Genomic DNA, 243,793 nt, shown 5'->3' on the forward strand with positions numbered 1-243,793 from the left:
TCCCTAGGTGCCGGCTGAGCTAGCGGGCAAAATCTACAGGTAGGCACTTGGCAAAAAACAGCTCTGTTTTCTGTGAAAAAATGGGATGTGTCCACGTTGTGTTTTGGGACATTTCCTGTCGCGGGCGCTAGGCCTACCCACACAAGTGAGGTATCATTTTTATCGGCAGACTTGGGGGAACGCTGTGTGGAAGGAAATTTGTGGCTCCTCTCAGATTCTAGAACTTTCTGTCACCATAATGTGAGGAAAATGTGTATTTTTAGCCACATTTTGAGGTTTGCTAAGGATTCTGGGAAACAGAACCTGGTCAGAGCCCCACAAGTCACCCCATCTTGGATTCCCCTAGGTCTCTAGTTTTCAAAAATGCACAGGTTTGGTAGGTTTCCCTAGGTGCCGGCTGAGCTAGCGGCCAAAATCTACAGGTAGGCACTTGGCAAAAAACAGCTCTGTTTTCTGTGAAAAAATGGGATGTGTCCACGTTGTGTTTTGGGACATTTCCTGTCGCGGGCGCTAGGCCTACCCACACAAGTGAGGTATTATTTTTATCGGCGGACTTGGGGGAACGCTGGGTGGAAGGAAATTTGTGGTTCCTCTCCGATTCCAGAACTTTCTGTCACCACAATGTGAGGAAAATGTGTTTGTTTAGCCAAATTTTGAGGTTTGCAAAGGATTCTGGGTAACAGAACCTGGTCAGAGCCCCACAAGTCACCCCATCTTGGATTCCCCTAGGTCTCTAGTTTTCAAAAATGCACAGGTTTGGTAGGTTTCCCTAGGTGCCGGCTGAACTAGATGCCAAAATCTACAGGTAGGCACTTTGCAAAAAACAGCTCTGTTTTCTGTAAAAAATTGGGATGTGTCAACGTTGTGTTTTGGGACATTTCCTGTCGCGGGCGCTAGGCCTACCCACACAAGTGAGGTATCATTTTTATCGGCAGACTTGGGGGAACGCTGGGTGGAAGGAAATTTGTGGCTCCTCTCAGATTCCAGAACTTTCTGTCACCATAATGTGAGGAAAATGTGTTTTTTTTAGCCAAATTTGAGGTTTGCAGAGGATTCTGGGTAACAGAACCTGGTCAGAGCCCCACAAGTCACCCCATCTTGGATTCCCCTAGGTCTCTAGTTTTCAAAAATACACAGGTCTGGTAGGTTTCCCTAGGTGCCGGCTGAGCTAGAGGACAAAATCTACAGGTAGGCACTTTGCAAAAAACAGCTCTGTTTTCTGTCAAAAAATGGGATGTGTACACGTTGTGTTTTGGGACATTTCTTGTCACGGGCGCTAGGCCTACCAACACAAGTGAGGTATCATTGTTATCGGCAGGCTTGGGGGACCGCTGGGTAGAAGGAAATTTGTGGCTCCTCTCAGATTCCAGAACTTTCTGTCACCATAATGTGAGGAAAATGTGTTTTTTTTAGCCAAATTTGAGGTTTGCAAAAGATTCTGGGTAACAGAACCTGGTCAGAGCCCCACAAGTCACCCCATCTTCGATTCCCCTAGGTCTCTAGTTTTCAAAAATGCATAGGTTTGGTAGGTTTCCCTAGGTGCCGGCTGAGCTAGAGGCCAAAATCTACAGGTAGGCACATTGCAAAAAACAGCTCTGTTTTCTGTCAAAAAATGGGATGTGTCCACGTTGTGTTTTGGGACATTTCCTGTCGCCGGCGCTAGGCCTACCCACACAAGTGAGGTAGCATTTTTATCGGCAGACTTGGGGGACCGCTGTGTGGAAGGAAATTTGTGGCTCCTCTCAGATTCCAGAACTTTCTGTCACCGACATGTGAGGAAAATGTATTTTTTTAGCCAAATTTTGAGGTTTGCAAAGGATTTTGGGTAACAGAACCTGGTCAGAGCCCCACAAGTCACCCCATCTTGGATTCCCCTAGGTCTCTAGTTTTAAGAAATGCACAGGTTTGGTAGGTTTCCCTAGGTGCCGGCTGAGCTAGAGGCCAAAATCTACAGGTATTCACTTTGAAAAAAAAACCTCTGTTTTCTTTCAAAAAATGTGATGTGTCCACGTTGTGTTTTGGGGCGTTTCCTGCCACGGGCGCTAGGCCTACCCACACAAGTGAGGTATCATTTTTATCGGGAGACTTTGGGGAACGCTGGGTGGAAGGAAATTTGTGGCTCCTCTCAGATTCCAGAACTTTCTGTCACCGACATGTGAGGAAAACGTGTTTTTTTAGCCAAATTTTGAGGTTTGCAAAGGATTCTGGGTAACAGAACCTGGTCAGAGCCCCACAAGTCACCCCATCTTGGATTCCCCTAGGTCTCTAGTTTTCAGAAATGCACAGGTTTGGTAGGTTTCCCTAGGTGCCGGCTGAGCTAGAGGCCAAAATCTACAGGTAGGCACTTTGCAAAAAACACCTCTGTTTTCTTTCAAAAAATGTTATGTGTCCACGTTGTGTTTTGTGGCGTTTCCTGTCACGGGCGCTAGGCCTACCCACACAAGTGAGGTATCATTTTTATAGGGAGACTTGGGGTAACGCTGGGTGGAAGGAAATTTGTGGCTCCTCTCAGATTCCAGAAGTTTCTATCACCGAAATGTGAGGAAATCGTGTTTTTTTTAGCCAAATTTTGAGGTTTGCAAAGGATTCTGGGTAACAGAACCTGATCAGAGCCCTACAAGTCACCCCATATTGGATTCCCCTATGTCTCTAGTTTTAAAAAATGCACAGGTTTGGTAAGTTTCTCTAGGTGCGGGCTGAGCTAGAGGCCAAAATCTACAGGTAGGCACTTTGCAAAAAACAGCTCTGTTTTCTGTCAAAAAAATGGGATGTGTCCACCTGGTGTTTTGGGACATTTCCTGTTGCGGGCGCTAGGCCTACCCACACAAGTGAGGTATCATTTTTATCGGCAGACTTGGGGGAACGCTGGGTGGAAGGAAATTTGTGGCTCCTCTCAGATTCCAGAACTTTCTGTCACCATAATGTGAGGAAAATGTGTGTTTTTAGCCACATTTTGAGGTTTGCAAAGGATTCTGGGAAACAGAACCTGGTAAGAGCCCCACAAGTCACCCCATCTTGGATTCCCCTAGGTCTCTAGTTTTCAAAAATGCACAGGTTTGGTAGGTTTCCCTAGGTGCCGGCTGAGCTAGCGGCCAAAATCTACAGGTAGGCACTTGGCAAAAAACAGCTCTGTTTTCTGTGAAAAAATGGGATGTGTCCACGTTGTGTTTTGGGACATTTCCTGTCGCGGGCGCTAGGCCTACCCACACAAGTGAGGTATTATTTTTATCGGCGGACTTGGGGGAACGCTGGGTGGAAGGAAATTTGTGGCTCCTCTCCGATTCCAGAACTTTCTGTCACCATAATGTGAGGAAAATGTGTATTTTTAGCCACATTTTGAGGTTTGCAAAGGATTCTGGGAAACAGAACCTGGTCAGAGCCCCACAAGTCACCCCATCTTGGATTCCCCTAGGTCTCTAGTTTTCAAAAATGCACAGGTTTGGAAGGTTTCCCTAGGTGCCGGCTGAGCTAGCGGGCAAAATCTACAGGTAGGCACTTGGCAAAAAACAGCTCTGTTTTCTGTCAAAAAATGGGATGTGTACACGTTGTGTTTTGGGACATTTCCTGTCGCGGGCGCTAGGCCTACCCACACAAGTGAGGTATAATTTTTATCAGCAGACTTGGGGGAACGCTGGGTGGAAGGAAATTTGTGGCTCCTCTCAGATTCCAGAACATTCTGTCACCATAATGTGAGGAAAATGTGTTTTCTAGCCAAATTTTGAGGTTTGCAAAGGATTCTGGGTATCAGAACCTGGTCAGAGCCTCACAAGTCACCCCATCTTGGATTCCCCTATGTCTCTAGTTTTAAAAAATGCACAGGTTTGGTAAGTTTCTCTAGGTGCGGGCTGAGCTAGAGGCCAAAATCTACAGGTAGGCACTTTGCAAAAAACAGCTCTGTTTTCTGTCAAAAAAATGGGATGTGTCCACCTTGTGTTTTGGGACATTTCCTGTTGCGGGCGCTAGGCCTACCCACACAAGTGAGGTATCATTTTTATCGGCAGACTTGGGGGAACGCTGGGTGAAAGGAAATTTGTGGCTCCTCTCAGATTCCAGAACTTTCTGTCACCATAATGTGAGGAAAATGTGTATTTTTAGCCACATTTTGAGGTTTGCAAAGGATTCTAGGAAACAGAACCTGGTCAGAGCCCCACAAGTCACCCCATCTTGGATTCCCCTAGGTCTCTAGTTTTCAAAAATGCACAGGTTTGGTAGGTTTCCCTAGGTGCCGGCTGAGCTAGCGGCCAAAATCTACAGGTAGGCACTTGGCAAAAAACAGCTCTGTTTTCTGTGAAAAAATGGGATGTGTCCACGTTGTGTTTTGGGACATTTCCTGTCGCGGGCGCTAGGCCTACCCACACAAGTGAGGTATTATTTTTATCGGCGGACTTGGGGGAACGCTGGGTGGAAGGAAATTTGTGGCTCCTCTCCGATTCCAGAACTTTCTGTCACCATAATGTGAGGAAAATGTGTATTTTTAGCCACATTTTGAGGTTTGCAAAGGATTCTGGGAAACAGAACCTGGTCAGAGCCCCACAAGTCACCCCATCTTGGATTCCCCTAGGTCTCTAGTTTTCAAAAATGCACAGGTTTGGAAGGTTTCCCTAGGTGCCGGCTGAGCTAGCGGGCAAAATCTACAGGTACGCACTTGGCAAAAAACAGCTCTGTTTTCTGTGAAAAAATGGGATGTGTCCACGTTGTGTTTTGGGACATTTCCTGTCGCGGGCGCTAGGCCTACCCACACAAGTGAGGTATCATTTTTATCGGCAGACTTGGGGGAACGCTGTGTGGAAGGAAATTTGTGGCTCCTCTCAGATTCTAGAACTTTCTGTCACCATAATGTGAGGAAAATGTGTATTTTTAGCCACATTTTGAGGTTTGCTAAGGATTCTGGGAAACAGAACCTGGTCAGAGCCCCACAAGTCACCCCATCTTGGATTCCCCTAGGTCTCTAGTTTTCAAAAATGCACAGGTTTGGTAGGTTTCCCTAGGTGCCGGCTGAGCTAGCGGCCAAAATCTACAGGTAGGCACTTGGCAAAAAACAGCTCTGTTTTCTGTGAAAAAATGGGATGTGTCCACGTTGTGTTTTGGGACATTTCCTGTCGCGGGCGCTAGGCCTACCCACACAAGTGAGGTATTATTTTTATCGGCAGACTTGGGGGAACGCTGGGTGGAAGGAAATTTGTGGTTCCTCTCCGATTCCAGAACTTTCTGTCACCACAATGTGAGGAAAATGTGTTTGTTTAGCCAAATTTTGAGGTTTGCAAAGGATTCTGGGTAACAGAACCTGGTCAGAGCCCCACAAGTCACCCCATCTTGGATTCCCCTAGGTCTCTAGTTTTCAAAAATGCACAGGTTTGGTAGGTTTCCCTAGGTGCCGGCTGAACTAGATGCCAAAATCTACAGGTAGGCACTTTGCAAAAAACAGCTCTGTTTTCTGTAAAAAATTGGGATGTGTCAACGTTGTGTTTTGGGACATTTCCTGTCGCGGGCGCTAGGCCTACCCACACAAGTGAGGTATCATTTTTATCGGCAGACTTGGGGGAACGCTGGGTGGAAGGAAATTTGTGGCTCCTCTCAGATTCCAGAACTTTCTGTCACCATAATGTGAGGAAAATGTGTTTTTTTTAGCCAAATTTGAGGTTTGCAAAGGATTCTGGGTAACAGAACCTGGTCAGAGCCCCACAAGTCACCCCATCTTGGATTCCCCTAGGTCTCTAGTTTTCAAAAATGCACAGGTCTGGTAGGTTTCCCTAGGTGCTGGCTGAGCTAGAGGACAAAATCTACAGGTAGGCACTTTGCAAAAAACAGCTCTGTTTTCTGTCAAAAAATGGGATGTGTACACGTTGTGTTTTGGGACATTTCCTGTCACGGGCGCTAGGCCTACCAACACAAGTGAGGTATCATTGTTATCGGCAGGCTTGGGGGAACGCTGGGTGGAAGGAAATTTGTGGCTCCTCTCAGATTCCAGAACTTTCTGTCACCATAATGTGAGGAAAATGTGTTTTTTTTAGCCAAATTTGAGGTTTGCAAAAGATTCTGGGTAACAGAACCTGGTCAGAGCCCCACAAGTCACCCCATCTTCGATTCCCCTAGGTCTCTAGTTTTCAAAAATGCATAGGTTTGGTAGGTTTCCCTAGGTGCCGGCTGAGCTAGAGGCCAAAATCTACAGGTAGGCACATTGCAAAAAACAGCTCTGTTTTCTGTCAAAAAATGGGATGTGTCCACGTTGTGTTTTGGGACATTTCCTGTCGCCGGCGCTAGGCCTACCCACACAAGTGAGTTAGCATTTTTATCGGCAGACTTGGGGGACCGCTGTGTGGAAGGAAATTTGTGGCTCCTCTCAGATTCCAGAACTTTCTGTCACCGACATGTGAGGAAAATGTATTTTTTTAGCCAAATTTTGAGGTTTGCAAAGGATTTTGGGTAACAGAACCTGGTCAGAGCCCCACAAGTCACCCCATCTTGGATTCCCCTAGGTCTCTAGTTTTAAGAAATGCACAGGTTTGGTAGGTTTCCCTAGGTGCCGGCTGAGCTAGAGGCCAAAATCTACAGGTATTCACTTTGAAAAAAAAACCTCTGTTTTCTTTCAAAAAATGTGATGTGTCCACGTTGTGTTTTGGGGCGTTTCCTGCCACGGGCGCTAGGCCTACCCACACAAGTGAGGTATCATTTTTATCGGGAGACTTTGGGGAACGCTGGGTGGAAGGAAATTTGTGGCTCCTCTCAGATTCCAGAACTTTCTGTCACCGACATGTGAGGAAAACATGTTTTTTTAGCCAAATTTTGAGGTTTACAAAGGATTCTGGGTAACAGAACCTGGTCAGAGCCCCACAAGTCACCCCATCTTGGATTCCCCTAGGTCTCTAGTTTTCAAAAATGCACAGGTTTGGTAGGTTTCCCTAGGTGCCGGCTGAGCTAGAGGCCAAAATCTACAGGTAGGCACTTTGCAAAAAACACCTCTGTTTTCTTTCAAAAAATGTTATGTGTCCACGTTGTGTTTTGTGGCGTTTCCTGTCACGGGCGCTAGGCCTACCCACACAAGTGAGGTATCATTTTTATAGGGAGACTTGGGGTAACGCTGGGTGGAAGGAAATTTGTGGCTCCTCTCAGATTCCAGAAGTTTCTATCACCGAAATGTGAGGAAATCGTGTTTTTTTTAGCCAAATTTTGAGGTTTGCAAAGGATTCTGGGTAACAGAACCTGATCAGAGCCCTACAAGTCACCCCATATTGGATTCCCCTAGGTCTCTAGTTTTCAAAAATGCACAGGTTTGGTAGGTTTCCCTAGGTGCCGGCTGAGCTAGAGGCCAAAATCTACAGGTAGGCACTTTGCAAAAAACACCTCTGTTTTCTTTTAAAAAATGTGATGTGTCCACGTTGCGTTTTGGGGCATTTCCTGTTGCAGGCGCTAGGCCTACCCACACAAGTGAGGTATAATTTTTATCGGGAGACTTGGGGGAACGCTGGGTGGAAAGAAATTGGTGGCTCCTCTCAGATTCCTGAACTTTCTGTCACCAAAATGTGAGGAAAATGTGTTTTTTTTAGCCAAATTTTGAGGTTTGCAAAGGATTATGGGTAACAGAACCTGGTCAGAACCCCACAAGTCACCCCATCTTGGATTCCCCTAGGCCTCTAGTTTTTCAAAAATGCACAGGTTTGGTAGGTTTCCCTAGGTGCCGGCTGAGCTAGAGGCCAAAATCTACAGGAAGGCACTTTGCAAAAAACACCTCTGTTTTCTTTAAAAAAATGTGATGTGTCCATGTTGTGTTTTGGGACATTTCCTGTTGCGGGCGCTAGGCCTACCCACACAAGTGAGGTATCATTTTTATCGGGAGACTTGGGGGAACGCTGGGTGGAAGGGAATTTGTGGCTCCTCTCTGATTCCAGGACTTTCTGTCACCAAAATGTGAGGAAAACTTGTTTTTTTAGCCAAATTTTGAGGTTTGCAAAGGATTCTGGGGAACAGAACCTGGTCAGAGCCCCATAAGTCACCCCATCTTGGATTCCCATAGGTCTCTAGTTTTCAAAAATGCACAGGTTTGGTAGGTTTCCCTAGGTGCCGGCTGAGCTAGAGGCCAAAATCTACAGGTAGGCACTTTGCAAAAAACACCTGTTTTCTTTCAAAGAATTTAATGTGTCCACGTTGCGTTTTGGGGCATTTCCTGTCGCGGGCGCTAGGCCTACCCACACAAGTGAGGTATCATTTTTATCTGGAGACTTGGGGGCACACTGGGTGGAAGGAAATTTGTGGCTCCTCTCAGATTCCAGAACTTTCTATCACCGAAATGTGAGGAAAACGTGTTTTTTTAGCCACATTTTGAGGTTTGCAAAGGATTCTGGGTAACAGAACCTAGTCAGAGCCCCACAAGTCACCCCATCTTGGATTCCCCTAGGTCTCTAGTTTTCAAAAATGCACAGGTTTGGTAGGTTACCCTAGGTGCCGGCTGAGCTACAGACCAAAACCTACAGGTAGGCACTTTGCAAAAACACCTCTGTTTTCTTTAAAAAAATGTGATGTGTCCACATTGCGTTTTGGGGTGTTTCCTGTTGCGGGCGCTAGGCCTACCCACACAAGTGAGGTATCATTTTTATCGGGAGACTTGGGGGAATACAGATTAGCAAAACAAGTGTTATTGCCCCTTGTCTTTCTCTACATTTTTTCCTTCCAAATATAAGAGAGTGTGTAAAAAAGACATCTATTTGAGAAATGCCCTGTAATTCACATGCTAGTATGGTCACCCCGGAATTCAGAGATGTGCAAATAACCACTGCTCCTCAACACCTTATCTTGTGCCCTTTTTGGAAATACAAAGGTTTTCTTGATAGCTATTTTTCACTCTTTATATTACAGCAAATAAATTGCTGTATACCCAGTATAGAATGAAAACGCACTGCAGGGTGCAGCTCATTTATTGGCTCTGGCTACCTAGGGTTCTTGATGAACCTACAAGCCCTATATATCCCCGCAACCACAGGAGTCCAGCAGACGTAACGGTATATTGCTTTCGAAAATCTGACATTGCAGGGAAAGGTTACAGAGTAAAACGTAGAGAAAAAATTATGTTTTTTTCACCTCAATTTCCGCATTTTTCTTTTTCATTTGTTATTTTCTGTAGGAAACCCTTGTAGGATCTACACAAATTACCCCTTGCTGAATTCAGAATTTTTTCTACTTTTCAGAAATGTTGCGGTTCCAGCGTTGGTTTCATGCCCATTTCTGTCACTGACTGGAAGGAGGCTGAAAGCACAAAAAATCGTAAAAATGGGGTATGTCCCAGTAAAATGCCAAAATTGTGTTGAAAAATTGGGTTTTCTGATTCACGTCTGCCTGTTCCTGAAAGCTGGAAAGCTGGTGATTTTAGCAAACCCTTTGTTAATGCCCCTTTCAGGGAAAAAACCACAAGCCTTCTTCTGCAGCCCCTTTTCCCCATTTTTTTGAAAAAAACGAAATTTTCACTCTATTTTGGCTAATTTCTTGGCCTCCTTCTGGGGAACCCACAAAGTCTGGGTACCTCTAGAATCACTAGGATGTTTGAAAAAAAGGACGCAAATTTGGCGTGGGTAGCTTATGTGAACAAAAAGTTATGAGGGCCTAAGCGCGAACTGCTCCAAATAGCCAAAAAAAGGCTCGGGACAGGAGGGGGAAAAGGCCTGGCAGCGAAGGGGTTAAGGAGTGTACATTGGGCAACAAGGGAGCCTTTGAGAGATCCGGCAACAGGTGTGCTGTCCCCTGAAGTAATTAAATATTACTATGTTGTGACTGAATTTTTGAAAACCAGAATTTCACCCAAGAACATTGATTGGCAGCGCATAGACAGGACAGCTTGGGAAGCGAAAGAGTCAATTCATGCATGCTATGAGAGATTGTTGCAGGCGTTTAAACATTACAGTGGTACAAAAACAATTGAGCCGAAAGACATGATTAATTTTGTGTTCAGATTTGTTGAAGGATTGAAACCAGAAATTAGTCAGATGATTAAGAGCCATTTGATTTGCTGGCAAGCAAAGCGGATTGATGAAGTTTTGCAGTACGCAAAATACTGTAGTGATGAAATTGAATTGAAACAGAAAAAGTTGAAAGAGATGGTGATGGTGATGCAGATTAAAGCGGCACAGGCAGGAATTCAAGGAGGTTTTCTGTTTCAGCAGCAGCAGGGAAACATGCAGTTTCAAAGTCAAGGCAGCGGTAGAGATCTTGGAGGATGGGAAGTGTAAATTGGGGTCCTGATTTGAATACAGAGGTGGTACAAGGTGAGGCATAAGGGATGAAAAGGATGTTGCCATGTCACGCTTGCGGAGGCCTCGGGTACTGGAAATGGGAGTGCCCAATGGTAATTCAGGGAGGTGTTGTTCAGCAAGTGAATGATGTCAATTCCTTCCAGAATGTGAGAGGGCCAAGAATGAGTGGTCCAAATCCAACTTTTTAGAATAATGTGAATCTGATGCAAGGATTCCAGCCCATGCAACCTGTACAGCCATTGCAGGTACAAGTGCCCCAGATACAGCAGATGCAAATCCAGGTGCAAATGGTGCCTAGACAACAAATTCAAATACCTCAAGCCCTTATGGACCAGCAGCAGGTGATGCTTTCTCAGATGGTCACAGGTCAAAGATTGAACCAAAGTAATAATACTGTACACCAATTCCCCTTACACAGTGAGAACAGAATAAACGATGATTGTGTGAATGAGAGTTTGGATGGAGAAACATGTGTGTTAGCTGCTTCATTAGAAGTACATCAGAGAGGTCCCACCTTTAAAGGAAAGGTGAATGCTCACAAAGTCTAATTTTTAGTCGACACTGGAGCCACATGCTCTACAGTGAGAACTGCAGAAGTTCCAGACCTGCCCTATCAAAGAAGACAGTCCAGATTGTAGGAGTTTCAAACCAATATTTGACAAACCCAATTACAGAAGCAGTCCTGGTTAAAAATGTCAATTTTAAAGGTTTGCACAAATTTGTAGTCTGTGATTCAAGTCCTGTGTCCTTATTAGGAAGGGGCTTATTGTGCAAAACAAAATGCTTGATTACTTTTTCAAATGATGGTATTGAGATTCAGAAAAACAGTGATGATGAAGATGGCCAGATACTCAATGTTATCAATGACACAGTGAATGAAGAATTTCCCCTGATCAGTTTCTTTCTTGATTTTGCCTACTGCAGTATTTCCTCAAACTCCACAATACCCCATGACAAAGGAAGCAATCGAAAGTGTGATACCGATAATAGCAGAATTTGTGGACAAAGGAATTTTCAAAGAAGTGTTGAGCAGCCTGTGTAATTCACCAATAATGGGGCTACGCAAACCCTGTGGGAAAATTTGAATTGTTCAGGATTTGAGAAAGATAAATGACATTGTGGTTAAATGTTGCCAAGTAGTGCCAAATCCAGCTGTGATTATGTTTCAAATCGCATGCAATGCTGAATGGTTCACTGTCGTAGACCTGTGTCAATCGTTCTTTTCCGTGTCTCTTCGTGAGGACAGCAGATATCTCTTCAGTTTCAAATTCTTAAATAGAGTCTACTATTGGTGTAGGCTTCCACAAGGGTTTTCAGAGTCACCATCCATTTTCAACCAGATATTGAAAAATAATTTAGAATCATTAGTAATGCCTTACCAGTCGACATTGGTGCAGTATATTGATGACTTATTGATTGTGTCCAAAACAAGAGAAGGGTGCAAATACGATACAATTGCATTGCTGAACTACTTGGGAGACAATGGTCATAAAGTGTCCCCGGCTAAATTGCAGTACTGTCAGAAAGAAGTAAAATATTTGGGTCATTTGATTGAGAAAGGAATCAGGAAAATCTCCAGAAAGAGGGTTGCAACCATATTGCAGATATCAGCCCCAAATACCCAGAAGGATATGAGGATATTTTTAGGAATGGTGAGCTGCTGTGGCCAATGGATCCCAAATGTTTCAGTCATTTCAAAACCCTTGCAGAAACTGACTCACAATTATGTTTGCGATCCTTTAGTGCTAGATCAAGCCTGTATGAAAGCTTTTACCGATTTGAAAGAGAGTTTGTGACAAGCTCCAGCTTTGGGTATGCCTGATTACAGAAAACCCTATCTGTTGTTTTGTCATGAACATGATGCATGTTCTTTGTCTGTTTTTACTCAAACTCATGGCGATGTGAATCGCCCAGTGGCATATTTTTCAGCCACTTTGGATCCGGTTGCAGCACCTTTGCCAGGTTGTTTGTAGTGTGTTGCAGCAGTTGAGCAGAGCCTCACCAGAGTGAGAGCATTGTTATGGGATATCCCCTTACTATAATGGTTCCCCATTCTATTGAGGTCTTGCTCACAAAATCTAAAACCCAATATTTGGCCAGTGATACGTTGACGAGGTATGCGACTGCCATCCTAGGCTCTCCTAATGTGACAATTAAGAGATGTACAGTGCTTAACCCAGCAACTTTGCTTCCAAATGAGAATATTAACATTGATAAAATGAATGACATTGAGCATGACTGTCTAGAAATAACCAAATTGTGCACAAAACCAAGAGCCGATAATAGATATACTTGTTTGGAAGAAAATTACCAAATTATTTTTGCTGCTGGTTCCTGCTGAGAGATAATATGGGCACATTGAGAGGAGGATACGGAGTGTATACTATTTCTGCCATTTTGGAAGCTTCATGGCTACAAGGGGTGTTTTCTGAACGAGTAGCAGAGTTGGTGGCTTTACTAGAGCATGCCATATTTCAACCCAACTGAGAGTTACAATTTACACAGACAGTAAATAGGGATTCAGAATAGCGCATGATTTTAGCCAATTGTGGGCACAGAGAGGGTTCCTGACCTCATATGGCTCACCCGTAAGAAACGGTGAAAGAATACATGAATTGTTACAAGCGAATCAGTTGCACAAAAAGGTTGCTGTGGTGAAATACAGTTCACATCAGAGATCACAGAAATACGTGTCTACTGGAAATGAATGTGCGGATCAAGTCGCAACAGTGTGCACCTATATCATTCAAGGATAAGTGGGAATTGTTACCTGAAAATTATGAGATCTATACAAATTATGCAATGCAACTTATAGACATGTTGTAAGAATTAAAACCCTTACAGGATAATGTCCCGAAGGAAGAGTGTAGGGACTGGCAAAAATTGAAATGCATGCAAAGAGATGACGATGTTTGGGTCTCAGGTGAAGGCAAAGTGGTCCTGCCTTCACCTGAGCCTGTTGACTTACATGGCTAGATACTATCATGGTCAGGCTTATGGGGGAAGGGATGCGATGGTAAGAACTTTTAAGCAGTTCTGGTTTAATCCAAAATTTAGACAGGTTGCTGAAGCAATTTGCCACAGATGTGTCATCTGCCAGCAGATGAACGTGGGGAGAGGAACAGTGGTTAATATGAATCATATTGGCATGGCTGGAGGACCATTCAGCAGAACGCAAATGGATTTAATTGAGATTCTTGTGTGTGGAGGTTTGAAATACGTGTTGGTGATTGTGTGCATCTTTAGTCACTGGATTGAGGCTTATCCCACATGAAGAAATGACAGTCTCACAGCAGCAAAGTTACTGCTTAGGGAAATAATTCCACGTTTCGGTTTCCCGGTCTCTTTAGAATCAGATGGGGAAGCCACTTTAACAATGAAGTAATCAAATTGCTATGTTCAGCTTTAAACATTGAGCAAAAACTACACTGTAGTTACTGCCCCAAAGCCTCAGGACTTGTAGTACAGATGAATGGTACCTTGAAATCGAGAATGGCAAAAATGTGTGCGTCCACAAATCTGAAATGGCCTGATGCATTACAGCTAATTCTGATGTCAATGAGAAGTACGCCTGACAAGAAAACAGGATTTTCGCCTCACGAGATCCTCGTGGGAAGAGACATGAGATTGCTAGCTGTCCCTGCAAATGCTCTTGTGAACATTACAGATGATATGGTATTGGACTACTGAAAAGGCCTGGCTGGTGTGATTCGCTCTTTCTCTCATCAGGTGGAGGCTACCACATTGCAACCGTCTCAAGACCAAGGAAACAAACTGAGAGCAGCTGACTGGGTTGTGATCCGAAAGCACATGAGAAAATCATGTTTGGAGCCTCAGTGGAAAGGTCCTTACCAGGTGGTAATAATCACTATCACGGCTGTGAAGTGTTCTGGACTTCCGAACTGGATACACGCCCGCAACATTTGGAAAGTATCCAATCCTACAGGGGCAAGAGATGAGTTGTTGAGAGTACAAACAACGTCCAGACAAACTCCAGGCTTGGAGAGAAGAGGAACCGAACTGGAAACAGTGCCAGAGTCCCCCTCAACTGACTTGCCCACTCCTGTGAGAGACGAAGTGGAAGAGATACAGGAAAATGAAAATGAATCAACTGGAACAATAGGAGAACCTAACCAGAGGAGAGTTTTCCCAGAAGCAGACGGTCTTGAAAAACAGACTGAACAAATTATTGAAAGGAGTTGAGGCAGATCAAAGCCAAAGAGATTTGACTCCTCCTGAACCAGTTGCGGGAATGTCAAAAGAAGGTAACTCGTGTCCAATACTGAAAAGAGCACTGACAGGAAAACCGTTGAAAGGTGACAAATGGCCAGAAACAAGGTAAAAGACAAAGAAAATAATCTCTGTACCACCAATTCAGGAAGAGGTTGACACCACCAGAAAAGAAGATCTGAGTAATGGTCAATTAAGTGAAGAACAGAAGTTTAAAATAAAAAGAATGGTAAATCGAAGATACTCAGGTCCTGATTGGGCATATGTAACTACCAACGAATGGCATGAAGAATTTTTGAATTTTTGTTTTGATCAAGACATTCAAGTCAATATTTTGGCATGTGAAGAGAACTGATGACCTGAACTGTTAAAAAACTGCAAATTAAGAAAGTGCAAAGAAAGAGACTGTTGAAAATTTTACCGGAAAAGACTTTTGATCACCTGATTTTTGACAAGCTGCTAAACTGATTTTGACAACTTTACAGATTTTTGCTGAAACGATCCTGAAAGTAAGACTGAGAGCTGTAAATAATTGCTGAAGAAGATTGTTTTTGATTTTTGCTGCATAGCTATAAATTTTAGTGCTTTTACTTTCTGATTCTACACAGATTATGAGCAACCTTAACCAGCAGGGCAGAAAGAATAGGTGCTGTAAAACCATGGGTATTGGTCTGGCGATTGTTTGTGTGATAATATGCCTGATATTGATTGTATGTGTATCTGTTCTTGGCAAGAATGAGGCTAACCATACCACAGTTATAGAAACAAATACTATGCTTTCAAAACTAGATAAGTTTAGGTTAGGCGAGAAATATCTGCATGTAGACGACACACAGGGAGAACTTTCTTCTAATGTTTTCTATCACTTATTGTGTGAGTATGTTGACACAATGGATGCAAGAGAGTGTTATGTTTGTACACACATTCTAGTCTCTGTCTAGGAGGGAGTAACCTATCATAGTCTGCCTTTAACCTATGGCCTAAGTTGTAGTCTTTTACTAATAAGATTTTATGACCAGCAGTAGATCCAATATTTCTATTCTAACTATGACATAGGCCCTCATTTCATCATTGGCTATTGGACCGACAGTCAGCCGCCTATACAGCCAGGAAGCTGCTGGGAGCATTTGGACATCCCGCTGGGCCATAACATTGCAGCCGGCTCACAATGGAGCCGACGGCAATGTGGCGATGCGACATGTGCAACAGCACCTGTCGCGCTTTCCACTGTCTGCCAAGCAGACAGTGGAAATTGCGATGGGGCTGTGCCTGGGAGCCCCTGCACTGCCAGGGGCCCCAAGGGCCCCCCAAGTCCCCTTACCGCCAGCCCTTCCATGGCAGTGTTTACCGCCACGGACAAGCTGGCGGTATGGGGAGTCGAAATCCCCAGGCGGATTGCGACTGCCGGGACCACCATGGCGGTATACCGCTGGTCCCAGCAGTATGACCGTGGCGCTTCCGCCACAGCAATGATATGGCTGGAAGTACCGCCAGCCTGTTGGCGGTACTTCCACCACTTTAACCGTGGCAGTCACCGACCGCCAGGGTTAAAATGAGGGCCATAGTGTTTTCTTTTGTTCCTGTAATTAAGTACTTGAGTAGGGTAGCTAAGGAAAATAACATAGAAATAGTGAGAGGATTCTTTGAGCCTACATTAACATTCGGGATTGCATACGTGCACAGTAATAATCTAACATGCTTATTTAAACAAGTAGAAAATAGTTTTTTAGATCACACAGAAGATAGGAGAAGAGCATTAAAGGCAAAAATGGATAAGGGAAAAGTTCTGCGAAAACCTGGGAATGACTATGCATTTACTGACCTCACTAAGAAAGGGAAATTAGCTTTATATGCACTACATGTAGGTAAGCTGTGTATCTATAGGCCACCATCATCTTTGGATAGAATATTTGTGGGAACAAGTGAATACAGACGTGTGTTTTTGTTTCAGAATAAATGGGCGTTTATGTTGAATGGTCAGGATCCAGCAGTACCTGGAATGTATTACATCTGTTGGACAAATGCATATTACCATCTTCCAGGAGGATGGTAAGGCACATGTTATTTGGGGATAGTCTTCCCGAAAATGTACCAACTTGGGTCTTGAGTAAATTTCCTAAAATGACTGAGATTACAAAACAAGAAACAAAATCAAGAATCAGTTTCTGACATTGTTAGAGACATATTTGGAGCAATAATTCCTTCAGTGGGAGTTGACTGAATTCTATTAAAATTCAACAGTTGTCTACTGTTGTGGATAACATGCTGACAGATTTTTCAGGAGCCATTATCGTAATGGATACAGAGATGGCTGCGGTAAGAGCTATGACTCTTCAGAACCACATTGCGTTAGACATCCTTTTAGCAAAGGAGGGCGAAGTTTGTAATTTGCTTAGTCCGCAATATTGTTGTTCATATATACCAGGCAACAGCAAAGCAATTAGAGGCTTTATTAACACTCTAATCAAAGATAAAACGTATTTGAAAGAACTAACAGAATCTACTTTATGGGAAAAAGCTGACAAAGGATTTGCTTCTGTGGGGCATTGACTTGGCAACCTGGGAAAAGGAATCTTAATAAATATAATATAAGGGATTTTGTTTATTGTGATTTGTCTTATTGGAATATGAGGAATACATAAATTGTATTATGTGATTAAAATAAAAAGATTGAAAAAGATTCAGAGGAGGGTGGAAATTAGAATGGAAAGATTATTTAGGGAAAATTCAAAGGGAAAAGAATAAACAAAAATGTGCGAGAGACAAAATTTTAGAAAATTGTGCAACACAATTAATACATTTGTTTGAAAAATAGGTGTGATGACATATATAGTCATCAGAGAAGGGATTGTGAGCGCTGAAATTAACATTCATAATTATTATATGTATTCCTGTATTTGTTTTAACATATAAAATGTATTAGCATAGAAAAATAACATGTGACTCATAATGTGCCTACTTGATTGGCCAACATCTTAGACGGAGTTATTCACTAATAATGTATTAATATGTATGAAGAGTTTATATATGTTTGAAAATGCATTACTCTGTCATACTTACAGATAAATATTATGAACTTTACATGTGCTAACTAAAAGGCCTCAAGCTAGCAACACCACAACTAAAACTGAACGTCTGCCAAATACTGAAAGTTGCAACATCAGTAGAACGATCTCATGTCCGCTGTATAGCAAATCCTTTGTTTGAATTTTAAACTTGTCCAGAACATGTATAAATGAAATGTATTTCTTTCTAAGAAATGTGAGTAACCTAAAATTGCTTCTACATCACTGTAACTGTTGACTCAAAGCGTATTGGAAATTCAATGAACAATGGACCCACTGATAATGGATGGAAGGTTCCTCAACTTGATTCTTATTGTATCGACTGGATATACGTAAATGGAGAAGAACCAATCATTAACGTGCGGATGTCTGTCTAGTATATCTTTCTGATATGTACTAAAATTATAATTGGACAATTATCATCGTCAGATGCTTCTGACCAATGGAAAACGTGGGACAACTTTAACTTAACCGCACTGTTCTTGGAGCTTGGGGGAGCAGTCTTTAATTCGCAGCCATTATTCCCATGTCACTTTTTGACACTCTGTCACTTTAACACTTTCCACCCTGTCTACTAAGTTTCTGGTACTTTGTTAATTTTGAGTTATTTCTCATGCTCCATGCAATGATGCAGGTGTTTACTTTAGTGCTTAATGCTTAAAACTTGTAGCGTATTCCTGATTTTGCCATAAACATTAACTTGATGGTTCAGAGAACGTAGTGCCCCGATTCTGAACTATTCCCCTCCTTATCCCTCTCCTGTCCTGATGCTGATCTCCACCCGATGATGACAACACCGCTTGCTGATCCTTAAGGACAGGTATAACACTGCAATGTTTATTGTTGATTTGTCTTTGTTTTCTAGGTACCAAGTGCTGTTTTTGATAGAGCTATAGCTAGATGTTTTCTAAATTTGGATTACTAAACCTTTTGCATGAAGCCCAACATGCTAATGCTAATCTGGAGATAGTGAGGTGGTTCCTCTACTCATTTGTTTTTGACAACGAACTGACTACATTCAATTGCTGATCAAATGTACATTATTACTCTTGCTCACTTGCTATTACTATTGAATTGTACTGTCGCTATTGAAGGCCTAGTTATTGTGGCTTTGATAAAATTAAGGGCCATATTTATACTTTTTGGCGCAAAACTGCGCTAACGCAGTTTTGCGTCAAAAAAATTAGCGCCGGCTAACGCCATTCTGAAGCGCCATGCGGGCGCCGTATTTATTCAATGACGTTAGCCGGCGGAGCTGCCTGGTGTGCGTGAAAAAAAATGACGTACACCAGGCAGCGCCGGCAAATTTTTCGCCTCAACACGATTTGCGCCATTTTTTTCGACTCCCAACCCCCATTGAAATGACTCCTGTCTTAGCAAAGACAGGAGTCATGCCCCCTTGCCCAATGGCCATGCCCAGGGGACTTCTGTCCCCTGGGCATGGTCATTGGGCATAGTGGCATGTAGGGGGGCACAAATCAGGCCCCCCTATGCCACAATTAAAATAAAAAAAAATACTTACCTGAACTTACCTTAATGTCCCTGGGATGGGTCCCTCCATCCTTAGGCGTCCTCCTGGGGTGGGCAAGGGTGACAGGGGGGGTCCCTGGGGGCATGGGAGGGCACCTCTGGGCTCCTTCCGAGCCCACAGGTCCCCTAACGCCTGCCTTGTCCAGGCGCTAAAAAACAGCGCAAAAGCGGCTGGACGTCATTTTTTTTGACCCGCCCACTCCCGGGCGTGAATTTTGCCTGGGAGTGTAAATACGGCGCACATGCCTCGGAGTCAATTTTTTAGACGGGAACGCCTACCTTGCATATCATTAACGCAAAGTAGGTGTCCACGCAAAAAAATGACGCAAACTCCATGGACTTTGGCGCTAGACGCGTCTAACGCCAAAGTATAAATATGGAGTTAGTTTTGCGTCGGAATTGCGTAAAAAAAAAACTACGCAATTCCGGCGCAAACAGAGTATAAATATGCCCCTAAGATTCTTTTGGCATTTCGGTCAACCTGTGTTATTTCTGTATTTTTATCATATGGTTTTGAGGCTAATTTACGTGATCTTAGCATTGTTAATATAGAGAAACAAACATTTTAAGTGATACTAAAAGGTGTGGTTATTCATGGCCGAATGGGTCATGGTGCGTACAATTACTGACTCTAATGAATTGAATTGTTTACTTACGGTGATATTTATGTGATATGATGGTGTGATCATCTTAAATGAGTCAAAAGGTTCATCAGCCTAAGAACTCGTCTTCTTACTAGTTATCATAACTAAATAGATAAGGCTTGACGCGCTCACATAGGTCAGCTCAAAATTGGCAAATGAATAAACACAGAAATGCCCAGGATCACAGGTTGAGTATGTGGTACCTTAACACTAGACTTTAAGCTTTTGGTTTCCAAAGTCGCAATTTAGGCATGAGAATACATCTTCTCTCCTCCCAGTGTTCCCCCTACTCCATTGGAAATGTTGATATATTGCAATAAATACAGTAAAACTTTAGCTTAGTGTCTGACAAGGGTCACTACGAAAGCTGTTTTATAATTTAACCCCCAGGTTTATTCACAGCTGGTGGAAAAAGAGAATGTTGCACTCGTCAATGTGCATGGTTATATCTTGTGACAAAAAATCATGCTAGGAATCAAACCCTAAAATTTTTGAGCAGATTTATAACAAGCACTTTTGAAGCATGCAACCTGAGCTTGAAAGTAACCTTGAATGGTATCATGTTTCCAGAAATGATTGCACTACTATTCTCATGGGTTCTACTGTTTACTCTCACAGCTGGTGAGCAAATAAATTACAGGGCGTTTTAGTGTGACATCTTTCTGGGAAAAGGGAACCAGCTGTTTGAACTGGCATGTAGGGCCTGCACTTCACAGTGCAATTGCCACCCATCATATTACGTATTCAATATTTATGAAAAGTGGAGGACCTTACTGTGCACTTGACAGGGCCGGACTGGGGAACCAAACGCAGGCCTGGCAAAAATGCTCAAATCAGTCCCAATCACTTTGAGGGTCATTCTGACCCTGGCGGCCGGTGGCCGCCAGGGCCACCGACCACGGGAGCACCGCCAACAGGCTGGCGGTGCTCCAATGAGCATTCTGACCGCGGCGGTTCAGCCGCGGTCAGAAGCGGAAAGTCAGCGGTCTCCCGCTGACTTTCCGCTGCTCTTTGGAATCCTCCATGGCTGCGGAGCGCGCTCCGCAGCCATGGGGATTCTGACCCCCCCTACCGCCATCCAGTTCATGGCGGGAAAGCCGCCATGAACAGGATGGCGGTAGGGGGGGTCGCGGGGCCCCTGGGGGCCCCTGCCGTGCCCATGCCAATGGCATGGGCACGGCAGGGGCCCCCGTAAGAGGGCCCCGAAAAGTATTTCAGTGTCTGCCTTGCAGACACTGAAATACGCGACGGGTGCCACTGCACCCGTCGCACCTTCCCACTCCGCCGGCTCGATTACGAGCCAGCATCCTCGTGGGAAGGTCGTTTTCCCCTGGGCTGGCGGGCGGTTTTACTGGAACCGCCCGCCAGCCCAGGGGAAAACTCGTAATACCCGCCGCGGTCTTTTGACCGCGGCGCAGTAATTTGGAGGGCGGGATCCTGGCGGGCGGCCTCCGCCGCCCGCCAGGGTCATAATGAGGCCCTTTGTCTCCTTGCACACACACACTCTCTCTCTCTCTCTCTCTCTCTCTCTCTCTCTCTCTCTCTCTCTCATCGCTTTCTCTATACCCTCCCTCTCCCTTTGATGGTGCTTTTTCTAATATTTTATTTATTATTTCAAGAGTGTTTTAATGGGATTTTATACAAAAGAATAATTAAATAACATAGTTGAAAAGAAACAATACATTGTATGGTACAATCAAATTATGTGGGAACAATAGTTTAGTATATGGCATGAGGAGTCGGTCCACATTTATAAAAGTCGAGGGCAGAGATAAGCGTATTTGTTTGCAATGGTGAGGTGAAGTTAATCAGTGTATGTATTGTGACGGAGTGGTTTTTTTATGTCGTGGTGAATGATTAAGGTACCTCAGTTATAGATGAATGAGACTGAGTAAAAAGAAAGAGACGAGAAAAAAGGTGATGGGGTGAAAAGTAGGGAGTTAATAGCGATGGGGGGAGTAAGAGGAGGGAGTGGAAGAGTAGGGAAGGATGCAGAGGTGGGCAGAATCAAAGAGTGAATGCATGAATGATCAAGTGATCAAATGATCGTGGTTACATAGACAAGTGAGACATAAAGGCCCTGATTTATACTTTTTGACGCAAAAATGCGTTAGTGCAGTTTTGCGTCAAAAAGCTTAGCGTAGTCTAGCACCATTATTTAATAGCACTCAGGCGTCATATTTATACTAACATGCTGGGTGGCGCTAAAAATAGTTTAGTGTCATTTTTCTCGATGTTAACCATTGCGCCTTGTCGTAAGGAAAAATTAAGTTAACGCCGGCAAAATGACTCTGTTCCGTTTTACGACATGTAAACATGTCACAAAATGGAAATGCACCATTTGTGCCCGTAATATCATCAAATACAGATGCTAACAGAGAAAACATTGCAAAGGAGAGGCAAAATGGACCCAGGAAGCCAGGGGAGACCCCAGTGGGACAGCAATCAACCAGGAACCAGCCCGAAGGACACAGCATGACCCAGGGGAGGGAGTGTTGTTTCAGTATGGAGGAGCATGAAATACTGGTGAGAGAGGTGATGGAGCATCAAAATTAACTCTTTATCACCTCAAAATTGCCAATTGGAAGGAGAGAGGCAATTTGGCAGAAGATGATAGACAAGATTAACAGTGTGGCAGAGGTCAGGAGAACCGTAACAGAGTGCAAGAAATGCTGGCATGACTGCAAGCGAAGGACAAAAGAAAAAATGGCAAGGAACAGGAAGGCAGCACTGCAAACTGGAGGTGGGCGTCCAGTACCACAAGAGCACTTGGACGAGATGGAGGAGATGGTTGCAGCAGTCATCTCGGAGAAAATTGTCACAGGAATCACAGGACAGCGCAGACTACCAGGAAACACCACAAATGCAGGATAAGTTGCAATGGGCAAATTTATGCTAGAATGCCAAGTGCAAGAAGGGGGGAGGCACAGAGGGCTCACACAATGCATGTCAAAGGAGCTCAGAAGTACACATTGCACATGAAGCAAGTTGGACCATGCTGCCGTAAGCTACACATGTATCTACGCTGCATTAGTGCCATGCACCATAACACCTGGACATATGTTGGTCACCAAGCCTAAGCACCTACATGTACATATGCACCACATGGGATGGATGGCATGTATAATCACTGTGCCTCTGATTGTGTCATCACATTATCCCTTGCATATAGTTATTCAGAGACTAAGTAGTCAGTCAATACCATTCCTGGGGTAATGCCATGGTGGTGGCCCTTGCACTAACACCTTTCAGATCCTTGCCTCATTGACCAAGCACATGTGCTGCATCTCACAGCACACAAGTCATTGCAAGTGTCCCAACATTACCCATAAATGTGTCGGTAGCACCACCACCCGCACATTGACAAAACATCCACATAAGGCAGCCACCACTCCATCATGCAGTCTGGATGCCCCCTGGGTGCAGGGAACAATGAACTGAACATGCACTGGGTGAATAGCAGGCTGGTCCTGTATCATTGATAACATGCCACTACCCAGACCAACTAAACTGCTGTAGTGTTGAACCACACATCTTGATGCTTGTAGGAAGTTGGCTCTGTATGTACTATTTCAAAGTAAGAAATAGCATGCACAGAGTCCAAGGGTTCCCCTTAGAGGTAAGGTAGTGGCAAAAAGAGATAATTCTAATGCTCTATTTTGTGGTAGTGTGGTGGAGCAGTAGGCTTATCAGAGGGTAGTGTTAAGCATTTGTTGTACACACACAAGCAATAAATGAGGAACACACACTCAAAGACAATTCCAGGCCAATAGGTTTTTATATAGAAAAATATATTTTCTTAGTTTATTTTAAGAACCACAGGTTCAAGATTTACAAACAATACTTTAAATGAAAGGTATTTCACGCAGGTATCTTAAGAACTTTGAATTATCACAATAGCATGTACAGTTTTGGCAAAAATGACAATAAGCTATTTTAAAAATGGACACTGCACAAATCAATAGTTCCTGGGGGAGGTAAGTATTTGTTAGGTTCACAGGTAAGTAAAACACTTACAGGGTTCAAAGTTGGGTCCAAGGTAGCCCACCATTGGGGGTTCAAGGCAACCCCAAAGTTACCACACCAGCAGTTCAGGGCTGGTCAGGTGCAGAGGTCAAAGTGGTGCCCAAAACACATAGGCTTTAATGGAAATAGGGGTGCCCCGGTTCCAGTCTGCCAGCAATTAAGTATCCACGACTTCGGAGGGCAGACCAGGAGGGGTTTGTAGGGCACTGGGGGGGACACAAGCAGGCACAGAAAGTACACCCTCAGCGGCACAGGGGCGGCCAGGTGCAGCGTGCCAACAGGCGTCGGGTTCGCAATAGAGATCAATGGGGAGACCAGGGGGTCTCTTCAGCGATGCAGGCAGGCTAGGGGAGTCTCCTCTGGGTAGCCACCACCGGGGCTAGGAAGAGGGCCACCTGGGGGTTGCTCCTGCACTGGAGTTCGGATCCTTCAGGTCCTGGGGGCTGCGGGTGCAGTGTGTTTCCCAGGCATCGGGTTCTTTGAAACAGGCAGTCACGGTCAGGGGGAGCCTCGGGATTCCCTCTGCAGGAGTCGCTATTGGGGCTCAGGGGGGGTCAACTTTGGCTACTCACGGGCTCGCAGTCGCCAGGGAGTCCTCCCTGTAGTGTTGGTTTTCCACAGGTCGAGCCGGGGGCGTCGGGTGCAGAGTGGAAAGTCTCACGCTTCCGGCGGGAAACGCGTGGTCTTTAAAAGTTGCTTCTTTGTTGCAAAGTTACAGTCTTTGCGGAACAGGGGCACTGTCCTCTGGAGTTTCTTTGTCCTTTTAGATGCAGAGTAGTCCTCTGAGGCTTCAGAGGTCGCTGGACCCTGGGGGATGCGTCGCTGTTGCAGTTTTTCTTGAAGTGGGCGAGACAGGCCGGTAGGGCTGGGGCCAAAGCAGTTGGTGTCTCCATACTCTCTGCAGGGCTTCAGGTCAGCAGTCCTTCTTCATCTTCAGGTTGCAGGAATCTATCTTCCTCGGTTCTGGGGGCCCCTAAATACTTAATTTAGGGGTGTGTTTAGGTCTGGGAGGATAGTAGCCAATGGCTACTAGCCCTGAGGGTGGCTACACCCTCTTTATGCCTCCTCCCTGTGGGGAGGGGGACACATCCCTAATCCTATTGGGGGAATCCTCCATCTGCAAGATGGAGGATTTCTAAAAGTCAGAGTCACCTCAGCTCAGGACACCTTAGGGGCTGTCCTGACTGGTGAGTGACTCCTCCTTGTTTTTCTCATTATCTCCTCCAGCCTTGTCACCAAAAGTGGGGGCAGTGGCCGGAGGGGCGGGCATCTCCACTAGCTCGGATGCCCTGTGGCACTGTAACAAAGGGGGGGAACGTTTGAGGCTCCCTGCCAGGTGTTACAGTTCCTGCAGGGGGGGTGTGAAGCACCTCCACCCAGTACAGGATTTGTTCCTGGCCACAGAGTGACAAAGGCACTCTCCCCATGTGGCCAGCAACATGTCTGGTGTGTGGCAGGCTGGCAACACTAGTCAGCCCACACTGGAAGTCGGGTAGGTTTTCAGGGGGCATCTCTAAGATGCCCTCTGGGTGTATTTTTACAATAAAGTGCACACTGACATCAGTGTGCATTTATTGTGCTGAGAAGTTTGATACCAAACTTCCCAGTTTTCAGTGTAGCCATTATGGTGCTGTGGAGTTTGTGTATGACAGACTCCCATACCATATACTCTTATGGCTACCCTGCACTTACAATGTCTAAGGTTTTGCTTAGACACTGTAGGGGCATAGTGCTCATGCACCTATGCCCTTACCTGTGGTATAGTGCACCCTGCCTTAGGGGTGACATATCTATGCCATAGGCAGTGTTAGGCAGTGTGAGGTTGGCATGGCACCCTGAGGGGAGTGCCATTTCGACTTAGTCATTTTCTCCCCACCAACACACACAAGCTGGCAAGCAGTGTGCATGTGCTGAATGAGGGGTCCCCAGGGTGGCATAAGACATGCTGCAGCCCTTAGAGACCTTCCCTGTCATCAGGGCCCTTGGTAACAGGGGTAGCAGTCACAAGGGACTTATCTGGGTGCCAGGGTTGTGCCAATTGTGGAGACAAAGGTACAGTTTAGGGAAAGAACACTGGTGCTGGGGCCTGGTTGGCAGGCCTCAGCACACTTTCATATCATAACTTGGCATCAGCAAAGGCAAAAAGTCAGGGGGTAACCATGCCAAGATGGCATTTCCTTACAATGCTGAACTGAAATGTGCCACTACAGAAAATATGTACCACAGATGGAAAACAGTAGGTCACAACAGTCACAGGCTGAGCCGACAATTACTCTGACACAACCATGTGGGACACATATGAATGGGGAAATAAACACACACATACAACACATGAGGTATGACTGTGAACATAATGGCGTATAATTCCACATCGACGGGTGGGGGATGGCGCATGGGCAAGTCCAGTGTTGGTAAGACTGCCAGTGCAGTGTACCATTTGCGGTTGGCAGTATGAGTCTCACGTTGGGATGGCAGGTAGAAATCTGTCTGCTCATGGTAGCTCTGTGAGGCACTTAGTACAACATTGTTGATGGATCAAATAGAGTCAGTGCCAGTTTTGGGGTACGCTGGGTGTGACAGGACACGCTGCACTCAGCCCTACAAATCAGGCAGTGGAAAGGGCAAAGGGCCAGTGCATGGGACCCCCTACAGTGCACATGGCAGGTGCATGGGCTGTGCAGGGGCACCCAGGGGCACACCACACCACATCACTAACAACCTTTGCATGGGGGTTTTACCGCCGTGCAAAGGCTGGTGGAAATGCGGAAACAGACTTGGAGGGTAGAGTTGAACGTAATACTGGTCTGGTGTCACAGGACTGCTGGCATAGCCAGTCTGTAAGCTGCTGGAAACCTGCCAGGCCATTGGCCCATGGGGCATTCCACATTGACAATAGTTGCCAGTACCACCTGTGCTTTTGGGGGTGGTCCAATAGACAATGGCAGTCACGTGCCCATCGGACCAACGCACTTGAAATGAGGGACCAGTATGACTACCTACAGAATCACCATCAAAATAGCTTCAGGCCCTGACCTAAGCACAACTCCTGTTAACTGGCTATGTCCATAGACTCATTTACCATCAGGCACTGTCACATACATAATGATGTACACAGCAGAAATGTCATGCCCTTGCTGTCCATCCCTGGGTCTAACCCTGTGCCTGTGTCAAATTAGCTGCACTGCAACCATGCTGCACTCATGTATCATAGTGCAAGGAGGGCTGCAATGAGGGGGAGGACATAGGTGTGTAGGAAGGCAAACCCACCTGCACAGACAGAAGATTAAATTGAACTCTGCTAAGTCCATGAGTGCCATGCAATGTAGCACACATACACAACATCAACATGAGGAGCCATTAATGGAAGTAAGATCATAGTGTCTTGGCAATGCCAACCCTGGGGTGGTGCAAGGTCTCAGCACCACAGGGGTGTATGTGAAACATGTAAGACTGGGACAGGAGAAAGTTGCCATGTGTGGTGCTGTGGCATGAGCACAGCAACACCCATTGCAAGGCCTCACCATGCAAATGGATGCATAGGGAGGGTTAACAAAGACAAGATGGCGTCAAGCCACAAAAAGGATAAACATCACACCTAGAGGATATGACGCAGCCAATTGTGCCAACTGGGCTTCCCTTCATGTGACACGCAGGTGGGGCATAGGGTTGATAGACTGCAACCATGATGTTCAGGAACAATGTTTGGGAACTAGGATGACAATGAGCCTAAAATAGCAAGTCAGTGACGTGACACATCAACTGCCACAGCACAGATAGACTGATTTTACACCATCTCATTGCAGAGGATGATGGCTCTCCTGCGGATCTGCCTGTCCTGGAGTACCCCGATTACCTGGATGACCAGCTGACAACCATCAGCCAAGATACCCTCCAAGAAGACCTTGTAACCCTCCAGACACCACCTCCAGTCACAAGGAGGAGTATTTATGTAGCAGCCATCCCACAGGCCCCACCTAACACCCCAATAGTACGACCTGCCAGCACCAACACAGCTGAGGACTCCAAGGACCCAGGGACCAGCTTTGAGAGGACAGTGGAGGTGTCCAGCAGGAGCTGGCCAAGGAGGTGTGGGTGGGGATGCAAAGTATGGCAGCCAGCCTAGATGGTATGCGCACGTGAATCGTTACGGCCACTGAACAGACTGCAGCCAACTGAGGCACACACTCCCCAGTGCATGGAGTGCAGCAGTGTCTGAGGGACATAGCTGCTGCCATGAAGGAGAGGCCACAACAACTGCCATCCCAAACTGGCATCAGCGTGCTTGCGAACAAGATGGACTCCATGCACCAGGAAATGGCCTCCCCCAGGGCAGACATGGCTGCCTACCACAGGGATGTTGCTGCTATTCTAAAAAATCAGCAGTTCCTCCTTGCTGCAGTGATGCCATATGTTGGCAGCTGCCGGGAAATGGGAGTCCACATCTACAACCACTGAAGAGTGTGTGGCCCCCCTCTACCTCCCCACTACCACCATCAAGGGCACAGGAGACACCACACACATCGGAGGATGAAGTTGTGGAACAGATCATCTTCATCCGTAGGAGTACCCGGTAGCAGCAGCTCATGCCACATAGGCAGTATTTTCCTTTGCCCTGTGCTGGACATCATGCCAGTGTTAGCATAGTTGGAGAAATGCACTCTTCACCGACACACTGTTGACCTTTCTGCTATGGACTGCAATTGTCTCTCACTTTTCAATTGCCAATTCAAGTTCCCCTGCACTGAATGACACTTTACCCAAGCATGTCCCATGACATGTCCTTCAACCCTGGACTTGTGTTGTCTCACAATTGTATGGATTTCACTAATGGGGTTGCAGACCTGGACATTGTAAATATTGCACTACGACACTTGTCTTTGTGTATTGTGACACATCTACTACGCTTAGGACTGTGATGTGTGTAACATGTCTTTAGTCACAGAGTATCAGTACAAGAGTGCAGGAATATGGGGGCACATATCTATGCACAAGGTACCCACATGAGGAATGTTGATGCAGGACTCGTCCCCTACAAGCAATTCACTGAGTCAAAAATGATGAACACATGCATGCTTCAACCACTGCATACGGCAGGAATAGATGTGAAAGAGTTCTTGGGCAATATCGTCATCTGGGAGTACCAGTAGAACACATTGGTGTGAAACAGAGGTACTTAACTTCCTCATCTGTAATTGACACTGGTCAGTTTAGCATGATAGATATAAAATGTAGGCTGTTTTCAGATGTCCCACAGTGCCCAACATTCCTACACAGGACCCAAACAATGAGAGCTGAATTACCACAACTAGCTGTCCAATACAGAGTTAATATAGTACCCTTGAGTGGTGGGTATACTGGATGGCAGATGCATAGACAAGTAGATGTGTTGTAGCAGCCAATGTGACAGCTCAGTTGTAAGCAGGTGATGACCATGTCAAGAGAGGGATCTGGAGGCAGAACCGAATCCCTAGGCCAACACACAATTATCACTTCACACTCATGGGAAGACCCTGAGACCCAAGCATATGACACATGAAGTAAGGGAGTGTGGTCTTTGGTTGGCAGTCAGGTTACCCCCTGTCCAGTCAAGGACCCTCACTCTAGTCAGGGTAAAGGAGAATCACTCTTGGTTAATCCCAGCTCACCTCCCTGGTAGCTTGGCATGAGCAGGCAGGCTTAACTTAAGAAGCAATGTGTAAAGTATTTGTACCAACACACGCAGTAACTCAGTGAAAACACTACAAATGACACAACACGGATTTAGAAAAATAGGTAATATTTATCTAAACAAAACAAGACCAAAATGACAAAAATCCAACATACACCAGTCAAGTTATGAATTAAAAAGCAAAAAGAGTCTTAAATCATTTAGAAAACAGTGCTAACACTGTTAGCGTGCAAAAGTACCTGGGTAGCATCAAAATAACACCGCACGGGCGCGTGTGCATTGGTAAAGGCCAGCGATGCGTTGATTTCTCATTCGCAAGCGAGACCATATGTTCTTCCTGCTCCGGTCAGGTTGGCGTGCATCATTTTTTCCTCTCCGCAAAAGAGTGGTACGTTGATCCTGACAGGCACCTCTGGTCCGGGCAGGCTTTACATTGGTTTTCCCCGACCAGCGAGGTTTGCATCAAGAATCCGGTCGCACAGTATCGTAAAACCGCGCTATGTGGGATTGCGACATTAACAGTCTCCGTCAGTGGGTGTTGCGCTTTGTTTCTCTAGCCGGGTTGCGTAGATCTTCCAGCCGCGATGCAGGTGGAGCGTAGATTTCAGCCGCAAAGCCGGTGGTGCATTGTTTCTTAGCCGCATCTCGGAAGGTGCTTTGAAAATTTACCCGCACAGCAGTCTGTGCGTGGATTTTCAGTCTTGATCTGCCAGCTTCACCTTTCAAGGGCTCAGGAACTGGATAGGGCACCACTTGGCTGGGCAGGAGTCTCAGCAGAGAGTCCAGGTACTGGCAGGGGAAGTCTTTGATGGACCTGAGACGTCAACAACAGGAGGTAAGCTCAGGTCAAGCCCTGGGATATTTCTTCACAAACAGGAATGCACAACAAAGTCCACTCTTTGTCCCCTTTTACAGGCAGAAGCAACAACTTCAGGATAGCTCCACAAAGCAAAGTCACAGGCAGGGCAGCACTTCTCCTCAGCTCTTCAGCTCTTCTCCTTGGCAGAGGTTCCTCTTGATTTCCAGAAGTGATCTAATTTTCAGGGGTTTGGGTGCTCTTCCTATACCCATTTCTGCCTTTGAAGTAGGCCTATTTTAAAGGAAAGTCTTTCTTGTTTGTGAGATCCTGCCTTGCCCAGGCCAGGCCCCAGACACACACCAGGGGGTTAGAGACTGCATTGTGTGAGGACAGGCACAGCCCTTTCAGGTGTATGTGACCACTCCTCCCCTCCCTCCTAGTACAGATGGCTCATCAGGGTATGCAGGCTACACCCCAGCTCCCTTTGTGTCACTGTCTAGAGAGAAGTGAAAACAGCCCAACTGTCAAACTGACCCAGACAGGGAATCCACAAACAGGCAGAGTCACAGAATGGTTTAAGCAAGAAAATGCCCACTTTCTCAAAGTGGCATTTTCAAACACACAATCTCAAAACCAACTTTACTAAAAGATGTATTTTTTAATTGTGAGTTCAGAGACCCCAAACTCCAAATGTCCATCTGCTCCCAAAGAGAATCTACACTTTAATCATATTTAAAGGCAGCCCCCATGTTAACCTAGGAGAGAGATAGGCCTTGCAACACTGAAAACCAAATTTGTCAGTATTTCACTGTCAGGGCATATAAAACACATTAGTATATGTCCTACCTTAAACCTACACTGCACGCTGCCCATGGGGCAACCTAGGGCCTACCTTGGGGGTGTCGTACATGTAAGAAAAGGTAAAGTTTAGGCCTGGCAAGTGGGTACAAGTCGACTTGGCAGTTTAATACTGCACACACAGACACTGCAGTGGCAGGTCTGAGCCATGTCTACCGGGCTATCTATGTGGGTGGCACAACCAGTGCTGCAGGACCACTAGTAGCTTTTGATTTACAGGCCCTGGGCACCTCTAGTGCACTGTACTAGGGACTTACCAGTAAATCAAATATGCCAATCATGGAAAGCCAATTACATACGTATTTTATATAGGAGCACTTGCACTTTAGCACTAGATAGCAGTGGTAAAGTGCCCAGACTAACAAAACAGCAAAAACAGAGTCCAGCACACATCAACAACCAGGGAAACAGAGGCAAAACGTTAGGGGACACCACGCCAAGGATGCCAAGTCCAACAGGGACTACCCAAATATTTTTAATAAGAATGAAACTAAACTAATAGGAATGAAGAACACCTATCCTACCTAAACTATCTTAACTATACTTAACCAACAACTGTCCCTGCATACCCTATGCTAAACTTACCTAACACATTTAATAACACACTCTAAACATTGGCCCCCCCAGCCCTCTTATATTATGAGAAACATGCAGGACAACATATGCTAAACTACACATATACTACCTAAATCTAAAAACGTTTTGGTATTTCTTTTTAAAATTTTATATTCTTTGTTTTCTACAACACATAAATGCCCCAACATTACCCAACAAAGTAAAATGTAAAAAGTAGAAAACCCAACCCCCAAACCCACTTATCCTAACTAAACTACTAACCTAATCTAACCTGACACTAACCCCATAAAATCCACTATAAAACATTAAAACTAATGAGGAGGGAGGCGACAGAACTGGGGACGACAGTCTCAAAGCCAATTACAGCTTTGCCCTCTTGAGTTTTTTTTGGATAAACTTAAGTCTCTTCGTGTTTTTTTCTACCTCCTTCTCCAGATTGTCCACCTTTTTCAGAACCAGTGTAACATCCCTCTGTAAATCTTTGATCATATTCATGACCATGGCAGCAGTTGGTGTGGGCTGTGGTACAGAAGTGGACGGTGTAGTAGCTGGGGCTGTAGTGGTGGTGGCAGCTGTGCCCCCTGCACAGCTGTGGAGCTTGGTCTTCTCTGTGTGGCCACTGCCAGTGTGGGTCCCCCTTGGGTGAATGTCCACCATTCCCCGGTGGATCTCTCTCTGTGATAGCGGTGTGCCATCCTCCAGAACCCAGATTCCATTGCCAGGATGTGCCTATAGCAGACTGCACTCTTCTGAAATGCCCGCAGTTCCTCATTGTTCATGTTGGCAGCTGTTAAATTGAGACAGGCAACCATCCATGACTGCATTGTGTGGAGATTGTACAGATTATTAACTTACACTCTACATCTAATTGCACATGCACTCCAACTCACATTCCGGAAAAGACAATGGCCCTGATAAATACAATGACAACGCTGCCTTAGCATCATTTCATTGACACCAAAGTTACGCACAAGATTAGGAATCAAACAAAATTAGGTGTGCATTGATTTTGTGCTATGTGTAACAATGCAGAGGCCATGTCAACTTCACATAGATCAGGGCCAAAATTCCTCATCATCTGTGTCAATTTTCAATCATACATCACCAGTAAATTGAATATGTTGTTGGGAGTATGCGATGCAGTTGGTAACCATAAGGGGCCAGTGTTGATAGGTACACAAGCAAGCCTGATCAATATGACTGTCTCCTACACTGTGAGCATGACATCTACCTACAACTTTGTTGTTCCTCTCCCCCTGTGTCTCAGGGGGATGGCCATGCAATCCATCATCTCAACTGTCCTGGTCATCCACCAAGGCATGCCCACGCATACATGGAGTCAGGGAGTGGACCATATGTTAGGAGGGCTGCCAACTAGGAAGCTGGTAGCCATAGGTCTATCACATCTACATACATGTGTCCAGGTGTAGACACCCATCAATACCTGATCTGCCAATACTATTCCTTATACACCCATATCCATGCCAGCACACGTCTGGCCTTGACCTGCATGCACGCCTATTACATTCTACATAAGTGTTACGCAAATGGAGTACAAAATATAGAGCACTATGCTGGGGGACAATTGCCCACCGAGTCCTACATATACATTACAATACAGGGATGCACCAAATTGTGTTCAAAATGGTGCATCACTGTGCTGTGAGAATGATGGTGTGTCCCAGTGTCAATATTCTCACAGCAGTGCACTTCTTAGTCACACATGGGCCTACATGTGGCTTGTCATCACCTTGTTTAGACAAAGCTGCACATTGAGCACTGCAAGCCTCTCAAGATATGACTCTCTGTTCGTGCATGGGGAACCTTTAAATGGGACACAATGTCACCATCCAGCCTACTTTGATATCTGATCATTTGACAGCTTATTACATCTAGAATTGTGTGCAACACACATGACTCACTCACACCAAACCCTTAATAACTACACAGGGCAGACACTATCACACTTACTGGATACATCTGGGTACTCAAATCTTGCCACTTCGCCAATGGTGTAGGGGGCAGGTCCACCTGTAAGATATGGATGGAAAACCATGCTTAGTGTCAAATCACTGTCACTACTAGTGGACAACATCTTACAGTGTGTACTACTTTAGAGGAGTGAGCAAGTTATCCTAGTGTAAAACAGTGCAACAGACACACTACTGCAAACTCACAATGACACTGACACTCAGGTGAGTGAGAGCCACACATCTGCACACTTACACTGGGCCTGAGACTCATGTAGTGCTACACCCTGCAACAACCATATGTGGCCAATCTATAGAAGATGGAACTCCATGGTATGAGGGGGAGTTGGGTGACAAATACATGACACTACCCTGTTGCTTTGCAAGACAATTGACGCAGGTATTCAGGCTTGTCCTGCAAGGCACCCAGACGCACTGTGTGATGGACATGGGGCTCAATTATTAGTCTGTAATGATCATGCATTGAGTAATCCATGACTGATGTGGAAAAGTTGAATGATGGTATGAAATGCCCCATTTACAGTGCCCCCTGAGACGGGTGTGCCCCCTAACACGGGTAAGCCCCCTTTGCTAAGATTATGACAGGAATCATGTGTGTGAAATGATGACAATGTAGCGCTATAAATGCATTGCCCTACTTTGTTGATACAATCCAGTTAAATATGGTAGGCTGGCAGTGTCTTGGCGTATCATACATTATACTATGCCGGGGCACAGGTGTCGCCATTGCCCCTGAAATGTGTGACTTAGTGATGGTTGTGCATGACTCACCAGACATCTGACCTGCATTGGTAAAATGGTAGGACATGTGAACTCCATGTCTAGACTGGTGCAGTTACACTACATTCTGGTTGCATGCAACCTGTCCACATGCATTGCACCAGCACTCCAACACATCTGCTACTGTCATTCAAGAGTGGTGAACAGTAAATAGTATGCCAATGGGAGACTCACCAACAGGGCCACCGATCACCACACCAAGATGGTCAAGCAAACCCTGCTCCCTGGCCACCAAGTCTGCCCAGCGGTGCTTCAGCTGGGGCTCATTCCTGGTGCTGCGAAATGCACTCTTCAGGTGGTGGAGCACCTTGCCCCACCGCAGCCGCCTCGCCTCAGTCCGGTAACCTTGATTTACACGCCCCCCCATCTCCAACATCAATGGCAGGTAGTGTGCTATCAGCCACACAAAGCCACACTACTCCTCTTCTCCCATCCTTGTCAACCTACCAGACATATTTTCCAGGTACACGTTGACAACAACAAAAAATAAAATGAACATAAAGGAAACTTAAGGCCCAAAAATTAATCTCAACTAACCCAACTTATCAACTATCCCGGACAGACATCCCACAGTACAAGTACAATTATAGACAAAAAAAAACACACAAATTTACTAACACTGGGACAAAGTACTGTCAAAAATACAAAAAACACAACAGGAGGGACACCACAAGATACAAAACACGGGAAAATCACACCACCAACTCCACGACACAACCACACAGTAAAAAGAGGCACAGACTGTAAAGAGAAAGTGAAAGTACACCCACTGTACCATGCCTGTAAACAGGATTTCTATTACATCACTTCCTGTTCCCGTGCGTCACGTTTTCTGTTATGTGTGTATTTATTTGACGCATGTGATATTTGCATGAGTATTTTGGCCGCATGACCTACATGCGTCGTTTTTTTTACACATTATCTTTATGTGATTAACAGAAAATCAGCATTGAGAAGAAGAGTGCAAAGGTGGAATTCACGCTAAGGGCCCATGGGTCATATCGTTTGCGTTTGCGGATGTTTTCATTTTGTTTGACTCTATTCCTGATTGTGTGATTTTGTTCCATTGTCTATGGATGCACCTCGTATCAACATACAAATGAAATGGGCTGTGCTGCAGTGTGGCATATTGTGTATTGCCACATATGGTGGTCCATGCAATAATGTGATGTGGGTGTGATTGGTCTGTTAAACTGATGTGTGTGTTACAGAGTCAAAAGAATGCAAATATTTGCATTTCATGCATATGTATGCACGTGTGACAACAGTGTATCCACATATGTATTGCAGTCAGTACTATGCAACAGTTCTGGTTTGTGATTGTGAATTGTGTTTACTTATGTGATGTGTGTAGTTGTCTTACAGAGCATAACATTTAAGACGACATACACAGCTCAGGCATTGTTGATGATGGCTGATAAATGCTACCTAGGAAATGTTACCCGACAACTGTCTTCATATGTAGATTTTGAGTTTATGGTGACTTGTGTGTGGACTACACATATGTCTGACATGTGTACATATTTGGTGCATACAGTGAGTGACACACTCTGCCTACATTCCACCCATATTATGTTTTGTCCACAAATGTTTGATTAAACTCATTACATTTAGCAATGGTTGTTGTTTTTTTGTGGGGGACCTGCAGCCCTAGCTGCATATGTTCTCATCCATTCTGATGTGCATTCCACAGATATGTCCGTGCAAAGTGTGAGGTCATGTGTACCCTGTGTCTGGATCAGGCCCTATGGCAGTGGCAGGACTGATTACCATGGATGTACTGTGCAGGCCCAAATTATTCCATTGCTTGTCATACCTGGGCTAATCATGAAGACCATTGTTACCAATGATGTCTACCCCTTGTCACACATGCTCGATGTAGCCACTGCAACTCTCACACTGAGTCTGTACAGTGGTGTGTTCAAATATTACTGTCTTTCTAAATTTTGACATCCACTGCCTCATGTGTGGGGCACTTGTTTACTTTATATTTGGACATGTTGTAGTTGTGTGTGATGAGCTATTGTTGTACAAGTGTCAAAGCCCAGCTCACCTGAGTTCTTGTTCAGTTCTGATGGAGGTTGAAGACAATCCGACCCCACCCTGAAACTGCTTGTTCCAGCACACTAGTTTTTAACACAGTGCACTAAGAACAGAAGCTCAAGGGTAGGGGGGAAGTGGATAAAATAAAAAAGAGAGACAACACCGTTCTTGCGTTTCCACTGTTGAAGTGCTGCACAAATCTGCGTCCCTTTCTGACTTCTGTAGAAACTGGTGCCTAATGAAACATAAACAAAGAACAGATAAGTGCAACCTATTCCTAAATGGGTTCCTGACTATCCCTTTATTTATTAGAAATTCTCTTCTAAAAGTACCTCTTGGATCCTGGTCTCTAGTTTCCAGGTTTGGAATGTGTTACTGCTCTGGGATGTGCTTTCTATTACTGTAAAGCTTCTAAAACATTAAACAAATACCGTTATCAGAATTACCAATATCAAACATTCATCTTAATATAACTAAAGCCTAAATTCCCAATAGCAGACTCACTTTTCCCATATCTCCAGAATCTTTTAGAAAACAAATACTGTACTTTTACATCAAAATACAGCATGTAATTTGTGCAAGTCCTTGATTTACTGTTTGCCTTGCTGTTAATGGTTTCCACTGTTCGATTCTTAAAAGTTCCATAAAAAAAAAACAATGTTTGTTTCACAAAGCTCCGCAAGGTATTCTTGCAACAAAGAGCCTGAATCACAATGTTCGTGGAAGGTATCTTGCTTCAAACCGTCCACACACAAATCCAGAAATTGTTGTCAAAGTTCCTTCAGGTAATAAAAAGTTTTGCACTTACTTGTTGCTGGCAAGAGATACTGATCAGTCTAACCTTGTCTTCTTTCTCTTTTGCAGGTTGTTTGTAGGAGAGAGGCTGAGGCAAGGAGGAACCGGAAACCAGAAGAAGGAAGAGCCAGCAGCTGCGCCCATTGAAGCCAATGAAAGTCTGTAGAGAGCAGGAGTGCCAGCGCCGAGGGATCTGTTCTCAGGTAAGCGGGAGGTAGACGAGCACAAGCACTGGGTGAGGCTCGGGGGCTGCCTTTTATAGACAGGGCTGGGTGTGGTTCGAAGAGCTGGGTGTGGTTTGAAGGGCTGGGTGTGGTCCTCACATGCTGCACATGTTCTTGAAAGGTGAGCAGAGCTGGGTGTGGTTTGAAGGGCTGGGTGTGGTCCTCACATGCTGCACATGTTCTTGAAAGGTGTGCAGAGTTTCAGTTATTATGCAAATGAGTTGAATTAACACATGGCCTAGGGAGGAGTGTTTTAAAGAAGCCTTGGTAAAATCAAGGCCCAATGTGTAAACAAAACAGCACATTAAACAACATACACAGAAGCCTAAGGGGGGGGGGGGAAGGTGAGATAACAAGAAAGGGTTTGAATAGTAAGTTTAAAAGGGAGCTATTACAGAACCCACTAGTGCAGTGAGAGGGGACATGCTCTTTGTTGTGCACAAACCCTAACAGTTGCCCCCTCAAAGGCCCTCCTACAGGACGGGGTTTTCCTGGGTTTTTTAAATAAAACCGTCTAATCAGCTGTGGGGCATGTACATATGATGCTGGTTCCCATGAATTCTCAGATTCATCATATCCTTTCCATTCTACTAAATAAAACAGACGTCCACTAATTCTTTTTGAGTCTTTTATGCTTTTCACTTCATATTCTAGATTTCCCTTAATTGGTATGGGTGGAGGTGGTGGTTCAGGTCGGGTTTTTGGGTTGTACGGCTTAAGTAAGGACACATGGAATGTAGTATGTACTGGATATTCTTTTGGTAAATCTAATTTTACTGTTACCGGGTTTACTATGGCAGTTATACTAAAGGGTCCAATGAAACGTGGTTGCAGCTTTCGGGATCCCTCTATGTTTAGGTTCTTTGTGGAGAGCCATACCTTGTCACCAATTTTATGCATTGGGGCCTCAGATCTGTGTTTGTCTGCTTGTCTTTTCATGCTTTCCTTGTACTTTAATAAATGTTTCCTGGCTTTGTCTTGTATGTCACCTAACCTCGTTAGTCTATCCGTTACTGTAGGCAACAGGGACTCTTCTAACAAAATGGGTATAGCTCTTGGATGATACCCCTGCAAGAAATAGAATGGTGAGCAAAGTAGAGCTGAATGCTCAGTATTATTATAAACAAACTCCGCTACAGGGAGAGCTTCCACCCATTCACTAGAATAATCAGCCAATAAACAACGTAGCGTTTGAAGTAAGGTTTGGTTCAGTCGTTCAGTCTGTCCATCTGTCTCTGGGTGGAAAGCAGTGGATAATGCCACATCTATTTTCAGTTTTTCACATCATTTTTTCCAAAATCTAGAGTTGAACTGGCTCCCTCGGTCTGACACCACTTTGCTTGGCAAACCATGTAAACGCACAATTTCCCTTATAAAAATGTCGGCAAATTCTGCTGCCGTGGGTAATTTCCGTAATGGTACAAAATGTGCCATTTTAGATAAAAAATCCACTATAACCAACACTGTTGTGAATGATTTTACAGGTGGTAAGCCTACAATAAAGTCTACGCTCACAGTGTGCCAAGGTTGCTTGGGTGTTGGCATTGGTATTAACAAGCCGTCAGGGGCCTTATGAGAAGATTTATGTCTTGCACAAATTGGACAGGTAGTGACAAATTGCTTAATGTCCTTTCTTATAGTGTCCCACCAAAAGTGTTTTTGCACATTTTCCAGGGTTTTTACCCAACCAGGATGACCTGCCAACGGTGAGGCGTGATGCCAAATTATCACCTGTGTTTGTAATTCAGAGGTGGGCACTAACAGCATGTTGTCGTGATACAATAAACCTCGTTGTATTGTGTTATGGGAATCCTTTAACCAATCCTGAGGTGCTATTTGCATGTGTGCATTATATAGATCTGTGATGAAATCCTTCTGTTGTACTGGTGCCAAAAACTTTTGGGGAGGAATAATGGGTTCTCCTATTTTATCTTGTTTCATGTCTGAGGTATGTCCGTATCTAGATAACACATCAGATTGAATTTGTTGTGCACCTGGTCTATAGGTTATAACAAAGTCAAATGTGCTAAAAAAAATTAACCAGCGCATCTGACGTGGTGTTAGTGCTTTAAGTGATCCAAAAAACTGTAGGTTCTTATGGTCAGAAAAGATTGTAACTGGGTACTTGGCTCCCATTAAATGATGCCTCCATTCTGAAAAGGCTACTTTGATAGCTAGTAGTTCCCTTTCAGCCACAGTGTAATTTTGTTCAGCTGGTAATAACTTTTTGGAATAGAAGGCTATAGGATGTAACTGGCCATCTACTGTATCTCGTTGAGAGAGAACTCCTCCTAAAGCTACTTGTGAAGCATCCGCTTCAACAAAAAAGGGCAAGTCAGGATCAGGATGTTTCAGAATTGGGGCTGAAGTGAACTTTTGTTTTAGGAGTTGAAAGGCGTGTGCCGCCTCATCAGTCCAAAGAAATCGTTGTCCTTTCCGCAACAAGGTAGTTATTGGGGCCGCAATGTCTGAAAAATATGCAATAAACCTCCTATAAAAATTGGCGAAACCCAGAAATTTCTGAATATCTTTTACAGAGGATGGTTCTGGCCAATCAGCAATAGCACTGATTTTCTTTACATTCATAGTTATTCCTTGAGGTGACAGGCAGTATGATAAAAAGTCCACCTTGCTGACATTAAAAGTACACTTTTCTAACTTAGCAAAAAGATGATTTTCTTTTAACTTTGATAATACTGCACGAACATGTTGGGTATGTTCTTCTGAGTTCTTAGAGTAAATGAGGATGTCGTCTATGTATACTATGACACAAACATCCAGGAATTCGTGTAGGACCTCATTTATAAAGAACTGAAAGGCCGCAGGGGCATTACATAACCCAAAGGGCATTACTGTGTACTCAAATAAACCAAACTTTGTCTTGAAAGCTGTCTTCCACTCATCCCCCTCTTTTACTCGGACCAGGTGGTAAGCTCCCCGCAGATCTAGTTTAGTGTATACAGTAGAATGTCTTAATTGATCCAACAACACAGGTATTAGAGGAAGAGGATATTTATTCTTTATTGTAGCCTTATTTAGTCCTCTATAATCGATACACGCGCGCAGGGATTTATCCGGCTTCGGGATAAAAAAGAGTGGAGATGATACTGGAGATGTGGAATGACGGATGAACCCAGACTGTAGTAGGTCATCTAGGTAGGTTCTTAAGTATTTGGTTTCTTCGTCAGTCAAAGCATATACTCTGTTATTAGGTAAAGGGGCCCCTGGGATAAGATCTATACGGCAGTCATAAGACCGATGTGGGGGCAGCACACTAGCCTTTACTGGATCAAAGACGTCTTTAAAGTCAGAATATTCAGGAGGGAGACTTGGTTCATCTTGTGTAACACTAGCACAGTGTAATACTGTGCTCTGTTCTGTACCTGCTTCTTGATAGCAATTGGTTCTACAGAAAGAGGAATCCAAAGTAACAGTTCTATTCACCCAGTCAATTTTTGGGTTATGAGTTGTTAACCAGGGTACCCCGAGAATCAAACCAAAATTAGGAGTATCTATCAGATCAAAGCTAATCACCTCTGTGTGCCCGTTCTGACAGACCATAACAAGTGGACTTGTTTGTTTTGTGATTACTCCAGAGGTCAATTCTGACCCATCCACTGCACATACTGCTTCTGGACAAGGCTTTAGGCACATAGGAAGTCCTAAGTTTTCAGCTAACTTATTATCCACAAAATTTCCTGTCGCGCCTGAGTCCAGTAGGACAGGGAGAGAATGCCTCACTTGGGTAGTAACAATTAAAACTACCTGAATTATGAAATGTCTAGGTATGTGCGGTACCATGAAGGCTGCAGCATTAGAGGTTTGATTAAGATGTTTTCTCGAACAAGTAACCTCTCCCCTTGTCGAGCTTAATCGTTTCCCGATTCAGTTGAGGAGGTGGAGGAAACAGCACCCTTTCGTGGAGTTTTAAGCTTTACTGGACATTCTCTGGCAAAGTGACCTGCCCTGCCACAATATAAACATAATTGAAGTTTTCTCCTTCTTTCTTTTTCCTCTGATGTGAGTGGACCTCTGAGTGTCCCTATTTGCATAGGCTCAGGTTCAGGGAGTTTATTATCTGTGTCTTTCTTCTCATGTTTAATAAAAGTTAACCGTGATTCCAGTTTGTATTTATCTCCCTTTCTTTCTCCTAGTCTATGTTCTAATTTCACAACTAAATCTACAAAGTCCGAATAGTCTTCTGGCAAATCAACGATATGAGCCAGCGCGTCTTTTAACTCGTCTCTCAAACCTTTATAAAAAAGGGAGACACGCTTTCCTTCTGGCCACTGTGTCTCGGTGAGTAAACGATTAAAACTAGTGAGATAGGTCAATAAATCCTTGTTACCTTGTTTAAGATTTAAAAGCTCATTATCACTTGCCTGCATGAAAGTGTGTTTTGCAAAAAGGCTGGTCATGGTACGTTTAAATTGATTCCAATTATGGAGGATTGGATCATCTCTATCCACGAAAGGAATTGACCAATTGGCTGCTGTGCCACCCAAATAAGACAAGACGAATGCCACTTTCGTAGCATCAGTAGGGAACTGTTGTGGCTTACAAACGAAGTGTAATTGACATTGATGGATAAAAACATGGAATTTGTTACTATCTCCATGAAAACGTTCAGGTGCTGCTAAGGGCACAGCATTAGGAACATTAACAGTAACCTCAACTGGGGGAGGCAAAGTTGTATGTTTAGATGGCGCCCCTGTCTCTGAGGAGGTTTTAAACAAAGGCGTAAAAGCTGTGTTCCACTGAGATCCCCTAAATTTATACCTGCTTAAATCCTGTTTTAAAGAGGTATTCTCCATCTTTAATCTCTCTATTTCCTCTTGCATTTGTTCCAAGATGCCAGACACTGATTCATTATGAGCCGAGTCCTTATTTAGGGCCTGCGCCATATCCGTGACGTCAATGCCCTCTATTTCTTCCCCGGTATTCATCGTCCACCAGAACTGAAATTGTTTAAGGCTTGTGCTTCTGTCAAAGCCCAGCTCACCTGAGTTCTTGTTCAGTTCTGATGGAGGTTGAAGACAATCCGACCCCACCCTGAAACTGCTTGTTCCAGCACACTAGTTTTTCACACAGTGCACTAAGAACAGAAGCTCAAGGGTAGGGGGGAAGTGGATAAAATAAAAAAGAGAGACAACACCGTTCTTGCGTTTCCACTGTTGAAGTGCTGCACAAATCTGCGTCCCTTTCTGACTTCTGTAGAAACTGGTGCCTAATGAAACATAAACAAAGAACAGATAAGTGCAACCTATTCCTAAATGGGTTCCTGACTATCCCTTTATTTATTAGAAATTCTCTTCTAAAAGTACCTCTTGGATCCTGGTCTCTAGTTTCCAGGTTTGGAATGTGTTACTGCTCTGGGATGTGCTTTCTTTTACTGTAAAGCTTCTAAAACATTAAACAAATACCGTTATCAGAATTACCAATATCAAACATTCATCTTAATATAACTAAAGCCTAAATTCCCAATAGCAGACTCACTTTTCCCATATCTCCAGAATCTTTTAGAAAACAAATACTGTACTTTTACATCAAAATACAGCATGTAATTTGTGCAAGTCCTTGATTTACTGTTTGCCTTGCTGTTAATGGTTTCCACTGTTCGATTCTTAAAAGTTCCATAAAAAAAAAAACAATGTTTGTTTCACAAAGCTCCGCAAGGTATTCTTGCAACAAAGAGCCTGAATCACAATGTTCGTGGAAGGTATCTTGCTTCAAACCGTCCACACACAAATCCAGAAATTGTTGTCAAAGTTCCTTCAGGTAATAAAAAGTTTTGCACTTACTTGTTGCTGGCAAGAGATACTGATCAGTCTAACCTTGTCTTCTTTCTCTTTTGCAGGTTGTTTGTAGGAGAGAGGCTGAGGCAAGGAGGAACCGGAAACCAGAAGAAGGAAGAGCCAGCAGCTGCGCCCATTGAAGCCAATGAAAGTCTGTAGAGAGCAGGAGTGCCAGCGCCGAGGGATCTGTTCTCAGGTAAGCGGGAGGTAGACGAGCACAAGCACTGGGTGAGGCTCGGGGGCTGCCTTTTATAGACAGGGCTGGGTGTGGTTCGAAGAGCTGGGTGTGGTTTGAAGGGCTGGGTGTGGTCCTCACATGCTGCACATGTTCTTGAAAGGTGAGCAGAGCTGGGTGTTGTTTGAAGGGCTGGGTGTGGTCCTCACATGCTGCACATGTTCTTGAAAGGTGTGCAGAGTTTCAGTTATTATGCAAATGAGTTGAATTAACACATGGCCTAGGGAGGAGTGTTTTAAAGAAGCCTTGGTAAAAGCAAGGCCCAATGTGTAAACAAAACAGCACATTAAACAACATACACAGAAGCCTAAGGGGGGGGGAAGGTGAGATAACAAGAAAGGGTTTGAATAGTAAGTTTAAAAGGGAGCTATTACAGAACCCACTAGTGCAGTGAGAGGGGACATGCTCTTTGTTGTGCACAAACCCTAACAACAAGTTGGCAACATGGATGTAATTCATATATTGTGGTCCACAGATTGTGTTCTACAGTTGCCACATTCAAGTGATGAGGCTATTTGTGATGTGTGATGGTAGCAGTACAATCTTACGCATCACATGTGATGTAGCAACAGTACTTTTCAGATTAGTGCTTGTAACATGCTCCCTGGGGTTAAACTCAAAATCCTGAGGTATATGTTGTGGAGACTGAAGAGGCCAAAGCTGTATTGGGTGAATAAGTGAGGCATTTATTGACAAAATGTACAAGGTGAATTAAGTGATTTTTAAGTGAAGAAGTTATCAACTATGTGCAGTCTTTCGCTGTGTTGTGCTGTTGCCCCTCTTTTTATTCACCACCATCCTCCTCCTCAGGCAGGTCATCAACCTGCTCATAAGAGGGGACATTTATCCGCACACATATGTTGTGCAGGATAGCACGTCATTATGATCTTGCAGACGATGTGTAAGGCATGTAGGAGGCTGCCTCCTGTGATGTCCAGGCACCTGAATCTTGACTTCAGGATGCCAAATGTCCTCTCCATAATAGTCCGTGTCCTCTGATGTCCCTCATGATATGCATGCTCTGCTGCTGTGCTTGGGTTAGGAAATGGGGTCATTATCCATGGCTGTATGCCATTACCCTGATCCGCTGCAAAAGATTAAAGGAGTAAGTTGCATGACAGTTGATATTTTGAGTTGGTTGTGACTCATATGTGTTTGTGGTATGGTGTGAGTTCCTGGCCTTGTGTAAGGTCTTCTCAGCACTGGGTTGCTGGACATGACAATCTTGTGTTTGGCTCAAGGACCTGGGACATATGATTTGGATTCCTAACTGAGGGTCAGTATGTCTGTGTCATGCGCTGTGTAGTGCTCCTTTGTGTCAGTGTGCTATCACTAGAGGGGACATGACACATTATCACAACACAATGGGGTCAGATGTGGTGGCAACATGGTAGCACTACAGAGCCTGGACACCCCATCCATATTGACGTGTCATTGAGAGTGATGTGCGACACTTATGCCCATTGAAATGGGTAAGTGACAATGCACAACACGTCGCCAAAATTGGCAGCACTGTCCTGCAACATTTTGACTATGCAAGAATGCCCCATGTGTGACATGTTACTAGGCAACCCTTTGTTGTCTCCTGCACCAGTTGTTCATATGCAGCCATGCACCTACACTACCAACCTTGCACCAGGGTACTTGGCTAGCTGCCCTGTGGAGGTGGATGTATCGGTGCAGGAAGGGACACCGCCCTATATATATGCTGTTTTGATGGACAATTGCCTCTTTCTGTGTGTGCAGCAGTATGCAGCATGCATTGGTGGCACAATCATGAGTTCAAAGCACAGTCTACTTCCTTATTGCAACCTGCAAACGACACCCCTGGGGTGATGTTTGATGTTGGAACTGCCTCAGGTTTTAGGTGACACCTACCTCTGATTCAGCATCATCATGCTATTTATCTTGTGGTGACAGACCTACAACAACACACATTACACGCCCCTTGCACGCTACATACTGAATGGAAATGTTGCTGATTTACAATGTGGCTTCAAGTCATTAAAAAATGGTCATCTGCCAAGTTGTACATACAGTGCAGGCCATGACAATGTCACTGTGGGCTATTACATAGGTCCCTTGGTGATCCTGAGTGGCAGCTAATGTTTGTGGCAACCATCGGGTGTCCAAGGGTGTGTATCCCATTGTTTCAGGATGATCAACATAACTACCAGTATCTCTCCTATCTTCCAACACATGAGTCAGCATTTATACTGTCAACAAATGCTCAGTGCAGGCTATGGGATGGAGCTCAGCTACTTAGCAAATGTGTCCCTTGGCACAGTACATGTGAGGTCAGTGATATCCTGTTTTCTCCTGCAGGGTCCCACTATGGCATCCATGATCTGCACTGTCGGTGACTCTGCCCCATGGTGGTCCATTCATTGGATCTGGAATAGGCATTATGGAGTTGTGGGTCAGTAAGTGGTGCATGTGAGGTGGCACAACAGTAGGTGTGGTGCAACTTATCACACATCTGGCACATGGTTTGTGATGGGCATTGATCTTGTATTCCTATGTGTGTGAGCCAATGCGTCAGGCAGATGTCTATGCACACTACAGGTAAGCCAGGTATGTGTTGATGAGATGTTGTCACGGTTTCAGGTGGGTCTGATCAGGACTCTGGTTGGGACACCCCTTGAGGTCACCGAATATCTTAAAGAGGTAGTACACTGGGGCAGAGGAGCAGCTAAAGGCATACACGGAAAGGACAGCTATGGATAGGCACAGGAAACAGGAAAGTAAAAGCAGAGCAACCCTTGTGTGAACAAACAGGAAACGGATTACCAGTGGACAAACACGCTGGGGTTGTACACAGAGTAAGGCGCAGAACCTCCCACAGTGACAGGGAATCTCAATGCTTCTGTGCAGTTTGCTCTTACAGATAGTCACCCTGCCAGCCCCATAGAAAGGAGGCAGCAGAAGTGATTCTGTCTCTGGACCCTAGAGCACAAACAAGGATAGTACTTACATACACAGGACACGCTCTTGTGGGTCCAGCTGGAAACACAGTGGCGATTCCTGAGAAAACAGCAATAGCACACTGTCACTGTTAGACACGAAATACAACGTATAACACTGGACAAGGATGGGGGCTGGAATTGCCTCCTGGAAACCAGGAGCCAACCCCAGTACACAAGAGGACACATATACACTGGTGAAGACTGATAGAACACTTACCAGACACAAAGAACCAAGAAGAAACAGAAACAGAAGAGAACAAACAAAGAGGCAGAGGCAAGAACTAGGAACAGGCTCAGACTGAAGCAAAGGCGGGACTAGGACTTGAAAACAGGGCGCAAACTTCTGGCTAGGACAGACAGAGACAGGACTGGGAAACTGAGAACAGGCTCTGGTTGGAACAGGCAAGGACAGGACTGGAATACAGGGAGTAGGAAATGAGCAGTAAACAGGACTGGGAAACAGAGAGAAGGTTCAGGCTGGAACAAGGCAGGAGCAGGGCAGAGAAACAGGGAGCAGGCTTTGGAAGAAACAAACAGGTACAAGGCTAAGAAGTAGGGAGCAGACTCTGGCTGGAACAATCAGGAGCAGGGCAGAGAAACATGAAACAGGATCAGGCTGGAACAGAACAAGAACAAGAACAAAACTGGAACACGATCCGACAAGGGGTCTCTAACACAAAGGAATTGAAGTCCGATGCACGACAGGGAGCTTGAGGAAATGGCTGCTTATAAGCAGTTCCAAGCTGGGCTGCACAGGAGAGGTTTCAGGTGTGTGTGGTTTCGGACACTTGCAAGTCCTGGAGGAGAGGATCCAGTGAAAAGGAGCAACTGGACTTCTCCCATTGAAAACAATGGGAAACAGAATCTGGGTTTTCCTGACTACCAAGCTGTGCATTATGGGATTTGCAGTCCCAAGAAGCAAATGTAGTCCTACACAAGTGTACCATGGAGAAAAGAGAAACAAACAGGAGTCAGCAAGGGACTCTAGATAGGTGTTCAAGGTGATTCCCAGGCTTCTGACAGTCCCCTTACAGCGCCCCCTGGAAATGGGACGACCGAGTCGTAACAGTATACCCCCTCCCACCAGTCTGCTCAAGAAGAGAAGGCGATCTATTGGCTGAAAAAAGTTGAAGAGGAAAAGCCACAGCAAGAAAATCCAACACCAACCTTGGTTGATAAGTTTACAGTCCTGCCATAGGTGAAACTTCCAATGAGCAAAGCATGTATTAATACCCATATGGGCTCCGATGTCTTTCCTCTCTATTGTTCGATTGATATGGGAGGAGTGCATGTAGTTGGTTTCTGGTGAAGTAGATTCAGGAGCAAGGAGATCTGGAATGGCATTACGGGCGGTATTCTTTATGACATTAGTTTCCTGTTCAATACTTTCCTCTTTGGAGAAGCTGATTGGTGTATTAGTAACTGTAAGGTCTGTAACACCTTCTGACAAGCAGGATTTGTCTGTTTCTGCAGCAGTATTTACATTGATTGTGGTCTGAGGCTTGCAAAGCATAGAGACTTGGGAAACATGGGTAACTGGTGTTCTCAAAGTAAACATGAAAAAGTCAGAATTTTCTTTCGTCTTGGATGACTTCGGAGTATCAAATTCAGGAGCAACAAGAGTTTTCAAGTCTTTAGAAACTGGATTAACATCTGAAAATGTAGAAGTTCCACAAGCTAATTCTTTAGGGTGATCTTCAGACAAGACTGAGATTTCTTCATTGCAAGTGCTCTGTGGTGTATTCGTGGTATCAGAAATGGTTTCTTTGCAAGGCGTTTCTACTACAGGTAGTTGATCTTCAGCTCTGTTAACACTGAAAGGTTGTTCTTTGAATTGAAATAGAACTGGAATCTCTTCAGAAATCGCCTCTACATTGTTATCTAAATCTTCAGCTTTAGCCTTTGAATTGATGATGGTTTCTTGCAATAAAACACTAAGAACAGTACTTATCATCAGATCTTCAAATACAAGATTCAAATTCAAGTCTTTAGTTTTAGTGGGAAGTATTACATCTTTCAGCACTTGAGCTTCGGTTTCAGATTGCTGGTTTTCAGGAGTCTTTAGTTTCAGGGACACAGCAGGTGACATTGGTGTGCCTGATTTTTCCATCAAGATCAGATACCGGTAGCTCAGAGATCTGTTCTTCACTAATTGTGGAGCTGGAAACAGGATACACATTGGCAGGGATCAGCAGGTCAGGATCAGTGGTTGAGGCTGCAACTGTGTCCAGTTCTAGGAGAAGGCTCTCATTTCTTATGACAGGCTATTTAGTTTCAGATTGCTGGCTTTCTTCCTTGTCTGAAATATCCACGGTTTGCTTTGACACAGAAGAGATTTTTAAACTTTCTGAGAAGTCCATTATATTCTTAGTAACTGCGGGCATTTCTTCACTGTCAGAAAAATCCATTAATTCACTTGAAACAGGAACTGTCTCTTCATTATCTGAAAATTCCATGATATTGTTTGAAAGGGCAGGAGTATTCCCACAATCTGAAAATTGTGGTATGTGCGCCATTTGAACAGAACTATCTGCAGGTTTGTTCACGGCAAGGCAGGAACCACTGTCATCACTAGATTCAGATTCTTCAACACTGTTGCACAACTTGCCATTAATCTCCAGTAAAGTTATATCTTGGTTTCTTAAGGTGCAGCTATTGGAGTCTGCATCAGAACTCTCTTCTTCCTTTGGCTTTATTTGTTCTGATAGAGGGGCTGAGACACTTCCTTCTGAAGACTCTGATCCATCCTTTGAATCAAGAGGGGTCAAATCTCTCAGAGATGTCAGAGATTCATTCAACTGTACAGGAATTTTCACTGGAGAACTACAGGCTGAGAGAGAGTCTGAGGAAGAGGCTGATATATTTATAACTGCAGCTGTCTTTTGACTGTCATAAATAGAAGGGACAATCTGCTCAATAGAAGTCTTTGGAGAGGCACACAAAGTAGCATACTGTTCTTTAAGCCAAAGCTGGTGATCATTTTCTTTTTTCAGGTTTTCAAATTGCCTTGCAGTAGTTTCCATCAGCTGCTCTGTTACTTCTTCTACCTTACAGATAAACAGAATGTCTGGTTCTGGCAACAGTGAAATATGCATTGATGAAAAGAGCCCACATGCACGATTTCTTGTGTATGTTACAACATATTCATCATAGAAGTCCAATATCTGCCTTTTAATCTGCCAAAACTGCTCTTTTAGTGTGTGTATGTCCATATTGTTATCAAACCCACTCAGAATAGAAAAGGGTTTAGCAGAACTTTTAGGGATTGAGACTGGTGTATTATTATCCAGTTTGGGAAGAGCACAAGCCTTTTGAGTGGAACTAAGGAATCCCACAGTCTTTACTGATCCATTTGATACAGGTTCTATCCTGCTCACTTGAAAGCACTGAGGGACTGGTAGATCTTTACATGAATCAGCACAACACTTAGGAATTGAGACTGATGGACTGTCATCCAATTTGGGAGGAGCACAAGCCATTTGAGTTGAACTAAGGAATCCCACAGTCTTTACGGATCCCTTAGATACAGGGTCTAGCCTGCTGACTTGAAAACTCTGAGGGACTGATAGGTCTTTATAAGAGTCAGCACTGCACTTTGAATTCTCAGAAACTGGCCTAGATGGGCTAAAGCACTCAACAGAAAACAAGGGAATCCCTAGTGTGGCTTCTTGAACAGTGTCAGGGTTCTTTATTTTGACAGAGTCCTGGAAGTGAATTTGGGATGCACTAGCATGAGGCAAGGAATTAACCAGTTTTTCTTCAGAGAAAATGTCTTGTGCAGAAGTAGCAAAAGCACTTTCACTGTTAGGAACATTCTCCTCTTTTTGAGGTAATAGAACCTCCAAAAACTCATTAATACTTTGTAATTCTTCTACAGACAGGTTTTGGGGGTCATAATCACAGATATTATAATAGTTGAACATTGATGGGTCAGCAAGCCACGCAATGTAGTACTGCATTTGCAATCTTTGATTTTCTTTAACAAGTCTATCCTTTAAACTAAGGCCTTTTTTAGAGGTCTTCAGAAAATGTCTAGGTTTAGAAAGGGGTGTCTTAACCTGACAGGAAAACATTTTAGGTCTGTGTGTGCCTTTGCTGCCTGGGGAGCTTGAAATGTTTGGGTCGTGCATTCTGTCACGGTTTCGGGCGGGTCTGATCAGGACTCTGGTTGGGACACCCCTTGAGGTCACCGAATATCTTAAAGAGGTAGTACACTGGGGCAGAGGAGCAGCTAAAGGCATACACGGAAAGGACAGCTATGGATAGGCACAGGAAACAGGAAAGTAAAAGCAGAGCAACCCTTGTGTGAACAAACAGGAAACGGATTACCAGTGGACAAACACGCTGGGGTTGTACACAGAGTAAGGCGCAGAACCTCCCACAGTGACAGGGAATCTCAATGCCTATGTGCAGTTTGCTCTTACAGATAGTCACCCTGCCAGCCCCATAGAAAGGAGGCAGCAGAAGTGATTCTGTCTCTGGACCCTAGAGCACAAACAAGGATAGTACTTACATACACAGGACACGCTCTTGTGGGTCCAGCTGGAAACACAGTGGCGATTCCTGAGAAAACAGCAATAGCACACTGTCACTGTTAGGCACGAAATACAACGTATAACACTGGACAAGGATGGGGGCTGGAATTGCCTCCTGGAAACCAGGAGCCAACCCCAGTACACAGGAGGACACGTATACACTGGTGAAGACTGATAGAACACTTACCAGACACAAAGAACCAAGAAGAAACAAAAACAGAAGGGAACAAACAAAGAGGCAGAGGCAAGAACTAGGAACAGGCTCAGACTGAAGCAAAGGCGGGACTAGGACTTGAAAACAGGGCGCAAACTTCTGGCTGGGACAGACAGAGACAGGACTGGGAAACTGAGAACAGGCTCTGGTTGGAACAGGCAAGGACAGGACTGGAATACAGGGAGTAGGAAATGAGCAGTAAACAGGACTTGGAAATAGAGAGAAGGTTCAGGCTAAAACAAGGCAGGAGCAGGGCAGAGAAACAGGGAGCAGGCTTTGGAAGAAACAAACAGGTACAAGGCTAAGAAGTAGGGAGCAGACTCTGGCTGGAACAATCAGGAGCAGGGCAGAGAAACAGGAAACAGGATCAGGCTGGAACAGAACAAGAACAAGAACAAGAACAAGAACAAAACTGGAACACCATCCGACAAGGGATCTCTAACACAAAGGAATTGAAGTCCGATGCACGACGGGGAGCTTGAGGAAATGGCTGCTTATAAGCAGTTCCAAGCTGGGCTGCACAGGAGAGGTTTCAGGTGTGTGTGGTTTCGGACACTTGCAAGTCCTGGAGGAGAGGATCCAGTGAAAAGGAGCAACTGGACTTCTCCCATTGAAAACAATGGGAAACAGAATCCGGGTTTTCCTGACTACCAAGCTGTGCATTATGGGATTTGCAGTCCCAAGAAGCAAATGTAGTCCTACACAAGTGTACCATGGAGAAAAGAGAAACAAACAGGAGTCAGCAAAGGACTCTAGATAGGTGTTCAAGGTGATTCCCAGGCTTCTGACAGTCCCCTTACAGCACCCCCTGGAAATGGGACGACCGAGTCGTAACAGATGTAGTTGGTACAGGCAGCAGTTGTCTGGCATTTGATCTTTGTTCTGGCAGTGACTTGCACAGCATGATTTGAGGGATCTGTGCCTACATGGAACTTACATAACATGGGCATGGTGTATACCATTGACAGGGCTGTGCTATTCTTTGTTTGGTGTACTGTGTGTGAAGTGTACATAGTAGGCAACCTGTGGGTACTTGTAGTGGTCTTTGTAGTTCTTCTTTTAGCAAAGGGTCTGCACCTGTCCTTCCCTTGATGCCTGTCAAGTAGTGGGTGTGTTACATACATGTGGGTGTAAGTGTTTGTGGTGTGCACTGAATTTGCTATACTACAGCATGATGCATATGTGTTGTTACATGCACATCTGTGTTACCCTGGCCACGTGTTAATGTAGTGGTGTATGTCTTGTGTGTCCTACAGGGTTGGTGTGTTGGGTGTCTATTGCTAGGTTTGTTGACTTACCCACAAGTAGGCCATTTCCATATTGTCCATCCTGAAATTGTTCATTGATCCAGCTGTGCCAGAATATGAAGGTGTCATGGACACTCCCAGGATACTTGGCCAAAATGTTTATGAATAGTCCCCGGTGGTCCACTATGCCATGCACATTAATGGAATGTGTGTGCTTGCGATTCCAGTAGAAGTGATTGGTTGCTGCAGGTGGACATGGGTGCAGTCAATTGCACCGAGCACATGCGGGAAGCCATGGATTTGGTAGAACCCCTATTTTGTCTCATGCTACTTTTGCAGGGTGTTGGGGAAGCTAATGTGGTGGGGTGTCAGGGAGATTATAGTGTCTAACACCTTTGGCAAGAATACAGAGAATGACGGCTGTGAGACACCAGCAACCAGAGCACTCGTTGTTTGGAATGAGGCACTTGCCAGCATTTGCAGGACAGCTAGCAGCTTTGTCACAGGTGGTATGTTGTGTGGGTTCTGCAGGCTAGCTGTGATTTGTGGCTCAATGTGGTGCAGCAGGTGTAGTATGGCTTGCCTGTTCAGTCTATAGGTCCTCATGATGTCCTAACCCCTGAGGCCAAGGAGGGTTGTCCTGGTTCTGAAGACCCTCTCCTGCCTTCTGCGTTGCCTTTGTGGGCCGCGTTGTGGTGGTGGTGATTGCTATAGTTGTTGCTGTCCTCTGCATCATCTTGCAAGCTGGATCAGTATCACCTCCATCTAGTCCTGTGGGTTGGTAATGTTGCTTCTGTGTGTTTTCCTTAATGATGAGCTTGCCTCATTTTAACGCCTGCCCTGACCCAGGTGTTAAATTTTGACGCAAATCAGAGTTGTCATTTTTTGGGTCCGCCTCCCACCTGTGCGTCTTTTTTGCCCAGGTGGATAAATAGGGGTTAGAGTCATTTTTGGATGGGACTCCTACCTTGCATCTCATTGATGCTAAGAGGTTTCACGCATCTGAAAAATGACGTTAACACCAATATTTTCACGCTAGACAGGTCTAGCGTCAAAATATAAATAAATATGGCGTTGAGTTTGCGCTGAATTAGCATTAAAAAATTACGCTAATTCCTCACAACCAGGGTGTAAATATGCCCCTAAACTGTCTAGTTTGTCCCAGAGTTTACCATTATTCATTGGTGTTGTCTTCAAGTATGTTTAGTGAGTTACAGGCAGTTCTGGTGAATTTGATCCATTCCCACCATGTGCAGGGGGATAGTTTGGATGAGTCTTTCCATTCATTGAGGGTAACTTTAAGGCCAGTTGTGACTAGAATGTCCCATAGCATACTGTCCTCTTTGTTGAATGCCTGTTTAATGTCAGTAGGAGGATGCCCAGTGGAACAGCGGCTAAAGTAGGAGTCCATTTTGTATGATGTATTTAAGATATTGTATTACTGATGTCCTGCCAGAACTTTTTGGTGGAGGTACAGTCCATTAGCATGTGTTTTAAGTCTCCTGTTTCCTTCTCACACCTCCAGCATGTGGATTGGAGGCCTAGTTCCGAAAGTTTGGCCAGAGTCCAGTTGGCCATATTGACAATCCAGTGTCTGCTTTGTGGTAGTGATGGAATTATTATGTTGGAAGGCAGGTGACTCTAGGTAGATGGCCAGTACTAGACTAGGGGAGACCGTTGGAATGCTGTTGGAGTCTGCTAGCAGAGTTTCCCACCTGTCTTGTGTTGGTTTATTTAGTGAGATTTTTGTGGGGTATAGAAGGGAGTACAATTTGGAAGCTAGGTGACCACCTTCTGTAATATTTTCTAATGTGATGGGTAAGTAGGGAGAGTTTGGAGGTTTATGTTTGGTTGTAACTGATTTTATTTTAAGGAAATGGTAAAAGTCTCGGTCGTTTAGGTCAAATTTGTCTTTCATTTGAGAGAACTGTATGGATTCTGAGGGGGTGCCAATATCTCTCACCAGAAGAATATCTTATTCTGCCCATTTACCTGTATACATTGTTCTCCCTTCTAGTTTTAAGTTTTCATTGTGCCATTTTGATGGGTAGTTTGTGCCTGTGCTGTGCTGGATAGAATGTTTATAGAATGGTGTGTTTTAATTTTCTTTGACAGTTATAAATGAAGTGAGGGATAAAGGTTTAGCGAGGGAGATTTTAATAGCAAGCCATGATGGCAAGGGGTTAGTGGTGGTTAGGAGTCAGTGGCTCCCCTGTTTTGCTAGGAAGGCATATTAGTATCTCCGGTAGTCGGGTAAGTTTAGGCCGCCAGATTTTTTAGGTAGTCTCAGTTTCTTTAGAGCAATTCTGGGCTTTTTAGACTTCCAGAGGAATTTGGTGTCTATTTTAGTAAAAAAGGTGTCTGAAAGGTATATTTGGGACATGATGATTTAAAAAGTTAATGGGGGGGTAATCATCATTTTGATAAATTCTATTCTACCCCACCAAGCAATGAACCTGGTTGACCATTTGTCTCAGCTATCTTTGATGTTATCTAGTGTCTTTTTCTCGTTGAGATCGATGGAGTCTTTAAAGTTATGGGTGAACCATATCCCCAGGTATTTTATCTTATCTGGAGCCTATTTGAGTCCCAAGGGGCTGATGTGTGAGCTGTTGCAGTACACATTGAGAGGAAGAACCTCTGTCTTTTCCTTGTTGAGGCAGTAGCCTGACATTTTAGAGTGGTCCTATATGGTGGATATGATGTGCGGTAAGGCTGAGTGCCTGGGTGGTAAAAAGGAGAATGTCATCCACATAGGCGGCTAATTTTTTGTGGGTCTGATGAGAAAGGGATACCGGTGATGAATGGATTTTCTCTGATCAATGTGAGTAGAGGTTTTAGCGTTAGTAGAAATAGTAGTGGGGGAAGAGGACATCCTTGTCTCGTTCCCTGTTGGAAGTAAAAGGGATTACACAACTTTCCATTGATGGTTATTCTAGCTTTCAGTTCTTTGTATACAGCAAGGATCATTTTTGAGAGAGCAAGGCCAAAGTTGAAGGAGGTGAGTGAGGCTTGGAGGAAGGTATACGATAACCTATCAAAGGCCTTCTCTGCATCTAATTCTATTGTGCAGGTTGGTTGGTGCAGGAGTTTGCCTATTTCAATCGCATGGCTAAAAAGTTTGCTATTATCTGCGCTGAATCTCCCTTTGATAAATCCTGATTGATAGGGATGTATTTTGTTTTTGAGACAGTGCTCTATTCTGAGGGCTATGATCTTCGCGTATATTTTGCAATCTGTGTTTATGAGGGATATGGGTCTGTAGTTCTTGGGATTGGATGGGTCTTTTCTTTCTTTGGGTATTACAATTATGGGTGCCTCCGTGGCAGAGCCCACAAAGGAGCCAGTGGAGGAGAAGTGGGTGAATAAGTTTTCAGAGGGAGTGATTAGGGAGGTACCCCAAATTTGATAGAGTGACACTGGGAAGCCTTCTGGGCCAAGAGCATTTCTGTCTTTCATTGTGATTGTGTTTGTGATTTCTTTGTTAGAAATTGGTTGTTCTAGTGATTCTTTTGATTATTCCTGTATCTTAGTTATATTAATTTTGTTGAGGTAGTTTAAGCGTATGTCAAAAGATGTAGTACTTTTGGAGTGGATGGTATGGTAATATTTTTCAAAGGTATTTAGGATGTCCTTCTCGTTTGTCAATGTGACACCATCTTTGTTGGTTATTGCGGTTATTCTTGTCTTCTGACAGGTCTGTTTCAAATAAGAAGCAGGTATTTTGCCAGCTTTATTAGGTCCACAGAAATTGGTGTCTTTGTAATTTTGGACTATTAGGTGGGCTTTGTTACTCAGAATCTTGTTGTATTCATACTTGAGTTTAATCAGAGTGTTTAGTTGAGTTTTGTCTTTGGTGCATTTAAGAACTTTCTCTAATGCTTTTACTTTTAGTTCTAGTTGGTCTAAGGTTTTGATGTCTAGTTTGTTTTTCTTTGACATAAGTTTAATTACGTGCCCGCAGACAGTGTATTTCAGTGCATTCCAGATGATTTGTGTATTTGGACCAGAAGAGGTATTGAGTTCTATGTATTAATCGATCTCTATTTTGATTATTTCCTTGAAGGAGGGTTCCTCCAAGAGGAGGTTGTTCATTCTCCATGTTTTTGTTCCTGATGTATTGCACGCGATATCGTAGAGTAATGAAATGCAGGCATGGTCTGAGACTAGGATAGATTCAATGGTTGGGGAAGAGGTGGCTGGGACATGAGTTTTGTCAATTAAGATATAATCGAAGTGAGAGAATGTATTGTGTGGATGGGAGAAAAACTAGCAATATTTCCCTGTGGGATTAAATAGTCTCCATTTGTCCTTAAATTTAAGAGAATTGCACATGTTTAGCATTTGTTTACGGGATTGTTGAGTTTAAATTTACATGCAGAATTCCTACCAAGGCTGGTGTCCCAGGTTAAATTGAAATCTCCCCCTAGAATCATTCTGCAGTTCAGAGGTAAAACTGACAGTTTTTAATAGAGATTAATCCAAAATGTAGGGTTGTCGTTATTGGGGGCATAGATGTTCATGACTATAATTTCAGGGTTGTCCCTCTGTAATTTAGTAAGAAGCCATCTGCATTTGGTGTCTACTTCTGAGGAAAGGATAGTGAGGCCAAAGTCTTTCTAGATAAGGGTGATTAGCCCATTTTTTTGTTCGCATGATAGTCACTAACCCATGCTTTTTTAGGAGAATTGCCACTTTCATGGCCACCTTGATTCCTTGAAGGAGAATGGGCTCTCCCTTAAGTTTGTGTGTATAGTCTAGGTTTTTCTGTTGTTTGGTTGGGTGATTTAAACCCTTGACATTATGGTGGAGTATTTTATGTTCTGCATTTTTGGGGGAGGTGAGTCTTCTTGTCAATGTAACCAGCTAAATGACAGTTATTGTTCGCCAGTGAGGTGGGATAAAAGGGGGGAGAGAGAGTGGGTTTGAAGGGATGGCATGGGTGAGGGGAAATGGAATGGGTGAGAGGAGAAGAGGAAGGCTAGGGAGAAGGGAAAAGAGATAGTAGAGTAACACGAGACAGGAGGAAAGATATGAAAGGTAAAAAGAAATTGGAGATGAAAATGATAGTTTAGAGATTGATTAAATATTCGTGATGAGAATCTAGATACCATGGAGAGGTATCCGACAAAATCTAACTGAGAAGAGGCGATGGAGGCCACGAGTGGTCAAGCCTAGGTCTGAGTGCAGTCTTGCCCCGTCCCGGAATAAAATGGGGTGTGTATTAAGAGTCACAGCAGTGTCCAAGTATGGAATGTTTACCTATATTGAATGTTGGATGGAGTGCCTGGTGTTCTTTCCATAGTGGTGCATAGTGAGTTAGTTGCCATTCAGTGGGAGTGGATAATAATGTGTATTCTGATGTTTATATTAATGTATTTGCAGGTATAGTTGTAGTATATAAAGTGTAATATTTGTAGTGAGTGAGGTGGCTATTTGTGGGATGGGTGTTAGGTGGTGTTATATGTGTCATTATTTCTGCTGAGTTAAGTTTTTATGTCAACAGTTAGGGTTTTAAAAAATGGTACCTGATGTATTTCATAATTAAGGAGCACAATTTACAGTTTGCAGTAAATTCTTTGACTGTCAATATAGTGCTAACATATTATCAGCATAGTGGTCAACGTAGAGCCATCAGAGTTTCAACAAGTAATCAGTAAGGAGTCTACCCAGAACCAACATATTATTAGCCAAGTACTAGCATAATGTTCAAAAAGTGCCAGTATATTCTCAACATAGATTCAACACATATTGAAGTGAGTCGGTCAAGTGACCCTAGGTTACTGTATTGCAGGTATTGTGGGCAAACGTTACTGATTTTTGATTGTCCAAACTGTGGGTCGAAACGCACTTTCCATAACAATTGGACACATTTTGGATGCCACTAAATTTGTATGATATTATCAATGTGAGGCTGGTGTCAATACTGATGGTCAATATGAGATTTGATAAATCTAAATTATGTTGAAAGTGAGAAGATAAAACATTGCAATAAGTCTGTAATTGGGTTGAAGGTAATTATAAAACATCCGATTTAACCATAGCAGGTTCAAGGTCATTATAGAGATACAGTACCAGTCATTGAAGAAGAGAACAGAAATCTTACCACTGGTTAGGGTTAACAGTAGGTTGTTAGGTTTATTGTTAGGTTATTAGTAGGTTAGTAGGTGCAGTTAGTTGTTTTTTTTTTTTTTAATATTTTTATTACATTTTTGCTTTAATTCTGTTTCCAGCATTTAGCAGTCACATTGTACAGGTATATTAAATCAATTACGTTGCTAATACACGGTTTAACACTTTAACTTCAACAACTTAACTGAGGTCATTATCGCTCATTCAATAAGGAGTACAGAAATGGTTCCTGAACAGTCGCTCGCCAAGATGTGAATATGGACACTTTATCACTACATCAGGTATATACTCTTATGGGACTAGTGCTTATGCGCTGCATGGGGGAAGATCCAGAGCGGAGAGGGTGTGCGTGTTGGGTTTGGGTATATGACTTGCGTTTCGATGTGGAAACACAGCTCCTCTGTGGGGAATCGTTGTGGAGCACCCTTGGCGGACATTCAGGCACAGGGGGGTACCAATCAGCCCAATGTTTCACATTTAAAGAGTCCCATGTTGGGCAGGGTAGCAGGCCGTCAGGCTGACTACTGCTTGCAGTTGTTCGTGTGCATTAGTTCAAGGTGGTTTCTCATCGCTTTTGGCGTCTAGTCTATCTATCAGGATCTCCCACACTTCACTGCCCGTCTGCCGGGGCCCCATTTTTGTGTTCCTCATCACCATCAGTTCTGCGCTGGCCCATCTCAGTGTCGTGTTGTGCCAGGACGTCAGGTCCGGGGCGGTGACCAACTTCCAGTTAATTGCTATCAATCTTTTGTACATTACGAAAGCTAGGTCAAAAAACTTATGTAGGTGTTTGTGTTTTTTATCTCTATTTCTCAGGCCTAGCAAACAGGATTTAGGTTCTACTGTAAGTGCCAGGCCCGTCAATTCAGATACCTTCTCCACTATTGCGCTCCACTTTACACGCACTCGGGGGCAATCCCATACCATGTGGTAGAAATGTGCCAGCGGGGCTCGGCACCTTGGGCAGGCTGGGTCCGAGATGGGAAACCTACGTTTAATCCTGGCTGGTGAGAGGTACGTTTGGTGTAGATAATTAAGTTGCGTATATCTGAACCTAGGGTTTCTCGAGACTCCCTTGGTGTGTAGTAGGACGCGAGGCCATTCCTCCTGTGTGATCGGGAGTGGGAGCACCTCGTTCCACTTAGTTAGTGCCTTTCCCAAGACGGGTACCGATTCTTTATTCAATGCTTTGTACAGATTCGACACTATTTGCAGTTGGCCATCGTATTGCAACATGTGGTGTACTGCTGAGGAGGTCGTGGGTTCCTGGTCTCCCGACCCCCACATCTTCTTTATAGTGTGGCATAAGGCATGACATGTCATAAATTGCCCTGGGTTTACTGCTGTGAGGTCACATATTTCTTCGAAGGTCATTAATTTCCCTTCTTCGAAGCAATCGCCAACCTTCTTGATGCCTGCCTCTGCCCACACCACCAAGGACCTTCTTCTGCCTCCCCCAGCACAGCCCAGGAGGGCCCCTAGCTGCACTAGGGGGGAGTAGGGAAGCGCGCGGCGGTCACCCTGAATATACCTCTTCCAGCATGCATGTGCCACCTGCAATTGTGGTTTGCCGGCAATTCCCTTCGGGGCTCCGGCTGCCATCCATGCGACCAATGGTGTGCCACTCAGGTTGGCCAGTGCCCCTACCGACTCCGCTAGTGTGGGTCCATGTATCCAGTCTAGTACCCACTGGAGCTCGGCAGCCGCATAATAGCGCTCAAAGTTTGGGTCTCCCATGCCGCCCTCGGACACTGGGCGCTATAGTGTGGTGAGGGCGACGCGTGTTCTGCCTCCTGACCAAATGAGTTGCAGCACTGCACCGTTCAGGTCACGGAAGAAGCTCTTGGGGACTAGGAGTGGCAACGCAGAGAAGTAATACAGGAGCCGGGGGAGTATCAGCATATTTGCTATTGCGACTCTGCCCATTGGTGACAATGGTAGCTTGCCCCAGAAGCTAAGTGATCCCTTGATGGAGGCAAGTGCTCTCCCCAAGTTTCCGTCTCTGAGGTCCTCCAGTTTATGGTATATTTGGACCCCCAAGTATTTAAATGAATCGAAGCACCATCTCAAGCGCCTGGTCAAGGTTGTTGCCCGGTTGGACAGTGTCCGTGCGGCAAGGGGAAATACGCACGATTTTTCCCAGTTTACTACCAGCCCGGACATTGTGCCGAACTCGGCCAGGAGTGATATTACTGATGGTATTGTCTCACTACCACTACGGAGATATATTAAGGCGTCATCTGCATACAGAGATATTATGTGCTTCGTCCCGTTCCTTAGTATGCCCCATTCCTCCTCCATCGATCTCAGGCGGGTGGCCAGAGGTTCCATGGTGATAGCAAATAGCAGGGGGGATAGGGGGCATCCCTGCCTGGTGCCTCTTGCAATCGGGAAGCTTTCGGATACCGTTCCGCCTGTTCTAACCCGTGCTTGTGGCCCGGAGTACAATGTCTGCACCCATTGTATAAATTTTGGGCCGATTCCCATTTCCCGCATAGTATCGAATAGGAAATCCCATACCAACGTATCGAAAGACTTTTCTATGTCCAATGATAGTACCATTTCGTCATATGCCCCCGGGGGGGTGCTTCCCATCACTCCCAATAGTCTGCGAATGTTTAGGAATGTATTGCGTTTAGGAATGAAGCCGTTTTGATCTTCGTGTATCAGTGAGTGAATGACAGGGGCCCGCCTGTTGGCCAATATTTTGCCCAGAATTTTACAGTCAGTGTTTAAGAGTGATAGTGGTCTGTATGATTTGACATCTGTGGGGTCCCATCCCTGCTTGGGCAGGACCGCTATCACTGCTTCTCTCTGTGTGGGGGGCAGTACCTTGTGTCTCCAGGCCTCTTCGTATACTTTTAGTAGATGAGACTTCAGGAGGACCGAATATTTCGCATAGTATTCCAGTGGTAGGCCATCCATACCTGGTGCCTTGTTTCTTGGCATTTGTGTTAATGCGGCTTCTAGTTCCACTGCACTCAGTGGGGCTTCTAGTTTTTCGGTGTGTTCCTGTGATAATTGTTTTAATTGAGCGCCAGACAGGAAAGTTACGAGCTGTCCAGTTGTAAAATCCGTGCGTTTAGTGTATAGGTTCGTGTAGTAGTCCCTGAATGCCCTATTTATATCTGCCTGCGTGGAGGCCATCTCGTTATTGTCTAGTTTTATAGTCCCTATTGGAGTCTGTTGCTGAGCTCCCTTTAGGAGCCAAGCCAGCAGTCTGCCCGACCTGTCCCCCTCAGATTGTTGACGCATTAGGTGGTACTTATAATCATGTTTGCGGAGGCGGGAATCCGCTTCTTTGTAATTTATGCGTGTTTCTTTTAGTGCGGTGTATGGTGCTTCTTCACCGGCTATCGCCACTTCGAGTGCTCTCAGTTCCTTCTCCAATTTGCTAATCTCCGAGTGCAGGGCGCGCCTGACCCCCCAGGAGGATGCCATGCAGAACCCTCTAACCACCGCCTTGTGTGCCTCCCATTCTGCTGCCCTTGTATTTGCGGATTCCAAATTGACTTCCCAGTATTGCTTTAGTGCTGTGCCTAGTCCCTCTGCGTAGACCTGGTCTTGGAGCGCTTCTGGTTGCATCCGCCATGCAAAAATGACCTGGCGAGTCCCGCCCCAACCCAGGGTTATTTTGAGCGGGGAGTGGTCCGACAGTGTCGTGGCTAAATATTCTGACCCCCTCGTCAGCGCGCATATGTCAGTAGTGCCCCAGAATATATCTATTCTTGTGTGCACCTTGTGTGGCACTGAATAAAATGAGTATTCTCTCTGTCTGGGGTGTTGCATTCGCCAAAGGTCATGGAGTCTCATGTCGTCCGCCCATTTCTGTAGTGAGTTCTTGGTGCCTCTGCATGTTGCTGTTGTTTTAGGAGGAGCTGATCTGTCCAACTCTACGTTAGGTAGACAATTAAAGTCACCCCCCCATATGGCAGGCGCTGCTGAGTTATCTAATAATGCCGGGGTGAGCGACTCCAAAAATCTCGCCTGCGCATTGTTGGGTGCGTATATCCCTATGAGCGCTAATTGTCTCCCATCTAGGTGACCTTCCACTATTACATACCTGCCCCCTGTGTCGAGCTTATATGAGGTTTGGGCAAACGGGACGCCTCTTGCTATCCAAATCAACACCCCCCTGGCAAACACTGAGGGGGTGATTCTAACTCTGGCGGGTGGCGGAGGCTGCCCGCCAGAGTTCCCCCCTCCAGAATACCGCACCGCGGTCGTAAGACCGCTGCGGTGATTCTGGGTTTTCCACTGGGCTGGCGGGCGACCGCCAAAAGGCCGCCCGCCAGCTCAGTGGAAAACAACCTTCCCACGAGGACGCCGGCTCTGAATGGAGCCGGCGGAGTGGGAAGGTGCGACGGGTGCAGTTGCACCCGTCGCGAATTTCACTGTCTGCAATGCAGACAGTGAAATTCAAAGTGGGGCCCTCTTATGGGGGCCCCTGCAGTGCCCATGCTATTGGCATGGGCACTGCAGGGGCCCCCAGGGGCCCCACAACACCCCAACAGGATGGCGGTATGGGGTGTCAGAATCCCCATGGCGGCGCAGCGAGCTGCGCCGCCATGGAGGATTCTTTTGGGCAGCGGAAAACCGGCGGGAGACCGCCGGTTTTCCTCTTCTGACCGCGGCCAAACCGCCGCGGTCAGAATGCCCTGCGGGGCACCGCCAGCCTGTTGGCGGTGCTCCCGCCAACCCTGGCCCCGGCGGTCCATGACCGCCGGGGTCAGAATGACCCCCTGAGTGTGCTGTGCCTGTGACCTGCCCGCCTCATTTCGTCTGAATCTCTTGTACTTCAGCTTCCATTAAGTGTGTTTCTTGTAGGATAGCTATGTGGGCCTTTAGGCGCTTGAGACGTGCATGCACTTGCGCTCTCTTACTCGGTGTAGACATTCCCCTTACATTCCACGTGACTATCTCATACTGTTGTGCATGTGCGTTGGTTTGTTGAGCCATATTACCTTGTGTGGTGTCGTGTTCATGTGCACCCTCTTGGATCCTATTTCCTTCCAGCTGTCTGCGCATTTTACTAGGTCTTTATCTAGAGCTGGCGAGCGCGTTAGTGTACCCTGCTGGCAGTGTTGACCTCGTCTAATCCCTTTAACTCCCGCTAACCCACCCACCCTGTTTACTATTCCCTCTATCTGATTGCTACCACTCATAATTAAAGAAAAAAAGAAAAAGAGTAAGAAAAGAACCCCATCTTTGCTGCTTGGTGGGGTCAGTATCCGTTCGGATACTCGTGGGGGGGCCTTCATTCGGGTCGAATGTGTCACCTATACGGAGCACACACCCTTTCTCAGACCTAGTCTGTGAATGTGCACGTGCATTGGCGTGGGCACCCCTGGAGGGTCCTCTCATTTATCTGTCCCCCACCCCTCCATTACTGCTTATTGTGCATAGACCTCTATGATCATTGGTTAAGAGTTTAAAAAGATACTTTTCGGAGCCAGTGCGGCTTGTGTTGCGATTCCTGCTTCAGCCGCTTCTGGATTCTAGACTCCTAACGCCCTGTCCGGTTTCTGACAGTGTCGCTTTTACTGCAGTGTCCAATTCACAGTTCGTCCGCTGTTCTTGGAGTGACCTCTGGGCCCCTGAGCGCTTCCGTAATTGTTGAGATTGAGTTGGTTGATTCCGAGTCTGACACAGATGGAGGGGCCGTCCTGAGTGTCTCAAAGGGGTTCTGCATGAGTATGGGAGTTTCTTTTAGTATTTTTGCTCTTTCTTCTGCCGCCTGTTTCTCAGTGGGCTGGCCCCTTGGGCGTCTCTTGCTGCATTTCCTTGATGCGGGGGTGGTCCATTCCTCTTCTTCGGGTGCACCCTCGTTTGATTGCGCAATGCCTTTGGCATGCATCCATGTCCAGGCATCTTCTGGAGAAGCAAACATATGCGTACGGTCCTCTAAGCTCACCCTCAGTTTGGCTGTGAAAAGGAGAGCGTACTTAATATTATGTTCCCGGAGTTGTTGTTTGACTTTCACGAAAGAGTTCCGCCTGTTCTGTACTTCTTGAGTGAAGTCCGGGTATGCATCCTCGAATTGAAATGGACCTTTATTGCGGAAACGTTGTACTATCAGGTCGCGATCCCGGTAGTTCAGGAGTCTCACTATTAGAGATCTAGGAGGCTGACCCGGGAGTGGAGATCTCCCCGGGATTCTATTTGCTCGTTCTACCGAGAAGAACTTAGAGGGGGAGCCATTCAGTACCTCTTTGATTAGCCATTGCTCTGCTGTTAGTTCCGAGTTTTGTTCAGGGGGGAATTCCGGTATCCCCACTAGGCGAATGTTGTTACGTCTGGATATGCTTTCTGCTTCTTCGGCTCGTCTCCACAGGATCTTTACCTCTGCGTCCAATCGCTGTATTTGTTTCTGATTGTCCGTTACTGTTGGACCTGTCGCTATTAGGGTATCCTCCGTTGTTTTCACCCTTTCTGACAATTTCCGATGGTCCACTCTAAGTAGATTTAAGTCTTGCGTTACTGCGTCTATCTTAAATTCTAAGGAAGATTTAGTGTCCATGATAGCCTGTAGTACTTTTTCGAATTGCACAGAGTGCGTTTGGAGTGTGTTTTCGAGTGATTGCAGAGTTGTATTTTGCGGTTGTTCAGTGTGCGCCAGGCAAGGCGTATTTCGCTCCTGGTTCTTTGACGTCCTAGATTTCCCAGCCATTTCTTCCCCTTACGGATGTCACACACGACCGGGGAGGGTGGGACTGTGTGGATATGAGTTTCAGTAGCCGTGTGTTTTTCAAGTGCGTCAATGCTTCTTCCAGAGTGCAGAGTCTTTTTGAGGCTTCTTCGTTTACTGTGCGAGGCAGGTCCAAAGAGTTGTGTGGGTTGCGCTGTGACTCCTGCGGCAGTTATGGAAGGGGGGGGGAATCAGCCTTCAATCTCGGAGACGCCCCAGTCCCGCGGGTCCCGCGGGGCACGAAGTGTTGAGTATGTGAGCTCCTCGCCCCTTGTTGAGTGCCCCTCGCAGTGTCCCCCAATGGGAGGGGGAAATCCAGGGGGTCCACGCTATCTGCGTGGGACAGCCTCCGTCCACTCCCAAATCAAGGGCAGGTCTCCGGGTGCAACCCTGCGTGGGAGGGGGGAGGAGAAGAAAGGTCCACCCCGTGCTGAGTTCTCCAGGCCGCTCCCCGCTGAGGCCGGGCGCCGTCTCTCTCATTCCCCTCGTAGGGGGGGAGGGGCGGAAAGGGAAGAGGCCACCCGTCTGCAGCAGGCGTAGCGCGCTTCACCCTGATCACAGGTGAGCGCTCCCTATGTTGTGTTCTCCTGCTACCGGGGTGGCTCCCCCTCCCCAGCCCGCGGTCCCCGGCCCGAACGCTATGGGCCGGCCCACGTCGCCATAGCCAGTTCCAGATCCATGCTTTGTTCTGTAGGAAGGGGGGGAGCGGAATGCGGCGGCCGGCAGGAGGAGGCCGAGTGAATGCGCACCAGTGTAAGGCCTCGCTTCAGCGGTGGGCGCGCTATCAGGGTCGTGGTCGCAGCCCAAGGAGGGGAGGGGGCAGGAAGTCCCCTCTCCTCTGTTTGATTTCGCCGATCCTGCTCGCAGCAGAATCGGCCCGTGCTGAGGCGGGGAGCTCCGGCTCCGTTTGTTGCTTGGTAGGGAGGGTGGGGGGAGGGGAGCGGAGTGCTGCTCCAGGCAGCCAAGGGCCCGAGAGGTCCAGACCAGCGCCTGGGCCCCACCGTACCGCCAATGTCCCGGGGCCCCGGTACTTCTCGCCACCTCCGCCCCGTCCTCACCTGGCCTCACAGATGATCTCGAGCGCCGCTTCACCGGGCGCCTCCTTTGTTTCACTGGAGTCCCGCGACCGAGTCGAGGTGCCTCCAACAACGCTCCGGTGCCGATTTATCTGCTCATCAGATCTAGGGCCGCTCCGGGGACAGACGCGTCCCGCCCTTGTTGATGCGCCCTGTCCGGGGGTGCCCACCAGGATCTATCAGCCAGGCCCAAGTCGAAGCTCCTTGTTCAAGCGTCCGACTCGGTCGCCATCTTGGCTCCTCCCCCTAGGTGCAGTTAGTTAGTTTAGTTAAGTAGGTTTCTGACCACTTTATTCAGTCTTGTTTTGAAGAAGTGGAAGCAACTCAAACAAATATTTTGGCCTGTTATAGTTATTATGGAAGAGTGAGCTTGTACACCCGTGTGTCGATCCCATGGATGAATCAGAGTTCTGCAGCTTTATGGGAAGAACGTGAATTGGGATTTGTTTAGGCCGTTTGTGGTCAGTCTTGATTATTTTATGTTACTGAGTGAGTAGAAAGTTAGTGAAAGTAAGTAGGAAGGATTTGTGTTAAGTGTTAGCTATTCCTTCCATTTTTTTAAGAAGTAATTTTCAGGTCTTGGATTTCCACAATGTAGGAGTCCAGTCAAGCCAGTCCTGCGGTGGTGGTTGATAAAGTTTTAGAAGGGTTGTGTTTGTGGTCTTTTAGGAGGTTTATCTGTGATTTTATTTCAGAGACTCTACCACCCAGTTGTACCATTTCTTGTTTCAAAGATGCAAGATCGCTCTGTACAGTTTCTGTGGTAGATTTTGTTGGCTGATCAAGCATGTGTAACATGTCGAGTTTCTGCATAATTAGGACTAGAGTTGCAGAGTTCTCAGATTTAGATTTTATGGGGAGTCCAGGGCCAGGGGCTCCTGCTTGTGTCTCTTTTGTGCTGGTTTGGTATCTTTCAGACCTCCCCTCACTTATTTGGGGTTGTGCAGTTTGGAGCCTGCCATTTTGAGAGCGGACCTAACTGTATACTTCAAGTTGCAAACACCTAGTGGGATTTCAGTAGTCCTTGAGATGTTTGATGGAGGCACTGAATGTTGTGAGGTAGGGTGAGGTGCAGAAGTTGGTATCCTTCTGGGGTTAGTAACACTTATATGTGTAGTTTAGAAGTAAGAAAGTTATGGAACATGCTTTAAAGAGAGCTGTACTAAATGGAGGTGGCCATCTTAGGATCAGGAATAGGATGGGAGGGCCCGCGCCATATTTGCTCTGGTTGGTAGGTTAGTTTTGTATAGTAGAGGTTCCTACCCTTATAGAGTGTTGTAGAGTAGTGCCACCCCGTGCTGACCTCCAGGGGTAGGATGTTCATGGTGATGCTGGGGTAGTCGCGTAGAGATTTATCCACGTGGATCCCTGGTGTCGGCCATTTTAGGGTCAGGCATTGTGAGACAGTTTCTGGAGCACTTGGTTCTAAGAGGTCTTTATCTTGATGTTTTTTCACCAAAAGTGGGTCGCTGAGGGCACTATGCCTTCCTACATGCTGGGCACTGTTTAAAGTGTCTGTGGAGGTGGTGTATCAGCAGAACAGGCCGTTTTTGTCCCTCAGCACAGCATAGCTCTCACATTAGGCAGCCATTTTCCTCAGGCGGTAGCCACTCCCCCAGCTTTTTCTAATATATTTATTAAAAGCACTCCAGATGGACCGGAAGCAGTGTTAATTCCCAAGGTTTTTGCTACTCCTCAAATGGATCAGGTTGACTAAATTACAAGCAAGCTGTACAGAACATTAGGCATTACAATGAAAACAAGTGAAATATTAAAAAGAAGCCATGAAGGTATATTAAAGGTATAAAATAATACTGAAGACAAAATTAAATGGTTAGATATCCATCAATGAATCATTTAAATCAAGCAAAAGCTTGATTCTAGCAACAAAATTAAGTAAGGGAATAAGCAGAACCAAATACAGTTCACCTGTAAAAATTAAATCAAAGTTATAAGCAGGTTGTCTGACAGACATAGAGCCTGATTTAGATTTCGGCGGAAGGGTTACTCTGTCACAATGGTGACAGATTTCCCGTCTGCCGAAACCTAAATCCCATAGCAAACAATGGAATTTAGATTTCAGTGGACGGAACGTCAGTCCCCTTTGGGATGTAGTAACCCCTCCACATCTAAATCAGGCCCATAGTGTGACCTCCTAAGTATGGGGGAGAGTAAGCATAACACCCTGAGAAGTGGCTTATTTTGTAGTGCCTGACACAATGAAAATCATACACTTCATACAACTGTGCAAGAGTCACACGGTTTGAACCAATCAGGTTAAAGAAATAACTATACAGTTTCTCAAGTCACATTAGTCAGCACTATCCCACATATTCATTGAATTCAGTTCCCTTCCGTGGTGCCCTTCAGACACCAAAATTGTTAATACAAATGTCACTACTTAATTTATAGTGTCAGGTTCTCAGGAGAATCACATTGTGGATTGAATAGATGAGACCTTGGAAAAACTCACTCTCAGTGGAACATTGTGCTACGGGACTCTAAATAAAAGAAACATTCTTTTTTGCCTGGAAAAATGATATTACATCTCAAATAATTGTTTACAAAGTTGATTGTGAATAGTCTGTATGCTGGGTCGAAACAGAAGTGAAAAGATGATTTTACTGAAAGATGGTTGAGAGTGAAGGCAGCCATTTTAAAATTGGGGCTTTACTGCCAAATATTAAAATAAATGCAATAATCTTTACATACATTATTTAATGTCATGTTAATACTATTAAACATAGAAATCTATGTCACCTCCCTTTTTCTTTCTCTCTGGAAACCTACCCATGCTTGTTGTGATTAACCTTGAGAGCTGGAGATAGTGACAGAGGCACCAGGAGCAGTCCTGGGCTTTAAAAATTGGTCTCCAAGGACACCAGCCCACTTCTTTCCATGTGTTAAAGAAATGCACTTTTATAAATTTGAAAGAGGCTAAATATTTTTTCATGATGTATGTTGTATGACTTACATGCCAACTTTTTTCAGGGCTCAGCTCGTGCATGAGCTATGGAAACCAGAGCCAACCCTGGGCTCAGCTCTTGCTGTTCAATCAATCAAGGAATTTGTAAAGCGCACTACTCACCCTTGAGGGTCTCAAGACGCTGAGGCAGGGTGGAGAGGTAGGGTGTTGCTACTGCTCAAACAGCCAAGTCTTGAGAAGTCTCCTGAAGGTAAGGAGGTCCTTGATCTGATGTAAGTGGTTGGGAAGAGTGTTCCACGTCTTGGCGGTGAGGTGCGAGAATGATCTGCAGTTGTAGTTCTGCGGATGCGTGGGATGGTTGCGAGGGCAAGGTCGGCAGGGCGGAGACGTCGGGTCGGGGTGTAGAAGGAATTTAACTTGTTGGCTCTCCCACCTCTGCACACACTGAAGAGAAAAGGCTGCATCTGGTTTAAGTCATGGCTTAAAGACCTAGCTAGCAACGTCCACTGCCAACATTTATATTTAGTGATTTGAATTTCCTAAGTGAAAGGAACTACTCTGAAGGCAGATGCACACATCGTGTGCAAACGAAATACAAGCACTCAAAGTGAAGCGAGCCAATGACTGAAGAGGGTTGACCCAGTTGAGGACAGAACCGAAAACTGAATGACAGTTTACTAAGCCAATGGCATACCTGCCAACAGAACATATTCAGGCAGGAGACCCCTCATTTTTGAAGCCGAAAATGGCATTATTTTGGCTGTTGAGAGTGTGACTGACCTTATTGGTTTATTTATGTTAATTGATAAGGGGATGTGTTCATGGGTCGATGGACCTTTTGACTCGTTTAAGATGTTCACACCCTAAGTACGTATATATCCTAAATATCATCAAATAAACAATATAAATCTTTGGAGTCAGTAATTTTCACGCACCATGACCCATTAGGTCATGAATGACCACAACTTTAGTATCAGTTAGAAAATATATTTCCCTAGATTAAGAATGCTAGTATCACGTAAAGTAGTCACAAAACCACATGATACAAGTATAAAAACAACACTGGTTGACCGAATCTTCTAAAGAATCTCAACTTAACTAAAGCGTTAATAACTAATCCTTCTAAAGCTAACGTACAAATCAACTATAAGAGTAATTGCGCAATGGAAATAACATACACTTGAATCCAGCAATTTCAGTAACATCAAATACCAATTTAGTTCAGTGGAGAACATCTCTCTAACATCAGATTAGCATCAGCATGTTTGGGCTTCATGCAAAAAGATTTAGGGGGTCATTACAACATTGGCGGTAAAAGCCGCTTACCGCCGTGCAGAAGACCGCGAAAACACCGCCACGGCAGCGGAATTCCGCTACAGCTATTATGACCCACAGCTCGGAATCCGCCGAAATTGAGACACCCACACAAGTCCGCCACACCAAAGGTCAGTGATAAACTGGCAAAAACAAAACTTCCACCGTCACGCCAACAGAAACACGTCCATGCTATCACGACCCACGAATCCACGCGGCGGTCTTTCAACCGCGGTATTCCATTGGCGGTACATACCGCTGCGCTCAAAATACACAGACATCTCCAAAACACCGCCACATTGGACAATTCCAAATACACACACCTGAGACACATACAAACACCACTCCCACACACAATACAATATAAAACACACACCCACAAACCCCTACAACCAAAAATTAGAGACGAAGGCGACAGAGAGATAGCACAGCAATAGAAAACCCCACCACACAGAGGCACAGAACACCATCACCCATACAACATCCACGCACAAAACACCCCACACCACCACACATCACCACACTCATCAACACATACACCACCCCACACATCACCTACACCACCCCATGTCACGCCAAAGACACCCCAGGTTTTCTGAGGAGGAGCTCAGGGTCATGGTGGAGGAAATCCTACAGGGTAGAGCCACAGCTATTTGGAGCACAGGTGCAGCACACCTCCATAGCCAGGAAGATGGAGCTATGGCGAAGAATCGTCGACAGGGTCAACGCTGTGGGACAGCACCCAAGAAATCGGGAGGACATCAGGAAGAGGTGGAACGACCTACGGGGGAAGGTGCGTTCAGTGGTCTCCAGGCACAACATCGCGATTCAGCGGACTGGCGGCGGACCCCCACCTCCTCCCCCACAACTAACAATATGGGAGGAGCAGGTCTTGACCATCATGCATTCAGAGGGCCTCGGAGGAGTCGGTAGAGGAATGGACACTGGTAAGTCAAATCTTAACTATCTCCCCCACCCTGCCTGCATGTTATCACACACACCCATCCTCACCCCCATCCTCACCCCCTCCCCTATCACTCCAACTCCTCACTAATGTACTAATAACACAAACCACACATCTCAACACCAGTCCCTGCATGACACAACTAAGCATGGACACTCAGCACTAAAGCATGCTCACTGCACATACCCATAACAACCCCCCAACCATCATCATACAAGTCTCCACACAGGAATGCTTGCACTGAGGTACACGCACACCCACCCATTGCACACCATGACACACACACATGCAATAATCATGCTCTTATACCCCTGCAGGACCACTACGTAATGTCACCACACAGGAGGGTCCATACATCTCCACCCCAGCCAAAGAAGAGGCCCACAGTGACAACAGCAGCTCTGGCCAACTGGATCCAGATGACCAGCCCGGACCATCGTGGGCCTCGGGACAGTCGGTTCCCCTTGCACAGGCACAGCCCAACACTCACCTTCCACCCTCTAGTAACACCAGCACAGCACCCACCCAGCGGGCCCATACCTCCGTACCCAAGACACGTCATTCAGCGGTGTGTCCACCACTACAGGGAACCCAGGGTAACCCACCACCCCAACAACAACAGTGACCTGGGGGCAGTGGTAGTGGGCACACGGTCCAGGGGACGGAGGCACAGGAACACTAAGGAACTGGGAGGGCTGCTGTGCGACAGGGGGCGGACAGGCCAAGGGAACCCACTCTCCACGAGGCCCTCTCCTCCATCATGGGAGCATACCACCACTCCCAGGAGACGATGGCTACGGTCCTGGCCAAGTTTCAGGAGATCCGGCGCCTGCAGAACGAACAGTATTTGGGCTTCAGGGAGGAGCTCAGAACCATCAGCTCCGCCCTGGGCACCATCGTAGGGGTGCTGAAGGACATACAAAAGACCATGAGGGACACCGTGGCACAACAAGGGGCCCCTGACACTAGCATGGACGATGGACTGCCCACCACCTCCGCCGGCTCTAGTGGACAGGATGCCCCGCCACAGGACCACCACACCAGCACCCCAACCCCTGCAGACGGACAACCACCCCGCAAGCGGTCCCTGAGATCCAGGAACAGGACAGAGCAAGATGGCAAGACCCCCGCCAGAAAATGACACCACCCTGATTGTCCTCCCACTGTCTCACTTTGTTACCCTGTCCAGATTGGAACTGCCCCAGCTCCACTTCCTATGCCCATATGGGCAGTGCACCTGTGTGACTAATAGACTGGACTCTGCCATGGACATTCCTCCACCATCACCCATCACCATTTTGCCACCCCCTCCAATAATTAGCACTTCAATAAACACCCTTGAACCCCAAAACAATCTGGAGTCAGTCTGTGATTTTGAAAATGTGTATTAGCAATGACAGTGACAAAATGCGTTTTCAAATGTAATGCCAACATACCTATGTCACACATCACAAGTCCATGAAGGATGCAAGCAGATGACACACGTTGGTAACCGCACCTGTGAAACCGTAATGGAAATGTACAACTCAGTTACCATATACTGTTTGAAATCGACAGACAGGATAGAGGTAGAAGTGTGAAAGTGAATGTAATAGTAAGAAAATTGTTCTCACCTGTGTGTCACTGGAAATATTGCTGTGTGACTGACTCCCTGTTGTCTATGTCTTCTTCCTCAGCTTCCTCCTCATCACTGTCCACATGCTCCACAGCTGCCACAACACCGTCATCTGGACCATCCTCCTGCAGAAAAGGCACCTGGCGTCGCAAAGCAAGATTGTGAAGCATTGAGCAGGCGATGATGATCTGGCACACCTTCCTTGGTGAGTAGAATAGGGAACCACCTGTCATATGGAGGCACCTGAACCTGGCCTTCAGGAGGCCGAAGGTGCGTTCGATCACCCTCCTAGTCCGCCCATGGGCCTCATTGTAGCGTTCCTCTGCCCTGGTCCTGGAATTCCTCACTGGGGTCAATAGCCATGACAGGTTGGGGTAACCAGAGCCCCCTAATAGCCACACACGGTGCCTCTGGAGTTGACCCCATCACATACGGGATGCTGCTATTCCGCAGGGTGTAGGCGTCATGCACTGAGCCAGGGAACATAGCATTTACCTGGGAGATGTACTGGTCTGCCAAACATACCATCCGTACATTCATGGAATGATAACTCTTCCGGTTCCTGTACACCTGTTCACTCCTGCGTGGGGGGACCAGAGCTACATGGGTGCCATCAATAGCACCTATGATGTTGGGGATATGTACCAGGGCATAGAAGTCTCCTTTCACTGTAGCCAAACCCTCCACCTGAGGGAAAACGATGTAGCTCCTTACGTGTTTCAGCAGGGCAGACAACACTCTGGACAACACGTTGGAAAACATAGGCTGGGACATCCCTGATGCCATGGCCACAGTTGTTTGAAATGAGCCACTTGCAAGAAAATGGAGCACTGATAGCACCTGCACTTCACAGGGTATTCCTGTGGGATGGCGGATTGGTGAGATCAGGTCTGACTCCAACTGGGTACACAGTTCCTGGATTGTGGCACGGTCAAACCTGTACATGATGATCAAATGTCACTCCTCCATTGTTAACAGGTCCACCAGCGGTCGGTACACCGGAGGATTCCCCCATCTCCTCAAATGTCCCAGCTGACGGTGCCTAAGAAAGACAACAGCGACCACAGAGTCAACAAATTCCCAGGTATGTACCCACAGCTACACAGAACACGACACCAAATACAAAACTCTTCCTGTATGTGTGTTGAGTGTAGACCTAGGTATGTGTGACGCAGTAGTAAATGAAGCCATGTGGGCCCCTGAAATGGCGGCTGCCTTACCTCTAAAGTGGGACAATGGGATGTGAGGTTTCTGCGCTGGCATTGTACACCGTCGCGGTAGGCGTTCATAGACAGCGGCGCAATGCTGCATTGGTTAACATTGGACCCTATGGGTCCCAAGAGCCAATGATGAAGTGCGCCGGCGGTGATGATACGCACTGCCGCGGAGGTCACCGCCACGGACGTCACCGTCATTTTCTATCTGTTCAATCACTCGATACCTGATCTTCGACAGGAGAGGACCTACACTGCAAGTGCTGCTGTGACCTCGGTCTGGAAGAGACAATTGCTGCTGCGTCTGGGGTTAGGGCCCCTGCCTTCACTGCTCAGGAGTTGGAGAAGCTAGTCGACGGGGTCCTCCCCCAGTACACGCTACTCTACGGTCCTCCAGACCAACAGGTAAGTACACAGGGAGCACGTTGTATGGGCTATGCTGGGTGGAGAGGGCTGGATGTCAGTAGGAAGGGGGCAGAGTTCAGCGATCATGAAGGACTGTGAATGCATGTGCCACATGGCAGAGGTTGGGATGTGGGCCACTCACTTCGATGGTGCAGTTGGTAATGACTTCTCTTCTTCCCCTGTACATGTCATGTAGGTCAGCGCCCACCAGAAGGACATTTGGCGTGCCATCGCCAAGGACGTCCGGACCCTGGGGGTCCACCAGAGACAGGGCACCCACTGCCGTAAAAGATGGGAGGACATTTGCCGCTGGAGCAGGAAGACGGCAGAGGCTCACCTGGGGATGGCCTCCCAACGTGGGAGGGGTGCCCGTCGCACCATGACCCCCCTGATGTTCCGGATCCTGGCAGTGGCCTACCCGGAGTTGGATGGGTGCTTGAGGGCATCACAGCAGACAGAAGGGGGGGAGGAGGGTTGTGGGTTTCCCTAGGCCAGGGCGAGTTACGTAGGCTAGGCCCCTCGGGAATGCAGGCCATGTGGCACTCCACCCCACCTCTGTAGAGTGCCAAGTACAGGTAGACATGCCCCTGTGTCATCTATGTGTGCAGATGTCCACCGTAGCCATGTAGGCCAGATCCCAGGAATTGCATCTGTAGAGGCCAAGAGCACGGCGTAGTTCAGGGGGCTGCTGTGTCTGTATTGTCCGCCAACTGTAGCGGTAAACCATGCACTCAACCTGTCTTTCATCTGTCGTCCCCCCCCTTTTTGTGCTCTCTCTGTTCTTTTGTGCATCAGCATCATCAGGCGGAGGTACAGTGGTACCGGAGCACGAGGGAGCTGCATCCCACATGGCCATGGAGGGCCACACCACAGACTATGAATACACCAGTGGGACGGAGGGCGAGGGGAGCTTCACGTCGGTCACCGGATCACCAGACAGCGACACGGGCTCGTCCGCCGATGGGAGCTACCTTGTGGTGGCGGCACCATCTGTGCCCCCCACTTCTACAGGTACAGCCGCCACCCCCCCTACCAGCACCGCCCTCCCAGCAGCCCCTCAGCCTTTTCTCCGTGCCCGCTCACCCAGGAGGGTGGGCATCACCTTCGCCCCAGGCACCTCAGCCCCTGCCCCTGTCACCCCTGCTGCCCTCAGTGAGGAGGCCATTGACCTCCTCAGGTCACTCACTGTTGGGCAGTCTACCATTGTGAATGCCATCCAGGGTGTAGAAAGGGAGTTGCAACACGATAATGCATTCCTGAAGGGCATTCATTCTGGTCAAGCTGCCCTTCATCAAACCCTGCAATCTCTGGCCTCAGCACTGATGGCAGCCATTGTCCCTGTGTCTAGCCTCCCCCCTCCAACTTCCTCCACCCAGACCCAGTCCCCTGTACCCCAGCCTATCCCAAGCACACCATCAGACAAGCATGCACACACCTCAACACACAAAAGTAGCTCAGGCAAACATAAGCACCACACAACCTACAGGCACTCACACAAGCATCACCCACATACAGACACAGCAACATCCACTGCCTCCACTGTGTCCCCCTCGTCGTCTCCCTCCTCCCTCCCAGTGTCGTCTACACTCTCACCTGCATGCACTACATCTACAGGCACTAGGACTCGCACCAGAACACCCAGCACCACACCCCGCTCACCTGCACTCACCACCCCCACTACCATTTACACGTCCCCTGTGTCCACTCCCAGTGTGTCTGTGACGCCCCCTCCCAAAGTACACAAACGCGGGCACCCACACACCCAACATCCATCCACCTCACGACAGCCTCCAGTACCTGCACCTGCACTCAAATCACCTAAAGTTACACCTCCTCCAACTACCTCCTCTTCCTCCACTCCCAGACCCCCTCCAGCTACCCATCCCAGTGTTCGTCAGAAACTCTTCCTCAGCAACGTTGACCTCTTTCCCACCACCCCCACTTCTCCAATTCATAGGTCCCGTAGTAGCACCTCAGCCAAAAAAAGTCCGGTACCAGTGGTGCGTGTTAAAGGTGTGTGGAGGGCACCGGCCACCAGTGCATCCAGTGTGACACGGAGCGAAAGCACTGCCAGTCCACCCCCTGTAAAGCACCTTAAGTTGGAAAGTGGCCGACGGGAGAGGGTGAAGACTCCTGCCGGCAAAACAGCTCACAAGGGTCCCGGGGGGAGTGCCGAGTCAGCTGTGACTCCTCCCAAGGTGGTGAAGGGGCAGAAGAAGTCTCCAAAGTCTGGTAAGAGCAGCACGGCAGAGAAGGGCGCCATCCTCCCAGCCGGCCAGGACGCCACCGCCAGCACTGTTGTCACTGGTCAGTAGACTACCGCCAGAGTCAGTGCCCTGGAGGGCAGCAAGGGCACCAGTATCGTCACTGGTCCGGAGACCACCGCCAGAGTCAGTGCCCTGGAGGGCAGCAGTATCGTCACTGGTCAGGAGACCACTGCCAGAGTCGGTGCCCTGGAGGGCATCAGTATCGTCACTGGTCAGGAGACCACCGCCAGCGACAGTGACCTGGAGGGCCCCGGCAGCCACAGGTCAGAGACAGCAAAGGCAAGCACCGCTGAACAGGGCAAGGACCGCCATGGTGAAGACCGCTGAACAGGGCAAAGCACCGCTGAACAGGGCAAAGACCACCATGGTGAAGACTGCTGAACAGGGCAAAGCACCGCTGAACAGGACAAAGACCGCCATGGCAAAGCACCGCTGCACAGGTCAGAGACAGCAAAAGCAAGCACCGCTGAACAGGACAAAGACTGCCATGGCAAAGCACCGCTGCACAGGTCAGAGACAGCAACGGCAAGCACCGCTGAACAGGGCAAAGAACGCCATGGTGAAGACCGCTGAACAGGGCAAAGCACCGCTGAACAGGGCAAAGACCGCCATGGTGAAGACCGCGGAACAGGGCAAAGACCGCCAAATAAAGCATCGTTAGCCCATGTGCAGCTGGGACAGTGACAGAACTGGGACCGTCACGGGAGCGTGATGCACTCTGGGCACCAGTCCCCCTCCAGAACCAGTGGAGACCTGCATCCACTTGAGAGACTGTGGCTTTGCACTCCCCAGGATGCAGCAGTGGGCAAGCCACCCACTGTAGAGACTTGAGAGACTGTGGCTTTGCACTCCCCAGGATAAAGCAGTGGGCAAACCACCCACTTGTTAGACTTGAGAGACTGTGGCTTTGCACTCCCCAGGATGCAGCAGTGGGCAAACCACCCAATGGAGAGACTTGAGAGACTGTGGCTTTGCACTTCCCCAGGATTGAACAGTGGGCAAACCACCCACTGGAGAGACTTGAGAGACTGTGGCTTTGCACTCCCCAGGATTGAACAGTGGGCAAACCACCCACTGGAGAGACTTGAGAGACTGTGGCTTTGCACTCCCCAGGATACATCAATGGGCATTGAGCGCCGTCGTGGATCTGGCGTGGTGCTGTAATGCGGCTGAGGTGCCCCCCCTTCCCTTCCCCCTGAGGTGCCTGTTGTATTTCTATCTGATGCCCCTGCAGTGTTCTCTCCGTTTGTGGACAGGTATCTAGTGTGGGCCTCGCCCATGCATTTTGGGCCCAGTGGTCCACGGACATTGATATGTGCATACCTGCAGTACTACTCGTGATGTATGATTTTCGAATGTTTATATATATCTGTATATATTTGGTTACTGTATTTTGATACATTACAATGTTTGAACTGATTTCCTTTTGTCTTTGGGTTGTTACTGTGCTGTTTGGAAATGCATTGGTTTGTGTGTTGTAGTGGGTGAGGGTCGGGTTGGGGGTGGGGTGTTGCGTGTGTGTCCCCCTGACTTTTGCCTCCCCCTCCCCTATGTCTTAGGTGCAGTACTCACCGTTGTCTTCCGCGCCTACGTTGCTGGTGATCGTAGAGGAGCAGGAAGACAAGCGCAGGAAGTATTTGTAGTTCGGGCTCCATGGTGGCCTCCTTCCTCGTGGAGTGTGTTAAGGTGAGCGTTTTCCCATTGCAAAAGCTGTTTCCGCCATGTTTTTATCCACTGTGAATCCGCCCCGGAAAAGGTGGCGGATTGGCGGGTTGTGATACTGTGGGTGGTACAATGTCTTCCGCCTGTCTGCTGGCAGTGACCGCTGCGCTGCTTGTCTGTACCGCCGTGGCGGTCGGAGTGTTAAAGTGGCTGTCTATGTTGGCGGTTTCCGCCACGGTCATAATTCCTTTTTTTTGTCTGCCGGCCTGTTTGCGGTATTACCGCAGCTTTAACACCGTCCGCCAGGGTTGTAATGACCCCCTTAGTCAACATAAATTTGGAAAACATCTAACTATGGCTCTACCAAAAAGCATCAGTTGGTACCTAGAAACAAAAAACAAATCGACAATAAAGACATTAGCATTTTAATATACCTTTCCTTATGGATCAGCAAGCTGTGATAATTTTCATCATGCGGACATCGGTTCAAGCAGCATCAGCAACAGGACATGAAAAGGGTAATGGTTCAGAATCTGGGACTCTAAGCTCTCCAAACCATTTGGAAGAAATATCTAAAGTAGGCAGCAATGCGATACAAGCTCTCAGCATCAAGCGCAAAAGTAAGCACCAGCATTTACACATGGAGCACAAGAGAAATGAAGGAAGGAGTGGAGTGGATCTCTGCTGAGTGACCACACGAGCTCTTAGTGCAGTGCAGTTAAGCTAAAATTGTCCCACATTGTCATTGGTCAAAGAATCATGTGATGGCCATTAGTCCAATAAAATTGTTATTTCAAATCTAAGATATAACTAAACAGTCTTTTACTCGTTGATAATTGGCTCCTCTTCTTTTGCGCACATCGTTTGACTCGTCAAGAAGCAACTTTAACATCCCTCCGTCAGTACATCCATTGTAAGTTCCGGGGAACATCGCTTTCTCACACGTTTCAAGTTAAAATTTGTAACAGTTTCAGACATTCAGGTTTCTACACACATTTCCTCACAAGAAAAACATTTTGCTACTATAATGATTTGGTCAACCTTCAGTTAGCACAATACATCTTTATCATTCAGCAAGTATGAATTCATATTTTATTTTGACATGGCATTTTTGATATGAGGCAGTACATTATTACGGCCTAGACCTCGCTAACTTGAGGCCTAAAGTTAATTTAAGAAAATACATAGCTTTTAATCGTAAGTATAACATATTACTGCAGATTTCACATTCATATAAGTTCTGAATAAACATTAATATCGCTTTCAATAGAACATTACATAGTATGTGGCGGCCATTCAAGTGGGCACATTTTCGAGTTTCACATTATTTTCTCTGTTAATTCGTTTTCTACGCAGATTCAAAATACAGAATACATGAAATATTTATTAGTAATAATTTCAGCATTCACAATCCCTCCTCTGATGACTAAATATGTAATCACACTTACATTTCCCCCTCAATTTTAGTTTTCTTCAAACTTTGGTCTCTTTTATATTTGTATTTATTATTTTCCTTTTTTAATTTTCCCCAAACAATTTTTCCATTCTAATTTCTTCCCTCCTCTGATCCTTTTTCAATCTTTACATTTTAAGCACCTTGTACAATTTACATATTCTCCATACTCAAATTAGGCAAATCACAATAATCAGAATCACTTGTATTATCTTCATTAATATCCCTTTTCCCAGATTGCTAAGCAAATTTCCCACAGAAGCAAATCCTTTGCCAACATTTTCCCATAAACTTGGTTCAGTTATTTCTTTTAAGTCAGGTTTAGCTTTGATTACATTGTTAATAAGGCCTCTAATTTCTCTACTATTATCTGGTATATATGAGCAACAATGTTGCAGACTCAGCAATTTATAAACTCCGCCCTTTTTTGCTAAAAGGATGTCTAACACAAGGCAGTTCTGAAGAGTCATTGCTCTTAACACAGCCTTCTCTGTATCTACTAGGATAATGGCTCCTGAAAAATCTGTCAGCATGTTATCCACAATAGTAGACAACGTTAGAATTTTAACAGAATTCTGAACAACTCCCACTGAAGGAATCATTGCTCCAAATAGGTCTCCAACTATTCCAGAGATTGATTCTCGCTTTTGTCTTTCATGATGTAATTTAGTCATTTTAGTTAACTTGTTCAAGTCGGTAAATTTTTGGGAAAACTATCCTCAAGTAACATGTGCCATACCATCCTCTAGGAAAACGGTAATATGCATTTGGCCCACAGATGTAATAAACTCCTGGAACTGCCGGATCCTGTCCATTCAACATAAATGTCCATTTATAATGAAACAGAAACACATGTCTGCATTCACTCGTTTCCCACAAACACCTTGTCAACTCTAGATTTAGGCCTATATGCACAAAGCTTTCGTACATGTTGCGCATCTAAAGCTGATTTTCCTTGTGTGTTTATGTCACTAAATGAATGATAATTTCCTGGTGTCCTTATAACCCTTTGTATATTTTGTTTTTAAGGGCCAGATGTATGAAGGTTCGCATTTGCAAATACCAAATAGCGATTTTTACCAAATCCATTGCAAAATGTGATGTAACAACACCATCGCAATTTTTTTTGTGATGTCTTAAAATTCGCAATTGCAAATAGCGAGTACCAAATAACGATTCGGTAAAATAGCGAATTGGTATTTGGAAATCGCAAATTGGTATTTTTGTATTCTGGAGCAACATGATGACATCACAACCAGGAAGTGAGTCAGTGCATGCTGTTTCCAGAAGCCTGAGCCACAGAAGCAGGCAGAGAGACCCAGCACAGCACCAGAGAGCCACTCAGGAGAGTCAGCCAGGACCAGGAGAACACAAGGGCCACTGACGAAATGGCAAGGACACAGGAGGGAGAAAAAGAAAACTTAAATTCAGTGAGCAGGAATTGGAGGTGCTCACAGAAGAGGTGGTCAAGAACCATGACCAGTTATTTGGCAAACACTCACTACAGGTCCCAGAAAGTGAGAAGAGGAAAATGAGGACTGACATCCAGACCAAACTTTGTGCAGTGGGTGTTGCGCAGCGTTCAATTGAGGGGGTACGCAAGCGCTGGTACAACTTGCGATCACGTGCCAAAGAGACGGTAGCAAGTAGGCTGAAGGAAGCAGGGAGCACTGGTGGAGGAACATACACCCAGACACCATCCACCTCCTTGGAAGACATGGTGGAGTCAACACTGCTGCCTGAAGCAGTAGGTGGTGGCACTGACATTGACACCTCAGGCACACCCGGCACCAGCAAAGGTAAGGGCAGTAATGATTTATATCACCATATGTGCATGTACAAATGTCCCCTAGAAAATTGCAATGGTACGATGCACTGTGATAAATAGTCCATACCACATATTCCATTCAACACAACAATGCCTTATGGGAGTGGTAGTCCTTACCCCATAAGTGCATCTACTACATATACAGCAGCATAGTGTAAAACCAAACAGAGAAACAACACAACAGACAATGAGAGACACTATGCCAGGGGAAATGTTTATCATGAAAGTAACTGTAAGAATACAAATGCAAGGTAAACATCATGAATGACATGCTGTGCATTGTTGCGGATGTTCCAGGCCCTGACGCAGCAGAAAGTGGAAAATGGGGGAACGCTGAAAGTAAGCCACGGTCAGATTCAAACACCAGTGGGTCCATCATACCAGCACCAACCAGATGCAGGACAAGAGTGCAACCCCTCCCTGAGTTTACACTGGACTCCGATGAATTGCAGGAAGATGTACCCACACTACCGTTAGAGGGTAGAAGCACCGACAGACAGCAGTCCCTGTTCCAGCGTCAGTCTACTCCCCTCAGGATGAGTCGTGAAGAAGGCAGACAGAGCACAGAGGAAGGTGAGGGCCCATCACAGTTCGGTTGTCTTGAGGCATCCATGCTGAAAGTGCAGCGCCTGCAATGTAAACACATGAGATCAATGCACAGGCAGTTGGTGTCTCTCAACATATGCAAGCTGCATGAGTAGAGTACCAATGGGGTTCCCTGACTGAATCAGCGTAGCTTATGCAGGGAAATAGAAACTGTAAAGTGAATCAAAGTTAATAGCTACTGAGAATACATCTGGATGGGTATTCCTCAAAAACAATATCACAATTTCTGTCGATAGTCATAATTATATATGCCGCATAAAAGTTAATCTCCTAAGTGAACGGTTTGGGCTAAATACTTATCAACATATACCATTTCAAGATGAGAGTTATATCAGAAAGACATGATTTTATTAAATTCAATTACAAAATATTGAAGACAGAAGACCTGGTACAGAAAATACATACACCTAACTCACTCGTCCCGCATTCACAACATACTAAAACATCCATAAAATGCAGTACAAATAGATTGATGAACCTAGTAACATAAATTTCTTACAACTACTAAAGTGAATGAAGAGATGAATAAATAAATATAATAAATGTACATTCTAACAATTGTCACAAAAATTAATTCATTTATAAAGATTTAATAATGATTGTACAACCATCAAAAGCTAGGATACAATGGGGACCTATGACCAAATGAAATGATAATGATACTTCAATCTCAACTGAGATACAGTAGGAACCTATAGCCTACGCGCATTTCGGTAATCCTCTACTATTGAGGCCACCTTCATCAGGGCAGTTCCTGATCTTCTAATCCATTGCTGATACGGGCCCAACAACCGAACATTCAGATATCCTCCTGTGCCAAATTCTGGATATGTGCCGCGTATACGGGAGATATCTGTTGCAGAGGTCAAATACAATTTCTCAAATGGGAATCTTCCACTCTCTGAGATACAGAAAGAGGTGTCCTTTATTGTTGTTAGAAGATTGCGTTTCTGTATCTGGTGTAGTAACTGCTCGAGAAGATACTCGATTTCATAATGATCTGGATTGCCACATGTTGGGTCCAAAAAGGTCTAAAATTTCACTCGGCCAGCGTGTATTTCCTAGTGCAATCTGAATGAGGGACAGCAAGCTACAGCAGAACACGTAAGGGTGATGACAAATGCCATTAAGGAACTCTGCACTGTAATGCAGCAGGAGCATGTCACCCACAGTAGGCGCCATCACCAATTGATGGATAGGTTGGATGCGTTCAGCAGATCTGTCAATCGGTTCACTAACAGTACTGCTTTGCTGTCACGACGTGCTGTAGGCATGCAAGTGAAAATTGGCACATTGCAGTCGGAATGTTGTACAATGATTGGTGCAAGTCACCAATGTTTTGGAGACAATGCAGACCGCCCGGAGTGCTGCAAACAGCGATCTGGGTGGTGGGGATAGTGAGGAGCTCTCTAACCTCAGCAGTGTCAAAGCCCCTGTGATGGATCCTAGGCGTCGCAGTTCCAGACATAGGCCCTAATTATGTTCTTGGCGAGATGCCCCGCCGCCAACCGTGCCGGCGGTCAATGAAGGACCGCCAGTGTTGGCGGCCGGCATACCCCCAAATAATGACACATGGTGCCTCACCACCATTGATGGCAGTGAGGCCCGCGGTCGGTGGCGGGGGTAGATGCCTCTCCACCCTCACTGCCACATCACTTCATACACCGCCACACCTATAATGAAGCAGTTATAGGCATGGCGGTGTATGGAGAGGTGGCAATGGTGGCGGAGCAGCATCCAGGGAGGCCGTTCCCTTCCAGAGCAGTGCTGTCTGAGAGGGAAGGGGGGTGTGTTTGAATGTGTGAGTGCATGGGGGTGTGCGTGAGTGTATGTGGGGGGGAAGTGTGTCTGAGAGCATGTATGCATATGTGCATGTATGTGAATGGGTGCATGTGGATGTGGGGGGTTAGGGTCTGGGGGGACCTGTATGTAGGGGTTGGGGGTGGGGGATGGTGAGAGTCAGGGTGGGGGGACCTGCATTGGGTTTTGGGGGTGGATGGTTGGGGGGTCGATTTTCAGGGTTCGTGGTGGGAGCTTTTCCAGGGGTTTGGGGGGTGGGTAGGGATAGTGGAAAGGGGGAGGGGCCAGGCATGTCACATACAGTTGACAGGAATGATTATTCCTGTCACCAGTATGCTTTCGGCCAGGGATTACTTGGCGGGGTAACTCGCCAGGGAATCCCTGGTGGAAATGGGATCGTAATCCCACTGTCTGTCCTGCCTCCACAGCCGGGTCGAATGTGCTCACAGTCGGCCCGGCGGTCAAATCTGGCCTGGCAGTGGGTGGAAGCAGTCAGTTCACTACTAAATGTTCAGAATATGGCGGTCTGGACCGCCATGCCATTGGCAGTAATGACCACCACCGCCCACGTGGCGGTCCAGACTGCCATGTTCATAATGACCACCATAGTTTTTGAACCTGCAACAAGAGATGCCAGTGAGCCTACTGAGCGTTCAAGTGGAGTGCGTGGATGTAAAAAGTAATGTTGAGAAGTTCAGGGCCTTGCATATTAGGTACCAATGCAATGATACTATGATGTTAATGGTATCACACTGTAATTCAGACCTGATTGTGTCTTTTCATTACCTACGGCCTATTCACACATACATGTCCTGAAGTCAAGACAATAAATGTGATACCTACAGCAATAAATGAAAGAAGACGTGGTGGTGTCATTACTTACATCAGAAATAGTTGTGCGTAATCTCAGCACATCTTTGCCTGCCCTCTGCTGCTCTGGTTCTGTCTCCTGGGTGAAGGGGTGGTAAGGGGTCGCCATCCTCGTCGGAGTCCGTCTCTGTGGGTTCGACTAGTGTGCCTCTTGTTGTGCAACATTGCACGTGTGGCCACGATCTTGCAGGTGATCTCCGAACTGTATTGCAGTGTGCCCCGGCTCCTATGCAGGCATCGGAAACGACTCTTCAGCAGGCCGAAGGTCCTTTCGATCACACTTTGTGTCCTCCTGTTTGCCGCATTGCTTCTCCATTCACTTGGGCTGGCAGGGTTGAGGGTGTCAAGATACAGGACTGCACTGCATATGCACTGTCTTCTAGAATGACAGGCATGCAATATGAGTTTTTGTTACCTGTAACATACCTAATACAACATTGTTCACTGTTACATTACCAAGTTGGTATCCTTCGCCAAACTCCCAAGCAAATAGTCTTGTGTGTATTCCACTGTGCCTGAAGATGTATGAATCATGTGTGCTACCAGGGTATCTGGCCACAAGCCCAGTTATAATGTTGGATGCATTGCATATGACCTGGATGTCCATTGAATTTGTAGTTTTCCTATTCCTATATACGTACTCTGTTGCAGATGGTGAACAGATTGCTACATGTGTTCCACCATTGCAGCCAATGACGTGTGCACTTTGTGATTCACCTCCAGCTGCTGCAATGACCCCTCAATAGCTTCCTTTAGCTAAGAGGTGCAGGGAGCATAATACCTGCACGAGTGGGTATGGCATTGGTTCTGTGTGTGTGTCGCTGCAATAGGGGTTGTAAATCAGCTATTAGGTCAAGTATAATGGCAGAGTTCAATCGGTAAAATCTTTCCTCTGTCTGATTAAATAGGGTAAAGCGCACGCTAAAAATGTGCTCCTGTCTCCTCCTCCCTCTCCTCAAACCTGCCAGGATCCTCATTCTCCTCGCCATGACATAGAGTGCAGCCATTGTTCAAAAGGGCTGATGCATTCTGGGCCTCTTTATATAGGTTGCACCTGTTTACCACCTGATTTACATTTGTGGCAACTTGTACATGCAAAAACCCATTTTGCGACCAATCGCAATTTGCAAATGATTCATACATTGTATTGCAATTCATTAACTGCAAATCGCAGTCTGCGATTCGCAAAATCTAGTCGCAATTTAAAGAAATCGCTATTTTAGCGATTCCTTAGAAATGCACTGCGAATGCCTTTCATACATCATGAAAATCGATTTTGCATTCGCAAACGGTGGAACTAACCGATTCGCACTGTTTGCGAATGCAAAATCCTTTGATACATCTGACCCCTAGTGCATTTCACCTGTCATCAGTATGATCTAAAAAGCTCTTTTCTACAAGTGTAAGCAAGCATGTCAGGTTGTTTCTATGCGCATAAGCCGTTCCAAATGTTTATGTAGGTTCAAAGAAATCGCTCCCTATTACTAAGTTATTGTCCTTAGCTATTTTATTCAGATCTCTAATTATGGGGACAATTGAAAACACAACGTCATAATTGGAATAGAAATATTGGATATACTCCTGGTTATAAAATCCTGTTAGTAAAAGACTACAACTTATACCATAAGGAAAGGGCATACTATGATAGGTAACTCCTTCGACTGAGGCAGGAATGTGTGTGCAAACATAACACTCTTTCGCATCCATTGTGTTAACATACTCACGCAATAAGCGATGGAAACCATTAGAAGTTCCTCTTGTGTGTCATCTACATGCAGATATTTCTCATCTAACCTAAACTTATCTATGTTTGAGAGTATGGTAGTTGTCTCTACAGTTGAGGTACAGTTTTGCTCTTGTCAAGAACAGTCACACCTACAATCAATAACAGGCATACTATCATGCATACAATCGCCAAACCAATACCCATAAATTTACAGCACCTGTCTTTCCTACCCTGCTGGCTAGGGTTCCTCATGATCTGTAAAGAATCAGAAAGAAGAAGAGGGAAAAATGTATAGCTATGCAGCAGAAATCAAAAACAAAATCTTCAATCTTCTTCAGCAAATATTTACAGCTTGCAGTGTTTCTTCCAGGCCCTTGTAAAAAAATCTGTAAGTTTGTCAAAATCGATTTAGCAGCTTGTCAAATCAGGTTGTCAAAAAGGTCTCTTCTGGTAAATTTCAACAGTCTCTTTTTCTGTTTTCTCAGAATTATAGGTTTTCAACAGCTCAGTTCATCAGTTCCTTTGTTGTGCCAAAATATTGCCCTGGAATATCTCGATCAAAACAAAAAGACAAAGATTCTTTCTGCCACTCACTGGTAGATACATATTGCTCATTCAGAACCCACATACCTTCAATTTATGACTCTTTTTCGTTTCAGTTTTCAATCTCCAATTAATTCTCCATCACTCAAATCTTCCTTTCTTGTGGTGTCGACTTCTTCCTCAATTGTTGTCACTGTAATTGCTTTCTTCACCTTTGGCTGTGACTCTGGCCATTTGTCTCTTTTCAATGGCCCTTTCGTCAATGTTCTTTTTAGTGTCAGACTTGTAGATTCCCTTTGATCTGCGATATCTTCTTTTGACGTACCAGAAACCGGTTCCGGAGGAGCCAAATAGTTTTGGCTTTGATCCATCTCAACTACTTCCCCGCTAGGGTCTGTCATTTGTTCTGCTTGTCTTTCAAGATCGTCTGCTTCTGGGGGAACCCTCCTCTGATCAGACTCTCCTGTTATCTCAGTTGAGGTTGGCCCATTGTCACTCTCCTGTATCTCTTCCACTTTGTCTCTCACAGGAGTGTTTACGTTGGATGCAGTCTGCTCAGGTACAGTCTTTAATTCACTTTATCCTCTCTCCAAGCCTGGAGCGTGTCTGGACATTGTCAGTATTCTCAACAACACTGCTTCCTCATCTGAAGGAGTTGGTATTCTCCGAGTGTGGCTGGCGTGGATCCAGTTCGGAAGTCCAGTGCACTTTACGGCTGTTGTAATGATCAACACTATCTGGTACGGGCCTTTCCACCGAAGCTCCAAGCACGACTTCCTCTCGTGCTTTTTGATCACAACCCAGTCACTTGCTCTCAGGTTGTGTCCTTGGTCTTGAGACGGTTGCAGTGTGGTAGCTTCCACCTGATGAGAGAAAGAGTGAACCACATCAGCCAGGCCTTTGCAGTAGTCCAACACCATGTCATCTGTAATGTTCACAAGAGCATTTGCAGGGACTGCCGACAACCTCATTGCTCTGCCCTTGAGGATCTCAGGTGGTGACAGTCCTGTTTTCTTGTCGGGTGTACTTCTCATTGACATCAGAACTAACCGCAGTGTGTCGGACCATTACAGATTCATTGACGCACACATTTTTGCCATTCTTGATTTTAAGGTACCTTCATTTGTTCATTTGATCCTTCAGGGCAGTAACTACAGTGCAGTTTCTGCTCAATGTTTAAAGCTGAACATAGCAATTTGATTACTTCATTGCTGTACTGACTTACTCTATCTGATTCTAAAGAGACCGGAAACCCAAAATGTGATATCAATCCTCTAAGCAATAACTTTGCCACTGTAAGGCTGTCATTTCTTTGTGTAGGGTAAGCTTCAATCCAATGACTAAAGAGACACTCAATCATCAACACATATCTCAATTCTCCGCACACATACATCTCAATGAAATCCATCTGCATTCTGCTGAATGGACCTCCAGCTTTTCCAGTGTGGCCCATGTTGACCACAGTTCCTTTTCCCACGTTCATCTGCTGACAAATAGTACATCTATGGCAAATTGCTTCGGCAAAATGTCTAAGCTTCAAATTGAACCGAAACTGTTTAAAAGTATGGATCATAGCATCCCTCCCAAAATGTGCTTGACCATGATAATATCTAGTCATTTGAGTCAGCAAACTATTTGGCAAACCCACCCGTCCTTCCTCTGAGATCCAAACATCATCTTCCATCTGAACACATTTAATTTTGACCCATTCCCGCTTTTCATCTTTAGGTACATTGTCCTGCAATGCTTTCAATTCTTCCATGGTATCTACAACATGCAAAGCATAACTAGAATGCATTTCATTGTCATCAGGTAACAGTTCCCATTTCCCTTTGAACGATATACAGTCTATTTCATCATGTGGTATTGAGGAATCTGGGGAAAAACTGCATTTGGCTTGACTGTAACTTTAACTGGCTCAACTCCTTTTATCAACCCGATATCTTTCCCAGAAAAATCCCCCACTTTTATCTTGACAGTTTCCTATAAATCGGGAGGAAGTTCGGGAATCGGGAGGAAGATCTTTCACAGTGAAAACTTTTTTCAACTCTTCTGGCATTATTACTTTTGGGAGGCTTAGAGTCCAGGCCTTCCGGTTCTTGCAACCGTTATATAATCACGGCATTCTTAGGAAGTCATCTGGCTGGACTCTCTCTTTTCTCTCCTTCCCAGTAGGGACACAGGGCGTGAGTCACAAACTACGAATTTGTGCAATCCCATAATATTGCCAATTTTGACCGGGACTGGTTCTGTAATTGAGTTCGTCAAATATTGGTTTGCAACTACTACAATCTGAACTGTTTTCCCTGAAAGAGGCAGATTTGGAACTTCTGCAATTCTCACTGTACAGCATGTAGCTCTAGTGTCAACCAAGAATGAGACTTTGCGACTTATCACCTTTCCTTTAACATAGGGGTCTTTCTGATCTACCTCTACTGATGCGGTGAAATCACATTCTTCTTTATCCAAAATCTCACTCACCCAGTCATAGTTAATTCCATTCTCACTGTGAGGGGAAATTGGTGTAAAGTATTATTACTCTGGTGAAACCTTTGACCGGTGACCGGCTGAGAAAGCATCACTTGCTGCTGTTCCATTGGGACTTGGGGTATTTGAATTTGTTGTATAGGCACCATTTGGACTTGAGGTTGCATCTGTTGTGTCTATAATTGTGGCAACTGCACCTGTTGCATGGGCTGGAAACCTTGCATCTGATTCACAATATTTTGAAATTTTGGATTTGGACCCTTCATTCTTGGCCCTCTCGTGTTTAGGAAAGAACTGACATCACTCATTTGCTGATCAGCACCTCCCTGACTTACCATCAGGCACTCCCGTTTCCAATGCCCCAGACCTCCGCAAGCGTGACACGGCAACATTCTTTTTATTCCTTGCACTTACCTTGTTCTACTACCGTGTTTAAATCAGGAACACAATGTACACTTCACATTCCTCTGCGACCTCTACCTCTGCCTTGATTTTGAAACAGTGTGTTTCCCTGTTGCTGCTGTTGTGGAAAACTTCCCTGTAACCATGCTTGTGCCGCTTTAATCAGCATTACCATTGCCTTTTCTTTGAACTTTCTCTGCTTCAATTCGATCTCCTCACTACAATATTTTGCATATTGCAACACCTCATCAATCGGCTTTGCTTGCCAGCAAATCAAATGGCTCTTAATCATCTGGCTAATTTTAGGTCTCAGTCCTTCAACAAATCTGAAAATAAAAAGAATCATGTCTTTCGGCTCAATTGTTTCTGTACCACTGTAATGCTTAAATGCCTGCAACAATCTCTCGTAGTATGCATGTATTGACTCTTTTGATTTCTGGGCTGTCCTATCTATGCGCTGCCACTCAATGTTTTTGAACAAAATCATTTTTTTCAAAAATTTGATCACCTTATAGTAATATTTCATTACTTTAGGAGATGGAGCACCTGTCTCTGGATCTCTCTGAGGTTCCTTTGTCGGCCAATCTACACTGCTCTTGCATTCTGCCCATAAGTCTGCTGGGACTACTATCGCTAACAGAGTGTTTAAGACTTCCCTTAGGCATTTTGCGAGTTTCACAAATCTATCCGTCTGTTGGTACCATTCTACTGGCTTCTCTCTCAATCTGGGGTAGTAATTTGTAAATGAGAAAATGTCACTTCTGCTCAAAGGGACATAAACAAAGTTCCCTCCTGGAATTTCTCTCATTGGTAAAAATTTTACTGGGTCCTCAGCCTACTGCATGTTTGCAGGTAGAGTTTCAGAATCCCTATTTCTTGTATCTCTTTTCTTCACCCATCTGCCTTCCCATTTGTCTAATGCTCCCCTTGTTTGAATGCTTTAAAGCAATTCTATAAGATGTGTTTTCATTCCTGGAGTTCTCATGTGTTCAAAATCCTGTCTGTCAAATTCTAATCTGTAACTTATTTTCAAATGTTTAGTTTTCTCAATCTCTATATAATATTTGTCTGTTATGTCTGCTACTTTTTGATGTACCATTCCGGCTCTTTTCGCAATTATTGGGCACAAGTATCGCAACTCATCTTCTGTGTATGACTCAAGTCTGTTTATCCTCATTGTCCCTTCGATCAGTTTCTCTGCTTTCATCCAAGCCTAGTATAGTTTAGGTAATTCCCTCCACTAGAATCGCCTCGAGAGCTACCCAACTTTTCCAACCATTCGATTAATTGTTGGGCTGTCAAACCTTGTAATGAAATGTTGTTGGGTTTTGCATTTGGCTACTGCTATAAGGTTAGGTTTGGAGTCTCTGGTGTCACTAAGCTCAGGTTAGGGCTTATGTATAACCGAGCCTCAGTATTTGGAGAAGGTCTGTAAGGACTCAAGTGTATTAACGGTCCTGCTCCATCAAGTGTCGGTCTCATGGGGGATATTAATCTGGCATTCTCTTCAAGTCTCTCTCCAGATAAGTTCTGGCTAATGACTGTCTGTCCGCTCTTCTCGTTATTTCCTTGTGCAAACAATGCTATGACTGGACCAATTGTAACTGGTACTGGTACTGACACTGCGTCTGGACTTGGTCTGACATTTAGGTCTCGTGGGTGCATTATTCCTGTATTCTGACTCATCAGTGCAGACATTTTTGTCTGTGATCCTGTTATGAGGGTATACCTTGGAATTGTCTGTGACTGCACTGAAGGCATTAAATGTTTAGTTGTCTCTATCTGAACCAAAGCTGGTTTTGGGTAAACTTGTCCTGTCAGCACTATCAGGTTTGTTGCAGCATCCATAATGGGCACATCTGGATAAATTCAGGGAATGTTCGACTGTGGCATTGGACCTTGAACTACTGAAGAAGTAGGTCCTCTAAAACTACTCTGTATCTGACTCTGTGTCGGTTCGACTTGTGTCGGAGCTGTAGGGTCTACATTAGTGTTTGAGCCTTTTTCATGTGCTGCATATGGTAGGGAACAATTCCTCAATAACTGTAAAATGAACTTATCCTCATCTGACTCTTCATTGAGAGTCAAAGACTTTCTAGTTTCTGTTGATTTTTGCTCTTTGCCCTTAGAAAGACCTGTATCCTTCTTTCTTGTAGCTTTTCTTGCCTCGTTTTCATTGTTTTGTGTGATTGCAGGAAAAAGTTAAATTCACTGTTAAGTCTCAGATCTCCAAAATGTCTGATCACTATCCCATCTAGCCTCTGCTAGTGTCTTTTCAGCTTTTCTCATCCTTCTCTTGAATTTTAATTGTTGTTGCTGTCTAACTACTAGTTCCTGAATTGCTAACACTTCAAATTGTGCTAGCCTTGGGAGGAGTTTCAAGTCATATAATACCCTCCTCAAAATCTCTAGAATCCTCAGATTAAATGTCCCATAGGTCGGAAACGCTAGACTCCCATCTCTTTCTGTTGCTTTGCAGCAATGTTTTAACCAAAGGCATGGCACAGCACCCTGCACTTCAAATACAACATATGCGGGTATACCTTCTGGTGGAGTAGCTTCCCCTATTGTCGCCAGAATATACACATCTCCTATTAGGGCACTTTTTAAAGCTTTGAAAATTTTCATTTTTGCAGAAGTACTCTACTTTCAATCAAATCAGGAAGTGACTTTTAAAACAAAATCCTTTTGGCTGACCCTCTCAACCAATTGCGCTTCACGGTTGTCCACCAATCCGTGTGCGACCCTTCTCACTAACCAACCTATCCCAGTGTGGCTCCAATGACGTGACGCTCACACGTACAGTGTTTGACAAAGTCTTGCGGCTTGTCCTCCTCAATTCGGATTCTCATCAAACGAATGCAAAATTATTGCGAGCACTTCAACAAAATCCAAAACCTAATTTGTCCATTTACTACAGGTAGGGTAACACAGTCGCTTCAAAAACCTTACGGATTTTTCACTGACGGTCTTTTGCTCTAGCAGCTACTTCTTCTTTCTCAGTTTCCCTGATTCGCAAGCAAAATTTGACCCGCAAATTTTATTCTCAACTGATCAGTGGGTCTGTCCTGCTGCACATAAGACTCGCCAGATCTCAGTCAAAAAACCTTTCACTCACTTTGACACACACTCTCGAGTTTGTCAACCACACCCGATTGACCTACTAAACAGACAAATTACAACAATAAACCGAGTGTCTCATACACTTTTTAATATACTCCGGAGTCTTAGACGTCACAGGGCCCGTATACCAACAACCACGTGGACAATTGTTTTGAGCACAAAGCGCCATACAAATGTGAAGTTCAACAACTTCCCTACTCTCACACTTCAGAGTATGCAAACTCCTTCAACAACTTCATTTGGAGTACGCAAACTCCCTAAACCCTAACAAACATCACAATTCTCCTGCGATTTGCATAAGCTGTGAAAGCGCAAAACCTATTCCATTCACACTGTCAATAGAATGCCAAGAACATCCTCAAACAATCATAGGCAAACTCCAAGGACCTGGGAAAGTCATCTTAGGCATTTAGAGACACATTTTCTCTCTACTTTGTGTCATTGAATCTGAATAGTCTTAACCAAATCAATTTGACCTCCTACCTTTTCGCACGGAACTCTATGGTGATCTCTTAAGGAGACAAACCATGGGCTGCACTTAAGGATGTGCTCTTAAAGAGACTAACCATCCTACTCTGCTACCATTTCTTGCAAGCGCATCTGACTTTATTGGTTTATTTATGTTAATTAATAAGGGGACCTGTTCATGGGTCGATAGACCTAGTGACTCGTTTAAGATGTTCACACCCTAAGTACGTACAAATCATAAATATTATCAAATAAACAATATAAATCTTTGGAGTCAGTAATTTTCACGCACCATGACCCATTAGGTCATGAATAACCACACCTTTAGTATCAGTTAGAAAATATATTTCCCTAGATTAACAATGCTAGTATCATGTAAATTAGTCTCAAAACCACATGATATAAGTATAAAAACAACACTGGTGAACCGAATCATCTAAAGAATCTCAACTTAACTAAAGCATTAATAACTAATACTTCTAAAGCCAAAGTACAAATCACCAATAATAATATCTGCACAATGGAAATAACATACATTTGAATTCAGCAATTTGAGTAACATCAAATAGCGATTTAGTTGAGTGGAAAAGATCTCTCTAACATCAGATTAGCATCAGCATGTTTGGGCTTCATGCAAAAAGATTTAGTCAACATAAATTTGGGAAACATCTAACTATGGCTCTACCAAAAAGCAGCAGTTGGTACCTAGAAACAAAAGAAAATCAACAATAAAGACATTAGCAATTTAATACACATTTCCTTACGGATCAGCAAGCTGTGATAATCTTCGTCAGGCGGACATCGGTTCAAGCAGCATCAGCAACAGGACATGAAAGGGGTAATGGTTCAGAATCAGGGACTATAAGTTCTCAGAATCATTTGAAAGAAATATTTAGATTAGGCAGCAAATGTGCTACAAGTTCTGAGCATCAAGAGCAAAAGTAAGCAAAAACATTTACGCATGGAGCACAAGAGAAAAGAAGTAAGGAGTGGAGTGGATCTCTGCTAGTGACCACAGGAGCTCTTAGTGCAGTGAGGTTAAGTTAAAATTGTCCCAAATTGTCATTGGTCAAAGTATCATGTGATAGCCATTATTCCAATAAAATTGTTATTTCAAATCTAAGGTATAACTAAACAGTCTTTCACATGTTGATGATTGGCTCCTCTTCTTATGCGCACATCGTTCAACTCGTCTAGAAGCAACTTTAACATCCTTCCGTCAGTACACCCATTGTTAGTTCCTGGAAACATTGCTTTCTCACACGTTTCGAGTTAACATTTGTAATAGTTTTAGAACATTCAGGTTTCTACACACATTTCCTCATGAGAAAAACATTTTGCTACTACTATGATTTGGTCAACCTTCAGTTAGCGCAATACATCTTTATCATTCAGCAAGCATGAGATCATATTTTGTTCTGACATGGCATTTTTGATATGAGGCAGTGCGTTACTAAGGCCTAGACCTCATAACTTGAGGCCTACAGTTAATTTAAGCAAATAAATAGCTTTTAATCGTAAGTATAACATACTACTGCAGATTTCATATTCATAAGTTCTGAATAAACATTAATACCACTTTAATAGAACATTATATAGTAGGTGGTGGCCATTCAAGTGGGCACATTTTCGAGTTTCACATTATTTACTGTGTTAATTTGTTTTCTACGCAGATTCAAAATACAGAATACATGAAATATTTATGAGTAATAATTTCAGAGCTCACATGCTCCTTCACCTGAAATTACCACTGCTTCGATAGAAGTCAATAGGGCAATACACAAATCAAAAAGGAAGATCATCCTGGAGTCATTCTGGAGTCATCTGATGACTTCAGCTGTGCTATTCCTGCAATTATCTGGGGAAGTCATCCCAAGCAATCCTGAAGTATGTGTATAGGGCGAAATATTTAAATGAGATGACTCTAGAGTCATCAAAGAAACTACTCCAGGATGGCTTCCTGATTACTTCACTGGAAAACATGTGATGATCTTTTACTACTACAGGATGATCCTATGATGATTTCTGGATTAAGCTGTATCACTCCAGGATGGGTTCCTGATTACTTCAGTGGAAAACATGTGATGATCATTTACTACTGTGGGATGATCCCATGATGATTTCAGGATTAGATTGTATTACTCCAGGATGATCCTATGAGTACTTCATGATGGGCCGTAATAATTACAGAATGATCTTGAGATGACCACAGAACGGGACTCTATTACTCAAGGAATATCCCATGATATCTTTAGAATGGGACTGTATTAGTCAGCGTTGATTTCACGAAGAGGATGTATTACCCTACAATTGGTTTTGGCTGCATTACTTCATGGCAATTTCAGTATGGTTATGTATTATTTTAGGATGATCTTGAGTAGTAATGCGTAAACCTTGTTTGACATATTCAGGAAGTTAAGAAATCCACAGTTTTATTAATTTGTTGGCTGAACAGATTACTACTACAAAAACAAGCATTGGAAAAGACAATAGGTCTCACATTTTCAACCAAATGGCTTGCCATTGTTTTTTTGCTGATGGTCTGCAGTACTGGCAAAAATAAAAAAAAGTCTGAAAAACAGGGTGCCAATGCAATGTGGACACATGACACTGTGGTGCCCAAGAAGGAGGACACACATGTGCTTGCCTCGCCATGCATGCACACCCATACTGCATGAAACAGCCACTGTTTTAATTATTGTTTCATTTACAGGTGCAAGGCGGGGACTCAACTTGGAATGCACGTAAATAAAAACAATAAAGTACAGATTTTAAAATGGGCACAAAAAAGCTGTTGAAAACAGAGAGGGCAAGCAAGAAAATGAGAGCTGCCAAGACAAAAAAAAACAAAAACCTTTTTTAAGGATTGTGACAGGAAGAGAGCAATGAAAGAGAGAGTGGAGGGAGTAGTAAATGCATAGGGTCAATGGGTAGTAGGAAGGGTAGCAACAGAGAAGCTTGAGGCAGGGAAACAAATAAAAAGCGAAAACAAACAGCTGGGATTTTTTTCAGTAGAGTGAAGTGGTGCAGGGTAGAGTGGAGTGGTGCAGAAGTGTAGAGATGAGTGGCGTAGAGTGCATTGGTGATGAGTAGACTAGAGTGGCATAGAATATAGTGTCAGAGAGGAGTGATGCAGAGTGCAGTGGTGCGGAGTAGCACAGAGTGCAGCAGAGGAAAGTGCAGTCTTGAAGAGTAGAGTCTCAGAGTGCAGTGGTGTAGAGTTTATTGTTGTGGAGTGTTGCAGAGTAGAGTGCTGTAGAGAGCAATGGTGTACAGTTCAGTGGTGCAGAGTAGAATAGAGTGGTGTATAGTGCAGTGACTTAAAGTTCAGCGGTGTAGAGTGCAGTCTTGCAGAGCAGTGTCTTACAGTGTAGTGTGTACTGGCATACTGTAGTGTTGCAGAGTAGAGTACTGTAGAGAACAGTAGACTGCAGTACAGTGGTGCAGAGTAGAACTGAGTGGTGGAGAGTGAAATGTATAGAGTGGCGTAGCATGCAGTGGCGTAGTGTTTCAGAGTAGACTTGAGTATAGTGGTGTGCAGTCCAGTGGTGCATAGTAGTTGGCATAGAGTGCAGTGGTGTAGAGTGCACTGGCATAGAGTGCAGTGGTGCAGAGTAGTGGAGTAGCACAGCTAGACTACAATGGAGTAGAGTGGCACAGGGTTGAATCTAGTGGTGTAGAGTGTAGTGGCATAGAGTAAATTGTTTTAGAGTAGAGTGAAGTGGTGAAGGGCAAAGTGTAGATGTGTAGAGATGAGTGGCACAGTGCAGTGATGTAGAGTCACACAGTGTGCAGTGGCATGGAGTGCCGTAATGAAGAGTAGCCGAGAGTAGCCTAGAGTAATAGCAGATAATGCACTGGTGTAGAGATGAGTGGTGCAGAGTGCTGTGGAAGAAAGTGCAGTATTGAAGAGCAGAGTCTCAGAGTGCAGTGGTGTACAGTATATTGGCATAGAGTGTTGGAGAGTAGACTGCTGTAGAGAGCAGTGGTGTACAGTTCAATAATTCAGAGTAGAATAGAGCATGCAGTGGTGTAGAGTTCAGTGGCAGAGAGTGCAGTCATGCAGAGTTGTGTATTAGAGTGCAATGATGAAGAGTGCATTGGCGTACAGTAGAGTATTGCAGAGTAGTGTAGAGAACAGTAGCCTACAGTACAGTGCTGCAGAGTAGAATAGAGTGGTGTATAGCAAAATGATGTAGAGTGCAGTGGAGTAAAGTGTTGCGGAGTAGACTCTAGTGTATAGTGGTGAAGAGTGCAGTGGTGCAGAGTAGCTGGCGTATAGTGCATTGGTTTTGAGTAAAGTGGAGTAAGGGGACATTGGGTAGAGTGCAGTAATTTAGAGAAGAGTTGTTGGGATAGAGTGGAGTGGCATAGAGTGCAGTGGTGTACGGTTGAGTCGTGTGGAGTGGCCTAGAGTCTGGAGTGGTGTACAGTGCAGCTGTGAAGCAAGCAAAGTTGCTTATTAAAGTAGAGTGCATTGGCATAGAGTAGAGTGGCGCAGAGTACATCTTTCTGCCCGTTTGCCACTCCTTTTCAGCCATCCCATCATCAATTACTTCTCTTTGCTGCCACCAATACTGCACATTCCACATCCCCCACTCCAGCTTTCCCTCAGTCTGTCCCTTTCCTGGCACCCAACATTGTTTCCCTTCATTCAGGACAATACCCTCCTCCACCCCCTTTACCATTCTGTGATCCAGTCTTAGCACCAAATCCACTTCCATTTTAAATGCCTTTGTCCCCTCCTATAAGCTATCCCTTCTTGTAACTGTTCCTATGTCATCCAACTCCATATTTATTTGCCCAACATCTACTTCTCCCACCTATCCCTATTCTCAACCATGCCAACCATGACCTTTCCTGTCACCTCTGCACTGCATTTCCTATCTGTCAGGTCTCCTTTCACACCAGTCAACCATTAGCTATAACACACTGTTTGCACCTATTACCCGCTCCAACCTGTGGCCATCCCCGACTGCCCCTTGTGCTTAAGCCATTAATTAACAATTGTCTCCTATTTAATGACATCTTCTCCCACCAAGCAATGTCAACTTATGCCTTTGTTTATCTACAATTTACTTCTACTGTGACCCACCCAGCTACATTCTATTAACAGGTATCCCACATCTATCCAGTGTCACTCATTCCCTGTCCACTTCTATTAAACTGCCACATTGTCCCACCAGTCCTTCAATTCAATACTCTCCAATCTCACCCTCTTCCAAGAACCATATACTCAAACTATGCATACCTGTCTTTATCTGTTGAAATCCCCTCTCATTGTCTGTCTTGTCATACTGTCACACTCATTAGGCTCTCCTGACAGTGTGTTCCATTCTCTCAGACCACCTTCTTTTCTGACATCAAGAACATGACTCAGTGAAGTACGTACTTTTCTGACATCAGGAAAATGACTCAGTGAGGTAAATACAAAGATTTCTAGTGATCTTGGGAAAGGTTTGCTTTGCGCTAAATAATACAGCAAGAGAAATGTAATTTCTGACCGTCATATGGGTGCTAATCACATGTGCAACAGTTAAAAACAAGGCATTAATTTTGATGGGAAAAGAGACTTCCATATTGTGGCTGGATTGCCCAGGTGAAATCAGGAAACGGGGATCATCTGGGCTTCCTGGCTTGACCGAGCTGTGTGATCCCAGGCATATAAGTATTTCTGCTTTTTGAGTCTTCTTTTTGTTCATTATCATACATGAGAAAGGGCACCTTCAAATACCTGACTTCAGATAGTTGCTGTAAAAAAAGCAATGTTTCATTTAACTAAGTATAACGTTACTCTACGCAGAAAAATAATCTAGGTCATAGATAGAGAACTAAGAGGCAATTCCGTTGTCATGTTTACCCTAAGAGGACTGTTAAAAGACAGGAGGCAGTAATGTTTCTCCGTATGTTACCTATCAATGTAGTCATAAAAACTGACATTTCAATGTGAAACGCTTTCTCATTTTAAAGGTTTTAAAGACACAGTATCATATTATATATTTGCTGCATGATTTACATACACAACACTTTCAAGGCTCGGCTTTTGCATGAGTTCTAGGAGCCACGCCATCTCTTTCCAGCTCCAGCAACTGTCTTTCCTGAATTTGCTGGCTTAACTTCCACCCCTTAAGGGCAGCGCCTCATTAAATAGTATGAGTGCAGGGTCCTAAACAAAGCCCCACATTCAAGAAAGCCCGTGTATTTTGGAGTCCGATACGCACTCTATAAAAACCCACAATTGTTAAACATCACAACAGAGGCTCTCTCCTGCATCCACCTCTTTCAAATAATGCAGGGGGAATTAGACAGCAACAACGGTATGGGACAACCAGAGAAAAACATCACTTTCCCACTGGGACTTTACCTTGCATTTTCCAATTGAAAACGGGACTGGCAAAATGTGTTTTCATTATTGCCACACAAATATTGTACCGATGCAAACTGTATGAGTTGCGTTCGCTACTCTTCCAACAGCACTCCTTCGAACTGGAGTAGGAACTACTAGACATTTCAAAACCACATTTACAAAAAATATATATATATAACTATTCCTCAACAGTTAAGTACAAACACACTTTCGCGTCAAATGACCAGGCAGTACATTTTTGGGCTCCATTTAAAAGGCAGTCTCCCGCCTTTCAAACAAAGTGCATCACACACACACACAAACCAACCCTGCCTCACTTTCCGCCTCTCCCCCGGTGCACACGTCTCCAGAAGAAATACCGACTGAAATGGAACAAAATTTCCCCTTTCTAGTAAGCACAGCACTGAATCCACGCACTGCCCGGAGAAACAGCAACTCTTTCACCTTTCCTTTGCCATCGGGCACACTGTAATTGTACTTCCGCTTCCGTTCCATTGCAAAAGAAACGTTTGGGTGGAAGAAACAGAAAAGGGACTACAGCGAAATCCCAGGGCAATTCATTAACCTGGAGGCCATCAAGCATTGGCAATGACAACTAGTGTCCTAACTAATAGAATGCATTGCTATCTGCAGGTGCACACATACTTAAGTGCAAATGTGTCCCTAAGGCATCAGAACACTCTACGTGATAATGAGATACGTTACATGTGAGCCAGACGTTGCACTTTTTTTTTTAGGTACATGGAGGTTAAGAATCACGGGATGTTGAGCAGAGGTTGGCACTCCAACCTCGAAGTTGTTTCAAAGCTTCACTTGGAATTATGTTCTTTTATTATAACAGCTACACCTAATATTATGGAACTGTGTATTCTTTTATTATAACAGCCACATATAGTAGTTATTATTAGAGCTAGTGAAATAATACTATAATTGAAAAGCAAACTTGGTGAGGTTGACTAAATTATGTGGCAACAAAAGACAAATTATTCTGCACATCCTGTGACCTTATTATTTTCTTAGTTTGTTATTTTAACACACTTTGCTAAAGAGATCAGAACACTTAGAAAAATACTAACGTTTCTTAAGGGTGGATACTCAAAACATCTTATTCTGCAGCCCCTATGCAAAATGTTATTCTAAATAATAGTTTTGTCATGCATTGAAGTACAGAAGAACCCCTGTATGAAGACAGGGACTACTTTGCTAAAACAATGGTGGTTGGGGTTGTTTGCCTCTGGTGTCCTGTTAAGCATCACTCTGAAAAAGTGCAAAGTATACTCCTTCCACACTTGACTGTCAGGCCCATGAAGACGACAGTCAAAGGCATCTCATGTGTAAACTAATATTTTATATTATATTCATTTTTTTATATTCTATTATTTTATATTATTACTATTATACAATACATATATATATATATGTATTGTACTGAATGAGTGTTTTTATATATATATATATATATATATATATATATATATATATATATATATATATATATACATATATATATATATATAAAAAAACACTCATTCAGTGATGCCGAAATTTCAAGAAAATAAGTCCGCGCTCCAGGATAAAGTTAGCAAGATTTATTCACAGCTCACGCGTATCGACCAACCTAACCGGTGTGCTAGGCAGTAGGTGGAATTAATGTGTAAAATAATACTTTAGACCTATGGAAATCATTTTTATAAACAGATGCAAAATAAAGGTACTCCTGTTGAACAAACAGCAGTGCAAATATACTACTACTTACCTCAATGTACAGACTCTTGATGTAGTCCATTGCACATTATTATTTCCCTACATAAGCAAACTTGTGTAATCAGGTACTCATCCTCAAATCATCAGTAACAATCTTCTTTTGTGAAGTAATCAGAAAGTCATTTTCAAATCACCCTCAAGTCCTCAGGAAAAATCACACCTAGTGAAGTAACCAAGAAGTAATTTTCTAGTCATCCTCAAATCATCAAGCCTAGTTTTTAAAGGTTGCTGATGACTTCCAAGAGCTCGATGATGTCTGATGACATGAAAATGATTTCTGGAGTAGTTGGATGATCATCCAATTACTATAGGATGGCTTCTAAAGTAATTCTATGTCAGGACCGGAGGCTCAGATTATGCTTCTCTTTCTATGCTTTATTTTCCAACAGCAGCCAATAGGAGAAGATATTGTCAAAGAACTACATATCCCATAAATCATAGTATGCACACAATAACCATAGAGAACAAAGTATAAAACACGAAGAGGCTATGAAACTTCCTCTTTCTTTGCTGCTTCCGCAGCCAGCTAAGTACATTCCTTTATTCTTTGCTCTGGTGATTTATTGTGCTTCGAGCGCGCGCCGCTAATTGTTTTTCTTTTTGTGGAGCGGGAGCGGGAGTGAGTCGGTTCTTCCGACTCGGAGATTTCCATTGAGGCGGATCGGCATTAATTCATTTCGCGCGCTCCCCGCGTTGCGCGTCTTGTTCCTCACACGCCCGCACTTTTTCGTTGCCCTGACAACCGTCTTGCTTAGACGCGCTGTCAGAGAACGGAAAGGCGCGAGTGCCGTTTCTCGTCGGATTACGCCCCTGGATGTTGTTTTTGGGAGGCAATTGGACAAGTTCAGTTTCCTCAGTGTGCCGGACCGCCTCATACATACTCCCTGACGCCCTAGGTTCACGTGGTGACCAGGGTTGTACAATTGGATTAGGCGCTGCCTAGAGTGCTGCAGGCTGGCTCCCTCCACACTCTAAGTCATTTTCAGCAGTTTTGGCGTTTTTCTACTGCTTTCAGCCTGCCGGGGTGTGCACTCCCCCTGACTGTAGTCTTGTACTACCCATAATCCACGTTTTTATACGTGACAGAGATTCACAGAATCCACGTTTTCTCACATGATTGTGATAAAATGACCCACTCATATTCTTATGAGGACGAAGAATACTTTGGGGATGAGCCGCCCTTCTTTGATGAGACTCTGGCTGGCGCGCTGGACAATACTGTGCAGCTCTCGATAAATAAGGCACTGGAGAAGGCTCTGGGACCCTTCACCCTTCATTTCGAGAGCTTTGCGCACCAGAAAGGTTGGTTGCCCCCCATTGCGTCTTCGGAGGAAGCACTTTTAGACCAGCCCTCTACCTCCAAGGGTAAGGCTAAGACCAAATCTTGGGCCCACTCCGACATTTTCAGAAAATTGGCATCTTCCATCCAAAAGGAGCACGGTTATAGCTCCTCCCAAGCTCAAGACGCTTATGGTTCAGATTCGGACCAGTCATCCTCCAAATCATCTTCCGGGTCTGATTCGGAGGAGGATCTCGGTACCAGGCCAGGCGCGGGCAAGCGCAAAAAGTCGGAGTCTACCAAAGCCCCTCCTACGAAAGCACCTAAGGTACTGACGTTCAGCCCAGAGGAGATTGTCCACCCCTGCTCTTCTAGCTGGGTTCCTCCACCCGAGGTGGCAGAATACCTCCAAAAACATATCAGAGCTGGTTTTGATAAGGACGTGAGGGCCCGGCTTCGTGCGGAGTGTCCTCGCCCTGAGTTGGAGGGTAAGGTTACGGATACATCGGATGTGGACCCAACCATGGTCACCTTTTTAAAGAAATGGGCGAAAGACCCCAAAAAGGGCCTCGTCCGAGCTTGGCGCTCTTGCCAAGACAAGCTACTTGACCTCTCGGGTCCTCTAGCCAAGATCTTAGAGATGACTTACGTGGCCAAAGAGTCTCAGTCCCCTATCGATCCTGACATCTTGGTAGGGTGGGCTCAACGTGCCATTTGCCACTTGGGCAATGCCAATGTGGCTTTATCAACAGAGAGGAGACGTTCTATTCTGATGCGAATCGATCCTCAGCTTACTGAGCTCGCCACCTCAGAAGCGGGTCCGGTGGCCCAGGGGCTACTTTTCGGAGCTCCGTTCATCAAGGATTTGGCCAAATTTGCTGCGACATTCAACACCATGGATAAGGCGCAACTTTCGCTCAAAAAAGCCTTCAGGGAGACTCTTTTTCGGAGGGCCGGACGTCTGCGGGGGCGCTCGTCTGGCCGCTCCTATTATCAAGGTCCCCGTCGTGAGGCCCTCTCCAGGGGCCGTGGTTACTACAGGGAACAACAGGCAAGCTCCACCTTCTGTCCCACGCGTCCTCGTGGAGGCAGGGGTCGCTACTGCAAGACCTCTTTCAGAGCTCAGCAAGGAGACTCCCAGGATCACACCACTTCAGGTGCGACTAATCCACCCTTCCGAGGTAGTCCTTGGGGGCAGGGTTCAATCTTGTTTGACAGAATGGCAAAAGTTATCCAGAGACCCCTGGCTGTTACAAACCGTTCAAGGGTTCAGATTGGAATTTTACCAGACCCCTTTTCAGCAAAGCCCCCCTCCTCTTCCCCATTTTTCCCGTCACGATATCGAGATCATAGACTCCGAGGTGCAGGCACTCCTCAAGAAAGGTGCTATTTGCCGAACTGTTCCCCATCCCAGGGGTTTCCTAAGCCCCATTTTTCTTGTAGACAAAAAAGGGGGAGGATCGCGTTTGGTCTTAAACCTCAAGGAATTCAACGCATGGCTGGTTTACAGACATTTCAAGATGGAAGGAATCCATCTTCTCAGGGAGCGGATTGGCTGGTGCGTCTAGACTTAAAGGACGCTTATCTAAGTATTCCTATTTTCCCACCTCATCGGCGTTTCCTTCAGTTTCTTTGGCAAGGCCAGTGCTTCGAGTTTCAGGTACTTCCCTTTGGGCTTTCCTCCGCTCCTTGGTGCTTCACCAAGGTAATGAGGAATGTAGTGGAATCCCTTCGGGCAAGAGGTGTGCGTCTGATAGTCTACCTCGACGACCTGATCATTATGGCTCAGGACCCCCTTCTCCTGCAGGTCCACTTGTCTTGGACGATCCAGCTTCTCCAGGATCTGGGTTTCATAATCAATCAACCCAAATCTTGTCTTCCTCCGTCCCAACAGATAGAGTTTCTGGGCTTCAGGATAGACTCGGTGACAGCTCAGTTGATCCTCCCTCCTCTGAAGGTGCGCAATATCAAGAAGGAGTTGAGCCTGCTTCTAGCCAGACAGAAGGTGTCTTTGAGGAACTTAGCCAGGATGGTGGGTCTTTTATCCTCCTCGGTCCAGGCTATTTTCCTGGGTCCCCTACATTACAGAGCCCTCCAACGGCTCAAGATTTCTCATCTACAGAAGGGCTTGTCTTATACGGACTTGGTTCCTCTGAATCCAGAGGCCCGCTCGGAGATAACCTTGTGGTTAGAGCACATGGAGGCCTGGAATGGGCGAGCGATTTTCGGCACTGCCCCAGATGTCATTCTGGAATCGGATGCCAGCAGATGGGGCTGGGGAGCCCGGTGCGGGGATGTGACCACCGGGGGCCGTTGGTCGGAGGAGGAACTCCACCTCCACATCAACTGCCTGGAGCTTTTAGCCGGATCCTTTGCAATCCGGAGTGTCTCTCCTCTGAAGGCGGATTGTTGCATTCTCTTGAGGATGGACAACATCTCCGCGGTCAGGTATGTGAACAAGCTGGGAGGCACGAGATCCCCGACCTTAGCTCGCATTGCCAAGGATTTCTGGCAATATTGCCTCCAACATCGCATCTCAGTGATTGCGGAGTACCACCCGGGGACTCGCAACACAGTGGCCGATTGGAATTCCAGATTCCTCCGGGATTCCAGCGACTGGATGCTACTTCCCGAGGTGTTTGCCTCTCTCAAAGACAAATGGGGACCTTTCTAGATAGATCTCTTTGCCTCGAGATTAAGTCGACAGCTGCCTCTATTCTTCAGCTGGAGACCAGACCCGGAGGCAGTAGCCACCGATGCCTTTCTCCAAGACTGGTCTCCCCATCGAGCTTATGCCTTTCCTCCGTTCAGCATGATTCCTCGGGTCATTGCCCAAGTCCGACGTCTGAGGACGGAGATTGTGTTGATAACCCCTCTTTGGAGGGCTCAAGCCTGGTTTCCCTTAGCACTAGACCTTCTGTGCGATTTCCCTCTCCTGATCCCTCCTGTTCACGACCTTCTCCGGGACCCTCTGGGGTCCCCGCACCCCTTGATAGTTCAGGGCAAGCTTTGTCTGGTAGCCTGGAGAATCTCAGGCGTCATTGGTTCCTGCCAGGCATTTCAGAACAAGCTTCTAAATTCATCCTCCAGGCCTGGTCCCCCAATACTCTCAAGCGGTATGCCTCTGCTTGGAAGCGATGGAGTCATTGGTGTAAGGAAAGGGGTTCCGATCCCTTTAACGCTGATGTCAGTTTAGTGGTCAATTTTCTGGCTTCACTGGTGGCTTCAGGCCTGGCTTTCAGATCGATCAATAATTATAGATCTGCCATTTCCGCAGGTCACTCACCAGTTCTAGGCAAACCTATGGGAGAACACAATATTGTCTGCAAATTAATGAGGGGTATTCATCTGTCGAATACCCCGCGTCCCAAGTATGCCTCTCTGTGGGACGTCAACGTAGTGCTTACGTTCATTTCGTCCTGGCCAGATAACAGATACCTTTCTCGTAAGCAACTCTCGGCCAAATTGACCTTATTGCTATGCCTCATTTCATGCAAAAGAGTATTGGATGTGCGCTCCCTTGATCTGCAGGGCAGGATTTGTTCCCCTTCGGGAGTCTCTTTCTCGATTTCCAAACGTACTAAAACGGGTACCAACTCAGTGTCGTACCCTGCTTTCCCTCATAACCCCAAATTATGCGTGGTACAATGTTTGAAGGCCTATGAAGCGGCTACAGAAGAATTCCGTTCAGACCCTAGAGGTCAGTTGTTAATTGCCCTACAGAAGCCTTTTAAGCCAGTATCGTCAGCTACTCTAGCCAGATGGATCAGGTGGCTTCTTTCTGAAGTAGGGATTAATGTCTCCATGTTTGGAGCTCATTCAGTCCGTGGAGCTATGGCTTCAAAGTCCTTTAGTTTAGGCATGAGGTTGGAGGATATTATGAAGGCGGCAGAATGGTCGTCGGAATCTACCTTTAAGACCTTCTATCATAAGCCCATTGTGGACATTGCATCGATCGTGGTGGATCAGCTTTGAACTAGCATAATCTGAGCCTCCGGTCCTGACATAGAATTTTTAAAAAATCAAGCTTACGCGTTAAGAATTTTCAATTCTATTAAGGACACGGAGGCGAGGATTATCCCTCCCGAGTGGACAATAAGACCTCTGCTTACGAGTTAAGTATGCTCTTTTCAGTTGATGTCTCATTGTTCGCCCACCCTGTGATGTTATCAGTGCATGTAATTTGTGGACGATGGTTTTATGACATATACTATTATTAGTTTCGTTTCTTTCTTCGCAGGTGTGGATCAGAGTTGAAATTATTCGTTCCAAGGATGTATCGATCTGGATGGTTGCATCTGTTCTTATCCGGAGCTCCTGTCTTCTTGGATGTTTGGATCGTGTTTTGTTCGATTCGATGCTGTTACAATTGTTGACTCTTACTGACTGAACTCTCACAAAGAAAGAGGAAGTTTCATAGCCTCTTCGTGTTTTATACTTTGTTCTCTATGGTTATTGTGTGCATACTATGATTTATGAGATATGTAGTTCTTTGGTTTCGTTCTGATATGGGGGGTCAGTTACTCATTTCTCTGGTTAAACCATATCATCCTGTTTCATCAGCCACTCTCGCTAGGTGGATGCGTTGGTTGCTGAGTGAAGCAGGTATTGATATTTCTAAGTTTGGTGCGCATTCTGCCAGAGGGGCTATGGCATCAAAGTCTTTGGTTTTAGGTTCTCGTTTAGAGGACATTTTAAAGGCAGCAGATTGGTCTTCGCCTTCTACGTTTAAAACTTTTTATTATAAACCTATTGTTGATATAGCCTCTGTAGTTGTGAATCAGCTTTGAACAAGCATAATCTGAGCCTCCGGTCCTGACATAGAATAAAAAAAATTCTAGCTTTCGCGCTAAGAATTTTTCAATTCTATTAAGGACACAGAGGCGAGGATTATCCCACCGTACTGTTTATATATGATGTTGGAATGTTATAGTATCTATTGATATTATGTGCAAATTACTGTACGTTAGTGCTATTCCACCCTATTGTTTGGTAATATAAGTATTTCTTATGTTATTCAGTTTTTATGGCCTGGATTTTTTCATTTATTCTAGGAAATGATGAGAAGTAAGGAGATCCGACGCGATTTCGTTCTTCCAGTCAAGTGGGATGCCAGTTCGTCTGCCTTTGGGATTCCGTTTACAAGTTTTGGATTAAGACTTTTGTTTTTTCTGTTGCGAATTTTGGTTTTTTGGTTTGAATTATGAATTGGACAAAGAAAGAGGAGTGACTTGGTGTGATTCAACACTTTATAGGCTTCCTCCTCTATGGTTCATCACGTGTCATGACTGATATTGGGTCATGTAGTTTTTTGCTTTCCATGATGTTCATTGGCTGCTGTGTAATAATAAAAAGCATGGAAAGAGAAGCTTAATCTGAGCCTCCGGTCCTGACATAGAATTGAAAAATTCTTAGCGCGAAAGCTAGAAAATTTTTTATCCTCGCCTCCGTGTCTAATAGAATTGAAAATTCTTAACGCGTAAGCTTGAAATTTTTTTATCCTCTTTGACCAGGGTAGATTCTCTAGTTTTTTTAACAGCCAACTTTTCTCTTCTACAATGTTTTAGTGATGTAGTCCACTGGGCCAAAACGGATGTGTATTGTGTAAGATCAAAAAATCTGGTATGGTGAAACAGCTAAGAAGGTGTCTCAAAAGCTGGACCGTAAAAGCGAAACCATCGACATTTCCGTATTTTTTAGCATGGGGCACAAAAGTGAACCACTCTCTTTCGATATAGATTCTAACCTATGCCTCAATACAATATCTGTCAGCTGCCGCTAATACAAATTAGGGAACGTCCTCAACGAATGGCCGCCGACGGTCGAATTATTTTGCCTCTATAGGAAGACTTTTACTACAGGTTTCTATTTCGAGACGCTAATCTCCTGCACGAACGAATGCAAGACACATCTCTTTTAGGAAGTGTACTGTACCTTTCGAACCGAAACAGAAGAAGGACTAACCAAAAACTATCCGTGGGAGGGGCTACAACTTTGTCCCGTGTTGGGACTTCCCATAAAATTCTTGCAGAAGTGTGATGCCTTACACTTCATAAAGAACGTGAGGTTGTTTTAATTTAAGTAAAGAATACAGTTACTTGTCCTTTTGAGAAACAGAAATCATTAATAATACTTTTCAAATATGCTCACTTCATTGGGTGGGGAAATTATTCATTGGAACAAAACGAAATCCCTTTCAATTTGAAAGGCATGGTGTTGTTTTCAAGAATTACAATAGTACTGTGATAGGAAATCTCGGCTTTCAAGATGGGCACCATGTATTGTGCAACCGCTAGCTGTTTTTGTGTATGCTGCTCCTTCTAGGTTACTGCACCTCGCAATCTTGATAAGGAGCTGGCTCGGCGTGCCTCGCTCGTTCCCTGCCTGGTGCTGCATTTACGGGGTAAGCGGACTGAAGTTTTGGGCGGAAAGTAGCGAAATACATTTCTGAATTAAAATATCGTCCCTGAGTTCTAAGAAGGTGAGTAAATATTTAGTATGTGTTCTGAACAACGCATACCTAGTCTAATATTCTACGAATTTTGTATGCTCCTTTAGGGTGCTTCATTTTCAGGGATCCCCTTTTAACCTATTCTCCCTGCGTGGGTGATTCAAATAAACCCCGTTAATGAAAATAAAGAGTTTTTAAATGACTGTGAAAGACGTGGGTTTTAGGGAGAATTAGTGGAGGCTAAATATTTAATGGGTGTGGAAAGTCATGCCTAATTGCTTGAAAATACAGCTCCACGCCTCGTATATTCTGATTATTTTGGTAGCTGGTTCAGGTTGACAAAATATATTTGGAGGTTTGAGGAGGACGTTGAGTAGCCAGACTTGTTGGAAAACAAATAATTGAGGCGATGGTCTCATAAAAGCAAGCAGAAGGATTACTCTTTCTTTTAGAGCTTTTAGCCAGGTTTTTCTCTCTTGTGATGAGCTTGGGAGTACTTTTTAGTTTGATGAAGTTTGTTGTCTGCGAGTAACGTCGTTCTGGTTTAGCGCTAACTGTCCACAACAGTTATACACCTGCAGTCTATCTTCGTGAGCTCAAAGTTATTTGTTTATTGTGGTAAGTGCACGCGCTAAAGAACGAGATAGCACTCACACAATATAAACTTCTTTTTTTTTTTTTTTAGCACATGTAATGCACTTTGTCACGGTTTGTTTTTTACGGTTTCAGGTTCTACGGCGTAGACAACCACAGACTTAAATAGAAAAGGTCTGCACAATAACAATACCCTAGTAACACGCTTTATGGCCTATAAACCAGACCTCCCCACCCCTAATCTAAAAGACATAAATATCTCAGCTGCACCTTAAAGGTCTCAACAATAACCCTACCTCAGCTTAATATTAAGACAGTCAGCGCAATGACATGGGACCCTCCTCCTATCTTTCACAGCAAGTCAGAAAAGAAGGTTTGACAAGTTTATGGTGTTTATAGGAGGACGTAGGTCAAATATTCTGCCCAGCATTGCCTGCCAAGTTTCAGTGACCGGTTTGGTAAATAGAAACACTGGAAACTAAGCCGACACGATGCATATTATACAGCTCTTAACAATCCACATAATGTGACATTCAGGGGCATATTTATACTCCGTTTGCGCCGTTTTTTTTGACGCAATTCCGACGCAAAACTAACTCCATATTTATACTTTGGCGTTAGACGCGTCTAGCGCCAAAGTCCATGGAGTTAGCGTAATTTTTTAGCGTGGACACCTACTTTGCGTTAATTATATGCAAGGTAGGCGTTCCCGTCTAAAAAATCGACTCCGAGGCATGTGCGTCGGATTTATACTCCCGGGCAAAATTCACGCCCGGGAGTGGGCGGGTCCAAAAAAATGACGTACGGCCGCTTTTGGGCCATTTTTTAGCGCCTGCAAAAGGCAGGCGTTAAGGGACCTGTGGGCTCTGAAGGAGCCCAGAGGTGCCCTCCCATGCCCCCAGGGACCCCCCCTGTCACCCTTGCCCACCCCAGGAGGACACCCAAGGCTGGAGGGACCCATCCCAGGGACATTAAGGTAAGTTCAGGTAAGTTTTTTAAAAAAAAATTTTTGTGGCATGGGGGGCCTGATTTGTGCCCCCCTACATGCCACTATGCCCAATGACCATGCCCAGGGGACAGAAGTCCCCTGGGCATGGCCATTGGGCAAGGGGGCATGACTCCTGTCTTTGCTAAGACAGGAGTCATTTCTATGGGGGTTGGGAGTGAAAAAAAAATGGCGCAAATCGGGTTGAGGCGAAAAAATTGCCTCAACCTGACTTGCCCCATTTCTTGACGCCCAAGCCCCATATCCCCCTACGCCGGCGCTGCCTGGTGTACGTCGTTTTTTTTAACGCACACCAGACGGCGCCGGCGGCTAATGCCGGCTAACGTCATTCAATAAATACGGCGCCCGCATGGCGCTTCAGAATGACGTTAGCTGGCGCTAATTTTTTTGACGCAAAACTGCGTTAGCGCAGTTTTGCGTCAAAAAGTATAAATATGGGCCTAAATTCTCAGATGATGATGTTCATAATTTACATTCCCTGTAGTATTTGTATGGGAAATAATCGAGTAAGAGGTGACAAACTAAATACAGAGTTTTATATTTACGGAACCAGTAACCAGGGAACCCCTTCCTGTTTCGTCCCTGCTCTGGGCACCTCCGCCAATCACACGTGTAAAAGATAATACTGTGGGCAACCCTGAGGTAGAGCTAGAAGTTCTGAACAACCAGCAAATCAGCTGTCTTCTAACCAGCCCCATACCCAAATTGAGTTCTCATGAAGACTGTTGAGATACATCAGAGGATGTTTAATAACAACGTGTCCTCTGCTTGCCAAAAAGGTGCCCTAATAGACCAGGTTATGTCCTTGGCAAGCAGTGAGCAGCTCTGAGATAGAGCTATAGGGTGTGATATATTTAAAAAAAAAAAAGAGATAACACGTGTTGTCCAGATCCCTAATGTTTATTTTTTTGGTGTAGGTGAACACGGATCATGCATGTGCATCATGATATAGGCCTGTCCCACAGATTGCGGTCTGGGCCTGGGAGTGTCTCCCAAAGCGCTACCCTCATAGTGGTGGAAGGCTACTGCCCTCACCAGGAGTTAAGCAGCACAAATATAGTGGTGGCAGAATACCATGTAGTGTTCATCAGTAGTGAATAGGACCTTTTTACCCTGTGTCACTGGAATGAGGCCTAAATGCTTACTTTTTCAGAAGTTCTGCTGCTGTGTGCTTAACTCACCCTTGTCCTACATCAGGTAGATGTAGAGTGCTGCATAGCGCAGGCGTAGTGAATCTGCCTTGGTATTATCTGTGCCAGGGAAAGTGTACTGTACACGGATTGAACAGTAGTGTGCAGTTCATGTGTGGTTAGTGCATGTACTGGGTGTATGTATGCCTGAGAGGAATACATTACTCCTGTGCATGCGGAGGGACAGCATGTGCTGGTTGTGTGTGTGTGCTTGTGTGAAGTATTATACATGAAGGGTGAAGAATCGTGCAGCATGCACATACTAAGTTTGTGTGCATGGCCATGTGTGTTTCAAAATAACGCATCCTGGTTAAAGATAGAAAAGCTTCAGTGTTCACAGATTGAGTGGAGATGCTGAATCTATGTGGACATGTAAGAGTACAATGCATAGAGGGAACAGTGCTTGACCTAAAGGGTGCTGTGAAAGTACACTGAGTGAGTGTGCATGCAATGGTACATTGTATGGAGGATCCTGGGTTCCACTCCGGGAAGCCTTTGCCTTTCTGGTGAAGACCTGAGGAGGAAGGGAATCTTCCCCAGGCAGATTTGTCTATTGTTACATTGCTGTGAGCTGGGTGGGGACACACAGAGACTCCCTTTACACATGAAAAGCCCACTTTTTGATTGGGTGAAGAAAGGGTCTTGGATGCATCTCATGAAGGGAGATGATGCTGATAAGAGAATCATAAAAATCATAAAGAGTAGGGCTGTGGGGTCTGGGATTAACCTTTTGAAGCACATATCACTGTGGCTGACATCAATGTATGAACTCTAGTCACTCCCATGAATTGTATTGTGTACAAGCTGCTTCGCAAATATGTCTGCTGTGGCAGCCATCTTTCATGAAGGAAAATAAAAAGAAGTGGTGCCCCAACATAAAACTTCAAAGACCCAGACCCTAAATCGCATTTAGTGTCTGGAAAAGGATTATAAGTAAGGGAAATTGAGTCCCCAAAAATATTTGTCATCTGACAAGCAGATACACAGACTGTGTGAGAATGAGAAGCTCTGCAAGCCTGCTGTCTTTGACTGGAACTGGGGGCCAAAGCCTGCCAGTCTCCCTGCTGAGTGAGGGAACATCATCTAGAAAAACCAAGACTGAACCACAGGGCCTGTCTTCTTGCCAATACCAGTGTGCCCTGTGAGGAAGAAGAGAGTGTTGAATGGAGTAAGGTCCAGTGGGGATCTCTACTGTGAGTTCTTCCAGAGTGAGGTGTGAGTGTTCGGCTGTGCACCGATCAGGCCAGAGCTTGTGTGCAAGACTGTTTTTAGCATCCCTCAGCGTCCCTCATATGTCAAGAGAGGGCATCCGTTGACTGTGCCAAGTATCAAGCGGTGCCGGGAAGAACTTGACTTCACATCGTTGGAAGCTGCACCTATCGCTGGTACGAGTGGCTGCGCCACTCCGGAAAGCATGCCTGTGCTTACCCAACATTGCTGCGTTCACCACAAGCAGTCTGACTTCTCCAAGCAGGATTGAACATTGCTGCAGGAGTGGGTAAGACTTGAACTAGGACCTTTGGAACCCCAGGAGATTCACTGCTAAAGGTGCTATGGCACTATGGACACATTTGATCGAAATCCTGAAGAGTAAAAAAGGAACTATTGAGTCGGGCCTAATACTCTGGATTCCCTAATATGGCCACCATTGAATGGGGAATAACCCTAAACACGTTACACGAAAGATGGTGGGAAAGGGATCTACCTGGCTACTAGAGTCCGATCTTCAAGGAGGATTGTATTGTTGCTTCTGAATGTCATACTTTGGTGCATGTGTAGAATTAGAAATAAAATCCTACTTTTCTTATAAAAGCAAGTATTTGGCTGGACATTGATTTATTGTTCTTACTGTTTGCACTTTGATTTATGAATCGTTTTCACTGACCTATATCAACATCCTCCAGCGGGATCCTTGACTGCTTGACCACAGCTGCCACTGAGGGTCAAGTGCAGAAGGGGTACTTGGCCAAGTTGAACAGGATCCATAGTAGGTCAGACCCTGGTATATATAGGAGTTAAAGGCCTCAGCCGCCACGGTTGGACCCAGTAGCCATTGCATGCCCTGTGGCTCTCTGCAAGGGGTTTTGACAAAGTCTTTTCCACACATTGCCTTTATTCCAGTCTTTTCTCCGCAGGTACATTTACCATGCATCGTAAGTATAGGTATGTAAAAGTTAATAAGGCTTACGTATAGTATTATATTTATTTTATGGTTCAAATCTTTTTATTAGCAGAATTATAGTTGCATGGCTGTTGAACAAAACAACCAAAGGAGGCAGCAGAACACCTCAAGATTTACTTGACATGTATAACAATAGAGTACCCATAATAGGCTTTCATAAGATAAAGCACATGATCATTTGATGTGCACTTTTTAGGCATCCGTTGTGTTCTGTGATGGGTCATTTACGTCTGTTAGCCGCAGGTATTTAGGGCAGGTCAGCTCCTGGAATTCCTTCAAGAGGAGAGCCAGATACAGGTGCCAGAGATTGCTAAAGGAATCTCCCTACGCAGTAAGGACCAGGGTAACCTTCTTCATACCCAACACATGCCACAGCTGGTGAAGCCACCCCAGATCAGCGGGGAGTGTACCAGTGCCCCAGTGACCAAGGATGTTTTGGAGGGCCGCTCCTAATGCCAAGCTGATCTGCCATCCTGTCGAGATTTGAGTGGGTAGGTAAGGGCATTGGGGAGTCCCAGAATGACTTAGGAGGGAAGTCAGGGAAGCTGAGTGTCTAGGTGGGTGTCAATATCGTTCAAGATACCCTCCTAGTATTGTGCAAGCTTAGACATTCCCAGAGCAAACGTACCAATGTCCCAGGGGATCCACATTGCCTACAACAATCTAGAATGTGGGAGGGGTTACCCCTGTGCAAGCGTACTGGGGTAAGGTACAAGTAGGTTGTGATATTTTTTGCTGTCTTGATACTGGCCATGTTTCATGTCAATGTGGCGCGCCCTATATTATATCTTATCCCACTTGTTAGTCGTGAGTATCCTCCCTAGCTCCCTTTCCAAGCTTTTCTACCCCAGTTTCCTAGGCGGTGTGGGAATGTTTTGCAAAATGCTGTATAGTTCAGTGATGAGGCCTTTGTGTGTAGTTTTCGTCTGGAGCCATTATTAAAAAACAGTGAGCTGTTGTGCTCCTGCTCTCTTCATTAGTTGTATCACTGTATGACGGATTTGCAAGTATCGCATTCTCTCCATCTCCGGCAGTGCATAATTGTCTCATAATCGCTTGAAAAAGAGTGAGCCCACTTCATCAAAGAAGTGTCCAGTAGAGCGACACCAAACACTCACCCACTGGCAAAATGCAACTTGGTCAAGACCAGGTGTAAAAGCTGCACTGCCAACTATTGGGGTCAGCGGGTAGGAAAACGTGGGGAGATCTTTCTGCCTTGCAACACTGTCCCAGACCTTTAGTACTGTGCTATTGACCTACGAGGAGCAAAGGCCTCATGGCCTCTGCGGACCGGTCAGGAACAGAATCTTCTAAAGGGAGGTACCCACAATAGCCCAGTCTATCGCTTTTCGGATTCCTTCCTGGACAACTCCACCATGTATTGTAATTGTTAATATTGTAGGAGGTTTGGGATCCCCAGTCGTTCCTGTAAAGGGGACTAATAGCTCAACGTCCAACTCAGCCGGGGCCACTTCTCTGCCCACACAAAGCGGTGTAGTTCGCTCTGCAGGGATTTAAGCATGCCAGCTGCGGGTTTGATCGGTAGTGCTTAGAAGAGGAATAGGTTTCTCAGGAACACAGAAATCTTCACTGCGGCTATCTGACCTAGCCAAGAGAGAGGATTAAGTTTCAACTGTGCCAGGTCTCTTTTGACGTGCTGGAGGAGTGTTTGTTAATTGAGGGACAACATCTTGTGAATAGTCGGGCGATCTGTATTTCCAAATATGGGATAGAAATGGGCTGCCACTGTATCTGATAGCCGCGCACAAGGAGCGCTATCTTCTCTGAGGGAACCGAGAGGTTAAGGGTCTGAGACTTCTGGAAATTAAATCAAAAGCCTGCAGCGCTGCTGAAGGCCTCTGTCTTGTCTGTGAAAACAGAGAGAGCTTTTTGGGGATTATCCAAGGCAACAATAACACAATTGGCATACAGGGCAAGGATATGCATCACCCCACCAGAAGTGGTGCCTGTAATTTTTGGGTTGTTGGGTGAGGGGCTCCATATAAAGAGCAAAAGATAGAGGTGAAAGTGGGCACCCCTACGACGGATAGGAAATGGGAATGAGATCTGGCCATTGACCTGAACAGTTGTTCTGGGCTGACTGTAGTTGCTGACGATACAAGATGAAAAACAAAGGCCAAAGTTAAAATGGGCAAGTGTTGCCTCCAAATATGGCCAGTGCGCCTGGTCAACTGCTTTCTATGGGCAGGAGCATAATTTCCCGTTTAGAATGCTTAGCTTTATCGAGCAGATGTAGGATTTGCTTGGTATGGTCACTACATTGCCTGTGTGGAACAAAGCCCGCTTGTCCAGGGCAGTCCGCCCTGACATGAATGGGTTCAGTTGGGATGCCAGTATGCCAGTGAGGAGCTTAATGTCCATGTTCAAGAGGGATATTGGTTTGTAAGACCTACATTGTTGGGGGTCTTTCTTGTGTTTGGGAAGAACAACTATTGACGCCTCCATCATAAAAGAAGGGACCGTACTCGGTCCGGTTATCGCGTTAAAGAAGCGGGTCAAAATGGGCATCAGTTTTGGACAGAACGGTTTATAAAACCAGACTGGAAACCCATGTGGGCCTGTCGATTTAAGGTTTCAATTGTGCTATGGCTAAGATAATCTCTTCTATTCTTATCAGGAGACCAAGTGACTCTGCCTGCTTCACCGTTAGTCGTGCGGTAAGGGCACCTCCCAGGTATGCCTCTGGGCCTCCCCCATGGGAGTTTGTCGGGAGTAGGGATCTTCCTAGAATCAGTGGAAGGTGGATGCAATGGGGACATCTCCTATGATTTCAGTGCCATGTTGCACCCGGAGGGGCTCTACCCCCCACTGTCTTTGAGCTTGAAGCCTGTTAGCCAGCAAGCTCCCAAACTATTCCCCACCCCCCCCCCACATAAAAGGAGTGGCGAAGTCTAAGTAGGGAGTACTCAGCCTTGTCCAGATCCAATCATGCGAGCTCTGTTCTAGCTGCCTCCAGCTCCCTCCAGACGCAAGATGCACCAATACGTTTGTGTATGCTTTCCAGCTTCAGCACTGACTGGCGCAGCTGCTCCCTCTTTTCCCACCGGAATTTGTCATCCTCCACAGAGAACGCTATTAGCTCTCCCCAGATTACAGCCTTTGAAGTCTCCCAAAGGAGAGAGAGAGCTGTGTCAGTGGTATCATTTATCTCTAGGTAGTGTGTGATGGCTTGAGTAATTTGATCCACTACCTTAGGCCTCTGTAGTTGAGTTTCTCATTCTCTACAGCCAACAGGCTCGCTGCAGGGGTAGGAGGGCTAGACCAAAAGACTGCCACATAGTGGGATAGGAAACGAGGTTCTATTTTGCCATCTGCTGGCAAATTCTGGATTCTGTGGTACCTAAAAAGGGATCCCGTCAGGCATAGGCCTTGTGTGCATAGGAATACAATGTGTAGTCTTGGGTCAGGTGGTGATGCTCGCACCGAGGTCTCTGATTCCCATCCCCCACACCCATCGGGCTCCTTCGAAAGATATGGCCCCAGTCATCCCCAGATCTATGTGCCAACCGATCTATTTCATTATGAAACACTAGATTAAGGTCCCATTCCATTAGCACTTTCTTGTCTTGATGGGACTTAACCTCCGCCAGTGCCGGTCTAAGGAATTTTTCTTGGCCTTTGTTCGGTGTGTAAAGGGAACCCACTACATGGTAATAGTCCCCCTACATTCACTCTGTAAGCTAGTAGTCGTCTCTTGATCTCCGTCAATTTGTCCCCCACTTTCCCACAGAAAGAGCAGGAGGCTAGTAGAGCCACTCCTGCTGTTTTAGTGTTAACAGAGGAAAGTATTGGTGTGGGTGGGCCCGGGATCGAAGTCAATGGCAATCCCCAGGGAGTAGGTGAGTCTCCTGTGATAGGCACAGGTCTCCTTCAGTTTGTTCCAAATAAGATAGGTTCCCGCAGCGCTTGGTCAGATTGTTAAGCCCCTTTACATTAAGGGTGATAACTTCTAACTTGTGTGTTAGAGAGGGTCAGTCACTGCGCTTGAGCAATCATCCACCTTAAGAGCCTCCCTAAGCGTGCTTAGAGGTGGCCGTGTTTCAGGGGATTCATGTTTCGATGTCCATCTATCATGTAGTGTGCTCTCTGAGTTTGGGTGTACTCCTGTCCCTGCAACCAAATCAAAACCCCACCATAACAGAAACAGAACATCAACAAATATGAAGAGTTGGAATTGCCTAGCATAGTCCCTGAAGGTAAGTAGGTGAAGGGGTCCACAGCTCCCCATAGACTCTTGCCTCTCCAGTCCCGTCCCTCTGCCCTCCAGCCCCATAGGCCCCAGCGCCCCAGATCCTAGTCATTACCCAGGAGTCTTTACTGCGATCCAGCGGGATCTTGTTGGCCTCTCCAGACAGTGACTCCCGCACCCCCTGGCGTTCACTTGCCAAAGTCTCAGGGTCCGGTCAGTGGTCGTTTGAGGAGGTCCCCCAACCTTGCCATTGAGAGTGTTTCTGAGGCTTGAGCTCTGGAGAGGCATTATGCTGAGCATCCCCTGAGGGTTCCTCGATTTGCAGTATCTTACAGGCATTGGTAAGGGATCGAAGTTAGTGTAATTTCCCTTCTCAGCGGAAGATAATGCAGAAGGGGTGTCCCCAAGAGTAGGTAGTTACCTTATCACAGAGATGGGTTATAACTGGGCGGAACTCCCTCTTTTTTAGCAGAATCATGGCTGACAGGTCTTTCTACAGAACCAGAGGGGGACCTCTGTACTTCAAGGGGTACAAATCCCGATCTTTGCGAAGAATCAGTTTCTTGAGTTGAAAATCTTGGACACAAACCAGAATGTCGTCTGGGTGGGAGTTCTCGGCTCGAGGGAGGCCAACTCTCCAGACCCTGTCGAGCTGAATTTCCTTGTCCAGTGCCATCTCTAAGATCTGGAGAAACAAGCCCCTGACATAGGCCACGATGTCTGCCCCTTCATCATTGGTTGGGGCCCGATGTATGCGTATGTTGTTCTGTTTTGACAGATTGTCAAGTCCTTCTGCGTGGGCTTGTAAGTCGATCTATTGTTCGTAGAGCCATAAGACTTCCAGCTGGAGCTGTTTAATGTTCCCGTCCTGACTAGTGTCATGTTCTTTTAGGGTGGAGACACTATCACCCTACTCTACTAACTCTTGGCGGACTTCTTTCAGGTCCTGCAAGACGTTCTTCTTAATGGAGGTGAAGAGGGCTTCTAAAAATGTGCGTGTTACTGGGCTCTCGTTGTCATACCCATCTGCCTGCTGTTCTTGGTTAACAAGAGTAGGCCTGTCTCCTGCCTTACCCCCAGTATGTTTAGACAGCATATCCTTCAAGGTGTGGTCTTTCTTGGTGAGAACTGTTGCCCTGTCCCACTGTTACCTGTGACCAGTGCCCACTAGGATGGGTGGGGGTGCCCCACCTCAAGAGTGTTGGTGTGAGGGAGGATGCCGCTCAGTCTAATAAGGGGGAGCTCTCACTGATGTCTGTAGAGGCTACTCCATCATACCACAGCTCCATGAAGGAGATGTACAGTCAGTCTCCTGCCTCTCGCAGTACTCCCTTCATTAACTCAGAAGCTTCATCAATGTAAGCGTGGACAGCAAGTCCTAGGGCGACAGGGCGTAGCGCTGACTGGCAAAATATACACACTGCACCGCAGCAGGAGAAGAGATCAGCGGAATGTGGCTCCCTTGCAGCTGTATCCTTGCTGGCTTTCAAGGGCTGTAGTCCAGGCAGCAGCGCTGTGCCTCGTCCCCCCCCCCCTCCCTCCATTTAAGTGCTCCAGACATCAGTCTCGGCTGACCTTGCCGTGCCAGGCCTGATTCATCTACAGTTTGTTGCGAGGTCCCCCTCAGGCAGGCAAGAATTGTAGGAGGCGGGGCATCCCTCCACGTACGTCTCTTCAGCACAAGGCACCTCCCCCAATGTGTGCCCCTGTATTGCGTCTGGGTGTGGGCACATGATGATGCTATGTGCTAGCTGCCAGATGTTACAGACTGAGCGCGGTAGCCTGGGGAAAGCAATCTGAGGTTTACAGCCATGCGTCCCACTTCAACAGGTGCCACATCTTTGTTGGTTTTAGCAGGGGGGAGGGCAATCTACTGTGACTTTCCCATTGGGGTTGGTGGGGAACAGGAATGTAGGCCCGCAGGGCCCGCTGGCTCTGGGGCCTATGCCGGGTGACAGCAAGATGCGCTGCTCCCCTTGTGGGCAATGTACTCAAAGCAGTTAGCTGACTGCAGTTTGGGGCCACGCATTCCTATGTGTCACTGAGGTCTTAGATGTAGTGTGAAGCCCTGGTCCCCCAGGACACTCCCAGTCCTCGGAGGCAAGAGGCGCTTCACATGGCATCAGTTTTCAGCCTCTCAGTGCATGTCCTTAGCCCTGCTCCTGCAGAATATCCTCCATGTCTGCAGGGTGTCCTCCTCAGCTCCCGGCTGCCGCCATCTTGAGCTCTGGAGGTCAGCCGCTTCCCACAGAACTGCAGGACTCTGCAACAGGCTTCCAAGCCCTCTGGGAGGTCGTCACCATGTGAGGAGGCGTTGTGGGGCACTAGCAAGCTGATCTTGCTGGTAATTAAGCAGGGCCCACAGCAGTGGGGAAGGAGGGACGAGAAAGTGAGCCCTACTCTTCAGCCATCTCGGCTACGCCCCCTTAAATATTTTTTAAAGGGGGTTAGTTGTTTAACCCCCTCTCACCCTGAAAAAAAAAAAGAGTAAAGAAACTAATTTTTATTTTTTTATTTTTTTTTTAACACCTTGGGTGCCTTTGACGAAACGGTTACGTCCTCAGCAGCACTGCTTGGGTGCCAACGATGAAACAGTTACTTCCTGCACCCAGCCGCCTCCCCTCGACAGGGATGGAAGGGGAATCTCTCCCCCACCAAGCGACGTCTCTGCTTCAGCACGATTGGAAGAGAGATACTTGCATTTCTCTTCCGATCCGGTGGTGTGGGCGGGCAGAGAGACATGAAAGAAAAGGAAATCTCGATCGGGCTGCAGAAATACCCACTAGACACCAGGGATGTTTGTTTTGTTTTTGTTTATGAAAAAGGGGAGCAGCCCCTTGGGCAAGGGCCCCTCCCCAAGGGGGGCATTTTTTTATTGTGCCTTTTTGGGGCAGATCAGCCTATTTTAATTAGGCAGATTTGCCCCGGGAGTGTGTGCGTGTGTGTGGGGGGGGTCAGAAGCCACTAGACACCAGGGATCATTTTAAAAAAAAAAAAAAAACTTTTTTAGATGAGGGGAGTGACCCCTTAGGCAATGGTCGCTACCCTGGGGGTGAAAACTGTTTTTAGGCCATTTATGGCAGATCAGCCTATTTTAATTAGGCAAATCTGCCCCTGAGAGGGTGGGGGGGGGGGGCGGAAGCCACTAGGCACCAGGGATTAATTTTTTTTTTTTTACCCATGCGGAGCGACCCCTTAGGCAAGGGTCGGTCCCCTGGGTAGCAAATTTACTTTAGGCCTTATCCCAATGGCAAGCAAGAGGACATTTGATTATTTTGGGTTTTGGTTTTACATTTGGGCCATAAGAGCTCGTCTAACTCTCAAAATCGCCCCACTTGGAATGGTGAGGGCTGCACTTTTTGGACTTTCGGATGTTGCCATGTAGAAAAATCTACGAGATCTAGACACATCTGAAAACCAAACATTTGGGTGCGTCCAGGGTGGTGTGCTTCACATGCACCCGCACCTTTTTCTTACCCACAATACCCTGCAAACCTCTAACTTTGCTTGAAAGCCAACATTTTCCCTACATTTTTGTGATGAAACCTTCCGGAATCTGCAGGAACTCACAAAATTCCTACCACCCAGGATTGTCGCATCTATACCGATAAAAATTCTGCCCCACTTGTTATCCTAAAAATGTTTTTTCCCCAAACTGCCCTTTTGGACCCGCTTTGGTTCTCCCTCAATTTCAACATGTTTTTGGCCCTTCCCTGTCACAGGCACTTGGCCCACCTACACAAATAATTTTTATAGGGAGACTGAGGGGAACGTTGGGTGGTAGAAAGTTTGTGCCTATGTGATGATCCCACACAGAAATGTGGGGAAAAATGTGTTTTTTAAAATTTTTTTTTTTGGTGCCAAATTTTGAAGTTTGCTAAGGATTCTGGGTAACAGAACCTGGTGAGAGCACCGCAAGTGCCCTTAGGTGTCTAGTTTTCAAAAATGTCCAGGTCTGCTAGGTTTTCTTAGGTTCCGGATGAGCTAGAGGCCAAATCCACAGCTAGGCACTGTGCAAAAAACAGGTCCGTTTTCTTTGTGAAAATGTGATATGTCCATGTTGTGTTTTCCAGAACTATCACCAAAATGTGAGGAAAAAGTGTTTCTTTTTTTTGGGCCAAATTGTGAGGTTTGCAAAGGATTCTGGGTAACAGAATCTGTTGAGCGCAACAAGTTGCCCCATCATGGGTTCCCCTAGGTGTCTAGTTTTAAAAAATGCACAGGTTTATTATGTTCTCCTAGGTGCCGGCTGAGCTAGAGCCCGAACTCCACAGCTAGGCACTTTCCAAAAAACACATCAGATTTCTATGTAAAAATGCGATGTGTCCATGTTGCGTTTCATGTCGTGGGCATTAGCCCTACCCACATAAGTGAGGTACCATTTTTATCCAGAGACTTGGGGGAACACAAGATAGAAGAACAAGTGTTATTGCCCCTTGTCTTTCTCTACATGTTTTCCTTCCAAATGTAAGACAGTGTGTAAAATAAATAAATAAATAAATAAATAAAAAAGTCTATTTGAGAAATGCCCTTTAATTCACATGGTAGTATGGGGGACCCCGGAATTCAGAGATGTGCAAATAACCAATGCTTCTCATCACCTTATCTTGTGCCCATTTTGGAAAAAACAAAGGTTTCCTTGATACCTATTTTTCACTCTTTATATTTCACCAAATGAATTGCTGTATACCCGGTACACAATGAAAACCCATTGCAAGGTGCAGCTCCTTTATTGGCTCTGGGTACCTAAGGTGCTTGATGAACCTACAAGCCCTATATACCCCAGCAACCAGAAGAGTCCAGCAGACGTAACGGTATATTGCTTTAAAATCTGCTATAGCTGGAAAAAGCTATAAAAGAAAATGTGGCCAGAAATGGCTCTTTTTTCACCTATTTTAACATTTTTTGTTTTAGCTGTTACTTTGTGTAGGAAAACCTTAAAGGATCTACACAAATGACCCGTTGCTGAATCCAGAATTTTGTGTAGTTTTCAGACCTGTTTAGCTGTTCGGGATCCAGCATTGGTTTCACACCCATTTCTGGCACTAACTGGAAGGAGGCTGGAAGCACATAAAATACTAAAAATGGGGTATGTCCTAGTAAAATGCCAAAATTGTGTTGAAACGTGGTTTTTTGATACAAGTCTGCCTGTTCCTGAAAGCTGGGAAGATGGTGATTTTAGCAATGCAAACCCTTTTTCTGATGCCATTTTCTGGGGAAAAACCACAAGCTTTTTTCTGTAGCCATTTTTTCCCATTTTATTTAAAAAAATAAATTTTAGCTGTATTTTGGCTAATTTCGTTGTCTTCTCCAGGGGAACCCACAAACTCTGGGTACCTCTAGAATCCCTAGGATGTTGGGGGGAAAAAAGAACACAAATTTGGCCTGGATAGCTTATGTGGACAAAAGGTTATGAGGGTCTAAGCACAAACTGCCCCAAATAGCCAAAAAAGGCTTGGCACAGTAGGGGGAAAAGGCCTGGCAGCGAAGGGGTTAAATTAGGGATTTTTTTTAAAGTATGGAGTATCTAAATATAGTGATTATTTTTATTTTTTTAAAGGGGGGTTAACAGAGTTTACAACTCCTCCCACCCCCCAAGAAGCAAAAAGGTAAGGTTTAAAAATGTGTGTAATTATTTTTTTTTTGTTTTTTGTTTTTTTGGTACTTAAATACATGTGTAATCATATGTAATATTAATGATTCATTTGTCATTTAATATAATATTTTCTTAAAAAATAAAATGATATAGAAAGTGTTGTTAGATGCAGGGTGCAATGGTTTTATGGGATAAGGATGGAGAGTGTATTTGTATTTGGTAAAAAATAATTATTTAATCTAATACTCATACTATTTTATACTATTTTAAAGTAATAATATTCTCAATCAAATTTAAAAGATGGTAAAAAAGTACCCTTTAAAAAAAATAAATAGGAGTGGAGTGTTAGTGATAGGTGATAAGGATGGGGAGTATTTATTTGTGGGGTTATTTTAAAAAGGTAATTGGTTATTTAATTTGTTTTTAGGTAATATCTTTATTAATATATTTAAGTTAAAAATTGGTGAAAATAGTTTTTTTAGAATTATTTTTAGAAACTGAGTGTTAGGGTTGTATGGAACAAGGGTGGGGCATGTACTATTATTGGGTACACTTTTAACATTTAACTGAGCATTAAAATACTCTAATATCAAACCTAAGAAATAAAGTATTTATTTTTGTTTTTGAATTATATTAGATTGTGGAGAGTAGTGTAGATTAGTATTTTTTTAGGGCTGTGTTTGCCATATAACGGGGATGGTCCAAGATTAGATGTTTCAGTTAGCATAGGTAGTATTAAGATATCACTTAAGGTTTTGTGTTCGGTAGGTAGTGCTTTACTCTCCTGTCTAATCGTGCATTTTAAATACAGGACAATGGGTAGGTCTCCAGCAACATACAAATAAATGTTACTTGATACTTCCCTCAACACTGAACCAGAGGGCTTCCTGGAGGTGCCAGCAAACGTTTTTTAATTTGCTGTACAGTCTGGTATTTCTAGCTCTGTTGCAGAAGCAATGTTGTTATGTCCAGTGGCTCTCTCAACATGTTCTACAGTAAGAACTCATAAGCCTCTGCAAATAGTTGATAAGTAATAAACACTCCTTCAGTGAGCTCTGGGCTCAGCGCTCTAATCTTACAGTAGATGTAGCCTGGTATGTTAATAATAGGTTCCCCCTTTGCCTTTTGTTTAAGGGGGCTATTTTTTTTATTTGAAGTCTTTCAGAGTTTTCACACAAAGTTCTTTTCTGTTGATGGTCTATTGAGATGACAGAAAAAAAATGTAGTATGCAATTTAAAAATTGCGTTTATTATAAATGAAAGCAAACTTAAACTGCTTTAATATACACCTAAGTATATTGGAAAAATGTTAGTTAATGTGTATTTAACATACAACTTTAAGTCTAAAAGAATATTCCATGACTAGGGGCCTCATTACGAGTCTGGCGGTCAGACAAGTCGACTGCCAGACTCATGGTGAAGAGACCGCCAAGGAGCTGGTGGTCTCACCACCAGCCCCAATACAAGGTTTCCGCCAGTCAACCCAGTGGAAACTGTGCAGCGGCAATGCTGTCATTCAGGGGGCCCCCCTAGCAAAGCAAAGCAGACAGTGAACATTCAGACGGTGCTCGGCGGGGGGATCTCAGTGGCCCCCAGCACTGGCTTATCACCAACCTTTCCATGGTGCTCAGACCGCCATGGAAAGGCTGGTGGTAAGTAGAGTTGTAATCATCCAGGTGGCGCTGAACTCAGCACTGCCCTGGCTGAGTACTACTCAGGTTGCCATCAGACCGTCGGGAACCATGTTCCCTGTGGGGGGCGGCGGTTCTGACCTCCAGGGTTGTAATGTGGTGGTCAGACCGCCACAGTTGCAGTGGTCTGACCGTCACCGGGAGGACTGCCAGCCTCTGAATGAGGCCTGTAATCCGTATTTTACGCGGAAACTATTTTAATATTATTTTTGACCCTCCTCTCCAGTATATTGTATATTTCGGGGTCCATCTTAGGGTGGTAATTTTTTCATAATTAATTTGAGAGCTATTGTTTGGTGAAGATAACTTTAAATTATTTTTTTAAACATAATAACTATGTTTCCTTTGAGGAGTAAACAAAACACATTTGGGCTATAAAGACTTGTGTATTAACGTAACTGCATACTATGTTGTAAAGGCTGACATTCATTGTAAGATATGGACGATGAATGCTTTGCCAAAGGTCAAGTTCATGCTTTGTAAGACTGGATGAAAGAAAATAACCTATTTTTAAGTTATCAAACACGTTTTCAAGAAAATAGTAGCATAGAAGATAATGTTCTGACTTTGTCATTGGCAAGTCGCTGAAATGTCACAATTAAAGAATTTCTTTTATACACTACTTTTGTAGCTTTCACTATGGCCTTTAATTCTATTAGCACAGTGGGGGGTTTCTTATAAATAAGCTAAATGGCCCCTTCATAGCATTATATACACATACTTGGATAAAGATCAAACATGAGAAATCTTGTGTCTCTAGGTACCAAATTTTCAAGAATAAATGGCATAAGCAAGATTGTTTTTAGGCACCACTACCTTTTAACCTACTGTATACATTGCTGATCTAATCGTTGTTTTAGTTAACGCAAAGATAAATCCAGTAGCATTAGGTGGCCAACAGCTCCTGTTCCTTCAGTGCATAGACATCCTCATCATCATCTTGTTGGACAGGACAGGTGTCTGCTTTTAGAGATTGGTTTTAGCTATGAATTCGTTTATTGCTATGCAGAAGTTATCAGTAAATATTGACAAAGTTAACATCCTGATCAGTTACGATTTGTGCTAGGTCAGATGCACGACCTTAGATGACTAAACCATGTAATGTGATGCGCTCACATGAATCCAGTGTAGCCCCTATGGTATTGATAGTGCTGGATGTTGAGCAAGCATTTGACACAATAACATGGAATTATAAATAGCAGGGCTTTGTTCCAATGTTTAAAAAGTTGATTACATTATTATATACATGACCTATGGCTAGAGTGCACATGACAGCCCTGGTGTTTGAAAGCTGTGTACTGGAATTAGGTACTCTGCACTATTGTCACTTGTCTCCATTATTATTTTCCCTGGAACTTTTAGCCGTCCACTAATAACTAGTTTTTTTTTTTTTAAATACATTTGTTTTATTGCAGGTTTCAAAGAGCAGACAAGCAAATAGACCACACACTACCCCTCTTTGTTGCACACATTTAGTTTTGTTATATGTGTCCAATAAAAAAATTCTGGTCTGAGCTATTACTATCAATTATGGGAGAAATAGCCTTAATTTTCTTTTTGTCAAAGTGCTTGTATACACTAGTCAACATGATGGGTCACATTTATGGGAAACGTGATTTGAGCTGGAGGGAGGAGTAGAGTTGAACTTGAGACTCTGAACCTACCAGGGTGTTGCAGGGAGGACTGTGATTGCATTACATGTTTTTTATTCTGTGCTGCAGGAAGCCCTAATGATGGGTAGCACAATATCTGAAGAACATTCATATGCAGTACGACAGCAACAAGATGGCGGTGCAGGAGTGGCAATGGGGGGATTGTGAAATGGTAGATCTCAATAGTAGCAATACATTTGTTACGTTTGCAGAGGCACAGGAGATATTTTATGTGGACAAGGTAAATTCTTGGAATATGCCAAAAGTGATGATTGACTTTTGGACGTCTTTCCGCAAGGCCCAGAGAATGCTTAGCCAAAAGAAAACCCTTATGACTCTTTGTACAGGGCATGCACTAGTGATATACCAGTATGGGGTGCTATTGCTAGTGTAAAAAATCTTTGTAACAAGGGAGACAAAGATGGACGGAAAAATGCCCAGAACAGATTACGTAAGGTGAATGGATGAGGACTTGTGAGCAAGTTAAGAAAATAGCCACAAATGTCCACTTTAAGCTGATACAGTTTCACTATTTGCATAGCTCACCCGGCAAAACTGACGAAAATATATCCTGGTATTTATGCTAGTTGCAGCAAATGTGGGGAGCGAGAAGATCTTGGACACGTGATATGGTATGGACTTGTCCATAAATCATTGAACTTTGGGAGACAGAGACAATGTTTCATAGAGGTTTCAAGTAGATAATAGGGTGTAAAGGAAGTTTCTGTTGGTACTGTATTGACCACATATACTGTTGGTATAAATAGGAAAAATTACTGGTCACCAACATATAAAAGCTGGGAGACTTAAGTGGGTAGGGTTGAGGAGCTGCATATTAATGCTACTCGCACAGATGAGAGAGTGAAAGAGGATCTAGTGGATTGGGCTGCAATGTTTTGTCTAATGACTGGTCCTCCAGACACTTGTCCGCCTTGAATGATTAATTGTATCATGGGATTGGACACCATCTGAATTGTGGATGTGAACAAATAATGCTATATTACTCTGAACTGTACGTGTTTATTGCTTGCCCAGTTGCTATCTTTTGTTGAAATCTAATACGCAGAATAAAACAGGAAAATGACAAAACGAAAAAGCAAAATTCTGCAAAAAAAGGCAGCTAGCACCTGAATAATTTAGCAGTGGGCTTCCACCTCAGATTTTAGGGCCTGGTTAGAGGAGAAGTGTGGTCTTTTTCAGCGCCTAACCTTGTTGAAATTAAAAGCCTTTGCATTAAACATGGCTTATACAAGACCTATTAAATATCTATCCAAACCCTTATTACAATTAAAGCTTTAATTTTTGGGACTAAATGTGATGCCAACTATGACAGATGGATCAACTGTTATTCTAAGATAATCCAGAAACATGGTCAGCATGGCTTAGTGGCAATGCTAGAGGACACTGTTTGGCCCCAGGAATGACACAGTATAGGCGCACGTATGTATTGAATTTGGGCTGTTGAAATAGGAGAGAGAGTCTGAATCAAAATATATCAGTCACTGTTTTAAAATCCTCCCAGCTTTTGAAGGGTTGTTGAGACGTATAACTTGGACAGAAATTAATACCGACACGATCTATGTGTAGCCAGGGAATGTATATCTAGCAAATTTCTACAAAATCTCAAGATAGAGAAGGTTTGGAATTCAGCACTGTCTGTTGTGCAACATAAAAGGCTTTAAAATTCGATGCTTTGAAGTGGCCTTCACAACTCTCACTGCCAAAAAAAGACTCCTGGATGGTGCTAGGCATGTGTGAAAAGAATGCTGTACATTAGAGTATAAAATGGATTCTATAAACTTTGAAGTGAATTTATTTGGCAACAATATCTGGAAGGCATTGTAAAGGGTGAGTGCAGAGATAAGAAGGCTAAATGATGCAACTAGAAAGGTGGTGAAACAAAAAAATGTGTGGTGCTTTTCTTCAGTCCCCTCTTTCTATTCGTTGAATGGCATTTGTGCTGGAACAATATTCCTTTCTTTGGAACCCATGAGCAGGCTAAGGGACAGTGTCCACCTTCATTTAACACGGGGTAAAATCAGTTTTGCAGCCAAAGGGACTCTTGGATTTTTATTTTCTAATGAGAGATAATTGGACAAAGGGTTTTTCAATAAGGGTATTATCCAGGGGTGTTTCCAGTTTGGAAGCTCAACATTGCCTGATTGACAATCTGCTTGAGTTGGTTAGTACAAGAGTGATGCAGTTGATAGCCAAATGGAGGATCTGCGCTGGTCATGGGGTAAACGTAACTTTGTAAAAGTTGTGGCTTTGATCTCAAGTGTATTGAATTCAGTTTTTTTTTTTCCTTTGGACCATTCAAATTAATCATGGTATAACTTACAGTGCAAAGAGCATTTTTTTTAAAGTGAGTCACAGTCTTTTTCCGTGCTTGTTGCATATCCTGTTCCAAATAAAACATGACATAATAAGCAAAGTCAATTTGTCTGGTCCTTTTACAGTTTGTCTAGTCCTTTTAACCCCATTGATATACCAGTGCTATTGGGTAATGCTGTGCAGCTTCGTCAAAAAGTATTTGTCAGTGCTGTGGAGCATCATCCTAAATACATAAACAAAAGATACAATGACATGACCACTGTGTAATTTTGTAGGTGCACATGTGCCTTTGCGAAAGGCATGCTGATGCGCCTCCAAATATTAGCTCACTTAAAGGATGCAAGCGCCAATTTAGTATTTACCGATCCAAGATGAAGGACATCACTTGAATCAACAAGTTAAAAAAAGAAAAAAAAAAATTAACTTACGCAAAAGTGTTTTTATAAGGCGGAGCGACCTGGCAGTAAATGGCAGCTGCCAGGCCATCCATAAGAATTATTACAGGCAGGCCGGTTTCTGGAATAAATACATTTTGAAGAGAGCAAATATAAGATGGTGGGGACAAAAAGCACTGTGGACATAGGACATCCCTGCCTTGTACTTCTTTTAGGTATTGTATCAGCATCGTTATTATTTATAACTCTGTGATAAAGATGTCTTATAGAAAGTCAATTAACCCAGTTAGGTGGGGAGAAAATTTCAGCACTAATAAAATATTAAACAAAAATTTCCAGGTCCATTCCGGGTTAATTCCTAGGTTTAAAAACTGTGTTAATTATTAAAAGACAAAGCCATAATATAAGGAAAGACAGGTAGATACCCATTTACTGGCTGATTTGTACAAAGTGAAACCAGAAAACCTAGATACATCACAAATTCCCACTTACATTGTGTGGTCTTAGGCAAATATTAAATTTCACCAAACTCTTTCTCACATGAAAGCACTTTTACATATGTGAGTTCTAACCACCAGTTGTACAAAACTATCACCTTTAATAACTACTTTTCCATGCAGGGCTATAATGTGCCCCATTAGTGTCAAAACTTGCAATAGAAATACACTTTTTTCCAATTTTGAAAAAACGTTATCATATTTTACATGTTTGTTGCATGATTTAAATAGCAGACATTTTCTGGGCATGACTCGTGCACAGGCTTTAAAATCGAGCCAGACTTTTGGCTCAGCTCTCCGTGCTAATTTGTTGGCTCGCCCACTTCTGCCTCCTAGTGTTGAAAGGCTACTTCTTTTGGTGGTGGCATCATACTGCCTATAGATCAGTAGGAGTGAACTTTTTACCTGTGTCACTGGAGTAATGCCCACAGGCTCACTCATTTAAAGTTCCTCTGCTGTGTGCTTAACTCACCCCTGGCCCTCATCAGATTGGTGTCTAGAGCTGTGCAGTGTATGTGTATTTATATACATGCCCTGGGTGTTTGGGTGCCTGTGAATGGTATTCTAAAAGGATGATGTAGAGTTGTGCAGTGCGTGTAAGATGCATAGACTGTTCTGGGTGTGGGTGCCTGTGAGTGGTACAATACATGGAAGATTCTGAGTTCCATTTTGGAAGACCAGGTCTAAATGGAGGAGCGTGATGAGGTAGTGGACCCCTCCATACCAAAAATGTAGATTGCTGTATCTTGTGAGATGAGTGGGGCACTCTGAAGGAAGGGAGAGCCTGACTCTTCAGTATAGTGTAAAGGGTTCTTTTTAATGATAGAGCACTGTAGCTAAATCCAGCTGTGAACCTCTAGTCACTCCCACTGCATTTGTTGTGGGGCTATCATATTTGTAGCCCCTGCTGTGTCAGGCTGCTTTCTAGAGGATGCCGCAGACAGAGGAGAGGCCACTTTAAAAGGAAGCAGACCCACAACCTAAACTTCAAAGACTCAGATCCTAAATCCCATTTGTTGTCTGGAAATTAACTATAGGAAAGGGAGCTGTAGGCCCCCAAATTGTCAACTGTAAAGCAGCTTGCCTGGCTGTGTGAGGAGGAGAAGCTATGCAACACTTCTGCCTGTGGCCAGCGCTGGAGGCTATGGCCTGCCAGTCTCCCAGCTGAGTTGGGGACATCGCCCAAGGGATACAAGATCACATGCCCCTGGAGCACCAATGTCTGTCTCCTTGCCAAGGTCACAGTGCCCTCTGATGAAGAGGAGAGCGTTCAAGGGAGCGAGGTCCAGTGGGTAAACCTAGCTATTGAATCACTGTAGTGAGTTGTGAGAAGACTACTGCTGCACCGATCAGATAATTGCCCATACACAGGTTTGTCAGCAACCTCTTATACCAGAGCATGGCCACTGTGAAATGAGCTGTAAACTTTAATGCACCGATCAGGTCATTGCCCATGTGCAGTGATGAAGTCATCGACCCTGTATGCCACATGGGGCCACAGTGAAGATTACTGCCATGCCAGTCAAGCTGTGGATGTGGTGCTTAATGAGGACGGTGAAAATGGATGCGAGGTGGGGTCTGCGATTAAAAAGGGGAGAAGCATGGTCTGATTGAGACTGTTGTTGAGAGAAAGAGGACACTGTGGTAACCATACAGGCCCAAGCCCCAACTGAGAATCAGCACCAGGTACATTTTACTCTCAGCTCAGTGCCCCCAGGACCGCAGGTGAGGAATTTGGGTACCCTCATACGCTGCCCCCGAAGAGCTGCATGTGAGGCACTCAGCAGAGATAGCAGCTGCAACTTCAGCAACTGTAAAGGCGCCTATCTTGGAGACTCCAGTCAGGTAGGTCCTGCCGGTACAGCTAAGACGGATTTATGGGCCCGGCAGTTCCGGGGGAACTTCCCTGCCATATAGCTTTTCGGTGCTGGAAAACTTTGACTTTAATTGGAGTCATGGTGAACCTCCTGAAAATTGAGTACTAGTGGGGCTCAACCAGAATGTCACTTATAAGGGATGAAGAATAACCACTACCGCTAGCGGGGGGTAGTGGTTCCCAGGGACCCGTCTGTTAAAACACTAGAGCCCTGACCTCAGGGGACCAAGGGGGTCATTACGACTTCGGCGGACGGAAAAGACCGTCCGCTGAGGACTTGACAGGTAGGTTGCCACCAGTGCAGCCACCTCCCTGCCGGTCCTATTACGAGTTTCCCGCTAGGTCAGTGCAGGGGAAACAGCCTTCAGCATTGTCTCCGTCTCGTAATAGAGCTGGCGGCAATTCTGTAGTGCATGGGTACTCACAAACTTTTTCTCGGGGGGCCAAAATTGCAGTGTGGTTTTCGGCAAAGGGCGTCACTGAAGTGACAGCGGGGGTGAGGGGGGGCTTATAGGGGGCACAACCACCCGCCCCCTTTTTCAAAACATTGCTAAACAATGCTGCATTTTTAATCCAGTTATAACTACAAACCTACCCCAGTAACACACACAGTGCACACACACACAGCGCCATCTGCACACAGCGCCATCTGCTCTCACCCCTACCCCAGTAACACACACAGCGCTCACACACAGCGCCACCTGCTCTCACCCCTACCCCAGTAACACACACAGTGCACACACACAGCGCCATCTGCACACAGCGCCATCTGCTCTCACCCCTACCCCAGTAACACACACACAGCGCACACACACAGCGCCATCTGCTCTCACCCCTACCCCAGTAACACACACAGTGCACACACACAGCGCCATCTGCACACAGCGCCATCTGCTCTCACCCCTACCCCAGTATCACACACAGTGCACACACACAGCGCCATCCGCACACAGCGCCATCTGCTCTCACCCCTACCCCAGTAACACACACAGCGCACACACACAGCGCCACCTGCTCTCACCCCTACCCCAGTAAAACACACAGTGCACACACACAGCGCCATCTGCTCTCACCCCTACCCCAGTAACACACACACAGCGCCATCTGCACACAGCGCCATCTGCTGTCACCCCTACCCCAGTATCACACACAGTGCCACCTGCTCTCACACCTACCCCAGTAACACACACACAGCGCCACCTGCTCTCACCCCTACCCCAGTAACACACACAGTGCCGTCTGCACACAGCGCCATCTGCTCTCACCCCTACCCCAGTAACACACACAGCGCCATCTGCACACAGCACCATCTGCTCTCACCCCTACCCCAGTAACACACACAGCGCCATACACACACAGCGCCATCTGCTCTCACCCCTACCCCAGTAACACACACAGCGCACACACACAGCGCCATCTGCTCTCACCCCTACCCCAGTAACACAGACACAGCGCGCACACACTGCGCCATCTGCTCTCACCCCTACCCCAGTATCACACACAGCGCCATGTGCTCTCACCCCTACCCTAGTAACACACACACACAGCGCAATCTGCTCCCACCCCTACCCCAGTAACACACACACTACATTAAAAACAAATAAATAAATAACCAAAGAGCCTTACCTGCCTCAATAAAGCACTGTAAAGATGCCACAAATGTACAACGGCAGGCAGGCGGGCGGGCGGCAGACGTGGAGACGGTAACAGGAAGCAGACAAAAAAGCCCCGTAAAAGTTAGCTGCAAGCGCTAACTTTTAAGGGGCTTTGGCTTCCCACCACTAGCCAGGATCGTCATGGAAACGCCATAACTAATGGCCGCCGTACGTAAACATAGAGGAGGGCCGCGGGAGCATGCGCGAAGTAGCCACTATTGCTCATGCTCCCGCGGCCCTCTTCTATGTTTATGTACTGTGGCCATTATTATATGGCGTTTCTCGGACGTGTCCGCGGGCCGCCAAGATAGGTCCGTGGGGCCGCTGGCGGCCCGCGGGCCGTACTTTGAGTAACATCGCTGTAGTGCATAGGGTGCACCAGCACCCGTTGCAAAGTTCACTGCCTGCAAAGCAGACAGTGAACTTTGCGACAGTGCTGACCGGGGGGGCCCCTGCACCCCGTCTCCGTCAGCCTTTTCATGGCAGGGTTACTGCCATGAAACTGCTGGCAGGGAGAGGGGTTGTTATTCCCAGGGCGGCGCTGCTTGCAGCGCTGCCCTGACAGATTAGAACTGCCATCACAGTCCGACCATCCTGTTGATGAAAATTGGTGGTGCTGGCAGTCTGACCGCGACCCTGGCAAGCTGCGCTGCCCTGACAGATTAGAACTGCCATCACAGTCCGACCATCCTGTTGATGAAAATTGGTGGTGCTGGCAGTCTGACCGCGACCCTGGCGGACATTGGACCACCAGGGTCATAATGAGGGCCTGTGTGTATTGTTTGTGAATACTGCATTTTATTATTTTGTGTTGGTATATATATATATATATATATATATATATATATATTTTTTTTTTAAATAAAAGCTAGTATTAGACTGGACAACTATTTATTGCTGATAATGTATTTTGAGTTGTGAACCTGTGTTCAACCCCCTGTCCCAGCAAATGAGTGGTAATAATCTTCACCCTTATTTTTGAGTCTGCGTTTGATAATATAATATGGGTTATGACTAATAATAATGCTACTTTACCTGATCTAACAAAAAATACTGACCACTATTGCTTTTCCGAGGGACATGGGAATTTACCACCCTGTGATATTGAATTTAGAAGTGTAGTAATGAGTAGAAGTTATTCTACAAAAGTCTGTAGAATCTGGAATCCGGGCCATCTTTCTGTGGTACCTTCCAAGCGGCTATTTGCCAAATTGTATCTTTGACATCAGCTTCCAAAATGGGCTTACTTAACTGAGCGCAAGCCTTATCAGAGATGAAAAAAAATTATACATTAGTTAAGCAACCAGATCCTCTTCTCTCTGGCTGATGGAATATCTTTCTCTTAGAGAGATTTATAATGTTTCAGGAATAAAGATAAGGTAACATCTTGGTCATTAGCAATCTGATTTAGCCTCGGATTTTGAACTGATTTTACTAAGTTTCGATTCACCTTTTTTCTAGTAGACCAAGTAAAAAAAAAAAAGTTCAACCTTTTCCCCTTCCTCGAATACTTGATTTTGATAAGTCCTATCATTATGCATCGCTTTATTTATAAAGAATTCTGTAGTGGAAGTTCCTGCTAACTCCGATATACTAGATGCCTCATTAGATTGTACCTTTTCTTATAAATCATTTCACCTTGTAGCTTTGCCTGTAAATTTTCTACCTCTAGAGCTTCAGTGTTGTGCAGGTATGATTTTATGGAAATGAACACTCCTTGTATTGTAGCCTTAGTGGCTTCTCACATGATTGCTGGTTTGGCTCTTTTATTAACTTCAAAATGTTCTGCAATCTTAACCCGGCCATTAGCAAAATTTGAATCTGAAGAAAGTAAAATCTTATCTAGTGTAAATCCTTATAAAAGTGATCTATATTGACTATCCCTTGCCGATTCTCAGCTAATCAATGAATGATCAGAGAAAGAATGGGAATATAATTTACTGATCTTCCTGGAAGAGAGGATGGCTTGAATCTTTCCAAGATACATCAGTAAAAGTTCCCTTTTGTATCATCTCAGCACAATGGATCTGTAAGCCCCGGAAATTTACTAATATTGTAAAAGATCTTTGTTTTTTAATTCTGTACATGTCTAGGATTCGATGAATCAAGTGTTTTAATAGGTAAAAATGTTAAGTCACCCGAATGATAAAACAGCCAAATAACTTATCTGATTGTCAACCTAACTCTGGTTGGGGAATGAAAACTTCTTAGCTATCATAACAGAAAGTTTCAATTCTATTAAGGACACAGAGGCGAGGATTATGCTTAACTTTCCTTCCTTTATTTCCCCAGCGGTATTCAAAGACAACTATCTTTCCTAGCAGGCTGCGGGAAAGAACTACAAAATTAAACCAACAACAGTTAGTATAGTACATATAAGACGCCCTCTCAGTCAACACTTCCTCTTTTTTAATACGACAGGAGAATCATATTACACTATTCACCTTTGGTGGCTTCATTACCTGGAAAAAATAACAAGCACAGGGTAACTACATCCTTCTAGAGACTTGTCTAAACTCCTAGGATAAATTATACAAATCACCAAGATGGCATCAACAAACTTCAACACTGCTCAACAATCCTCGAAGGAGATTGAAAAAACATACTTAGACCCAAAGAAGCATCCATAGGGAGAACTGACAGACAAGAAGAGTGCAAGTCATTTGTTGTGATGGGTTGGGCACTGATGTATCAGGGCGGGAATAATCCTCACTTCTGTGTCCTTAATAGAATTGAAACTTTCTGATACGATAGCTAGGAAAGTTTGTGTTCTATGTCAGGACCGGAGATGAGGACTATGCTTGTTTAGAGGTTGGCCACCACCAAAGTCACCACATCTATGACAGGTTTGAAATAAAACCTGTTAAAAATAAAGTCAGAGGACCAGTTGGCTGCGTTCATAATGTCCTCCAGTTTAGCCCCCAGTGAAAAGTCTTTTTAAGCCATCGCCCCTCTGACTGAATGAGCACCAAAAAGCAACGAATATGTGCCTGCTTCCTGCATTACCCAACGGAACCAGCGAGCATTAGTGGAGGAGGACACAGCTTTAAAAGGCTTTGTACAGGATATCAAGAGCGGTCCTTCCTCAGGGCGTTGGAACTCCTCCGTCACAGGGGTGTGGAATTTATTAAAATATCTACTTGTCCAGGGGACTGGTTGCTTCTCAAATCTACTTGTCCTGTAAAAAGATCTACTTGTCCCTTTGGTGCCATGTAGTGTGGCGACAAATTATGGCAGCAATCTCATTATGATAATAGCCTCTCTGATTATGCCAGGGCTACTACCATAGTAGGGCTTAAATACTTGCAGTTTCAATCCCTACTGTAGCAATTTCCTTATTTTGCCACCTTTCTGCAGATCTGCATACTGGGGCTGGAGGAAGCAGTAAGCAATAGTTCCAGGGCTTGAATGCCTTTGAGTCTGCAAACCTACTAACCTGCATGTTTTAAAGATTTTCACCAGCTTCTCTCTAATATTTTCCCATAATAAGAAAGGTTGGACATTTACTCCTGACAATGGCAGAATTAGAACTTCTTCCAGGGTTGGGAAGAAAGTGGCTGGAGGGAAAATGAACTTGCAAATGCTCAATAGATTTTCACATGAGCAAATCTACACATCGTATTTACCCATGCTAAAATACAGTTCACAAATATTTTATAGGGGTACAACATATACCATGGGTGCACTTTTGTGACTTTCTTTAAGAATTTGGGGACACATGTAGGTAGGTTCAGATTTGCGACCCGCAAATTGCGAGTCAGAGCGACTCGCAATTTGCGAGTCGCAAATCCGAATGTAGGATGGTGTCCCTGACACCATCTGTGATTCGCAAGGGCTTCGCAAATGCCCACCTCATGAATAATCATGAGGTGGGTCGCAATTTGTGACCCCCTTGCGAATGGCAGCCCTCACAGGGATGGTGGCCCTCAAAGGGATGGTGGCCTGCTGGAGACAGCAGACCACCATGTCTGTGACTGCTTTTCAATAAAGCATTTTTTTTTTTTTTGTAATGCAGCCCGTTTTCCTTAAAGGAAAATGAGCTGCATTACAAAAACGAAAAATGAAACGTTATCGTTTCATTTATTCAGAGCAGGCAGTGGTCCGCAGGACCACTGCCTGCTCTGAAAAAATGTTTACAGCGACATTCACAATGGGGAAGGGGTCCCATGGGGACCCCTTCCCTTTTGCTAAAGTGTTAGCACCCATTTGAAATGGGTGCAAACTGCGATTGGTTTGCGCCCGCGGTCACAAAACAATCCTACATTGCACTGCGAGTCGCAATTAGGAAGGGAACACCCCTTCCTAATTGAGAGTCGCAAACTCGTTTTGCGATTCGGTAACCAGGTTACCGAATTGCAAAACTGGGTTTGTGCATCGCAATGTGCTTTTTGCACGTCGCAAACAGCGAAAGTCGCTGTTTGCGACATGCAAAAAGCTACCTACATGTGGGTCTTGGTCCCTAATTAGGTCTGGTGTTAACAAAGACATTTAGTTTTTATTAAACTTCTATTTCTCTCTCTTTCGGCTGGCTTTACTGTGAGTGATCGCATTCTGCTCTTCCACAAGGAGCATATTGGCACACAAAGTAGTTTTGTTCAGTGTCAGGAACTACAGTGGCAATCAGTGATGTAACGAAACTGGAGGGTGCCCCTTTGCCAAGAACATGGAGGAGCCCCCTCTCCAGACTCACTCAGGGCAGGTGCTGTGCTGAAGGGGCCCCCTGGAGGGCAGCTGTGGGGCCTTTGTTATGCCACTGGTGGCAACATGTGCTTTTAGAGTTCAAAAACTTTTTTTTTTTTTTTGCCAGTGTTTGTTACAATGTTGAGGGCCATGTCAAAACAAGACACGCATTGATGAAACTAAAAGACTTATAAAAATATGTAAGATCAGTTGGCTTTGTCAGGGTTTGTTTATTTTCATGCTTCCCATAATCGTGTTGAAAATGGTTACACTGATTTTCCATTAGAAATATTTTTGGGAAATACTAGCATGCATCAACACATTTTACTAAATGACACTTCATTTGCATCTAATCAGAGAGCATTCTGGGAGCATTATACTTAGCCTCATAGCCTGAACTTTTCAAACATGTGTATACACGTTTGGTTTTTTTTTTTGTACTGGAACCAACGTCAGTAATGAAGTGTGACCTTAAAACATTTATTTACAGCACTCACCCTAATAATGAAGGCTTTCAAATAATGAACCATAAATACAAGTTCGAACAGCATTATCTTTTGGAAACACATTACCTCAACTGCAGAGAGCTCCACTCTCTGTAAACAGGCAGCTAAAGGGTTTGTGCTGCAGAGGGTTGGGCCTACTTGTCCCAAGGACAAAGTAAACATAAAAACTTGTTGCCCTTGACCCCAAACAATATGTCCCGGGCGTCGGGCTATAGGAATTCCACATCCCTGCGTCATCTGTACGCCTTACGACATTGCACCACACAAAGTTTGAGGTAGGTATCAAGCCAGGCAGTAAACCATTCTAAAATCTATTTTAGTTCTCCTAGAAATGTAAAATGTGACTTCTTGTGGGGTAAAGACTGGAAATGAAACATCCCGGGCTCTAACATGCAATACCCTGCAACAGGACACCAGGCACAGAAACAGTGCCAGTTTAGCCGACAGTGCTTTGCAGGAAAGATACATTTTGTTTTACTCTTGGCAAGGGAATGAGTAACACTACATTGACATCCCAAAGTTTAGAGTAACAAGGTTCCAGTGGGAAAGATGACCAGATTCCTTGCAGCAACTTACCTACTGGAGATCCTTGAACTGGCTAGTGCCCTGCCGATATATCAGAGCGGTAAGAATTGATTGTCTGGTAGGCTAGATCCAGAGATGCCAGGGATGCCAAGAAATTCATAATTAGAACAACATCGCACACTATGGGATCCTCTCTGTGACAACAAGGGACCCACCGGGAACACGCATATGAATATCGTTTGGAGGTGCTGTCAGCCCAGACCGTGGCCAAGAGTCTTTCAGCCTCTTGTGAAAGCCCTGGGACTTTTCACGTTTCCAAGAAATCTGCCACACCATTAGCGGTAGATGTCCCTGGAGTTCTAATGGATGACTGATTAAGAGGATTCTGAAGAATATCTGGAGCATGGGGAAGAAGGATTAGAAAATCCCAGGAAGTTCCAGTAAAACCCCAAAACGTACTTGCGATCTCCAAATGGGCACGGTCAGAACTTCATCTGCCTTTTGCCTCCTTACATGTGCTGACAACCTTGTGATCATGGCGAAGGGGGAAAACGCAAAGCCTGTCTCCTTCATCCAATCCTGAAAGAAGTCATCTGTCGCCGAAGCTTAGGGATCTGGCTTCCAGCTGAAGTACCTTGGGAGTTGATCGAAACAAGAGGCAAATAGATTTACTGAGAATGGACCCCACCATGAATTCAGTTGCGAAAAAATATGCAGATCTAGTTGCCACAAATTAGTGTTGGGCCATTCTCTTGAGCAGCAATCCTCAATTTGATTGTATGCCTCAAGAAGGTACTCTGCTAGGAATGAAATGTTGTTGCACAAACAATAACTCCAGAAATCTTGGCCAGGTCCGCGAACCCTGGAACAGGGGCCTCCTCAGTGGCTTATGTAGCGAACTGCTGAGAGATTGTCCATCTTCACCAGCACTCAACCACTAACTTTCTGTTTGGTTCAACGCTACACCGTGAAAGAACTTGCCATGCGTTCCAGCCAGTTGATATGAAGGGCCTGCTCCTCTGCCGACCACTTCCCGTCTGTGAAGGAGTCGCTGCGTTGTGCTCCCAAACCTAACTTTCTGTTGTCTGACTCGATGACCAGGTCTGGATCTGAGCCAAAGATGGCCAGACCGTTCCACTCCTCCACGGAGGCTAACCACCATCTCATCTCTGAGTACTGCAGGCCTCTACAAAGTAGAAAGCCGTGATTTGTTAGAGGGCCCTGTAATGAAGTGGACCACGAAATATTGCTTGGCTAGAGGAGGAGAGAAGACCCACTATCCGAGCCACCTGATGTAATGATGTCTCAGGTTTGGACAAAGTCTTCCTCAGCTCCCTGTGGATCTTCAAGATCTTCCTGGAAGGGAGGCTGAGAGTTCTGGTTACTGAGTTGACAATGAAACCCAGAAAAGAGGTCTCTTTGGTTGGTACCAACTGTGACTTCTTAGAATTTATAGTAAAGCTTAAGCTTTCTAGGAGTTTAATCATTTTCTGTAACTGTTGTCTCAGTTGGAAGGGACATGAAGCCATCAGGAGGAAGATGTCTAGCTATCCTGGCGGTAACCCTGAGCCCTCAAGTGCTCCACCACTGGTTTTAGGATCTTGGTGAAGCACCAATGGGCTGAAAAAAGACCAAAAGGGACGGTTATGAACTCTTAGATTATCCCCCGGCATTGGAATTGTAAAAACAGCTGATGAGGAGGGAAGATTAGTACTGTGAGGTACGCGTCCTTGAGGTCTAAGCATAACAACCAGTCCTCGGGGCGCAACATGTCGCAGAGAAGATAGATTCCCTCCATCTTGAAATGGCGGTATACCAACCAGCCACTGAACTTCCTTAAGTTGATGACTGGTTGCTGACCTCCATTTCGTTTCTCCACTAAGATGTTGCTCAGAAAACAGAGGATGCAATTGGGAGAGAGCGATCGCTTCCTTGTGGAACAAGTCCTCCACCTCTTGATCCATTAACTTGTCCTGCTAATGGGGAAGAAAACAGAGGACGTGGGTGTGAAAACTGAACAGGGGAACCTTAAAATTCTACTTGGAAACCTTGGACCATTTGTAGAACCAAGGTGCTTGAGGTAAGAGCCTCATAATGTTTGAGAAACATTGCCCACCGACCCCTTACTTTTAGTTGGGCATGAGAAATAACAACCAGTTTGGGATCCCTTGAATTGGCCTCTGGAGGAGCCTCTTCTGCCTCCTCCTCCCTGGCCCCTTCTGGTGGGAAAGAACTTTCCCGAGCCGGTGTGGACTTGCCCTGTTCGGTAGGTCTGTCCCCTCGTAGGGCCTTGGACGTAGAAGTGGCCCATCAAGCGCCCTCTGCCACGACCGGCCCCAGTAAAAAGGTGGGGTTGGAAGCCTTTCTTAATAAAGGACTGGGCCTTATCCAGGGACTTGAAAGTTGCTACAAATTTGGCTCTTTTACAAAAGGGTCCCCAATGAGACATTCCCCCCCCACCCAGCGCCACCACTCCAGCCTTTGTGGAGGCAAGGTCCCAAAGCTCAAGGTCCACCTTAATGAGCAACAAACTGCACTTCTCTGTGGAAAGTGCACAGTTAGCATTGCGCAGAAAGATGACCGCTCCTTGGGCCCAACCAGGAATGACCTCAGGAGAGAGAGTGGTGCCCAACATTTCTGCCAGTTCAAGGATTTTGGTGAAGGGACCCACCACATCCAGAAGTGTGTCTTGGCAGGATTTCCAGCACCTGTTTATCCACCAAATATTTTTTTTGCAGGAACATAACCATGTGAGAAGTAATTTCGGGGGGTGGTAGGCTACCTTGCTTGTGCATTCCGCACCGAGCTTAACTTGGACCTCTTTTCTAGAGGCTTCCTGAGGTGCCTAGCCATGCAGGATCCCACCTTCTCTGAGGGGAACCATTTGGCAGAATGGGGATTTACCAGATCCTCAGGGTCCAACATATCTGAAGGTTCGCTAGGTCCTGGAAGGGGATCTGGGGCTGAGGAGTCCACCTGTGGAGTTTGGTGCCACGGCCTAGAGGGGCCGGCTTAGTCAGTGGAGTGCCCAGGGGAATCATCGTCCGCATCTCCAGAAGGCAAAACATCTGATACCTCTGCTGGGATGCATAAGGCACCTGCTGAGGCAGCCAGTAGGGGAGAAGCTGGGCGCTCTAGAAACACTTGCTTTCCCATGTCAAAGGCTGTCACATCTACTCCAGTCTCTATTCTGTGCTTAAGGGATGAAGCTCTGGTTGCTCCAGCCCCAGTAATGTGGCGTTAAGTAGGGGATTGAGTCCCAGGGAAGTTTAGCGGCACAGGGCATCAGTAGGCTATCTGTAGGAGTCACAGTTTAAGAGGCTCTATGGCCAGGGCCACAGCCGTATGGATGGAGGCGTCCATCGCCTCACAGAACTCGTTATCAATGGGGAGGACCGAGATGGTTTCCTCTTCCACATACTCATCTGCTGCCTGCATGGTGCCAAGAGCTATATGCAGCCTTTGTCAACCCTCAGTATAGTATATAGGACCCTTGCAGGGCATTAGACAACAGACAGTTAGTGAATTTATGGGACCCACAAGGGTGTGCAGGAAAAGCACCATGGCGGATGGGGCACATTAGGGGAAAAGGAAGATCACCCCTCTCAGAGAAGGCACTCAGCCAGTATTAGACTGGGACCAAGCAGGTAGAGTTTGTCGTGCTAAAGGCACTGCTGCACTAAGGGTCAAGCCCCAGGGCCCCTCCCTGTGGTACTGCGGGAAGAATCATGCCTGGGCTCAGCCCCAGAAGCAGCTCAGCACAGAGCTCTTTCCTGGAAGAAATGTCCTTTGGGGTAAGTTAATGATTTATTAGTGACCCAACACAGGGGTCGCTGCTTCAGAAACCTGAAAATAGACCCCACTGCCGGGGCGTATGGGCTTCCAAGGCGCTTGAGACCGAATGAAATTGACCACGGGGAAAGCATCTTCATGGTAACGGACATAGATGCGCTTCCCCTGGGGGCCTGCCAGCCACACGCATTCAGCAGGCCTGATAGTCTGATAAGACTGCGCCGCGAATGGAGCGGTGAACGTGATCCCATGGTGGAAGGAGAAAAAACAGCAACACCAACAAAGTTTAAATAATAAAAGGTAACAGTTCATGCAATTTTCAAAATGCTCGCAACGCATATTTCTCGCTGGAGCTGAAAAGAAAGAGGAAGTGTCGACTTAGAGGGCATCTTATGTGGATGGTGTTAGCTGGTGTTCATTGGTTTATTTATGTAGTTCTTTCATACAGTCTTCCGGGAAAGATAGTTGTAATTGAATACTTCTGGAGAAATAAAGGAAGGAAAATTAAGCATAATCCTCTCCTCCGGTTCCGACATAGAAATGTCATCATCCATAATCTATCCATTATAGGATAAAGCATTTATATGTAATGACCTCACTTTTATTAATCATTAAAATTTTCCACCTTATTGCTGCAGAAGATGAAGAAAAAACAAGCATTTTTTTATCTTATTCTCCATTCCTCTCACTAAATGTATCTCTTGGAATAAAATCACAGACCGATTTGGCACAGTCCTGCACTTTCACCTGTTATTTGGGGTATTGACATTAAGAGTAGCTACTAGCAATTTTATCTCTTGTTTTCTGTATAATATCTACTAATCCATTGACTTTATACAACAATAAATTTTTGTATATCCCTTATTCAACTTTTGAACCCCTTCTGCTTGTTATGTTATGTTACATTTACTTGTTATAACACACAATTCACCCTGGGGGGGATATCTTGGCGCTAGTAGGCAAACGGAAGGGTCAACAAGCCTTAAAACAGTGTGGTCTTAAGCATCTTTCTGAAGGTGAGATGGTCAGGACAAGTACAGATTTTGTGTGGCAGTTTGTTCCAGTAGACGGGGCCAGATGGTAAAAGGCTCTACCTCCTGCTTTAGATTTCTTTATCTGATGAATCGTTAGTAATGCTTTGTCGCTGAATCTCAAGAGTCTGTCCGGACAGTAAGGTATAAGTTTCGGTGCAAGGTAGGAGGGGCATAGTCCCATGAGGGCTTTATGGGTCAAACAGTAAGCCTTAAAAAAAAATTATTTCCTAATCGCTAGCCAGTGTAGCGATTTACAGAGAGCTGAGAAGGCCGTGCCTGATGGTTTGTTACAGTTAAGCCTGGTGGCGGTATTTTGGACTACTTGAAGTTTTGCTAAAGGCTGTCATTAGCAGAAGCTTGCAAGGGGTTGCAGTAGTCCAACTGACTACTTATTAGCCCTTGTACCAAGATTTTTCTAGATGTAAACGTAAGGGCTTTCTTTTACGTACGAAAGGTGCGAAAACAAGTACCTGTTGTAGTTGAAATCTGCACTTAGTAAGCTTATGGTCCAATCGAACACCAAGAATTTTCACCACCTGTTTGCGGGTAGGTACAGGGCCCAGATCGGCTGCCCACCAGTCATCGGCCCAAAGCTGTTGGGCTTTAACAAATAGCATTATCTCAGTTTTTGCTGCTTTCAGTTGAAGGCTGTTAAGAGACACCTAGGCAGCAATGGTTTTCATGCTAGATATAAAGCACTGTTTGGTGATAATAGGGTCTTTGTTAAAGGCACTCACCAGCTGCGTATCGTCTGCATAAAAATGGATCTCCAACCCAAATGTTCTAACAATTTTTGCTAGAGAGGGAGACATAGATATTGAAATGCATGGGGCTTAGGCAAGAGCCTTGTGGTACACCTTTGTCAATCAATTTGGATGCTGATTTAAACAGGGCATGAGAGATAATTTGTGATCTATTACTTAGGTAGTCTTGGAGCCTTTGTAGGGCCATCCCTTTGATGCCACAGTCCTGAAGTCTCTGTAGTAACCTAGGATGTGACATTGAATCAAAGGCGGCGGAGAGATCTAATAACACCAGCATTCCTGGGGTGTCGGCATCAAGGGCTAGTATGATGTAGTCAGTCACTGCTATAAGGCAATTTCGGTACTATTTGCCTAATGAAAGCCTGATTGCGAAGGGGCTAGAATACAGTTTTCCTCAAGATAAGAAGTCATTGGTTGCTTATGAGCCCTTCCACCATGTAATCTTCACCCCACCACCTGTCCCCGTGAAGTCTACCCCCTTCCCTCCGATCATTTGACCTTGCCTGTAAATTGTACACATCTTAAAAATTAGCCTGCCAACTATGCCCAGTATGTGTTAGTTTAATGTGCTTGTCCAAGCCCCAGAATCAACAAAATCTAATTTAATCTAACAGTATTTAGCAACAGCAAAAGGTTTTCTAGTCCTAGAGGAAACTTGAGCATCCTGAATTTCTTCCACTAAAGCCTGAGCAAAGGGACCATCTTACAAGATATGAATATTGGTTGCCCATAGCACTTTTAACTCAGTGGTCTGTATCAGCAGTGTCTGTACATCATTTTGCTTGAATTTATCCTTGATCTCCTTAAGTTGCTATCTGTGATTTGAGGGATTTGTAACAGACATCTGGATAAATGATAGACCAGAACTCATTTTGCACCCTTTTGTTCATAGGTGAATAGCTTTAGTAAGAACTTGTTTTGTTTATCGTAAAGTTGAGAAACCTGAACAGGGTGATCATGGTTTAGCACCAGCTTTGGGACTATTGAAAGGGACATTGTTTGCTCTAGTTATGATAAGTTTGTCTGTAGCTACAGGCATTATATTATGTTTAAGTAATTGTGAGAATGTTCTTCTTTTTTCAGGAGTACCAATGAGTTGCAAATTCAGCCTTTGAAAGCAATCCTCTAATTCTTCTTGTTCAGTTTTAATGGATATTTGCTTGTTAGAAAGTGACTGAATTTGGATTTGTAGCTGGTTTTCTGAATTCTGTTTCAAAATTAAATTTCCAAATTATCAATGAGACATGAATAATTCAATTTTTCCATTAATGTAATTGAACTTGTTTTGGATCATGTCGGTCATAGCGACAGTGGGAATTTAATTTCTTGAACCTCCTTGATGAAGGAGTTGTCGTAACTGTGAAATGTATATGTATTCTGCTATTTGGTACAGAACAGCATTAGCCTATGAAGTGTTATCGGTTTTTGCATCTTTCATGTTGAGAGTGTTAACTTTATCAGTTCTATTAATACTGTCTTTCCCGCCTGAATTGCCTGTTGTAGATGGTCTCAACTTGACTGCTGAGTTGCCCATCTCACTTTCTTCTGAAGGCTTCAGACCCACATTGGGTGGTGGACAAGTAACAGTAGTATTGTTTCACATAAGTCTAACAGCCAGAGTGCCATTTGAAGATGAAGGCTGGCAATGACTCAATCAAACATTTGGTAGTTGCCATCATTAGTTGCACTTTTCTGAAAATTAGTTTTTGGGGGACTTTTTGGTTTTCTGAGAAATCTCACCAGTTTTAGAATTAGTAAATTGCTGGCCCTGAGAATACAAGCCTTTGTGCTGTGTGGCATACATTATAACTAGAAGCAGGTGACTCAGCTACAAGTAGTAAATCCTTGACAACTTAATGTACCAGGCAGGTGAACCTGTTAGGATGAAGAGTTTTTTCCCCATCAAAGCCAAGCTAACTATTCGTCCCACTCATCAGTCGTTTCAAGGCTTGGTAGGATGGCGTTCTCTTGAGACGTTATTGATACTATCTTATCTTTTTTAAATACTTGGAAGAGGGTTCTACCCAGACAGACTGAGTCTTTTCATGCTCTATTGAGTGCTGATGCAAATTGGAATGTCTATTATTGCCCTTCTTTTGTTCCTCAGGAGTAACCTGTCTCGGACCTATTGTTTGATAGGTAGATTTGGGAAGTCTAGCTTTCTTTATTACAGTAACCTTAATCAAGTATTATGTAAATAATTAAACCTGCATAATGGTCAACACTAATAGCTCTTTTGCTGATTTCAAGCAGTTTGTTCTTTGACACAAATGATGGCTTGGCGTAAAAGATAGTCTTGCTTAACTTTATTTGGCTATAATTGCCACCTTTCCCACACCTTTCTTCAGGTGTGGGAATTCTATTACCCACTGCCACCACCACCCACCAACATACCTCCCTCCCCTGATCAGTCCCTTACCTTTTAGCCACCAGATTCATGGAGAATATCTAGTTCAGCAGGGCTAGGTCAGTATGACCCAGATGGAGACTGGCGACTTCAGGGTAGCCTACTTCGTATTGAAGCTCCCACCTGTGAGGGGTCATGAGCTCAGCCGAAAAATTAGCTGTGGAAGCCTGAATAATAGCTACGCGTTTAAGCCATGAAGAAGAAGAAAGTTGTGCGGTTTGACGTTCTTGTGAATTGCATAACTCATCTCAAAGCTTTATACATGGCTCCATGATTATCCAGTTTTCCTCAAGATAAGAAGTCATTGGTTGCTTATGAGCCCTTCCACCTTGTAATCTTCACCCCACCACCTGTCCCCGTGAAGTCTACCCCCTTCCCTCCGATCATTTGACCTTGCCTGTAAATTGTACACATCTTAAAAATTAGCCTCCCAACTATGCCCAGTATGTGTTAGTTTAATGTGCTTGTCCAAGCCCCAGAATCAACAAAATCTAATTTAATCTAACAGTATTTAGCAACAGCAAAAGGTTTTCTAGTCCTAGAGGAAACTTGAACATCCTGAATTTCTTCCACTAAAGCCTGAGCAAAGGGACCATCTTACAAGATATGAATATTGGTTGCCCATAGCACTTTTAACTCAGTGGTCTGTACATCATTTTGCTTGAATTTATCCTTGATCTCCTTAAGTTGCTATCTGTGATTTGAGAGATTTGTAACAGACATCTGGATAAATGATAGACCAGAACTCATTTTGCACCCTTTTGTTCATAGGTGAATAGCTTTAGTAAGAACTTGTTTTGTTTATCATAAAGTTGAGAAACCTGAACAGGGTGATCATGGTTTAGCACCAGCTTTGGGACTATTGAAAGGGACATTGTTTGCTCTAGATGATTCTGTAGGCCATACCTTTGACTCATACCTCCTTGGCATCTCTGGTGCCTTGGATTCCAAAATTGACTGGAATTAATCATGGAGCGGTGGAATATTCTTACTGTGAAGTGATGTCCAAATTGAGTCTTCCAACTTTAAATACAATCTGCTGCATTGTTCAAGCTCCTTCAGTGTTGCTGGGTAGGTGCCAGTAGGTTTAGACCTGCTGCCTGAGACAACACAGAGCATGCTTCCCAATACTTCTACTTATTTTGCCATGAAAAGAGAGCAGTAGGTTGTCGAATAAAGATTGGGATGGAGTTCTTGACATGCTACACCATGCTGAATTAGGAATAATTAAATCTACTAATCTAAGGAGTTAACCATCTTGTGTTCTTGCATTGTGTGAAGTTCTAGCTGGTCTAATTTTGTTTCATAATGTACCTCAGTGCTTTTCCTTATTGAGATCAATGTCCGTGTTGTAATTAAAGCTACATACCTTCTCTGTTTTTTTTTTTCAAGCCAATTTTGAGATTTTAAATCTTTCAGTAAAGGAGGGAAAAAGCGGTGGAAGTTAAACAATTGCACACTATTTTATGGGGTGCAGTAGAATTTAGAACTCATGTAATCCATTTGTTGTAACTAACAAGCATTGACAAAGCCATTATGTCTCACCTATGAGAGCTATTGGCTTTGGCAATGATTTTTTGATTTGCTAAGGATTTTGACAATGATCTGAACTGCAGCACGGCTGTTGTGCAACATGGATAACACTTTTTTTTTTTTTTTTTTTTTTAAAGCACTATGACAAACAAATTACCGCTGGCTGTCATAGTACTTTTTTGTTATTATTTTTAGTCATGTGCTCCTCCATCTGCTCTCGCCTGTCTTCTCCCCATACCCACGTCCTTTTCTCCTGCCCCCTCCGTGTTGCCTCTTCATCCAACTCAATTCTCCATTTGTTGAGACTCTCGTTTTTTGCTTAAACAAAAAGAAGAAAGTAGTTCCTGTAAAAGTGAGTAGCTGAAGTATACAGTTATGCGCCCATGCTCCAGGGGAGGGACAAACACAAGAAAAAGAAGGAAGGCCTAAGGAAGAGGCAAGCAAGCACATGTGACAATGAAGCCCACCAATGGTAACAGTGGATGGCCTATAAGTCCACTGTAAAGTAACAAAAGATCTTGCAAGAGGGTGCAGGGCCTAAACATATAGGGCCTTATTAAGAATTTGGTCGTCGGACCACCAATACGGCGGTGGGGAGACAACTGCCAAGCCGGCGGCCTCCCCACTGCCGTATAATTAATTTCCTGCTGGACTGGCCGGCACCAACAGTGCAGCGGCATTGGCTCTCAGGGAGAGCTGAGGCCAGTGTTGCCAGTACACTCAGGATGCGCACTGTCTGCCATGACAGGCAGTGTGCATTCTAAGTGTGCTTATAGGAGAGCCCCCGCTCTGCCCAGGACATGGTTATGCGCAGTTCAGAGGCTACCTTGTGGCCCGTTTGCCTTTCCGCCAGCCTTTTCATGGCAGGGGCCCCGCCATGGAAAGGCCGGCGAAAAGGCAAGTCGTGGTCAGCACTTTGGTGCTGACATCTACACCGCCGTACTTCACCACGACTTGCACTGCCGCCAACCCTTCAGGAGCCATGATCCTGGTGGTGGTGGTGGCGGTTTTGTGGCAGTCCGACGGTCAGCATTGTAATATGGTTGTTGAACCACCAAGATTGTGGCGGTCGGACCACCATTGCAGGTGCGGCGGTCTTAGGATTGCTGTACTCGTAATGAGGCCCATAGTCTACAAAGGATTCATCTAAAGGGAGATTAGTTGCAAGTGCTACTTAAATATTGGTAATTGAGTCATTGTGACAGGTAGATTTGGGTGCTGGTAGAGCAGTCTTGGGGAGTGGTGTGGACGAAGGGAAAGACCACGTGAAATGTTTTGCCATAGGGTATGACTCGATTACAGGAATCGTAGAGAAGTTTCTAATTAACTCCAGTCGTACAAAGAGAAAGTCAACTGTGTGACCAGCAGCAACTGTGGAAAAACTTAATGCCACACAAGATTCATTTGGGTTGCGGGACTCAGATGGTTGGTGGACCCGTATATTAAAGTTACCTTAACATACACAAGGAGCAGAACTAATTGCTATGGGTCTGAGAAAGGCACTGAATATATTACCAAAAATAATGGTTGGCTTCAGTGATTGATATGCCAAGATAGTAAGTTTTTTTTTTTTTCCTTACCATACCTGTGCCGCAGTCAGGTACAGGTTTTCTCATCCCCAATGCCGCCTTTCCCTTCTGCCACTTCTCAGCATGTTTGGACATGGGGGTGTCCTCGGGCTGGCCATTTTATTTGCCTAACGCGTGTTGGCTCCTGGAGGCGCACCCAAGGGATTTTGGGGCAGTCTCTCTGGCATGTCGGTATTATACTTACACCACATTCAGGACAGCTTAAAAAACACCACTACACAATGCTTAGATATGTAGTTATTGGGCACACATTCTATAGTCATTTGCCTGTTTTGTATCATTATTATATTCAGAGAAACAAGTGTTCGATTTTAATTTATTTTCCCAATCCAAGATGGAAACCTCTTACTGAATGCTGTCACATCCCGCTTGGTACTATAAAAGGAGATGGAGTCTCAATTATTTGTGCTAGATTGCTCGCATACTCGACTCTGTGGATTCTCAACCTTCTCCAGTTCTGCTTACTTCCCGCTCTTTGCCTTGTTGCTTGGCATGGAGAGCTGAAAGTGTGTTCTTTTTTTTTGGTCTCCATTTTTTTCTTTCCTGCTTGGTATTATTTCTAGTGCACTACTAGACTACCCATTAAAGTCTGGTGCTACCTCTGGAGATTGTAAGCCCTTCCTACAAAAGAAAAGGACTTAATAAGCATCACCAAAAAGTCCACCTCTTGACAAAGATGATAGTGATGGAGTCAGTTAGAGTTTGATATCAAGTATTTGAGTTCCCAAAAAAGGACCTATGTTGAAGCAAGACTATTCAACAACCTTTTTAAATATAACTACAAGTTTCCTGCCTCTTTTTCGTAAGAGGGGAGAGATGATAGGCTTTGTAACCCAAGGGGACAAAATGGCCTAATCAGTCTGAGAAGCCTTATGAGTCCAAGATTATTTTAAGAACAGAATATCCTGTTCTGTATCCAGTGTAAGATTATGTGTTTTAATTTTGTGTTTACAGACTGATCTTGTGTTAACAAGCATTCATTTAAGTTGTGTATGAATGGCCGGGGGACATGATTTAAAGTCCATGGCTACTGGAATTGTTCCTAAAACCAAGTAATTCATCCCATGACAAGTTAATAGGAATGTTATTTACCTAGTCATCTGGTTTGTGAGCTGCAGTATGGCTGGCGCTAAGAGCGGATGGGCATAAATTTGGTTGTCTTTGTGATGTATGCATGATTGAATGAGGATGTGCTAGCAGTCCTTCTCATTCTGTATCAGAAAAAAAGTTTGGGAAACTCAGGTTCAAACTGGAACCCAGCAACTTCAAACAGAGAATCCAGGCTGCCCTGGCAGTACGGCAATTACATGGAAATAAAAAAGCAAATTAAAAGAAACGTAAGAAGTGGCCCAACATAAAATACCAGATAGTTAAAATAGCAACAAACCCTTGCTGCTACTAGCAACTAGTGCTTTATTAAAATAACACATTGAAATAATTGCAGGAGGGACCGGATTCTGGATCACCACAATACAAAATAAATAAATGGGCCATGCCTAAATATATTTTCAAGTGCTATTTTACCAGCCACATCTGACACAAGACGCCCTAAAATAAAGTAACATTGGCCTAAAATGAGGAAAGAGTCAGTTTGTTCTGCCAACCCTGCTCATGCTTTTTTAGTGAGAAGTGAAAAGAACTGAGCAGCTGAAGTTCCCGCAAATATAAACACAAAGTCCAGATTTCCTTGACCACAGGGATTTATAAAACAGTAGGTAGTTGTTCAGAGGCTAAGATGGCAGAGATCTGGTCCTCTAGTATTATGATTATGTCATTTTATTGAAAATGAGAATAGGCAATTAATTTATGGAAGCATTGCACAGAGATCTAACGTAGTGGTTTTTAACCTTTTGTCTTCTGTGGACCCCCATTTAATCATTACTGAGATCTAGGGACCCCCACTGAATCATTATTGGAATCCAGGAACCCCAAGTGAATCATTACTGGATGCTGGGGACCAGGAACTCTCCTGAATCGGTGATCTGATAGAACTTATAACTGCAGAGTCCTCAACTTATAATAGTCCGTAGGTTTCAGACTTGGTCCGCAAAATCTTGCGCAGTACCTTTGCACGCAGATAAGAGGCATTGATTGGGTAAATGGAAGTTCAGTACTTGGACGTATACAGCCTGTTGACATTCGAGGTAGGTTGAGAATTTTGGCTCCTCGTGATTCTGGTTCATACTACTTTTTTCTAAATTCCAATATGATATAGGGCCTGCATCTACCTATTACCTCTTACGACTCACCTTTATGCCTTTATTTTACATGCTTTTTAGTGGTTTTGGAAGTGGTAATTAGAGCTAATCTTGATGGATTTCACTATTTTCTTTTTGGTGATTTATATATGTGAGATGTTCTTTCACTTCTACATGGTGCAACATCCCACCGCTCACATTTCTTCACTTCTGTCATGTCTGAGTGTTCTAAAATTTTCTATTAATATTGTAAATATATGTTCACATTATATTTCACAGCCTTGAAAAAGCCACTGTGTGACGAAACGTGTTGGCTGTTTATGAATATATTTTGATCAAAGGCTATTTCTATTTATTGCATATGAATGATCCGACTATACCGAGCCACTTTTGACGAACATAAAAAACCATATTGGAACACAGAGAAGATTACTACATTATTTAAAGAATAACTTTGATCTTTCTATACTTTAATGTTTTGTATCGAAATATTTGCGTTATGAGTGCTGTGGTCTTAGCTGCATATTTGTACATTTGTGTATTCTCATAATACATAATGTTTTGTCTTTCGGTAGTAGGGTATTTGACCATTGAGCACCACTTTTATTAGGCTTATCCTTACTAGAGTTTGGACACATCTAGGAGGTGCTGATATCTTACCATGACTACTTTTCACCTATTTGTATGCATATATTATGATATGGTAACTTACACTCCTGGTCCTTTACAGTATTTATAACTATAACTCCTATATACAGTACATCTATACATACTACAGACATGACCTCTTTTGACGACAATAGAGATACTCTAGCTGCCGAATTATTCTTTTCCAAACCAATGTTAGCTAAAGAGAATAAAACCACAGTTATACAGTAAGGTCTCAAACAAAATGTATTAGACTTGAATGTTTAAAAAAGCAGGAACTTTCAAGATGGTGGGATGCCAATACTCTTAAGAGATATATAGAATTGAAACAAGTCCCTCGTGGACTTCGAGTTATTAAATTTCCCTCATTTGATGACTTGGATCCAGACCTACTGGGAGAATGGGAACACCTAATTTCTTCATCCTCGATTGGCATGATGAATATTCTCATTAGACATGCCAACAGAAAAAGGGACAAGTTATTGATAGATATTGCTTCTCTGGAACAAGAAATTAAAAGTATGAACTTGATAGAGGCAACCAAAAAAAAAAAATATTCTTAAAGAAGTACTTAACACACATCAACTCTACATTAAAGACAAAAAATTGAAAAAAAACTCAATAGAGATGAGAACGACTACCACAATTACCGGATCTTTATGTTTTCTCGCAAATTTGACCAGGTTAAAAATGATGCTCAATCCAGGTCCTTTGATGAAAATATTACCAATATATACCCTACCAATAGTGCAACAGATGTTTCCAGCATCTCAAACATTGAAACGGATTCACCTGCCGAAGTGACTTCCCAAACGGTTTTAACACTGGAGGGCACTCACTCTTCTTTTTTAAAAGAATTGGCAAGATACAGAAAGGGGATTTGACAAAGATACAACAGACCAAGCCTAAACATAAAACAATCAGGAGGGGAGGGATATGGACAGAAGGGAAGGTGTGACGACACGCTCAGTTTCACGCAACTAGAGAACATGAGTGCAAGTTCTATACCATATCCTAAGTCACATAGGACCCCAACACCCGACTGATACTGTACAAGTCATTCATTTATCCACTACTGTACTTTCTCAAGGCAAAATAAATGTACTTAGCAAAGGTCTAGGTTTTTGTCCAGTTTCTAGGCCTAATTATAATGACATACATATTGATTTGTTTAATTTTGTACATCGTCTTAAGTTAAAAGAAAAATCTTTATGGATCAACCCGGTCACAACTACAGTTCCAGTGTGATGATACCTAAGTGTACCAGATTTATCCAGGACATTCAAGATATTCATTTGGTTGTATCTCTTAATACTATGGCCAAATCTGTTCCCAGTTTTCAGGAGCTTTTAGAACACCTAGATATCCAGCCCAACTTAGAGCTTGATAGTGGATTCAGACCTAAATTTTCCTTTATCCCCACTTTACCCTTGGACAATCATATTGATATTTCCTACAAAGGGGTGAGTGCAGATCTATTTAACCTGGAGGACAAGCGTAGGACAGATGGACTTGGTTTTAAGAACAATCTTCAGCCAGTGGAACTAAGAGCTCTAAATAGATTATCCACTCGTAAAGATAGCATAATCAGGGAAACAGACAAAGGTGCTAATGTGTTGGTGATGAATAGAGGAGACTATATGACTGAAATTGACAGACAACTAGGAGACACAAATTCGTACTAACGTCTCATGGGTAATCCATTCACCAAGGTTACATGCCTGATAGAGAACAGATTCTTCCATTGAAGGAATCTCTGTCTCATATCAGACTATGAATTTAAATATATGTACATCTCCCCACCACGAGCACCATGTATTTATACACTCCCCAAAGTTCACAAACCGGGGACTTTTCTTCCAGGAAGACCCATCATTTCGGGTATCGGGTCACCCACGGAACATATTTTGGAATGCATTGACTCTTTTTTTTTTTTTTTTTTACAACCCTTGGTACGCAATTTACCATTGTTTATTCAGGACACAAGGGACTTAATATGCAAATTAGAGGACATAGATTGGACTGAAGACTGCAGTTTTTTTGTGAGGCTGGATGTGAACTCACTCTATACGTCTATTCCGTTAGAACAAAGTTTGGAGAAACTATCCATTACACTTTCCAGCAGAGATCCAACCCTATACGAACATACTAATAAGTTATTAGACCTCACACGACCGGTCCTAGAAAACAATGTGTTTTTGCATGATGGTAACTGGTACAAACAAGCTCAGGGTGTTGCAATGGGAGTGAAATGTTTGCCGTCCTATGCAAATCTTTACGTGGGACATTTTGAGAAACAACACTTGTGGGCAGATTGTCCTTCTGCCATCTCACAATATATTTTATACTGGGGAAGATACATTGATGATATACTTATTATCTGGACTGGTACTATTCAGGATCTAGGTATCCTTATTGACCACCTGAAAACAAACAACTACAACTCGGTCTTAACACTCCAGTGGGTAGAGACCGAATTTAATTTTTAGATGTCATACTATACACAGTGAACAATATACTTTTCAGACTATACAAGAAACCAACTGCATGCAATTCTATCTTACATGCACATAGTGTGCATGCAAGTGCTCAAATTAAGGCACCCATATGGAGAAATGATAAGAACGAGACGTAATTGTAGTGAGAATGTTTTTTTTTTTGGAAGAAATGAACTTACTGGTACAACGTTTCCATAACAGAGGCTACTCAGATCAGACATTCTCCTTGGCCAGGAAATGTATAACATCGAAACAACACAGCACCTTGCTAATTTGGGGGAAGAAAACTAAGAATACTAAAGAAAGGATATTTCCTTTATTACCAGATACAGTCCAGCAGGCACGTCAGTTTATTGAATACTAAGTTTATTGAATACTCACTTGTTACTCTTGGTCACTGGTCTTGGTACAATAATAGGCAAACCACCTTCCATTACACATAGTAGAGGATGATCTTTGAGGATCCTACTACGTTGCACCTCTAACTCACATTAATACACAGACGTGGTTGCCTACCAGACCCAAAGGTTTTTATAAATGTGGTGGCGGCATTACATGTCAGTTTGCACTCAACAAAACGTTGACATTCTCATACGATACACAGGAAACCGACCATGTTAGACAATTAATCAACTGTAACACAAAATATACGGTATACTGCATAGTGTGTGTCGGTGGACTAATATATGTGGGAAGTACCATCCGTCCACTTAAAGAACGGATCCAGGAACACATCAGATCTATTAGGAACTGTAATTCCAGTTATCCACTAGCAGTACATTTCAACTCTAAACATGATGAATCAGACAATTTAAACATCAGATTCCATGGCATTACTCATATCGCCTGCCCCCCCCCCCCCTGAGACTAGGCGACAGAAACAAGGAATTGAGAAAATGTGAAGCTAGATGGATACTCAGATTGCGGGCTGTTGAAAATGGCTTGAATATAGATAGGGAACACGTTACTCAAACAAGTACACTGTTCCAAAAAATTCCAAAGCAGTCTGGGAGAGAATAACATCAGAAGCAAAGGCCCTCAGGTATCATCATCAGGCTTGCTCCACGTCAGACTGGCTCTGCAATGTCTGACGGAAAACTAAATGGGGTCATTAGGCCAAAACTTCTGTGTACAACAAACAAAATGAATGGAGAGAAAACAAAATAACAAACTAAAATTGACTCAACCCTCCTCAAGAACTTCTTTTAATTAGTGGCAGAGGATGTTGGTCAAGATTAAAAACATCAAGAGAGTACAAGGGAAATAATGGCCCTTAACTCTTACAAAAATGTGGTTAAGAAAATTGTCTCTGACACCACTCAATAAGTCAACATGTTTTGCGCCTACATTAGTCTAAACAGATCTCTTGGCGCTTCTTCAAGACTATAGGCAATCTTCTCCATCAAACTGCAAAACAAATAATGTTAATGAACAGGAATCAAAATTGTGAGGATTTACTCACTCAATAATTCACTGTACTCCTGTTTATCTCCCAGACCTGGAATCAAAACAACACTGTGACAGTCTATTAATGGTACACCTTATTATTTTAGAATATGTATAAGACTGTGACAAAAAGAAAAAAGAAAAAATTAACACATATATATGATAGAAAATATAAATTAAGACCGAGATCTGTGCTGCACTTCTATGGAAAAAGAAGAGAGGTTCCAACAAATGCAAAAATCAAGGAAGAAAGGCTTACCCCAGAGTCTAGAGTCATGGTATCTCCTAATTGAGGTCACTAAGGCAACTTGCCATGTTTCTGTAAAAAGGAGAAGAGGTATATGCCCAAGAACAAATGACAAAAAACTTCAATGTTTGTAAAAAAAAAGAAAACGAAAGCCAAAAATTCAGAAGGCTCAATTATAATTGTGCGTAATAATAGAAGATTTCCTATTTGCAGAACTGTTCAAAACAACAAAGTCAAAAAAGTACTTTACATAATTTGCTGATCGTAGTTTTTAGGAAAGTTATTGCCCGTCCGTTGTTACCGAAAAACATAAGCCCTTTAAGTAATCTAGGTCAAACAAGCTATTTGGTAACAATCCCATTCAATACACCGGCACAGAAATATTTTATTACAAAGTAGCTAACACGTCTGCTCACGCGTCTACAGTCTCCGAACGAGCTTCTCGATCACCGCGATGTAAACTGAAAAACGCGGTGAATCCGGAAATGAAGGACGTGCTCGATTCCGCCGTCCAATCACAAATGAAGAGAGTAAAATGACCTCTCCAGGAAAAGATAAAGCTAGAAGACTGACTAAGCCAATCAGAGACCCAGGCTGTCCTCAATATTACCGATGGTGCTTTAACCGACATAAAAAGAGGACTGTTAGTCAATAAACCTCACTAATTAAAGAAACAGAATACCTTAGGAAATTGCCCACTCGATGGGTTGTAACGAGTGGAATAGTAACAAAGAAATAATTACAAATCAGTTTGTCAAACAGTGCAAAACCCTAAAGGTGGAACCAAGTCACAAGATAGATAGAGGCAGTTAGATACACAACTGATGCACATATGATAATACCAAAGTGCTACCTCACACTAGGAGTACAAAACCACCAAAAATCCCAAAATTCTTTTAAATCCCGAACATATTAGAAGATCCTATATATTGGAATATAATATTCATTACCAAGAGGAACAATTATCAATGATACTTATAGTTGTAAGAATGATTCTGTTAAGAGACGGTAACCCAAGAGTATACAGGCTGCATCTATATGTCCCCATAGAATGTTACAATGTAGCAAAATCATCAGAGGGGGTCAATCCAATTGGAAAATGTCCTAGAGATAGAAAAAACAACAGCTAAAAAGTAAGAGTATCAACATTCAAACCAGATGGAAGTGGAGGATATGGAATGCAGTAACATAAATCATGTTAACCTATAATCCCCCGGCAACACTCAGCCAGGGTATCTCATCATTCAACCCCAGAATATGTGTGCCTAGTTTGAACACCCATCGTTGTTCAGCTTGTAGAAGTGTTTTTGTTGGTGACTGTACAACTTCCAAGACAATCCACCAAAGATCATCAGGAGTATGTTTGGCTTCCAGATAGTGAATGCTAAGTTTCGTGGTCAAACGGCCACAGCGAATATTACTCCTGTGTTCATTGATTCTAATCTTGACTGGTATCGACGTCATCCCTATATAGCGTAATCCACATGGACAACGGATGATGTATATGCAGTTAGTTGTTTTGCAATTAGTGTGTCTGGTCAAATGCCACAAGCCAATTGGTTCCAGTGTGATCATCTTCGTACGTTCAGTTAATGAACACACATTGCAGTTACCACATGGGAAGTGCCCTTTGACCGGTGGTAAGGCCCCTAATCGATTTTGATCACTTTTCGTATTCAAGGATAAAGGTCTAGTATGAACAACTGAGTCTTTTGTGTTAGATGTTCTTTTAAAAGCAAACAATGGTCTTGGTATCTGAGTTCTTCCACTTGTGAGGATCGGCCAATGTTTCTCGATCAACTTTTTAAGAGAGAATTAGCAACTGGAGAAAAGGTTGTAACACAAGTTAGACATGTAGACGTGTTCTTTGAGGAGGGTAAAAGTAAAGATTCTCTGTTATTATTAAGAGCGCGTTTGCGTCCTGTATTGATGATTCTAATAGGGTAATGTCTCTTTAATAGTTTTTCCGATGGGTCCTCCGATTGTTGTTCAAACATATACACATTACCACAATTCCAACGAAGTCTTAGGAATTGGCCAAATGGCAGATTGTCTCGTAAGGCCTTTGGATGGCAACTTTCGTACAAAAGTAGGCTGTTTCGATCTGTATTCTTCTGATAAGTACAAGATAGGAGTTTGCCACTGGTGATAGAGATGGTTAGATCCAGAAATGTGACACTCTCTGTGGAGACAGTCGAGGTGAATTTAAAAAACGGGTCCAATCTATTGATCCTATCAGTCAATAGAGGGACTAGGCGAGTTTCTCCCTGCCAGATAATTAAGATATCGTCAATGTATCTTCGCCACACTCTGATGTTCTCTCGAAAAGGATTTGTGATGTTAAGGATAAATTGTTGTTCAAAGTTGTATACATACAAACAGGCAAGACTAGGGGCAAAAGTACTGCCCATCAATGTCCCACGAATATGATGGTATAGTTGTTGTTCAAATTGGAAAAAATAAATTGTCAATGCTAGGGTGGCGCATTTTATAATAAAATGTACTGGTGTATTCGTATTTCTAGTTGACTCCAAAAGAGCTGACTCCACAACTCGCAAAGTCTCCTGTTGAGGGATGTTAGTATAAAGAGATTCGACGTCAAGAGTGATACTGTGTCACCTTCGAAGTCTTCTGAAATATATTGGTAGATCTTCTCTTTACTAAATCTGGAAATATCTTTCTGTAATTTTGTGATCTTCTGCTGTGTCAGGTATTCTTTATTCTCATTCAGTTCCGTGTTTATTTCTGCCAATCGACTCTTAAAAGAAGCTAGAGACAAAGTTGTTTTTAAAGTAGATTCCGCTAGATTGATCTCTACTGTGATTGACTCAGCTAGTCTTTTTGAAGTGTTGATGATAAGTACCAACCAGTCTCGGGTACACTTCCACGCTATTTGTGCCCAGTCAGTTCTAAAAAGAAGGTCTTGTAGAAAAATCCTCAGTACATTCGTGACAATCAGTCCATTAGGGGCTATATTTGCCCTCAAATATTCCGTCATTATAGTCCCATGTAAAATGGTCTTGATCAAATCTCTCTTCAGTGAAGTCAGTTTATCCCAATCTTCTTTCAGGGTCCCTGAGGGGCCGAATGGTCCATTCCTAGAATGGAAGGTGTCTGAAGTATGGCATTAACAATGCTATCATCATAACTTAAACCTTGGAAATTCTCCATGGTTAGTCGGCAAAAAATGTCCCACAGCTAAACTGCTGTGCTAATAATCTCTCAAAAAAAGGGGACACGGAGGTTGGCTGGTCCAGTGTACGTCCTCCCTACTCATAACACGTTACTCAAAAAAGTACACTGTTCCAAAAAATTCCAAAGCAGTCTGGAAGAGAATAACATCAGAAGCAGAGGCCCTCAGGTACCATCATCAGGCTTGCTCCACGTCAGACTGGCTCTGCAATGTCTGACGGGACCGTCAATGGGGTCACTAGGCCAAAGCTTCTGTGTACAACAAACAAAACGAATGGAGAGAAAGCAAAATAACAAACCCAAATTGACTCAACCCTCCTCCCTATAGATAGGGAACTACATGTGTTCTTGCCATGATACTGCTTCCTTATTTTGCAATATGTGCTCAAGCTATAACTCTGTTTAGTTAACATCTGTATGTTTATGGCAATATGTTATTTTAATGGTTTTCTGTGACTTGTAACCCAGTGACATTGCATGCTAGCCTATTACCGGCTTTTGAATGACACCTGTTTCTTGTACTCTTAAGACTTCATGTTTATTATATACAACTCTTGTCTTTCCTGCTTTGGTACTGCCCTCAAATATATATATTTACCTTACCTTATGGTGGTGTTTTGCATCCCAATGACTTTTGGACCGCCCCTCTTATTGACATTTACTAATCAATAGGCTTTTCATAGAATGGAAACCTCTTTACATCCGATATTTTGCCCAATTCAGTAATTCAGTTTGGGTGTATGTTTCCATATTTACCGTATCCAAATATGCTCATTATCACTGGACAAATTCCTATTACTTTAAAAAAAAGTATCTTATATTTACAGAGAAATACAAATATATTTTTGCACTCTTTACATATGTCTCTTACTGGCGTTTCTCACAACAATTGCTTGTGAACAATTGCATTTTTGCACCAGTTTTTCATGGAGTATTGACTAGATGTGAAAATAATGTCATTTTTGCATTATACTTGCTATGAGGGGCTCAGTTCTCATTATAGATGGCTGCCATCATTACAGTTTTTATGAATGGCTTCTTTTACTAGTAGTCCTCTATCTATTTTTATTACTCGAGTCTCTATCCAGTTACACCCACCACGTCACTCGTTTACGGTGCCCAGCACGTTACTAGTCCCTCTTCTATTTCCACTAAGGGTGTTATATATGCACCACGTCTTCTACGCTTCTCTGTTTCTAGACACAAGGATTTCAAGTATCGGACGGGTGTTCCTTAAACTCCTCAGGTATGTCCTATTACAGCCTGCACCCTCCCAGTAATCCCTACTTGATATACTTCACGGACCCTTGTCTGCTTACATATGGCTCAGGATTACATAGTTGGACTACGTTTTTCAGTTCTCGTTTACTTTTCACTGTTAGTCCACTTAATACGGGACGGTTACATGTGAATTTTCTTTTTTTGTTTTTTTTTCCCGCTTTATAGTCTTCTCATTACTGCTTTGACAGTCTTTGTGATCGGATACAATTTTTTAGCTTTTTACATCCAGACTGTTAATGTTTTAATAGTGAGTCCCTATCTTTACTGTTATGTTCTATTTTTACTTACATTTCGGATCTTTTATCCTTCATGATATTTTTCTAAGGTCCTTACACATAGGGTTGCTCACATAGATCAAAATGGTCATTATGTAATTCATAACTCAGACTCATAGTATACTGTTTATTAATACTTTACCAACTGTTAAAATTTGGATCTGTGCTCCACTATCTATGTGTAGGTCTCTTCAGTTTAGCTTACTACTGAACTCTTCATGTATGTTCCTTTTTCCTACATCCCCTTATTATTGATTCACCCCCCCCCCCCCATTTTTGGACATAGGACTTATCATGGTCTCGCAGCCTTCCTACTTCTGATGTTCTTCCTATCTTATACGTGTGATGTCTTACCATGTCTGAATGACTCACCATAAGTTACGACCTACTAGGAGCATTTATATACCATACTACATTCTTTCTTGATACTTGGACACAGGTACTTATGTTAGCAATCCTTTGTTCTTGAGTTTTCAAATTCCAGGTGTTAACTTACTAGATATCCATTTTTAGTTGACATTTTATATTCACTTTACAGCTTTCTTACACTATTGATTTAGCTGGATACGTATACAGCCTGTTGACGTTTGAGGTAGATTGAGAATTTTGGCTTCTTGTGATTATGGTTCATACTACTTTTTTCTAAATTCCAATATGATATAGGGCCTGCATCTACCCACTACCTTTTACCACTCACGTTTACGCCTTTATTTTACACACCTATTGGTGGTTTGGGAAGTGGTAATTAGAGCTAATCTTGATGGATTTTACTATTTTCTTTTTGGTGATTTATATATGTGAGATGTTCTTTCACTTCTACATGGTGCAACATCCCACAGCTCACATTTCCTCACCTCTGTCATGTCTAAGATTTTTAAAAATGTCTGTTAATATTGTAAATATATGTTCACATTATATTTTAAAGCCTTGAAAGTCACTGTGTGACGAAACACGTGTTGGCTGTTTATGAATATATTTTGATCAAAGGCTATTACTGTTTATTGCACACGAACAATCTGACTATCTGGAGCCTCTTTTGATGGAAATAAAAAAACATACTGGAACACAGAGAAGATTACTAAATTATTTAAAGACTGACTTTGATCTTTCTATACTTTAATGTTTTGTATCAAAATATTTCCATTATTATGAGTGCTGTGGTCTTAGCTTCATATTATTACTTGGGATATGTTTAGGAGAGAAGAGGCGGGACATGTGGCATTTGTTCATGTCTTTGCTTCTCACCATCAATGTCTAAATGTAATGCTGAGAGGCAGAGAGAGTGCTGTCTTACAGTAATTTATGGGAGATATTTTTCTACCAGCTCTTATCTGGGACAGGTTGGATGCTGACTTTATTTTTAATGTAGTCACTGTTAGACTTTTCATCCTTGGTGTGGTCTCCCTTCACTTTTTGCCTCTGTTCCCCAAGTTGTTGATGTGTGCTGGACTCTGCTTTTGCTGTTTTTGTTACTCTGGGCACTTTACCACTGCTAACCAGTGCTAAAGTGCAAGTGCTCCTTTACAAAATGTGTATTTAATTGACATGTTCTGGTAGGTGGTCCCATACGTAAGTGCTAGGCATGTGACCATGTGGGTCATGTGAGGGGGACCCCAAATGCCCCAAAAGTACACCGGCACCCACTGGTGCGCCGTTCCAGGGTTTGGCCAGTATAGCGCTTGGGGAAGAGTTGGTTTCTGGTGGGTGGGAACCAGCTGAGATGACCCTTGTCTCACTAGGGAACAGTGAGATGGTCTAGAGAACCCTAGTGCTTAAAAACACTAAGAAATACAGGCAGTGGGTGACCATTAATGGACAGAGGGTGGAGGCTCTGAGAGACACAGGAGCCAGTGTGACTACAGTGAAGAGTCAGCTGGTGTCTGAAGAGCAGATAGATCCCTGGGTACTTCGCCAAGTAGTTGCAGTAGACAACTCCGAGCGCCTGTGCAGAGGTTCCCTTTGAATGGGGGGGGGGGGGGTCTCGGGTTCCTTGAAGGTAGCTGAGAGTCCAACCATGCCTGTTGATTGTTTGCTAAGCAATGACCTGGAGGATTCCCCTTGGAAGGAGGTGGAACACAGGTCTCACTTGGAGATGTTGGGTCTGCCTCAGTGGGTATGCGTATCCACACAGTCAATGGCAGCCCGTCAGTGTGGTCAAGAGCACCTGGAGCCTGAAACAGTGGCCCAGGGGACCATCAAGAAGAGGAAGGGCAGGGGGCACGGGAAACCAGCCCCCGAAGTTCCCACGGACCGGGATGGAGGTGGAGCCTGAGGGTGACGCCCCGGAGCCTACAGGGGAACAGGTGGCTGAACTGGGGAAGGTCCCTGAGCTGTCGCAGTGGCAGCAGGAAGAGGGCCCCACCAGAGAGGCATTCTGTGAGGCACAGAAGGTATGCCCTACTCTAGAGGGGCTGCGGCAGCAGGCTGCAGCCCAGGCGGCTGGCGAGGAGCCAGGATCACACCTAATCTACTGGTAGGACGGCCTCCTGTATAGCGAGCCTAAGGTCCTTGTGACTGGGTCAGCCTGTGTGCTGGTGGTACCCCAGTGCTTTAGGGCCTTCCTACTGGGTCTGGCTCATGATGTGCCTTTAGCTGGACACTTGGGGCAGGGCAAGACCTTTGACAGGCTTGTCACTCACTTTCATTGGTCCCAAATGCGAAAGCACTCTGATACCTACTGTAGGTCTTGCCAAACTTGTCAGGCAAGTGGCAAGAGTGGGGGTAAATGTAAGGTGCCCCTCCAACCTTTTCCTGTAGTTAGTACCCCCTTTGAAAGGTTTGGCATTGACATTGTGGGGCCTCTGGATCCCAAGACAGCCATAGGCAGCAGGTTTATCCTGGTCTTGGTGGACCATGCCACCCGGTACCCAGAAGCCATTCCTGTAAGGACCGTTACTGCCCCTGTGGTGGGCCGTGCCTTGTTGGGAGTTTTTACCCACATGGGGTTCCCCAAGGAAGTGGTATCTGATAGGGGTAACCTACAAGTTCACCACCACCTTACCACCCCCAAGGTAATGGTCTGGTGGAGATATTTAACCGTACCTTGAAAGCCATGATCCAGGGCCTACCAGAGGCCTTGAGGTGGAAGTGGGACGTCCTCTTGCCATTCCTTCTGTTCGCTCACAGTGAGGTGCCTCAAAAGGGACTTGGCTTTTGCCCTTTTGAGCTCATCTGTGGCCACCCAGTGAAGGGACCTTTAAGTCTGGTGAAGGAAGCTTTGGAGAAAGCTCCTAGTAAACCACCCCAGGATGTATTTAGCTACATGCTGGCTTTAAGAACCCAGACTGCCCGCTTCAGGAGTCTCGCTCGGGATGACCTCGAAGCAAGCCAGGAGGATATGAAACAATGGTACGACCGGAATGTCACTTTGGTCGTGTTTCAACCTGGTCAGAAAGTGTGGGTGATGGCGCCAGTGGAGCCTAGGGCGCTCCAGAATAAGTGGCTAGGCCTTTTGAGGTGGTGGAGCGCAAGAGCAAAGTCACCTACCTGGTGGACTTGCGGTCTCCAAGAAACCCTTTAAGGTTCCTGCATGTCAACCGCCTCAAGTCACACTTTGAGCAGACTGAGCTGTCAATGCTCCTTGCAACAGATGATGGGGTGGAGGAGGAGAGCAAGCCTCTTCCTGACCTCCTCTCTGCAGGGGAAAAAGATGGGTCAGTGGAGGGAGTGATCGTCTCCCCCTCCCTGACTGAGGAGCAGCAAGGTGACTTTCACCACTTGTTGGGACAGTTTTCCTCACTGTTTTCCCTGATCCACGGAGTCACCCACTTGTGCACACATGATGTGGACACTGGGGACAGTACACCTATTAAACAGAAGGTTTACAGGGTGACTGACAAGGTCAGGGCATGCATTAAGGCTGAGGTATCCAAAATGCTTACCCTAGGGGTTATTGAGCATTCCAGCAGTCCTTGGGCCAGCCCAGTGGTATTGGTCCCATAGGCTGCTGCACCTGGTGCCACTCCAGACCTCGGGTTCTGTGTGGACTACCGGGGACTCAATGCGGTCAGCAAGACTGACGCACACCCCATCCCCCGAGCTGATGAGCTCATTGACCGGTTGGGAGCTGCCAAGTACCTCAATACGTTTGAGTTAACATCTGGGTACTGGCAGATTGCCTTAACTGAGGGGGCCAAGGAGAGGTCAGCATTCTCTACCCCAGATGGACACTTTCAATTTATAGTGATGCCATTTGGGATGAAGAATCCCCCTGCCCCCTTTCAGAGGTTGGTCAACCAGGTGTTGGCAGGACTGGATGAGTTCAGTGCCGCCTACCTGGATGACATTGCTGTGTGTTTAGTTCCACATGGGAGGAACACCTGCAACACCTCTGGAGAGTGTTAGTCCTTGCAGAAGGCAGGCCTCAGTATTAAGGTGAGCTAGTGCCAAATAGGGCAGGGTTCTGTGATGTACTTAGGACACCAGGTGGGGAGTGGCCAGGTGGCACCCATACAGCCTAAGATTGACACAATTCTGAGTTGGGAGCCTCCCAAGACCCAGACCGAAGTGAGAGCCTTTTTAGGTCTCACAGGATATTACAGGAGGTTTATTGAGGGATATGGTAGCATTGTTACCCCCTTAACTGAGTTGACTTCGAAGAAGCAAGCCAGCAAAAGTGATCTGGACAGAGGCTTGACAGAACGCTTTTGATGCCCTGAGGGCTGCCATGTGCACAGCACCTGTGCTGAAGGCACCTGGCTACTCCAAGGAGTTTGTTGTGCAAACAGACACCTTAGAGCATGGTATTGGAGCAGTACTCTCACAGCTTAATGAAGAGGGCCTAAATCAACTCGTAGCCTTCATTAGCAGGAGGTTACTACCCAGGGAACTTAGGTGGAGTGCCATAGAACGTGAAGTGTTTGCTGTGGTCTGGGCACTGAAGAAGCTAAGACCCTAATTGTTTGGGACTCATTTCCGAGTTCAGACCGACCACAGGCCCCTCAGATGGTTAATGCAGATGAGGGGTGAGAATCCAAAACTGTTGAGTTGATCTATTTCCCTACAGGGGATGGACTTTACTGTGGAACACCGACCTGGTACAGAACACGCCAGTGCCGATGGTCTGTCCAGGTTCTTCCGCCTAGTGATGAGAACTCCCATGAGGTTGGGTAGTTGCTCCCCACTTTTAGCTGGGGGGGACACGTGTTAGACTTTTCATCCTTGGCGTGGTCTCCCTTAACGTTTTGCCTCTGTTCCCCAGGTTGTTGATGTTTGCTGTTTTTGTTACTCTGGGCACTTTACCACTGCTAACCAGTGCTAAAGTACAAGTGCTCCTTTACAAAATATGTATGTAATATGATTGGCATGTTTGATTTATTAGTCCCTAGTACAGTGCACTAGAGGTGCCCAGGGCCTGTAAGTCAAATGCTACTAGTGGGCCTGCAACACTGGTTGTGCCACCCACATAAGTAGCTCTGTAATCATATCTCAGACCTGCCACTGCAGTGTCTGTGTGTGCAGTTTTAACTGTAAATTCGACTTGGCAAGTGTACCCACTTGCCAGGCCTAAACTTTCCCTTTTCTTACATGTAAGGCACCACTACGGTAGGCCCAAGGTAGCCCCAAAGGCAGGGTGCAGTGTATGGTTAAGGTAGGACATCTAGTAATGTGTTTTATATGTCCTGACAGTGAAAGATTGCTAAATTTGTTTTTCACTGTTGCAAGGCCTGTCCCTCTCATTAACAAGGGGGCTACTTTTGAATCTGATTAAAGTGTAGATTCCCTTTGGGAGCGGATGGACATGTGGAGTTCGGGGTCTCTGAGCTCACAATTTAAAAATACATCTTTTAGTAAAGTTGATTTTAAGATTGTGTGTTTGAAAATGCCACTTTTAGAAAGTGAGCATTTTCTTGCTTATACCACTTCTGTGACTCTGCCTGTGTGGATTCTCTGTCTGGGTCAGTTTGACAGTTGGGCTGGTTGCACCTCACACTAGACAGTGACACAAAGGGAGCTGGGGTGTAGCCTGCATATCCTGATGAGCTATCTGTGCTAGGAGGGAGGGAAGGAGTGGTCACTTACACCTGAAAGGGCTGTGCCTGCCCTCACACAATTCAGTCTCCAACCCCCTGGTGAGTGTCTGGGTCCTGGCCTGGACAAGGCAGGATTTCACATTGAAAAGAGACTTTACTTTGAAGTAGGCCTACTTCAAAGGAGAAATTGGGTATAAGAAGGGCACCCAAAACCACAGACTTTAAAACACTTCTGGAAACAAGAGGATCCTCTGCCTGGAGAAGAGCTGAGGAAGAGCTGCCCTGCCTGTGACTGTGCTTTGTGGAGCTATCCTGCTGTTGCTGCTTCTGCCAGAGTAAGAGAGCAAAGACTGGACTTTGTGTGCCTTCCATCTTGTGAAGAAATCTCCAAAGGCTTGATTTAGAGCTTGCCTCCTGTTGTTGTCTTCTCTCTGCCAGCACCTGTAGTCTCTGGAGAGACTCTTGCTCTGACAAGTGGTGCCCTATCCAGTCCCTGAACCCTTGAAAGGAAAGCTGGTGAAAATTCAAGGAAATCGACTTCGGACCGATGCCGCTGCTGAATCAGGTGATGCCGCCTGCAACCGACTCCGTGATCTTTGCTGGAACGCGATGGCCTTCGCAGGCCTGACATCGCTGCAGCCCCGCCGAAGTCTGTGACTCCGTGGAAGTTGCCGCATCACGTCGTGACCGATGCCGCTCGAAGTGTGCGGATTCAACGTTTCGCACAGACACCGCGATCCTCGACTTCGTGCATCGGCTCGTTTTCATTTCTTCACCAAGGTACTGTACCTGGGGGGTCTACGCGTGCCCGGCGCCGCTGGTGTCGGATTTTTGGGAACAACTCCGTTACGATGCCGTGTTAACACCTCATCAAAGGATTTTTTGTTTATAAGCGCTATTTTTTTAGTTTAATCTTTAAAAATTCATAACTTGACTTGTGTATGTCGGATTCTTGTCATTTTGGTCTTGCTTTTTTAGATAAATATTTCCTATTTTTCTAAACCTGTGTCATTTTGTAGTGTTTTCATTAAGATACTGTGTTTGTTGGTACAAATACTTTACACCTAGCACTCTGAAGTTAAGCCTACTGTTCGTGCCAAGCTACCAAGGGGGTAAGCAGGGGTTATCTGAGGGTGATTATCTTTTACCCTGACTAGAGTGAGGGTCCTTGCTTGGACAGGGGGTCCAAAGACCCCATTTCTAACAGTCTAACAGTCACTAATTCTTCAAAGTAGTTGCAGTGAGGCAAAACAGCAACGCATGTAGTCTCTGGTTGGAATTTGCAAGCTAAACATACTTGTAACTGTTAAATTGGAGACCATGCAGTGGATGTCCAGCTTACAGATTTTGTAATCAGTTAGGGATAATTTTTGAAAGATATGTGAACAACTATCATAACATTCCTTTGAACATTGAAGTAAAGGTGTTAGTCACAACAGGTTACTGAGGATCATTTATGCCTAACAAGGCAACTAGAGTAACACTGTGAAGGTTACACAGCAGTTTAGATACAGCAGTGTCTGCCAAAGAAACATTGTTTTTCTGTCTTGGAACGCTGGGAAGGCATTCTTAGAATAATATTTTGTATTTAAGTTGTTGAACTCGATCAATAGTGGCCTAAAATAAAAGCGATGTAATACATCAAATCAGCTGCAAAAGGTACAGGGGTGGGGTTATATCACAGACATTTCCATTGGGTGGGTAGTAGATCTGGGCTATGCCCTTTAACTACTATGATTTACTCTGTCCTTGGCACCCGTGGAGTCCTGGACCTACTCATCAAGGTTCTTGGAAGGTTTGGGGAAAGGGAAAATATGATCTCTCTGTATGTAAACAACATTCTCTATGTAGCTTGTCACCAAACTGTAGGTTCCTGTACATTTACAAGGAGTATAGCATAGGGTACAGAGGTAGAGTTTCCCTGATGAGCTCTTTGGAATATATACAGGTGAAAACCCCACTTTAGGTGAGGGACAAACTGCACACCTGGGCTTTAAAAATAAAATGGTAGGAGATAATTGCAGCCCTACTCAAAGCCCTACTGCACAGCACAGGCAGACTAGTGTGAGGTTCAAGAACATGTCGGAGGGAGGAAAGGCCTTTTCAGTCCACTCATGCACACTTATTTCCTAAAACAGGGCATGTCTTAAAAGAAGTCAGTGGCACATTGTTGTATCAAAAACCACTCCCTCTCCAATTTCGCCCTGTCTCATAACAGACACATTGCAAAAAGGCTGCAATTTTCCAATCCAATTAAGCATATAGGAGCAAGACCATTCCTTAGCAAGGGCTCTTAAAAGACAATCCAGGAGGATAAGCCACACATTCTTAGGATCTGGTTGAGAGAGTTAAGACGGGACGTGTGTTCCTGGAGAGTCAGGGGCCAGGACTACAAGGCCCAGTACAGCCCAAGGCGGGAGGAGGCCATTAGCTCTGGCGAGCGCTGTTAAAGCACCCAGTGCTCCCTGCAGTGAGAGGCGTGCTCAGGCGAGGACCAGGCCAAGAGCGGGCCCATCTGTACCCAGTAGAGGCTGGGCTGGGCCGGGCCACTCGCCTTTATTCTGCTGCTTGAGGTACGGGTTTTTTGTTTTGTTTTTATTTTTAGATCCCAGAGAGTGTTTTGTGCCCGTAATACATTTTTTGTTACTATCTCCTGCCAACCCGCATGTCGGGATGGTTGAGCGAAAACTTGACCCTAATTCGTAGGGGGCATCTCCAAATAAAAATAAGGTTAGAATGCTCAACAGATTTATAGAAAATTCTGTGGACACTACTAACAAAGAAATTCTCACAGTCAAAAGGAGGTACCCATCAACTGTTGAAGCATGCAGTCCTCATCAGATGCCACCAGTAATTAGTCTGCCGATAACTCGATCTTGGGTAAGGAACCACTATGCCATCAAGTGTCAACCCAAACTAGTGGGGGTTGGGCCATAGTTGCAGAAGGTGCCTTTTCTTCAAATGAGCAAGCTGTTAAATCTAGAAAGTTGCCAAGCTTTGAACAGATGCTAGGGGACAGTTGCTAGTGCACGGTTTCCCCAAGTCAACACAGCTCTTCTGGAACCCCACCGCTTGCTATTGCATGGGCATGGGCAAAGTGGGCTCTGGCCCAGGACCCCTGCCTTTCAATGCTGCCACCCTCCGATTGATCCAGCTCTGTTCTCCATAGAGTCCTGCCCTGATCTTGTTAAATGAATCCTAAACGTAGATTGTTTTAAATAATATTTTGCTTTAATTTATTTGTAATACAGGTGAGTGGAAGTCTGTTACAGACTTTTGCAGAGAAATGTTGTGTTTAGGTTTTCAGCACCATGTAACATCCATAAAAAAGTTAATTGTCGATCAAACCAGGACCTCACACTTGATAAAATGGCAGTGGGCCACAGTGATTCTTTGGAAAAATATTTGTGAACTGCTGCTATGTTACAATACTGAAAACACACATTACTATTCTTGAATATTAGATTTAGAAATTGGACCAGTGTGACTGTGCAGTGTCAGTGACCTGGCCAGAGAGCATGAAAAAGTTGACTTTGGATCATAAATTTAAATCTGTTCCAAACATGTGGCCCAAAATACATTTGGCTGAGGGCCTGCAATATTTTTCGGATGCCCCTGCTGTTATTGGCTCAATTAAAGAAGCTATTGGGAGCTTAGAATGGATGTTGAGGCCATATTGGTCTCTAAGTTGCAGGATGTGTATAATCGCTTGGGGTGCAGAGTGTGCGATTGGATGCCAGATTGACTCACGAACCTGCAAGATTTGGTGTTCTGATAGCTGGAAATACCCTTTGCAAGAGAATCACCCACCGGGGAGGGGGATAAGTTGCGGTGGCTGGACTGCTGTTTAACTGAAGGAGCCTGTGGGAGTGGTCCAGCTATATCATGTGGCTAGCAGGTCCATGAGGTGCCTGGCCCACAAGATGGGAATTCCCAAACATCCCCTAGGGAGATGGGGTTGCACTCCGTTTCTGTCTCCAGGAGCAGCCTTCCGCCAGCAGCCTGCCCATTTGTCATTGTTTTAGCTAATGTTCCGACTTTACGCTCAGAGGTAATCAAGACTACTGTGTATCTAATTCACAAATCTATTAATTGGATTCACAGGATCTTGAGGTGTCAGAACAAAATGTTTAATGAAGTTCTTATGGCAAGGAGGGTGGACGGGGTGGTAAGCATGCACAAGAAACTCACTGGTGACTATGTTGTTGTTACCTTCAGAAATCTAATAATTGCAGGTGACTTGATGTTAGAAATGGGGTCTCTAGTTGGTAGTGGTTTGCCCCCTGTCCAAGTAGGAACCCTCACTCTAGTCCGGGTAAGGGAGTCACACATCAAGATAACCCCTACTCACCCCTTTGGTAGCTTGTCTCAAGCTGTTAGGCTTATCTCAGAGGCAATGTGTAAAGTATTTGTACACACACACACACACACACACACACGCTGACTCAGTAAAAATGAGAACAGAAGTACTCCACACCAGTTTAGAAAAACAGCCAATATTTAGCTGAGATAAACAAGACAAAATAACAAACATCCAAAATACACAAGTAAAGATATGAATTTTCAGAGATTAAATGTGGCATAGCACTTAGAAACACTATAGCTCCAACTGGGGCTATCAAAACGGCTTTAGGGATTTGCTTCCAACAGTCCGATGCCACTCGTGAGGGAGTGCAGTCAGCCATGGAATTGTATAGATCCCGATTACCGTACCTTGGCAAACGATAAGTAAACAAAGGCGTTGCAGGGAGCCGAGGAGGAGAGGCGTCGCTTGAGCCAGTGGGGCATTGGTTACTTTCTGCTACTGTGGAGGTGAGGTGACCGTTCCTTACGCTTGCAGAGAATGTGATGTGGCATTGGTGGCAAAGCATCTGTTCCTTATGACAAGACTGGGTCGATGAATCCAGCAGGTCAAGAGTCAAGGAGTCGACTTTGCGGTGTCACAATCATACCATGGGGCCGCAGGTTCTGTGGGAGTCATAGTTTGGTGCCATGGACGTCGGTGACCCAGCAATTTGGACTCGTGCTGTGGTGGGACTTCTGAGGCTTGGCATGGCGTCTGGCCTGCGTTGTAGGCTGCGGTCATTGCATTCAGCGGGCACCACGGCTTCGGTGCAGGTAGTGGTGTAGAGTCTGAGAGCAGCACTGGTTCTGAAGTCGTTCTGGAAGTTAATGCACTAGTTTCTTCTTTGTTGCTCCAGAACTCTTTGAGGTCCCTGAGACGTCTTAACAGGAGGCAAGCTCAGTCTAAGCCATTGGAAAACCTTTGGAAGCAGGAGGTAGAAAGCAAAGTCCAGCCCTTTCACTTCCAGGACAGAAGCAGCATGCCAGGACAACAAAGCGACAGGCAGAGTGGCAGTCTCCCTCCTGCAGCATCCAGCTCTTCTCCCTGGCAGACTATCCACAGTCTAAAAGGATTCTAACTATGTGGTGTCAGAGGTCTGGTACTTATACCCATTTCTGTCTTTGAAGTAGGTAAACTTCAAAGAGAAGTCTTTGTAATGCACAAGACCCTGCCTTTCCCTGCCTTAGCCCGAGACACACTCCAGGGGTTTGGCCACTGCTTTGGTTGAGGACACGCATAGCCCTATTCAGGCACAAGTGCAATCTCCTCCCACCACTCTAGCTCAGGAAGACCCATCAGCCTGGTGATGGGCCATCAGGAAATGCAGAGTACATCTCAGCTTCCTTTGTGTGACTGTCTAGAGTGAATGGACAAACGGCCCAACTGTCATCCTGACCCAGAAGTGTATTCAGCAGACAGGCAGAGATGCAGGATGGTTAAGCAAGAAAATGCCCACTTTCTCAAAGCAGCATTTTCAAATTTACAATTAAAAAAAAAACAACTTCACCAAAAGATGTATTTTTAAACTGAGTTAAGAAACCCAAAACTCCACATCTCGGTCTGCTCCCAATGGGAAATTACACATCAAATATATTTCAAGGCTATCCTCGTGTTACCCTATGGGAGAGATGCGCCTTGCAATAGTGAAAACAGAGTTAAGCAGCATTTCACTATCGGGACATGTAAAGCACACCAGACCATGTCCTACCGTTTAAATACGCTGCACCCTGACTGTGGGGCTGACTTGGGCCTGCTGCAGGGGTGACTTACATGTAGTAAAAGGGAAGGTTTGAGTCTGGCAAGTAAATGCACTTGCCAGGTCGACCTAGCATATTAAAATTGCCCACACAGGCACTGCAGTGGCAGGTCTGAGACATGTTTTCAGGGCACAAGCTGTACTGAAGGCTCACTAGTAGCATTTGATTTAGAGGCCCAAGGCACACGTAGTGCACTTTACTAGTAAGTCCCTAGTAAATCACATATGCCAATCATGGATAAACCAATCACCAATACAAAGTAGATGGGGAACACTTGCACTTAAGCACTTGTCAACAGCGGTAAAGTGCCCAGAGTCCTACGGTCAGCAAAATCGAAATGCAGCACACAGTCAAAAACAGGAGCTCATAGGCAAAAGGTCTGGGGATAACCTTGCAGAAAGGGTCATTTCCAGCACTTAATTAGGGCGTCCCTCCAAGGTCCAATAAGCTTGGCAATAATATGATCTTTCCTCCTGGTTATTTCAATAGAGATGTAGCTCCAGATTTGGAGGGCCTTTATGGTCTTAAGCCACCTGATCTATCCTCCTATAATATCCATGTCCAGAACCACTTTGCATCCCTGGGAGATATGGCTGACAACGATTGACCGAGCACTCGCCAGGCAGTTGAGCAGGGCCCAGGCCTGGACATCAGCCATAGAGCAGGCCACTTGGGTTGTTGCACTAGCCTCATAATGGCTACAGCCAGCGGAAATTGTCCTCCAATGGCCAATACCAAAGTTCGTAGCCCACACATGGGAGTGGGGATTTCAACCAACATAGTTGATGACACACAAGAGGTTAAAATACTTTTCTGGATTATTGTTGGCATTGCCAGCAAAATGAGTTGCAAGAATTGGGTTTCCCTTATATATAATTATATTATTTTCTTTCAAGAGACCTGGGACACTAATGATTTTAGCCTGAATGGTTATGTCTCCTAATCGGTCCCATCAATTCCATCCTCTTTTGGCATTATTAGGGTGGGGATAGCGGCATTATTTAGAGTAGCCTTAGAGTACAACATTCACCCAGTCTGCACTAACAGCACTTTAGTTCAAGCCTTTTTATCTACTTGGCCCAGTGGTCTGATTATTGTTTTTATTCATTTTTACAGTGAGTACACTGGGCCTCATTTTAGTGTTAATAAATTGCTCTCTGATTTTATTTTAGTTCTTGACAGCAAATTTGCTTTTTTGCACAAAGGGTATCAGATTATTTTAGATAGTGACTTTAACATAAAAGTGGGGCTCACACAGGACAACAATGTTCATACTTTGTTTGACAACATCAGTTCAGGGTGTGCAGATCTGTGTAAAGACCAGAGGGCCCAAGCACCACTTTATTAAATAATTCAACCTCACTAATACCTGTGAACTGCTGGACCCCCTCTACCTCTCAACAGCAACCATTATATGGGGAGAGTATGGCTACTTAATCTATAATATTTTTGTTACTAGAGATTTAATGGGCTGGGGCTCTAGGGTTGGATCGTAGATGGGGTGTGTGTATGTGTATATGTGTGTGTGTGTGTGTGTGTGTATATATATATATATATATATATATATATATATATATATCAATCATAACCCCTTGTGTGTTAGTTTATGTATCCATGAAGGGGGTGGCCTTGTCCTCCTTAGTTGTGAAGATGCAAGATAACCGACTGGCATGGAAAAATGTCGACGTAAATGCCCTCATGTCTAATCTGTGTGTTAATCATCTTAATACAGTGTTTAATTGTCTTACTCCTTTGGAAGACCATCTGGATCTGGCCAATCAATTTGCCCAGCTGGGGCAGATAATAAACAATTGCACATGAAGCTTCTTAGATCCAGGAACCACGAGGCCAAATGGTTTAACCAGCCTTCCAGAAAGGCCTTGGCTAACTTACTTAATGCACTGAGGGAGAAGCCCAGGGACAGGTGTAAAATTCAACAATTCAACGTACTAAGGCGGCCCAGCAACCTAGGTGCAAGGAGATTCAAAATTATTCCTGGGGAAAGTTGGTGTCTGCATGTAGACTGAAAGATGCCAGAGCCTATTGGGTGGTGGTTAACAATATTTAATCTAAGGGTTTTAAAAGCAACTCGGTTATTGCTTCCATCAGCCCTGAGGACTGGACTGTCCCTTTAGTCCTAGAATTTACTGTTGAAGAAGTGTTGGAGGCTGTCATTAAGTCTCCATCTAATAAATCCGGACTCATTCTGGACTTGTTTAAATCCGTACTGGAGATTAGGGCCCCCTTTCTGTGCTGCTGTTTTAATGCTTTTGATAAAACAGGTCTCCCATAATCTTGGCACACTGCTATTATAGTACTGCTCTTTAAAAAGGGCAACCCCCAATCACCAAGGCGTGACCTGCTGATATCACGGCTGGATCCAGTTGTGAAGCTTGCAGGGAGTGTTGTGCTTGAGTACCTTTTAACTTGGGTCAGGTAATTGGACACACATTTGGAAGTTCAATATGGGTACTGTGAGGGGCTTGGCACGGTGGAGGCAATGTCTGAACCTGCACCTATTAATTAGCACATATACCATCATTAAACAGAGCTCTATCTGCCTGCCCTTCATGGACCTGTCCAATGCCTTCCACAGTGTTGTAAGATGCAAATTGTGTAAGACATTTCTGCGGGCCCTACATTACGATCTTTTAGCCTCAGTAAGGTTTAGTTCAGTAGCCGAGCATACCAATAGTTTTAAACCAGCGAAAGGCGTGAGTCAGGGCTGTGTCTTGGCCCCAATTTTATTTCTTTTGTTTATTAATGGATTCGGCACAGCCCTTTTAGATAAAACTTTGGATGTCCCTCTATTCGGCAAGAAAGAGGGCTTAGTTTTATTATACTCTGATGATGCCGTACTAATTGCTAGAACTTTCAGTGGCCTAAATATGTTGTTTGAGGAGTTTGTTATCTTTATGGGGATACTTGTCCTTGCCCCTAACCGGACCAAGACATTTACCATGACCTGTGGACCCAGGCATCATAAGATACACAATGTATATTTGTTAGATCTTCCTTTTGTTTCTACACAACGTTTCTCATATTTGGGCATTGTTTTTGAGGATGGGGGAATTGGGAACCTTGCACCACTAAAGTGCACCATGGATTTGTGAGTGCAGCTGTGTATATTTATAATTTAGCCTCCCGTATTGGAAGAAAACCAGTGACTCAACTTCTATCGTTCACCATGAACTTTGGGTTGAGAATGTGGGGGATATTATCAAATTGGCCCCCTCCCCCGCCCTGTAGTGTGCACTATGGGCAAACCTTCACACCTCATTTAACAGGGAGGTCATCTAAGACTGCCTTGCTTGAGATAGTGGAATGAAAATCCTCTGGCTAAAGTATACTAAGGGGGTCATTCTGACCCTGGCGGTAGACTACCGCCAGGCCAACAACTGCGGATGCACCGCCAACAGGCTGGCGGTGCATCCATGGGCATTCTGACCGCGGCGTACCGCCGGTTTCCCGCTGCCCTGGGGAATCCTCCATGGCGGCGCTGCAGGCAGCGCCACCATGGGGATTCCGACCCCCTTACCGCCAGCCTGGCTCTGGCGGTTTTGACCGCCAGAACCTGGCTGGCGGTAACGGGTGTCGCGGGGCCCCTGCAGTGCCCATGCCACTGGCATGGGCACTGCAGGGGCCCCCTAACAGGGCCCCACCAAGATTTTCAGTGTCTGCCAAGCAGACACTGAAAATCGCAACGGGTGCAACTGCACCCGTCGCACCCCTTCCACTCCACCGGCTCCATTCGGAGCCAGCATCCTCATGGAAGGGGGTTTCCTGCTGGGCTGGCGGGTGGCCTTCTGGCGGTCGCCCGCCAGCCCAGCGGGAAACTCAGAATTACCGCGGCGGTCTTTTGACGGCACAGCGGTATTCTGACGGCGGTACTTTGGCGAGCGGCCTCCGCCACCCGCCAAAGTCAGAATGACCCCCTAAGTCTTAATTTACCGACCCTGGGTAGGCCGGGCCTTTTCTCCAGTCCTTTTACTATGACTAGCTCTGATGTGGCATTGGTTAAAAAAAAAAACTTTCAAGGCATTGCCAAAGGAAGGAAACCAAACTGTCAATAATTACTATAAGGGAGTATGTGAAGCTCCAAAGCACACCAGCCTTGGAGCCGTATCTTGAGTGGGCAGACAATGGGAAATATTGCTTTTAACAAGGTTCAGGGTCGGTTTTGCAAGATGGCACCTCGGTTTCCCACTTGGTCAGTTTGATCCATCTAAAGTTTTAATATGCCCATGCAACGAATCCTGTCCCCAGAGCTTGCTCCATTTAATTATTTTTATGTCCGTTTTATTCTGCCTAAACCAAACGATTTTTAACGCTAACCCTAAGGGAGACTGTAATTCGAAGATGCAGTGCTGCTTTGGTATCTTGGCAACAGCTAAAATCCCCATTGCCTATGTGCACATATTTGCTCTTTTTTTAAAATGTGCTATTGCTAAAAGGAAAACCATGTTATTTTAGCCTTTTTTTAAATACAAATGTTTTTATGATGTATTTTGCATACTGGAAGGATTTTAAAAGGTGCTGTTGCCCTAATGAAATCCCATGTTAGCTTAGAACTTTAGTCTGCTGGACTTCTGAGGGTTTCCGTTAATTACTTTTTTAAAGTGCCCATGACTTGCCATCTTTCGTAGTTTTTAATATTTTTGCTCTTATGATGTATTTTGTTTAATGGATTGAACCGAGAATATTTCGTGATGCACGTTTATGGTTGCCTATGAAACCACAATAAAGTTTGGATTGATTGATTGAGAGGGTTACGAATTATGAGAAGAATCAGTGAAGTGGACAAGGCAACAATGTTGGATAGGTCACTGTCAAAAAAGACTGGTGAAACAAAAGGCGCTGCTAGCCCACCAAATAAGGGACATATCTTGGCCTTTTACTCATGGCCTGTCATTTTTTCACATTGAATAAGCACACTTTTAATTTCCAATGACTTAATTTACACAACTGTGTATTTATAAACATGAACAAACACACAACATTTTAACCACATCTGAGTGTTAAACATGTTAAAAGTTTTACAGACGTGTAAGATTTATAATGGCACACACCTAAACCAGGATTAACTATATTTAAAGAGTTTTAAACATATTCAGTTGTAAACCTCTTTTGAAATTTCAGATTTTCTCCACTTAGACAATTGGAGGATAAAATACTCCCAACTTAAACTTTATTCTGGAGAATACTGTCTGAACAGCTTGATCCCTGCGATATGATTGGTAAATAAGACTACAGTGAATGCATTCCCGAACAGCCTGATGAAGGGCAAAATATGATGCCTTGTAGCTTGGCTGGTCAAGTGTGCAGTCCTAAGACTGATCATAATTCAAATTAGCTAGTGATGTGGTTCACTGAGGTGGCACATCCATTCTTGTCCATTAAATGGATCGGCCTCGAGAGTGAAACATCACTAGTAACTTTCTTGCCAACACAAGGCTGAGAAGCTAACTGGTGGACATAATGGAACCTGGCAAAATCCTGTGGGTGGGATGCCACCATGCCCCAGGCATGCCCTTCTGACTAGCACTACCCACCTGAGGTCTTGCCTCCCAGGTGAAAGCCATGGCTTTGCACACCTCACACTGGGAATTGCAGGAGCTATTCAGCGCTTAGGAGTCCTAGACTCCTCCTTGTCCGACACTACTTTGCCCCGGGTAGGGAAGGGGGCCCTTCCTGGAGCCCTGGCCAGTAGGGATCCAGCCTCCCAGGCGAAAGCCATGACTTTGCCTCTCTCTCATTGGGGATTATTGGAACTGATCAGTCTTAATGAGCCCCAGATTTCTCCTTGGTCTGACCCCACCCTGCCCTGGGATCTACCTGGGGCCATGAGCCTTCATGACGGTCTGGTCTCAAGAGTCCTCCCCAGTCTGCTGCCACCATGCCCTGGGTAGGGACTGTCACCTCAGTCCATCAGCTAAGGGTACCCTGGGTCGGTGCCTTCCACCTTCCTGTTGCCTGAGCCGGAGGAGTTAAGGAGGATTAGGCCCCCCAGCTAGCCCTCTCTCCCCTTGGACCTTCTTGGGAAGCCATTTTTCGTGGACTATTAGAGAGGGCTCACAGAACCTGGAGGGAGACACAAGTCAGAGTTAGCTGTTTTGGCTGGTCTGAAGGTCATCTGGTCAGCCAGCCACCAAATGATCATTTGGTTAGCCAGCCTGACAACCAGATGTCTTGGACCAACCTGGCAACCAGAGTGTCCAGGCAACAGCTGATGACGAGGCCAGCACTTCGGGGGCTCCTTCCTAGAACTACCCACCAACGTCTTGCCCCCAGCCAACTCTGCTGGTGTGCACTCTAACCATCTGGTTATTCTGCTGCCCTTCAAGGGCTCTGTGCTCACAGTTGTGTAGTGCAGGAGGAGTCCCCTGTGCCATGCTGCCAATGGCTGGGAGCAGAAGAATCCCAGGGGGGGCACAGGCACTCAAAGACAGATACAAAAGTTTAGCTCAATGGATGACTTTCGATAAATTGCAGTGAAGTATCTGCTCTGCTACTTACAAAACCCTGACCGCGAATCAGGTTGTCTATGCTTGATTTATCACTAGTTCCCCACAAACATGCGGTGCACTAAGGGCGATGGAAGCGGCCTCCTTTTGTCTGTGTTCCAGGCCCCAAGCAAGCAGCTGTACGCACCATCCCAGAGGCTGCCTATCTCAAATCAATTAAGGCTCCACAACACTACAGTATTGTTACCAATTAGGGGGGATTCTGACTTTGAGCCATTCAGACATACTCCCACAGATGGTCGCTTCACCCTATTAACTCCTCAGCTAAGCACATGCACCATATGTCTGCACCTGCATATCCTATTTCACTGAGCAGGATTACTATTTCAACAATACATCATCAGTAGGGTAAAACAAACCTGTCTCATGAAGGTCTAAACCCAGTTCACGTTCCCTATTAATGGGTGAACAATCTAATACCGAGTCAATTCTGCTTCACAATTATAGGAGAGCCAACACCGAAGGATCAACAATCAGCATTGCTATGAATGCTTGGCCACCGGAAGCCAGTTTTTCCTGTGGTAACTTTCTCAACACCTCCTGCTTCAAATGCATTCAGAAAGCTTGTGAAGACCCTCTTTCAGGGTCGATATTCATACTGAAAATCGTGATCAAGTGGGTTTTTACCCTTCTGTTTCGCAGGAGTTTCTTTCCTCCCTGAGCTTGTCTTAGGACACCTGCATTATCGTTTGACAGGTCAATCAATAAATCAAATCAGTCAATGTTTGTAAAGTGCAGCTACTCACCTGTACAGGTCTCAGCGCACTGGGGGAAGGAGAGGGGCCTCCTGAGGTTCTTCCTGAATATGGTGAGTGACAGGCTTTGTCTGAGGTGCAGGGGGAGGTTGTTCCAGCTCTTTGCTGCAGTGTAGGTGAAAGATCGTCCTCCAGCAGTGGTTTTGCGGATGCAAGGGATCGTGGCCAGGGCCATCTGGTTGGAACAGATGGATCTGGCGGGGTGTGGAAGGAAACGCAGTGGTTCAGGTAGGCTGGTCCTGCATTGTGTATGGCCTTGTACGTGTGGGTGAGAAGCTTGAAAGTGATTCGCTTCTTGACCGGTAGCCAGTGGAGGGTCCTCAAGTTTTGGGAGATGTGTTCTCGGCGAGGGATGTCCAGAATGAGTCTGGTGATGGCGTTCTTGATGAGTTGAAGTATTTTGATGTTCCTAGTTGAGATGCTGGCGTAGAGGGTGTTGCCGTAGTCGAGCTTGCTAGTGACTAAGGCATGAGTGACTGGCCTGCGACAATCTGCTGGGATCCATCTGAAGATCTTTCGAAGTTTGAGGAGTGTGTGCCAGCAGGAGGAGGCGACAGAGTTTACCTGGCGGGTCATGGATAGGAAGGAGTCTAGGATGATTCCTAAGTTGCGGGAGTGCTCAGTTGGTGCAGGGGGGCACTGAGGGATGTGGGCTACTAGCAGTCGTCCCAAGCTGAGGTGGTGCTTCCGAAGACGATGATCTCAGTCTTGTCGGAGTTGAGCTTGAGGCTGCTTTCTCTCATCCAAGTGGCGACGGCTTCCATTCCTGAGTCGAAGTTCCTTTTGGTGTGTCCAGGTCTTCGGTGAGGGAAATGATGAGTTGTGTGTCATTGGCATATGACACAGTGCTCATACCTTGGCTTCTGACTATGGCACCAAGAGGGGCCATGTATACATTGAACAGTGTTGGATTCAGTGAGGATCCTTGAGGGACTCTGCAGTTGACTCCTGTGGGTCTGGTAGTTTAGGGCGGGAGTCTGACCCTCTGCGTCCTCCACAAGAGGAAGGAGTGGATCCATTCCAGGGCTCTTCCGCAGATCCCTATGTTGTGGAGTCAGGTGAGCATAGTGCTGTAGGAGACTGTGACGAATGCTGCTGAGAGGTCGAGGAGTATGAATGCTGTGATGTGGCAGCTGTCTAGGAGCAATCTGATGTCGCCGGTGGCTGCCAGAAGGGCTTTCTCTATGCTGTGGTTGCTGCAGAAGCTGGACTGGGAGCTGTCCGGGGAGTTGTTGGCCTCAATGAAATTCCATAGTTCTGCGTTGATTGCTTTCTCCAGTACTTTAGCGGGGTAGGTTAGCAGCGAGATGGGCCAGAAATTCTTTAGTTCTGATGAATCGGCTGAAGGTTTCTCAGGAAAGGTGTACCACCCCAAAGTCCCCATCCTCTACTTCCACAAAACAGGTCATGCCCGGTGGGTGCCAGGCACTTGGAGCCAGAAGTAAGAGCCCCACAACTCTTGTCCTCTGCCTCACTGGGTAAGTGTAAAACCAATGAGCAGTGGTAGTTCACCGGCGGCCTAAGGGCCTCACACTTATTCTACACCTCTCATGCCTCTTCACAATGCCAGCCTAGAGTCCAGATCAACAGGACTTTCTTTCCCGCTGATTCAGCCAAGCCCATTCACTTGGCTGTGTTTTTGCTAGATAGTGGGCAGGCTCAGTAGAAATCTCATTCATCCATTCTAGGACATCACTAATTAGATGACAAGGCATTTGGCTAACATTGTACATTAGCACAGTGGCTTATTGTGGGTTATTATTACTGCCCATCAATGTCAAATCAGTCTGGCTTCCAACAGCACAAAGATTGTTCCGGAGTGCAACTGCACTTTGTTTCCCTCACGGGCACAACACACATTGGATAGAGACAGTGTACCCTCCAGTACCTCTCTAGCAATTTAATATTGTCTATTTCTTTTGCACTTCTGGATCTTCCGAATAGGAATGTCCTGTACAGAGTAAGGTTTGGTTAGCATACAATAATGTGACCTGTACTGATTATGCGTATATAGTTTACCAATCATTTTAACAACTGTTTTTTTTTTCAAGTAAATATTTAAAGTACTTACACATTGTCTTCTCCAACCTAAAATTACCCATGAATAATTAACAATTCCTAACATCAACAATAACACACATTACCATTTAAGTAAGTATGAATACTATTTTCACTGTCAATTTATATATTTTCAAACCCTAAAACTTATTAACATTATATAAATTCACACTAAATTCGTAACCTGTTTCAACATTTCTGACATTAGCATTTCAGTTGAAACGTAGCTCACAAATTCAGCAAACATTTATTGAGGTTTTCTAATCTATTATTTGGCTAGGGATATTTGGCACATTTTTTTAAGCGTCTTTCTTCATAGTAAGATATACATATTTCTTAAAGGAGAATGACACATGCATTCTGTAGGAAGATGGCTCTGCATATACTATCTCAAAGTGAGAGATGTTGTGCACAGAATCCAAGGGTTCCCCTTAGAGGTTGATAGTGGCAAAATTAGATAATTCTAATGATCTATTTTGTGTGGTGTGGTCGAACAGTAGGCTTATCAGAGGGTAGTGTTAAGCTTTTGTTGTACACACACAGGCAATAAATGAGGAACACACACTCAAAGACTTAACTCCAGGCCAATAGGTTTTTATATAGAAAAAATTTATTTTATTAATTTTATTTTTAGAAGCATAAGATTCAAATTTGAGGTAAGTACATAAAATGCAAGGTACTTCACACAGGTAAGTATAGAACTTTGATTTAAAACAGTAGTACACACAGTTTTGGTTAAAATGGCAAATAGCTATTTTAAAAGTGGACTCTGCAAAACTCAACAGTTCCTGGGGGAGGTAAGTAAATGTTAGCTTCTCAGGTAAGTAAAGGACTTACACAGTCCGTCTCCTGGGCATAGGCAGCCCACCGTTGGGGGTTCAAGGCAACCTCAAAGCCACAGCACCAGCAATATAGGGCTGGTCAGGTGCAGAGGTCAAAGGAGGGCCCAAAACACATAGGCGCCTATGGAGAACAGGGGTGCTCCTGTACAGTGTACTAGCAGGTAAGTACCTGCGTCCTTGGGAGCAGACCAGGGGGGTTTTGTAGAGCACTGGGACACACACACAAGCACACAAAACAAACCCTCAGCGTGACAGGGGTGGCCGGATGCAGTATGCAAAGTAGGCATTGGGTTTAGTATTGAAATCAATGGAGGGGCCTGGGGGTCACTCTGGCGATGCAGGCAGGGCACACGGGGGCTTCTCGGGGCCAGCCACCGACTGGGCTAGGATGAGGGCCGCGTGCTGGTCACTCCTGCACTGGTAGGTGGTTCACCTCTATCCTGGGGGCTGCGGGTGCAGTGCTTGGTCCAGGCGTCGGGTTCCTTTGTCACCAGGCAGTCGCAGTCAGGGGGAGCCTCTGGATCCTCTCTGCAGGTGTCACTGTGGGGGTGCAGGGAGGTCCACTCTGGGTTTCCACGTCATTGCAGTTTCCTGGGTATTCTCTCTGCAGTATTTGTTGTCCTGAACTTGAGCTGGGGGCGTCAGGTGCAGAGTGTGAAGACTTGCACTTCTGGCGGGAAGTGAGAGTCTCTTCAGAGTTGCTGTTTCTGGACAGAACTGATGTCCTCTGGAGGTTCTTGGTCCTTTAGGTGCAGGTCAGTCCTCTGAGTCCTCAGAGGTCGTTGGTCCCGCTGGATGTGTTGCTGTGCAGGTTCTTTGAGTCTGGAGACAGGCCGGTAGGGCTAGGGCCAAGTCAGTTGTCGTCTCCGTCGTTTCTGCGGGGCTTTCAGGTCAGCAGTCCTTTCTTCATGTTGCAGGAATCTGATTTCCTGGGTTCAGGGTCGCCACTAAATACTGAATTTAGGGGTGTGTTTAGGTCTGGGGGGCAGTAGTCAGTGGCTACTGCCCTAGAGAGTGCGTACACTCTTTGTGCCCCCTCCCTGAGGGGAGGGGGCACATCCCTATTCCTATTGGGGGAATGCTCCAAAACCCAATATGGAGGATTTCTTAAGGCAGGGGTCACATCAGCTCAGGACACCTTAGGGGCTGTCCTGACTGGTGGGTACTGTGTCCGGAGGGGCGGGCATCTCCACTAGCTGGAGTGCCCTGGGGCTTTGTAACACAAAGTCTGAGCCTTTGAGGCTCACTGCTAGGTGTTACAGTTCCTGCAGGGGGAAGTGCGAAGCACCTTCACCCAGTGCAGGCTTTGTTTCTGGCTTCAGAGAGACCCATGGGGTCAGAAACTCGTCTCAGTGACAGGCTTGCACAGACCAGTCAGTCCTGTACTGAGGGATTGGGTAAAATACTGGGGGTATCTCTAAGATGCCCTCTGTGTGCATTTTGTTTTATAAATCCAGCATTGGCATCAGTGTGGGTTTATTATTCTGAGAAGTTTGATACCAAACTTCCCACAGTATAGCCATTATGGAGCTGTGGAGTTTGTTTTGACAAACTCTCAGACCATATACTTAATATGGCCACACTGTACTTACAATGTCTAAGAATGGACTTATACACTGTAGGGGCATATTGCTCATGCAGCTGTGCCCTCACCTGTGGTATAGTGCACCCTGCCATAGGGCTTTAAGGCCTGCTAGAGGGGTGACTTACCTATGACAAGGGCAGTATTTTGGGTGCATGGCATCCTGAGGGGGATGCCATGTCGACTTTGCCTTTTTCTCCCCACCAACACACACAATCTGCAATGGCAGTGTGCATGTGTTAGGTGAGGGGTCCCTTAGGGTGGCACAACACATGCTGCAGCCCTTAGGTACCTTCCCTGGTCACGGGGCCTTTGGTACCACTGGTACCTTTTATAAGGGACTTCTCTGTGTGCCAGGGGTGTGCCAATTGTGGAAACAATGGTACATTTTTAGTGAAAGAACACTGGTGCTGGGGTCTGTTAGCAGGATCCCAGCACACTTCTCAGTCAAGTCAGCATCAATATCAGGCAAAAAGTTGGGGGTAACTGCAACAGGGAGCCATTTTCCTACACATTCCTAAATCAATTAGCGCAGCATCGTTACATTGAGGCCACATTTCCCGACATCCTATAATGAAACGATTAAATTTCACAATGGAACAGGTGGTGACGATGTTAATATCTTTAGATAGTTCACTCTAATAAGTACCTTTACTTTCACATGCTTGTTCAAGGGAATTGTGTGAGTTTTTGTAACTGACTTAACCCTTTAAACGCCAAGGATGTAATGGTTATGTCCAGTGGCGCGGTTCTGAGGCGCTACGGAAGTAACCATTATGTCCTTGTACCGGCCCTTGAGGGGACGCGTTAGCGGGCATTCCTCAAACTCCCACCCCACCCCCATCTTCAGGGGCTGACCCCCCCCTTCCTTGGGCAGGGATGGAAGGGGAATTGCTTCCTCTTCCACCACCACCCCCGTGATGTCTGATGACATCAGTGCGCAATCACGCGCTGGCCTCATCAGAGGCCGCCCCATCGCACTGGAAGTTCAGCTTCCAGCACGATCGGAAGAGAAATGCTTTATCTCTCTTCCAATCTGGGGTGGGGACGGCCTTTCCTTTGATTTCTCTGCTGCTGAAATGCCCACTAAGACACCGGGGATTTTGTTTTGGTGACATATAAACAATGAAGAGTAGCGACCCGTTTTGGCAAGGGTCGCTCCAATGGGGGGCATTTTATTTAAGGCCTTTTCTGTCCCCTTGCTCCCCCTCCCCTACCCCCCACCTGGGGGCAAATCAGCCTATTGTAATTGGGCTCTCCTACCCCCAGTGGAAACAGAAACCACCAGACGCCAGGGATATTTTTTTGAAAAATTTTTTTTTAATTTTTTTTTAATTGCTCACATGTGGGGAGTGACCCTTTTAGGCAAGGGTTGCTCCCCTGGGAGGGCAAATAGTTTTTGGGCCATTTCTGCCTCACTTGGGGGAGGATCGTCCTATTTTTATTAGCCCAATCTGCCCTCAAGGGTGCCAGAAACCACTAGACATCAGGCATTTTTTATTTTTTTTATGTCTGTTACACGCAAGGGGAGCGACCCCTTAGGCAAGGGTCGCTCCCCTGGTGGCCAATTTTATTTTAGGACATTTCTGCCCACCTTGGGGGCATATCAGCCTATTTTTCTTATGCCAATCTTTCCCCCAAGGGAGCCAGAAACCAATAGACATCAGGGTTTATTATTTTATTTTTTTGCACCAATTTCATGCAAGGGTCGCTCCCCTGGGGGGGCAAATTTCTAGGAGGCCAATTTGGCCCCAGGGAGACAGAAACCACTTAGGCACCAGGGATTGGGGTGTGTGTGTGTGTGTTGTGTTTGGGGGCAACCCCTTGGGCAAGGGTCGCTCCCCATGGGGGCACATTATTGTTGGCCATTGCTGCCTCCCTTGGAGCCCACCAGACACCAGGGAAGAATGTTTTGTTTTAAAAAAAGAGGGTTGCAGTATGGCCATAACCCCACCCCAAATAAATGGGGACAGAGTTGCTCTGCCCACCGGTGGGCGGATGGGGCAATTAACCACGATCCACTCCCCGGGGGCAGAAAGCCTACTAGATGCCAGGGAATAAAAAAAAAAAGAAATTGTGGGCTGGTGGCTACCAACTAGTATGGGCACGGTTATGCCCCCACCCCCAACTAAAGGGGGTAACAGTCTTTCAGCCCTCCCCCCACACACTAAAAGATCTTATACCAACAGCAAGAAAGAGGGCATTAGATTATTTTGGGTTTTGGGTTTACACTTGGGCCATGAGAACTTATTTAACTCATAAAATCTTCCCACTTGGAATGGTGAGGGCTGGACTTTTTGGGCTTTGGGACATTGCCATGTAGAAAAATCTACGAGACCTAGACACATCTGAAAACTAAACATGAGTCGAGGGTGGCGTGCGTCCCAAGCAACCCGCACCATTTTCTTACCAACAATGCCCTGCAAACCTCCAACTTTGCTTGAAATCACACATTTTCCCCACATTTGTGTGATGGAACCTTCCGGAATCTGCGGGAATCCACAACATTCCTACCACCCAGCATTGTTGCATCTATACCGAACTCTGCCCTACTTGTCAGCCTAAAAAAACTATTTTTTTTCTTTTTTTCAAACTGCCCTTTTGGATACCTCTTTGGTTCCCTCTCATTTTCAACATGTTTTTTGGCTCTTCCCTGTCACAGGCACTTGGCCCACCTACACAAGTGAGGTATAATTTTTATCGGGAGACTGAGGGGAACATTGGGTGGTAGGAAATTTGTGTCAGTGTGATGATCCCACACAGAAATGTGAGAATTTTTTTTTTTTTAGCTAAATGTGAGGTTTGCTGAGGATTCTGGGTAAGAAAACACTGGGGGATCCACGCAAGTCGCACCTCCCTGGACTCCCCTCCCAGTGTCTAGTTTTCAGAAATGTCTGGGTTTGGTAGCCTTCCCTAAGAGGCTACTGAGCCTAGGGGCAAAAACGCTGGTTCCTCCCACCTCCCCACAAAAACCAGTAGTTTTGTATTTGATCATTTTGATGTCCACATAGTGTTTTGGGGCATTTCCTGCTGCAGGCACTAGGCCTACCCATAAAAGTGAGGTACCATTTTTATCGGGAGTCCTGGGGAAACACTGGGTAGAAGGACGTTTGTGGCTTTCCTCAGATTCCACAACTATGCAGCACCGAAATGTGAGAAAAAAGTGTTTTCCTTTTTTTGTTTTTTTTTTTTGCCAAATTTTGAGGTTTGCTGAGAATTCTAGGTAACAGAACCTGGTGAGAGCACCACAAGTTATCCCATCCTGGCAGCGGTTGTATCGGGAGGGCGATAAATCTGGCAAACTCTTAGCGTGGATCCTGAAATGAAAGGTGGAGGCCCAGCCTATACTGCATATTAGAAACACTGAGGGTGAACTGCTCATGCGGCATACGGACTTTCTACAGGAATTAGCGTCCCACTTCCAGAGGCTATCGAGGGCTGATGCTGTATTGGCGGAGGAAGGAGTGAGGGAGTTTCTGCAGCAGATGCGGCTCCCGAGCTTGGACGAGTAGGGACGCTCTTGAACTCCCGATCACTGTGGAGGGAGAGGCAGTGGCGGCAATGGCAAAATCCAGATCTCCTGGCACTGACTGTTTTCCTGTTGAGTTGTATCAAGCATTTTCTTTGACATTACGGGAGAAGCTCCTGGAGGTCTTTGAGGAGGCGCGGGGCGTGTTATGTTGCCGGACACCATGCATCAGGGTATAGTGTGTTTGTTGCTTAAGCCGGGGGGATGCTGCAGATCCCTCCTCGTATCGCCCGCTGACCATGTTAAATAGTGATGTCAAGATACTCTGTAAGATTTTAGCCACTCGGCTCTGGGGCGTGATTCAGGGTCTGGTACATGAGGAACAATGCACGTTCATCCCTGGTCGTAGTACGTCCTATAATTTACGTAGTTTGGCATATGTCCTGCATGAGACCAAAGGAGTGGAGACAGAATTGGCGCTGGTGTCTCTTGACTTGGAAAAAGCCTTTGACACAGTAGAGTGGGGATATCTATTAGAGGTATTGCAGGGCATGGGGTTTGGCCCAGGTTTTTGTGCTTGGGTTCGACTGCTGTATACTGCTCCAACTGCACAAGTACGTGTGGGGGGAGAGATATCGAACACCTAGGAGGTAGGCAGGGGTACACGACAGGGATGCCCTCTCTCGCCTCTTCTGTTTGCTCTAGTGGTGGAGCCTCTGGCAATCTGGCTTTGTGAGGAGATTGTGCAGTGGGGAGATCTCGGTGGGATAGGCCACACATGTAATTTCCATGTATGCTGATGATGCATTGGTGTATGTACCGGATCCCCGATGTATTGGTGTATGTACGGTATCCCCGTATATCGGTGCCAGCGCTGCTGCAGAGGTTGAAGGCTTTTGGGACTGTCTCTGGTCTCAAGATTAACATGAAAAAATCACTCCTGTTCCCATTGGGTTTCTCGTTGGGGTTCCACAGGCTGAGCTTCCTGGGGTTGGGCTTTGGTGGGAAGTTTAGAGTTTTAGGTACTTGGGTATCTGGGTCACTAACTCTGTGGATGCGTATAATAAACACAATGTTGAGCGAGTAGTGATGGGCCTGGAACACTCGGTTTCCTTTTGGAATAAGATGCCTCTCTCTGGTATGGGTCGGGCAGCAGAGGCGAAGATGGTGTTCTTGCTCTGGTGCCTATATCTGGTACAGAACTCCTTGTATCCGCTGGCAGCGCTGCTTTTTGGTCGCATGGACAGTCTGCAGATTTCCCTAGTATGGGTGGAGCAGGGTGGCTCTGTCTGTGCTGCAGGGGGACCTAAAGTGGGGAGGATTAGCGAACCCCAACATTAGATACTACTACCATGCAGCACACTTACAGTGTGCAGCCAAATGGATGTCAGAGGCTGATAGCTGGGAAAAAAGGTTGTTTGCTGGTATCTGTGATGGGCGGTCTTTGTTGCATATTCTGATGTCGGGGGTAGGACTGATCCCTCCGTGCCATATCTAGTACAGACTACTGCTGGGATCTGGGAGCAGGTGGTGAAGCAGGTGCTCAGCCGAGCCCCTTTTGACAGGGAGTGAAAGATATGGGATCTGGCCCCATTTCGGGATATGGCGAGGACAATGTCTGTAGAGGCCTGGAGGCTGGGAGTCTGTGAGGTGGCTGGTGATCTATACCCTAATGGTGAATTTTTATCATTTACTGATGCTCAGGATCTGTTTGAGTTGGGTTCTGGCCAGTTTCTGCAATATGCTAAAATTGAAAGCGTGGCATGTGAAATCTGGGACGGTTTTCCAGTCGCCCCTAGGGCGTCATCAGTATTAAATAGATTGATTAACTAGGGCGAGGGGATGCACCTGATTACTCAGTTTTATAAAGTGCTACTGGAGGATCAACCGGGAGTGATACGTGCGGGACGTAAAGCGTGGGAATGTGACTTGTGGCTGCCCATAGAGGATGCTAATTGGGATGCAACCTTATCGTTGGTCTGGACGGTGTCGTGTAATGACAGGTAAGAGCTGTTGCATTTCAACTTTGTTCACAGAACATATCTCACACCCAGAAGACTAAATAAGATTGACCCAAACCGTGGGAGCGCGCTGCCCTCGTTGCGGTGAGCTTGGTGCTTCATTCCTGTCCTGGATCTGTAGGGCGGTTTATGTCTTCTGGCAGGAAGTGATGATAGTGATTGCGGAGGCTACGGGACTGGAATTGGAGGCAACCCCAATGACTTGTCTCCTGGGGGTGGTGCGTAAGCCGCGGGGTAGGTGAGTTGTGTATAAATTGTTGCAGCTAGCATTGGTACTGACCAAGTGTAGAGTAGCAATTGGTTGGAGGAGTATGCGGAATCCAATGACTCCTAGCTGGCTGCAAGATCTGCTAGAGTGGGGGGGGGGGGCAGCGCAGGAGCAACATATACGCTTGACACGAAGTGATGAGAGGGCACTTGCTGATGTGGCGGCTTGGGGTGCACTGCTGGAGCGGTTCACTGGTGGGGAGGATGTAAGCTCTGTAAGGAGCGATGAGATAGTGGGGGATGGGAACACACACTTTATGTACTGTATGTTTTTGTTGGTTTGCAGTTATTAAAACTAAATAAAAACAGTTAAAAAAAAATGTATATGTCTGTTGCGGGCATTCGGTCTACACACACAGGTGAGGTACCATTTGTATCAGGAGACATTGGGGAACACAGAATAGAAGAACAAGCGTTATTGCCCCTGGTCTTTCTCTACACTTTTTCCTTTCAAATGTAAGACAGTGTGTAAAAAAAAGAGAAAAAAAAGGCACCCATTTGAGAAATGCCCTGTAATTCACATGCTAGTATGTGAACCCCAGAGTTCAGAGATGTGCAAATAACCACTGCTTCTCAACACCTTATCTTGTGCCCGTTTTGGAAATACAAAGGTTTCCTTGATACCTATTTTTCACTCTCTATATTTCACCAAATTAATTGCTGTATACCCAGTATACAATGAAAACCCATTGCAAGGTGCAGCTCCTTTATTGGCTCTCGGTACCTAGGATACTGGTTGACCCTACAAGCCCTATATATCCCCAAAACCACAAGCGTCCAGCAGACATAACGATGTATTGCTTTAAAAAATCTGCCATAGCTGGTAAAAGTTCTAGAAGAAAATGTGAACATGAATGGCTCTTTTATTCACCTGAATTTCAATTTTTTAATTTATTTTAGCTGTTACTTTCTGTAGGAAAACCTTGAAGGATCTACACAAATGACCCCTTGCTGAATTCAGAACTTTGTCTGCTTTTTAGAAACGTTTAGCTGCCCGGATCCAGCATTGGTTTGACACCTATTTCTGTCACTAACTGGAAGGAGGCTGAAAGCACAAAAATAGTAAAAATGGGGTATGTCCCAGTAAAATGCCAAAATTGGGTTGAAAATTGGGTTTTCTGATTCGTCTGCCTGTTCCTGAAAGCTGGGAAGATGGTGATTTTAGCACCGCAAACTATTTGTTGATGCCATTTTCAGGGAAAAAACACAAGCTTTCTTCTGCAGCCCTTTTTTCCCATTTTGTTTTTTATTTAAAAAAACAAAATTTTCACTGTATTTTGGCTAATTTCTTTGTCTCCTCCAGGGGAATCCACAAACTTCTGGGTACCTCTAGAATCCCTAGGATGTTAGAAAAAAGGACGCAAATTTGGCGTGGGTAGCTTATGTGGACAAAATGTTATGAGGGCCTAAGCGCGAACGTCCCCAAATAGAGAAAAAAAGACCTGGCACCTGAGGGGGAAAAGGCCTGGCAGCGAAGGGGTTAAACATCAATCACCACAGCAGTACCATCTTAAACAACATCAGGTTTTCTTAATTCACCTTTGCTATTCTTTGAAAGAGGTTCTCTGTATGGTAGCCAACCATTCTTTTTGCTCTGTCAATGAGTACCTCCAGAATGATATTGTCTCTTACGTCTTATATCCTTTGTTTTAGGGCAGGCACATCTTTTTAGGACATGTACCTCACACATGCACAATTGTTTCACATGCAACTAGTGTTAATGACATTCGCTCTGATCATGAGCTTAGCTATGTATTGATTTTCCTTTAGTTTCATGCACTTCATAATCAAAAAGTTTAAGGTTGGATTATCATCTAAGTCCGATCCAACACAAAGCTTTATTCGGTCAACATAACCATCAAAGCATCATAATACAATTTAAGCTCAAAATTTTAAACATGTACAAAAATATAAAAGCATAAAACTAAGAAAATATAACCTTCCACTTCATAGCTGTAAGATACTTCTATACCAAATATTTGTTTAAAAGGGAGTTATTTAGAAAAAAAACTACTTCGTACATGCCAAGCGGCCACAAAGAACTAGCTAACCGCAGAAATTAAAAGATTAGAAGTAGCACTTTTTAAAATCCTTAGAGCAGTACGACAATGATTCAACCCCAAATCTCGACAGATTGTACGAATCCATTTTGACCGGGGAATGGAATAAGCAGGACAAAAAAACTTAAAATGTTCTACAGTTTCTGAGCTACCACAACAAACTGGGCATATATCAGAGAGTGGAGTTGGTCCCCAACTACTTGTTAGGGAAAACAATGGTAGACTCCCAAAGCGAAAACGAGCATGCAGGCCCTTCCCCAGTAGATCAGGTATGAGATCTAAATATGGTTCATACTGGGGATACCACTTAAAGTCAGTAAATAAATTGGTTAACTGACCATATGATTTACAACAGATGGAATTGTTTCTTACGTATGACCAGTAGGCTGTTTTCAAAATAGTTTTATGGGATTTTTCCAAATTTTGTGGGTTCTCCCAGTAGCTTCCCAGTCCCAAAATCCGAAACCAGTTTGATACATGTCTGAACCATGAAATGGCAACCACATTCGGTCTTTTTAGTAAGTCAAGAAGGGAAGCCCTATATGTGACAAGTTCAGGAACAGTCCAAATCCTTATCTAGAAGAGTAAGAGTCTTAAGGCTATCAAATCGGCTATGCGGTTGAACCCGAGGTCCAAAAACATTTGAATCAGGGGTGTGCTACAAGGGCACGCAATTAAAGCCCTGGCAAAATTATTTTCACCCACAGATAATCTTTTACTATAAAAAAATAAAAAAACACATCTCAGCACCATAACCAGCCGCTCCCTGCGCCTTTGCCAGATAGATTTTAAAAACTGGGGACACAGCTTTAGATACAGAGCTTTTGTAGAAGCGCAGGATGGTGGCCGCTCTGTGCTGGAGGAGCCCCACACTTTTACTAAACTGGTCCTCCCAGTGTAGTCTATTTGTTATCCTCACACCCAAGTAATCTATTGATCTAACCTTACTTAAGGGAATCCCATGCAAATTAATAGTACATCTCCTACTTGGTCCAGGTCTAAACTCCATCAATTTAGTTTTACTAAGGTTCAACTCCAAGCTATAATCCGTACAAAATGATTTGAATCTATCATCAAGGATTTGGAGGCCCATTTGGGGTCTTAGAAATACAGTATGAAGAGAATCGTCATCAAAAAGTAGGATAGGGATTTTCTTTACTTTCAGTGCGGGAGCATCGTTCTGACAAAAGGACAGTATTTGTACCACCTCGTTAATAAATAAAATAGGGGCCAAAACACAACCCTGACGAACTCCCCTCTGAATGGGGATATTTTCAGTCAACTCTCCTTGATTGCCCCATCTCACCTGCGCCTTTGTGTTTTCATGCAGCCACTGTAAGAGGTGAATTATATTAGTTGGAGTACCCAATCTGTGTAATACTTCCCATAGTTTTTCCCTTGGGACCAAATCAAAAGCAGATCGAAGGTCCACAAAAAGACAACATATAAATATCGCTTGGCAAGGACTGCATATTTCCAGAATAAAAGCATCAACCTGAAAACCTGGTCTATCGTACTGGTTTTTGGGCGAAAGCCCGTCTGTAACGAGAAAAGGACCTGATGATCTTGTACCCAACTTATTAGCCTCTCCAAAACCTGTTTAGCAAAAAATGTCCGTAAGTTATCAATAAGGCTAATAGATCTATAGTTAGCTGGGGAATTTGCATTGCCCTTTTTATAAATAGGGATTATTTCAGCCCCTTTCCAAGTACTCAGGATTGCACCACCTGCAGCAATTTTATTTGAAATCATATTTATATACCAGGACCAAATAATTGGTTCTGATTTATATAAATCTCCTTGTATCTTATCCGGGCCAGGTGCTTTACCTGATTTTTGAGTTAATTGCAGCTGTAGTTTCCGCTAGGGAAAAAATTATGCAATCTTCAAAAGTACAACTGTCCAATCTTAATGAATCTAGGGAATTGCTCGACCTGGCCAGCAATGGAGAAACTGAATCACAAGTTAGGGGATTACAAGTTGGAAAATTACACGGAGTAACATAAAGTTTGGTAACATGGTCCACCCAACTCTCAGGTTGTATGTGATTCCTGATGTTTCTCTTACCCCCTCTTTGTCTTTTGGACAATAGTTCCCAGAACATCATATTTTTATTGGATTTGGTTGTATCAAGCAATTTCTGCCAAATAGAGTCTTCCCATGTCTTTTTTTGCTTGTATTATAGCCTCCTTATATATGCATCTAGCTGATTGGATCGCCCCTAGGGAGCCGATCATAATGGCAGTTTTTAATACAGACTTAGCCTTTGTGCAGTCCTCATTAAACCATTCATTGTTGTTCAAGTTAGCATCAAGAGGCTTAAAGCTAATCTTTTTATTAAAAAAAAAACTCTGCAATTTCTTCAACATGTCTTAATGGATATTAAGAACGGGAATATTATTAGCTTCATTCTCCTCATAAGCTGCCATTTCATCAACAAACAATTTGTAAATCCTGCTTATCAAGTGGGGGTTAGACAACACCTTTGTCCAACATACCCGTGTGAGATTATTGTTCAACAATGGAGTTGGGACCACTGTACATTGGTCGTTCAGTGACCTCCTAAATGGATCCCCATGCAAGGTAAGGAGCAAAGGGTTATGATTACTCTTGCACCGGGGTTCCACCTTCATATCCTTTAATGAAGGCCACAACCTGACATCCACTAGAAAGTAATCAATTACACTAGTGGACATACCTCGTTTGAATGTGGGCGCAGTATTTAAATCAGAAGGCATACGACCATTACAGGCCCTAAGTCCATACTTTAAACATGGGGAAGCCAGCTGGGAGCCCACACAAGAACAAGTACATTGGCGATAACTCATTAACTGTGGGATGCCCCAAAATTAATCTTCTTCGTCCGTTAATCCACTATTCAAAATAGAGGGTTCAAAGGTACAATTCAAGTCACCTGCTATTATTAAAATGGTCGAAGGATGCAAAGCATCCAAAAATTCAGACAATTGGAATAGGGTCTGGGACTCAGATCTCCAGAGTATTTCAAACCATTTTCTTGTACAAAAAGATTTTCCTTTTTTCAAATTGTTCTTTTCTTCAGTCCAATATTATATGTCCTTCATACTTGCAAGAGTGAGCAGTGTACAAGTCTAGAGTTTCTTTCAGATATGATAGATTGTTCTTTTTCTTGATTCCTATTGTTGTAAACAATTTTGGTATACCTAAACCGTCGTCTTCTTTTTTTTTTTTTTTTTTTTTTTTTTTTTAAGTACAACAGATCACAGGTAGTAGGCAATAGTTCTTGACAGGTTTCTTTACTGAATGCTCTAGTTTAATGATAGTCTTTGCTTCTGTGTCTACAATTTCCAGTTTCAATGACAGCTAAGAAACCAGGTATTGGTATAGTATTTCAACCTTTTTTGTGGGCTTCATTGGTAGACTATCAAGTTTTTTTTTTTTTTTTTTTTTTTTTAGCGAACTCTGTTAATACCGCAAGTATTTTTGCCGTTTTTGGATGACTTGTTTGAGGCTCAAAGTTCAATACGAGGTACCTCTCACTTTAACCCGCATGTATGTCATTGAGGGTGGGTTTTTTTCAATTTTCCATCATTTGCAATTATTCACCAGAATTTTGTCTTTGTGATGACTTATGAAAATCCAATTTTTTTGCATTTAGTATTAGGCCTATTGTTTTGCTATTTTTTCAATTATCTTCAAGTTAGTACACCTAATGTCCCTTGTGTAATTGAGTGCTGCTATTTTGTCAGCAAAGCCTAAAGCGGAGATTTGCTCAATAAGTCCATCCGAGCCAAATGTGAAGCCCTTGCTGTTTTTCTGAACATCACACATTAGAGTGTCAGAGAAACAACTGTGGGGATAGAGTCACCTTGTTTGACCCAAGACGTCATTATTAATTGAGGTGTAAATTCATTGTTTTTCCTTTGAAGTGCCTAGATGAATCTGTGTCCAAGTCTTAATAAATCTTGGATGTGTGACAGAACTTTTTGTCTTTTGAGACTACCTAGGGAGCCTGTTGTCTTTTGATACTCCGTATTTGCTTGAGCCCAGACCCAGAGAATAGTTTTGAGGCCTGTGGCTCTCACCCCTGGGCCGGCTGGAGCTCTGACCCAGGGCTTGGTCAGGACTTCTAAATCCAGGTTGGCGATAGAGGCCCTCACAGGCTTGTTGGACCCCATCCGGGAAACTTTGAGGCACAGCAGGCTGGAGAATGGAGCTGGGAGCCAGAGGTTTCCATCCCTCCAGCCACCCGGAGCTCTTACCTGTGCTTCTTAACCTATAGAACAGTCAGAGCTTCTTTACCTGATCAAGCAGGGGAGCTGTTCAGGGACCTGCAGAAGCCCGTCCTAGGAACATTGCTACACTGAGGTCTAGAGAAAGGAGCCCGTGGAAGGAGGCTTCCAGCCCCAGGCCAAACAGAGGTCTGACCCAGGGCCCAGTGAGGTTTTTCACTTGGCCAAGCAGAGGAGGCCTTCCCAGGCGTGCAGGATCACTTCCGGGGCACTTTCTGACATGACAGGACTGCACATGGCTGAGGTCCTCACCCTTTTCCCCCCAGAAAACAATACCTTCTTATAATCCATGCACACAGGGTGAGAGAGGGAGACAGCCATGAAAATGTTTCCGGCCTCTTGGAGCCCTGACTGACTTGCAGCCTCAAATGAGCCCTCATTGGTACTTCCAGGGCAGCTGGGAATTCTGAACGCAGTCACATGAAGGAAGTGATGTTTATTTATGTTAAGTACAAAACATCACCAGTGATGTTCGCATAGCACATTTTGCACCATTCATGTAGGTGTGATAAATGACCCCAAATAATAATTTTGCACAGCCGTATTCTATGGGCGATCTCCGCCCTGAGTGTGGAGTCTCCGCATACGTAACTATACGGTTTAGTAGTAAAGGGCGGGGATGGGGGTGTGGCTGAAAAATGGGAAATACTACTAAAAGGGAGGAAAATAGGGGGGAGTAATGAGGGGTTTAGTTAGGAACATGTACTCATTCACAAACTGCATTCCTAATGTTATTACAGCCAAAAAAGAACTCAAAACTGTAGTAAATGATCCCAGCTCACAGCATGAAGTAAGCCCAGTACCACATCAGGCAACCACATGTACTGCAACACCCTCCAATAGAAATCAATAGAGTTAGGTACTTAAAATAAAACCCATAGGAAATAATGTTAAATTCAATTGTTTAGAATAGTAACAATATTAATAATCCTAATTTACTGTTTTACAAATATATAAAATATTATGTTTATTTAAGTATAACAAATTTTAATAACCGTTTAATTTAAAAAATAATCTAACAAGACTTTAAGAAATGTACATAAATCACTTTAGTAATTATAGCATCACTTTAAATAATGAATGCATAATACATTTGTTTTTTATAATTTAGGTAGGTTTTTACATTGATATTTATCATAATAATAATATTTTTATATACTTTTTGAAGTTTAATAAACTTTTTTACTTTTCACTATACTTTACCACTAGGAAGCTGATGTTGAGGCAGCGGTTTCCTTATAGGAATACGTTTTAAGATAAATATTACATATAAAATAATTTTACGTTAAATTATTTTTCTACGTGTATTCTAATTGAAGAAAAAAATGGGGGCTCCACAACAAAAAGACTTTAATTTCTGAACCTGGGGAAGTGTTTGTTTGTCCAGCTTTGCTATTTTCACATAGAACCAAAAGGTGGACATGTGCATTTCAGAGCCAAATGGTAGAGATATCGATTACAAGGATTACAACACTTGCAACACACTGGTAATGATATGAATGATTGTTCTCAACTCCACCAGCCACCTCCAGATGCAACTAATTTCAACAGCAAACAAATCACAAACAGGCTGACCACATAAAAAAGAACCCACACACCAAACTTGTTTTCTTGCCTTCACCTTGTCAGTGAAGGTCTTTGTAGGTTTGCCTCTTCTTTTGATCAGAAAGTATTTGACGAGAAGGAGAGAGAGGGTGTACAGGCAAATGACCAGCATATTTGGTATGTCAAGTGAAGCTGTTATTGCCAGATGCTTGGTCTCACCTGATGCAATCTTGGAAATGGCTGCTGATTGAGAGCAGGATGGATTCACCTATAGCCCACTCTCGGGCTATACCTCCCTATGTCTAAAAAAGTGGCTGCACTCCATTTCACAGCCACTGGATCTCCAGGGATTCTCCTTTGACAACTTTGGCATCACACAAGCAAGCCAATCCCAATGCTTGCATCAGATGCTAAGAAGCATCAACACAAGAGTGTACCAGTTTATCGCCATGCAACAATCACTGTTGGGAAGGAAAAAGGTGGCAAGGGAATTTTATGCCTTTGCCCACTTCCCTTGTGAGCTAGATGGCATTGACTGCACCCATGTGGCACTTCAGCTACCACAAAGCAAGCCTATTCCACAGAAGACGCTTCTGGCACTCCATCAACATGTACACTGTCTGCAATGCCAGGTGCTGCTTCATGGATGTATACGCTGCCTTTCCTGGAAGCACACATGAGAGCTACATTTTCCATCAGTCACCTCTTGCATGCCATTTGATGGCTGTGAATTTGGAAGACATGTGACTTATTGGTAAGTAACAGCATCTCCCACTAGGCATAATTTTGTGTCTGGGGATGGCATCTCAAACATTATCAATCACTACAAAAAATACACACACGGTACCCTGGTGCGCATTTCAAGTAGATAGACATGATATAGTGCATTTATAATAGACACTCATTTATTTAAAAATTGATTTTTTTCCGCTAGTGATGCAAGGTATTTCCTTGCTTCCCAACAGACATCCAACCATATTAGCTCAGCAGATGTTTTATAGGGTACACTTACGCACACAAGCCATTATGAAACACACTTTTAGGACCATCAAGTTGCAATTCAGATGTCTTGACAGTACAGGGGAGGTGATAGTGTACTCCCTAGATGTAGACCCTGATCTACAGTCACATTCAGGGACTCTGGGTGGGGTCCACTACAGAGGTCAGGGTATGCTGGTGTGGGATTAGCTGGTCAGCTCATTTTTCTCTGAAGCTGCTAGTTTGGTTATAGCATTTATGAGGTTAGACAGCCTTTTGTTAGTGATGAATTCTGGATGTCTAACACACAGTCCAGACATACCATCCAGAGATAACGATAGTTACTTTTCATGATGTTGCCAACTAACATGCTACGTTCAAGTAATTTTCCCAAACGTTTTACCACTTATCATGCATGCAAACCATAATTTCTCGTGTAGTACACCCATGGTTTAGGGCAAACATTCTAATATCATAACTAAACACACAGACCCTGATTCACAAAGGGCTTCCGCATTCATGGCGGAGCCCCGCAGTTGTGGGGAGGTATCCACACACTGGGTAGAATCTCTGCAATGACATTTATATTCAGGACACTCCGCACGAGTGTGGAGACTTCTCCATGACTGTGGGGCCTCTGCCACAAGTGCAGAGCCCCTTTGTAAATCAGGCCCACATTTATTGGGTACACAAACCATCCCTGCTTTGATTTTGTTGGTGAATCACATTTGGAGGTCTTGTAGTAAATGTCTCCCTCTTGCATGTAAAGCCTCCTCCCCACATGTGGAAGTTCTCTTCCATACATGGAGTGGAGACTCTGCAATCGGATGGAGACCTTCACCTGCCACAAACTAGAAACAGGAAATTACATACAGAAAGAGAAAGTCAACCGTTTTATTTTTATTCTGAGCAGTCCTCTCCTTCAAGCATCTTTCTCCGCCACCCTGCTGCTCTTTTGCCAGGGAGAGGACGTTCTTGGGTTTCCTCGTGGCTTTGAGTGAGACCAGCCTCTGGTGACTGTCCCAAGAGCAGGCTCCAATACTATCTTGTTCTGTCCCCAGTCTCTTCTTAGCTCCTGAGGCCTCAATTCCATTGGGGCTTCTAGTTGAACCTACTCCATTATCTCTTCCTCCGAGTGCTCTCCCAGCAGAATTTGAGTTGAGGCACACTTCTGTCCCCTAACAACCACACACCTCTCTTATGCTAACCAATGTATGCTCCGAGAGACTGTCTCTGGGCAGAGCATGACCTCATTGATAGCAGCTATTGAGACTTGTTGCCTTCCCAACCTGTTCCACCCGCTGTAGTCCCTTCTCCCAATTGTATTTAATGACTTTTTCCTGTGCTTCCCTCTTGTTTCATTCTTCCTGCGGGCATATAGTCTTGCCACAGTCAGCCAATTTCCATATACAGCAGAGGAGACTTTCCAAATTAAGGACAAAAACAGGAGTGAGGAGGCCAGTGAATTGTGACCCCAAGCCAGCCACTTAGGATAACGTAAGAGCATGAATTTATTTTTATTATGGTCAGTGGACTTTTGTTCTGTTTTTAGACCCTTTATAGACTTTGACATTTTTGTTTCCCCTTTGTGTTTTGACTGATGCCCTTAACAGATTTGGTCATGCTTTTAATGTTTGCCCAAACCCCTCCAAGTTAGCATTTCTTTCTGAGTCAGTGCTACATTTTGTTGCTTTTGGCCCCTTCCCAACAACAGTTTTTCTTTTTACCCAAAGTATGTGTTTTTCAGGTTTGGTTTTTTTTTATTAATTTTTTTATAAAATATAAAATACTCTTTCTTGTACTTACAAATCATACTGTATGGTGCTTTGCATATCAGGCAAAGAAAATATGTGGCGATTTAGGTGATGCTTTCTATATCACACTTTTTAAATGCCTTGGATTTTGAAAAGGAATTAAGAAGATAACATGCATACCACTATCCTATGTTGTAAATGCAATATAAAGCATTCAGCACAGAATCAAGGTTGAGACTGGTTTGTGTTGTAAAAAGTGTACATATTTTTTACTAAGACCAAAGATGACATTGGATGTGTTCAGGATACAGAGTAAACATAGTTGTTACAAGGGCTTTCTCCTACTTCTGTGCCTACTCAGTACTGGTGGTGAGAATGTTTGAGACTGCTTGTGTTCTGGTTAATTGTGCAGGTGGTGGAGATGGTGCCAGTGCCTATTTATACTCCCATGCACGCATTGGCCCTGACTATTGACTTTGGCATTTTGATCCCCGGGCCCTATCATTTACAAGGCCAAGACATGGTGTCTTATACGCTTTTCCCTAAATGTTCTTAGAGGTTCTTGGTGCATCTTTACCATGCCTTGGTTTCACAGCATCTGCTTGTCAATCACCTGAGGAAGTCCTTTAATTGAGTCTGCAGTCTCACAGAAGATATCCCCCATAACACAAATATCCTGCTGTTCATTACTTTGTTGCTGATAAAACTGACCATCTCAGTGTCCAGCATTAACCCATGTCAATCCTCCCCCAGAACACACTGGTAGGTTTAGCACCCCTGTCACCCATTTCCATTTTATGCCTGTCTGAAATGACCAACAGGTTGACCAGCATGGATGAGGGATGGCAGCTGGGAGGCTGCTGGAGGGAGATTAATAAATGGGGCTGCTACTCATGAGATAAGACTGGAGGTGCACCTTCATAGGAGGAGTGTGTAAGAGATAGTACAGAGAGATCCGTGATGTGCTGGCTGTGTGGAGGTGACTGTTGCGTAGATTGGCTCATGGTTGGGAACTGGCAATCCTCACAAGGGGTATAGGAGAAGCACTACTGCCAGCTATTAAGTGGCCGCCTTAAGATTTTATATGTGGGAGCAATTATGCACTCCTCTTCGTCTAGACCCTCCTTGTCCTCGACCAGGTCCTCCTCCTCTTCTTGATAAGCAGTGGTAGGCACAGATATTGTTGCTTTGAAGTGGATCCGATTCTCTCCTTGTATTGCCTGCAGTCCTCCACTTGTAGCTGGTTCATTATCATCATCTGGCTCAATGTCCCCAGTACCTGAAGAAGATTTCAACAGCTGAAGAACACATCGGTTTTGTGCCAAATTCTCATAACAGTACTTTAATAAACATTGTTCTGTAAATAAAGAATAAAGTTAGTACCATGTGAGCCTAAGACAACACACTGTTAGGAGTTGATCCAGGGATGAGCTTATCATATCTTAACAAGGAAAACTCATCAGCTCCAGCCACAGAGGGGACAGCTTTCAAGATCCCCAGTCAGGTCAATTTCAAAACCTGGGTCCTTGTAGATGTATATGCAGATTTAGCAGCAATAGAGATAAGATGTAGGTTAAATTGATATTGTCAGTTTATATGTCATAATAAACATAAAATTATTTAAGAGAATAGGCAGACATATTGAGAGTGGTGCTAACAAGGATGTGTGAGAAGTCGTACAGCTAGCCTGTCAGTAATAAACAAAGATATTAGATCCCTAAATAAAACAGTGGAGTTTGAACTTACCAGTGTATACCATCAGTCTGCTGTGTTGTGCCAGTCCTTGTATTGTTGCACAGCTACGAGCAAAATTTGGTGTTATGGCAGGTGGTGGTTAGGACAACAACACAGGGCCTTAAAAGTAAAAAAAAAAAAAAAAAAAAATACTATATATTAGTGTACCAGTATACATGAGAAGGTGATGTTTGACTGCAATTGAGAAATTACAAAATGCATATTGACATTTCTGTTTTGGATTTAAAAAAACAATCTTCTGTTGTGTGTTAGCTTGTTAGCATAGGGACACACCTGTCAAAGTAGTTTGCATTGTAAGACCTGTCCTGTGTGTTGTCTTGCTGCAGTTGCTCTGATTTCTGCTCTTGCTAAACCACTCAGTCCTCTGTATGAAGAGTAGTAAAATAAGCTTTGTGACGAACATTGCAGATATAAGTGAAGGACAGATGTACATGAGTGCGTGTAGGTTGGTTTGTTTTTATACAGCAAGAGTAATAGCTGCCAGGTTTTGCATACTCAGATAGGCCAGTGCCATTTTTGTTGTAGAATTCTGGGATTACCAGTCTTACTTAACCCAGTGTGCACCAAGGAATACACCTCTCTAAACTTTAAAGAAAAAACAGAAAAACAGGGACTGGCCTATTTAGTCATGAATGGACCTGGAAAACCTTCCAACTGTGGCAAAAAGGATTTTGGGAGGGAGGAGGTTTATTATCTTACCTGGCATCACATTAATGTTGTCCTGAAGTGGCAGCCCTTATAGCAGGTGTTGGTGCCTTGTGGAGAGGACGTCTTTCTAGACAGGGATAAAGTTATGACGGGCTCAAGTTCATTCATCAAATAGAAATTAAGTCAACTGAATTTTGGAGAATTTCTCCTTCACCTTCTTCCTCCTATCTTACTATTTTTTCTGGCTTCTCCCCCCATGATCCAGAATTATTCCCCCCAATATTCTAGGTCTTGTCCAGCAAAAACCTTATCTTGAATATCCACATTTTGGTGAGTCTCTCAAGGTTGTATTAACTTACTGTGAGGGGGAGGGATACCTGTGGTGTAGCATGCTACAGTAAAGTGGGTGAGGTATACCTTTCCATTATGTAAGGATACTTTGAGACATTAACATGATCATAGAAAAAGGATTTTATTGTCCTACATACCTTGTTGAATGTAAGAGGCTATATGTAGTATTTTTTCCTCTCACTCTCCCTCAAGTGTGCAATGGCCAGTGAAGGGATGTCATCCACTGTGTGTTACAAACCTATTATACAAGAGCAAAAGACCAGGAAGATGCCAGACATACAGAACCTGGTCCTTGTCGGAGTCTAAAACACCGTACCCCTCACCCAAACATCGTGATCCATCAAAATTCTCTCCTGAATGTCCATGATTCTCCTCCAAGGATGAAACGTCTTCATGCTGGTCGTGCTAGAGCTGACTCATGAATGTCAGTCTGCACATGGAAGTGACATGAAATTTGTGGACATTCACAGCAAAGCCAAGTCATGGTGGAAGGTCAGTGTCAGCTGTAGGTATTCTTGAAACCGTGTCAGAGGCTCTGCTTTCACCAACTAGCTGACTCAGTATAGAAATATGTGGACTCCTGAGCTGTCAGCACTTTAACAAAAACACAAGGTTCGATCACCAGCTCAAATGACAGAACCAAGAACTTACACTGCTAGGAAATCCTGTGAAGGTTAGGGATCTGTGAGCGGATAGGATCAGAGGATGAAAATAGGTGACCAGGAGGTCCAGGGATTCATCCAATTCCCCACATTCAAGGCAAGCAAGGCTTGGTTCCGGAACTTGACATGCCAAATAAACAGGTTCTGCTGGAGCTGATCCAGGATGGGTCTGAGATCCCTGTCCTTCTTTAAAGAAGTAAAGGGAGTAAATCCTGTGTTCTATTCTTCAAGAGGCACCACCTCAGTGTCCCACGTTTTCAGCAGGACATGGAGTTCTACCTCCAAAATCAAGGAGCATGCTGGAGAGCACGTCCTGCTGGAGGTGAGAGGAACAAGAAGTGTATTGCGTAGCCTGGGCATATTAGCTGGATGACCCACTGATTCATGTGATTGTATCCCAGTTGTGTGGGGGGGTCGAGTCCTAAAGGTGTAAATGCAGCAGATCAACAGAAGATGGTTGGGACTGGATCTGCTGCTGCTGCTGGTGAGGGCATCCCCTACAAACACCTGTGCCTGGAAACGAGGAGTACATCTTTTGGGATATTAGGACCAGCTTCAAATGCTTGTGCTGCAGTGAAGGCTGTGACCTCGAGTAGGCTGAAATGTCCAATATTGTTGCTAGAATTTCTTCACTGTTGTGGTTAGGCCCAGCAATTGAGCTAAAGCTCGGCTGTTTTTTTTATACATTTCAAGGCAGAGTCAGCCTTGGCTCTGCATAAATGCTCACCATTGGAAAGGGCATGCCATTTGAGGACTGTCTGGATAGCTCTTCAAAAGTCAGTGGAACACACCCAAACATAGTGGCTGTGCCCATGGATCAGGCCTCAGTGCCTGCAGAATCCTGGCCATACTAATGGATGTCTGTGGATGCATTTAAACCATTGTTGACCAAGTTCTAAAATGGCTTTTTCATGTGGTCTGAACAGCTGATAGTAAGCTTTACCAGTTTACACAGGGCATGGCTGTGAAGGCATGTAGGGTTGACAGTGTCTGACTGCTGGAGGTGAAGCTTTTCGGCCCTTAGAGCCAAGCCTTTTTGACTATTTGGGGGGAGGGGGGTGGGGACGTGAGAAACATATTTGGGTTGAGTTTTAAGGAAGCGACTTAGACCTATAAACCTTCTGTCGAAGGGTGTGACAACAAGTTTGATTCACATGTGTCTGTGTTTTCTGGCTATTTGCCACTAGACAGCTTGGCCTGAAGGGGGTTTCTCCCAAGCTTTGACAACGATGTTCTAGAAGTACCTCAAAGGAAAGCAGGGCTCAGCAAATGCAGCTATTGAGGTTGGCAGCATGATTTGTCAAAATGTTAGATTTGGCCTTAACAGAGGGCAGAGGCAGCTCCAAGGGACAGCTTCTTTTTATATTGCTGTAGAAAACAAAAAGACTCATGCTGAAGGATGGCATGACTGTGCATTGATAGCTCCTGGAGGAGTCACTTTGCATTTTGCAAATCATCCTGTAAGTCAGCATCATTGTTGCAGGGAGGAAAAACGTTGTCAGCCTTTGAGTCATCATCTTCTTTAAGGTCATAATCTTAATCAGCCAACTCAAGGGCCTAAGAGTCGGAACCTAATATTTGTTCTACCTAGAGACATATCTGGGGTTTGGGATGGTGTTCTTCCAAGGATTTATTATCAGAATAAGCTTTGACCTTTCTTTGGCTTCTCAAATGATTTCAGCTGACCTCGAAAGCAGTGTCGAAGACCCCTAGAAAGTCAACATCTGTATCGAGGTCATAGGCAGCATTGTATGAAAGGGGGATAGCACCTTTGCAGAGGTCTGTTTCTTCCTACATGGTGTGGTCAAAGCTCATGGAAGTGTGGATTTGGGAGGTGTCCAGATCAGGGCCTTCTGAGTCACCAATTCTGGAGGAGCAAGATCACTCTTGGAGAATGGCTTAGAAGGCACTAGAGCCACCCTGAATAAATCCATCATAGCCAGGTGGAAGGCCTTGACCTGTGCAGGGTCGGCTAATGGAGGGAGGAAAGTCTGGCTTCATCTTGAGGAAGAGTCCATCATTGTGGGAACAGCATCACAAATCCAAGTGATCCGGGAACTGGGCTGTTTCCTCAAGGAAGAAGAGAACTTCTCCTTCCTGTGGCATTTTGTGATTTATCTTGAAAAGATTATTTGGGAGATCATTCCCTGTCAGGGCACTTGAGGAGAGTAACACTTTGTGGTATCCCTGCAGACCCTAGCCAAAAATAGCTTGGCCTCCCTCTTTCTAATGATGTTCGGTTGTATCAATGAACATAAGTCACACGCCACAGAGTTTTGTTCTTAGCCCAGGCACCAAGGGGGTTATTACAACTTTGGAGGAGGTGTTAATCCGTCCCAAAAGTGACGGATATACCACCAGCCGTATTACGAGGCCATTATATCCTATGGAACACGTAATACGGCTGGTGGTAAATCCGTCACTTTACCGTCACTTTTGGGACGGATTAACACCTCCTCCAAAGTTATAACCCCCCATATGTATGTCATGTAAAGTCAACAACTACATTCTCTTGCATTGTCTGCAACAAGGTTTACAACCTGTAATCTTAGGCAGTGGCATTTGATCTAGTCGCTGTTGGAAGCGGAGAAATTTAATTAGTAAAGCACTGAGACCGCTCTAGACCCCGTTGATGAGGATCAGAAAAGCAGGAACTCAAACACACAACTGAGATGGTGCCCTCCAGACTGGCATTTGTATGTTATTCATAAGGTGAGGAACCCCCTGGGAGACAGATCAGAAATCAAATTTTAACTATCATTAACATACTAGCATATTAAACGATACCTTGTCTTCTTCCTCCTCAAGTAGAACATCAGGTATTTCAAAGCATATCCATTGTGTGTGATTTGAAATGTTGCATATGTTGCATTCTCTGTTGTAACTTTGAGGCATTCACATTCTTTGCATTATATTACATAACAAAGTATTTTTGTATCTTTAATTTACAAAGCATCAATATTCGTGTGATACTAATGTGAACACTTTCCTCATCCCTGTATTACCATCAAAGATCCCACCATCATAATTTATGCAAACATTGAAATTCATATTTTTGACAATTTAGGACCTACTGACATCACAATGGTATTCTGTTCCTTGCCCTGAACATTCAGGTGTTCATCCTCTTTGTTAATTTTGGATTATCTTATTCCTTCTTAGTGCAGTGTATGTGGAATGTTATACTGCATATGTTTGTATGTAGTATTACTTAATGGCAAGGTTGTATATACTGATATTCCCATTTGTCTTCATGCACATTGCTCTAAATCATGTCTCCAACAATTACAAAGTTTCTCAACTATCGACTATTTTTAGTTAACTATACATTATTTAAAGTTCTATAAAGGGCATGCATGCACAATAGGGAAGCTAAAGTTTCATTGTTACTGTTCACTAAATTACCAGTTTATAGTTTATTTATAATTATTCATCCTCTAAATCAGCAGTTTTTACCTTGTTCACTTCTGTGAGCCCCCACAGAATGGCCTAAGCCAGTGGTTCTTAATCTGTGGTCCGGGGACCCCTGGGTGTCCGCGACTGTTCAGGAAATTAAATATTAACAGACTAACTAAAGAAGCAAATGTAAAACGTTTTTTGTTTTTTTTTAAAACTTTTTATTTGAACAGAGCTCGGGATACAGCATACATATGTTCACATAACAGATGGACACAGAAATAGTTATGACAGCGACACTTGTTATGAACCGTTTCAAGCCACAATAACCATCAATAGAAGGGACTTTTATGACCTGGCTGTGAGCGTGAAATACACGGTGTGCTTCCCTTTGTTTGAAATTTAACATTTTAAGACATTCTGCAAATTTTCAGGACTTTGAAATTGGTGGCTCAAAATTGTTTGTATCCTCAGATAGTCATGGGAGCAGGTCAAATGCATCAAACCCAATATACTGTAGTATGAACAATGAGGGACCTCAGTTGAATTTAGAAAAGCTCCAACCTTCCCATTAAAGTTAAATGTTTTTTTAAAGTGTTTGTGAAATAAAGAAAATAATTAATAATTTGTGTACTTTTTTGATGATTACTTGTTTTTTTATTTTTGTGTATTGTTTTACGTACCACATCATCAGAAATGCTTAGTCCGGGTTCCCTGGATACCAGTAATGATTCATTGAGTCTCCCCGGGTTGCCGTAATGATTAAGTAGGGGTCACAGAAGTCAAAAGGTTAAGAACCACCAGCCTGAGCAATTTCTACATCAAACTACATAGACCGATACACAAATTATGAAATATTTTTGTTAATTCAAAAACAAAAAGAGAAAAGAGAATTCAAAATTGTATTTTAAAGGGAAGGTTGGAGTACTTCAAACATTTGTTCTTTTTAATATAAAAGACAGTGACCTCGGAAAACTAGCATATCACTTTGTCTTTTTTGCTTCTAATTGATCCTCTCTTTTGGTTGGCACCACTAGTGGTTCATTGAGGCCACCAATCATAGTACTATGGTTTGCTCTACTTGTGCTGCTCCCACAAATCAAACTAAGAATACCAATTTAGTTTTTACCATCCAATTTTGAATTCCTTCAAGTTTACAGTGTTTTTTAAACATTTCAGTTTTCCATTTTGCTTTCTTATATGTTAGAAAATGTAATGATATCAGATTAATAAACAGTTGTGGACCCTCTAAATACGTGCAGATAACACATTAAGTGCATTTGTAAAGAATTAGTAACCCTGCCTTTATCCAAAAACCTGTGGTGGTGGATGAAGAAAGGGTTTATAAGGATAATTCAGAACTGGTAAGGCTGTTGCCAGTAGAGCACCTTGCATACGCTGCCCCTTCAAAAGATGACGATTCTGGCAGGTTCTACTGTGGTGCATGCAGCACATGATATATTGCTCCTTTCCAGATTCCAGTTCTAATGATTGTGGGTTAATGATGATAATTGTGAGGAGGTGATGGAGAAAGAAAGATGCTTTGGAAACCAAGGTTATTGCAAGGACCACTAGACAGAACCAGCAGGATGTACCACAGAAATCAGTCAAAGGTCATTCGGTCCAATGTTATGTAGGGGAAGGGGGAAGAGATGAGACTCCTAAACCACTTGCCCACTTAAAATGGCTTGCAGAGATTGAGTGTGAGGTGAGCTTTGCTTCAAAGTCAAAAGCTTGGCAGACCTTAAGAGTCATCCCTCGTGAAGGTACATCACTGGATGCAGCATTGTTTTGACATCCACTGTGCTGCACAGGATGACCTGCTTCTGTAAGAGGTGATTCTGATGGATACAACTACCTGTGGATTCCTCACCTAATGAATACCCCCCCATTGCGCCAGCACTCGACGGAAATCTTCTTCCTTGCTTCTGCACGTCGACGAGGACGTCACAGTTGCCCATGCGACGCCGTCTGACGTCATACAGGCAATAAGAGGTCCTCGCCGACGTCAGTTCTCTTTTTTCCGTGCCATTCGAAACGGTTATCTTCGAGGGAGCTACTGTTGCTGTTCGACAGTTACAGTGTATTTTTTGGATATATTTTTTCTTTGAGATTACAATGTCACAAAGAAAGTCAGGATTCAAGCCCTGCCGTGAGTGTGGGGGCAGAATTTCGGTAACGGACCCACATTCTGACTGCTTGTGGTGTCTTAGTTCCGATCATGATGTTGACAAGTGCGATTCTTGTCAACATATGAATCCTAAGGCCCTGAAAGAGCGTGAGGCCAAGCTTTTTCTGGCGAAGTCGAAAAAGAAGGAAAAGATACGTCATCGAAAATCCTCGTCACCGAAGTCTCATCGGCGTCATCGGGACTCCCGGCGTCGTCGTGAATCACGGCGCCGGTCGAGTAGGGAGAGGTCTCGGTCGAGGTCACCATCAACTCAACGTCGGAAGACTTGGGAAGTCAGTCCCACTGTCACTCCCCAGCCGTCGACGCCATTGCCTTCTCCAGCTTCACCGACTTCGCCCGTGTCATCGGGCCAACCACCTTCAGTGTTTGAGGTTCCGCAGCCTCAGATGTTTTCTCCGTCTTTGTAGACGTCGAGGTCGGTGTCGCCTTCGAACCAGGCACCCCAGTACCCGGCTTTCCCGGCCCCTGGAGCTGATAGTACCGCATTTTTAAATGCGATGTTTTCCATCTTCCAACAGATGGCTCCAGGTGGTGGACCGGCTGGTCCTTCGGGCCCTTTGGCCTTCAACATGGGTGCTCCGGCTCCGCTTCGACCAGCACCCTTTATGCCCTTTCTCCCCCTGGGGAACGTGGGCTCGGCGCCGGTATCGGCTCCGGTGGCTCCTGAGACTTCGGCTCCGGCGGCTTCGATGTTTCAGCCAGTGACGCCGTCTAGACCTTCTACGACTCCGAGGCATTCTTCACTCCATCCGGTTCCTCGTTCGGCACCGAAGAGGCCTATGGCGTCTGTAGACCCGGCGTCGGACGGATCCGACGATCGGCGTCGTTCTTCGATGTCCTCTGACGCCATGTCGACGCCGAGAATAGAGGAGAGGCTGCACTCGAGGAGGCTTGCTCTCCGCCTCCTTGAAGAGCAGGAGTACCAGAGACAAAACCTGGAGGAAGGAGAGATTGAGGACTCTCGTGAGGGTCTCCATGGACTGGACACTGCTAGTGGCCTAGATACCTCCCCCGAATGGGACTTGTCATCTCCTGGGGAGTACACAGAAGAGGCGGCCACTTTTCATTCTGTTATCAGGAAGGCAGCTGGTTTCCTGGACCTCCCTTTGCCGGTGACTGAAGCCAAGCAGAATTTGTTGACAGAGGTGTTGCACCCTGCCTCTACATCGGCAGAACCATTTTTGCCATTCAATGAAGCGCTACTGGACCCTATAATGGAAGTCTGGAAGAAGCCGGTGTTTTATTCAGCTGTCAATAGATCTGTGGCTAGGAGGTATCGGGTTGCACCGGCTGACCCAGGTTTTCTTACCAGGCATCCAACACCTGAAAGCTTGGTGGTCCAGGCTTCCTGCTCGGCAAGGTCTGCTCCTGGGACTTTTCCAGCTGTGCCCTCGGATAGAGACTCCAAGAAGATGGACATGGCATCCAAAAAGGTGTTCTCTTCATGTAGCATGGCATTGAAGTCCACCAATGCTACATGTATTTTAGGAAGGTACATTTAGGCCCTGATGGACGAGATTGCATCAACGCATACGGAGGTTCCTCAGGGACTATTAAGCCTGGTATTGGACGCTCAGGCAGCTGCAACTCAGGTTATCCAATCTGGGATGGATACAACTGACTCGGTTGCTAGGGCAATGGGCACTGCTGTAGTTACGAGGAGGCAGGCTTGGCTTCGTAACTCAGGATTTTCCTCGGATGTGCAGTAGACCCTACTGGACCTTCCTTTTGATGGGGACAAGCTCTTTGGTGCCAAGGCGGATTCGGTCTTAGAAAGGTTCAAAGAGAGCAGGGTCTTTGGTCTCCAGTGGAACAGGTGTTTCATATCAATCTGTTGGAGTTACGGGCTGTACGTCTGGCTCTCAAGGCATTCCTCCCATCCCTTCGCGGTCAGTCGGTTCGGGTCCTGACGGACAACACTACAGCGATGTGGTATATAAACAAACAGGGAGGGGTAGGGTCGTACCTTCTCTGCAGAGAAGCTCTTCGGCTATGGTCCTGGGCAAAGGACCATCAGATTTGCTTGGTAGCAAATCATCTGGCCAGAGTCTTGAACGTACGTGCGGACAGTCTCAGTCGCCATTTCTCGGCCGATCACCAGTGGCGTCTCCATCCAGATCAAGTCCGGCTAATCTTCCAGATGTGGGGGTTTCCTCGGATAGATCTGTTTGCTACCCGGGAGAACTCGCACTGCCCGTTATTCTGCAGCCTCCAGTATTCGGTACAAGGAGCTTTGGGGGACGCGTTTCAGATAACTTGGTGCGACCAGTTGCTTTACGCGTTTCCTCCCATACCCTTGATTCCTCGAGTGTTGAGGAAAATTCGCCAAGACCGGGCCCAAGTCATCCTAATAGCTCCAGATTGGCCAAGGAGGGTGTGGTACTCGGACCTTCTCCAACTCTCACTGTGCCCTCCGCTCCGTCTCCCTCGCAGGGCAGATCTCCTCTCGCAGTCGCAGGGGCAGGTTTTACACCCCCACCTCCAGAGCCTGCACCTTTATGCCTGGAGATTGAACGGGGCAACCGGAGTTCCTTTTCTCTCCCGCCTGATGTAGTGGATGTTATCTTAGCATCCAGGCGACACTCCACTAAATCTATCTACGCTAATAGGTGGTCTAAATTTGTGGTTTGGTGTGGAGAAAGGCAGATTGATCCCTTATGTGCTCATTTGTCAGATGTCTTATCTTTTGCTTTGTCTTTATCACAGAGGGGTTGTGCAGTAGCTACTGTTAAGGGTTACTTGTCTGCCCTGTCAGCCTTTATTTGTCTTCCAGACCAGCCTTCTTTGTTTAAATCTCCAATAGTGCTTAGATTCTTGAAGGACCTTATGAATAAATTCCCTCCATCTCCTTTTGTTATGCCTCAATGGGATTTGACCTTGGTTTTAACTTTCCTTATGGGGTCCCCTTTTGAGCCTATGCATTCTTGCCCCATAAGATTATTAGTTCTTAAAACGGTTTTCCTGGTTGCAATTACCTCTGCAAGGAGAGTGAGTGAGTTGCAGGCTCTATCTGTAAAACCCCTTATACATCTTTTTATGGGGATAAGGTGGTGTTGAGGACCAAGGCTGCTTTCCTTCCGAAGGTTGTTTCACCCTTTCATTTGGCCCAGACAATTACTCTATCCACGTTTTATCCTCCGCCTCATCCTTCAGAGGAAGAAGAGAGACTCCACCGCTTGGACCCAAAGAGGGCGCTAAGCTTTTATATAGACAGAACAAAGGATTTCAGGCTGGAGGATCAGCTTTTCATCGGATACGTGGGAAAGAGGAGAGGAAAGGCAGTCCACAAGAGAACACTCTCCAGGTGGGTTGTTCTTTGCATTAAAATGTGTTACTCTTTAGCAAAGAAGGAACCCCCTGATGGTATAAGAGCTCATTCCACCAGAGCTAAGTCTGCCTCTTCGGCCTTGGCTAGGGGTCGACATCTGCAAGGCCGCAACTTGGTCATCCCTTCATACTTTTGCGAAGCATTACTGCTTGGACTCTGAGGTCAGAAGGGATGGCCATTTTGCACGGTCGGTGCTGCAGGATTTCTTGGTTTGATCATTTAGGCACCCTCCACCGAGTGCGGTACTGCTTTGGGACTCTATTCATTAGGTGAGGAATCCACAGGTAGTTGTATCCATCAGAAGAACGAGTTACTTACCTTCGGTAACGACTTTTCTGGTGGATACATTAGCAACCTGGGGATTCCGCACGGTCCCACCCGCCTCCCCGTTGCCTGTCTAGTCTAACCAAGTAGTTCTTGAGTGTGCTCCTCTTGGTTTTGAGGACTTATATATATTCTGTACATATGTTCATATTTATATATATATATATTGTTCATATAATTATATATTTGTTTAAAAAAAAAAGGACTGAATTCTCAGAATGATGTGTTTGTTTGGAATATCATTAAATATTTCTATTGTTCTTTCATCTCAATGGCCTATTATTCTCAGGCACGTAAAAAATGTTGGTACTGACGTCGGCACGTCGGCGAGGACTTCTTATTGTCTGTATGACGTCAGACGGCATCGCATGGGCAACTGTGACGTCCTCGTCGACGTGCAGAAACTAGGAAGAAGATTTCCGTTGAGTGCTGGCGCAATGGGGGGTATTCATTAAGTGAGGAATCCACAGGTAGCTAATGTATCCACCAGAAAAGTTGTTACCGAAGGTAAGTAACTCGTTTGTTTTCACTTCTTTTCTGAAGTGCAGGAGCAAAGAAGTGAACAAAAACAGGATGGAGTTCCATGTTCTGGTAGCATAGATTTAAAATGCTTGTTTCTTATTTTTTTAATTTTATTTTATGAACTTGTGTACTTTTTAACTTTGAGTCTCTCAGTGCTTCGTCTTCTCTTTTGTACAGGACTCCCAAGATATTAAACTCATCTGCCTGGTAAAGCAGTGAGTTGGCACAACTGCTTTGCATGTCTTGCAGCAGGTCTCAACAGTGACACAGGGCCTGCAGGGTAGATTTTAGGAAGTGGGTGGCACAGTCAACTCACTTGAATCTCTTGCTGAAACACACACCGGAACATAGAACACCATTCAAAAGATCATAACTGAGTAAGGGAAGTCAGTGAGTTAGGTATATTAGTCATCCATGTGGGAGAGGACCAGGTATTCATAGGTGGCACTGAAGTACATCTTAACTGGGCAGTTTTATTTGCTGCATTATTGATAACGTTTAGCATGTTATATGGGTCTTCTTTGTAGTAAACAGTAGTGCTGCATTTACATTGTTTTTAAGACAGCACGGCTTGCTTTGCAGATAGCTGAATAAGTGGTACATTTATTTGTTGGTGCATGTTTGGTAGAGGGATGACTTATGGGGAAGCCTCTTTTGAGTATTGTGGGTCAAGCCTGAGCGTTAGACATGTTCTTCAATTATGCTGCAGCTGGTTTGATGCAGCTAACTTGCTGCAGAGCTTATGCCTGTAGATGAGTGAGATGTAGGATTGTGTTGCGCATACTTAACTTTCCATCTTACAAGCTGAGCTTAAGGTTTGTATGGTGGGTAGAGCCACGTCTTCCTTGATTGATGGATTTCTTGACACCCGTAAATTAGCATTATTTATGCAGGAAATCTTTCCAAAGAAAAAGTACTCCCACTGATGCTGTGTTTTATGAATGAATGGATAATCATGAGCTGTGCCATTATGATTAAAATGTTCCGCTTTTGAAAATATATTATGTGGTTGTTCTGTAGAAAGATGTGTCCTAAGCAGTGGATCACCTGGTGGCCAAAAAAGAGACTTGAAATAAATACTTGTTACAGTTACAAGCTATTGCAGAGTTTGCAGGGTAGTGGTGTTTTGGTTGTGACAGTGCAATCATAGGAATTTGGTTGAAGGATTTTCTGTTTTTGAAATACCCATGTGGCAACCAGAAGTCCAGGAAATTTGCTTGAGGCAGCTAGTTGTGAAAATGACATTGTCCCACATCCTATAATTGTAGGTGCATAGTTGTTTTGACATGGTGAACTTGCCTTTGGCTGGCCAATGCTGCATCATGTTGTTTTTGGCATTAAGTTTATACTGTGTTGCACTTAACACCTGTAGATGAGTAAGATATTGCTTTGTATTCATAAATGTGTAGTCTAGTTTTTCTTGGTGAGTACTGATCTAATTACAGGATGATAAATCACATCAAGCTGTTGGCCATCAGAAACTCTGGATGCAAATGTCAGCTCCAGTAATAGCACAGTAACACAGAATGAGGCCTCCCATTTAGTAGTGAAAGAGTTATCTTTGCAGTGATTGCCTAATTTATTGTTGAGAATATTGTAGTTCTGAGGAAGGCAAACTGTACAGTTTCAGATCTGTTGAAACATTTCAACCTAATCTAGGTGGGTAGATCGGGCAGTACAATGAGAGTGGAACTTGTGGTTAAATAATGTTATTGAAATTGATCTACAGACAAGGAGAGAATCAATCATTCATGCTCCAGCGAAACTGAGCCTTGAGAGGATGGTTCAGGAGCAGTATTTGTGGGTACTGAAATGCAAATAGGGCAGGCTCTTCAGTTTTGAAAATGTCTAGTTAATTTTATTTGTCCAAATTCACTTTTGTTGAAATGTATAATGTGGTGTTTTGTGCAATATGTTATGAATGTTTCTAACCCATCAAATTATTGGTTGAGATCTTGTAAGGTTGTATGTGCTACATTAACATAATGATGTTTTAATATTCTTTCAAAAATAAATGGAATGTTTGTTAACATGCATCTGTAACAATGTATGGCAGTTTTAACACAGTTTGTAAGTTGTAGGAACCTGAAGAAGCATAAGCATCTGGGAGGAATCTTAGTTATTTTTTTCCTGTCTTTTGGTATTTTCTTCAATGCACTTATACATGTTCTCAGAATAACAGTTTTCAATTCACTAACTTAGTAATGTACAGCTATTTATTATTAAACCGTTACGAAACATATAGACTGTTTTAAATCATGCTTACTCATACAGTGCTTCCCTTTGGTCACTGTATCGTTGTTGCAGTGTCTGAAAATGTACTTCCTCCTTTTGCTACGGGAATGTTTTAGAAGACACTACAACCAACAGCTAGTACGATCTGGGAATTCAAATCCTTCTGTTCAGCGTGATGGTGAACAACTTGTACCTTTGATCCACCAACTTGACCATAGTATAAAAATAATATTTTTTAATGAAATCTTTCTATATTTTATTGCTCGTTTGGGAAACTCACACTATATCTTCCCTTTTATTCCAACAGATAAGTTCTACTATGAACAGAAAAGTGAATCATTTGGAGTTTGTAAAATGTGCTAAGAGAAACCTGCAAATTGGAACTAAATTTGAAAAAGCAAAACTACAGTTTTTTCAGGAGTCTAAGATGGGAACAAACTGTAGAACTTTGGTGTCGTCAGGAAATAACAGAGAACTAGATGGAGGGGAAACCTCTCAAGTTGAAAACAGCTTCAACAAGCAGATCTATTCCAGTACACATCAGAGGAAGCGCAAAGTAGAGATCTCTGAGAACAATACAGAAAATGAAACTGACCACTTTGTGAAGCTTCTTCCATATCAACCTGATACAGAGCAAAAGAAAGCCCGCTATTCATGCACTGAATGCATGCAAACCTTCAGTGCAAAGACAAGTGTTACTAGGCACCGAAGAACACATACAGGAGAGAGACCATTTCAGTGCACTGAATGTGAGAAAAAGTTCATTCAGAATGGTGACCTTATTCGACACCAGAGGTCTCATTCTGGAGAAAGGCCCTATACTTGTGCTGAATGTGACAAAAGCTTTGGTCAAAGGGGGCATCTTAGAAATCACCAGAGAATTCACAATAAAAACAAGAACTTGAGAATGTTAAACATAAGACAAGGTACTGCAACTAAGGATCAACAAGAGTATTTATGCACTGAACATGAGAACAACGTCAGTGAACAAATATATGTTAATGATCATCAGAAATACCACACCAGAGAAAAAACACATTTGAGTTCTGAATGTGAAAAAGCATTCAGATGGAAAGATGATGTGATTACACACTGCATTACAACCAGTGGAGATTTAACTAGCCAATGCAGAGAAAACAATGAAAATTTTGTTCAAAACATGAATCTTCTGCTAAAACAAAAAATGCTTGGGGAAGAGAGGACCGGGAAAACGCACACAATTATGGTTAAGCTTATAGAGGTAACAATCATCAATGACTATTTTGTCCAGCGGATTGTAGATTCAGAAGATCAGAATGGGCAGAAGGAATCATCAACAAGAACATTGCAGAACAAAATATTGAGATAGCTCAGATTTTCTGTACTGCTGGTAGTTCATCGAATTGCTTTCAGATTCATGTTAGTTATTAGAGGATGTCATAATCCGAGAAGATTTATTGCCTTAATACAACTTTCAAGAAATGCATTTGCACTTAATATGATAAACTAATGTCAAACTCTGTTCAAACATGCCTTGCTTTCAGGTCCCCAAAAAGCTTAACAGAAATTAAAAAAGGTTTCACATTGAAACTATTACTGCAGGCATGGAGGAGAATAATTGCTGCATAAAACTATGCAAGTAACGCAAAAATTACTTATGAAACATTGCTTAACTTGAGTGATTTAGTGAGAGAATGAGTGATAGCAAGTATAAATGTAGAACACTGCATACAACACTTTAAAATGTTTTATTTGTTTTATGTTTGATTTGCAGGAAATGAATTGCACTATTTGAGATGTTAATCTAATCATACAGGGTCAATAGCATGTGTACCAAATATTAAACACTTGCACTGAAATTGTTCTCTTTAATCATTGTCTAGTGTTTTTTCCTTGCTTTTGATGCTGTCTAATGCCAAAGCTGTATTGTCTTATGTTAGTCCCTTAATTATAATCCAACTATGCTTTTTATGTAGAAGGCAATAAAAAGATCTTCGGTTTAACAGCACTGTGAATTACAGCTGTTACTGTAACTCAAGACGGTGGTACTGATTTTATCAGCATCTGACATATACATATAAGACTTGCCAGCTTTGCTGGGGTTGTGGCGTAACTGCAAGTGATGCTGACTTTGGAGCTGGGGAACCAAGTTCCATCATCGGCTCAACATCCTGTGATTCTGGGCAAATCACCTAATCTCCAGTGCCTACTGGAAAACAAATCTGTCCTTGTGTAATGTAACTGGTGCTCATGTAAAGCTCTCTAATACCTTTGTGTCGAGTTTGCGCTATATAAAACTGCAAAGAAAAAAAAACGTTTAAATCTGTCTTCCTAATGGTGGTGTGATCTCCACAATAAGAGCTTAACTCACACAGCTTTATTACACACAGAAGTACTTATTTCTGCTCAGTGGTCTACTTTGTCCCAAAACACCCTTTCCATTTTATTTGCTGGCACCTAGGATAGTTGTTGACTTTGAATGTGGCTTTCATCATTAACTCAATTCCACTTTCTGAATGAACCATGAAATTCTTGCGTCATAGGTAAAAACATCAAACATATTGTATTAATTGAAAATAGTCAGTCAGCCTTCAAGCACCGCCTTGACGACGTTTCAACCCAAAAGAAGGGATGACCTCATCTCATCTGGACCTAATATATTATCGAGAACATCTAAAACCATGAACAATAAAACCATGTTATTGATGAGTTAAAAGTGGTTGGGGTTAAATAGATACAAAAATAAGTGTGTGAAACTACCTTCCATCCAAACATTAAGAAAAGAGGATGCCAAGGATAATGCAGCCTCGTGAAGAAATTAAACAAGTTACTCTAGTATTGGAACTTTCATAGATTGGCGTGCTTGAATGATTTCCCATCGTCAAGATGGTAGTCCTGGGTACATTAAAACAGCAGTGCAATGATAGGTATAGAGCCTAAATGCCCTAGGCCTTTAAATTTAATGACCTATCAGGGTCATTACTTACAAAATGACTAAACGTAATGCTTAAGGCTCCAGTCCCTCTTATTTTCTACTGCATGTCGTGCAAGGGAGTCTCTAGTGATCTCTGCTCAGCCTTACCACACTTAGACCCATACTTATACTTATTTTAGCACCGCATTTGTGGTGCTTTTTGACGCAAAAGCGGTGCAAACTTACAAAATACAATTGTATTTTGTAAGTTTGCACTGCTTTTGCGTCAAAAAATGATGCAAATGCAGCGCTAAAAAAGAATAGATATGGGCCTTATTCTACAGGGAAATTGGGAGCTATACCTCTTAAAATATAAACAGAGGTATTCTCCTGTATATCTGTGTTTATTCTGCCTTAACTTCTGACTCCATAATGTCAGAAAATGCAGAGTCTGTGCTACCTGTAGAAAGAAGAGTCTTTTGTCTGATTATCTTCATCAGGAATGTATTTACTGCCTCCATCAATTATCTGTAGTTAAGGATGGTAAGATTTGTAGGACTTTTCTACAAATACTTTAAAAGACAATGAGAGGAGGCTTCCATTGTTGCTCCAAAAGCACAAGAACAGGAAGGAGCCTGTATATGACAGCGACAGTGAGGAGTCCTCATCCGCCTCTAGAAAGTCTCACAAGACAGAGTGAGTCTCGGCCTATTCAAAATCATCTCGGGAGCCACCTCAAAAGTCTTCAAGAAAGTCCTCCAAAGATCCTCACAGAGGACATAGCCCTTCCTGATCACCACATAAAGGGGTGCCTTCTCCATAGCAAAAGGAGACAAAAATATCCACTTTCTCCTCAAAATTCCATTCAGAGACATTGCCCGAAACTCAAACACCTCCATCACAGGTCAGGCACTCTTTTAAGAAAATGCATCCACACCGTCGATGAACAGTTCACCATTGATGAGATAAATCATCTCCATCGTCGAAAAGAATATTGTCATCATCGTTGATGACAGACATTCACTGCGGTGCTGACAACTAAAGTCACTACCACTTCTACATGTACAGCAGCGTCTACAGTCTTGACGACAATTTCGTCACTGAGTCAAACTCCTAGACCATCGACACTGAAAATAACATCCATCTTGTTGACGACATCTACAACAGTACTTCAGTCGATGACAGCACTCCTGTCACTGGAAACAACTTCACTTCTGTCGACGGCAAAACCTTCATCAGTGTCGACAAGCAAGCCTCCATCTACTACAACCTCCTAGATGGCAGGAAAAAATTCTGAAAAACAGAAACAAGAAAAATCTAAGCATCTAACCCCTTCTCAAACTTCTCCAAGCAAGGTGTTGTCATTACTACCGGCACATCTCTTGGAAGAAGATGATGAGGGTCCCTTCGTGTGGCTCACAGCCCATCCGAGTTATATGTCAAGTGTCTGGAAGAGGACTATGATGAGTGAGAATATTATGAACAAGACTATTACGCCCCTCAAGAGCAATGTCATCAACAATACCAAGAAGAGGTAGTATGTCTTCCTTCTTCTTTGATGTCAGATCTCTAGTTTATACTGTCTGACTACAGAAGGCACTTTCCAAAATTATTACCTAACACTGCTCACACCTCACTGCTGACAAAACCTCCATAGATGTAGCTGTTCTCTCCACAGGCTTCGACACCACTACTGATAAATGCTTCACCAAGACACTCTCTACAGACAGCTCTTCTCCAAGATCCTGCGTCTTCTGATGATGACAGGGAGGAAGTTGAACTTTGGGAGGCTCACACTGAATGGGAGAACTATTGATTACCGACATCATCATCTCCATCACCAAACCCTGTAGATTCTCCTCCGGAAGACTTTTGGGGGAATTCCATAATTTGCTGGAGAGAGCAGCAAGACATTTTGAACTGACTCTGCCAACAAAACAAATGGACTCTTTCCTATATGACTTGAGGGAGCCATTTCACAAAAGTGTCAGGGCTGTGTCCATTATCGATTATTCATGGGAAGAGGGCATCAAAGTAATGAAGAACCCTGCTACTGTTGCCGCACTACTACAGCTCCTAGATTAAAAAAATATTAGGCTCCAGGGGATGCTCCTTTATGCTTAATTGGACATCCCAAACTAGATCCGGTGATCACACAGGCAGTGCAGATCAAGAACCCATCAGCACCCATCTCGGTGCCTCTGGACAAGGAAGGTAGGAGGCTTGTCAACCTAGGCAAGAGGTTTTTATCTATGTCAGCACTTACCGTAAGAGCAGCAAACTCTTCGGTTGTCATCAGGCGATACGGTCACCAAATGTCGTCCAATGTCGCACCATTTCTAGACAAGCTTTCTGAAAATGCTAAGACGGATGCTAGACAGATCCTGCAGGAGGGTGATTATCCATTGGCAGAAGTTATTGATTGCGCAGTGGAAATTGCTATGCCTGCTTTTCGGCAGCTGTCAGGGGTGGCAGTGTTAAGGAGACAAGGCTGGCTTAAAGCTACCTCTTTTAGACCGGAGGTCCAGAATAAAATCCTGGATGCCTCATAAACCATGAAGACAAGTCATTGGGGACTCTGCAATAATGAAAAGTGCTCTTTCAGGGTGCTTGAGAAGGTCCTCCATCATACAGGGGTGCCTATCAGCAGTACAATTACCCCTCTTACACCTCCACCTCACACCAGATTTTTCCCAATATCAGTAGCGACAACTGCCACAAGCTGCCTATAATAGACCCCAACCAACGGGAAAATCTGGATGCCAGGGAAGGGACACAGGTGGCGGTCAGTGACCAATTACAGGCTTCAGCTACGCCCCCTCTTTCTCCATCAGGCCTAGGCAAAACATATCCAATAATTTTCAACGTTGGCAAGAAATTACAACAGATCAATAGGTTTTGGACCTGGTTTAATTCAGCCATACGTTAGAGTTAATCCAAGCACTGCCTCCAACTTGCCTCAGCCTTCAGTCCCAAAACATCTGTGACTTCTCAAGTTGGAGGTCAAAATCATGCTAAAAAAGGGGCTATTGAGAGAGTCCCTACAGCACAAAAAGGAAAAGGTTTCTATTCCTGTTTCTTCTTGGGTCACAAAAAAGTAAAGGGAATGGCAACCAATTCTGGACCTGAGAAATCTCAACGTCTATCTCAGAAAACAATCTTCTCACATGGTAACCCTGCAGGACATACTCCGACTTATCAAGGGGACTATATGGCAATGCTCGATCTCCAAGACTCATATTTCCATGTCCCAATTCACTCAAAGCACAGGAAATATTTGTGATTTACAGCAGCTGGCAGCCATTTACAATTCAAGGTACTTCCCTTTAGCTTAAAATCCGCCCTTCGCATCTTCACAGAATGCTTGGCACCAGTGGTGGCTTTCCTGAGACGACATGGACATTAAGTGTTTCCTTACCTTGGCTCGCCAAGGCACCTTCCAGGCAGTCAACTAGGGACTCAACAACAGCCTACTTACGCCTATTCACTTCATAGAGCTGGGTCTCACTCTCAACCATCACAAAAGCAGATTCTTAGGTGGAAGGATCGACTCCACACTCTGCAAGGCTTACCCCACACCAAAGAGGCTGTCAAAGTTAATCACTCTAGAAAAATCTATACAAATAAAGTAACTTTCCATTCACCTCTACAAATCCCTATTAGGGATGATGTCATCCTGCATTCCACTAGCTCCATTCCGCTACTTGTGAATGCGCCAACTTCAAGAGGAATTGAGCAACTAATGGATCCAGGTTGCAGGATCTTTCAACAACCTCAAGCTCACACCGGGCATGATTAGTGCCCTATCTTGTGGACGAGGCAAGAACACCTCTCAATTGGCCTGACTTTTCTGCCTCCTCCTCCTCCTTTAGTCATCCTAACCGATGCTTCCCTAGAGCGATGAGGAGTCTACCCACAAGACCTTCAAGTCCGCAGAACATTCTAGCTCTCTCAACTTCATTTGCCCATCAGTGTACTAGAACTAAAGGCTGTGCATCTCACTTTAAATGCATTCCTACCCAGAAACCTGCAAATCGTCAGTGCTTATCTGCACTACATCAACAAACAGGGTGGCACAAGATCTCACCTACTATCCTTAGAAGCATAACAAATTGAGGAATTGGCTATCCGCTGCAAAGTGTTATTACAAGCAGAACATGTTCCCCAAAATCAGAATGCTATGGCAGACCCACTCAGTAGACTGAAGACCTCTTGTCACGAGTGGGAGCTTAACCAGGGGATCCTGGACATTATCTTTCTCCAGTGGGGCAAACCAAATCTGGACCTCCTCACGGCCTGCTCCCCCCCCCCCCCCACCCAGAAATGGCAGATTTTCACAATCTGGCATCCTCATCTGGGGTCGTGGGGAAATGCATTCTTGATCGCATGGTCTGGAATATCCGCCTACACCTTTCCCCTGTTTCCTCTTCTCAAGAAGGCCATCAGGAAGATCAAGAATGAGCCATGCAAGATGATTCCTCATAGCTCCAAAGTGACCACGTCAACATTGGTTCACAGAAATACTTCTCATCTCACAGCGTCACAGTCAGCTAACTCCAGTCCCATCTTTGCTGACAGGGAGCCAGGGACAAGTTCTGCATCCCAACCCCAAGTCTCTTCGTTTATCAGCCTGGCTCCTGAGTTCCACGAATATGGTTATCTAAACATTTAAGCAGACTTCAGAGACATCCTAGCCAAAGCCTGTGCAGACAGCACTAATAAAACCTACTGCCTTAAGAGGAAAAGATGTTATATATGGTGCCAAGGTGCTAATGTTCATCCTATTTCTTCTTCACTCGGAGATTCTTCCCTACCCTCTAAACCTAGCTAGTTCAGGGCTGGGTCAGGCCTCCGTTAAAGTCCATTTAGCTGCAATTTCCTGCTTTCGGCGATCCTCCAAAACAACATTTCTGTTGTGTTGTCTTCTAGGGTCATTAAACAATTCCTCAAACTGTATTTAGGGCATTCCCACCAGCTAAACCTCCTTCTCTGCTTTGGCAGCTCAATACTGTACTTTCACAGTTAATGAAGCATCCGTTCTACCCCATCCATAAAGCGAATATAAATTTTCTCTCATGGAAGGTAGCTCTCCTCTTAGCTTTAGCATCGGCAAGAAGAGTCAGCAAGAATTCATTATTCCGGAACCTTTCCTACCGTTCCTGGACGATTGAGTTATTCTCCACACAAACCCTAAATTCATTCCTAAAGTCCCATCAGACTTTCACCTTAATCAATCTGTAGATCTCAAGTCCTTTTTTCAGATCATCACACACCAGCATGAAAGGTACTTTACTCTGGACATCAAAAGGTGCTCAAAAGCTATATTTGAATAGAACTAGAAGCTTCCGCAAATCTAATCAACTCTTTGGAAGTTACAGCGCCCCGAGCAAAGGATTTCCTCTATAAAAATAAAGCATCTCCAGATGGATATCCTGCACCGTTCAATACTGTCACCAGAAGGCCTGCAGACCATTGAGCTCAACTATAAGTGCCCACTCGACGAGGTCTGTCTACTTCCATGGCATTGTTCGTTGACGTGTCACTCCCAGATATATGCCGAATAGCAACCTGAAAAAACAGGCACACCATTCCACATCCCTAGTGCTTGGACTCAGCAGTTCTTGATGCAGCAGTGAGACAAGCCGTTTTTCTTTTTTTAATGAAGGTGAGCAGTTGTTTTCTTCCCACCATCCTTTTACTTGCTACACACATTTTACTTGTTATATATTTGTATACATATATATTCACTGAAAAAAACAGAGGTTTCAGGGATGTTATAGGTAGGTTCTGAATTTATAAATCAAGAGTAATTCAACCGTTATCGTTATGGTTAACTCAAGTAACTATAACTTGTGCCACGGCCATGCACAGTTTTCTTATCATTAATAATTTTATTGCAAGTGTTGCAGTAATATCAGTGATGCCATAAAAAATGATATAATATGTGGAGTAACTAGCTGTGCATGGAGAAGGCACAAGTTATAGTTACCTTAGGTCGTGAGTTATAGTTACTTCAGTTAAATATAACTGCTGAATTTCTCTGTTTTTGTGTGAGTAAATTCAGAACCTAACTATAACGTCCCTGTAATCTTTATTTTTTTCTGTGAATTTCTATGGTGTTTTATTATGCACAGACGTACATATAACCTGCAGCGCATGCAGCCTTCGGCAGGGGTTGGCTGCAGGGCCTGGCCAACCCACCTGTATGCACCCAAACCCAACCTGCACACCTCCAAAGACATGCACAACATAAGGTTGAATGTAGTAGTGTTTTTTTATTCAAATTGTTCTCTAGATCCTCGGATTCACCAGTCAGTTGTGCAATTTTGTCCCCTCTATGTGTCTGGGTTGGGATGGGTGGGTTGTGATAGTGGGGTATATGTGAAGTGGTGGAGTGATGGGGGTGAGGATAGGAGTTTGTGATGGCATGCAGGTAGGGTGGGGGATATAGTAGTAAAGATTTGACTTACAAGAGTCCAGTCCTCCTGCTACTCCTGCGAGGCCCTCAGGATGCATGATCACCAAGACTTGCTCATCTCATGTTGTTAGTTGTGGGGGAGGAGATGGGGGTCCACCGCCAGTCCTCTGGTGTCTTGCAACCACGGAACGCACCTTCCCCCGTAGGTCGTTCCACCTCTTCCTGATGTCATCCCTTGTTCTGGGGTGCTGTTCCACGGCGTTGACCCGGTCCACGACTCTCCACCATAGCTCCATCTTTCTTGCAATGGACGTCTGCTGCACCTGTGATCCAAATAGCTGTGGCTCTACCCGGATGATTTCCTCCACCATGACCCTTTGCTCCTCCTCTGAAAACCTGGGGTGTCTTTGGGGTGCCATGGATGTGGTGTGAGTGGTATGTTTGGGGATGTGTGGGGTGATGTGTTGTGCGTGCTGTGAGGTGCGTGGATGGTGTATGGGTGATGGTGTTCTGTGGCTCAAATTGAGTGAGTGCTCCTGGCTTGTCTCTCTCTCACTTGCCAAAATCTTTGGGTCGTAAAGGGTTGTGGGTAGTGTGGGTGTGTTTTATATTGGTGTGGTGTGTGTATGTGTGTCAGGTGTATGTAGTTTTGTTAGTGTGTGTGTATTTTGAGCGTGGCAGTCTGTACCGCCAATGGTTTACCGTGGTTGAAAGACCGCCTCGGTGATTCGTGGGTCCTGATACTGTGGGTGTATTTCTGTTGCCGTAACTGTGTGGGTTTTGGTACCGGCACTTTATCACTGACCTTTGGCTAGCGGAGTTGTGTGTGTGTGTGTCTGTAGAGTGGCGGATTTCTCTGTGTGGGTCATAATACCCGTAGCGGAATACCGCTGCAGTCACTGTTTGTTGGCGGCTGTCAGCACAACGGTAGGCGGCATTTACCGCCAAGGTTGTAATGAGGGCCTATGTGTTTTCACTGCTCTTTAGTCTAATTCAAGCATGTGAATCTATGAACATTCTGATACTGGAGTAAGAAAATAAGTTACTTATCTGTAACTGTAGATTTCCAGTATTGGAATCTTTAATAGATTCACATGCGACCCACCCTCTTCCCATGAGAAGCTCATCGTATGTTGCCCAGCTTGTATTTACGTAGGTACAATCATGCTCTGAAATATGAGAAACAAGAGCTCCTCACAGGAGTGTTCTACAATTGTGGTGCAACCTGATTGGTTAGGTCATAAGTTTACATTTTGTTAAGTAATGACTCTGATATGTTACTAAATTTAAAGGCCCAAGGCCTTTAGGGTCTTTACCTATCATTGCATTGTTTTTCTTAAGGTACTAAGGGTTCGATGGCATATGTCGCTGCAGATACACATGTTTAGCACAGTCCGCTGCCTGGTGTTGGGCTCGGAGTATTACAAGTTGTTTTTCTTCGAAGAAGTCTTTTTTGGTCACGGGACCGAAGGACTCCTCCCTCTTCGGCTCCATTGCGCATGGGCGTCGACTCCATCTTAGATTGTTTTTTTCCGCTGTCGGGTTCGGACGTATTCCTTTTCGCTCCGTGTTTCGGTTCGGAAAGTTAGTCAGAATCTCGGAAGAAAGCGTCGGTATTGTTCCGTTCGGTATCGGGATAGTTAGGTACATCGACACCGATCATCGGAAGACTTTGGGGTAGCTTCGATTCCCCCATCGGGGCCTGGTCGGCCCGACCGCGTGCGACATCGAAGCCGATGGAACGGACCCCGTTTCGTTTCTGCCCAAAATGTCACAGTAAGTATCCTTATACAGATCAGCACTTGGTCTGTAACTTGTGCTTGTCCCCCGAGCACAAGGAGGATACCTGTGAAGCCTGTCGAGCCTTCCGGTCCAGAAAAACACTCCGGGACCGAAGAGCCAGGCGTCTACAAATGGCGTCCACGCCAACAAAACAACGTTTCGACGACGAAGAGGAAACTTTCTCGGTTCCGGAATCAGAATCCGGAGACTCCGACGTCGAACAACTGCAACAAACAGTGAGTAAGACGTCGAAAATTAAAACCATCGAGAAGACAAAAGCCCAGGGGACGCCACTGCCAACAGGCCATGGCTCGACCCATAAGACCGGCGACCCGTCGAAGGCGCCGAAAAAGGGCACGCCCATAGCGAAGACACCCGACTCCGGTCGAGGGACCGCCATGGAGCAACCTCGGAGCCGAGATAGCGGCTCCGAGAGGCAAAAACAAGATGCCGGCACCGAAAAACCTCGGCACCGAGACACACTGCCGAAATCCACAAAAATTCTGTCGGTGCCGAAGCCGAAAAAAGATTCTCTCTCGGCGCCGAAAAGTTCCACACCTTCATCCTACACAGAGGAACAAGGAATAAGTGGCCAGATGCACAGATTTGGACAAGAGCTCTAAAGTGTAGAATCAGACTACACACAAAAGAGACTGTACATCCAGCAAGACACAGGGAAGATATCAACCCTTCCCCCAATAATAAGGAAAAGAAGGATCGGACTTCTTAAGGATGACGCACAACCACAAGCCAAAGTGGTTAAAAAAGTCACGCCTCCGCCCTCTCCACCACAACAGGCATCGCCGGCAAAAACACCGCCACAAATGCACTCACCAGCGCAAACTACCATAAGTCAAGATAATCAGGATCAAGACGCTTGGGACCTATATGACACCCCAGTGCCGGACAATGATCCCGATTCATACCCCACAAAGCCGTCCCCGCCAGAGGACAGTACCTCATACTCGCAACTGGTGGCTCGGGCTGCAGAATTCCACAATGTACAACTGCATTCCGATCCTATAGAGGATGATTTTTTATTTAACACCCTCTCGGCTACACATAGCCAATATCAATGTCTTCCAATGCTACCAGGGATGTTACGGCACGCAAAACAAATTTTTGAAGAGCCCGTAAAATCAAGAGCCATCACCCCAAGGGTGGATAAGAAATACAAACCACCACCCACAGACCCAGTGTTTATTACTTCGCAATTACCACCTGACTCCGTAGTAGTAGGGGCAGCTCGCAAGAGAGCAAATTCCCATACATCTGGCGACGCCCCACCTCCGGACAAAGAAAGCAGAAAATTTGATGCGGCAGGAAAAAGAGTAGCATCACAGGCAGCCAACCAGTGGCGCATCGCAAATTCTCAAGCGCTGCTGGCCAGATACGACCGCGCACACTGGGATGAGATGCAACTTCTCGTAGACCATCTTCCCCAGGAATACCAAAAAAGGGCGCAGCAAATAGTTGAAGAGGGACAAACAATCTCAAACAATCAAATCCGCTCTTCACTGGACGCAGCCGATACTGCAGCGAGAACGGTCAACACTGCTGTCACCATAAGGAGACACGCTTGGCTCCGCACTTCAGGCTTCAAACCTGAAATCCAGCAGGCTGTCCTTAATATGCCCTTCAACGAGAAACAACTTTTTGGTCCTGAAGTGGACACAGCCATTGAAAAACTTAAAAAGGACACAGACACGGCCAAAGCCATGGGCGCACTCTACTCCCCGCAGAGCAGAGGCTCTTTTAGAAAAACTCCATTTAGAGGCGGGTTTCGTGGCCAACCCACAGACACCACCAGCCAACAAACAAGAACCACACCATATCAGGGTTCATTCCAAAGGGGAGGTTTCAGGGGATATAGAGGGGGTCAATTCCCAAGGAGTAGGGGAAGATTCCAAACTCCAAAAACACCTCCACCTAAACAGTGACTTTCAAGTCACACAACCCCTTCACTCAACACCAGTGGGGGGAAGACTAAGCCAATTCTACCAATCTTGGCAGCAGATTACAACAGACAATTGGGTATTAGCAATAATCCAACATGGCTATTGCATAGAATTCCACAAATTCCCACCAAACATCCCTCCAAAAACACGCAAAATGTCACCACAACATTTAGAACTTTTAGGACTAGAAGTTCAAGCACTACTGCAAAAGGATGCAATAGAGTTAGTACCAGTACAACAAAAAAACACAGGAGTTTACTCCCTGTACTTTCTAATTCCAAAAAAAGACAAAACATTAAGGCCAATATTAGATCTCAGGACACTAAATACCTACATCATATCGGACCACTTTCACATGGTCACACTACAAGACATCATTCCACTGCTCAAACAGCAAGATTACATGACCACATTAGACCTAAAAGATGCGTACTTTCATATACCGATACACCCTTCTCACAGAAAGTACCTAAGGTTCGTATTCAAAGGAATACATTACCAATTCAAGGTGTTGCCATTCGGAATAACAACTGCACCAAGAGTATTCACAAAATGTATAGCAGTAGTAGCAGCACATATCAGGAGACAACAGATACATGTGTTTCCTTACCTAGACGATTGGCTAATCAAGACCAACACAGTAAAAAAGTGCACAAACGACACCACATATGTCATACAAACCCTTCACAAACTGGGTTTCTCCATCAACTATACAAAGTCACACCTCGAACCGTGTCAGACACAACAATATCTAGGAGCAACCATCAACACATCAAAAGGAATTGCCACTCCAAGTCCACAAAGAGTGCAAGCATTCCACAAGGTAATAAGTGCTATGTTTCCAAACCAAAGGATACAAGCAAAATTTGTGCTAAAACTTCTAGGCATGATGTCATCATGCATAGCCATTGTCCCAAACGCAAGACTACACATGCGACCCTTACAACAGTGCCTAGCATCACAATGGTCACAGGCACAGGGTCAACTTCAAGATCTGGTGTTGGTAGACCGCCAAACATACCTCTCGCTTCTATGGTGGAACAACAACAATTTAAACAAAGGGCGGACATTTCAGGACCCAGTGCCTCAATACGTTATAACAACAGATGCTTCCATGACAGGGTGGGGAGCACACCTCAATCACCACAGCATTCAAGGACAATGGGATGTACACCAAACAAAATTTCATATAAATTACCTAGAACTGTTAGCAGTATTTCTAGCGTTAAAAGCCTTTCAACCCATAATAACACACAAATACATTCTTGTCAAAACAGACAACATGACAACAATGTATTATTTAAACAAACAAGGAGGAACACACTCAACACAATTGTGTCTCCTAACACAAAAAATATGGCAGTGGGCGATTCACAACCACATTCGCCTAATAGCACAATTTATTCCAGGGATCCAAAACCAACTAGCAGACAACCTTTCGCGAGACCACCAACAAGTCCACGAATGGGAAATTCACCCCCAAGTTCTGAACAAGTACTTTCAAATTTGGGGAACACCCCAGATAGATTTGTTCGCAACAAAAGAAAACGCAAAATGCCAAAACTTTGCATCCAGGTACCCACACCGCGAATCACAAGGCAATGCTCTATGGATGAGTTGGTCAGGGATATTTGCATACGCTTTTCCCCCTCTCCCTCTCCTTCCATATCTAGTAAACAAATTGAGTCAAAACCAACTCAAACTCATACTGATAGCACCCACATGGGCAAGACAACCTTGGTATACAACTCTACTAGACCTTTCACTAGTACCGCATGTCAAACTACCCAACAGACCAGATCTGTTAACACAACACAAACAACAGATCAGGCATCCATACCCAGCATCATTGAATCTAGCAATTTGGCTCCTGAAATCCTAGAATTCGGACACTTAGACCTCACACAAGAATGTATGGAGGTCATAAAACAAGCTAGAAAAGCTTCCACTAGACACTGCTATGCATCTAAGTGGAAAAGATTTGTTTGCTACTGCCCTACCAATCAAATCCAACCATTGCATGCCTCTACAAAGGACATAGTGGGATACTTACTACATTTGCAAAAAGCGAATCTCGCTTTTTCATCTATAAAAATACACCTCGCAGCAATATCTGCTTACCTACAAACTACTCATTCATCGTCTCTATTTAGAATACCAGTTATTAAAGCATTCATGGAAGGGCTAAAAAGAATTATACCACCAAGAACACCACCAGTTCCTTCATGGAACCTTAACATCGTCTTAACAACACTCATGGGTCCACCTTTCGAACCCATGCATTCCTGTGAAATGCAATATCTAACGTGGAAAGTCGCATTTCTCATTGCAATCACATCCCTCAGAAGAGTAAGTGAAATACAGGCATTTACCATACAAGAACCATTTATTCAAATACACAAAAATAAAATAGTTCTAAGAACAAATCCAAAATTTCTACCAAAAGTAATCTCACCATTCCATTTAAATCAAACAGTAGAATTGCCAGTGTTCTTCCCACAACCAGATTCCGTGGCTGAAAGGGCACTACATACATTAGACATCAAAAGAGCACTAATGTACTACATTGACAGAACAAAGCTAATCAGGAAAACAAAACAACTGTTCATAGTTTTTCAAAAACCACACATAGGAAATCCAATCTCTAAACAAGGCATTGCTAGATGGATAGTCAGATGTATTCAAACATGCTATCTTAAAGCCAAGAGAGAATTGCCTATTACACCAAAGGCACACTCAACCAGAAAGAAAGGTGCTACAATGGCCTTTCTAGGAAACATTCCTATGAGCGAAATATGTAAGGCTGCAACCTGGTCTACGCCTCATACATTTACTAAACACTACTGTGTAGACGTACTAAATGCACAACAAGCTACAGTGGGCCAAGCTGTACTAAGAACATTATTCCAAACTACTTCAACTCCTACAGGCTAAACCACCGCTTTTAGGGGAGGTAACTGCTTTATAGTCTATGCTAAACATGTGTATCTGCAGCGACATATGCCATCGAACTGAAAATGTCACTTACCCAGTGTACATCTGTTCGTGGCATTAGTCGCTGCAGATTCACATGTGCCCTCCCGCCTCCCCGGGAAGCCTGTAGCCGTTTAGAAGTAGATCTTAAATCTTAAACATTTGTACATTTGTAAATAATTATTATAAACTTTTTATGTACATACGTATTCACTCCATTGCATGGGCACTATTTATAGCAAACAACTCCATCCTCACCCTCTGCGGGGAAAACAATCTAAGATGGAGTCGACGCCCATGCGCAATGGAGCCGAAGAGGGAGGAGTCCTTCGGTCCCGTGAGCAAAAAAGACTTCTTCGAAGAAAAACAACTTGTAATACTCCGAGCCCAACACCAGGCAGCGGACTGTGCTAAACATGTGAATCTGCAGCGACTAATGCCACGAACAGATGTACACTGGGTAAGTGACATTTTCATTTCCTGTCTCAACCATGGGGAATGATTCAAGCATGTGAATCTATGAAAGATTCAAATACTGGGGAACTACAGTTCGAGGTACGTAACTCATGGGTGTCAATTCACCAAAAGGCCAGGAGTAGCCGACGTGACATCACACGCCATTTAATCTTTACTTAGGCAGATACACATGGTCACTCAAACACTCTCACCAGCATCCATGCAAACAACATACGTTTAAAAGCATGTTTTACTTACCTTAGCTGCCAGAGAGGGTCATATTCCAGCTAATTGTATTCCATTTTTTATTACACTAGTAGGGAATACTTCTATTCACTATTTGTGTAATAAAATATTGGCAGAAAGCCAGGAAAGTGGAACCCCAACCAACATCCATTAGTACGAGCTGCACCTGAGTTCCAGGCACTGATCTTGCCACCTCTGGAGCCAGGGGTCGCAAGGGTCAAGCCAGGGGTTGCAGTTGCGCCCCTAAATGACGTCCATGAAGTAACTTATTACTTACTCTGGGAGGAGAATACCTGAAGAAAAGTATAACAAGATGAAAATGGGTTACCAACTCTCTGAATAAAGTATCCACTTTAACAAAGGCTACGTGTAACCACCAAACAAACAATATGACACAGTTTTAAGACTGATGGACTACTTTCGCTAACCTTATGTGGTTGTTTGTAGGTCGCTCCCCCTGCCGCTGCAGCTCCTCCAGGTTCCTGAGTTCCTGAGACCCACCTCACAGTAAGTACCCCCCCCCAGCCCCTCGCTCTGCCCCGCGCTACTCACCCTCTCTCCTGCTCCTGCTTCTTTTCTTCTTTTCTTCTTCTCTGTTCTTCTGTTCTTCCTCCTCGCTCCTCGTCTGTAATCTTCTTCTGTACTCTTCTTTCCACCGTCTTCACTCTTCTTCTCTTCTTCCTCATCTTCTTCTGTGGTCTTCTGCCCCCTGTTCTTCGTTTTTCTGTATCTTCTTCTGTGTTCTTCGGTGTTCTTCCGGTCTTCCTTTCTTCTCTCCTTCCGGTCTTCTGATCTTCCTTTCTTCTCTCCTTCCGGTCTTCTGTTCTTCTGTTCTTCTGTTCTTCTGTTCTTCTTGTCTTCTGTTCTTCTTGTCTTCGTCTCTTCTGCCTCCTCCGTCCTTTTCTCCCCGCGCCTGCCCTCCTGCTCCTGCCTCATCCCCCTCCCCCACTCGCATCCCCCTCTCTATCTCTCCTATCTAACCCGTTCACTATCTACCTCCCTCACTCCTCCTATCTACCTATCTCTCTATCCCACTATCTAACTCCCTCACTCTCCACCTCCTCCTATCTTCCTATCTCTCTATCTATTTCCCTATCTATTTTCTCTATCTATTTCTCTATCTCTCCCCCCCTCACCCCCTCTATTACCTATCTTCCTATCCTCTCACTCTACCTCTCACCCTCACCCACCTCTACAACCCCCCCTCCCCTATCTTCTCAACCCTACTCCTATCTTTCTCCCTTATCTCCTAAACCTCCTAACACTCACCCCCCTCCACCCTTAAACCCCCCTCCCCCAGCTCTTCTCACTCTACCTGTCCCCCCCTCCCTCGCGCTTTCCCGCCGCGACCTCCTGCACGCCCCCAGCTCCCATTCGCCCCCACCTGACCCCTCCCCCCCCTCCTACCTCATATGGCGGCCGCTGCGCGACAGTGGTAGCGACCCTTGACCCAAGGGTAGGTCGCTCCCCCTGCCGCTGCAGCTCCTCCAGGTTCCTGAGTTCCTGAGACCCACCTCACAATAAGTACCCCCCCCCCTCCCAGCCCCTCACTCTGCCCCGCGCTACTCACCCTCTCTCCTGCTTCTTTTCTTCTTTTCTTCTTCTCTGTTCTTCTGTTCTTGCTCCTCGTCTGTAATCTTCTTCTGTACTCTTCTTTCCCCCGTCTTCACTCTTCTTCTCTTCTTCCTCATCTTCTTCTGTGGTCTTCTGCCCCCTGTTCTTTGTTTTTCTGTATCTTCTTCTGTGTTCTTCTGTGTTGGTCTTCCTTTCTTCTCTCCTTCTGGTCTTCTGATCTTCCTTTCTTCTCTCCTTCCGGTCTTCTGTTCCTCTGTTCCTCTGTTCCTCTGTTCCTCTGTTCCTCTGTTCCTCTGTTCCTCTGTTCTTCTGTTCTTCTGTTCTTCTTGTCTTCGGCTCTTCTGCCTCCTCCGTCCTCTTCTCCCTGCGCCTGCCCTCCTGCTCCTGCCTCATCCCCCTCCCCCACTCGCATCCCCCTCTCTATCTCTCCTATCTAACCCGTTCACTATCTACCTCCCTCACTCCTCCTATCTCTCTGTCTCTCTATCCCACTATCTAACTCCCTCACTCTCCACCTCCTCCTATCTTCCTATCTCTCTATCTATTTCCCTATCTATCGATTTCCCTATCTATTTTCTCTATCTCTCCCCCCTCCCTCATCCCCTCTAATACCTATCTTCCTATCCTCTCACTCTACCTCTCACCCTCACCCACCTCTACAACCCCCCTCCCCTATCTTCTCAACCCTACTCCTATCTTTCTCCCTTATCTCCTAAACCTCCTAACACTCACCCCCCTCCACCCTTAAACCCCCCTCCCCCAGCTCTTCTCACTCTACCTGTCCCCCCCTCCCTCGCGCTTTCCCACCGCGACCTCCTTCACGCCCCGCCCCCCAGCTCCCATTCGCCCCACCTGACCCCTCCCCCCCCCTCCTACCTCATATGGCGGCCGCTGCGCGACAGTGGTAGCGACCCTTGACCCAAGGGTAGGTCGCTCCCCCTGCCGCTGCAGCTCCTCCAGGTTCCTGAGTTCCTGTGTTCCTGAGACCCACCTCACAGTAAGTACCCCCCCTCCCAGCCCCTCGCTCTGCTCCGCGCTACTCACCCTCTCTCCTGCTCCTGCTTCTTTTCTTCTTTTCTTCTTCTCTGTTCTTCTGTTCTTCCTCCTCGCTCCTCGTCTGTAATCTTCTTCTGTACTCTTCTTTCCCCCGTCTTCACTCTTCTTCTCTTCTTCCTCATCTTCTTCTGTGGTCTTCTGCCCCCTGTTCTTCGTTTTTCTGTATCTTCTTCTGTGTTCTTCGGTGTTCTTCCGGTCTTCCTTTCTTCTCTCCTTCCGGTCTTCTGATCTTCCTTTCTTCTCTCCTTCCGGTCTTCTGTTCTTCTGTTCTTCTGTTCTTCTTGTCTTCTGTTCTTCTTGTCTTCGGCTCTTCTGCCTCCTCTGTCCTCTTCTCCCCGCGCCTGCCCTCCTGCTCCTGTCTCATCCCCCTCCCCCACTCGCATCCCCCTCTCTATCTCTCCTATCTAACCCGTTCACTATCTACCTCCCTCACTCCTCCTATCTACCTATCTCTCTATCTCTCTATCCCACTATCTAACTCCCTCACTCTCCACCTCCTCCTATCTACCTATCTCTCTATCTATTTCCCCATCTATCGATTTCCCTATCTATTTTCTCTATCTATTTCTCTATCCCTCACCCCCTCTATTACCTATCTTCCTATCCTCTCACTCTACCTCTCACCCACCTCTACAACCCCCCCTCCCCTATCTTCTCAACCCTACTCCTATCTTTCTCCCTTATCTCCTAAACCTCCTAACACTCACCCCCCTCCCCCAGCTCTTCTCACTCTACCTGTCCCCCCCCCCCCCCCTCACGCGACCTCCTGCACGCCCCCGCCCCCCAGCTCCCATTCGCCCCCACCTGACCCCTCCCCCCCTCCTACCTCATATGGCGGCCGCTGCGCGACAGTGGTAGCGACCCTTGACCCAAGGGTGGGTCGCTCCCCCTGCCGCTGCAGCTCCTCCAGGTTCCTGAGTTCCTGAGACCCACCTCACAGTAAGTACCCCCCCCCTCCCAGCCCCTCGCTCTGCCCCGCGCTACTCACCCTCTCTCCTGCTCCTGCTTCTTTTCTTCTTTTCTTCTTCTCTGTTCTTCTGTTCTTCCTTCGCGCTCCTCGTCTGTAATCTTCTTCTGTACTCTTCTTTCCCCCATCTTCACTCTTCTTCTCTTCTTCCTCATCTTCTTCTGTGGTCTTCTGCCCCCTGTTCTTCGTTTTTCTGTATCTTCTTCTGTGTTCTTCTGTGTTCTTCTGTGTTCTTCTGTGTTCTTTGGTGTTCTTTGGTGTTCTTCCGGTCTTCCTTTCTTCTCTCCTTCCGGTCTTCTGATCTTCCTTTCTTCTCTCCTTCTGTTCTTCTGTTCTTCTTGTCTTCTGTTCTTCTTGTCTTCGGCTCTTCTGCCTCCTCCGTCCTCTTCTCCCAGCGCCTGCCCTCCTGCTCCTGCCTCATCCCCCTCCCCCACTCGCATCCCCCTCTCTATCTCTCCTATCTAACCCGTTCACTATCTACCTCCCTCACTCCTCCTATCTACCTATCTCTCTATCCCACTATCTAACTCCCTCACTCTCCACCTCCTCCTATCTTCCTATCTCTCTATATATTTCCCTATCTATCGATTTCCCTATCTATTTTCTCTATCTATTTCTCTATCTCTGCCCCCCTCCCTCACCCCCTCTATTACCTATCTTCCTATCCTCTCACTCTACCTCTCACCCTCACCCACCTCTACAACCCCCCTCCCCTATCTTCTCAACCCTACTCCTATCTTTCTCCCTTATCTCCTAAACCTCCTAACACTCACCCCCCTCCACCCTTAAACCCCCCTCCCCCAGCTCTTCTCACTCTACCTGTACCCCCCTCCCTCGGGCTTTCCCGCCGTGACCTCCTGCACGCCCCCCAGCTCCTATTCGCCCCCACCTGACCCCTCCCCCCCCCACCTCATATGGCGGCCGCTGCGCGACCGCGCAGAGGCAAGCCTGTCTGCGCCCGTCCGCGCCTGGCCCGCGCCCAGCGCCACGACCCCTGGTCCCCAGCTCTCCCAAGCCCCGCTGACCCGCTACGACCCCACCACCCTCCACGCCCTCAACCCAGGACGCTCCAACACCTGCTTCCAAGCTCACCCCAAACGCACCCATGGACCCTTCGCCTGCAACTCCTGCAAACGCACCTTCCACCACGCAACAACCACGACCACAAGCCCACGCGCCATCAACCACCTCAAGTGCATCCTAGTCAACGCTCGCTCCGTCCACAAACACGCCATTGAACTCTGGGACCTCCTGGACTCCATAGCACCGGACGTCGCCTTCATCACGGAGACCTGGATGAACGCCTCCTCGGCCCCTGACATCGCCACTGCCATCCCCGAAGGCTACAAGATCTCCAGAAAAGACCGCACCAACCAGGTAGGAGGAGGTATCGCCATCGTCTTCAAAGACTCCATCAGCGTCACCACCTCCACCGAAGACACCCCTCTCGCCGCTGAACACCTGCATTTTCAGATTCGCACCGATCCGAGGACCACCCTCAGAGGATCCCTTGTCTACCGTCCTCACGGGCCACGCGCCCCTTTCAGCGACGCCATCGCCGACTTCATCTCCCCGCACGCCCTCGCCTCGCCGGACTACATCCTCCTAGGCGACCTCAACTTCCATCTGGAACAAAACAATGACCCCAACACCACCACCCTGCTCGACAACCTCGCCAACCTCGGCCTCAAACAACTGGTGAACACCGCCACCCACATCGCCGGACACACGCTTGACCCCATCTTCTCCGCCAGCAAACACGTCTTCTTCAGCCACGCCTCCGCCTTACACTGGACCGACCACAGCTGCGTCCACTTCACATTCCGACGCAAGACCCGCCACCTCCGCACCCAACCCATCCCTCGTCGACAGTGGAACAAGATCCCCGAAGAGCAACTCTTCTCCGCACTCGCCGCCAACCAACCCACCCTCACCACCGACCCCAACGACGCAGCCCTCAACCTCACAAACTGGATCTCCAACTGCGCAGACATCCTTGCTCCCCTCAAACGCACGCATCGACAGACCAACACCAAAAAACCTCTCTGGTTCTCTGACACCCTCAAAGAATCAAAGAAAACTTGTCGCGCCCTTGAGAAAGACTGGCGCAAGGACCGCACCGCTGACAACATGACCGCCCTCAAGAACGCTACCCGCGAACACCACCACCTGATCCGCGCTGCCAAAAGGAACTTTTTCACCGACAGACTGGACAAAAACAGACACAACAGCAGAGAACTCTTCAGCATCGTCAAGGAGTTCTCCAGCCCCAGCGCCAACGCCGTCACGCCCTCACAGGATCTGTGCGAATCCCTCGCCACTTTCTTCCATCGCAAGATTAGCGACCTCCACGACAGCTTCGGACACCAGACCCAACCATACACCACCGAACCGGCATCCACGGCCATCACCCTCAACAACTGGTCCCACATCAACATGGAAGAAACCAAATCCATCATGAACTCTATCCACTCCGGCGCCCCTTCGGACCCCTGCCCGCACTTCATCTTTAACAAAGCCGACGACATCATCGCCCCGCACCTCCAGACCGTCATCAACTCTTCTTTTTCTTCTGCTACCTTCCCCGAATGCTGGAAACACGCCGAAGTCAACGCCCTACTAAAGAAACCTACGGCTGACCCGAGCGACCTAAAAAACTTCCGCCCCATCTCTCTTCTGCCTTTCCCAGCCAAAGTAATAGAGAAGACCGTCAACAAACAGCTGACCACCTTCCTGGAAGACAACAACCTGCTCGACCCCTCACAAACCGGATTCCGAACCAACCACAGCACTGAAACCGCCCTCATCTCAGTCACTGACGACATCAGAACCCTGATGGACAACGGTGAAACAGTCGCCCTCATTCTGCTCGACCTCTCGGCTGCCTTTGACACCGTCTGTCACCGCACCCTAATCACCCTCCTCCGCTCCACCGGGATCCAAGGCCAGGCCCTGGACTGGATCGCCTCCTTCCTCTCAAACCGTTCCCAAAGAGTTTACCTCCCTCCGTTTTGCTCAGAACCCACCGAGATCATCTGCGGCGTACCCCAAGGCTCATCACTCAGCCCGACACTCTTCAATGTCTACATGAGCCCCCTCGCCAACATCGTATGCAAGCACGACATCATCATCACCTCCTACGCCGACGACACCCAACTTATACTCTCCCTCACCAAGGACCCCGCCAGCGCCAAGACCAACCTACAAGAGGGTATGAAGGACGTCGCAGATTGGTTGAGGCTCAGCCGCCTAAAGCTGAACTCTGAAAAAACGGAAGTCCTCATCCTCGGCAACACCCCGTCTGCCTGGGATGACTCCTGGTGGCCCACGGCCCTCGGCACCACACCGACCCCCACAGACCACGCCCGCAACCTCGGCTTCATCTTGGACCCTCTTCTCACCATGACCAAGCAAGTCAACGCTGTGTCCTCCGCCTGCTTCCTCACCCTCCGCATGCTCCGCAAGATCTTCCGCTGGATCCCCGCCGACACCAGAAAAACCGTGACCCACGCCCTCGTCACGAGCCGCCTGGACTACGGCAACACCCTCTACGCCGGGACCACAGCCAAACTCCAAAATCGCCTGCAACGCATTCAAAACGCCTCGGCCTGCCTCATCCTAGACATACCCCGCAGCAGCCACATCTCCGCACACCTGAGACACCTGCATTGGCTCCCTGTCAGCAAAAGGATCACCTTCCGACTTCTCACCCACGCACACAAAGCCCTCTACGACAAGGGACCGGAATACCTCAACAGACGCCTCAGCTTCTACGTCCCCACCCGCCTCCTCCGCTCCTCTGGCCTCGCACTCGCTGCTGTCCCTCGCATCCGCTGCTCCACGGCGGGTGGGAGATCTTTCTCCTTCCTGGCGGCCAAGACCTGGAACTCCCTCCCCACCAGCCTCAGGACCACTCCGCTTTCCGGAGACTCCTAAAGACCTGGCTGTTCGAACAGCGATAACCCCCCCCCCTTTTTCCCCTAGCGCCTTGAGACCCGCACGGGTGAGTAGCGCGCTTTATAAATGTTAATGATTTGATTTGATGCATATAATTTTAGATTGCAAGGCTACCCATATTTTTATTTTGTGGCTGTGTTGCACTGGGGGCACTATGCACCTTATGTGCGTGTTTTGTATGTTTTTTTTTTTTGTAATTTTGTATAATTCCGTATATCAGTGGATATCATAAGTATATATTTTTAGTGCCTTGACGGTATGTGTGTGAATTTATTATTCAGCATCAAATGTGTGAAGCTTTTTAGCCTTTGAAATTCTGTTGATTTTGTTAAATGATGCCTCTGTGTGCTATTGTTTTACTTTAATATCTGACCAAATGACTCTTACCACATCTCTAAATTATATACAATTCTCTTTAAAATTGAGTCCGAAATATAGGCCATGCCAGCATAGGTGGAAAGAAGATCTGGGTCAGTATTTTTCTGATTTACAACAGAAACACAATAATAAAATACATA

General features: G+C 44.9%; 1 protein-coding gene across 1 annotated transcript; it reads left to right on the forward strand.

The window, feature by feature from the left end:
• Positions 1 to 109,752: 109,752 nt before the first annotated feature.
• LOC138296268 (zinc finger protein 510-like) lies at positions 109,753 to 220,845 on the forward strand. Its single transcript, XM_069235224.1, has 2 exons — positions 109,753 to 109,841; positions 219,302 to 220,845. The coding sequence occupies exon 2, from the start codon at positions 219,314 to 219,316 to the stop codon at positions 220,340 to 220,342; it is 1,029 nt and encodes a 342-aa protein (XP_069091325.1). The 5' UTR covers positions 109,753 to 109,841; positions 219,302 to 219,313; the 3' UTR covers positions 220,343 to 220,845.
• Positions 220,846 to 243,793: the final 22,948 nt, after the last annotated feature.

Source organism: Pleurodeles waltl, chromosome 5 (genome assembly GCF_031143425.1).
Source record: "Pleurodeles waltl isolate 20211129_DDA chromosome 5, aPleWal1.hap1.20221129, whole genome shotgun sequence".
Taxonomy (NCBI): domain Eukaryota; kingdom Metazoa; phylum Chordata; class Amphibia; order Caudata; family Salamandridae; genus Pleurodeles; species Pleurodeles waltl.

Excerpts from the sequence above, each read along its gene's own strand:
- LOC138296268 (XM_069235224.1), top strand. The coding sequence starts at position 219,314 with ATGAACAGAAAAGTGAATCATTTGGAGTTTGTAAAATGTGCTAAGAGA.